The 279,413-nt window shown below is 44.1% G+C and overlaps 1 protein-coding gene across 2 annotated transcripts; it reads right to left on the bottom strand.

The window, feature by feature from the left end:
• Window positions 1-64,112: 64,112 nt before the first annotated feature.
• PCIF1 (phosphorylated CTD interacting factor 1) lies at window positions 64,113-192,974 on the bottom strand. Of its 2 annotated transcripts, none has more exons than XM_077251689.1 (16): window positions 192,864-192,974; window positions 180,763-180,886; window positions 180,564-180,688; window positions 158,165-158,299; window positions 157,971-158,074; window positions 140,973-141,148; window positions 115,273-115,420; window positions 110,877-110,960; window positions 90,767-90,866; window positions 88,933-89,095; window positions 71,140-71,315; window positions 70,966-71,052; window positions 69,134-69,318; window positions 68,715-68,808; window positions 68,463-68,638; window positions 64,113-64,970 (listed from the first exon to the last, which is right to left on the bottom strand). In XM_077251689.1, exons 2-16 carry the CDS (start codon window positions 180,869-180,871, stop codon window positions 64,757-64,759), a joined length of 2,076 nt encoding a protein of 691 aa, XP_077107804.1. In that variant the 5' UTR covers window positions 180,872-180,886; window positions 192,864-192,974; the 3' UTR covers window positions 64,113-64,756. The 2 variants fall into 2 exon arrangements, with proteins under 2 accessions (XP_077107804.1, XP_077107805.1); XM_077251690.1 differs by lacking the exon at window positions 192,864-192,974 and adding an exon at window positions 184,078-184,096.
• Between the last annotated feature and the right edge of the window lie 86,439 nt (window positions 192,975-279,413).

Here is a 279,413-nt window from a genome sequence, read left to right as displayed (position 1 = left end):
ATGACGTCGCGGTCACATGAGCGGTCACGCGACCAATCACAAGACAGTGACGTCATCGCACGTCCTTCACACAGAGCATCTATAGGAACGGAAGAGAGAGCATGCAGCGCTGAGAAGCGGGAAGACTCCGGAGGCCATCGAAGGTGAGTATATCACTATTTTTTATTTTAATTCTTTTTTTTGACCAATTATATGGTGCCCAGTCCGTGGAGGAGAGTCTCCTCTCCTCCACCCTGGGTACCAACCGCACATAATCTGCTTACTTCCCGCATGGTGTGCACAGCCCCGTGCGGGAAGTAAGCAGATCAATGCATTTCTAGGTGTGCGGAACCCCGCAATTCCGCAAATTTAATGAACATGTTGCTTTTTTCCGCAATGCGATTTTTTTCATGGAAAAAAAGGCAACATTTGCACAAAAAATGCGGAATACCCTGAAAATAATGGGAGGCATATGTTAGCGTTTTTGTTGCGTTTTTAATCACGTTTTTATAGCGAAAAAACGCGAAAAAAACGCGAAAAACACTGAACGTGTGCACATGGCCTCATAGTTGTGGTCTACCTATGATGTCAATGACAGGCCTCTCATCTTTTTAAGTGGGAGAACCTTTTTTCCCCACTGTATCTTTGATATTTTATGAGGGTTGGAAAAGGGTCTGCTTCACTTTTTTTTCCAGAAATGCCACCACCCTTGTCCATGCCCTTTGTCTGGCATGACAATTTTTATTGTAGTTGCATTCAATTGACTCTCTATAAGCTGCCACGGCACACATGCCTAATGGACAAGAGGAGTGCTGGGGGGGGGGGGGGGGCTGATTATTTTTTCTAATCTCAGTTTAGACCCTTATCAACATCCACAGTGGATGTGCACCGGAAGTGTATAGAGTGGGCTCAGGAACTAAGGCTGCTTTCACACTAGCGTCGGTACGGAGCCATTGCGCAGTGTCGGGCCGACGTACCGACTCATACTGTGAAAAAAATGCCCGACGTGGGCAGCGGGCAGTCTTAGGACACTTCCGCTGCCCCATTGCAAGGTCCGGGGAGGAGGGAGCGGAGTTTCGGCCGCGCATGCACGGTCAAAAATGGCGGTCTCGACGCACAAAAAAAACGTTACATGTAACTTTGGTCCGCCAAAACACGACACAACCATCACACGACGGTTGCGACATGTCGCAATGTGTCGCTAATAAAAGTCTATGGAGAAAAAACGCATCCTGCAGGCAACTTTGCAGGATGCGTTTTTTCTCCACAACGACGCATTGCGACGTGCAGTGCCCGACGCTAGTGTGAAAGTAGCCTTAAGGTACCTTCACACGAAACGACATTATAACGATATCGCTAGCAATCCGTGACGTTGCAGCGTCCTCGCTAGCGATATCGTTTCGTTTGACACGCAGCAGCGATCAGGATCCTGCTGTGATGTCGCTGGTCGCTGAATAAAGTCCAGAACTTTATTTGGTCGTCCGATCGCTGTGTATCGTTGTGTTTGAAAGCAAAAGCAACGATACCAGCGATATTTTACACTGGTAACCAGGGTAAACATCGGGTTACTAAGCGCAGGGCCGCGCTTAGTTACCCGATGTTTACCCTGGTTACTAGCGTAAAATGTAAAAAAAACAAACAGCACATACTCACATTGCGTCCCCTGCAGTCTGCTTCCTCCTCTGACTCAGCGCCGCAAAGTGAAAGTGAAAGCAGCACAGCGGTGACGTCACCGCTCTGCTCTCACTGTACGGCGCTCAGTCAGTCAGGAAGTGGACGCAGGGGGACGTGAATGTAAGTATGTGCTGTTTGTTTTTTTTAGATTTTACGCTGGTAACCAGGGTAAACATCGGGTTACTAAGCGCGGCCCTGCGCTTAGTTACCCGATGTTTACCCTGGTTACCAGGGGACCTCGGCATAGTTGATCGCTGGAGAGCGGTCTGTGTGACAGCTCTCCAGCGACCAAACAGCGACGCTGCAGCGATCGACATCGTTGTCGCTATCGCTGCAGCGTCGCTTCGTGTGAAGGTACCTTAAGCCTGCTCCAACAGACACACAACTGCCGCAATCAGAGCTGAGTCCGATTGTTGAGCTTCAGCAATATGGATGGTAGTCACTAGTGACTGCATCATTTAAAGAAAAACAAGAAAGAACCCTCCAGACAATACAAAAAAGTGTATTTTTTAACTATTAAAGAGTTAAATGCCATAAATATTATAATTTTTCTTTTGCCACACAACAAATGCCATAAAAACTAGGCCCCAAAAAAGCAATGACAGAAATGCTTTTTTTTTTAACACATTATATGGTAGATTAAATGGTGCCATTTAAAATTATAACTTTAAAAAACAGCTCTCGTATGGGTAAGACAACAGAAAACAGGAATAAAAAAATGAAAGAAAAGTAATGGTTGAGTCCTTAATGGGTTTTTCCATTTAATAAAGTGGTCCTTAAAAATTTGGATTGGATAATTGTAAAAAAAATTATAGGCCATCAATGTTTGATTGACGCAATGGAGACACACTCGCATTGCCTTGGTCATACAAGCAACTCTACCTGTTGCTGCAGCCCATCCCATTCACTTTCATCAGTCCCTTCATTATGCTGATTGATGGTGGTTTGATCTATATGACCTCCCACTCCACTCACACAATCAAAAATGTATAGGATCTTCTAAGGAGATCCAGGGGAGCTACATTAAAATGAGGCTCACATAAATATACTGGGTAGCTGTTGTTGGAATATACCCTTTAGCTGCAGCACAGCCTGGAGTTTGTAGACCAATAAAGGGGTTATCCAGAACCAGGACTATATTATTTTTTTACAATGTGCCTAAGAACTATCAGGCAGGTTATTACTAACTACCTGCCTGTTGTGCCCGACACTGATCTAAGCCAGCACAGGGTGGTTCACAGTGTTTCTGCGACTCCGCTGACATCACATTGACAGAGCAGTGACTTCTCTTCCGCTCTGCTCTGTTGACTGAGCATGACTCTCAATGTCATGCTGATTGGCAGCCAGCTCCTACTGCCTAACTGTGGCTATCACACCCTGTCGACAGCTCAGCCCGGAAGAAGAATAGCTGCATCCCAGTCAGTGACCACTTTGAGCTGGCATTGAATAGAACAGGCAGGAGGTAATTACATGCTTGTTAGTTTTTTGGCTCATGGTAAAAAAAAATAATAGTCTTGGATAACTCCTGTAACGGTCTAGTGACTGACAATGTGAAACCTTCAGTACAAATAGAAAAGGGGGGATCTTGAGTTTTTATTAATCTCTGCAACTAAAGGGGAAATCCAGACAAAGCTGATCTGTTGAGATGTCAGCAGCTGTAAATATCTGACCCAGCAATATAAGTAATACAATGTTAATATAATAGGTTCTTCATATAGAATATCTTCTTATGGAGCATAATAGCATAACTTTGCTGCAGTGGAGACATATGAGCACTTACTTTGGGGTTTCCATCTAAATCTCTGAGTGATGTGGCAGATGAAACCCACGAGGGGTCCATTCATTATAATGGGGCAGCAGAGATACTCTAGACGCCGCCGTCCAGCGGTGTCCTTTTCAGAAGTGCGCAAAACTGTTGTCGATGGCACTTTAATGGATTCCTAAAAAGACGGACAAGGCCGGATCACAGGTCATATGGCGTCCGCAGTGCCTCATTACAGGGAATCTTCCGCCAGGGGTTCTGTCTGAATCACGTATTTCAGAGATTTACATGGAAACCGTGGTGTAAGCGCTCAATGCAGAGTGCAGGATAAATGTGCACCAAGCCCTACTGCGATCTTTGGGAGGAAGAATGAAAAAGTCAACAGCATGTGAAGAATTGGTTTTATTTATTTTTAACGCCATTTCTCGTGCGGTATAAGTGATTAGGCGACGTTATTCTTCGGGTCGATGCGATTACAGCGATACCAGATGTATATCGGGTTTTTATGTTTGGCTGCTGTCACACGCTAAAAGACGCTTTTTATTGCAAAAACTAGTTTTTGCGTCACCATATTTTGAGAGCTATAATATTTTTATATTTCTGCCAACAGTCATGTGAGGGCTTGTTTTTTGCTGGAAGAGCTAACGGGTTGTTTTTTTTTGTACCATTTTCGGTCTCATGACTTTTTTTTTTTATCACTTTCTATTTTGAGTTTTGGGAGACAGAATGAACAAAAACCAGCAATTGAGGAATTGCTTTTTTTTTTTTTTTTTTTAATTATACCATTCCGCGTGTGGTAAAATGGGTAAGACCGCTTTATTCTTCGGATCTGTACGATTATGGCGATACGTCATTTATATTGTATTTTTATGTTTTGCCACTTTTACACAATAAAAACAGTTTTATAGAAAAAATAATTATTTTTGCATCGCTTTATTCTGAGAGCTATAACTTTTTATTTTTTTTAATTTTTCTGCCGATGGAGCTGCATGGTGTCTTGTTTTTGTTTGACAAGATGACATTTTCAGCGGTACCATTTTTATTTACATACATCGCATTTTATTGCACATTTTGTTCGGCAGTATGATACTAAAGCATTGTTTTTTGCCTCTTTTATTACGGTATTGACTGAAGGGGTTAGTAAGTGGGAAAGTTTTATAGAGTGGGTCGTTATGGACCCAGTGATACCAAATATGTGTGTACTTTTATTGTTTTTTTGAATTTTCATAAATTTATTGGTAAACAATTTTTTTTCTTTACTTAGGGATTTAAAAAAAATATTTTTACACATTCTATATTTAATTGTTTTTTAAACCTTTTTTACATTGTCCCAGTATGGGACATTACTATATTACATCAGATCACTGATCTGACACACTGCACTGCAGAGTATCAGATCAGGATCTGACAGGCAGGAAAGGAGGCATGCTGAGAGCAGGCACTCACAATACACCTTCCCTGCAGCACCGCGCTGCCATCTTGGTGCTGCGGGTCTCCATGGAGACCATCAGGACAACGCAATCACATTGCATTGTCCTGATGAAGTGCACAGGGAACTGATTCCCTGCCCGAGGCTCCTCTATGCTGCTGTCACTACTGAGAGTGGCATCAGAGGGGTTAAATGCCCATGATCTGTACTAGCACCGATTGTAGGCGTTGCTGCTGGGTGTCAGCTCTGATATAGAGCTGACACTCGCACGTGATCGCTGCGGCACTCAGCATGAGGCCGCTCGATCGCTGCGCCATACATATATTTCTCTTTGCTGGAACGCACCTCCCGCAGAGCAGTATATGTACGCCGCATGTCGGGAAGGGGTTAAAACGTTCGGTGAAGCACCTATTGGTTCAACAATCTCAATATCCCCCTAGATGAATTAATTGATTAAAGTCAGGTCACTTGCCATATGACTTATGATAAAAGCAAAAATTTGCAGACACTGTGTTTCGGGGTGTTGCCCCTCATCAGTGCAAAAGTGTGAGATCTGCTTCGGCTAGGTAAGAGGCTTAAGACTTGGATATAAGGGGTAACATGTCTCCTTGAGAATTTTCCAGCTCCATAGTTTGGGTCTGAATAGATGTCAGTGGGGTTCAGATTAAGGTTCAAGTTCGGCTAAAGTTCTAGTACCCGATCTTCCAAGGGTCTGCTCATCCCTAATCTTGATGCTATGCTCAGTTTTGCTATGGTAAATGATCTGTGACGTGAAACAAGATCAACCTCCCCTTTGTAGAAGAGTTTGGTTGTTCCTCACCCAGATTAAAGCCTCCAACACAACTGTTTCTGTTTCAGTTAATGACGTTTCCACCTACATATGAAAATGATGATCACCTGTTTGGTATAAGTGGTTACTCATACAGCTGACTATAACCCTACAAATACTAAAATAATACCGTATGCACTACCCAATGAGGTGCCAAGGTAGGTTCCTGTAAGAGGGTGGTGCTGTTATGCACAGTAAGGAACACACTGTCACTTTAAGAGACTGCACCCCCTTGTCTGGTGTGAGATGGAATGTTCTGCTTTCCCCCTGCTTTAGGCTGTGATGATGAACTGCCCTAGCTTGAGGGGAGGAGTTGAGCCTGGACTGCGTGTGGGAGAAGAAGTTTTGAGAGGGAACTTAGAGAACTGTGTGCTGGTCTGTCTGCAAGGAAGAGTCGTTGGCTGCAAGAAATATCACACAGCTTGAGACGAACTGCGTTTGTTAAATAGACTTTCCTGGTTACAGCAAAGAGTGGCTGTGCTGCGCTGGTTTGTGAAGCCACGAAGATACTTGAAAGGGGACTTACAGTTTCCAGGAGCAAGGAGAAGACCACGCTTTACAGAGCCGATAGGAATCCGTGCGCACCACCGTTTTGGACATTCTGGGGCCCCCCGGGACTGGACCTGTGTCCCCAACATCACCGTTAGTCTGTTCCTGCTTGGTGCACCAGTTAGGGCCTAGTGCAGGTTTCAGTAGTTAGAGCACGGTAGCCGTGTGGCCTGAGTAGTAAAGGCCAGGTAGGCTATGTGCAGAGTAGCATCGATATATGTTTCATTGTGTACAGTTGCTTGTGAGATAGATTTTGAGTTTGTAATTGTTGAAGTACCGTGCTGTTATACAGACAAGTTGACTCATGTGCATTATCTTTTGCTATTGTAAATTCCTGTTTGCACCTTCCTTGTCCCTTTCATCCCCTGTCTCCCAATAAATCTATCCTTTGTTGTTTGCACCTCGTCTTGTGTACAGTAGTCTTCCTGCACTGTGGTGGTCCCCGGGCCATCACTTCAAGTGGCGTTGCGAGCAGGGTACTGTCACCAAGATGGAGGCAGCAGACAGCAATGGCGGGACTGCTAACATTAATGGGGATGCTGTGGGCATTGGTGGAACCCCTGCAAGGACACTCCCTATGGGCACCATATTTAGTGTGCTCCCAAAATTTGACGGCAAGAATATGCCACTGTCCGACTGGGTGTCCCGGCTGCAATGCACCCTGAAGATTTATAACATAAGCCCAGACCTAGAGGGGGAAGCCTGCAGAAACGTCTGCCTACAACCAGAACTCATCCGCAGCACCCTGAAGGAGCTAGTGAAGTTCCTGGAAGAGATCTACGGTGAGACTGCTAGCCGCGGGACATCTTCGCGCCAAATTTTTCTCCAGGCTGCAGCAGGAAGAAGGAATTTCTCAGTATGCAACAGTACTGCAAGAAGTGTTCGAAGAGGTGCAGAGAAAGGAGGCAGATGGACTTGGCGGCATGGGCTCTAAAGACCGGATACTCCGGGAGCAATTCAGTCTGGGACTACACAGCACATCCTTGAGGCGAGCACTGTCAGAACGGGTCCGGGCAGACCCGGCCCTTACGTTTCGTCAAGTCCTGGCGGAAACAGTGGCCCGAAGTAAAGAAGAAAGCTATGCGCCTGGAGTGATGCGTGTTTAGGGCGCCAATGCCAGAGGGGACCCAAACCATCAAGAAGTGCTGGTCCAGGTAGTGCAAGATTTGCAGCGGTCCCTTGTGAACGTACAAGAGAAACTGACCCAGATGGAGCGGAGAGTCGGGGAACTACAAGAAACTGACCCACCATACTCATACAACCATTCTTCGGCCCGATCGACAAGGGATCAGTGGGAACAAGCCCCCTCCCGTCAGACATCGGCGGCCCGAGGACAGGCTCGAAGTACCCCTCGGCGAGGGGGAGGCGTTCAATGCTGCGAGTGTAGAGGACGGGGGCACCTTGCCAGAGACTGTCGGAACTATACTCAAGGCCAGTGGAAGCCGCCGTTAAACTACCAACCCCCGCAGTAGTGCGGCACTCTGCGGGGGAGGCGAGAAGAGAGGCCGCTCCATATCATAACGAACACTTGATCGCTGGGAGCCCCATCCTACGTGCTGAATTTGAAGGAGTTCTGGTGGATTGCCTGGTAGATACCGGGTCACAAGTGACAACAATGTCAGAAGCGTACTTCAGGCAGCATTTCCAGAACCTGGCCAAGCCAGAAAAAGAGACATTGATTCGCTTATTTGCTGCCAACCAACAACCGATTCCGGTCACAGGGGTCGTGTGGATGAATATTCGAATCTGTGGACAAGTAGTTGGAAGAAAAGGGATCCTACTAGTCCCTGAGCCTGTCAAGAAAGATGTGCCTGTAGTACTGGGGATGAATATCCTACGTGAACTCGATCAGATTATGTTTACCAAACGGGGACCTGGATATTGGAATCAGGCTACCCCACATAAGCCTACTCAGGAGGCCCTTCAACGACTGATCCGTGTCTGTGGGACGCAGAAGAGTGTGCCATCTTATCAGACGGTAGGAGTCATCCGGGCTCCTGGGAAAGAACCTGTAATCCTACCTCCCGAGCGAGAAACTATAGTGTACCTTTCAGTGGGGACTCACCGCAACCTTGATGGGTTGGAAGTGGTTGTTCAGCCTGTGGTAGGCGGCGGAGTGGATCAAGAAGTCAATATAGCTCGTACGATAGCTGTGGTCCAGCGAGGACATGTCCCCATAAGAGCTTTGAATGTGAGCCCCAGGGAGGTCACCTTGCCACGAGGGACAGATCTGGCCCTGGTGTACCTACATAAGGGTGAAGTGGTGAGTCAGAAGGAGATGTCTTTATCACCGAAAGAAGGCGTGGGGTGGACCCTAGCAGTTGCTGCGGGAGACGAAGAGACACCATCCCTGGAGTGGAATGGACGGGTCATCCTTGAACAAATGAAAGTGGATGTGAAGGCTATGGGCCCTGAGCGTGTGCAAGCAATAGAAACTATGCTGTGGAAAAATCAGGCCGCATTCGCCCGTCACGCCGAAGATTTCGGCTGTACTGAAGCCATCACGCATGAGATCCCGACTGGGGAAGCTCGTCCAATTCGAGAACGATACCGGCAAATCCCGCCCAAAATGTACCAGGAGGTGAAAACATTACTGAGGCAGATGCTGGATTCAGGAGTGGTGCAGAGTAGTCAGAGCCCTTGGGCAGCCCCGGTGGTGCTCGTCAAGAAAAAGGACGGGACCATCCGGTTCTGTATAGATTACAGGAAACTCAATGCCTGCACTGTTCGAGACTCGTATCCGTTGCCCCGCATCGAGGAATCCTTGACAGCGTTGGGGAAAGCCAAGTACTTCTCCACCCTGGACCTAGCAAGCGGATATTGGCAAGTAGCCGTGGCAGAGAAAGACAGAGAGAAAACTGCCTTCATCCTCCCTATGGGACTGTTCGAGTTTAACCGGATGCCCTTCGGGCTCTCCAATGCTCCAGGCACCTTTCAACGGCTGATGGAAAAGTGTTTGGGAGATTTAAATTTCGAGGCTACCCTGATCTATCTGGATGACATCATTGTGTTTTCATCCTCTTTCGAAGACCACCTTGCCCGGCTTGGACAGGTACTCGGAAGATTGCGTGCTCATAACCTGAAGTTGAAGCCAAAGAAATGCCACCTCTTCAAGAGGGAGATCGAGTACCTGGGTCACATTGTGTCACAAGATGGAGTTCTACCCTCGCCAGAAAAAGTGGCTGCTATCCAGAAGTGGCCAGTCCCTCAAACAGTGAGAGAACTCCAGGCCTTCCTGGGACTCGCGGGTTACTACCGTCGGTTTGTTAAAGACTTCGCGAAGATGGCCGGTCCTCTCAATGAGTTGCTGAGGGGGAACGCTGGAGTGCCGAAGACCCAGCGCATCCCCTGGGCACAGGGACAACACGAGGCCTTCCAGGCTATCAAGAGTGCCCTTACTTCAGCCCCGATTTTGGCCTACGCAGACTTCGATCAACCGTTCCTGTTGTACACCGATGGTAGCCTACATGGACTCGGTGCAGTACTTTCTCAGATACAGGATGGACATGAGAGAGTCATCGGGGATGCTAGCAGGTCCCTGCGAGACAGCGAAAGAAACCCTCACAATTACAGCTCCTTCCGGTTAGAGCTCCTGGCTCTGGTGTGGGCCATGACAGAAAAGTTTGCAGGCTTCCTGACAGGCACAAAAATTCAAGTTCGAACAGACAATAATCCCCTGGCCCACCTTGAGAATGCTAAACTGGGGGCCTTAGAACAACGGTGGATGGCTCGCCTGGCCAAGTTCGACTTTACTATCCGCTATCGCTCTGCTACCGAAAACACAAATGCGGATGGGCTGTCCAGAGTGCCTGTGGAGACTCCAGTGGGGGATATTGATGAACAACTCGAAGAGGAGGAAACCCCAGACTTTAATAAGTTCAAGCCCCCGATGGTTGTGGCCCAGTCAAGAAGGGAGGCCTGCGCATTACCTCGGTCCCTGGGAAGAACCAATGAAGAATGGGGACACGTTCAGGATGAAGACGAAGGGCTGAGACAGATGAAATGGTGGGTAACGCAAAAGCGGAAGCCTGGCAAACAAGAGAGAGATAATCTGGACTCTGAAACGAGGAGTGTGTTGCACCAGTGGGATAGACTGGAAGTGCGAGAGTCAGTACTATATCGTAAGAAGCAACAGCCAAAAGAAATGGAAGTAAGGTGGCAAGTGGTCATCCCAGGAAGAATGGCTCAAGAAATAGCTAAAGAAGCCCATGAATTCGGAGCGCACTTCGGCTCCACAAAGACCTACCAATGGTTGCAGCGGCATGTCTATTGTCCTCGGTTGGAGCTTGTGGTGGAAGAGGTTTGCCGGCAGTGTCGAGTATGTGACCTCATTAAGAGTACTGAACAGAGGGCACCCATCCAGACCATACAAACTAAGGAGCCGTTGGAAGTCTTGATGATCGACTATCTCCTCGTGGGACACTCGGCCCGGGGGCTGCAATATTGTTTGGTGATGACCGATCATTTTTCTAAGTTCGCAGTAGTAACTCCGACTAGAGACCAGACTGCGGAATCGGCGGCGCGAGCCATCTGCCAAGACTTCATCCGGGTGTATGGGTGCCCAAAGCGCATCCACTCCGACCAAGGTGCGTGTTTCCAAGGCAAGGTGATGGAAGAATTGTATCGCATGTATGGCATCGAGCGGTCCCGGACCACCCCTTATCATCCTCAAGGCAACGGAGCTTGTGAACGCTTTAACAGAACCTTGCTTCAGATGCTGAGAACGTTGGAGGAGGATAAGAAGGCATGTTGGCCAGACTATCTGCCAGAATTGGTCTGGACCTACAACAATCGGGTCCACTCCACCACGGGTTATACCCCCTATCTACTGTTGTTTGGAAGAGCTGGACGAGAGATCATTGAGCTGAATTTGGAACAGCCAGAGGAGCTGATGGAGCGAACTGTCACCTCATGGGTGAAAGAGCATCGGCATTTTAAAATGCGCACGTGTCCAGCCTCCCGTGACGTCACGGCTTGTGATTGGTCGCGTCGCCCATGTGACCGCGACGCGACCAATCACAAAGCCGGAACGTAATTTTAAAATCCTGAAGGACCTGAAATTACGTCACGGCTTGCTGTGATTGGTCGCGTCGCGGCCACATGGGCGGCACGCGACCAATCACAAGCCGGGACTTCACGTAAGGAAGGAAACGCGCGAATTTTAAGCAAACAACGCTGCCGGTTCCCTCGGTAAGCTCCAGGCTGCGTCGGAGAGGTGAGTATAGCAATATTTTTTATTTTAATTCTTTCTTTTACACATTAATATGGATCCCAGGGCCTGAAGAAGAGCTTCCTCTCCTTCAGACCCTGGGAACCATCAGGAATACCGTCCGATACTTGAGTCCCATTGACTTGTATTGGTATCGGTATCGGATTGGATCCGATACTTTGCCGGTATCGGCCGATACTTTCCGATACCGATACTTTCAAGTATCGGACGGTATCGCTCAACACTAATCATAGCAGGAACCAACTTTTTTATCCTCCTGATGTATGTAGAGGCTTATATTGACAGCAACACCACAGCGCAGTTTGCATTATTATTCTTCAACATCTACAAGGAGCTTGCATGATCTCCCCGTGTTTGTGTGGGTTTCCTCCAGGTTCTCCGGTTTCCTCTCGGAATCTAGATTGTGAGCCCCAATGGGGACAGTGATGCTGATGCCTGTAAAAGCGCTGCGGAATTAATAGTGCTATATAAGAGTATAATAAGTAAAGACTTAAGCCAAATATTGGAAAACTCTAATTGGGTTCTTTAGGAAAACAAGTGCTAGGTTGAAAAGAACATTATGGCAGTGGGCATTGCACTCTATCTGATCAGGAAAGCAGATTTTAGCATGAACTTTTCCTTCTGATCTACTTCACTTTTCTAACTTGGAGTGGGAGTATGTTTTTTTTTTCTTAATAATAATCTGATTCTGAACACTTCAGTGATGTCTGTGCTGGAGAGGATATGGAGCAGAGGAGCTGTGAGTGGGCTGAGCAGTTGTGAAGGCGCACAGCGTGCCATGGAGAATATGCTTAACCCATTGTTAGTTTCCAGCCGCATGTCTATATATAATATGTGAGTCAAATCTATTGATCTGCATATATCTTCCTTATTAAATGGCCTACCAGGTACTCTGTACTTAGACGCCCATGTACATTAGACTAAAGTTGATACAAACAGACTACTTCAACCATAACTAAGGCCAAGTTCAAACGCCATGGATTTGTCGAGGATTTCCGGTTTGAATTCCACACCATAAAGAAGATGAAGTGGGCCCACTTCTTCTTCTTTGTTGGTTCAGTAATACTTTCGGTATGCCATAGATTGATCCCTTCTATAGGGTGGTACCCTGTTTACTTTTGTTCTTCCACTCCATAAATCAATTTACAGTAAAATACAATTCAATTCATTTTTTCAAAATCCCAGTTACATGTCGTAGAAAAAAAGATCTGCAAGTAAATGAAAGTGTGGTGCAGATTACAAATTTACAGCATGCTCATTAATTTCCAGATTTCACCCTGTTCGATGCTTTGTAAATGGAGTAGGACAAAATTCCCAAGTAGCGCAGATTCTGTCTGTGGATTTGTTTCAGATTTGCTACCCCATCTGCAGCGGAAATTTTCTGCAACGTGTAAATCATAGCCTAAGGTTTTTTCAATGAAATTTAACACTCAAAGGAAGTTGTCCTACGTAAGATTTTAGAGAGATGGCTATTGGCCAAATGGCTATCTAAGGTATATATTCACTTTCACACTTCTCCTGCTAGTTTTGGTTTTAAAAAAAAGTACGCCAGGAAAACTAATATATGTGGTCAACATAGGTCATAGGGGGGCATTAGTCTGGGGTGCTTTTGTTTGGTTGGCATTGGTCAGTATCCCGCAATCAAAGGTATGCAAGACTGCGATATTCCAACCGGTGGAGTCCCGTAAAAAGAAAATATATCCAGTGCAATAATTGGTTGAATTGGCATGGGGTTGAGGATAGAAGAGAATCAGAGGGAAGACACATCTACGTCTTTCTTCTTAACCAGTAAACCCTCCTTAAACATCTCCCAGTGTTTGTGATGTTGTGTATCTGACTGTAGAGCGTAGCAATGAAAGGCTTTTAGACGACCCGAGAGGCGCTTATGCGTGCTTATGATGTAGCTGTTGTTCTGCCGTGGTTCCATTCAGTATTTTAAAATATTTATCACAGTGGAATAAAGGGATATTTTTCTGTCCACTCCTATCACTCACTCATAGTAAGTTTTGTAAGAGAGTAAACAGGCTGCACAAGGTAAACCAGATGATTTGGCGCTCCACATGATCCCTTCCCATCACATCATCCATTATATACCGTATGTTAACCCTGTAGGAACAAGCCATTTTTACTATAGGGTGGAAAGTGACGGACATCTCCTGATTGCAGAGGAGGTGAACAGAGCCGGCCATGTGGCTATAGCAGTGCGGTATTTCCCTTCTGCTCTCCGCTAAAGCTCCTCATGCGTGAAACACGTCTGAATTTAAGTGCACGCGCCTCTTCCATTTATTACATATTGATTTCCATGGACTGCTTCATGACCCCAGTGGGATTGTAGACACTGATGTGACAATGGAGATGAAGCATGTGAGAAAGGTGTTAAAAAATTTGTCTCGGGAGATTGTTATCCCAGGAAATGTCTGTTTTACAGCGCGGCCACCTGCGGCCAATTATTAGACTGTAATTGGTTTCCACGTCATTTCACAGGACATCTCTGCCAGATTCTCTTTATAAATTGTTCTATGTATGTGTACAGATGTAGCAGAGCACAGGTTATTTGGATAATTGATTAGTATTGATTAGCATTATCACATCTGTTCTCAGATAACTTCACCTTTATCCTAATAAGGAGCAGAAAGATGTCTCAGCTGGAGAAACTTGATGCAGAGATGCTGCTTGCAGGGTTACGGTTACCATCCCATTGAAGAACTTGCTGACATTTGACCCATTAAATAATCTTTGTCGTTTTAACAAACTTTGCATAAATCGATAGTACAAATTAATATAATTTTTGTCATATATCTTATCAAAGAAATATTCTTCTTTCTCCACTTATGAGCCACATCATCCCCTCCATCTGCCTCCTAAACTCACCATTCACTCGTCTTGGTCAAAGCAAGACAGATGGATGCAATGTAAGGTGTCAGGTTGCATCTCCTAGGATATGACAATACTGTGAGAGACCAGACAAAGGGCAGACAAACATGAAGATTCTTCTGTAACTCATATCAATTTGAATTGACCTCAGAGCTGGATTAACAGCTACACAGCTTAGTACTGCTGTTTGCATGCTGCTTCAGTTTGATTGCTACATAAAGAAAGAAGAGCAAGAATACTTCATGTCTGTGTGAACTATGGGAGATATTATAACAGCTAGTTACATTTCATATAACCAGTACCCAATGGTATAAATAAAAATAACAATGACAACCTCCAACTAACAAAAAAATGGCAAATTAGGTTTTATTTTGCAATTTCACCAGCCTTGGTATTTTTTCTTAATTTTCCAGTACACCGCAAAAATGAGTGGTGTCGTTCAAAATTACAACTTGTTCTGCAAAAAATAAGACCTATTATGGCTATGTTGACAGATAAAGAAGTTGGAGCAAAGGGAACTTGTAACAAAAGCGTAAAAACAAAAAGTTCCTGGGTCATTACAGGGATATTTTTTTTTTTTTTTAATGATCAAGTATTACTCATTCTTACTACAACAACGGTAGTGTATACATCAATAAAATATAAGCCTGTGACACATGAGAACAGCACTACTATATAATTACATTACAGGGGATTGGTACAGGACTTCTTGATAAGCATCTGTATGCATTCTATAATGTAGAATGAGATTCTGGTCAACATTTAATTTAATACAAGGAAATAGATGGGATGTCTGAAATCAAAACAAAGGTTTTTGAAGATATACAGTGGTCGAAATAAGTATGGAACACATCACCAATTTTCTAAGTAAATATATTTCTAAAGATGCTATTGACATGAAATTCTCACCAGATGTCAGTAACAACCCATCCAATCCTCACAGGCAAAGGAGTCAAAACATAGATCTCACAGGAAAAAAAGTATTGATCACACTTTCTGAAACTTATTTTATACTTCGTACAAAATCCTTTGTTGGTGATGCAGCTTCAAGAGCCTCTTGTGTGGAGAAACTAGTTGCATGCATTGCTCAGCTGTGATTTTGGCCCATTTATTAAACACTTCTGAAATCCTGAATGTTCTGTGGGCTCCTTCTATAAACTCGGAGCTTTAAGTTCCTTCCATAAATTTTCTATTGGATTCAGGTGAGGTGGCAGGGCCATTCTAGCAGCTTTACAGTTAGGTCCATATATATTTGGACACAGACAACATTTTTCTAATTTTGGTTACAGACATTACCACAATGAATTTTAAACAAAACAATTCAGATGCAGTTGAAGTTCAGACTTTCAGCTTTCATTTGAGGGTATCCACATTAAAATCGGATGAAGGGTTTAGGAGTTTCAGCTATTTAACATGTGCCACCCTGTTTTTAAAGGGACCAAAAGTAATTGGACAATTGACTCCAAGGCTATTTCATGGGCAGGTGTGGGCAATCCCTTCGTTATGTCATTCTCAATTAAGCAGATAAAGGGCCTGGAGTTGATTTGAGGTGTGGTGTTTGCATTTGGAAGGTTTTGCTGTGAAGTAAACATGCGGTCAAAGGAGCTCTCCTTGCAGGTGAATCAAGCCATCCTTAAGCTGCGAAAACAGAAAAAACCCATCCGAGAAATTGCTACAATATTAGGAGTGGCAAAATCTACAGTTTGGTACATCCTGAGAAAGAAAGAAAGCACTGGTGAACTCATCAATGCAAAAAGACCTGGGCGCCCACGGAAGACAACAGTGGTGGATGATCGCAGAATAATCTCCATGGTGAGGAGAAATCCATTCACAACAGCCAACCAAGTGACCAACACTCTCCAGGAGGTCGGCGTATCAATATCCAAATCTACCATAGAGAGAAGACTGCATGAAAGTAAATACAGAGGGTTCACTGCACGGTGCAAGCCACTCATAAGCATCAAGAATAAAAAGGCTAGACTGGACTTTGCTAAAAAACATCTAAAAAAGCCAACACAGTTCTGGAAGAACATTCTTTGGACAGATGAAACCAAGATCAAACTCTACCAGAATGATGGAAAGAGAAAAGTATGGCGAAGGCGTGGTCCAGCTCATGACCCAAAGCATACCACATCATCTGTAAAACACGGCGGAGGCAGTGTGATGGCTTGGGCATGCATGGCTGCCAGTGGCACTGGGTCACTAGTGTTTATTGATGATGTGACACAGGACAGAAGCAGCCGAATGAATTCTGAGGTATTCAGAGCCATACTGTGTGCTCAGATCCAGCCAAATGCAGCAAAACTGATTGGTCGTTGTTTCATACTACAGATGGATAATGACCCAAAACATAAAGCCAAAGCAACCCAGGAGTTTATTAAAGCAAAGAAGTGGAATATTCTTGAATGGCCAAGTCAGTCACCTGATCTCAACCCAATTGAGCATGCATTTCACTTGTTAAAGACTAAACTTCAGACAGAAAGGCCCACAAACAAACAGCAACTGAAAACCACCGCAGTGAAGGCCTGGCAGAGCATCAAAAAGGAGGAAACACAGCGTCTGGTGATGTCCATGAGTTCAAGACTTCAGGCAGTCATTGCCAACAGAGGGTTTTCAACCAAGTACTAGAAATGAACATTTTATTTAAAATTATTGAATCTGTCCAATTACTTTTGGTCCCTTTAAAAACAGGGTGGCACATGTTAAGGAGTTGAAACTCCTAAACTCTTCATCCAATTTTAATGTGGATACCCTCAAATGAAAGCTGAAAGTCTGAACTTCAACTGCATCTGAATTGTTTTGTTTAAAATTCATTGTGGTAATGTTTATAACCAAAATTGGAAAAATGTTGTCTCTGTCCAAATATATATGGACCTAACTGTATTTTCTTAAGTTCTTCTAAGGCCGGTTTCACACGTCAGTGATTCCGGTATGCGAGGTGTCAGTTTTCTCACGTACCGGAGACACTGACTCATGTAGACACATTAAAATCAATGTGTCTCTTGACATGTCAGCGTGTTTTCACGGACCGTGTGTCCGTTTGAAAAATACGGAGACATGTCAGTGTTCGTGGGAGCGCACGGATCACACGGACCCATTAAAGTCAATGGGTCCGTGTAAACATGTACCGCACACGGATGCTGTCCGTGTGCCGTCCGTGTGCCGTGCAGGAGACAGCGCTACAGTAAGCGCTGTCCCCTGCTTTGGGTGCTGAAGCCGCCATTCATTTCTTCTCTCCAGCAGCGTTCGCTGGAGAGAAGAAATGAAAAAATCATTGTTTTTTGTTTTTTTTTGTGGTAGAAATAAAGATCTTTGTCACCACCCCCCTCCCACCCCCTGTGCGCTCGACCACTGGAAAGAAAATACTCACTCGGCTCCCTCGAAGCGTCCTCTCCGCGCCGCAGCTTCTCCTGTATGAGCGGTCACGTGGTGCCGCCCATTACAGTGATGAATATGCGGCTCCACCTCCCATTATATAGCTTTCAGCTAAAAATACAAGTTTAGTGAATTTAATTGGAAAAAAAAATGAAAAATTGCTGCTAAACTTTATGACCCTTCTAATATTCAAATTTTTTAAAAAAAATTGTTTAAAAAAATAATGCTGCTGTAATATAGACATGTCATTAATTATATTAATTATTTTATATGGTATGACCATCGGCTTTATGTGCGTGAAAATTCTATGTTCGAAAACATTTCCAGAATTCGCCCTTTTCTTACTTTCGACTCTGCAAAAACTCTTACTGTCTCACTTATTCATTCTCGTCTGGACTATTGTAACTCTCTACTAATTGGCCTACCTTTTACCAGACTCTCCCCGCTCCAATCTGTCCTGAATGCTGCTGCCAGGATCATATTCCTCGCCAACCGTTACACCGATGCCTCTACCTTGTGCCAGTCATTACACTGGCTACCCATCCAATCCAGAATCCAGTACAAAACTACTACCCTCATCCACAAAGCACTCCATGGCTCAGCACCACCCTACATCTCCTCTATGGTCTCAGTCTACCAACCTACCCGTGCCCTCCGCTCTGCTAATGACCTCAGGTTAGCATCCTCAATAATCAGAACCTCCCACTCCCGTCTCCAAGACTTTACACGTGCGGCGCCGATTCTTTGGAATGCACTACCTAGGTTAATACAATTAATCCCCAATCCCCACAGTTTTAAGCGTGCCCTAAAAACTCATTTGTTCAGATTGGCCTACCGCCTCAACGCATTAACCTAATTATCCCTGTGTGGCCTATTAATAAAAATACAACAACATAATCACGTTCCTCCATCATGTTCTCATACACTTTATGCAGTTAATAGCCTCTGTGTCTGTACTGTTACATACTTAGGCAGTTAACTGGTTCATGCAGCTTTACATGAACACCCGAGCCTTACACTATGGCTGGTCCAAATAACTAAAGCAATTGTTACCATCCACCTCTCGTGTCTCCCCTTTTCCTCATAGATTGTAAGCTTGCGAGCAGGGCCCTCATTCCTACTGGTATCTGTTTTGAACTGTGATTTCTGTTATGCTGTAATGTCTATTGTCTGTATAAGTCCCCTCTATAAGTTGTAAAGCGCTGCGGAATATGTTGGCGCTATATAAATAAAATTATTATTATTATTATTATTATTATAAATTGTGAATTTTTCACACTTTTTGTCAAATGTCAGATATTTTCATTAATAAACACAAATCATATCATCCTAAATTTACCACTAAAATAAAGTACAATGTGCCATGAAAACTCAGAATCACTGGGATATGTGAAAACAGGCTTCAGTGAGAAGGGGTTAACAGAGTAAAAGGAACTACAAGATCGCCATAACATGAATCCAACAGTTATTTCTAAATACAGGAACTATTTTAAAAATTACTCCAATCAAAATATCATGTTTTGCCTGATTGAACAGAGAAATAAAATGTATAAAGGGGTATCCAGAACTTTCTTTTATTTTCTCTATGAGGCTATGCATCATCAACAAGTATGTGCTGTCAATCAGCATGACGTTGGCGGTGACACCCCCGTCGACAAAGTAGAAGAGAAGGAGATGCTCTGCTGAGGAAGCAGGAGAATCGCCGCCAGAGGTGGTCCATGATCGTAGAAGGGCAGCACAGTCAAGGAGTTAGCAACTACCTGCCTATAAATGCTAAGCCCCATAGAGAAATTAAAAACATTCCCTAATAACCGCTTTATCTAATACCAATTAAAATAAAACTGTACTAAGTTACACAATTCAGCAAAAAAAAAAGTACTGTCCGATAATGTTGTCTAGGTGATTTGAAGGTGAGTTGAATGTAAGTAATTCTGAGAGGAGACTGAATGGGTCAAAAATGTGGCCATTATAATTTTAAGGAAGTGTCACCTCAGGCAGTATAAGGGTTTAGACCAACCTTTGCTCCACGTGTGCTCTAATAAGCCACTAGAGCTTAGAAGATATCCTTTCTACAGACGTGGTGACAGAATCATCAGCTTTCTCTAGAATCATTTTTGACACCTGTCCCATAGTTACAAAAATGTCCAGTGAGATGTTCTTCAGGATCCGGTAACTGCTCATGGCAGCATATCTAAGAGCATGAGCTAAAGATAATTAACCATATAAGATGACTGTGCAAAATGCTTATCCTTTATATTACTGTAGTCAGGAAGAAATGATAGGGGAGCTGGCAAATAATGAAGGAATTGATCAACTTGTATATTTAATATTTAGACTTTTGTATTTGCAGAGAAAGTTTCACATCACAGGAGAAGCGATTCATCATCCTGACATTCCTGTTTACAATGTGTATATCCTTCTTCACTAGAGATCGCACTGTTGCACTCGGTTATAGGACATCTGTAACATTCACATATATGCTTTGCTTAGTCTGTTGGAATTCTGGAGTTGAAACCCCTTAGGAGCTGGTCTAGGGATGATCTAATCACTTGATAGTCTGGCTTTAAAAATTCCTACATCATGAAAGGTGCTTTTGGAGCTCCAGCTGTACCCTGGTCCCTTTTAACTATATATTCACATCACTGTGAGTGTAAATGGAGTATTTCGCCCCCAAAACTCAAACTACTTATTCATTCATATAAAGGACTTGTTTTATAACATATGTAAATGTAAATCCTCAGTGCTTCATTCTGCCCCCCAATTAGAATCCTCAGCACCTTCCCTTTTAGTGCTTCATTTGGAGCGCAACCTGAATTGAAGCAGCAGGACGAAGAGCAACAGCAACAGCTCCAGCAGCACTGAGAGCAGCAGCAGGCCCAGCGGGAGACAAACTCCTGAGGCAGCATATGGAACTTCTGACAGCGAATGTCTGCAGCAGAGGAACCGCCTCTCCTAGTGCAGGTGATAAGACCGACATCCAAAAGGCGTAAGACAGGCCATGTTATCTAGAGCCCAACGAGTCCACCACTGGGCATATGCCAGCGACAAACCCTCTTGCTCACAGATATTTTACTTACTGCATCTGGTCAAAAAATGGTTGCAGCTAGTCTTCCACTACAGTGCCAACTTGGTTTTCCCAGGGTGACCCTGAGAACACAGGTGACCTGGTTGGCTTAGCGGAGCAGTACCAGGTTGTAGAGAAATCCCTAGGGAAACAGGACACCATCACTTCCCCGTACTGAAATACCCAAAAGAGGGTGGGCTCACCATGGATGGGGTCAGAGCCACAAACTAAATAAATATTGTTGAAAGTCTGCCATAGACTGTTGAAAAGGATGTGGTCTGTTGGTGATGTCATAATCCTGGACACATAGACTGCAACCTAGGGCGGCGTTGTTTCTATTAAGTATATCCGGCATGTAGTGTGGACTGTCAAGCGAGGGGTTGCAGACGTGTGCCATGTCAGTTAATGGTGTAATGGTACTTGGACTCGTAAAATCTGGTGACCCTGATCAGCTACCCTTCCCCACTAGTTGATCCGTGACAAATTTGTGGGCGTTCGTTGTGTTGTGTACACTGAGATGCCAAGGACTACCTTTTTGCCAGAGTAATCATGAAAACAAACTGCGGTACCAAGTCCCATGAGATCGGGGTAGTCAGGGGTTTGATACATCCAATCATATTGGGGCAGGATTTTTCTTTATTTTGGGACTTGTGGTAAAAAGGGACCATATCAAGTATCTTGGACAAAAGCCAGATTCATGGGGAAGAAACCCAATCAAAATCAAAGGTGAATGAGTTTTCCCTATGTGTCCTTGCCGGGGAGGAGGACGACATGGTGTCCACTCCTCCCTGAATTGACTGTATCTGGAGAGAACTTTGGGACTGCTCAAATTAGAGACCTTACCTTAAAGGGGACATTTTAAAAAGTTACCGTCACCAACACGGTTTCTTAAGAGCCAGGGGCAAACACCAGGTTCCCACACTTTGCAATTAATGGGGAGTTATTGCATTGGGTGACTAAACTGAGGTGAGGAGAAACCGTGAAGCAACTGTTGGTTTCAGATCTCTATCAGTGGAGAGTTTTAGACATTGCACATTTGCATGTTTTGGGGGACAACTGGGTGTAGAAAAAACTCTAGCGAATAATTCGGAAGTTCTATTGGCCCAGATGTAACCAGGAGATCCGAAATTATTGTAGGTCCTGGCTCCAAGGCAGTACTGCGAAGAAACTTATCTGCCAAGAGCATAGCCCGGGATCTTGTACATATATTTTCTAGGACGGACCTACCAAAGGAGTTCTTGACGGACCAAGGTACACCCTTCATAAGTAAGGTGATGAAGGAACTGTGTAAGGTCCTCCAGATTGCCCAGCTGCGAACATCTATCATCCGCAGATGGACAGCCTAGTGGAGGGCTTCAATGAGACCTTAAAGTCAATGCTCAATAAGGTCACTGAGAAGGATGGTCAAGACTGATACTATCTGCTTCTGTTCATGCTCTTCCCTGCCAGGGAAATTCCTCAAGCCTCCACTGGTTTCTCTCCATTTGAGCCCCTGTATGGTTGACATCCGTGAGAGCTCCTGGATATCACCAAGGAAACCTGGGAAGCTGAGGTCATGCCTCACCAGAGCATCATAGAGCACGTCACAAAGATGCAGGAGAGAATGGCAAAAGTGATGCCTATTGTGAAGGCATATCTCCTTCAGGCATAGGCAAGGGTGTATAATCGATCAGAGCAAGTTCCTGGCCAAGTGACAAGGCCAATGTGAGGTGGTGGAAAAACTGAGCAAGGGTATATACAAAGTCCACCAGCCAAGGCCAAGGAACCGTCACCAAGTATACCACGTGAGCTTCCTAAAGCCATGGTGAGATCGGGAAGCACTGGAAGCACCTTGCCTGGGAGCTCATGTCAAAGCCAAAGTGGAGGATGTCACGATGGCAGACTATCGCTAGCCCAGAAGCAACAGTGTCGAGAACTGCTTGCTGGAACGGAGCCGTGACCTCTTCTCAGAGTTGCCAGGGCATAAGCAGGTGGTGGAGCATTGACGTTCTGACAGAGCCCCATGAGTGAACCTTAAGCCATATAGAATCCTCTAAGCATGTTGCGAGGTAATCTCAACCAACCAAGATGAATAGAATGCTACCTTGGTGTGATAGAGGAGTCAAAAAGCAGATGGTCGAGTCCCATCTTCCTTGTTCTAAAGCCCGAGGGGGATTGGTGCTTTTGCATCGACTACCGCATGTTCAATGAAGTATCCAAATTTAACGTGTACCCGATGAACTCTTTGAGCGGCTTGGACCTGCGAGGTATATTACCATCCTAGACCTGACGAAGGGCTACTAGCAGATCCTCAGAGAGTCAAGGAGAAGATGGCCTTCTAGACACCTGATGGGTGTTTTCAATATACCAGAATGCTTTTCGGACTGCAGTGTGCCCCGGCCACCTTCCAGAGGGCCATGGATCGGATCCTAGCTCCCTATAAGAAGTATGCCGCAACATACCTTGATGACATTGTGGTATTCAATCCAGACTGGGGTAGTCACCCTCCAAAAGTACAGGCGATTCTGGAAGCTTTGAGAAATGTGGGTATTTACCATATTTACCATAAATAAAAAAATGTGGCTAAGAGGCGAAGCATTTGTTTTTTGTATTTAGATATTGACCTCACTTCTGCTTGTCCTTAAGCAGAGAGATCACATAACTGTTTCCAATGCGGCTTATGATCCATGTAGGGCTGGACATTTGTTTATCTGTTCACTACATTTATTGTGTCCTGCTGACTCAACTGAGTTAGATTGATTGCTAACGAGAGAGAGAGAAAGAGAGAGAAAAAAAAGTGAGATCTAAGAGCTAGCTTTCTATAAATTTAGACATAGTTTGAGGACGCATTCATGCACTATTATTCATGTACAGTTATTCTAAGTACAGTTTTTAAAGTACTGGCAGTTAAACCATGGCAGCTAGACAGGGCAGGAGACAGGTAAGACACTTTAATCTTTCTACTCCCTGTTCGTTTGGAACAGAACAAATATTCACCATATGCATTTGTATAATCTATATCCTGGCTGCTGCATTCACTCACATTCACCGCCCTTGCATTAACTCTTTACACTCCATCCATATCAGCCCCTCTGTCCTTTCCTCTCCTATGTATAGCACTCACGCTCTGTTCACATTGCTCAACAGCGCAGATCCATTCAGTCCCACCATCCAACACAAGAGACGCTCTCACAAATCACTTAACCATCTGCTCACTCTTTCTATCCTCCTCCTAGTCGCTGGAGACATCTCTCCCAACACCGACCCCCCATGTTATTGCCAGTCAATCCTCCCAACTGTTACACTCAGAAACCCCTCTAACCTTATTAATATTCCCTGCATGCCTTCTGCCTCTTTCAATTGTGCCCTTTGGAATTCTCGCTCTGTGTGTAATAAACTCCCTTTCATCCATGACTTCTTCCTTTCTGATTCTCTTAACCTCCTGGCTCTTACTGAAACCTGGATCCAGCAGTAAGACACCACCGCTGCTGCTGCTCTCTCATATGGTGGACTACACTTTTCTCATACCCCAAGATCGGACAACAGAGCAGGTGGAGGAGTTGGTCTGCTCCTATCACCCAAATGTACCTTCCAAGTTATCCCCCAAGTACCCTCACTTGTCTTCCCTTCCTTTGAGGTCCATGCTGTCAGTCTCTACATCCCCTTCTCCATGCGAGTGGTGGTGGTGTATCCTCCTCCCAGCCCCTCTCATCAGTTCCTGGATCACTTTGTCACCTGGCTTCCACACTTTCTCTCCTGTGACATCCCCACCCTCATCATGGGTGATTTCGAATGCCTGGTCGGCTCCCATCTTATCCGTTATCTCTCAGATAACTCTCTTCTCGACCCTCATCAATCTGGTTTCCGCTCTTTACACTCTACTGAAACTGCCCTCACTAAAGTCTCTACAGATTTAGATGTTAGTAGATCATGTGGTCACTACTCCATGCTAATTCTCTTTGATCTCTCCGCAGCATTCGATACTGTGGATCATGAGCTTCTCTTCACTATCCTCCGCTCCATTGGCCTCAAGGACACTGTTCTCTCCTGGTTCTCCTATCTCTCTGACCGCTCCTTCACTGTATCTTTTGCTGGTTCCTCCTCCTCTCACCTTCCCCTTACTATTGGGGTTCCTCAAGGATCAGTCCTAGGCCCCCTCCTCTTCACTTTGTATACTGCCCCTATCGGACAAACAATCAGTAGATTTGGTTTCCAGTACCATCTCTATGCTGATGACACCCAATTATACACTTCTCCTGATATCACGCCTGACTTTTTAGAAAACACCAGTGATTGTCTTACCGCTGTCTCTAATATCATGTCCTCCCTCTAGCTGAAACTGAACCTGTCAAAAACTGAACTCCTCGTGTTCTCTCCCTCTACTAACCTACCTTTGCCTGACATTGCCATCTCCGTGTGTGGTTCCACCATTACTCCCAAGCAACATGCCCGCTGCCTTGGGGTCATCCTTGATTCTGAGCTTTCCTTCACCCCCCACCTCCGATCATTGGCTCGCTCTTCTTATCTGCATCTCACAAACATTTCTAGAATTCGCCCTTTTTTTACTTTCAACTCTGCAAAAACTCTTAATGTTTCACTCATTCGTTCTCGTCTGGACTATTGTAACTCTCTCTTAACCCCTTTCTGACCTCGGCGGTGAGCCCGCATCAAAGCCGGGACATGTCAGCTGTTTTGAACAGCTGACATGTGCCCGTAAATAGGCGCGGGCAGAATCGCGATCTGCCCGCGCCTATTAACTAGTTAAATGCCGCTGTCAAACGCAGACAGCGGCATTTAACCGTCGCTTCCGACCGGGCGGCCGGAAACGAGCGCATCGCCGACCCCCGTCACATGATCGGAGGTCGGCGATGCTTCTACATTGTAACCATAGAGGTCCTTGAGACCTCTATGGTTACTGATCCACGGTAGCTGTGAGCGCCACCCTGTGGACGGCGCTCAAAGCACACCTGCTTTTCTGCTACATAGCAGCGAACAACAGATCGCTGCTATGTAGCAGAGCCGATCGCGTTGTGCCAGCTTCTAGCCTCCCATGGAGGCTATGGAAGCATGGCAAAAGAAAAAAAAAATGTGAAAAAAATAAAAAAAATATATGTTTGAATCATCCCCCTTTCGCCCCAATCAAAATAAATCAATAAAAAAAATCAAACCTACACATATTTGGTATCGCCGCGTTCAAAATCGCCCGATCAATAAAAAAAAGCATTAACCTGATCGCTAAACGGTGAAGTAAGAAAAATATTCGAAACGCCAGAATTACGTTTTTTTGGTCGCCACGACATTGCATTAAAATGCAATAACGGGCGATCAAAAGAACATATCTGCACCAAAATGGTATCATTAGAAAACGCCAGCTCGGCATGCAAAAAATAAGCCCTCAACTGACCCCAGATCAGGAAAAATGGAGACGCTACGAGTATCGGAAAATGGCGCAATTTTTTAAATTTTTTTTTTTAGCAAAGTTTGGAATTTTTTTTTACCACTTAGATAAAAAATAACCTAGTCATGTTAGGTGTCTATGAACTCGTACTGACCTGGAGAATCATAATAGCAGGTCAGTTTTAGCATTTAGTGAACCTAGCAAAAAAGACAAACAAAAAACAAGTGTGGGACTGCACTTTTTTTGCAATTTCACCGCACTTGGAATTTTTTTCCCGTTTTCTAGTACACGACATGGTAAAACCAATGATGTCGTTCAAAAGTACAACTCGTCCCGCAAAAAATAAGCCCTCACATGGCCAAATTGACAGAAAAATAAAAAAGTTATGGCTCTGGGAAGGAGGGGAGTGAAAAACGAACGCGGAAAAACGGAAAATCCCAAGGTCATGAAGGGGTTAATTGGCCTCCCTCTTGCCAAACTCCAATCTTACTGCTCCAATCTGTCCTGAATGCTGCTGCCCGGATTATATTCCTCACCAACCATTACACCAGTGCCTCTACCCTGTGCCAGTCATTACACTGGCTACCCATCCACTCAAGAATCCAGTACAAAACTATTACCCTCATCCACAAAGCACTCCATGGCTCAGCACCACCCTACATCTCCTCCCTGGTCTCAGTCTACCACCCTACTCGTGCCCTCCGCTCCACTAATTACCTCAGGTTAGCATCCTCAATAATCAGGACCTCCCACTCCCGTCTCCAAGACTTTTCACGTGCTTCGCCAATTCTTTGGAATGCATTAGGCTAGTTTCACATTTGCGTTTAAAAAGGCAGCGTTTAAAACGCAAACGCAGGTGGTGAAAAAACGCATGTAAACGCGTGCAAACGCTGCGTTTTTTAGACGCATGCGTTTTCTCATGCAGTAAAAAAAACGCGGCGTTTTGACGCGTTTACATGTGTGACAGCTGCCAATCATCAAAATCATCTAGAAAACCCACTATAAATAGAAATAGCTAGGGTTGGGGTTAAGGCCCCGTCTCACATAGCGATTTACCAACGATCACGACCAGCGATACGAGCTGGCCGTGATCGTTGGTAAGTCGTTGTGTGGTTGCTGGGGAGCTGTCACACAGACAGCTCTCTCCAGCGACCAACGATCAGGGGAACGACTTCGGCATCGTTGAAACTGTCTTCAACGATGCCGAAGTCCCCCTGCAGCACCCGGGTAAACAGGGTAAACATCGGGTTACTAAGCGCAGGGCCGCGCTTAGTAACCCGATGTTTACCCTGGTTACCAAAAAAACCAAACAGTACATACTCACCATCTGATGTCCGTCAGGTCCCTTGCCGTCTGCTTCCTGCTCTGACAGTGCCGGCCGTACAGTGAGAGCAGAGCGCAGCGGTCACTGCTGTGCTGTGCTCTCACTGTACGGCCGGATCTCAGTCAGAGCAGGAAGCAGACGGCAAGGGACCTGACGGACATCAGATGGTGAGTATGTACTGTTTTTTTTTTTTTTACATTTACGCTGGTAACCAGGGTAAACATCGGGTTACTAAGCGCGGCCCTGCGCTTAGTAACCCGATGTTTACCCTGGTTACCAGTGAAGACATCGCTGGATCGGTGTCACACACACCGATTCAGCGATGTCCGCGGGACCTCAACGACCAAAAAAAGGTCCAGGCCATTCCGACACGACCAGCGATCTCACAGCAGGGGCCTGATCGCTGGTACGTGTCACACATAGCGAGATCGCTACTGAGGTCGCTGTTGCGTCACAAAACTTGTGACTCAGCAGTGATCTCGCTAGCGATCTCGCTATGTGAGACGGGGGCTTTAGAGTTAGGGTTTGGATCCCTTTATCACCTTGATGGTGGGGGGTGGCTTATCAGGGTTAGGGGTAGGGTTAGGGTACTGTCACACATTGGCACTTTTGTCGCTACGACGGTACGATCCGTGACGTTCCAGCGATATCCATACGATATCGCTGTGTCTGACACGCAGCAGCGATCAGGGATCCTGCTGAGAATCGTACGTTGTAGCAGATCGTTTGGAACTTTCTTTCGTTGCTGGATCTCCCGCTGTCATCGCTGGATCGTTGTGTGTGACAGCGATCCAGCGATGCGTTCGCTTGTAACCAGGGTAAACATCGGGTTACTAAGCGCAGGGCCGCGCTTAGTAACCCGATGTTTACCGTGGTTACCAGCGTAAAAGTAAAAAAAACAAACAGTACATACTCACCTGCGCGTCCCCCAGCGTCTGCTTCCTGACACTGACTGAGCTCCGGCCCTAACAGCACAGCGGTGACGTCACCGCTGTGCTTTCACTTTCACTTTAGGGCCGGCGCTCAGTAAGTGTCAGGAAGCAGACGCTGGGGGACGCGCAGGTGAGTATGTACTGTTTGTTTTTTTTACTTTTACGCTGGTAACCAGGGTAAACATCGGGTTACTAAGCGCGGCCCTGCGCTTGGTAACCCGATGTTTACCCTGGTTATCAGTGTAAAACATCGCTGGTATCGTTGCTTTTGCTTTCAAACACAACGATACACGGCGATCGGACGACCAAATAAAGTTCTGGACTTTATTCAGCGACCAGCGACATCACAGCAGGATCCTGATCGCTGCTGCGTGTCAAACTAAACGATATCGCTAGCGAGGACGCTGCAACGTCACGGATCGCTAGCGATATCGTTACAAAGTCGTTTCGTGTGAAGGTACCTTAAAGGCCCCGTCTCACATAGCGAGATCGCTAGCGATATCGCTGCTGAGTCACAAGTTTTGTGACGCAACAGCGACCTCAGTAGCGATCTCGCTATGTGTGACACGTACCAGCGATCAGGCCCCTGCTGTGAGATCGCTGGTCGTGTCGGAATGGCCTGGACCTTTTTTTGGTCGCTGAGGTCCCGCTGACATCGCTGAATCGGTGTGTGTGACACCGATCCAGCGATGTCTTAACTGGTAACCAGGGTAAACATCGGGTTACTAAGCGCAGGGCCGCGCTTAGTAACCCGATGTTTACCCTGGTTACCAGCGTAAATGTAAAAAAAAAAACACTACATACTCACCATCTGATGTCCGTCAGGTCCCTTGCCGTCTGCTTCCTGCTCTGACTGAGATCCGGCCGTACAGTGAGAGCACAGCAGTGACGTCACCGCTGCGCTCTCACTTCTCACTGTACGGCGGCACTGTCAGAGCAGGAAGCAGACGGCAAGGGACCTGACGGACATCAGATGGTGAGTATGTACTGTTTTTTTTTTTTTACATTTACGCTGGTAACCAGGGTAAACATCGGGTTACTAAGCGCGGCCCTGCGCTTAGTAACCCGATGTTTACCCTGGTTACCCGGGTGCTGCAGGGGGACTTCGGCATCGTTGAAGACAGTTTCAACGATGCCGAAGTCGTTCCCCTGATCGTTGGTCGCTGGAGAGAGCTGTCTGTGTGACAGCTCCCCAGCGACCACACAACGACTTACCAACGATCACGGCCAGGTCGTATCGCTGGTCGTGATCGTTGGTAAATCGCTATGTGAGACGGGGCCTTTAGGGTTTGGATCCCTTTATCACCTTGATGGTGGGGGGTGGCTTATCAGGGTTAGGGGTAGGGTTAGGGTTTGGATCCCTTTATCACCTTGATGGTGGGGGGTGGCTTATCAGTGTGTATTATGTTTTTTTCTATTAAAACGCAACCAAACGCATGTGCTTAAAAACGCATGCGTTTACATAGACAGCAATACGTTTTTTTGCCTCAAAAAAACGCCTCTAGAAATTACTACATCTTGCATTTCTGCAACCAAACGCAAGCATAGAAAAGACACATGCGTCGTCAAACGCGGCAAAACGCATACAAAAAAAACGCATGCGTTTTTAATGTTAAATATAGGAAAAAAAACGCATGCGTTTTTTTGCGCTAAAACACAGCAGCAAAAAAACGCAAATGTGAAACCAGCCTTACCCAGGTTAATAAGATTAATCCTCACAGTTTTAAGCGTGCCCTAAAAACGCATTTGTTCAGACTGGCCTACCGCCTCAACGCATTAACCTAACCATCCCTGTGTGGCCCATTGAAAAAAAAAAAAAACCTTAATCAGGTTCCTCTCATCATGTTCTCATACATTTCATGCAGTTAATAGCCTCTGTGTCTGTACTGCTACATACTTAGGCTGATAACTGGTTCATGCAGCTTTACATGAACACCCGAGCCTTACACTATGGCTGGTCCAAATAACTAAAGCAATTGTTACCATCCGCCTCTCGTGTCTCCCCTTTTCCTCATAGTTTGTAAGCTTGCGAGCAGGGCCCTCATTCCTCCTGGTATCTGTTTTGAACTGTGATTTTCGTTATGCTGTAATGTCTATTGTCTGTACAAGTCCCCTCTATAAGTTGTAAAGCGCTGCGGAATATGTTGGCGCTATATCAATAAAATGATTATTATAATATTATTACTTAGGTTAGAACATCCGGAGGGAGCGAAATCAAGCCACATATAAACAAGGTCGAGGCAATACAGAAGTGGCCGCAACCACTTTCCAAGAAACGTGAGGGCGTTTCTTGGAATTGTGAGATATTACCAGCGGTTTATCCAAAATTTCGCCATGATTGCCACTCCACTGGCAGACCAAATCGACAATGGCCAAATGGAATGCTGAGACAGAGATGGCATTCAACGAGCTGAAGCTGGCCCTATGTAAACCGCAACGGTGATGCGCACTATCCACGTAACGTCGCTGCTGCAACCAAGACACAGAGTCCCAAGCAATGGCAGGGAGGCTACACTGGACCTGGGGAGGTAAGTAGTACCTGTTCTGCTTGCTATTTTAGGTATATAAAAGTGTTTGGAGTTCACTTTCCTTAACATAGAAATCTTTACAACGCTGCTCAATTTTCATTATGATCAGCCAAAAATGTGTAAATTATTGCAAAAATCTTATGGTGTAAATGGACTTTTATTTGGGGCATATTCAGGGTTCATGGTCGGCCTTATAGGAGTTTTTTATTTTTGGAAAACCCCTTTCTCCCAGTTGCACTTTGTTTAAAAAACCAAGCAAACAAACAGTTTTTTTCTCACCTTCCCCAGGTCCAGGGCTGAGGCTCCACCGCTACTCCCTCTGCCTGTTAGGCTATGTGCCTACTTTGCAGAATTGAAGCAGAATTTTCTGCTTCAAATCTGCACCCCCTTGGCAGGAAAAACGCATGCGTTTAGATGCGTTTAGATGATTTAGATGCGTTTTATACCCGTTTTTGATGTGTAATTGACGCATTTTGCATGCGTTTTTCATTCGATTTTCAAGCATTTTTCTAATGCATGTTTATGGGTGCGGAATTGCTGCGATTCCGCAAAAATATTGAACATGGTGTGTCTTTTACCGCAATTCGTTTCCGCCGCGGAGAAAAATGCAGCATGGGCACATCAATTGCGGAATGCATTAAAAATTAATGGGATGCTGTTTGTAAGCTCTTTTTAAGCGTTTCTGCAGTTGAAAATTGTGGCAAAAATGCAAAGTGGGCACATAGGCTTATTGTCTGTAATGCTGACGCCTTGTTGACAGCACTGCAGCCAATCACTGAGTTCTGTGATTCTGCCTGAGTTGACTTCATAAACCGCTCAAAGCTGCTAAGGCTGGGTTCACATTACATTAGTGGCGTCCGTTAGACGGACTACGTTACACCGCAGCATGACGCGGTGTAACGTAGTCTTTTTAATGTCGCCATTGACTCCAATGTAGGACGCATTACTAGCGCCTGCCCACAATGGGCGTGCGCTAGGGATGTGTCGTCATTGACTGACGGACCCTGGGACGCGGGCTGCAGCGTTTCTGGGTCCGTCACTGCTAGCGCAGATAGAGCTAGGAGATTATCTATCTGCGCTAGCGTGCTGCCATACCGGCACTTGCGTTTACAGCAGCCCGTTCCGTATGTGTTGAACGGACTGCTGTAAATGCAATGTGAACCCAGCCTAAGCTCTGTTGATGTGACATCAGAACTGCAGGTAATAACAGATAGAAGGACCAGTGGCAGAGACTCAATGCTGGACCTGGGAAGGGTGAGTAAACTACAGCTCAATTTTTTATTTTTTTTTAATCAATCAAACTGCACCGAGGGGATAAGGGTTTTCCAAGTTTGTGGGAAAACTCCTTTGAATGCTGCTCTGCGTATGGGAGGAAACCAGAGGAGTTAAAGGAAAGTAAACTACACAAATGGTAAATATCAGTCTAAATACAATCTAACCTGAGAAGCCCTAAATTTACCTGTAGAGTAGTAGCAAAAACGTAGGCAGCAGTGGGCCCCCTTACCTCGTGGGCCCCTGTGCATCTGCACAGATTGCACTAATGCTTTGTCCACCCCTTCATACAATATTTAATTCTTGTGGTATCTAAGGAGTAAATAATGTAAAATAGGCTTACAGGAGGCTATTCGTACATTAGCAAGAAACTTGCTGTATCCTTGTTAATGGAGAATCCTCCATCTGGCAAAGCAGAGGACCTCAGGGTTCTGTCCTAGATAAGCTATTTTAAAGCATTTATTAATAACTTAGAAGTAAGAATTGAATGTAGTTTCTTGGGGTTGGCATATCACAATGTTACATAAAGCTGAGGGTTTATCTCTGTGTCTCTTCTGTAAGATTTCAGCTTCTATTTCTGAAAGTGGGTTCAATGAGTGAATACTGTAATAGATTCATCATTCCTTTCCACAGGCACGAGGCTCTCTCTGGTGTTCTGATGTATATGTATATATATATATATATATATATATATATATATATATATATATATATATATACTAGATGGTGGACAGATTCTAACGCATCGGGTATTCTAGAATATGCATGTCCACGTAGTATATTGCACAGCCCACATAGTATATTGCCCAGCCACATAGTATATTGCCCAGTGACGTAGTATGCAGCACAGAGCCACGTAGTATATTGCCCAGCCACGTAGTATATTGCCCAGCCACGTAGTATATTGCCCAGTTACGTAGTATATTGCCCAGTGATGTAGTATACAGCACAGAGCCACGTAGTATATTGCACAGCGACGTAGTATATTGCCCAGTTATGTAGTATATTGCCCAGCTATTTCTGAAAGTGGGTTCAATGAGTGAATACTGTAATAGATTCATCATTCCTTTCCACAGGCACGAGGCTCTCTCTGGTGTTCTGATATATATATATATATATATATATATATATATATATATATACTAGATGGTGGACAGATTCTAACGCATCGGGTATTCTAGAATATGCATGTCCACGTAGTATATTGCACAGCCCACATAGTATATTGCCCAGCCACATAGTATATTGCCCAGTGACGTAGTATACAGCACAGAGCCACGTAGTATGTTGCACAGCGACGTAGTATACAGCACAGCCACGTAGTACATTGCACAGCGACGTAGTATACAGCAGAGCCACGTAATATATTGCACAGCAACGTAGTATACAGCACAGAGCCACGTAGTATATTGCCCAGCCACGTAGTATATTGCCCAGTTACGTAGTATATTGCCCAGTGACGTAGTATACAGCACAGAGCCATGTAGTATATTGCACAGCGACGTAGTATACAGCACAGCCACGTAGTACATTGCACAGTGATGTAGTATACAGTACAGAGCCACGTAGTATATTGCATAGCGACGTAGTATACAGCACAGAGCCGTAGTATACTGTCCAGTCACGTAGTATATTGCCCAGCCATGTAGTATATTGCCCAGTTACGTAGTATATTGCCCAGTGACGTAGTATACAGCACAGAGCCACGTAGTATATTGCACAGCGACGTAGTATACAGCACAGCCACGTAGTACATTGCACAGTGACGTAGTATACAGCACAGAGCCACGTAGTATATTGCACAGCGACGTAGTATACAGCACAGAGCCACGTAGTATATTGCACAGCGACGTAGTATACAGCACAGAGCCATGTAGTATATTGCACAGTGACGTAGTATACAGCAGAGCCACGTAGTATATTGCCCAGCTACGTAGTATATTGCCCAGCCACATAGTATATTGCCCAGTCAAGTAGTATATTGCCCAGCTACGTAGTATATTGCCCAGCCACGTATGTCACAGGTTAAAAAATAAAAAATAAACATATGCTCACCTTCCGTGAGGGCCCCTTGTAGTTCTGTCGCCTCCTTCTCCTAGTGTGACCCAACGGACCAGACTGTATTAGGTTAAGGGGATAGACTTTGAACATACAGGAGGAAAAAAAGAGAGGAAGTACCGGCCAAAAAAGTCCCAGTCCAAAAGGTGGTGATAACAAAAGATACTTTATTGAAACCAGGTAATAACAGGGGTGACCGAACAATGATAAAAGTTATTTGTAAAAATATATATAAAAATAAAAACACCCGAAATGGTAAAGTCTGTCTGGAAGGAGAGCCAGTAATGCTTGCACAGTAAAGTTATGATCATCATAGGAATAAATGCAATAAATTGCATAGCCAAATAAAAAAAATAATATATAGATACTATAGAGATAAATAAAGTGCAAGTGCAGTAAGTCAGTGTATATTAGACAACATAAGAGAGGTTCATATGTCATAGGTACGTGGGTATTCAAAGAAGTATATGTGAGACAGTGCTCATATTATAATGGATCAGTCACCTAATAGTGAAAGCTATCATGTAGTAAAATAAGGACAGCAGACTTACGCAGGCAGAGGAGCTCCTTCATCCGAGTGGCGTCCACCCCGACGCGCGTTTCTGCTTACGCCTTTGTCAGAGGGTGGAGTCAACAAGGGTAGGTATGCTCTTTATAGTACAAGGGACCAATTCATATGTGGAGGGTGTGGTGGCACCGACCAATCACAGGGAGGAGGCGTGGAATGACGCACATCACACGCTGACGCGAGCGAGTAACCCTGGCGACCGCATCAAGTGAGCAATGACACCACGACCACGTGGGAGACTATGTGATCGGACGCCACTGGAGGTATAGAGAAGAGGTCCACAAGGGAACACAGACGCCTCAGAGTGCACGCGTGTACCGCCTTCTCCATAGATCAAGAAGAATAGAGTGTCAGAACAAAGACATGCCAACACACATTATCATTTTACCACTGCTGTACTTAATCGTATAGAAAACTTATGGAGAGAGATGAAACTCCGAGTTGCCAAGCGACAGTCTCAAAATCTTAATGATTTAGAGATGATCTGCAAAGAGGAGTGGACTAAAATTCCTTCTGACATGTGTGCAAACCTCATCATCAACTACAAAAAAGTCTGATTGCTGTGCTTGCCAACAAGGGTTTTGCCATCAAGTATTAAGTCTTGTTTGAGAGAGTGATCAAATACTTATAATAAGATCACTGCAAAATACAAATAACTTTATACAATGTAATTTTCTGGATTTTATTTTTGATATTCTGTCTCTCAATGTTAAAATTAACCTACCCTTAAAATTATCACTTCTGTCCAGGCCTATTTCATGAGTTTTATTTTTTTTTTTAATTCTGTGGAAGCATGGTTGAAAAGCAATGTCTGACTTTCATTTGTTCATTTTCATAGATTTTTTATTTATTATTACTTTTGTCAAATTCTAGTTATTTCTGTGACCATTGGGTTTTTTTCTGTAATTAAACGACGGGTACCAACAATTTAACCATGTGTGTACGTGATTTATTAGGTGTTCTAATTCAAATTAAAAAGCAATGCTGTCGTTTTACTGTACAGAGCCAAAACATATCTTGGCATCGCAGCTGGTATTAGATCACAAGCTACCAGCGGGCAAACATTGCTAATAAGGAAAGTCTGACTGGCGTGACAGATCCTCTTTAAAGGCATAGTGTCAGTGTCTCATAATATCATGGCTGAGTTACCTCTGAATCAGAATAAATGAGTTGACAAATTTAGTAGCAATACGTGTAAGAAGGATTAACAGAGGGTAATAATGAGAAGACTATAGATTATAACTTTAGGACAATTCTTTATGGAAAAGTAATGTTTGATGGCTGCAGCACTTGGCCTGTCCATGCTGACTACTACTAATATTTAGTAATTCCAGAACATGGAGAAATTAGATATTTTAGATTCCCTTATTCAATGTTGAAACATCTTAAGGGGATATCCCCATCTTGCATTTCACTGGATCTCTAGGACCCTAGCTAATATGAAGAAGGCTGGACCCATGACCTACGCTCTCTGATCCTAAAACAGCCACTTTTTCCATTGTCATTAATTAATGTCCATCTGAAAATACCTAGTACTGAATGGAAAATGCAAACCATAGTGGGAAAGAATAGAAATACACAAAAAAAGAGTGAAAATATAAGTACAAAATTCATGCAAGTCTGTGATTCATCGACTCGTTTGAATATTGATTGCAAGTTGTGTCTTGTAGGGATAGACCAGAGTTGGTGTCTAAAATTCCCAGTGACCTTCTAGATCTTCTACTCTTCATCCATCGGTGATTCCCGACCTGTTGTTTCTGACAGTCTAGGAGAAGCCAGAGGTAAAGCTTAGTTATGACTGAGGGAAGGAAACTCAAGGCGGCTGGGCTGTGCCATGTTGGATACATCCTCTGAGGAAACTCTTCTGTAACATAGATAATGTAGAGTACGAAGTACAGTTTCATCCGCTACAGAAGTCAGATCCTCTCTTCTTGCCAATTTGTGATATAACCGTAAGGTTTAAAGGGAACCTGTCAGCAGGATTGTGTACGGTAACCTACAGACACTGTCGGGTTGGCATCATTATACTGAATAAAATGATACCTTGGATGATGAAATCCATCTTGTGGTTGTTGTTTAATCTTTATTTTCAGTTTTGAGCTAATGAGATTCTGGTGCTCGGTGGCGGGCCTGGAGGGGGTCTTCATGTGGTGCTCTGATTATGTATTCATAATGCAGACTGCTGACAGGTCACTGATCCCTCACTGACCTGCCCCCTAGTTTACATAATGAACAATTATATATATACTACCATTCAAAAGTTTAGGGTAACTTAGAAAATTCCTTATTTTTTTAAAGAAAAGCACAGTTTTTTTCCAATGACGCTAACATTAAATGATTCAGAAATACACTCTATACATTGTTAATGTGGTAAATGACTATTCTAGCTGCAAACGTCTGGTTTGTAATGTAATATCTTCATAGGTGTATAGAGGCCCATTTCCAACAACCATCACTCCAGTGTTCTTATGGTACTTTGTGTTTGCTAACTGTGTAAGAAGGCTAATGGATGGTTAGAATACCATTGAAAACCCTTGTGCAAGTATGTTAGCACAGCTGAAAACAATTTGGCAGATTAGAGAACCTATAAACCAGACCTTCCTTTGAGCTAGTTGAGAATCTGGAGCATTACATTTGTTGGCTCCATTAAGCTCTCAAAATGGCCAGAAAAAAAAGAATTTTCATGTGAAACTTGACAGACTATTCTTGTTCTTAGAAATGAAGGCTATACCATGTGAGAAATTGCCAAGAAACTGAAGATTTCCTACAATGGTGTGTACTACTCCCTTCAGAGGAGAGCACAAACAGGCTCTAACCAGAGGCCCCACAGCACAACTGAGCAACAAGACAAGTACATTAGAGTCTGTTGTTTGAGAAATCGACGCCTCACAGGTAATCAACTGGCAGCGTCATTAAATAGTACACGCAAAATGCCAGTGTCAACGTCTACAGTGACGAGGCGACTCTGGGATGCTGGCCTTCAGGGCAGAGTGGCAAAGAAAAAGCCATATCTGAGACTGGCTAATAGTAGGAAAAGATTAATATGGGCAAAAGAACACAGACATTGGACAGAGGAAGACTGCAAAAAAGTGTTATGGACAGAGAAATCCAAGTTTGAGGTGTTTGGGTTACACAGAAGAACATTTGTGAGACGCAGAACTGAAAAGAGGCTGGAAGAGTGTCTGACGCCATCTGTCAAGCATGGTGGAGGTAATGTGATTGTCTGGGGTTGCTTTGGTGCTGGTAAAGTGGGAGATTTGTACAAGATAAAAGGGATTTTGAATAAGGAAAGCTATCACTCCATTTTGCAACGCCATGCCATTCCCTGTGGACAGCGCTTGATTGGAGCCAATTTCATCCTACAACAGGACAATGACCCAAATCACACCTCCAAATTGTGCAAGAACTATTTAGGGAAGATGCCGGCAGCTGGTGTTCTATCTGTAATGGAGTGGCCAGCGCAGTCACTAGATCTCAACCCCATTGAGCTGTTGTTGGAGCAGCTTGACCGTATGGTACGCAAAAAGTGCCCATCAAGCCAAGCCAACTTGTGGGAGGGGCTTCTGGAAGCATGGGGTGAAATTTCTCCAGATGACCTCAGCAAATTAACTGCTAGAATGCCAAAGGTCTGCAATGCTGTCATTGCTGCAATGGGAGCATTCTTTGACGAAACCAAAGTTTGAAGGAGAAAATTATTATTTCAAATAAAAATCTTTTTTTCAAACCTTGTCAATGTCTGGACTAGATTTTAAATTCATTTGGAAACTCATTTGATTAATAAAAGTATGAGTTTTCATGGAAAACACAAAATTGTCTACACTATACTTTTGAACGTTAGTGTATATCATTAAAAAAAATCCCCTCCGGTAGGCAGGTGCCAGAACTGCAGCATGATCGCATATGTACTGTGCATGTAATTCATTTCTTTCATGTTATCCTTTCATGTAATCAGTATAACGGCGCCAACCTGATGGTGTCTGTAGGTTACTGAGCACAATCCTGCTGACAGGTTCCCTTTAAAGTAAGAACGAATTAGTAAGTGGCTAGAAAGCCGCGGGTATTTCAGGAGCTCACGAAGTGTGCACCTTAGGCTACTTTCACACTAGCGTCGGGCTCGGCCCGTCGCCGTGCGTCGGGCCGAGGTCCCCGACGCTAGCGTTGTCCCCGCCGCACAACGGGGGCAGCGGATGCATTTTTCCCACGCATCCGCTGCCCCATTGTGAGGTGCGGGGAAGTGCGGGGAGGTGGGGGCGGAGTTCCGGCCGCGCATGCGCGGTCGGAAAAAGCGGACCGTCGGGAGCAAAAAACGTTACATGTAGCGTTTTTTTCTCCCGACGGTCCGCTACCATACGCCCAAGCGTCGCAAAACGGATTCACCGTTTGGCAATGCGTCGCAAATGCGTCGCAAATGCGTCGCTAATGTTACTCTATGACGAAAAAACGTATCCAGCAAAAACTTTTGCTGGATGCGGCGTTTCGCAAAAACGACGCATTTGCGACGTATTGCAGTTAACGCTAGTGTGAAAGTAGCCTTACTCTGCCATTGGCAAGCCATACCCTTTTCATTTCTTATTTATTAATTTAGTGTGTATCTACTATATAATTGTCTAAGGGGTACTTCCGTCTGTCTGTCTGTCCCGGATATTCATTGGTCGCGGCCTCTGTCTGTCATGGATTCCAAGTCGCTGATTGGTCTCGCCAGCTGCCTGTCATGGCTGCCGCGACCAATCAGCGACGGCCACAGTCCGATTAGTCCCTCCCTACTCCCCTGCAGTCAGTGCCCGGAGCCCGCTCATACTCCCCGCAGTCACCGCTCACACAGGGTTAATGCCAGAGGTAACGGACTGCGTTATGCCGCGGGTAACTCACTCCGTTACCGCCGCTATTAACCCTGTGTGACCAAGTTTTTACTATTGATGCTGCCTATGCAGCGTCAATAGTAAAAAAATCTAATGTTAAAAAAAATAAAAAAATCATTATATACTCACCTTCCGCCGTCTTTCCCGCTCCATGCAAGCGGCAGGTTCCGGTGGCAAGGATGGTATGCGCGAAGGACCTGCAATGACGTCACGGTCATGTGACCGTGACGTCATCACAGGCCCTGCGCGAGAAGGACCTGCCATAACGTCACGGGCATGTGACCGCGACGTCATCACAGGTCCTGCGCTCATACCAACCCTGGGACCAGAAGAACTACAAGGGGCCCGCAGAAGGTGAGTATATGTTTATTTTTTAACCTGTGACATACGTGGCTGGGCAATATACTACGTAGCTGGGCAATATACTACGTGACTGGCCAATATACTACGTGGCTGGGCAATATACTACGTGGCTCTGTACTGTATACTACGTTGCTGTGCAATATACTACGTTGCTCTGTGCTGTATACTACGTCACTGGGCAATATACTACGTAACTGGGCAATATACTATGTAACTGGGCAATATACTACGTGGATGGGCAATATACTACGTGGTTGAGCAATATACTACGTGGCTGGGCAATATACTACGTGGGCTGTGCAATATACTACGTGGACATGCATATTCTAGAATACCCGATGCGTTAGAATCGGGCCACCATCTAGTGTATCTCTATACATAATTGTCTAAGGGTTTTTCTGTCTGTCTGTCCTGGAAATCCCGCGTCTCTGATTGGTCGAGGCCGCCAGGCCTCGACCAATCAGCGATGGCCACAGCATGGCGACGATGATGTCATAAAGGTTGCCTCGACCAATCAGCGACGGGCACAGTCTGCCGCGAATTCGCCTCGACCAATCAGTGACGGGCACAGTATCGACGTAGATGTCATAATGGTTGCCATGGCGATGATGATGTCATAAAGGTTGCCTCGACCAATCAGCGATATATATATATATATATATATATATATATATATACACACACATACTAGATGGTGGCCCGATTCTAACGCATCAGGTATTCTAGAATATGCATGCCCCCGTAGTATATGGACAATGATGATTCCAGAATTCGCGGCAGACTGTGCCCGTCGCTGATTGGTCGAGGCAACCTTTATGACATCATCGTTGCCATGGCAACCATTATGACATCTACGTCGATACTGTGCCCGTTGCTGATTGGTCGAGGCGAATTCGCGGCAGACTGTGCCCGTCGCTGATTGGTCGAGGCAACCTTTATGACATCATCGTCGCCATGCTGTGCCCGTCGCTGATTGGTCTAGGCCCAGGCGGCCTCGACCAATCAGAGATGCGGGATTTCCAGGACAGACAGACAGAAAAACCCTTAGACAATTATATATATAGATATACTAGATTGTGGCCCGATTCTAACGCATCGGGTATTCTAGAATATGCATGTCCCCGTAGTATATGGACAATGATGATTCCAGAATTCGCGGCAGATGCTGTATAGGCAGCATCAATAGTAAAACGCTGGGGACACACAGGGTTAATAGCAGCGGCAACGGAGTGTGTTACCCGCGGCAGGTATGGACTGGAGCTGAAATTCAGCCCTGGCATTTGAAACCACACAGGCCCATGTTGTCCCCGTCACCAAGAACCAGATGGGATATATTACTAATATTACCTGGGATGGAGGAAAGGAAGATTTACTACAAGACCAATATTTCAAATGATACCCATGGCATGCTGGGGTAAGTGACTCAGTCAGTGACCTTGTGCGTCATCACAACTGTTAACAGTATGAGTGTCCTGAGAACATGGATTCTGTTAACAATGTAGCAGACAAGGCAGCCCACAGCCAGAGAGGCCCTTCTGGCATTTGCCAGAATTGCCCAATGGCCAGTCCGGCCCTGACCCGCGGCATAACGCGGTCTGTTACCGCTGCCATTAACCCTGTGTGAGCGCTGACTGGAGGGGAGAATGGAGCGGGCACCGGGCACTGACTGCGGGGAGTAAGGAGCGGCCATTTTGCCACCAGACCGTGCCCGTCGCTGATTGGTCGTGGCCATTTTGCCACGACCAATCAGCGACTTGGATTTCCATGACAGACAGGCCACGACCAATGAATATCCGGGACAGGCAGACAGACGGAAGTGACCCTTAGACAATTATATAGTAGATATATATATATATATATATATATATATATATATATATATATATATATATATATATATATATTTTTTTTTTTTTTTTTTCCTTCCGGGTATGGCCTTCATTTTCTTTGCAGTAGAAAGGTGCATCAGTGGCATTACATGTAAAGTCCATATTGACTTGGTCAGTAAACTTTATATTGCTTTGTTTTTGTGTTTTGTGTATCTGAATGAGTGTGTATTTTCAATTGGTTGTGATCGCTTTAAGTCACTCTTCAGGTTGTAATTACACATGCTACGACTAAAGGGCTCTATGCACAAAAGGTCGCTTTCTGCTGAACGATGGTTCAGTCGTCAGCTATCTCTCCCGACTCCTCCATCCATATGAGCTCTTGCTCTCCCGAGTGCAACCTTGTTCTCCAGGAGAGAGCAACTGTCAGACAACCGCTTATCTGTCTGAGAACAACAAAAAAAACCAACAGTCTGAATTCGCACAGGACTGTCAGGAGACAGTCGGGAGGCCCCAAACACATTAGACTGTTAGTTGACTTTAGTCTATTATACAAGTATATGGAGGCCTTTAAGGCATGGAGCTGCCTGAGACATGTCAGCAGCACTGCAGATTGTGTGATGGTTACACATTAGATTTTAACTAGTTCAAATAAAAGTTTGGTGCTTCTAACTGGCGTGCCAGACCTATTTTCCTTCTTGAGAACTGGTATGGTTTCTTCTGGCAAAAGGAAGAATTACGGTAATTAATGATACATAATGTACAGCACATTAGGTTTCCTTATTAACCGCTAATAGTCAAGGAAAAAATGTCTCCTCCTCTCTATGGTTCGATGAATTTGATTGATTTTAAATTCTAGGACCCAACCTGTAATTTGGAGAATCTGACACGATTTTGCACAAAACAAGACATTTTGTACTTTAGATACGACTATCATTCTAGCAGTGATATCTGATTGTACCAACAAAATACATTCTGTTAAATCCATCCTACGAAACAATCACTTCAGTAAAATGTATAGTCGTATGTTCTACCGATTGTAATGTACTATAAATGATTGTGAATTAAGCCTCATAAATTGTAGTTGCAATCATATTTCTCTTAAAATGATAACTTACTGTATGTATTCTCCCACAGTCCCATACTTGTCAGCTCGGGTTAGGTCAATTGCCATGGTTAGTGTCATTGAGATGTATAGTTCGTTGGCTGCCTGCCACAATGGACACTGTAGCGATGGCCTTAAGCGGGTGCCGTCCAGCATCTGTCATTGGCAAACTTGACAGCTGAAGACATTAAACAAGTACACACCTTTATCTAGATAGTAATGATGAAGATGATGGACAGATGGGTAGATAAACAGGCAATCTAAAATAGCACTACAGAAGACTCTGTCAGCAGGTTTTTGGTTTATAATCTGTCAGCAGCCCAAGGTAGGGACAAAGACCCTGATTCCAGTGCTGTATCACGTAATTTGCTTTGTCCAGCAATTGTGATAGTCACTGTTTTCTCTGCTACAGACCTAGCAGAGCTCAGATGCTAAGCTGTGTATATCCTCGCCCACACCACTGCTGTGTACATTGTATAGTGACTCAGAGCGGCTAATCTGTGCTAGTTGGCTCAGGAGGCAGTGTGTCCTGTAGTGATAATCTCCTGCTTATAAAACACTGATTGTATTGAACTATTGAAAAGAAAAACAAGGCCCTGCAAGTGAAACATCGATTTAATCATGGTCTTTGCGCCACATTATGGCGCTCTCAGATTACACCCAAAATCCTGGTGATAAATTCCCTTTAACACCTTCACGCTGTGGCCAATTTACATTTTCTTGTTTTTTTCCTCCTTTTCTTTCAAGAGCCATGTCTTTTTTTTATTTTCCATCAACACAGCGTTATGAGGGATTGCCTTTTGGGGGACAAATTGTACTTTTGAATGACACCATTCATTTTATCATGCAATGCACTAAAAAGCAGGGTAAAAAAAAATCCAAGGGCATAAGAAATTGCAAAAAAAGTTTACAATTGTTTTTTTTATTTACAAAGTTCACTGTACAGTAAAACTGACCTGGCAATATGATTCTCCAGATCACTAATCTCCGTTGGTGAGGGTGAACGAAAGATGGAACTCAGGGATGCAGATGCACCCGACGGACGCGGTGTGGGTTCGTTTCCCCCGCGTCTGCCTAGTTAGAGAGCGGCCCCTGCAGGCTCCTGTGAGTCGGAGGACCTCTCCAGGACAGGCGAACCGCTGCCTCTGGACCCAGATGGGGTCTGAAGGGATTCTATTGCCTTTGTTAGACCATGCTTTCTGCTCCTGACCCACTGGGCGGAGTCGCAGGGGAGGGCTCCTGAGCACGCTCGGAACCGCAGGCCTCACAGAGACTATTACTCTGGGCAAGCGGAACGACAGGCCATACATGCGGCATATATAAAAACGTATGAGACTGGGTCCTTCTAGCCATGCTGGACCTGCTGCTGTTATAATCAGAACTTGGATAAGCTGCAGGAATATATATTGCAGCTGCCAGGCTGGGGGGAGTAGCACTTACCCCAGTCCTGTGTCTCCGGCTGTCCCGTGGAACCCGTCACAGGAGGAAGCATCAGTGATGTCCCATATAAAAAATGCGCCCAATTGGTGGACGGTCCCATTGGAAATGGCGAGTTTCGACTTGCGGCCTATCGGAGGCTGAAGCCAGGGGCTAAATTTTTCCCCCGCATCCCCCGAGGATAAGGGGGCTGAAACCTTCAGCAGTCAGCTTCAGCAAGGTTGGTTATCAAGAATAGAGGGGTCCCCACGCTGTTTTTTTAATTATTTAAATCGTTTTCAACCTGGACGATGTCAAGATGCGACCATCCTGGCTGAAAACTACTAGTGAATGAGCTGCTGCCAGTGCAGCATCATTGACCGGTGGTGACATCATGGAGGCCGGGCTGAACTTTGGTGACCTCAGGACCGTGGGAAAAAAGTCAGTGATGATATCACCGCTAGTCACTGAGCACTTACTGTAGCGCTACTTCCCCAGCGGCCGTCCGTGTGGTACTGATGCAGGACAAGTGTGCTACAAGTATTACACCCACGGACACGAATATCTCCGGTACCGGTTTTTCTGGTACCGGAAATAAATGGACGTGTGAAAGAGGCCTTAGTCTGTTTCAGTAGGCTCCACAATCATGGGGCGTTCATAAATGTCCAATCTATCAAAATATCAAATAAATTAATTAAATGGGTAAACAGCGTAACGAGAGACAAAAAATCAAAACGCCAGAATTAATATTTTTTTGGCAGCCATTACATTACGATAAAATACAGTAAGAGGCAAAACATTGTATCTACCCCAAATTGGTATCAGTTTAAATGTCAGGTCAGGGTGCAAAATACAAGCCCTTACTCAGCCCCAGATCTCGAAAATTGAAAACACTATGGGTCTCGGAAAATGGCAACACAAGCAAATGTTTTTCTTTTATTTACAAGTTTTCAAATTTTTTTTCACCACTTAAATAAAAAACATATTTTTTTATTGTTATCTGTGTAATCATACTGATCTGGAGCGGAGCTAGGACTTTTTCCGTCTTATTCCAACGAAACTGCGAGTAGGGTCTTTCTCACAGGGAGTTTTCACATGTGGTCCTTCCCTTTTGCATACCATTAGATCTTTGAGTCCTTAATGGTCCTGGGAGTCTTACAGTAGACTTTTTTTTGATCCAGACAGACTTTACTATCAGGGAAGGTCTCCTCTTTTTTTCTCTGCGATCTCATCATCCTGTCTTCGGAGCTAGCCACTCTGTTCTTCAGACTTTTTTTCTTATTACCATCAAGGCAAGGTTGTCCTCAGGTCATCCCCGTCCCTTGTTAACAGTCCACAAAAAGGGGGATGGGTTCTCCATTTTCTGGACGAAGAAAGTGCTCTGAGTAGGTATGTATCGAGCTTGGCGTCCTTCTGAAGGTTGGACACCATATTTGGGCTTCCTGATGGTCAGAGGAATGCTTCCTGATGGCTACAGGAAGGGTTTAGCCATTTCATCGGTCATGTTAGCCTGCTGGATTCGTTACACCATCCAGGAGTCCTTGTGGATTAGACATCAGCCTAACTCCACTCAGTTGATAGAGGTTTCTTGGGCTCTAGGCACCAGGCGTCAATAAAGCATGCCTGCAAGCTTGCGGGTTCATCCAGTCCGCATGCAGCCATGAAGCACTATAATTCTCAGACTTCTACTGTTATGAGTCTGGGCAGGCGGACTCTGCAGGCCGCGGTGGCGCTATTGTAAGTAGCAGTTACACAGGGCCTAATCTGATGTTGTCCCACCTAGGGACTGCTTCCACAGCTCCCACCGTTATTAGCTTCTGCTTGTTTTGTAAAGTGACATGCTATACTCTCATATATAATTTGACATGCTATACTCTCATATGTTGTTGTTGATCTCCTACTGCTTTTGCACCGAACTGGTTAGCTGAGAGCCAGCAGGAAGGTGTATACTGCTGGGGAGGAGCTAACTTTTTTTTGTATCACTTAGTGTCAGCCTCCTATTGGCAGCAACATACACCCACAGTCTGTGTCCCCCAATGAATGGCTCGGAGAAAAGGATTTTACAGTGAGTACACAAAATCCCTATATTCAGCCATTATCTGCTGGGAAAGATGCGGGTTCGGTGTGCCGGCATGCATCAAAGTAATGAACTCGACATATGACGTAACTGTATGTCAAATGTTGTGAAGGGGTTAAAGAAAAGGACTTTATTAACTCAAATGTTCCATGTATGTGCTAATAAAGTCTGTTTCCTAAAGGGGAATTCTCAAGTTTGGGAGATATCCTGTATCAAGTGGATAGGGTATAATTTACCAATTGCTGGGGATCTTACGGCTGGGGCCATCATGATTCTGAGAACCAGGACTCTGAGGAGCCCCATATCTATAGAGCTGTGATGGTTCATGTGAATTGCTGCTCCATACATTCTTATGGGAGTGCTGAAGACCAGCAGTCCTTGTTCTCATCACTCTCCAGCAGTCCTATTAAGAAAAAAAAATGGAGCGGAAGTGCACATGATCAACATGATGCACATGCAGCCATGGCAACTCGAACGTATTATTCGAGCACCCCGAAGACACTCGGTTAGCACCCGAGCATGCTCCGATAACAACTTATCTGAGGCACGTTCGCTCATCACTAATAGAGACATGGATGGATGACAAAGATGGATGAATTATGGTCAGAGACAACATTGACGATAATGATAGACAACTTACGAGCACAATGGATATAAAAACAGAATTATCTGTAGATATAAATGAATAGACAGATAGGGATGGACAGATGGCCAACGCTGAGAATGAGGATAGACAACTTCTCAGCATGATAGATATAGAAACAGAATTATGAGGGAAAATAGATGGATAGATATATAAACAGATAATTTTGAGAAAAAATGTTTTCCTCCTAGCTATGTACTAACTTTATCCTGCAATTGTGTAGTCATATTAATCTGTGAGGAATTGCTTCTCCTTTGGAAGGAAATATCTTTTTCCCCCCAAGATTGAAGCTAAATAATGTAGCTGGCAGTGTGAAACATTTAAGAAGGATTAGTTATATTCTATATTACCCCTGGGATCTGCCTTATATTAAAAGGCTGTCACTATCAGAGCTCCGGCAGCCTCTGCGCCTGCTTCCAGACAGCTCAGTCTTCTAGAAGGCCGGTAAGCTTTCTAAATTTAGTGCTTTCATCGGGTCTTATTGTGTATTTCATTGCTCTGTGGTGTCTGTGGTTATGTTCTGGAAACTATTTTCCTTTTTGCTGTATCCGACACCAGAAATCTTATATGCAATGACTTTTCAATTACTACTGGCCGTGCAGCAGCATCTATTACTGGATATCTCAGCACACTCAAGGGCCGACATACGCGACTAGCGTCAGCCTCCTGCCAATCTGGCATGTAAACTGAATTTGCAGAATGCCGGGTAAGCACAACTGATGATTACATACAAAAATAAGCCCCTTCCAGAAGTGAGCCCTGAATATAGGCCACCTATTTTGGATAGCTTCAACCACAGACCCCACTAAACAAATGTTCCCAAGGTCATTTTCACCAAAACCTCAACCAGACACTGATATAAGTACTATTCTTGGGGAAAACCATCACTGGATCCCCCCATATTCTGGACCCGGTTTCTACTATTAATCACAAGAAACATATTGAAGGATTATTCCAATTTTCTTTATGTGTAAGGCTACTTTCACACATCAGGTTTTTTGTTTCAGGCAGAATCCGGCTAATGTTTCAAAAAACGTATCCGTTGCAAATAGTGTAAAAACTGATGCAACGGATCCGTTTTTCTGCCGGAACCGGTTTTTATTTTTAGGAGAGAGAGAGAGAGAAAGGAGTAGAGAGGAGAGGAGAGAGAGAGAGCTCAGAATGGAAAATCTGCATGAATTCAATGGAAAATGCTTGTAAAACCGGATTCGGAGGCCGGATTCAACTTTTCACATGTCCGTTTCACATGTTTGTGGCCGGTTCCGTCACTGTACGCTTTTTTTTGCGGGACGAAAAAACGTTCATCTGGACGTTTTCTCCGTCCGCCGGAAACGACTATTTGGATGGATCCAGAAAAAAACGGATGAAACGTGTGGCCATCAGGCGCAATCCAGCGCTAATACAACTCTATGAGAATAAAACGGATCCGGCGCAAAAAAACCGGATCCATTTTTTTCAAAACTTGCCAGATTGTGCTTGAAACAAAAAACCTGATGTTTGAAAGTAGCCTAAAATTACAAAGTGCTTGTAAAAGCAAGCAACTTTGCAATGTACCTGTTATTAAAAATAATTTCTTTTCTCAAGAATGGAGGGATATTTTTATTGTATGGTTTATGACTTGTCGCCTAGATTACCAGCCACCGTGGAAGTCGGTGGTCGAACATGCTCAGTGCTTACAAGCTCTCTTCAATAGGGCTTGTAAGCACTACTGAGAAGCTGTCAGGGATAGGGAGCTTTATAGCTGTGAAGTAACACTGCTGCAAGCTGCGGAGGCAAATCTACCTTGGAGGCGCCCAATGAGGGACAATGATGCAAAAATGCTGCTGGACTGAGCTGTCAATCAAGCCTCTTGACAAGGAGTGAATCGGGAGGCTGAGGGGCAGTGTGCTCCTACTGAAGGTCGTGGAACAGCCGCTTTAATTATGGTTAGTGATGAGCGAATGTGGTCGGGTAAGGTGTTATCCGAGCATGCTCGTGTGCTAATTGAGCGTCGTCTGCATTCTCGAAAAATATGGAAGTCTTCCACGGTTGCCTGACACAGGAGCTTCAGCCTCCATTTTGTGACAAGACTCTCTTACAGGTGAAGGACTGTGTCCTGGATGTCACAGGTTGTGGATACAGATGCTAGTTTTTCTAGTTTTCTGAAGTCATTGCATTGAAAAATGTAACAAACAAGAGTAAATGGAGAAGAAATATTCTACTAACATCTTTCAAGAAGGCTGAAGTCTTATAGCGGTAATCACTGTATAACTGGCATGTCACATCGATGATTGGAGCAACATGTCACAGTCTTTAGCACCGAAGGAATTCGCAGTGCATGAAATATGAGCCATCCCCAAGTCTACAGCATAATCTGCATTGGACCAACTGCAGCGCCATCTTCTGATAGAAAGGAAAAGCATGCAGCATAACAAATCACGCTTCAAGTACTAAGAAGGGGGCAGGGGGGCGACCTACAAAATTTTAACCATGAGATATGACGCAAGTTGTGGAAAAATGGGTCACGTCGTTTGTGTCTGCGAGAAGAAAAATTATGGTAATCCGAAGCAATGTATATGACACTGGTACAGTAAAAACTACTTAGAGGATAAAAGAGAAAATGTGAATTAAAAGACAAGAAAGCGCTTCTGCATATAAACAGCAGAAAGCGAGAAGCAGCTAATGAGCAATTACATTGGAAGAAAGTGTGTACCGGCTGGAGCCTGACAACTGCCCTGATTTGTATTTCTCCCTTAGAAAAAGTTCAGACAGCTGTATTTCACGGTCCATATATACAGACTCACCCCGGGATTCTCGACCCAATTTTACAGCCTCATGGGCATATATGAGGCTAGACATTTGGGTCAGAAGACATTTCTATTGTCTCAGAAACCTGCCCGCTCCTGTACACAATAGACACAGCTCGGGCATAAGGGTGGCATGGTTTATAGTAAGACAGGCTAGTTTCTCTATCCAACCATTTACTGGAGACTGTCAGGGCTGGGACAAGGTATTTTGGTGCCCTAGGCAGATGAAGCTGACAGCGAAGACCACTCACCCCTACCCCCACAATGAGCACTCAGCACCTAAGTAAAGGAATAGGTCAGAGACTAAGGTAAAAGGAACCCTAGAGTATTCCCCCTTTTTGACCAAAAAAATACCAGCAAAAGTTTAAAAAAAGTGATGTACTTTAGGGTGAGAGGCTCAACAGGGAGTGGGGCTGTTTGGTTTCAGTTAAAGTGTCTATCGTGTGGCAGATGCCCTAATTGAAACTAAACAAATAAAGAGATATGGATATGTATGATTGGTTTTAAAGATGGATTCCTTCTCCCATCAAAATTTTTATCCTGTTCATATATTGCAGCCATATTATATGCAGTGTACTTACAATTGCTCATTTTGCCTTTCTACCCAGCTAATTCTTCCCTTTTCCATTAGATCCATGTCTACCAGTAATTAATAACTGACAAACTGAATCCTTCTAAGTTAGGCCCATATATATTTGTATGTCATAAATGTACAACTCCTAGTATGTCCTTAACAATGGTAAGGAGATGCTGGGAGATTGTTGTTATCAGTCATTACCAGACTGCAGACCATACAGAAACCACAGTACTGATGAGATGCAGTCAGTATCAACAAGTAAACATTTACATCCAGGAACCTTATGGGTAACCTCTTCTCTGATTGAGTCTTTTCTTCTCCATCTTGTCCAGACGCCATGGAGGCTTTTCACACCCACATCTCGTCTTTGTAGACTTCACTCGTCTCCGGTCTTCTGCAGCACATCTCAACACAGTGCCCTTTAAAAATAATTGTTATTAAAATGCCCTCTGCATAAAAAAATGTATGTCCATATACTGACCTATAGTATATGGCCTCCGCATTGCTCACCATAATGAGCTACTTACCACACCGTCCACCCACAGCCTATACGATGGATTTCTCCTCTCTAGTTTTGCCTTACACTCTCTATCTCCACACTGTCCTCCAGCCATAACCTCTCTCCATACTGTGCCCCCCATTTAACGCTGCCGTCTCCATATCCATTCTTTGCCTCTTTTCACACTATGCTTCACACTGCCCACCACATTGAAATCTCCAAACTGTATCCCCCCCATACAATGTTCTCCTACGCGATATGATGGCGGTATGATGGTGACCACAGCTGTCTATAGTGTGATATCCACAACATCCTCCCAATAAACACTGATGTTCACCACAGCCCCCAACATACTGTATGATGTCCCCCACAGCCCCGTATACAGCATGATTCCCCCACAGCCCCCTATGAAATGATGCCCCCACAAATTCTATATAGTATGATGTCCTCACAGCCCAGGTATAATGTTCCCCACAGCTCCCAGTATAATATTCCCCACAGTCTCTGATATATGATGTCCCCCCTCAGCCCATCTTGTGATAGCTCTCAGCCAGCCCATCTTACATTCACCACAGCCAGCCACACATATAGCCCATTTTATGTCCCCCAGTCAGTCCCACATATGTCCCACACATCCAGCCCCTTTTATGTCCCCCATAGCCAGCCCCTTATGTCCCCGTAGCCAGCCCCTCATGTCTCCCACATCCAGTCCCACATATTTCCTCCATTGCCAACCCCTCTTATGTCCCCCATAGCCAGCCCTTGATAAGTCTCCCACATATGTCCTCTACAGCCATCCCCACATATTTCCGCCATGGCCAGCCCCTCTTATGTCCCCCACAACCATACCCATATATTTCCTCCATAGCCAGCCCTTCTTATGTACCCCACATATTTCTTCCATAGAAAGGCCCTCTTATGTCCCCAATTGCCAGCCCCTCATGTGCCCCATATCCAGCCCCACAAATTTCCTGAATAGTCAGCCTCTTCCCCCCACATCCAGTCCCACAGATGTCCCTCCCATAGCCAGCCCCTCTTATGTCCCCCATTCATTGGCAAAATATAAAAAGAGGCTTATAGTCACCTAATCCCAGCATCCTGTACACCATGGCTGCCATCTCCTCTTGCTTCCTAACGTCACTGTATTGCGCCATTCAACATCCCTTGCATGCGCCTTCTCCAAGAGAGTGCAGGCCGGAAATGGCTTACGTTCGGCTGGAGTTCCCGACAGGGCAGGAAGCTGATGAGCCGCTCTTCTGCTGCTGTCCCGGGTGGCGCGGCTCTGACATTGTATTCCCATCTGACAGACACAAGTACAACTGAGTACAGGGAGGGTGCAATGGACGGAGTGCAGGAGAGTGGTGAGCGGTATCGGTGACTCACCCCGGCCGTCACTATGCTAAATGTCTGCGGTTGGACACAGATGCTGGGCGACTGCATTCAGCCATGGCACTTTTTTCCCCAAGTGCACCCCCTTTGGGGAAGCAGGAGGCAGTGTCCTAGGTGGGTGCCTACTCTGCCTACCCCTCGTCTCAGCCCTGTAGACTGAATATCATAATGTGTTAGAAATATGAAAAATCACAGTTGAGTTCAGTAATTATGATTTCGGAACTAGTAGGTATTTACTTTTTTTTGTCCACATAGAGATCAGTATTTGCCAGAAAACAGCTGGCACTAGAACAGTGGCCTGCTCCCAGAGGGCTAGCATTCAGTAGTATATGATTGGAGATCAGCCAGAGACAAAACATGGATGGTAAAACAATTCGGGAAATCTGACCAGCTCAGACTTTCAAAAATTTCAGTTATAATTGGATTTGACTACTCGCGGCCAAGGATGAAGACATTAATAAAACAATGGAAAATTGATGTGATAAGTTTCTGTGCCCTCAGGCACAAATATAAAGTCCAGGGACAAGTTTATATTAAGTCGACAGATAAAATGAGATCCTTCTCCTCCAGCAAGTTTGCTGCAGGAATAGATTTCCTGATGGTACAGGGTGGATTGCTTGCATCCTTGATTCTAGATGTATATGACTCGTCACCATGGCTTTTAATTGGCAATTTCAATGTAAGACCTGATGCAAATAACTCAAAATCAGAAACTTCAGGTATGCCTCATTATCGCAAAACCTCTCCTCTTCCATACTCTTCATGTTATTTTGTGCAAGGCAAGCTGATGGTTGTTTGGTGGAAATCCTGACACTATAGAGCTGCATTACCTGAGGTTATGTAAGGGCCAATTTAGACATGTGGATAATCATTAACAATCGTTCCTAGAAATGCTCGTTTCCCTATTATCTGCCTGTCTAACCAGGAAAGTGCTCAGAACGGAGTTATTAACAATTGTTCTGTGTTGTCAGCCTATTCAAACAGGCCAGTAAACGATCAGTCAACTTGTCTTAAAATACATAGATGGGGCCCTGATGTTTTATCCTACTTATATAGGTAAATAACATCACCATCGTGCATAGCAATGCTCCCCTGACAGAGGAAAGCAACTAAATCTGAGAATGTAACCCAACTAATCTACATCAGATCTGGACAAACATCCATTATGCCCTTTTGGCTCATTCTATCTGGCAAACTGATAGGGACAGCCAAAAGGTGTACCACCCTCCCCAATCAGCATCTGGAATTCCAACAATATCTGCACCCCACTAGATAGCGCCAGCTTAACAGAGCCTCAACCTACATAGTGTGGGGGGAGGCATGTGGGGACGTTATACTGTAAGTGGGAAAGTGGGGGGTATCATACTTGTAGGGGCTTAATACTGTATGCAGGGGCATTACATGTTAGGAGGGCTTTGGGTCATCATACTTTGAGTGGGGGTATCATACTGTGTGTGGCTCTGGGGGTATCATACTGTCGGAGGAACTGTTGATCAATGTACATCTATACTTATATATAGTTAAGGCTGAATTACAAAAGCAGTATGATTTATAAACTTTATAAAAAGTAGTAAATTATATGGTGATGCTTAGTTGCTACTGGTAAGAACACGTTACAATAAGTCCTACCGCAACATGTATTCGCAGTAGCAGCAAATCAACAGCCTTAATTCTGTTCAATATTGTGTGTATTAGGTTATGGGTACTACAGTCTGTGATTGGATGTTAAAGAGGTGGTCCACTACACTGTATAATGCCCCCATTTACTTACACCTTTTAACTAAGTATTTTTGTAAATACCTTCTGCTGCCATATGTGCCTGTGAGAGGCGCTATCGCTGCTTGCTCAGTCAGCATGACCGGACACTAGTCGTAGCTGCTGACGTCACGTCAACTACAGAACTCCCTTGATTCACCCAGTCATGACCCAGTTGCACGCACGTCCTCTGACTGGGCTGTGGGTGGCGTTTCACCGCATGTCACAGCCGAGTATCTAGCAGGCACTTGTGGCCAATGAAAGCACAGGAGAGAGTATCCCTTCAATACCCTAGACTCACAAGAATTCATCTAAAATGGTCATCTCTATCCTGGTGTTTCTGAAGTAACCAGGCTCCCTATTTGGCAAGCTATAGTACTTACCGCAGAAGCTGCAGCAGGAACCCGGCTATCTGGAGCGCTCCCGATAATCAGGTGTCTGCTGCTGCAGCCGCATGTGTGACAGTCACAACACATGCATGGAGAGACTGTTTGTTGTGACTGTCACAGATGAAGAGACCTGAGCAGTCTCGAAAGCTTGCAATTTGTTACCATCTTTTCAGTTAGCCATTAAAAGTTATCAACCATTGAGGACTCTCAATTCTAAATATTTTTCTATCTACTAGCTAACATGGTACAAAGATATATATCTTTTCTGTAGCAGAATTTATATTAATTCTTCCTTAGTACCATATGGCTTCATTTAGCCACAAATTCCAGGATTAGGCACCATTAGTGTTAGGATTCCAGTGTCTCAAAATCATCTGATATACAGTTAAAGTGATGTGTATTTCAATGGTGGATGGATTAAAGGTGGCTAGTAGTCGCATGTTGTAAGTGAACATGAGCCAGATGTTGCGGTATCAGCCACCCATGGGAATCCTGCAGAATTATGGGCTTAGCATTAATGCCTTTATTGCTGGAGAGCAATGCAGCTTGTTCAAAGCACGGGCTGACATCCGGCGACCCATACTTTATATCACTTCTAAAAATAGAAAACAAAATGGATAGTGGAAATTGCTTTCCTAAAAGGTAGGTTATGAAGAATGTATGCCAGTGGCTTGTATAATTAATTGACTGCAGAGTAGCAAGGTGTCAGCTGAACCCTGTGATTTCTTTTGTGCCAGCGTCTATTCAACATTTACTGTATCCCGGCTGCCCTTTTCTACACTTAACCACTGTGTCATGTGTGTCAGCTGTCGCTATGACTTTACGGAAGCACATTACATCTCTGTGGATCCCAGCCTGTGAGATCAGAAGGCCGTCACTGGCTCCACAGCTGCGGCACAGAACGGCAGTGTGGCTGGAGGCATGAGCCCTAAGGCCACACCTAAATAATACAGGGGTGTCCTACTAAGCTATCCATAGGCTTGTCGGGGCTCTGGTGGGCTATGTACGTCCATGTTATACACTCGAATGGCTGGCGACAGCTTCTAAATTCCATACTGCAATCAATCAGATAAATGCCGCTTTATGATTTTAATAAATATTATCATTTCACTACCAATTCCAGATGATACGTTAATTGCTGCCTTGGATACCTACTATTAGGGAGAAAGAGGTTGCAGTTGGCGGTGGCACTTTTTGCCAGATTCACGTTTTTTCTTTTCATAAGGCCACTTTCAAGTATGCAAAAGAGGAGGACTGCAACTCTAGCGCCACCTACTGGAAGCAGCAATACTAAAAGTCAATATCGACCCTTTAAAGAGGCCTTGTCACATGACGTGGGATATCTCAATTTGCAGACATGTTTTGGGCTGTTGTCCTTCTTCAGTGCAAAGCATGAGATCCGATTTGGTTTTATGAGAAGCCTCCGACTGGAGATCTAATGTCTGGTAAGGCTACATTCACAAATCTGTGTGAATTTTACCATCCATGAGAAACAGACAGGTTTTTTTTCCTCAGGTGTCATCCTTGTTGCAGAATAGAACCTGCCTTGATTCTGATGGATCTCACACTTGGGTCTGTGTGCGGTCTGAGAAAAAAAATCAGACAACACTTGGACGTTTCACAGGGATCTGTGAATAGAATGTAGGCTTAGAGATAAGGAGTCTTAAAGAATTACCGTTATTTAAATTTGTATTTCATTTATCAATAGTACAAGTCAAAAGTAGTAACTTTGTAATATATCTAATCAGAGAGATCAGCTTCTTTCTCTGCCAGGATTATGAGTACTTGTCAAAATTCTCAGTTCAGGTAAAATCTGTATTCAGTGAAGTCACTTTCCCATTACTGAGATAGGAGATGGCGGCTCCTACTGATGAGATTCTGCGCAGATGGGAGGAGCTACAGGCAGAGCTCCTCCCCCTCCTATGACGGTTAAGCACAAAGCCAGAAGCGAAGACGCCAGAACACGTTGGCCAAACAATGTATGCACCTGGCCTACTTAAACTAACTGACCACATAACCTAACCTAACACATACCTTCCTTATTATTCACTACTACAGCCGAGTAGTCATATTACTACTCTTTAATGAGGATCCATCATCAGATTTAATAATACAAACTGCATACATTATTAACTATATCTTAGACCTGAGGGTGCTTGTGTGCTTACTTTGATAATCCAAATCAGAAAGGCTGTATAATCCTTTTAGAAAGCTATCGTTGAACTCATTTTAAGATCAGGATTATACAGCCATTTTGACACAAAATGTTAAAGTTTAGTGCACCAGTCCCATTATGTCTATCTAGGGGCTGCATAAAGGAGGGCTAGAGACCCTATTGAGCAGCACTGCTGCATTGCAGCTCTAACTAGGGTCCTGGGTTCAAATCCCATCAAGGACAACATCGGCAAGGAGTTTGTATGATCTCCCTGTGTTTGAGTTTCCTCCCACACTCCAAAGACATACAGATAGGGAACCCTAGATTGTGAGCTCCAATGGGGACAGTGAAGATAATGTATGTAAAGCGCTGCAAAATTAACAGCACAATATAAGTGAGTAAAATAAAGAATGCAGGGCTCCTAGCAGTAGCTTTGACAAAACTTTGGAGCCAGAAAACTTGGGAAAAACACTTTAAATAGTTCCAAAATTTGTGTGCAACACAGAGTTGCACCAAAATTTTGCGACTTTTGGCATTCACACCAAAATAGGCAGAGCTGGGAGGAGACAGGGTAGGATAAATTCATCAAAAGTGCTGGCGTTTCTTATGCCAGAAATGTTACTCCAGTGCCTGACTGACAAGGCGCATGTCACCGATACGCCAAAGGTGGTGTGTGCCTCTTAATTTGGCGCATCTTATTCCTGCATGCCCCTCATTAAAACTGACACTAGCAGAATTGCGGCAGAAAAAAAAGCAAAACTAGAGAAAGGAGCCCAGTAAATGACACTCTCCCAGAATCCAGGTCTGACCCTAATTTATGCTGCCCTCTGGTAGAGAAGCATACACCTGGTGACAGATTCCCTTTAAAGTTAGAAATCATCATAGAAAACAATTCAATGAGGATCTGTGAAAGGAAAGAATGATCTGAAATGCACCTTGCATTGAAAAAGAAGTGACAAGACAGAAAGTGAACAATGCAGGGATGCATACTTAGATTTATTTATTTAAATACGTGGTAGCTGCCATATTGTTTGCTCTTGTCAGGTAAAATAAAGAAGCATCGATATAATTGCGACAATAAGAAGTTATTTTTACAATAGACTGGTATACCACATAGCACACTGGGAAGGGGCTGGAGTTATACAGTGACCATGTGAGGGATGCAATTCTGCTAAAATCAGTTACATATCACTTTGTTCATTATACATCATTATGTGACCTCAGAAGTATCACACATCATCTGGTTACAAAGAGTCGACAACTACAGGGGGTACATAAGAAAAGACCGGGTGGGAGCTCAGTGAATGGTAGCTTTCCTGTGCTTTTACAAAGAATACAGAAACGATACATAAAACGCATCCGTTATATCATCCGCAGGTGCTGAACTGAATGACGCGAGTGTGATCCTGACCTGAACCCAAGAGTAATGGAAGAGATTAAAGCATCGGTCACTAGACATAGAACACACTGGTGACTTTTCAGATCCAGATTAGGTAAATAGTACATTATATTAATTTATTTATGTAGTAAAAATTGCTGCCAAATATGACTGAAGCAAGGTTACAATAACCAAGGTAACAAAGGTGTCACACTGGGGAAGGATGGCTTCTGTCTGGCCGAAGGGAGAAAACAAAGCAGACGTAGCTATGAGATACTATACTCGGGTGTGAATGGTGAGCTGACTAATGAAGGAGGCCTGGAGCGGCTCTAATACCGTTATCTAGCCAATGAATATGAGAGTTACGGGAAGTTAATAAGGTTAACATTTACATGCTGTTAAAACGATCAGTGAAAAGTTATGACATTTACTTATTACTATGCCACTTGGTGTACAGCAATGCACATATCATCAGGGTTGTATACCCCAAAACTAATGGTGTGTACATAAAGGAGCAGGGGAATACGGAGAGAGGCAGGAGAAGTGGAAGTGCTCTGCCCGCCCACTGCACTTACAGCTCATTAGCATACAATTTCACCTATGGATTTCTGTATAACAGTAAAACGGATTTGTATAAGAAGGGTAAAGATTTACTCGGCACATATATAGAGGCACTTTAATGCTATTAGTTTGGGTATAAAAACTGATGACAGGTTGTCTTTAAAGTTCATGTGTTATCAGAAAATGTCCTATTGTTTAAATCCGGTTTTTGTGTTATAAGTATTTTTAGGGAGCCTGTCAGCACTATTTTGCCACCTAATCTGAGAGCAGCATAATATAGAGACAGAGACCCCGATTCCAGGGATGTGTCACTTACGGGGCTTGCTGTAGTTTTGATAAAACACTATTATCAGCAGGAGATTATTATTAGAGGACTAGTAGACCTGCTGCTATGTAGTCATCCATATTCATGAGCTCTGTATAACCCCATCCCCCACCACTGGTTGGCAGTTTATTCCTATAGACAATGTAAAAAGAAAGCTGCCAGTCAGTGGTGGGTGACACCCCCCGGAAAAAGTCTTGAGTGCCAAAACGCGCGTAGGGGTCCCTGGCACCACACTGCATATTTGGTAACATTACCTTTTTATAATATACTATCATGCATGTTTTGGTTCATTATTTTGGATGTCTGGTTTGGATAGGGAGATTATCATGTTGCTACACTGACCATATAATGACTGTAATACTATATTGATATTTGATAATGCGATATACTATGTATTTACTTTGTTGTTGATTTTTGTAGGATAATTTGTACCAAACATTATACATAGTGTTTTTCATGCTTTTTTTACTGGTATGTGGTGCCAACGTTTGGCTAACTTGATGTATATATACTTATTTTAATATAATTAAAGGAATTAAAAGGATTTTTTTAATTGAGTGTGGTAGCTTACACCTTTTTTCTATATGATTTATGTTATTATGGTGTATTACCATTATTTATCATCCTTGATATTGAGAGTTAATTGCAGAGAATTGTACATATTAGTATTTTTATACTCATACAAATTGCTTAACCCCTTAACGACCAGTTATTTTTGGTTTTGCATTTCCATTTTTTGTTCCCCTTCTTCCCAGAGCCATAACTTTTTTATTTTTCCATCAAAATGGCCATGTGAGGGCTTGTTTTTTGCAGGATGAGTTGTACTTTTGGTTTTACCATGTCATGTACTAGAAAACGGGAACAAAATCCAAGTACGGAGAAATTGCACTGCTTGGGTGAGGGCTTATTTTTTGCATGCCGAGCTGACGTTTTTAATGATACCATTTTGGTGCAGATACGATCTTTTGATCACCAGTTATTACATTTTAATGCAATGTCGTGGCGACCAAAGAAAGATAATTCTGGGGTTTTGACTTTTTTTTCCACGCTACGCCGTTTAGCAATCAGGTTAATCCTTTTTTTTATATATCGATAGATCGGGTGATTCTGAATGTGGCGATACCAAATATGTGTATGTTTGATTTGATTTTAATTGTTTTATTTTGAATGGGGCAAAAGGGGGGGTGATATGAACTTTTATATATTTTAAAAAACATTTTTTTTCACTTTTGGCATGCTTCAATAGCCTCCATGGGAGACTAGAAGCTGCCATAACCCAAACGGCTCAGCTACATACAGGCGATGATGAGATCGCCTTTGTGTAGCAGAATACCTCACTTGCTATGAGCGCCGACCACTGGGCAGTGCTCACAGCAAGCCAGCAGTGACAACCATAGACTGGTTGTCATGCCAACCCAACGGTGACCCGCGATCACCAGTGAGCGGATTGCCAGCGCGATTGCCGGAAGCACTCGTTAAATGCCGTTATTAGCTGCATTTAACGAGTTATTAGCCGCAGGTGGATCGCAATTCCAACCACGGCTGTTCTGGGCACATGTCAGCTGTTCAAAACAGCTGACATGACCCGGGAAAGATGTGGGCTCAAATCAATGCAATTCTCACATTGAAACTTTGGAGACTCATGATTCCTGCCTTTTCAAGAAGATTTTCAGCAAAACTCCTTATTATCAGTAGCAGGATTAGCGCACAGTCAGACGATCGTATAAATAAGACAGGGGATCAACCTGCAATGCATGGGCTGCCCGGCGGCTCTTCCGACCAGAGTGTGACAGCTTCATGTATTTCTAAGCAGCTGTCATGATCGGGTCAGGAAAGTCACCGGCCAGTCTGTGCCCAGCGATCCAATTTATACGCCCTTCCAATGTCAGGTAATTAAGTGTTGGTGTGAATCGATAGACAGGAACGTGTCCAGGTGAGTAATGTCTATCAGTGAGTTCTGACGTCCGCCTCCCACTTCCCTGTATTCATAGCTCTTTTTTGATTAGCCAGCCTGGCACATTGTCATTAAAAAAGGTGCCACAGATACCAGGGGATAGGAGGTGGTTTTCAGGGTGTCCATACAGTCGCCAAAGATTACTGCCATGGTCCCTGAAGTCGATTCATATAAAATCCACAGGAAACACTTCAGCACACTGCTGATCACACTGGAGCCACCAGTGACAATAGGCGATGTCACAGATGACCTTGCTTCCCCTTTCCTCACAGTGACTTTTACATTCACTTATGCTTCAATACAAAAGATAGTCAGACTCTTAATTGTGGCTAATAGCCCCAGTGGCCAATCTGAAAATTGCAAGAGTTCTATTCTATGATTCCTCTGGTCATTATGATGACCGTGATATCAAACATTTATAGTTTTTTATACTGTTTTAGTAGCTTAAAACATTCCTGAAAAACAATATTTGGTTGGTGTTACCATTTTCCCTTGACCTACAATTTTTATTGTTTTCCATCAAATAAGGTATGTGAAAGCTTGGTTTTTCGTGGTAAGCTGACATTTTTTATTGATACCATTTTGGGGTACATACAGCGATTTAATCACCACTTATTGCATTTTTTGTGGGAGTTGCAGTGACAAAACACCCCCAACAATTTTGGAGTTTTAATTTTTGTTTTCTTGACTCAAACTAGCCAATCCTAAATCTGTATATATATTTTTTTAAACTGGAAAAAGGGTATGAACAAAGGGGTGAATTATTTTTTTTTTTTACTATTATTTTACACGGTTTTAAAACTTTTTTTCCACTTTCACGTTTTCAGTCTTTACAGTCGATGTGAACCTGCGATCATTTGATTGATTGTCCTATATACACCAATACCAAATTATTGCAGTATGAAGTAGAAATCACAGTCTCCTATGAAGCCCACCCTATAGCTGGACATCACAGAACGAACATGGCAATGGCAGGGGCCTTTAGCAGGCCCTTGGCTGTGATGGCAATCCATAAGCACCACACAACTGCACCGCAGGGGAGCCGATAGGCCCCCGAACGAGTGACTGGGCTGATCACAGTGTTAAGTGCCGCTGTCAGTCATTAATAGCAGCATTTAAGGGTTTAACAGTAGCTCATCAATGCTGGTAGGGGCAACTATATAATGCAGATGGATCCATGACAGATGACAGATCTTATTCACTTGAATAGATCTTTTTTCTGCACATCCTCAGATCTGGGCAACTGTCATTATGCATAGAGGAGGGAGGTGAGCGGTGACATCACCTATTTGTGAATGGCGGATCTTGTGTTATCTAATGTAGATACAAGTGCTATAAGTCATTGCATTGCAATCAAGTCTGTGATGATAATGAGAATGCTGAAAAGTCTTCTGTACAGAACAGGAAGTATGAGTTTAGTATTAGGTCTAGTGGCCAGTATAAACATTGCACAATTGTCACGCTATGTGGTAATAACTCTGATGTTACTAATCAGTGGAACACCCCCCCCCCCCCACATGTGACCCCATTTTGGAAACTAGACACCTCAAGGATTTTTTAACCCAAAGGTACTACACAGAATTTGATAACATTAGGTCGTCATATTGAATATGACGTCGTTAGTGTTAAGCGCAAGTGCTCGCTACTTGAATTTGCATCGGAGTGCTCGGGTATGTACCAAGAATTGCAGGTGCTCAAGCGAAACTGATGGAAACTCAAGTAGCGAGCACTTGCACTCAATACTAATAGTCATATGGTCATCCTTTTTTTTTAACTTTTGAAAAAAAAACAAGGCTAACCCTAGCCCAACTCTAACCAAACCATAACCCTAAGCCCAACTCTAATCCTAAAGCCAAAGAAAGAAAGAAAGATTATCAAATAAAAAAAATGTAATCTGACTAAGGGGGTAACATACTAATTACTGGCTTTTGATCACTGTGATACACTATCACAGAGATCAAAAGAAACCAAAAGGAAAAATCCCTGCTGTGTCCAGCTGGCAGATCTCAGTCGGGTGCACTGCGCCCGCCATTTTATTTCAGGAGGAGGTGGAGAGACTGGGGGAGGGGTATGGGGACATTTCTCTCTCGTCTGACATGTACATCAACAGGGTTAAAATTGCATTTATCATAAAAATCTGATTTTCAACAATAGGTTATTTTCTGAGGACATTTTCCATAAGCGGAGTGCTGGTGGTCACACATGCTCAGTCACTCTCTGCATAATGATATTATGTTCACTGCATAAACAGCCAAAGGAAATAGTCATCTGCCCTGCTTGTCAGGGAGGGAGCAGAGAGCCTCTGCAGGAGCAAGGCAGGAGAAGTAAGGAGGGACCTATATTGTCAACTACCATGGAGGAAGGAGACTTATTCTGCATGGAGGTCACCCCAGATATAAAGATAAGCAGTAACATGAAAGAGGAAAAGAAAAAAGCAAAAACATGATGAACACTGTAACTTTATGGAACAAATGGTGCAAACATTATTAAACCCACTATTATCCAGCGACATATGACGTAACTGTACTTCATGATTGGAAAGGGATTCCCTCAAATTGTCTTACAGCTACGTCATGGCAATCATGCAGGAATATTGTTTTCTATTAATTATTTTGTGTGGCATGACTTCTCAGAATCAGTGGGATATGTTGAAGCGATCCAGAGTTATTACCACATAAAGTGGTCAGAATTGTAAAATTTGACCGGGTCAGGAAGGTGAAAACAGGCTTTGAAGTGAAAAGGTTAACAGCCATCAATGGTTTTTCATATTATAATGATTTTTTGGGTATCCCCTTCAGGCCGATCATATAACTGAAAAAAAATATACATCATATGGCAAAGTCTTATCTTGTCACCAAATCTGTTAAGAAAACAGCTTCATTACTTTTCATCACCAGAAATTGGTGTGATCTAGAACCGACACAATGTACACACAGTGGAAAATATAAGAGCGCCACAGACATAAAGCAGACAGATCAAAGGGCACAACAGGCGGTGGTAACAAATGCAAAGGAACGCCACAGTCAGCCCATGTGCTGACATTTACGCTTAATGTTGGGTAATACTGATTACTGCAGATGATCAGAAGAGTAAATGTTGGCTGCATTATTCTGTGACCAGTGTTTAGGAGATAATAGGCTTCAGTGATGCTCCTCTATGTGCGTGCAGTCTGAAGAAGTGTCATTTATTTAGGTGCATATTTTGCTTTTTAGTTAATACTCGGAGACAAAATCAAAAATAAACCTTTTACTGTTTGATAAAAGTAATAAAATGGTTAGACATTAAATTAATTACAAGTATAATTAGCACATACCCAACGTGCACCAATCACAATATCAAAAAAAAAAATACACAGACACACAAAATGCGAGGAGAGAGTAAAACATGCAATTCCCTAACAACACCAAAGATACTGCTGAGTGCCAATACATAGAGCTATATACAACATGGGAAAGCTACATACAGCCCCTAAGATGGGAGGCCAAGTATTTCTATCCACAACTTCATACTTATGAGCAGTGCACCACACACACAACTTCACACTTCATCAGAGCTATTTCCTCCCTAACACCTCCACACAGAACAATGTGGCCTCCCACACAGCAGAGGAGAAATGACCACGGCTTCTACAGATAGAGAAAACAGAAGCCCGGTATCATCCTCAACCCAAGGGCAATCAGCTTGGGATAATGCCTCTGCACCCTACAAAGTGTAGGAGTCAGCACCATGCCCATTGGGAACTGATGGATTCTCTGATGGAGCTTTACAGTACAAAGACTAAAAGAGATCAGACTTATGTCCTAGTGAATGGAGTTTTACGTTCTGCCCTACTGACTTGGGCATGCATTGCCCACAAAAATGGGAATGTCAGTTTTCTAATTATTCATACTGTCCTTGCTCGTGCCCTCCTCCCTTGTGGGCTCTTTCTCAGGGCACCCAGGCGAGGAATTGGAAAACCTTGCGGAGTGTTTATATGCTGTGCACAATTCCTGAACATGCTCTGGGGTAGGTGTCCACTTCTGGAAGCCGGCTTCATTTTGTAGAAACAGTATGGCAGTGTTGTGTACAGCCTTGTAATACAGATCTTCCCTGTGACCAGAATAAACAGAGAAAAGAAATGTAAGTAGAAAAAGTAGCACACAGGCTTCAACAATACCATTTATTTTACCATACTGTATAGTGTACTGGTAAAAAAAATTCCAACTGCTGAAAAATTGCAAAAAAAAAAGTCCAATTACACAATTGCTTTTATTATTTAACAAGTTCACTAAATGCTAAAACTGAGCTGGCAATATAATTCTCCAGGTTCGTACAAGGATGCAAATACCAAACATTTACAGTTTGTTTGTTTTTTGTTTTTTTAATTTAACTGGTGGAAATAAATTTCAAAATTTGTGTTGCCATTTTCTGAGACCCATAGCGTTTCCATTTTTCGTGATCGGTAGCCAGGTGAAGGCTTATATTTTGCGCCCTGAGCTAACATTTTTATTGATACTATTTGGGGTTTATACAATGTTTTGATCACCGATCGGATTGTTTTAATATGTAGATAGACTGGGCGTTTGTGAACACAGCAATACTAAATATGTGTATTTTTTGTTTCTTTTTTCAATGAGACTTGAACTTTTTTTTTTTTTAATATATTTTTACTGACTTCAATAGTCCGCTTAGGAAACTTGAAGCTGCGATGGCCTGATTGCCTGTGCTACGTATAGCAGGGCTTCAGCACTGCTATGCACAGCAAAACTCACAATCTTCTATGGACGCTTGACTACGGGCTGGCGTTCAGAGGAGATTCACAATAACAGGCACAGAGGTCTTTCGCCTGTGCTAACTAACCCCTTGGGGTTGATGGCAGCAGACATAAAACAGCTGCCATCAACCCCACGTCTATTACTTCACTTGCGACTGCACCAGGGAAAGTGGGAAGGGCGGAGGCTAAGTGCCAGAAATGGGGCATCTAATGGACGCACCACTGTTGAGGCGGCTGAGTGATGATGTTCTTAGTCTGGGAGAGGGACAATATCCATGGCCCCATCCCAGACTATTAATATCAGCCGGCAGCTGTCTGTTTAGCCTTTGCTGGTTAGTAATTTTTTTTGGGTCCCCCTATAATAACCTGTAAAGGCTGTGAGATATTAACCCCTTTCTGCCAGCTGACGGAATAGTACGTCAGCTGGCAGATCCCCCGCTTTGAGGTGGGCTCCGGCGGTGAACCCACCTCAAAGCCGCGACATGTCAGCTGTTTTGTACAGCTGACATGTGCGCGCAATGAGCGCGAGCGGAATCGCGATCCGCCCGCGCCCATTAACTAGTTAAATGCCGCCGTCAAACGCTGACAGCGGCATTTAACTAGCGCTCCCGGCCGCGCAGCCGGAACTCCTCGCACCGTTGACCCCCGTCACATGATCGGGGGTCAGCAGTGCATTGCCATAACAACCAGAGGTCTCCTTGAGACCTCTATGGTTGTTGATGGCCGATTGCTTTGAGCGCCACCCTGTGGTCGGCGCTCAAAGTACACCACCATTTCTACTACATAGAGGTGATCTGTACTTCACCTCTATGTAGCAGAGGCGATCGCGTAGTGCATGCTTCTAGCCTCATATGGAGGCTATTGAAGCATGCCAAAATTAAAAAAAAAAAGTGTTTAAAAATATAAAAAAAATAAAAAAAATATAAAAGTTTAAATCACCCCCCTTTCGCCCCAATCAAAATAAAACAATAAAAAAAAAATATCAACCTACACATATTTGGTATTGCCGCGTTCAGAATCGCCCGATCTATCAATAAAAACAAAGGATTAACCTGATCACTAAATGGCGTAGCGAGAAAAAAAATCAAAACGCCAAAATTACGTTTTTTTGGTCGCCGCGACATTGAATTGAAATGTAATAACGGGCGATCAAAAAAACGTATCTGCACCAAAATGGTATCAATAAAAACGCCAGCTCGGCACGCAAAAAAATAGGCCCTCACCCGACCCCAGATCACGAAAATTGGAGACGCTACAGGTATCGGAAAATCGCGGGTTTTTTTTTTTTTTTTTTAGCAAAGTTTGGAATTTTTTTTCACCACTTAGATAAAAAATAACCTAGAAATGTTAGGTGTCTATGAACTCGTAATGACCTGGAGAATCATAATGGCAGGTTAGTTTTAGCATTTGGTGAACCTAGCAAAAAAGCCAAACAAAAAACAAGTGTGAGATTGCACTTTTTTTGCAATTTCATCACACTTGGAATTTTTTTCCCGTTTTCTGTTACACGGCATGTAAAACCAATGGTATCGTTCAAAAGTACATCTCGTCCCGCAAAAAATAAGCCCTCACATGGCCATATTGACGGAAAAATAAAAAAGTTATGGCTCTGGGAAGGAGGGGAGCAAAAACCGAAAACGAAAAAAGCTCCGGGGGTGAAGGGGTTAATAGGCTGGGAACCTTTATGGCTATTGGTCCCTTCTCAGAATATCAACACCAGATCCCAGCTGTTGGCTTTCCCTCAGCTGGTTAGGAAAACTATGGTGGACCCCACACCATTTTATTTTAAAATGGATTCATTTAATAAGCGCGATACACAGTGGATGCTGACTAAAGGTATCATCAGTGTCACCATCATAGATTGTTTTTTTTTCTGAATGTTTAATGGGTTGCTCCAACTCTTTTATACTGATTTCTTGTGGCTAAGTCATCAGTAGTAGATCTTTGGGGGTCTAACACACATCACCCCCACTAATAGCTGCTCACGGTGCCGGACGGATGTTAGCAGTTGCCGAGCTTAAAGCACCATTCCAGTGTTTGTTTTTTTTCAGCGCTGGGGTGGCCATTTAAATGTAAGTCTACTGCCCCCCATCATATGTTCTCCCTCTCCCTGGCCAGAGGTCAGAAGCTACAACACAAGCTCTCAATGCAAGTCTGAGAGCCAGAATAAGGCTCTCATAGACTTGTAATCAAAAGTGACGTCCGCTCCGCACCATGAAACACTGGAGCTGCTGAAAGGTCACTTTTCGATGGAGACTGATGCTGGAAAACGATGAATGTAGTGGCAGGTGAGTATGAGACAGGGGAATTACATTTAAAGCACCACTCCAGCCGTGCAATAAAAAAACGCTGGAGTGTTGTGTTAACAGGACAGCTCCAACAACTGTTTAGGGCCCGCTGGCTACTACTGTATATCTGCCCTTATTCAAGTGAATCTGCAGTACCCGGCAGCGGTTGCTACACAACTGATGTAGCTGGGCAGCTTTTCAATTATGGCAGTGATGGTACGTAAGCAGCTGTCTACATGTAGACTCACCTACTATTTGCTTTAATAAGAACTCGGCTGCAGTACCCAGGCATGGCTACAATGTGCAACGCTGTGCTGTTCCATCTACGTACACTGCTTACATTTACACTTAGCCTCTGCCAGCACCATGAACAGCTGATCGGTTATCAGATCCCTACAAATCTTATTTTGAAGACCTATGCTTATAGATCATAAATATAAATGTAGTGGAGCAACCCTTTAATGTCTGATCCAACAGGTTTACAGCTTTGAAGTGGCTACCCGTGACAGGTTATTGCAGAGCCATGTCATCACTACATACCTCTTACACATATGCTGAGAGCCACTTCGATATTCATGCTGATAGGCTGGGAGAACCAACTGGTGACGTTTAAAGCGACTTTCTTCCATACGTGTCAGGGCAGGTGTTGGTGGGTCCCTCCACTCTGGGATAAACACAATGAAGGACAGGGGCTGATCTGAACTCTCCAGAAGGTTCTGAAAAGAAGAGGCTGATCACCCAGAGAACTACCACGTCACCGAATAACAGGCAGAGACACTGCTTTTCTTGTACCTCAAAATGTGTGACCATGGCATCCATCAGTTCCTCACTGAATGGAGGGTTGGCCTCGAATGAACCACTTACTGGAAAGAAACTGAGACATGGCCTAGGGGAAAAAAAACACCAAGAAAATGGTAAAACTCAGAGGCAGGATATTATTTATTTACAGCATCCAATATGATAGACACTCAAGTCTATGAGGACCTTGCTCCTCCACAATATGCAAATTGTCTTGTCAGTCACATAGCTTTACGTCTTGTGACCCATATTCTAAATGATCAGAGAGGATGCCAGCACCGTATTCACACCCACTAGACACAAGGTGGGATTTGTCTCCGCAAACACGTTTGTCACACTGAGTATAATGCATAATTGATAAATTAGCTAAAAATGATACATCCTGCAGTGGTGATGTAGATCTGAAGACTCACCCCCTGGAGCCAAAGTATCCATCAGTGTCGGGGAATGCTGAGCAGTATTGCTTGAAATAACAGTTCAAGGGAGAAGCAAAGCACTCAGAAGTAACACCAAAAATCTTGTGCAAAGTTTGAAACACGTGGACTGGGAGCGCCCCCTGCAGCCCTGAGCCTTCATACTGTGCCGTTCCAAACATCACCTGTATGAAAGACAGATTTACACCATTATTCGTTCATTTCACTTTAAAAAACAACCTAATGCACTGAAATCTAATTACACTAAAATTCCTGTGCCTTTACCCCACCGACACTGCTTACTGTGTGATTGGATGTTTTCTTCTCAATGTGATGACTTCCTATATCAGAAAGCATGAAGGAGTGGAACCAGGGACAATAGCAATCACTGCTTTCTGATACATGAGGGGTGAAATGTGATTGGTAGTGATGCTCCTATCCATTTCCAATAGGACTAGAGTAATAGTACCAAAGTCAGAAGGTTACCCTAACAGAGGAAACAAAGGGACTGCTAAATAACATGTAGGAACCAGGTAAAGGTCTGTGTCCATGTTCACATACCAAGGATTCTTTCTAAAGCTTGACCTGAACAATCTTGTAAATGTGGATATTGCCACAGATTAAACATTTCAATGCAATGGCAGAAAGCCACAGAATTTCCACAGCTAATCTGCAAAGAACAGTGGCCTAAGAGTCCTGTATCGGTGACTTAGGAAGATGGCAATGTTCTCTTCATGAATGGAATATTTCATAAGCACCTTCCCTCCAGTCTACAACATTGAGGATCCATTACATGTGAACAAACCAAGGCAGAGAAGAGGCCTGAGTGCTTACAAGCCTTCAATCTTGTGAAAATTAGTTATGTTCCTCACAAACTTGTAAACAACTTACTGGCATTGGGGGCAAATGGTACAATGATATTTATTAACCCCTTCCTGTAAAATACTTGTACTATTATGTATCATCATGCAATGGCTTTAGCATATGGCAAGGGCACAAGAGATGTGTTGTACCATCCATCAGTAGCAAGTGCTGACTTTAACAATAACCCCCCCGAGGTGTTATGGTTAATAGCAATCTAGATCAATTGATAAGGGGGCTAAATATCAAGAAATTTCTCCTCAAAGTCTTTTAGTGGAAAAGAAAAAAAAAAGATTAAGATCCCAAATCATCAAGACTGGTGCATGTCTCTTAAAAAATCAGGAGAATCTGCCAAGAGTTGTGTGCCTCACCAAAAATCTTACCCAGTCTGACTGGAAAGATTTCTGGTGTAAGGTATACCACAGCTCTTCAAAAATTAGATGGGCCTCGTGGCATTATTCCCCCATTCTGCCCTAGCGCCACCCATTTTGGCAAAGCTGGATGAAACTAGAGTGAAAACTCCTAAAACGTTGTGTTTGGCAATGTTGTCACTTTCAAACCACTTTACGCCAAAAGTTTTGCATAATTGACTTAATGAATTGGGGCCAAAGTTTACTAAAGTGATTAAAAAAAAAAAACTTCAAAAAGCCGTATAGTACTGCTGCAATCATAACATCACACAGAAAAAAGCATGTTATTTAAACCGGAGTGTGGGAAAATTACCATAAAAATCAATGGACATACATATAAAAGTTCCTGAAAATTGTGTCTTGAAGAAGTACACCGTGATGTAATCCATTATGGTCAATGTTACATGTTCTTGGTCACTCATGTGGCATACCATCATTTTTGGTTTCCTGCTCCTAAGCGTTAACACAAAACCAAAAATATTTTGCCCAAAAGTAAACCTGGAATTTGTAATTTAATCCATGCACCAGAACATAGCCCATCAGCATTAATGATCTACGTACCTGATACCTTCGCAAAAGACACCACACACGAGACAAGAACTTTTCCGATCCTGGATCATCTGTGCAACTGAGACGATAAAGTTGGAACTGCAAAAACAGTAAATTTTAGATTGGACAATGAACATAGGGAAATACAAAACAAAGCCTAGGATTTTATTCGGAGCGTCGGCTCACCAATTTGCTGAAGTAGCTCTGGTTAATCCGGACAGACTCCCCTTTGTAACGCACACAAACCAAGCTGCCATCTTGTTGAACATCTACTCCTGCCTGGGTAGGCAATGCTGGCGTTGTCAGCCGTACTGGGTGGCAGAACACTCTTTTATCTGGAGAAGGAGCAACTGCAGCTGGTTCTGTAAAACATTTTTATTATTCCAGAGTGACAAATTCTGAAAAGGTTAAAATTACTATAGAAAAGTCCACAAACAGTATAAACCCATTTATAGTGTCAAATTTAGGGTTAACTCTGCCTCTGTTATACATCCCTTGTCTAATAACTGGTGACATGGAACAGGACTTGCTACAGCTGTAACTTATCTGAGGAACACATTGTCATCAAGCTAAATAACATCACAAATATTAGTAATGGAAACAAAAAGAGGATTCATCAGGTCACCAATTTCTATAAATGTTCAATATAATTTCTGAGTAAGGATGAAAGTTTTGCAGCCATAGCTGGGCTAGAGCGGGTACAGAGGAGGCAACTAAGATTAAGGGAATGAGTGGACCGCAGTTACAAGACAGGTTCAAACTTGGGGTCATTCAGTTTTGGAAAACGAAGGCTAAAGGTACCGTCACACTCAGCGACGCTGCAGCGATATAGACAACGAGCCGATCACTGGAGCGTCGCTGTTTAGGTCGCTGTAGAGACGTCAAACACAGCAGCTCCACAACGATGCAGGAGCGATCCTGTGACGTAACGGTGACTCACTTATCGTTCTCACAGGTCGTTAGCTCCATGTAAAACATTGCTGGCATCGTTGCATTTGCTGTCAAACACGACGATACACGCCGACCTGACGACCAAATAAAGTTCTGGACTTCTAGCTCCGACCAGCGATATCACAGCGGGATCCAGATCGCTGCTGCGTGTCAAACACAACGAGATCGCTATCCAGGACGCTGCAACGTCACGGATCGTTGTCGTTCTCGTTGTAAAGTTGCTGAGTGTGAAGGTACCTTTAGAGGCGCTCTTATTACAATGTACAAGCATATGAATGAACAGTACAGAGATCTTTGTAATTACCGTTTTACACATAGGCCTGCAATGGTGATGTTCTTTATGTCTAGATAAAAAAGGGCTAAATCATCATCACAGGCGATGACTCGTTACTGTACGAGCAGTGAGATGATGGAACTTTCTGCCACATAATGCTGTAATGGTTAATAATTTACTTGACAAGTACAAGAAAAGCCTGGATGTCTTTTTTGTAAAATGTAATATTACAGGTTATGGGTACTGCTGTATGTTGTGTGATGGGACGTTGTTTCAGGGAACTAGTCCGATTGCTGGATGTGGAGTGGGGAAGGAATTTTTCCAATTATATGGAAGTTATCGCTGCCTTATGCCGTTTTCTCTGGATCAACATGTTTGGCTACAGGTTAAACCTGATAAACTCTTGTCAATCCTAACAACTACAACTTCTATTTACACCCGAGAACTTACAGCACCCACATGAAATAGGAAGTTCTCCAATCAGAGTGATGGTGCTTAAAGCTATTGAATTCAGTGTCCATCTATATCAGAATTTAATTTCTAGGTCCAAAATTATATATGGAGTCATTTCACAATTTATCATTAGAGAGGTAGCAGCTCAATTTTTCAGCTTCCTTTTTCACGCAGCCATAGTATTAGAGGCTATGTACTCCTCCATACCTAACATTTATATTATTGCTTAAATGCATCTAAAATTGATCACATTCATGCAGAAGATTAGTAAGAAGTAAAGGCTGAGTCACACATAACGATATCGTTAACGATATCGTTAACGATATCGTTGCAACGTCAAGCTTTTGGTGACGTAGCAACGATCCCGCTAACGATCTCGTTATGTGTGACAGCGACCAACGATCAGGCCCCTGCTGGGAGATCGTTGGGGAATGATCAGGACCATTTTTTGGTCGCTGATCACCCGCTGTCGTCGTGTGTGATGCCGATCCAGCGATGTGTTCACTTGTAACCAGGGTAAATATCGGGTTACTAAGCGCAGGGCCGCGCTTAGTAACCCAATATTTACCCTGGTTACCATTGTAAAAGTTAAAAAAAAAACAAACAAAACAGTACATACTCACATTCTGATGTCTGTCACGTCCCCCGGCGTCCACAGGGTTAAAACTGCTTTCGGCAGGAGCGCTGCTAACGCGCACGCGCTGCTGCCGAGAGCTTCCCTGCACTGACACTGTCAGCGCCGGCTGTAAAGCAGAGCACAGCGGTGACGTCACCGCTGTTACTGCCGGCGCTGACCCATTCAGTGCAGCGAAGCTCTCGGCAGCAGCGCGTGCATTAGCTGCGCTCCTGCCGAAAGCAGTTTTAACCCTGTGGACGCCGGGGGACGTGACAGACATCAGAATGTGAGTATGTACTGTTTTTTTTTTTTTTTTAACTTTTACAATGGTAACCAGGGTAAATATCGGGTTACTAAGCGCGGCCCTGCACTTAGTAACCCGATGTTTACCCTGGTTACCCGGGTGCTGCAGGGGGACTTCGGCATAGTTGAAGACAGTTTCAACGATGCCGAAGTCGTTCCCCTGGTCGTATCGCTGGTCGTGATTGTTGGTAAGTCGTTTAAGGCCCCGTCTCACTAAGCGATTTACCAACGATCACGACCAGCGATATGACCTGGCCGTGATCGTTGGTAAGTCGCTGTGTGGTCGCTGGGGAGCTGTCACACAGACCGCTCTCCCCAGCGACCAACGATCAGGGGAACGACTTCGGCATCGTTGAAACTGTCTTCAACGATGCCGAAGTCCCCCTGCAGCACCCGGGTAACCAGGGTAAACATCGGGTTACTAAGCGCAGGGCCGCGCTTAGTAACCCGATGTTTACCCTGGTTACCAAAAAAAACAAACACTACATACTCGCCTTTCGGTGTCCAGGTCCCTTGCCGTCTGCTTCCTGCTCTCACTGAGATCCGGCCGTACAGTGAGAGCAGAGCGCAGCGGTGACGTCACTGCTGTGCTCTCACTTCTCACTGTACGGCCGGCAGTCAGTGAGAGCAGGAAGCAGACGGCAAGGGACACCGAAAGGCGAGTATGTACTGTTTGTTTTTTTTGGTAACCAGGGTAAACATCGGGTTACTAAGCGCGGCCCTGCGCTTAGTAACCCGATGTTTACCCTGGTTACCAGTGAAGACATTGCTGGATCGGTGTCACACACACCGATTCAGCGATGTCAGCGGGGCCTCAACGACCAAAAAAAGGTCCAGGCCATTCTGACACGACCAGCGATCTCGCAGCAGGGGCCTGATCGCTGGTACGTGTCACACATAGCGAGATCGCTATGGAGGTCGCTGTTGCGTCACAAAACTTGTGACTCAGCAGCGATCTCGCTAGCGATCTCGCTATGTGAGACGGGGCCTTTAGTGTGACTCCAGCTTAAGGACCAGATTGAAAGGATTATGACTGCATGATAAGATTACGGTATACATTGTTTGTATTTTGTCAACACTGGTCTACACAAAAGCTCTAAATAGAAAACTAATACTTTCAAAAAGACTGCCAAGGTCCTCCATTTTTCATTTAACCTCATAATGACCAAGCACTCAGAATTTAAGCTCTTGCAATGTAGTAAGAGCAGGTCAGGAGGACTCTGAGGTTTATTAGCACTCCTGTCTCTCCTGCCAGTGATATCGCACTCTATGAGCCCACGGTACAGTAGGTAGAGAAGCATCCACACTGCAGCCCTAGCTCAAATTCTAACAGCGACTTCTGTCACTGTTGTGGGCTGTTTTCCCCTCCTATAGCTGTCCCAGTTACAGTGGAAAAAATGCACTTAGATATGTTTGGGGCACTATATATTTGGGACAAATAAAAATGTAATAATAAAATAGCCAGCTCCTTCACCCTCCAAAAAACCCAAAGACAATTATAGTCATATTAAATGCATTTTATTAAATAGTAATAGAAAAAAAATTTCAAATTAGGTAGCCACGTGAGCGAAAGAACTTGAGGAATTCAGATTATGTTTAAAATGTATACACTAAAAAAATAATAATACACAACAAAAAAACAATATTAATTCAATAAATGACAGGATAATTTATATGTACATCAAAAAGCAACAAAAAATACAATTTATCCCATATAAAACAAATCAAAAACAAATAAATTGATTAGGGCCCATTCAAACCATAAAAAAATAAAAGTAGTAGACTGCTACCTGCCAAAGGTTAAAAGACAATGAGCACTAAGCAATGCTAATTATTCTTGGTTGGGTTGATTATTTGCACGCTGCGATTATTATTACAATCCTTTACACACTTGTAACTCTTAAGGCAACTCTCTGATGGAGGGATCAACCATGTGAGTGCTGGCCATTTCAAGTTAGTTACTTTGAGAAGTGTGGCACCCAGGTTTGGAGGGAAAAAAAAGACCCTAAAACACTGGATCAGAGACAGAATAAAGCAAAAAGCGGGCACCAGCATACAGTGCTGTGGAGCCAAAGTCCATTTTGGTAGAGTTGGAGCCTGTATAAAATGGACAGACTCCTAAAATACGGTATATAATAAATTGGGTACAGTAGTACAATGCAGGATGTGATGAATATTGTATGACAATTTGGGAAAGTTCTGAAATGTCCTATAAATGTCTGTTCTGTTCCTGATCTCAGGATCTGGGCTTTTAGTTGAGATGAATCTGTGCTGCACTTTATGTACATGCTCAGAACTGAAGCTCCTCCTCTACAGATCAGAGGAAAAAGGCACTGGGAAGGAATGCCTGCACTCATCTCAGAACTGCTAGAGAGAACAGGAAATCAGGATTAAGGCAAGTAAATAGCTTGATTATTGTATCATAATAGTGATGAAAAGCTTGATGTGATTTTCGAGGTTGAGAGTTGGAGTCAGGGAAATTGAGGAGTCAGGATTCCAGGTATATACCAAATCTAATGCTATTGTCCAGAAAAATGAAGGCAGCACTCCAATAGAAAAAATAAAAGTGGTTTATTGGCCCTAAAAAAGGTTCTCAGAAAGTAACTACGGTAAGAATCAAAGAGGGAAAAACCAATCACAGTGTTATACCAAGCTTATAATCTACGTTCAAGCCAAATGGTTTTAAAGTGTTGAGCTTTTTGATCCATTTCAGTTCTTTTATTTTAAGTAGTTTCTCCCTATCTCCACCCCTTCTGAGTGGTGGGACCTGATCAAAGATAGTGAACTTAAGGTCCTTCTCCCTGTGTTTGTTTTCAATAAAATGCTTAGGGACCGGTAGGTCCAACCTACCTTTCCTGATGGAATATCTATGTTGGTTCAATCGTGTTTTCAAATCGCAGGTAGTTTCACCCACATATAAAAGTTTACAAGGACATTGCAAGACATAGATTATAAAATCAGAAGAACATGTCAAAAAATATTTAAGAGGAAAAATTTCATTTGTAATTGGATGTTTAAAGATTGGGCCCTTCATCATATAGGACCAGTTAACACAGTTGAGGCAGGGAAAGCAGCCTGTTCTTGATTTCCCTGTCAGAGAAGTTTGTTTGTTGGTCTTCAAAAGGCCTATATCAGAATGCATTAATTTATCCCCCAAATTTTCAGCACGCTTATAAGATACTAGATGTTTCCAGCCAGCTAACGCTCGGCACGCTCATTGCCATCTACCGCAATTAACGCTGCTGGTGATTAAATAATGACAACATTCAATAGTGCGTACACTGGTGGTATATTAACTTAAAATGTTAAAAAGTTAATAATAGTGTGGTGATGTGTTGGGGGCGGGATTATGTGTGGTGATGTGGTGGGGGGGCGGGATTGTGTGTGGTAATGGGGTGGGGGGGCGGGATTGTGTGTGGTAATGGGGTGGGGGGGCGGGATTGTGTGTAGTAATGAGGTGGGGGGGTGGGATTATGTGTAGTAATGAGGTGGGGGGCGGGATTGTGTGTGGCAATGTGCTGGGGGGCGGGATTATGTATCGTAATGTGGTGGGATTATCTGTAGTAATGTGGTGGGGGCGACATTATGTGTGGTAATGTGGTGGGGGGGTGGGATTGTGTGTGGTGATGGGGTGGGATTGTGTGTGGTGATGGGGTGGGGGGGCGGGATTGTGTGTGGTGATGGGGTGGGGGGGCGGGATTGTGTGTGGTGATGGGGTGGGGGGGCGGGATTGTGTGTGGTGATGGGGTGGGGGGGCGGGATTGTGTGTGGTGATGGGGTGGGGGGGCGGGATTGTGTGTGGTGATGGGGTGGGGGGGCGGGATTGTGTGTGGTGATGGGGTGGGGGGGCGGGATTGTGTGTGGTGATGGGGTGGGGGGGCGAGATTGTGTGTGGTGATGGGGTGGGGGGGCGGGATTGTGTGTGGTGATGGGGTGGGGGGGCGGGATTGTGTGTGGTGATGGGGTGGGGGGGGCGGGATTGTGTGTGGTGATGGGGTGGGGGGGCGGGATTGTGTGTGGTGATGGGGTGGGGGGGCGGGATTGTGTGTGGTGATGGGGTGGGGGGCGGGATTGTGTGTGGTGATGGGGTGGGGGGGCGGGATTGTGTGTGGTGATGGGGTGGGGGGGCGGGATTGTGTGTGGTGATGGGGTGGGGGGGCGGGATTGTGTGTGGTGATGGGGTGGGGGGCGGGATTGTGTGTGGTGATGGGGTGGGGGGGCGGGATTGTGTGTGGTGATGGGGTGGGGGGGCGGGATTGTGTGTGGTGATGGGGTGGGGGGGCGGGATTGTGTGTGGTGATGGGGTGGGGGGGCGGGATTGTGTGTGGTGATGGGGTGGGGGGGCGGGATTGTGTGTGGTGATGGGGTGGGGGGGCGGGATTGTGTGTGGTGATGGGGTGGGGGGGCGGGATTGTGTGTGGTGATGGGGTGGGGGGGCGGGATTGTGTGTGGTGATGGGGTGGGGGGCGGGATTGTGTGTGGTGATGGGGTGGGGGGGCGGGATTGTGTGTGGTGATGGGGTGGGGGGGCGGGATTGTGTGTGGTGATGGGGTGGGGGGGCGGGATTGTGTGTGGTGATGATTTTTGTGTGTGGTGATGGGGTGGGGGGGCGGGATTGTGTGTGGTGATGGGGTGGGGGGGCGGGATTGTGTGTGGTGATGGGGTGGGGGGGCGGGATTGTGTGTGGTGATGGGGTGGGGGGGCGGGATTGTGTGTGGTGATGGGGTGGGGGGGCGGGATTGTGTGTGGTGATGGGGTGGGGGGGCGGGATTGTGTGTGGTGATGGGGTGGGGGGGCGGGATTGTGTGTGGTGATGGGGTGGGGGGGCGGGATTGTGTGTGGTGATGGGGTGGGGGGGGCGGGATTGTGTGTGGTGATGGGGTGGGGGGGCGGGATTGTGTGTGGTGATGGGGTGGGGGGGCGGGATTGTGTGTGGTGATGGGGTGGGGGGGCGTTATTGTGTGTGGTGATGGGGTGGGGGGGCGGGATTGTGTGTGGTGATGGGGTGGGGGGGCGGGATTGTGTGTGGTGATGGGGTGGCGGGATTGTGTGTGGTGATGGGGTGGGGGGGCGGGATTGTGTGTGGTGATGGGGTGGGGGGCGGGATTGTGTGTGGTGATGGGGTGGGGGGGGGCGGGGATTGTGTGTGGTGATGGGGTGGGGGGGGGCGGGGATTGTGTGTGGTGATGAGGTGGGGGGCGGGATTGTGTGTGGCAATGTGCTGGGGGGCGGGATTATGTATCGTAATGTGGTGGGATTATCGGATTATCTGTAGTAATGTGGTGGGGGTGACATTATGTGTGGTAATGTGGTGGGGGGGTGGGATTATGTGTGGTAATGTGGGGGGGGTGGGATTATGTGTGGTAATGTGGTGGGGGGCGGGATTATGTGTGGTGATGTGGTGGCAGGGCAGGATTGTGTGGTGATGTGTTGGGGGGCGGGATTGTGTGGTGATGTGGTGAGGGGCTGGATTTGTGGGGGGCGGGATTGTGTGTGGTAATGTGGTGGGGGCAGGATTGTGTGTGGTAATGAGGTGGGGGGCAGGATTATGTGTGGTGATGTGGTGGGGGGCGGAGCTACTGTGCAGGGGGCAGGATTAGCGAGTAATCAAATCTGCACCCTACTATTCATCTGTCTCCACACCCTCCATGCACATGATAACTGCACTTGATACTTGACTATTGCACTTAAACACACGGGCTGATGACCGGATCATGCAGCTTTATACGAAAATCCCTATTATAATTGCCAGACCTGAAATAACAAGCACTTTTCACCTATTGTGTCCCCCCATTTCCTTGTAGATTGTAAGCTTGCGAGCAGGGACCTCACTCCTAATGTCACTGTTTAAATTGTCTTAACTTGTATTGAATTTGTCTGTATATGTCCCAGCTTAATTGTAAAGTGCTGCGGAATATGCTGGCGCTATATAAATAAAGATTATTATTATTATTATTATTAATCACGATGCCTCTTATATATATAGATAAGGGGAGGGCATTTAAATTCATCTATGCCAGGACAGCATTTACCCAAAATGGACCAATGGCGTTTGATAATAGCCACAATGTCCCTACTCTCCTCACAGAATGAGGTAATAAAAGGAATCCTCTTAGGGGTGGGATTGCTAGCATTGGACTTGATTAATAAATCAGTACGGGCCAATCCAGACACTCTATCAGACAGTTTCCTCATTAATTTTCTGGGATAACCCCTTTGCTCAAATTTCTGAACCATATTGTCTAAAGTGGGTGTTAGTTGAACATCCTCACTGATGATGCGCCTTACCTGTAATAATTGACTAAGTGGTAGGGATTCTACCATTCGTCGTGGATGGAAGCTATCACAGCATAATAAATTATTACGGTCAGTAGGCTTCACAAACAGTTCTGTAACTAAATTGTTATCAACATTCCTGATTAGAACATCCAGAAATTTAATCTCTCTTTTTGAATATGTAAGAGTACATTTGATATCATTGTCTATAGTATTGAGGAAATTGTGAAAATCTGTTAGCTCACTCAGAGAGCCTGTCCAAAGGAGGACATCATCTATGTATCGCCACCACCCCAAAACGTGCGTGAAGTGGTGGGACACATAGATGAGGTGGTCCTCCAATGCCACCATCGTCAAATTAGCATACGCGGATACCATGTTAGCGCCCATTGCGGTACCCCTTAATTGAGCAAAAAAATCTTCGCCAAAGAGAAAGTAGTTATTTTTTAACACCCACTCCAACAAATCAAGGACAAACTCAACCACATTTTGTCCATAGTCAGTTTTCTCCAACCCTCTACGTGTTGCTGCTAATCCCAAGTCATGATTAATTGAAGTATAAAATGATACAACGTCGAATGAGGCCAAAATGACGTCATCATTGATCTTGGTATCATTCAATTTGCATAATAACATGAAAGTAAGGTTAACCCCTTTACGATCTATGGTACATGTCACCTCCCCCTCTTTGGTGCAGGCTCCGGAGCTGAGCTCGCACCTTTTCAGGCACATGATAGCTGATCTGATCAGCTGACATGTGCCTCTAAAGCCGTGGGTGGAATCGCAATCCACCCGCAGCTGTAAACATGTTAAAAGCGTCTGTCAATCTCTGACAGAGGCATTCAAGTTGGCAAGCCACATGCGCATCATTAGCTACGCAGGGCGCCGATGGGGTGCCATGACAACTAGGGGTCTGCATGAGACCCCTGTGGTTGTCATAGCAGATGAGAATTTTTGCTACACTTAGCAGGAATGGAGCACGAGTGATCAGGTAATGGCAACTTCAAGTCTCCTAAGGAGATTATTGAAGCATGTAAAAGAAAAAACAAAAAAATTATATATGTGTATATATATATATATATATATATATATATATATATATATATATATATATATATATACATACATACACACATACACACACATATATATATATATATATACACACACATATACAGTGGGGCAAAAAAGTATTTAGTCAGTCAGCAATAGTGCAAGTTCCACCACTTAAAAAGATGAGAGGCGTCTGTAATTTACATCATAGGTAGACCTCAACTATGGGAGACAAACTGAGAAAAAAAAATCCAGAAAATCACATTGTCTGTTTTTTTATCATTTTATTTGCATATTCTGGTGGAAAATAAGTATTTGGTCAGAAACAAACAATCAAGATTTCTGGCTCTCACAGACCTGTAACTTCTTCTTTAAGAGTCTCCTCTTTCCTCCACTCATTACCTGTAGTAATGGCACCTGTTTAAACTTGTTATCAGTATAAAAAGACACCTGTGCACATCCTCAAACAGTCTGACTCCAAACTCCACTATGGTGAAGACCAAAGAGCTGTCAAAGGACACCAGAAACAAAATTGTAGCCCTGCACCAGGCTGGGAAGACTGAATCTGCAATAGCCAACCAGCTTGGAGTGAAGAAATCAACAGTGGGAGCAATAATTAGAAAATGGAACACATTCAAGACCACTGATAATCTCCCTCGATCTGGGGCTCCCCGTGGGGTCAGAATGATCACAAGAACGGTGAGCAAAAATCCCAGAACCACGCGGGGGTACCTAGTGAATGAACTGCAGAGAGCTGGGACCAATGTAACAAGTAACACACTACGCCACCATGGACTCAGATCCTGCAGTGCCAGACGTGTCCCACTGCTTAAGCCAGTACATGTCCGGGCCCGTCTGAAGTTTGCTAGAGAGCATTTGGATGATCCAGAGGAGTTTTGGGAGAATGTCCTATGGTCTGATGAAACCAAACTGGAACTGTTTGGTAGAAACACAACTTGTCATGTTTGGAGGAAAAAGAATACTGAGTTGCATCCATCCAACACCATACCTACTGTAAAGCATGGTGGTGGAAACATCATGCTTTGGGGCTGTTTCTCTGCAAAGGGGCCAGGACGACTGATCCGGGTACATGAAAGAATGAATGGGGCCATGTATCGTGAGATTTTGAGTGCAAACCTCCTTCCATCAGCAAGGGCATTGAAGATGAAACGTGGCTGGGTCTTTCAACATGACAATGATCCAAAGCACACCGCCAGGGCAACGAAGGAGTGGCTTCGTAAGAAGCATTTCAAGGTCCTGGAGTGGCCTAGCCAGTCTCCAGATCTCAACCCTATAGAAAACCTTTGGAGGGAGTTGAAAGTCCGTGTTGCCAAGCGAAAAGCCAAAAACATCACTGCTCTAGAGGAGATCTGCATGGAGGAATGGGCCAACATACCAACAACAGTGTGTGGCAACCTTGTGAAGACTTACAGAAAACGTTTGACCTCTGTCATTGCCAACAAAGGATATATTACAAAGTATTGAGATGAAATTTTGTTTCTGACCAAATACTTATTTTCCACCATAATATGCAAATAAAATGATAAAAAAACAGACAATGTGATTTTCTGGATTTTTTTTTCTCAGTTTGTCTCCCATAGTTGAGGTCTACCTATGATGTAAATTACAAACGCCTCTCATCTTTTTAAGTGGTGGAACTTGCACTATTGCTGAATGACTAAATACTTTTTTGCCCCACTGTATCTGATCCAAGCCTTATTCCAATTTTTGGGAGGTATGAACAGAGACAGTAGTACGAGAATAGCTCTTATTTTAATTTTCACCGTGTGGTATAAGTGATAAGGCGGATTTATTCTTTAGGTCGGTGCAATTACAGCGATCAAAGATTTAGAATTGTTTTTTTTAGGTTTTGCCACACACACACGGTAAAAATGTTTGTTTTTTTAATAAAAAGCCGCTTTTTTTTTCATCGCCATATTCTGAGAGCTGTAACTATTATTTTTTGGCGAACGGAGCTGTTGAAGGCTTATTTTTTGCAGGTCGAGTTGCAGATATTTTGAGGCACATAATATTTTTTTATCGCTTTTTCTTCAGATTTTTCAAACACAGAGCAAAAACTAAAGGAATTCAGTTATTCTTTTCATTTTTTGCGCCGTTCACCGAGCGGGAGATTTATATATTTATTATGTTTTGCCATTTTTATACATTAAAAATAATATTTAAAAAAAAGGAATTTGTTTTTGCATCTTCATATTCTGACAGCTGTAACTTTTTTATTTTTTTTGCCGAATGAGCCATTTTGGTGCTTACTTATTGTGGAACGGTTTGGCGTTTTCATTTATACCATTTTTTTTTTTTTTTACATACAACTTTTTAAAATCGCTCTTTACTCACTTTTTTGCGGTGAAAAAACTTCAGTTTTGGAGTGTTTTTTTTTTTTAATTGTTTTTTTTACGGCGTTTGCCATACTGAATTAATAGGGCCAGTTTTATAGAGACTGTCATCCCGGATGTGGCGATACCAATTATGTGCATGTTTTTTGGTTTATTTTTGTGTTGAGTGGCAAAACGGCTTTTCGTGATTTGTGTGCAATTTTTGTGGGTTTTTTTTATACATATTTTATTTTACCATTTTTCACTGTGGGACATGTATTATTTTTATTCTGATCGCTGGTCTCATACATCACAGTACTCATGTACTGCAGGGTATGTCGGAAGTCAGTGAGCTTATAGTTGGCCCTCAAGGCCATGTTACCCTGGGGTCATCATTTGACCTCAGGGTACCATGGCAACCATCGGAACAGCAGGGTCCTATGGTTACTAAGGGGGTGTTGTGATCGGTTGCAAAACTGTCATGTACAGCTGACACCCACAGGAATTTCCACCGCTGGGCGTCGCTATACTCTTATTCCTCAGCATCGTTAAAAGGCAGTGCCGTTAAAAGGCAGTGGTTAAGGGGTTAACCTTACTTTCATGTTATCTGTTTAAAAAAAATGTTCTAGGAAACTCAGTTTAGTTAAAATTTTGAAAATTGTTCTTGTGTTCAGTGAGATATTGATAAAATATTACCGTATTTTTCAAAGGAGGATACTGCACTCTTATGCTGATCACTGTAAGGGACTATTTATAACTCAGCCTAATAAGACATTGTATAATGTACCCTCTTCTATAGTGTCCCAAACTCACGGAATAATCCCAGTAACCACAGTATTTAAGTAAGAGTCAGAGAATACACTTAATCACCAATATACAAGAAAGTCTTTTTCAGAGGAAGGTTTGCTTTACACTATAATGATCATTTTCTACATTGTACGCTTAATCTGTCCATGCTGACTGCTGTATGTAGGCCAAAGATTCCTCTAGTGTAGAGCAGGGTAAACCTAAATGGGATGTATGGATGTCAGATGCAGAGGCGCATTGGCAGAGCACTTTACTGACAGCACCTAATGCAGCCTAATGGAGATTTATGGGATGGGAACAGGTGCATAAGTCACCAGTGGGAGCATTTACACTCCACTGATTATTAAAAAAGCTAAAATTGTAGTTCCTCAGTCTGCTGAGCAACTCTGTCTTATCCGGAGTACATGTGGCAGATGCAGCCAGTGTTACATAACAGGATTATGGTATTTGATAGCATCTTATCTGCAATTTGTCACTACATGTTCAGAGTGACCTCTTTGTGCTTTCCTACTTTGATTCACGTGTCTGTTCTTGCTGACATCGATTTATCTGTTGTTCTATGAACATGTGGTGGTGATTCCTCTATAACCATATGGGTCTCCCACTCCAAGGATTATTAACCCCTTAAAGTAGGAAGGGGAAAGGTTTTATTGCAATTTTGCGCTTGTGTAACACCCTGTAAACCTGATAAAAATTATGTACTTGGCCTAAAAGAAGGTCACATCTAACATGCCCATTAGTAACTAAATATATACATACATACATACTGATTAAGAATATTGTAAAGCTAGATTATATTCCCCTGGGAATGTTGGAAGCAATCTTATATACGTAGATCATAAAGTTATCTAATAGCTTTTGTCCCTAGGATGAATATCAGTGATTGGCATAAAGAGAAAATGCTCGTAGCACACAGATCCCCCATCACATAGCAAAAGATCTTGAGTTTCTATGACAATGGCCCAAAAGCTAAATGTTCCATCATGTCCAGTTGTAAGGTTGGGGCAACAGTGATCTCAATTTCTTTCCACCAAGCTTAGTGGGTGTCTTAATATCACAGCTGCACAATGCATCTGCACAGCATGGATACAGAAACTGTAAAAAAAAAGAATCATATTGAACTATTGTTATTATCAATACCCATTGAATCAGTTTTCATGACACAAGGGGCATAATTTTACGTGATTTTCATATACATTTTTTATGCGGATATTGGAATAAATGTGAAGGAAAAAGAAGCAAATATGTTTATTTTTGCACATTTTTTTTTCTTTACGATCGCAAAGGACTGGCTAAAATACATTTTGAATTGTGTTCACCTTTCCACACAAATTATTTTTATATATCAGACATTTGATTTTTATTTTTTTTTAATCGGTGCAAGGCTAGAAACAGCTATATTTATTTTGTTTTATTTCTTTTTATCTTTTTTTCCATTTATTTCACACATATATTTCACATGACTTAATAGACCAATGGGGATCATTTCAAAATGTAAAGGTATTTTCCTACTGAAGTAAATGATGGAAAATAAAGAAAAGTTCCAGTGATTTAATTTGTTTGAACACTAAACAGTTTCAACCTAGTGCTCTGTAGGAAGTACAGATGAACCCACTGTAGGAAGTACAGATGAACCCATTGTAGGAAGTACAGATTAACCCACTGTAGGAAGTACAGATTAACCCACTGTAGGAAGTACAGATGAACCCCACTGTAGGAAGTACAGATGAACCCACTGTAGGAAGTACAGATGAACCCCACTGTAGGAAGTACAGATGAACCCACTGTAGGAAGTACAGATGAACCCATTGTAGGAAGTACAGATTAACCCACTGTAGGAAGTACAGATTAACCCACTGTAGGAAGTACAGATGAACCCCACTGTAGGAAGTACAGATGAACCCACTGTAGGAAGTACAGATGAACCCATTGTAGGAAGTACAGATTAACCCACTGTAGGAAGTACAGATTAACCCACTGTAGGAAGTACAGATGAACCCCACTGTAGGAAGTACAGATGAACCCATTGTAGGAAGTACAGATGAACCCACTGTAGGAAGTACAGATGAACCCACTGTAGGAAGTACAGATGAACCCCACTGTAGGAAGTACAGATGAACCCCATTGTAGGAAGTACAGATGAACCCACTGTAGGAAGTACAGATGAACCCACTGTAGGAAGTACAGATGAACCCACTGTAGGAAGTACAGATGAACCCACTGTAGGAAGTACAGATTAACCCACTGTAGGAAGTACAGATGAACCCATTGTAGGAAGTACAGATGAACCCACTGTAGGAAGTACAGATTAACCCACTGTAGGAAGTACAGATTAACCCACTGTAGGAAGTACAGATTAACCCACTGTAGGAAGTACAGATGAACCCACTGTAGGAAGTACAGATGAACCCATTGTAGGAAGTACAGATTAACCCACTGTAGGAAGTAAAGATGAACCCACTGTAGGAAGTACAGATGAACCCACTGTAGGAAGTACAGATGAACCCCACTGTAGGAAGTACAGATGAACCCACTGTAGGAAGTACAGATGAACCCATTGTAGGAAGTACAGATGAACCCATTGTAGGAAGTACAGATGAACCCACTGTAGGAAGTAAAGATGAACCCACTGTAGGAAGTACAGATGAACCCACTGTAGGAAGTACAGATGAACCCCACTGTAGAAAGTACAGATGAACCCCACTGTAGGAAGTACAGATGAACCCATTGTAGGAAGTACAGATGAACCCACTGTAGGAAGTACAGATGAACCCACTGTAGGAAGTACAGATGAACCCCACTGTAGGAAGTACAGATGAACCCCATTGTAGGAAGTACAGATGAACCCCATTGTAGGAAGTACAGATGAACCCATTGTAGGAAGTACAGATGAACCCACTGTAGGGAGTACAGATGAACCCCATTGTAGGAAGTACAGATGAACCCCATTGTAGGAAGTACAGATGAACCCCATTGTAGGAAGTACAGATGAACCCACTGTAGGAAGTACAGATGAACCCACTGTAGGAAGTACAGATGAACCCACTGTAGGAAGTACAGATGAACCCACTGTAGGAAGTACAGATGAACCCACTGTAGGAAGTACAGATGAACCCACTGTAGGAAGTACAGATGAACCCCATTGTAGGAAGTACAGATGAACCCACTGTAGGAAGTACAGATTAACCCACTGTAGGAAGTACAGATGAACCCCATTGTAGGAAGTACAGATGAACCCACTGTAGGAAGTACAGATGAACCCCACTGTAGAAAGTACAGATGAACCCCACTGTAGGAAGTACAGATGAACCCATTGTAGGAAGTACAGATGAACCCACTGTAGGAAGTACAGATGAACCCACTGTAGGAAGTACAGATGAACCCCACTGTAGGAAGTACAGATGAACCCCACTGTAGGAAGTACAGATGAACCCCACTGTAGGAAGTACAGATGAACCCATTGTAGGAAGTACAGATGAACCCCACTGTAGGAAGTACAGATGAACCCACTGTAGGAAGTACAGATGAACCCATTGTAGGAAGTACAGATGAACCCACTGTAGGAAGTACAGATGAACCCATTGTAGGAAGTACAGATGAACCCCACTGTAGGAAGTACAGATGAACCCACTGTAGGAAGTACAGATGAACCCATTGTAGGAAGTACAGATGAACCCATTGTAGGAAGTACAGATTAACCCACTGTAGGAAGTAAAGATGAACCCACTGTAGGAAGTAAAGATGAACCCACTGTAGGAAGTACAGATGAACCCACTGTAGGAAGTACAGATGAACCCCACTGTAGAAAGTACAGATGAACCCCACTGTAGGAAGTACAGATGAACCCATTGTAGGAAGTACAGATGAACCCACTGTAGGAAGTACAGATGAACCCACTGTAGGAAGTACAGATGAACCCCACTGTAGGAAGTACAGATGAACCCCATTGTAGGAAGTACAGATGAACCCCATTGTAGGAAGTACAGATGAACCCATTGTAGGAAGTACAGATGAACCCACTGTAGGGAGTACAGATGAACCCCATTGTAGGAAGTACAGATGAACCCCATTGTAGGAAGTACAGATGAACCCACTGTAGGAAGTACAGATGAACCCACTGTAGGAAGTACAGATGAACCCACTGTAGGAAGTACAGATGAACCCACTGTAGGAAGTACAGATGAACCCACTGTAGGAAGTACAGATGAACCCCATTGTAGGAAGTACAGATGAACCCACTGTAGGAAGTACAGATTAACCCACTGTAGGAAGTACAGATGAACCCCATTGTAGGAAGTACAGATGAACCCACTGTAGGAAGTACAGATTAACCCACTGTAGGAAGTACAGATGAACCCCATTGTAGGAAGTACAGATGAACCCCATTGTAGGAAGTACAGATGAACCCACTGTAGGAAGTACAGATGAACCCACTGTAGGAAGGAAAGATGCACCCCACTGTAGGAAGTACAGATGAACCCCACTGTAGGAAGTACAGATGAACCCCACTGTAGGAAGTACAGATGAACCCCACTGTAGGAAGTACAGATGAACCCCACTGTAGGAAGTACAGATGAACCCCACTGTAGGAAGTACAGATGAACCCCATTGTAGGAAGTACAGATGAACCCCATTGTAGGAAGTACAGATGAACCCCATTGTAGGAATTACAGATGAACCCACTGTAGGAAGTACAGATGAACCCCATTGTAGGAAGTACAGATGAACCCCATTGTAGGAAGTACAGATGAACCCCATTTATTTGAACAGTGTCTGGTTGGGATTAGATCTATGCTTAGAAAAATCTGAAGGGCTATCATACTGTTATTCTATAAATCGAAGGGGGGCTGGGTAGTGGAACCTCCACTAGTCACACAAATGCAGTTCTAATTATAATGTGTTCAGCTAGTCACCTGGGATATTAGCATCACGAAGCAGTGCCAAATGTTTCTCTCGGATTCTTTTTACGTAATCTAGGGAGAAGTGGTAAATCTTGCTACAGATGCCTTCTACTGAATCACGTGCAACTGCTGCCATGTGAGGACCACACTGTTTCCGCAAGTGCTCCAAACGATCCTAGAACAAGAGAGAGAACATTTACTCTTCTACCAGTACAGCAGAAACGCAATATTAGAAAACAAAAGTAATGGTAAAGAATATTAGACCTCACGAAAAATGCATGCAAGTGAAGTAACTTTGGAAACAGAGCTGAATTCTGGAGTTGAACCAGTGAGCGATAGTTGGGCAAGTATGTTAAAATGAACTGGAATTTGCAATTGCATCGACAGTTGTGTTAAAAAATTGAGACCGACACAAATTTTGTTTTTCACACAGTTTTCTGCTTCAGCAATTTTAGATCTTTTATCCAGATGTTTCTATGGTTACAGAAATACAATTATTAGCATTTTAAAGGTTCTTTTTAACAGTTTATTGACACATCAGGTTTTTGCAAAGCCTCAATATTTACAGTGTTGGTCCTTCTTTTTCAAGATTTATGCCCTTGACCCAGGAATACTGGTTATCAGCTTTTGGGCCAAATCCTAACTGGTGACAACCTATTCTTGCCTAACCAATGCTTGGAGTTTATCACAATTTCCAGCTTTTTAAGGCTAGACCAAAGGATCTTAATGGAATTGAGAGCTAGGGTGTTTTTTTGCCATGTACCCAAAATTGTAATGTTTTGTTCACTGAGCCACTTAGTTATCACTTTTTTTGCCGTATGAAATCGTGCTCTATCATGCCAGAAAAGCATTGTTTATTACCAAATTGCTCCTGGATTGTTAAAGAGAAGTTGCTCTTGGAGGATGTTTAGATCCCGTTTTTTAATTCTTAGCAGTGTTCTTGCAAGTGAGCCCACTGCCTTGTATGAAAAGCAACCCCACACGAGTGGTCTCAGAGATGCATTACTGTTGGTATGACACAGGACTCATGGTAGCGCTCACCTTTCCTTCTCTGGATAATCCTTTTTCCTGATGTCTGAAAAGGGCTTCCTCAGAGTAAATAACTTTACCCCAATCCTCCGCTGACCAATCTCTGTACTTCCCGCAGAATGTCAGACTGTCCTTGATATTTTTCTTGGAAAGAAGTCGCTTGATTGCAAACTCTGCACCAATGTTGAACCAACCCCATAGCTTAATTCTCTTTAGGAGACAGTCCGGACATTTGCTGGACTTTCTTGAATGTCCTGAAGCCTTCTTCACTGAAATTGAACCTTTTGCTTTGAAGTCTTTGACGATTCGATAAATGGTTGATTTAGGGGCAATCTTACAAGTGGCAATCTCCTTGCCTGTAAAGCAATTTTGATGCAAAGCAATGATGACTGCACGTGTTTCATTGGTGGTGAACATGGTTAAGATAAGAAAACAATGATTTCATGCTCTAATCCGCTTTTAAAGCAACGAATCTCCTCTTATAACTCATCAGCATGACAGAGTGATATCAGCTGCCTTGTTCTCGATAACACTTTCTTCTGAACAAATGAGAAGATCACTGACAATTTGTGGCAAGACTGAAAATCAGTGGAAATATTGTTTTTTGAAGATAAATTTCATGCCAAGGTATGATTTTGCAATTCATCTGATCATTCAAAATAACAATCAAGATAATGCAATTTGCTACTATAATTACTGAAGCAGCAAACTTCAAGAAAAACAAAATTTGTCTCAAGTATCAACATTTTGAGCCGCAGAGTTGAATGGTATTCACCAATCTCTTCACATTTCATAACATTTTTTAGTCACCACTGACCATGTAATCCTCCTTAGTCGCCAGGTGGTCCCTTCTCAGCCAGCTGAACGTGTCCTCCACATTCCATTTTACTACCTTTCTAATATCTGGAGAGGCTCTCCTATAGGAAAAACATACATACAACATGACTATAATCATCATATGATGCAGACAAGTATTATTTTTTTTAAAGTACAGTAAGTAAAGTGTAGTTAAAATAAATAAAACTAAAACCGGTAATACTCCTTAAATTTCAATCAGTGCTTCCCAAACTCCATTCCTCACAGCCTCCAACAGATGTTTTCAGGATTCCCTGAGTATTGCACAGCTGAGAGAACCTATGGCAATTTCTGATTCCTTGAAAACAAATCCATCACCTGTGCAATACTAAGGAATCCTGATAACAAGGTCTGTTAGGGTACTGTCACACAGTGCCATTTTGATCGCTACGACGGCATGATCCGTGACGTCGCAGCGATCGTATGATTATCGCTCCAGCGTCGTAGACTGCGGTCACACGTTGCAATCACGGCGCTGGAGCGATGCCGAAGTCCCCGGGTAACCAGGGTAAACATCGGGTTACTAAGCGCAGGGCCGCGCTTAGTAACCCGATGTTTACCCTGGTTACCAGCGTAAACGTAAAAAAAACAAACAGTACATACTCACATTCCGGTGTCTGTCCTCCGGCGTCTCAGCTTCTCTGCACTGTGTAAGCACAGCGGCCGGAAAGCAGAGCGGTGACGTCAGACGTCACCGCTGTGCTCGCTTTCTGGCTGGCCGGCGCTCACAGTGCAGAGAAGCTGAGACGCCGGAGGACAGACACCGGAATGTGAGTATGTACTGTTTGTTTTTTTTTACGCTGGTAACCAGGGTAAACATCGGGTTACTAAGCGCGGCCCTGCGCTTAGTTACCCGATGTTTACCCTGGTTACAAGCGAACACATCGCTGGATCGCTGTCACACACAACGATCCAGCGATGTCAGCGGGTGATCAAGCAACGAAAGAAAGTTCCAAACGATCTGCTACGACGTACGATTCTCAGCAGGGTCCCTGATCGCTGCTGCGTGTCAGACACTGCGATATCGTAACGATATCGCTAGAACGTCACAAATCGTACCGTCGTAGCGATCAAAATTGCACTGTGTGACAGTACCCTTAGAGGTCTGGTGAACTGGATTTAAATGCTACCTGCGGCTAGAATATTAGAGTTAAAACATAGATCTTAGCACCATATGAAAGCCAAAAATCTTCAGTACCATTCATATTCTGGGTGCAATATTTGAGGCACAATACTTCTGTGAAGCCGGATAGCAAGATGTATCTGTGTGTGTTAAACCAAGTTCAGGTGGACTTTTGCTGAATCATCAAAAATCACATCTGAATTCTACATCCTTTCCAGTACGTGTGGCATCAGTTTTTTCACTAATACCACACGTACTAATTATAACCCATGGAGCTGCTCACATGTCAGTGTATTTACACCGACCGTGTGTGTGTGTGAACACCACATGGAGACACTTTTTTTTTTTACAGCACATATGAAAAGGGCCAATACAAGTCAATGGGTCCGTGAAAAACACATACAGCACACGGATGGCATCAGTGTGCCGTTTGTGATAAACATTCCAAAGTATAAGAGAAGCTTTGTCATTTCTGTTTTTCTTCATCCATACTGGAAATACGCTGATGACACACACAGTAAAAACGGACACACGGGTGACACATGTACAGGGTTTTCACATATGTGTTTATATGGACGTGTGGAGCGGACTTAAGACAGGGGAAAATTGCAAGCGTCATGAGGAAAAGAATACACAGCCTGTAACGGTTAATTCTCCCATGTAAATCCTCCAGCATCCACAGGGGAGATGGCACAGGGACTTTTCTGTATGCTATCACCCTTCTTACTGAAAAACAAACAAACGAACATGTCTATCATATATGTGGGGAAGTTTTGTTTTTTGTTTTTTTATTAGTAAGAGTGAGAATGTGGATTTATCACCAGTGAACTGACTGCAACACAGATTTTTGATCTGTTAACCCCTTAAGAATACAACTAAATTTCATGTTTGTCTTATTTCTTCATTACTCTTCTTCAAAGAGCCATAGCTTATTTTTTTATTTTATTTTTACATTGACACAGTCATATGAAGGCTTTCTTTTTTGCAGGACGAGTTGTAGTTTGGGATGATACCATTCACTTTACCATATAGTGTATGGATAAATGTGAAAAAAATAGCAAGTGAGGTGAAAAAATGTATACAATTCCACCATTATTTATTTCTTTTTTTGTGCACAGTTTGTGGTAAAAATGACCTGACATCATGTATAGTTTATTTTTACTATTTTAGAAAAAATATATTGTGAACTTTGTATAAAAAAAAATAATTTGGTGTTAAGAGTCGCCATTATCCTGAGACCCATAACTTTGTATTACTTTTCCATTGACGGACGTATACAAGAGCTTGTTTATTGTAGCTTTTACATTTATATATAACAATTTGATAACTGTTTCTTGGATTTTTTTATGTGAGCAGCAACAAACAAAAACACATTAATTTTGGAGTTTCAGTTTTTTTATGGGTTAAAACTATTTTATATTTTTATAGATTGGACTTTCACACCAAATGTGTTTTTTTTTTATTTCCTTTTATTTAACTTGCGAAAAGGGATGTGATTTAATTTTGTTTTTTCTTATTTTTGATTTTTTTTAAAGCACGCATAGGGGACATAAAGCTCTGGCAGCTAGTAATTCTCCATTAACCGCTTGGAGACCGCCCATTGTACATAAACGGCGCTTGATGAGTTTTGTGCAGTGCCGATGTTTATGAGCGGTCAGTGGTCTCACAGCGCTCAGGGTCCTGCAAGAACTGTGATTCCTGTGCAGAGCGATAGCTCGTGACAGGTGACATCATCGGGACCTGATTAGATCAGGTCACAGTGATGTTAACCCTTTGCTATCTTCTAGCTGCGGCGATCGTGGCATTTAGAAGATAGCAGAGGGAGACCACTGGTGTACTCACCTCTGTGACGCCCCACGTGATGAGATCTGATCACATCGCAGGGGATCCTGCATTGTCCTGGCAGCCGGAGGTCATGTGATGACTTCCGGGTCTGCCAGCTACAGTGGCTAGCAGCGGAGTCTAACAAGTATCTGCCTGTGTAACACTTAACCCCTTAAGCCCCGAGGGTGGTTTGCACGTTAATGACTGGGCCAATTTTTACAATTCTGACCACTGTCCCTTTATGAGGTTATAACTCTGGAACGCTTCAACGGATCTTGGCGATTCTGACAGTTTTCTCGTGACATATTGTACTTCATGATAGTGGTAAAATTTCTTTGATATTACCTGCGTCTATTTGTGAAAAAAACGGACATTTGGCAAAAATTTTGAAAATTTCCAACTTTGAATTTTTATGCAATTAAATCACAGAGATATGTCACACAAAATACTTTATAAGTAACATTTCCCACATGTCTACTTTACATCAGCACAATTTTGGAACCAAAATTTTTTTTTTGTTAGGGAGTTATAAGGGTTAAAAGTTGACCAGCAATTTCTCATTTTTACAACACCTTTTTTTAGGGACCACATCTCATTTGAAGTCATTTTGAGGGGTCTATATGATAGAAAATAACCAAGTGTGACAGCATTCTAAAAACTGCACCCCTCAAGGTGCTCAAAACCACATTCAAGAAGTTTATTAACCCTTCAGGTGTTTCACAGGAATTTTTGGAATGTTTAAATAAAGATGAACATTTAACTTTTTTTGACAAAAAATTTACTTCAGCTCCAATTTGTTTTATTTTACCAAGGGTAACAGGAGAAAATTGTCCCCAAAAGTTGTTGTACAATTTGTCCTGAGTACGCCGATACCCCATATGTGGGGGTAAACCACTGTTTGGGCGCATGGCAGAGCTCGTAAGGGAAGGAGCGCCGTTTGACTTTTCAATGCAAAATTTACTGGAATTGAGATAGGACACCATGTCGCGTTTGGAGAGCCCCTGATGTGCCTAAACATTGAAACCCCCCACAAGTGACACCATTTTGGAAAGTAGCCCCCCTAACGATCTTATCTAGATGTGTGGTGAGCACTTTGACCCATTAAGTGATTCACAGAAGTTTATAATGCAGAGCCGTAAAAATAAAAAAATCATTTTTTCACAAAAATGATCTTTTCGGCCCCAATTTTTTATTTCCCCAAGGGTAAGAGAAGAAATTGGACCCCAAAAGAAGTTGTACAATTTGTCCTTAGTATGCTGATACTCCATATGTGGCGGTAAACCACTGTTTGGGCGCATGGGAGAGCTCGGAAGGGAAGGAGCGCCGTTTGACTTTTCAATGCAAAATTGATAGGAATTGAGATGGGACGCCATGTTGCGTTTGGAGAGCCACTGATGTGCCTAAACATTGAAACCCCCCACAAGTGACACCATTTTGAAAAGTAGACCCCCTAAGGAACTCATCTAGATGTGTTGTGAGAGCTTTGAACCCCCAAGTATTTCACTACAGTTTATAACGCAGAGCCGTGAAAATAAAAATGCTTTTTTTTTTCCACAAAAATTATTTTTTAGCCCCCAGTTTTGTATTTTTCAAAGGGTAACAGTTGAAATTTGACCCCAAAAGTTCTTGTCCAATTTGTCCTGAGTACGCTGATACCCCATATGTGGGGGGGAACCACCGTTTGAGCGCATGGCAGAGCTCGGAAGGGAAGGAGCGCCATTTGGAATGCAGACTTAGATGGATTGGTCTGCAGGTGTCACATTGCGTTTGCAGAGCCCCTAATGTACCTAAACAGTAGAAACCCCCCACAAGTGACCTCATATTGGAAACTAGACCCCCCAAGGAACTTATCTAGATGTGTTGTAAGAACTTTGAACCCCCAAGTGTTTCACTACAGTTTATAACGCAGAGACGTGAAAATAAAAAAAAATTTTTTTTCCACAAAAATTATTTATTTTTTAGCCCCCAGTTTTGTATTTTCCCAAGGGTAACAGGAGAAATTGGACCCCAAAAGTTGTTGTCCAATGTGTCCTGAGTACGCTGATACCCCATATGTGGGGGGAACCACCGTTTGAGCGCATGGCAGAGCTCGGAAGGGAAGGAGCACTGTTTTACTTTTTCAACGCAGAATTGGCTGGAATTGAGATCGGACGCCATGTCGCGTTTGGAGAGCCCCTGATGTGCCTAAACAGTGGAAACCCCCCTAATCCAAACACATCCCTAACCCTAATCCCAACGGTAACCCTAACCACACCCCTAACCCTAATCCCAATCCAAACCCTAACTTTAGCCCCAACCCTAACAGTAGCCTTAACCCTAGCCCCAACCCTAACCCTAGCCCTAACCCTAACTCTAGCCCTAACCCTAACCCTAATGGGAAAATGGAAATTTTTTTTTTTAATTTTTCAATTTTTCGCTAACTAAGGGGGTAATGAAGGGAGGTTTGATTTACTTTTATAGCGGGTGTTTTAGCAGATTTTTATGATTGGCAGCCGTCACACACTGAAAGACGCTTTTTATTGCAAAAAATATTTTTTTGCGTTACATTTTGAGAGCTATAATTTTTCCATATTTTGGTCCACAGAGTCATGTGAGGTCTTGTTTTTTGCGGGACGAGTTGACGTTTTTATTGGTAACATTTTTGGGTACGTGACATTTTTTGATCGCTTTTTATTCCGATTTTTGTGAGGCAGAATGACCAAAATCCAGCTATTCATGAATTTCTTTTGGGGAAGGCGTTTATACCGTTCCGCGTTTGGTAAAATAGATAAAGCAGTTTTATTCTTTCGGTCAGCGCGATTACAGCGATACCTCATTTATATCATTTTTTTATGTTTTGGCGCTTTTATACAATAAAAACTATTTTATAGAAAAAATAATTATTTTTGCATCGCTTTATTCTGAGGACTATAACTTTTTTATTTTTTCTTTGATGACGCTGTATGGCGGCTCATTTTTTTGCGGGACAAGATGACATTTTCAGCAGTACCATGGTTATTTATATCCGTCTTTTTGATTGCGTGTTATTCCACTTTTTGTTTGGCGGTATGATAATAAAGCGTTGTTTTTTGCCTTTTTTTTTTTTTTACAGTGTTCACTGAAGGGGTTAACTAGTGGGACAGTTTTATAGGGCGGTCGTTACGGACGCGGCGATACTAATTATGTGTACTTTTATTTTATTTTTTTTAATTTAGATAAAGAAATATATTTATAGGAATATATATATATATTTTTTTTTTTTTGGGGGGGGGGGGAATTTTTTTCATTTTTTTTTTTTTACACATGTGAATATTTTTTTTTCACACTATAACATTGCCCCAGGGGTGGCATCATGTTGTAGTGTAAGATCGCTGATCTGACAGTTTGCACGGCACTCTGTCAGATCAGCGATCTGACGTGCACAGCTCCTCCAGGCTTCCCGGCGCCTGCTCTGAGCAGGCGCTGTGAAGCCACCTCCCTGCAGGACCCGGATGCCGCGGCCGTTTTGGATCCGGGCCTGCTGCAGGGAGGAGGAGGTAAGAGACCCTCGGAGCAACGCGATCACATCGCTTTGCTCCGGGGGTCTCAGGGAAGCACGCAGGGAGCCCCCTCCCTGCGCGATGCTTCCCTATACCGCCGTAACACTGCGATCATGTTTGATCGCAGTGTGCCGGGGGCTAATTTAATGTGCCGGGGGTGGTCCGTGACCGCTCCTGGCACATAGTGCCGGATGTCAGCTGCGATAGTCAGCTGACACCCGGCCGCGCTCCCCCCGTGAGCGCGGCCGATCGCATATGACGTACTATCCCGTCACTGGGAATTAAGTCCCAGGTCACCTTGACGGGATAGTACGTCATATGGGATTAAGGGGTTAACCCCTTCCCGACATGTGACGGAATAGTACGTCACATGTCGGGACCCCCGCTTTGATGTGCGCTCCGGCGGTGAGCGCACATCAAAGTCGCGAAATGTCAGCTGTTTTTTACAGCTGACATGTGCGCGCAATAGCGGCGGGTGAAATCGCGATCACCCGCCGCTATTAACTAGTTAAATGCCGCTGTCAAACGCAGACAGCGGCATTTAACTACCGCATCCGGCCGTGCGGCCGGATATGAGCGCATCGCCGACCCCTGTCACATGATCGGGGGTCGGCGATGCTCCTCCATTGTAACCATAGAGGTCCTTGAGACCTCTATGGTTACTGATTGCCGGTGGCTGTGAGCGCCCCCCTGTGGTCGGCGCTCACAGCACACCTGCATTTTAGCTACATAACAGCGATCTGATGATCGCTGTTATGTAGCAGAGCCGATCGGGCTGTGCCTGCTTCTAGCCTCCCATGGAGGCTATAGAAGCATGGCAAAAGTAAAAAAAAAAAGTTTTAAAAAATGTGAAAAAAATAAAAAAAAACATAAAAGTTTAAATCACCCCCCTTTCGCCCCAATCAAAATAAATCAATAAAAAAAAACAAAAACCTACACATATTTGGTATCGCCGCGTTCAGAATCGCCCGATCTATCAATTAAAAAAAAGCATTAACCTGATCGCTAAATGGCGTAATGAGAAAAAAATTCGAAACGCCAGATTTACGTTTTTTTGGTCGCCACGACATTGCATTAAAATGCAATAACGGGCGATCAAAAGAACGTATCTACACCAAAATGCTATCATTAAAAACGCCAGCTCGGCACGCAAAAAATAAGCCCTCACCTGACCCCAGATCACGAAAAATGGAGACGCTACGAGTATCGGAAAATGGCGCAATTTTGTTTTATTTTGTTTTGTTTTTTGCAAAGTTTGGAATTTTTTTTCACCACTTAGGTGAAAAATAACCTAGTCATGTTAGGTGTCTATGAACTCGTAGTGACCTGGAGAATCATATTGGCAGGTCAGTTTTAGCATTTAGTGAACCTAGCAAAATAGGCAAGCAAAAAACAAGTGTGGGATTGCACTTTTTTTGCAATTTCACTGCACTTGGAATTTTTTTCCCGTTTTCTAGTACACGACATGCTAAAACCAATGATGTCGTTCAAAAGTACAACTCGTCCCGCAAAAAATAAGCCCTCACATGGCCAAATTGACGGAAAAATAAAAAAGTTATGGCTCTGGGAAGGAGGGGAGCAAAAAACGAAAACGGAAAAAGCTCCGGGGGTGAAGGGGTTAAAGGGACTAAGTAAAAAAAAAAAAAAAAAGTAAAAAAAAAAAAAAAAGGTACCGTAAATGTTTTAAAGCTATTTAAAAAAAAAAACAAAAAAACAACAAAATGAATTAAAAATGAAAAAATATTAAACCAATAAATACATAGATCTATGTAAATAAAAAAAAGAAAAGAAAAGAAGAACACATATTTGGCATTGCTGCGTCCAGAACAAGCAGACCTATTAAACTGTCACACTTGTTAACTCCTTAAGTGCACAGCGTATAAAAGAAAAAAACAGAGCAAAAACCTTTACTTTTTCATCATGCCACCAAACAAAAAGTAGAATAAAACGCGATCAAAAAGACAAACAGAAATAAAAATGGTAGCAATGAAAACGTCATCTTGTCCTGCAAAAAAACAAGCTGCCATACAGCTCCAACAGCGGAAAAATAAAAAGCTTTTGCTCTCAGAATAAAGTGATGCAAAAATAATGATTCTAAAGGGAACCTGTCACCCTGATGCAGTACCTTCCTGATGCAATACAGGTATGGCGCGAAATTTATAAAAGTGATTATTTTAGAATTCCTAGGGATCAAAAACATAAGATCCACCTTCATAGAATGCAGAAGGTGGCTCTCTTACCTTAATAGGGACTGGGGGGTGACAGGTTCCCTTTAAGTTATAGCTCTCAGAATAAAGTGATGCAAAAAATTTTTTATTTTTTCTATAAAATAGTTTTTACTGTGAAAAATCAGCAAAACATAAAAAAAAATATAAATGTGGTATCACTATAATAGTACTGAGTCTGACCCAAAGAATAATGCTGCCTTATAAATTTTACCACACGCTGAACAGCAATAAAAAAACAATTCCTGAATTGCTGTTTGATCATTCTGTATCCCAAAAAAACAGAATAGAAAGCGATCAAAAAATGTAATGTGCCCGATAACGGTACCAATAAAAACGTCAACTTATCATACAAAAAACAAGCAACGACTTGACTCTGCCGGCCGAAATATGGAAAAATTTTAGCTCTAAAAATATGGTGATGCAAAAACTAGTAACAGGGTGGGTGTTGTGTCCCCCAATGATTGGCTCAGAGAAAAGGATTTTACGGTGAGTACACAAAAATCTCCTTTTCTCCTACGCCTCATTGGGGGACACAGGACCATGGGACGTTCTAAAGCAGTCCCTGTGTGGGAAACAACTGCAATTGCTACTTGCACCCACAAGTTACAGATGCGGCACAGCCGCCTGCAGAATTGGTCTGCCGACGGTCACATCTGCCGAGGCTTCAGAGTGAATGTGGTAATGTTTTGCAAAGGTATGCAGGCTGCGACTTGGTGCTGCCGAAGCTTGGTGCCGGATGGCCCAAGACGCACCCACTGACCAAGTGGAGTGAGCCTTAATCCCTGCTGGGACAGGAAGACCTCTGACTCGGTAGGACTCTTGAATAGCCGAACGGATCCATTTGGCTATTGTCGCCTTGGAAGCGGGAAACCCTTTCCTCGGTCCTTCCGGGAGCACGAATAGGGCATCTGACCTGCGGAAAGAAGTTGTCCGCGAGATGTATCTCCTAAGAGCTCTCACTAAATCCAGTGTGTGAAGGGCCTTCTTGATGCGATGGACTGGTGCCGGACAGAGTGACGGTAAGACAATCTCCTCATTGAGATGAAAAGAGGATACAACTTTCGGTAGAAAAGAGGGGGATGTCCTCAAAACCACCTTATCCTGATGAAAATTCAGGAACGGAACTTGAGAGGACAGAGCCGCCAGCTCGGAGACTCGTCTTATAGAGGTGACCGCAACTATAAAAGCAACTTTCCATGAAAGAAGAGACAGGGAAAACTCCTGTAGAGGTTCGAAAGGAGCCTGTTGCAAGACTCCGAGGACCAGATTAAGATCCCATGGTTCCAACGGCATCCTATGGGGGGGGGGCGGCGCCCGATGGGAGACCCAATGAATAAACGTCTTGACCTGTAATCTGTTGGCAATCCTGTGTTGGAAGAGAACAGACAGGGCTGATATCTGCCCCTTGAGAGAACTAAGGGCGAGACCCAAGTCCAAACCTGTTTGTAAGAACTCGAGAATGGAAGGGATGGAAAAATGTAGAGGAGAACGTCCTCGGTCGCTACACCATGAAAAAGAAAGTCTTCCAAGTGCGATGATAGATACGCATAGACGTAGGCTTTCTAGCGCGGACCATGGTAGCTATGACTTCTGGGAAGAAACCTGACTGGGTTAGGACCCACGACTCAACGGCCATGCCATCAAACACAGGGCCTCTGAGATCTGGTGGTAAAAGAGGCCTTGAGATAGCAGATCTGCGCGAATCGCCAGGGAACGTCGGCAACTAGTTGAACTAGTTCCGCGTACCACGCCCGGCGGGGCCAATCTGGCGCAATCAAAATTGCCGGTACCCTCTCCGCTCTGATTTTCTTGATGATTCTCGGCAGGAGAGGAAGCGGGGGAAATATGTACGGAAGCCAAAAATGATGCCACGGGAGTACAAGAGCGTCTGCCCCGATGGCTGCCGGATCGTGGGACCGAGCCATGAAGTCGGGAACCTTGGAATTCAGCCGTGAGGCCATCAGATCCACGTCCGGGGTTCCCCAACGACAGCAGATCTGGTGGAAGATCTCCGGATGGAGAGACCACTCCCCGGAGTCGAGGCATTGCCGACTGAGGAAGTCTGCCTCCCAATTGTCCACTCCCGGGATGTGACCCACAGAGATCATTGAGCGGTTTTCCTCGGCCTATCGGAGGATGTGGCCTACCTCTGTCATGGCCGCCCTGCTGCGGGTTCCCCCTTGGCGGTTGATGTATGCCACTGCAGTGGCGTTGTCGGACTGAATCCTGATTGGGCAACCTGCTAGGAAGGGATGGAACTGGAGAAGTGTCAGCCTGATCGCCCGGGTTTCCAAGATGTTGATTGGAAGGCGTGATTCCTGGGGGGACCAGCAGCCCTGAGCAGTGTGATGAAGGAACACTGCACCCCAGCCTAGAAGACTGGCGTCTGTCGTCACAACCAGCCAGTGTACTGGAAGAAAAGACTTCCCTTGATTCAGGGAGGATTTCAATGTCCACCACCTGAAAGACTGTCTGACTCGCTGGGGAAGGAGGAACCGATGGTCTAGGGAGAACGGGTTCCTGTCCCAAACAGCCAGGAGGGCATGCTGTAGAGGACGGAGGTGTAGTTGGGCAAATGGAACCGCCTCCATAGCTGCTACCATCCTGCCGAGGACTCTCATACTGAAGCGCAGAGAGTGAGAGCGAGGCTGAGAGAGCTTTTGAGCTTCTCGCTGTAAGACTGAGATCTTTTCCGGGGGAAGAAGAACCAACCCCCGGGACGAGTCGAGTATCATTCCTAGAAAGGAAATTCGCTGAGCCGGCACTGGGGAAGATTTTTTGAAGTTTATCTTCCAACCCAGACGAGAAAGGGTATCTATTGTGATGGCCACGGCTTCCTTGCAGGAGCGGAAAGAGGGGCCTTTGATGAGGATATCGTCTAAATACGGGAGCGCCACCACTCCACGGGTGTGGAGTATGGCCACGGCAGCCGCCATGACCTTGGTGAATACCCTGGGAGCGGTGGAGAGGCCGAAGGGCAGAGCAACGAATTGGAAGTGATCTTCCTGAACTGCGAAGCGAAGAAACCTTTGGTAAGAAGGTAAAATAGGAATGTGGAGGTATGCGTCCTGGATGTCTATAGACACCAGGAACTCGCCTTTTTCCATGGAGGCGATGACAGAACGAAGCGATTCCATCCGGAACCGTCGTACCCTGACGAACTTGTTCAGCAGTTTTAGGTCCAGTATGGGCCGTACTGTACCGTCCTTTTTTGGAACAATGAAAAGGTTTGAGTGAAAACCTTGAAACATTTCGCATTGAGGGACTGGAATAATAACTCCGTCTTTTCTCAGAGAGCTTATAGCTTTGAAGAACTCTGATGCTTTTGCCCTGGGAGGAGAAGACAGGAAAAAAACGGTTTGGAGGACGAGATAAGAGATCTATCTTGTATCCGGAGGACACTAGATTGCGGACCCACTCGTCGTGAACGACCGAGAGCCACACGGCACTGAAGGAAAGCAGGCGGCCGCCTACTTTGAGGGTGTCCCCCAGATACTGCAAAGAGTCATTGTGTGGAAGGCCTGCCCGTTCTGGCGCCTCTGGATCCTGGCTGCCTTGGCCTGCCTCTCCATGAAGGGGAAGGCTTAAAAGAGGCCTGTGAACCTGTCTCCACGTTGTGCCCGGCCGGAACCGGAAGATGTGGAAGTAGAGGACCAGTCTGAGTTGTAACGAAAAAATCGGGACCGAGCCTGTGGTTGCAGGTTCCGAAAGGGCCGAGAGGGTCTCTGTTGTGGAAGAAACTTACTCTTCCCTCCAGTGGCGTCAGAAATTAACTGGTCGAGCTTTTTGCCAAAAAGGTGACCGCTCTGATATGGGAGAGAAGTCAATGACTTTTTGGAAGTTGAATCCGCACGCCAGTCCCTGAGCCATAAGCACCTCCGGATGGTGATGGCATTTGATGCTGCTTGAGAAGCACAGTCAGCAGCATCCAGGGACGCGGTCACTACAAAATCTCCAGCTCTGGCTATCTGAGTAGCGAGGTCTGCTATCTCAGGGGGGAGATTGGTATCCAGTACTGCTGAAGACAAGACCTCAGCCCAGTGGGTCATAGCCTTAGCCACCCACGTAGCGGCAAAAGATGGAAAGATCGGTTGGATTTTTAATAGAGGCGCCCTCCGAGGAGGATAAAACAGATTTCGTAGCCAGGCGCGATACCGGAGGATCTACTGGGGGAGATTGTGACCAATCTTTTCTTAGATCCTGGGCAAAGGGATATTTGGACTCCATGGGCTTCTGTCCTGTGAATCGTTTATCTGGACGGATCCTGTGAGATTCAACAATTTGCTTAAACTCGGGATGAGTGGCGAACACTCAGTGAGCTTGTTTGGTCCTCTTAAAGGACACGGCATGATCCGTTTAGATAAGGGTTCCTCCTCAAGTCTCAAAGCCTTATTCACTGACTCAATTAGAGAGTCGAGAGTCTCCTGATCGTGATGAAATTCCTGATCTAGGGACGTATCAGAATCGTCCTCTGAAACAGGTTCTCTACTAGCCCCGATGGAAGGGGAGCGAGAAATGGAGCTCTCAGAACCCAAAAACCGTTGATGGTCTGGGGATATGGCATGAGTCCTTTTCCTGGAAGAGTGAGAACTCCTTGGCAAGGTACGAACCCTGGAGTATTAGTGCCCTGGTTAGAGGAAGGGTCTCGGAACGAGTCTAACGCTTTTGCCAGGGATGCCATAGACCGGGAAAGGGAGGTAGCCCACTCAGGGGGACTAGGCACACTGGGTTCAGTATCAGCAACAGGTGGTTCCTGAGCAGTCACCGGTACACAAGCTGTGCACAATGCAGTATTGTGACGCCGGGGTAATGATACCTTACAAGAGGTACATGCAGCGAAAAATACAGTGTGGGTTTTCCCAGACTTTTAGTGAGGCTTTGGTTGAGACATAGTAAAGCCTGGAGGAAAGCGCTTACTAGCAGGGGAAGGGTTAAGCTATGTGTCTGCAGCTTACCCAGGTCCTGTGTCTTGAGTCCCCAGGGCAGGTCCGCAATGTAGGCAGAGAAAAACGCTAGTCCTGAGGGCTCTGATAGGAAACGCTGGAGCAGTGCTGCAGCATCAGGGCTGTGGGTGTCCCAGGATGGCCACCGAGACCAGGAAGTGGGAGCTCATCACAGGGAACGAGAAGCGCCAGAAAAAGTGGGCGGGGCTAACTGGCAGTAGGCGTGACCAAAACTCCGGCCTGTATTGAGGGGGGAAAAAATTGTTTTTTCTTTCTTTCTTCTGCGGTTGCGTGCAGTGCCGCGACCGCTATTAGCGCCATCATTAGCTGCACTCCTTCGTGGGGTTGCCACACTACGGACCACCCACAGACACAGGCTTAAGGTGCGGACCTCCCATACCCCGGGGACCAGGACCCCCCTAGCACCTCGGCCTCCGCAGTGTACTCACGGTAGAGGCGGTGGGCCGGAGCTCAATCCACCATCGTCATAGTCAGGGAGGGTGTGGAGAGCTTCTGCCGCCATGCGTCATCCGCCGGGCCTCTCTGACCTTTCCCGGCACCTGCACACTGCAGTACTTGGCTCTGCCCTCAACAGGGCAAATCAGTACACCTGCGCAGGAGCCGCGACAGGAAGACAAGAAGGATGACGACATCGTATGAAGATGGGAGGCACCAGACCGCGACGCCCATTGGACCGCACCGGAACTCTCCTGGGTGAGTATAATCTAACTTGTTTTTCTCATCTTTCAGGTTACATGGGGGGCTTATCTACAGCAATACAGAATGCTGTAGATAAGCCCCTAATAGCGGTGGCCGCAGTTTATAGCGGCAAAATGAGGTGACAGATTCCCTTTAAAAGGTTTTATATATCAACAATTCACTATAGGATGACTAGAGATAAAACTTTCCAATGCACTGTTTCAATTTTTCACACTAGTCAACTGTTAATGAATGGAAACATTATTCTTTACATGTAAAAGCTAGTATCTCTCCTGATCATGATGTCCTAATATAGTAACTTGAGTAGTCTGCTCTTCTTTATAGGTTTTGCACAGGTGACAGTTGGAAGCAAGTACACAAGTATATTTCCATTCACAGAGAGCACATAATTCATCAAATAAGAATCTTGGAATAAAGGCGGGGCTTTATATATATATAAAAAAAAAAAATTATATATATATATATATATATATATATATATATATATATATATATATATATAAAACACTGAGATATGTGCTATAAGCTATGGTGGGGAAGAGATCTTCCTTTTGGGTGTTGCAGCAGGCTTATGATTGGTCAGCATCATAGAGAAAGAAGTACATGCCCCCCAGTGAAAACTGTTTCATAATACCCACTTGAACTTAATAGTTAACTCAATATGTGACAAATACTTTGATTGCCAATATCTTCGCAACAGAGGCGAAATGAAAAAATATATTTTACTAGATGGTGGCCCGATTCTAACTCATCGGGTATTCTAGAATATGCATGTCCACGTAGTATATTGCCCAGCCACGTAGTATATTGCCCAGCCACGTAGTATATTGCCCAGTGACGTCTACTGCCCAGCCACGTAGTATATTGCCCAGCGACGTAGTATATTGCCCAGCGACGTAGTATATTGCCCAATGACGTAGTATATTGCCCAGCCACGTAGTATATTGCCCAGCCACGTAGTATATTGCCCAGTTACGTAGTATATTGCCCAGTGACGTAGTATATTGCCCAGTGACGTAGTATACAGCACAGAGCCACATAGTATATTGCCCAGTGACGTAGTATATTGCCCAGTGACGTAGTATATTGCCCAGTTACTAGTATATTGCCCAGTGACGTAGTATATTGCCCAGCCACGTAGTATATTGCCCAGTGACGTAGTATACAGCACAGAGCCACGTAGTATATTGCACAGCGACGTAGTATACAGCACAGAGTCACGTAGTATATTGCCCTGCCACGTAGTATATTGGGCAGTCACGTAGTATATTGCCCAGCCACGTATGTCACAGGTTAAAAAAATAAAAAATAAACATATACTCACCTCCCGAAGGCGCGTTGTAGTTCTGTCGCCTGTGTGGGGTGCAGGCGGCAGCTTCCGGTCCCAGGGTGTGATGACGTCGCGGTCACGTGACCGTGACGTCACGGCAGGTCCTTCTCGTGCAGGACTTGTGATGACGTCGCGGTCACTTGACCGTGACGTCATGGCAGGTCCTTCTCGCAGACCATCCTTGCCACCGGAAGCTGCCACTTGCATGGACCAGTCACCGGAGTGTCGCGAGGAGCGGGAAAGGCGGCAGAAGGTGAGTATTTAATGATTTTTTATTACTTTTAACATTAGATGTTTTTACTATTGACGCTGCATAGGCAGCGTCAATAGTAAAAACTTGGTCACACAGGGTTAATAGCGGCGGTAACGGAGTGAGTTACCCGCGGCATAACGCAGTCCGTTACCGCTGGCATTAACCCTGTCTGAGCGGTGACTGCGGGGAGTATGGAGCGGGCGCCGGGCACTGACTGCAGGGGAGTAGGGAGGGACTAATCGGACTGTGGCCGTCGCTGATTGGTCGCGGCAGCCATGACAGGCAGCTGGCGAGACCAATCAGCAACTTCGATTCCATGACAGACAGAGGCCGCGACCAATGAATATCCCTGACAGAAAGACAGAAGGACAGACAGACGGAAGTGACCCTTAGACAATTATATAGTAGATTCCACTCTGCAGCCACTATGTGTCCAGTTCAACATGAACATATTTATGAGAGGTCTTCTTTAAGACTGGAATATGAAATGCCAATCTTAGCAAGTTCCTCCCTCTATATGCACTGCATCTCGTGTTGCACAAAAAAAACCTTTCAATTAGAATTTGACCACAGCAATTTTGGCCAAGAAAAAGAGCACATACAAACAGCATGAAATCACTGTGTATTAACCCCTTCACCCCGAAGCCTGTTTTCAACTTCCTGACCAGGCCATTTTTTTTAATTCTGACCACTGTCACTTTATGAGGTCATAACTCTGAAATGCTTCAACGGATCCTGGTGATTCTGAGACTGCTTTCTCGTGACATATTGTACTTTATGATAGTGGTAAAATTTCTTCGATTTGACTTACGTTTATTTGTAAAAAAAAATAAATAAAAAATGGAAATTTGGTAAAAATTTAGAAAATTTAGCAATTTTTAAAAATTTTAGTTTTTATGCCCTTAAATTAGAGAGTCACATCATACAAAATAGTTAATAAATAACATTATCCACATGTCTGCTTTACATCAGCACAATTTTGGAAACAATTTTTTTGTTAGGAAGTTATAAGGGTTAAAAATTGACCAGCGATTTCTCATTTTTACAACAAAATTTGCAAAACTTTTTTTTAGGGACCACCTCACACTTGAAGTGACTTTGAGGGGTCTATATGACAGAAAATGCACAAAAGTGACACCATTCTAAAAACTGCACCCCTCAAGGTACTAAAAACCACATTCAAAAAGTTTATTAACCCTTCAGGTGCATCACAGGAATTTTTGGAATGTTTAAAAAAAATTGAACATTTAACTTTTATTCACAAAATTTTTACTTCAGATCCAATTTGTTTTATTTTACCAGAAGTAACAGGAGAAATTGGACCCCAAAAGTCGTTGTACAATTTGTCCTGAGTACGCCGATGCCCCATATGTTGGGGTAAACCATTGTTTGGGCACATGGCAGAGCTCGGAAGGGAAGGAGTACCATTTGACTTTTCAATGCAAAATTTGCTGGAATTGAGATCGGACACCATGTCGCGTTTGGAGAGCCCCTGATGTGCCTAAACAGTGGAAACCCCCCACGAGTGACACCATTTTGGAAAGTAGACCCCCTAAGGAACTAATCTAGATGTGTGGTGAGCACTTTGAACCTCCAAGTGCTTCACAGAAGTTTATACTGTAGAGCCGTAAAAAAAAAATCATTTTTTTCACAAAAAATAATCTTTTCGCCCCAAATTTTTTATTTTCCCAAGGGTAACAGGACAAATTGGACCCCAAAAGAAGTTGTACAATTTGTCCTGAGTACGCTAATACCCCATATATGGGGGTAAACCACTGTTTGAGCGCATGGCAGAGCTCGGAAGGGAAGGAGTGCCGTTTGACTTTTCAATGCAAAATTGGCTGAAATTGAGATCGGAACCCATGTCGCGTTTGGAGAGCCCCTGATGTGCCTAAACAGTAGAAACCCCCCACAAGTGACCCCATATTGGAAACAAGACCCCCCCAAGGAACTTATTTAGATGTGTTGTGAGAACTTTGAACCCCCAAGTGTTTCACTACAGTTTATAACGCAGAGCCGTGAAAATAAAAAATATATATTTTTTTCCACAAAAATGATATTTTAGCCCTCAAATTTTTATTTTCCCAAGGGTAACAGGACAAATTGGACCCCAAAAGTTGTTGTCCAATTTGTCCTGAGTACGCTGATACTCCATATGTGGGGGTAAACCCCTGTTTGGGCGCACGGGAGAGCTCGGAAGGGAAGGAGCACTGTTTTAGTTTTTCAACGCAGAATTGGCTGGAATTGAGATCGGACGCCATATCGCGTTTGAAGAGCCCCTGATGTGCCTAAACAGTGGAAACCCCCCAATTCTAACTGAAACCCTAACCCAAACACACCCCTAACCCTAATCCCAACCATAACCCTAACCACACCCCTAACCCGAATCCCAACCCTAATCCCAACCGTAAATGTAATCCAAACCCTAACTTTAGCCCCAACCCTAACTTTAGCCCCAACCCTAACCCTAACCTTAGCCCCAACCCTAACCGGAAAATGGAAATAAATACATTTTTTAAAATTTTATTATTTTTCCCTAACTAAGGGGTGATGAAGGGGGGTTGATTTACTTTTATAGCATTTTTTTTGGGCGGATTTTTATGATTGGCAGCCGTCACGCACTAAAAGACGCTTTTAATTGCAAAAAATAGTTTTAGCATCAGCACATTTTGAGAGCTATAATTTATCTATATTTTGGCCAACAGAGTCATGTGAGGTCTTGTTTTTTGCAGGACGAGTTGACGTTTTTATTGGTACCATTTTCGGGCACATGACATTTTTTGATCGCTTTTTATTCTGATTTTTGGGAGGCAGAATGAACAAAAACCAGCAATTCCCGAATTTCTTTTAGGGGGGCGTTTATACCGTTCCACGTGTGGTAAAATTGATAAAGCAGCTTTATTCTTCAGGTCAGTACGATTACAGCGATACCTCATTTATGTCATTTTTTTATGTTTTGGTGCTTTTACACAAAAACTACTTTATATAAAAAATAATTGTTTTTGCATCGCTTTATTCTGAGAGCTATAACTTTTTTATTTTTTTGCTGATGATGCTGTATGGCTGTTTTTTTTTTGCGGGACAAGATGACGTTTTCAGCGGTACCATGTTTATTTATATCCGTCTTTTTGATCGCGTGTTATTCCACTTTTAGTTCGCCGGTATGATAATAAAGCTTTGCTTTTTGCCCTTTTTTTTTTTTGCGGTGTTCACTGAAGGGCTTAACTAGTGGGATAATTTTATAGAGCAGGTTGTTAAGGACGCGGCAATACCAAATATGTGTACTTTTAGGGTATGTGTCCACGGTTAGTAAACGTTGCTTGTTTGACGCTGCGCAGAGCTGCAGCGTCAAACACGCAGCGTCCAGATGTTCCAGCATAGTGGAGGGGATTTTTTGAAATCCCGTGTCCACTATGCATGGAAACACGCACGCGTCGGCCCTGCGACTCCGGACATGCTGCGCGTCTTTTCAGATCGCAGCATGTCCGTGTTACCTGCGGCGACGCTGCGTCGCCGCAAGTAATATCACAGGGCGCTATGCGAGGGTGCGATGATCCTGGATGTGTACAGTTAACACATCCGGCATCATCGCGTCCCAGAAAGGGGGCGGGGCTTAGCGCCGAGCAGCTTCACCGCTCCGGCGATATCGCCGGCCATCCTGAACGTGGACACGCACCCTTATTGTTTTTTTTTTATTTACATAAATAAATGGATTTATTGGGAAATATTTCTAGCCATCTCACTTCAGGACCCGGAAGGAGCCCCGCGGCCATTTTGGATCTGGGGACTCCTTCCAGAACACCGGAACAACACGATCGCGAGCCCCTGTCCCTGCGCGATGCCCCTCTATGTCGCTGTCACTACTCACAGCGGCATCAGAGGGGTTAAATGCCCACGATCGGCGCTAGCGCCGATCGTGGGCATTGCTGCGAGGTGTCAGCTGTTATATACAGCTGACACCCGCACGGGATCGCCGCGGCACTCAGTTTGAGGTCGCGCGATCGTGCCGCCGTACTAGTACTGCGGTTTGCGGGAACTCAGTTCTCTCAGAGCAGTACTAGTACGGCGCATGTCGGGAAGGGGTTAAACAAGCATTAGTGCTACTCCCCCTGAACTTTTTCTTAATGTCTCACCTGGATTCGATAAGACGCTTGGCAGCTTCTGCATATTTAAATAACAATCGTTTTGCTTCTTCTCGATGTTTGATGCGTGATAACCTAAATTAATGAGATATAAAAACAAATCCTCAAGAAAAGAGAAACAAAACAAGTAAAATGCAAAAACAAGTCTGCTGCATATATTACAAAAGTCACTACAATGAAAAGCGGCTATTAACTATAAAAGGGAACTGGACAGTAAATTCATGCTGCCCAAACAACGGTAATGCAGCCTTTCTATTTTACTCAACACTCTGCTGAAGCTGCAGGCAGGGCCGGCGTTAGAGCAAGGCAGACTAGGCAGCTGCCTGGGGCCCCTACTCCCTTGGAGGCCCCCAGCATCTACAGCAGTAGCTTTACTGATAATAGCATTATCAGTGAAGCTTCCGATGTAGAGACTGGTTAAAGACCTGTAGTGACATCACGATCAGGTGACCTGCCATGTGACCGTGATGTCTCCACAGGCCATGTACTCTGGGAATGTTTGTAGCAGTAAAATAGGAGCGTGCAGTAAAGCACAGGAGCAGCGGCCACTGAACCTCCCCCATCAGTGTGATAGAAGTGCTCATTGGCCAGTGCTCCTGTTCTCCTGCACGGAGCCAATAAAGGGAAGGGAGAGAGAGTCCCAGCACCTACCAACCTGAGCTGGCAGATAAGTAGAAGAGCACCCGTCCCACTGTGTGTGGTGCTCCTGGTGATGATGGCTCTTGTCCTGCTGTCAGCAACTCCTGCTCTTGTCGGCAGTCCCAGCAGAGGAGTGGGCAGGGAGGTGTCTGCTGGGACAGTGCTGCTGGGAGCAGGAGGAGCTGCATCTGATAGTGTGGAACATCTCATTCCCTCCAGCATAAAGCAGTGTGTGCGTGTGTGTGTATCTGGGGTGTGTGCAGTGTATGTATGTGTGGTGTGTATAGTGTGTGGCATGTGTAGTGTGTGCTGTCTGTGAGCTATGTGTATGTGAATCACATGTATCAAATGAGCATTTGTTGTGCAGCATGTGTGTGCCGTGTATGTGTGTGTATAAGTGCGTTCCATGTGCGTGTATAAATGCATGCCATGTGAGTGTGTATAAGTGCATGCCATGTATATGTGTGTATATAAGTGCATGCCATGTATATGTGTGTGTATAAGTGCGTGCTATGTATGTGTGTGTGTATAAGTGCGTGCTATGTATGTATGTATGTATGTATAAGTGCGTGCCATGTATGTGTCTGTGTATAAATGCGTGCTATGTATGTATATAAGTGCATGCCATGTATATGTGTGTATATAAGTGCATGCCATGTATATGTGTGTGTATAAGTGCGTGCTATGCATGTGTGTGTGTATAAGTGCGTGCTATGCATTTGTGTGTATAAGTGCGGGCTATGTATGTGTGTGTGTATAAGTGCGTGCTATGCACGTGAGTGTATATAAGTGTGTGCTATGCATGTCTGTGTATAAGTGCGTGCTATGCATGTGTGTGTGTATAAGTGCGTGCTATGCATGTGTGTGTATAAGTGCGTGCTATGCATGTGTGTGTAACAGTGCGTGCTATGCATTTGTGTGTATAAGTGCGGACTATGTAAGTGTGTGTGTATAAGTGCGTGCTATGCACGTGTGTATATAAGTGTGAGCTATGCATGTCTGTGTATAAGTGCGTGCTATGCATGTGTGTGTATAAGTGCGTGCTATGTATGTGTCTGTGTATAAGTGCGTGCTATGTATGTGTGTGTATAAGTGTGTGCTATGCATGTGTGTGTGTATACAGTCATGGCCAAAAGTATTGACACCCCTGCAATTCTGTCAGATAATACTCAGTTTCTTCCTGAAAATGATTGCAAACACAAATTCTTTGGTGTTATTATCTTCATTTAATTTGTCTTAAATGAAAAAACACAAAAGAGAATGAAGCAAAACATTGATCATTTCACACAAAACTCCAAAAGTGGGCCAGACAAAAGTATTGGCACCCTCAGCCTAATACTTGGTTGCACAACCTTTAGCCAAAATAACTGCGAACAACTGCTTCCGGTAACCATCAATGAGTTTCTTACAATGCTCTGCTGGAATTTTAGACCATTCTTCTTTGGCAAACTGCTCCAGGTCCCTGATATTTGAAGGGTGCCTTCTCCAAACTGCCATTTTTAGATCTCTCCACAGGTGTTCTATGGGATTCAGGTCTGGATTCATTGCTGGCCACCTTAGAAGTCTCCAGTGCTTTCTCTCAAACCATTTTCTAGTGCTTTTTGAAGTGTTTTTTGGGTCATTGTCCTGCTGGAAGACCCATGACCTCTGAGGGAGACCCAGCTTTCTCACACTGGTCCCTACATTATGCTGCAAAATTTGTTCGTAGTCTTCAGACTTCATAATGCCATGCATACGGTCAAGCAGTCCAGAGCCAGAGGCAGCAAAGCAACCCCAAAACATCAGGGAACCTCCACCATGTTTGACTGTAGGGACCGTGTTCTTTTCTTTGAATGCCTCTTTTTTTTCTCCAGTAAACTATGTGGATGCCTTTGCCCAAAAATCTCTACTTTTGTCTCATCTGACCAGAGAACATTCTTCCAAATGTTTTAGGCTTTTTCAGGTAAGTTTTGGCAAACTCCAGACTGGCTATTTTATGTCTTGGGGTAAGAAGTGGGGTCTTCCTGGGTCTCCTACCATACAGTCCCTTTTCATTCAGACGCCGACGGATAGTATGGGTTGACACTGTTGTACCCTCGGACTGCAGGGCAGCTTGAACTTGTTTGGATGTTAGTCGAGGTTCTTTATCCAACATCCGCACAATCTTGCGTTGAAATCTCTTGTTAATTTTTCTTTTCCGTCCACATCTAGGGAGGTTAGCCACAGTGCCATGGGCTTTAAACTTCTTGATGACACTGCGCTCGGTAGGCACAGGAACATTCAGGTCTTTGGAGATGGACTTGTAGCCTTGAGATTGCTCATGCTTTCTCACAATTTGGTTTCTCAAGTCCTCAGACAGTTCTTTGGTCTTCTTTCTTTTCTCCATGCTTAATGTGGTACACACAAGGACACAGGACAGAGGTTGAGTCAACTTTAATCCATGTCAACTGGCTGCAAGTGTGATTTAGTTATTGCCAACACCTGTTAGGTGCCACAGGTAAGTTACAGGTGCTGCTAATTACACAAATTAGAGAAGCATCACATGATTTTTCGAACAGTGCCAATACTTTTGTCCACCCACTTTTTTATGTTTGGTGTGGAATTATATCCAGTTTGGCTTTAGGACAATTCTTTTTGTGTTTTGTGATTTAAGACAAATTAAATGAAGATAATAATACCAAAGAATTTGATTGCGCAATCATTTTCAGGAAGAAACTAAGTATTATCTGACAGAATTGCAGGGGTGGCAATACTTTTGGCCATGACTGTAAGTGCGTGCCAAGTATGTGTCTGTGTAAAAGTGCGTGCTATGTATGTGTCTGTGTATAAGTGCGTGCCATGTATGTGTTTGTGTATAAGTGCGTGCGTGTATACAAGTGCGTGACGTGTGTATGTATGTATATATATATATGTGTGTGCCATGTGTACTTGTATGTATACGTGTGCCATATACGTGTGTATAAGTGTGTGCCATGTATATGTGTGCTTAGGTGTGTGATATATATATATATATCATTTTTTGCATTATTCTAACTTGAATATATGTTATTAGTACATGCAGGTGGCTGGGTATAAACACAAAGTGATAGTGTGTGTGTGTGTTTGTGTGAGTGTGTGTCATGCACATTTTTAAATACTGGCTGAACAGACTAGAGTGTGTATATATATATATATATATATATATATATATATATATATATATATATATATATATATATATATATATATATATATACATATATATATACATATATATATATATATATATATATATATATAGCCCTGCTGCTTATAACATGATGCTGTATGGGGACAGATTGATCTACTAGTCTTCTGCCCCCTCATTCTTCCTCGGATGGTCTAAAGAGGCCGAGAAGAGCCAAACGACTTCAATATTGTCAATCACACACATCGAATGGTCTGAACTCAACGCATGTAAATGCAACCAAAATGTTTGAACGTCATGGTGCAATATGTGAGAATTAGGGGGCCTCATTTTAAACTTTTGCCTAGGGCCCCACTCTGTCTAAAACCGGCCCTGGCTGCAGGTCCCCAGCAACTTCTCCCCACCCTGGTCCCTTAGACACACAGAGAGAGAGACCAGTCAGCCTACAAGAGTGGGGCATAAAGAAGCCGCCTGCTTTACAAAGGATGTTTTGTGTGAAACGCCACAGCATTTCAGAGTAAAATAGAGATAATACAGGAATTGTATAACTCTAATGTCAGGCTCCCTTTATATCTGCCTGGAAACAAAAGGGAAGATTATTACCTAATTGGAACGTCATTCATAATCTCCCTGAACATGGATGGAGACACTGTTGGATCACAGTCACTTGGAAGGAGTGGGTCTGGTCCACGGTCTATGGCCTTCCTCTCTAACAGCCAACGGTTAAATGACTCTCGGGGTGGGTCAATGCCTTAAAAAGAAAACAAGAGAACTTGTATTATTAAATACATATATTGATATTGGCTTGCAATATACCGTATATACTCGAGTATAAGCTGAGAATTTCAGCCCATTTTTTAAGGTTGAAATTGCCCCTCTCGGCTTATACTCGATTCATTCCCAGGGGTCGGCAGGGGAGGGGGAGCGGCAGCTGTCTAATCATACTCACCTGCTCCTGGCGCGGTCCCTGCACATCCCTGGTTCTCCGGGCGCCGGCAGCTTCTTCCAGCATTGAGCGGTCACATGGTACCGCTCATTACAGTAATGAATATGGACGCGACTCCACTCCCATAGGGGTGGAGCCGCATATTCATTACTGTAATGAGCGGTACCATGTGACCGCTCAACGCTGGAAGAAGCTGCCGGCGCCCAGAGAACCAGGGACGTGCAGGGACCGTGCCAAGAGCAGGTGAGTATAATGGGGGTCATTGCGCGATATTCACTTGTCCGCGTTCCATCGCCGCTCAGTCTTCCATGTCCTCTGCTGTGACGTTCAGGTCAGAGGGTGCGATGACGTGGTTAGTGTGCGCCCCCTGCCTGTACGTCAGTGCAGAAGACGCAGCAACGCCTGGCGGTGGAACAGGGAAAGGTGACTATAGCAAGTGCCGGGTGCCTGAGCGACGAGAAGCGAGTATGTCATTATTATTATTTTTTTTTTTTTTAAATCGCAGCAACAGCATATGGGGCAAATGTGTCTATGGAGCATCTTATGGGGCCATAATCAGCATTTGTGCAGCATTATATGGGGCAAATGTCTGTATGGAGCATCTTATGGGGTCATAATCAATATTTGTGCAGCATTAAATGGGGCGTATTTTAACCCCTTCATGACCCAGCCTATTTTGACCTTAATGACCTGGCCATTTTTTGCAATTCTGACCAGTGTCCCTTTATGAGGTAATAACTCAGGAACGCTTCAACGGATCCAAGCGGTTCTGAGTTTGTTTTTTCGTGACATATTGGGCTTCATGTTAGTGGTAAATTTAGGTCAATAATTTCTGCGTTTATTTGTGAAAAAAATGGAAATTTGGCGAAAATTTTGAAAATTTCGCAATTTTCAAATTTTGAATTTTTATTCTGTTAAATCAGAGAGTTATGTGACACAAAATAGTTAATAAATAACATTTCCCACATGTATACTTTACATCAGCACAATTTTGGAACCAAAATTTTTTTTTGCTAGGAAGTTATAAAGGTTAAAATTTGACCAGTGATTTCTCATTTTTACAACAAAATTTACAAAATCATTTTTTTTAGGGACCACCTCACATTTGAAGTCAGTTTGAGGGGTCTATATGGCTGAAAATACCCCAAAGTGACACAATTCTAAAAACTACACCCCTCAAGGTGCTTAAAACCACATTCAAGAAGTTTGTTAACCCTTCAGGTGTTTCACAGCAGCAGAAGCAACATGGAAGGAAAATATGAACATTTAACTTTTTAGTCACAAAAATGATCTTTTAGCAACAATTTTTTTATTTTCCCAAGGGTAAAAGGAGAAACTGGACCATGAACGTTGTTGTCCAATTTGTCCTGAGTACGCTGATACCTCATATGTGGGGGTAAACCACTGGTTGGGCGCATGGCAGGGCTCGGAAGGGAAGGAGCGCCATTTGACTTTTTGAATGAAAATTTGGCTCCAATCTTCAGCGGATAGCATGTCACGTTTGGAGAGCCCCCGTGTGCCTAAACATTGGAGCTCCCCCACAAGTGACCCCAATTTGGAAACTAGACGCCCCAATGAACTTATCGTGATGCATAGTGAGCACTTTAAACCCCCAGGTGCTTCACAAATTGATCCGTAAAAATGAAAACGTACTTTTTTTTCACAAAAAAATTATTTTAGCCTCAATTTCTTCATTTTCACATGGGCAACAGGATAAAATGGATCCTAAAATTTGTTGGGAAATTTCTCCTGAGTACACCGATACCTCATATGTGGGGGTAAACCACTGTTTGGGCATATGGTAAGGCTCGGAAGGGAAGGAGCGCCATTTGACTTTTTGAATGAAAAATGATCTCCATCGTTAGCGGACACCATGTCGCGTTTGGAGAGCCCCTGTGTGCCTAAACATTGGAGCTCCCACACAAGTGACCCCATTTTGGAAACTAGACCCCCCAAGGAACTTATCTAGATGCATAGTGAGCACTTTAAACCCTTATGTGCTTCAGAAATTGATCCATAAAATGAAAAAGTGCTTTTTTTTCACAAAAAAAATTCTTTTAGCCTCAATATTTTCATTTTCACATGGGCAACAGGATAAAATGGATCCTAAAATTTGTTGGCCAATTTCTCCTGAGTACGCCGATATCTCATATGTGGGGGTAAACCACTGTTTGGGCGCACGGCAAGGCTCGGAAGGGAAGGAGCGCCATTTGACTTTTTGAATGGAAAATTAGCTCCAATCATTAGCGGACACCATGTCGCCTTTGGAGAGCCCCTGTGTGCCTAAACACTGGAGCTCCCCCACAAGTGACCCCATTTTGGAAACTAGACCCCCCCAAGGAACTTATCTAGATGCATAGTGAGCACTTTAAACCACCAGGTGCTTCACAGAAGTTTATAACGCAGAGCCGTGAAAGTAAAAAATAATTTTTCTTTCCTCAAAAATTATTTTTTAGCCCGGACTTTTTTATTTTCCCAAGGGTAACAGGGGAAATTGGACCCCAATAGTTATTGTCCAGTTTCTCCTGAGTACGCTGATACCCCATATGTGGGGGTAAACCACTGTTTGGGCACACGGCAGGGTTCGGAAGGGAAGGCACGCCATTTGGCTTTTTGAATGGAAAATTAGCTCCAATCATTAGCGGACACCATGTCGCGTTTGGAGAGCCCCTGTGTGCCTAAACATTGGAGCTCCCCTACAAGTGACCCCATTTTGGAAACTAGACCTCCGAAGGAACTAATCTAGATGTGTGGTGAGCACTTTGAACCCCCAAGTGCTTCACAGAAGTTTACAACGCAGAGCTGTGAAAATAAAAAATCATTTTTCTTTCCTCAAAAATGATGTTTTAGCAAGCAATTATTTATTTTCACAAGGCTAAAAGGAGAAATTGGACCCCAATAGTTGTTGCCCAGTTTGTCTCAAGTATGCTGTTATCCCATATGTGGGGGTAAACCACTATTTGGGCACACGCCGGGGCTCGGAAGGGAAGTAGTGACGTTTTGAAATGCAGACTTTGATGGAATGGTCTGCGGGCGTCACGTTGCATTTGCAGAGACCCTGATGTGTCTAAACAGTAGAAACCCCCCACAAGTGACCCTATTTTGGAAACTAGACCCCCAAAGGAACTTATCTAGATATGTGGTGAGCACTTTGAACCCCAAGTGCTTCACAGAAGTTTACAACGCAGAGCCGTGAAAATAAAAAATCATTTTTATTTCCTCAAAAATGATGTTTTAGCAAGCAATTTTTTATTTTCACAAGGGTAACAGATGAAATTGGACCCCAATAGTTGTTGCCCAGTTTGTCCCGAGTATGCTGGTACTCCGTACGTGGGGGTAAACCACTGTTTGGTTGCACGTTGGGGCTCAGAAGGGAGGGTGCACCATTTGACTTTTGGAACGCAAGATTGGCTGGAATCAATGGTGGCGCCATGTTGCGTTTGGAGACCCCTGATGTGCCTAAACAGTGGAAACCTCTCAATTCTAACTCCAGCACTAACCCCAACACACCCCTAACCCTAATCCCAACTCTAGCCATAACCCTAACCCCAACACACCCCTAACCACAACCCTAACCCAACACACCCCTAACCCTAATTCCAACCCTAATTTCAACCCTAACCACAACCCTAACCCCAACACACCCCTAACCATAACCCTAACCACAAGCCTAATCTTAAACCTATTTCCAACCCTAGCCCTAATTCCATCCCTAACCCTAAGGCTATGTGCCCACGTTGTGGATTCGTGTGAGATTTTTCCGCACCATTTTTGAAAAATCCGCAGGTAAAAGGCACTGCGTTTTACCTGCGGATTTACCACAGATTTCCAGTGGTTTTTGTGCGGATTTCACCTGCGGATTCCTATTGAGGAACAGGTGTAAAACGCTGCGGAATCCGCACAAAGAATTGATATGCTGCGTAAAATACAACGCAGCGTTTCTGCGCGGTATTTTCCTCACCATGGGCACAGCGGATTTGGTTTTCCAAAGATTTACATGGAACTGTAAACCTGTTGGAAAACTGCTACGAATCCGCAGCAGCCAATCCGCTGCGGATCCGCAGCCAAATCCACACCGTGTGCACATAGCCTAATTCTAAGGCTATGTGCACACGCTGCGGAAAACGCTGCGGATCCGCAGCTGCGGGGCCGCAGCAGTTTCCCTTGAGATTATAGTTCAATGTAAATCTATGGGAAACAAAAAACGCTGTGCCCATGCTGCGGAAAAAACTGCGCGGAAACGCAGCGGTTTACATTCCGCAGCATGTCACTTCTTTCTGCGGATTCCGCAGCGGTTTTACAACTGCTCCAATAGAAAAACGCAGTTGTAAAACCGCAGTGAAATCCGCAGAAAAACCACGTTGAATCCGCGATAAGTCCGCAGCGGTTTTACACTGCGAATTTATCAAATGCGCTGTGGAAAAATCCACAGAGGACCAGAATACCCTAACCCTAAGGAAAAATCCACAGAGGACCAGAAAACCCTAACCCTAACCCTGGTTCTGAACCTAGTGGGGAAAAAAAATATATATATATATTTTCTTTATTTTATTGTTGTCCCTAGCTATAAGGGTGATAAAGGGGGGGGGAGGTCATTTACATTTTTTTTTATTTTGATCACTGTGATAGGTTTACACAGTGATCAAAATGTACATGGAACGAATCTGCCGGCAGGCAGATTCGGCGGGCGTACTGCGCATGCGCCCGCCATTTTGGAAGATGGCGGCGCCCAGGGAGGAGACGGACCGACACCGGGAGGCTCGGTAAGTATGTGGGGGTAAGGGGGGGAGCTCGGGGGGTGGATCGGAGCACAGGGGAGGTGGATCGGAGCAAGGAAGGAGCGGGCAGGAGGACGGGGGAGCGGACAGGAGGATGGAGAGGACCGGGCCACATAACGGACGACTGGGGAGGCGATCGGTGGTGGGGGGGGGGGAAGATCAGGTTTTCCAGCCATGGCCGATGATATTGCAGCATCGGCCATGGCTGGATTGCAATATTTCACCATTTTCATAGGTGAAATATTGCAAATTGCTCTGATTGGCTGTTGCACTTTCAACAGCCAATCAGAGCGATCGTAGCCACGTGGGGGCAAAGCCACCCCCCCTGGGCTAAAGTACCACTCCCCCTGTCCCTGCAGATCGGGCAAAATAGGAGTTAACCCTTTCACCCGATCTGCAGGGACGCGATCATTCTGTGACACAGCATATGCGTCACAGGTCGGATTGGCACCGACTTTCATGACGCATACGCTGTGTCACAGGTCGGGAAGGGGTTAATATGGAGCATCTTATGGGGCTCATCATGAACCGTATGGAGCATTATATGGAGCTCCTGAATCAATATGGATATTCAAAAACACTTAACCTACTGATGTCTCAATGAATTTTACTTTTATTGGTATCTATTTTTATTTTTGACATTTACCGGTAGCTGCTGCATTTTCCACCCTAGGCTTATACTCGAGTCATTACGTTTTCCCAGTTTTTTGTGGCAAAATTAGGGGTCTCGGCTTATACTCGTGTATATACGGTAACTGTACTATAACTGCCAGTTCTTTTAAATTGCCTATTAAACAGACCTCATCTTTTTGTAACAAAACGCAAATATAGCATGGATATGGTGATTGTGCCAGAAGCACAAAAGAAACACACTGACAAACTTTTTCTTTTCTTTTTAGCAACACAAAGTTACAACTGCAAACACAAATGTGGAAAATTGTGGTAGATTTGCCCTGCGTATGGCCTTATCACTCCAAAGTGTGAGCCAACTGTACAGCACGGCTGGGTTCTCATGTGCGATTGCAGGCTTCTGTTGTACAGAGTGTACATGCTGGTCTCCAGGGAAACACTGTCCACATGCCATAATGTACATAGGGAGTCATCACAGATTTATTTGCATAGAGATACTGTACACGGCTCAGTAATGCAGAGAAACACTGTGAAAGATTCACTGCAATACTCCAGAAAGTCTCTAGGTCAAAACTTTAGTTTAGGCCATTTTTATTTATTTAATTGTCTAAGGGTCACTTCCGTCTGTCTGTCTGTCACGGATATTCATTGGTTGCGGCCTCTGTCTGTTATGGAACCCAAGTCGCTGATTGGTCGTGGCAAAACAGCCACGACCAATCAGCGACGGGCACAGTCCGGCGGAAAAATGGCCGCTCCTTCCTCCCCGCAGTCAGTGCCCGCGCCATACTCCCCTCCAGTCTGCCCTCACACAGGGTTAATGGCAGCGGTAACGGACCGCGTTATGCCGCGGTGTAATGCACTCCGTTACCGTTGCTATTAACCATGTGTGACCAACTTTTTACTATTCATGCTGCCCATGCAGCATGAATAGTAAAACGATCTAATGTTAAAAATAATAAAAAAAATTAAAAATCGTTATATACTCACCGTCCGTCGGCCCCCGGATCGACAACAGGCCTTTCCCGCTCGCGACGCTCCGGTAACCGGTCCATGCTGCGATCTCGCGAGATGATGACATAGCGGTCACGCGAGACCGCTACATCATCATCTGGAGAGACCGCAATGCACTCTTGAGACCGGAGGGCACGAGCAGCGTCGGTAACCGCTTCGCTTGGATCCGGGGGCTCCGAAAGGTGAGTATATAACTATTTTTTATTTTATTTCTTTTTTTTAACAGGGATATGATGCCCACATTGCTATATACTACGTGGGCTGGGCAATATACTACATGGGCTGGGCAATATACAATGTGGCTGGGCAATATACTACATGGGCTGCGCTATATACTACGTGGCTGCGCAATATACAACGTGGGCTGCGCAATGTACAACGTGGGCTGCGCAATGTACAACGTGGGCTGCGCAATGTGCAACGTGGGCTGCGCAATGTGCAACGTGGGCTGCGCAATGTGCAATGTGGGCTGCGCAATGTGCAACGTGGGCTGCGCAATGTGCAACGTGGGCTGCGCAATGTGCAACTTGGGCTGCGCAATGTGCAACGTGGGCTGCGCAATGTGCAACGTGGGCTGCGCAATGTGCAACGTGGGCTGCGCAATTTGCAACGTGGGCTGCACAATTTGCAACGTGGGCTGCGCAATGTACAACGTGGGCTGCGCAATGTACAACGTGGGCTGCGCAATGTACAACCTTGGCTGCGCAATATACTACGTGGGCTGCGCAATATACTACGTGGGCTGCGCAATATACTACGTGGGCTGGGCAATATACTACGTGGCTGGGCAATATACTACGTGGGCTGTGCTATATACTACGTGCCTGGGCAATATACAACGTGGGCTGCGCAATATACAACGTGGGCTGCGCAATGTACTGCGTGGGCTGCACAATGTACTGCGTGGCTGTGCAATATACTACGTGGGCTGTGCTATACACTACACATACATATTCTAGAATACCCGATGCGTTAGAATCGGGCCACCATCTAGTGGATTTATATTCAATAACATGTATATCTGCTACTTGTACATTCTTTCACAGAGCGCTGTAATATTACATTACGTTTTTACTCTTAAATAGTGATGAGTGTGTATACTCGTTGCTCGAGTTTTCCCGAGCATGTCCAGTTGGTCTCCGAGTATTTTGGCATGCTCGGAGATTTAGTTTTCCTCACCACAGCTGCATGATTTGTGACTGCTAGACAGGCTGAATACATGTGGGAATTCCCTAACAAACAGGCAACCCCCACATGTATTCAACCTGTCTAGCAGTCGCAAATCATTTACAGTGGGGCAAAAAAGTATTTAGTCATTCAGCAATAGTGCAAGTTCCACCACTTAAAAAGATGAGAGGCGTCTGTAATTTAGATCATAGGTAGACCTCAACTATGGGAGACAAACTGAGAAAAAAAAATCCAGAAAATCACATTGTCTGTTTTTTTAACATTTTATTTGCATATTATGGTGGAAAATAAGTATTTGGTCAGAAACAAACAATCAAGATTTCTGGCTCTCACAGACCTGTAACTTCTTCTTTAAGAGTCTCCTCTTTCCTCCACTCATTACCTGTAGTAATGGCATCTGTTTAAACTTGTTATCAGTATAAAAAGACACCTGTGCACACCCTCAAACAGTCTGACTCCAAACTCCACTATGGTGAAGACCAAAGAGCTGTCAAAGGACACCAGAAACAAAATTGTAGCCCTGCACCAGGCTGGGAAGACTGAATCTGCAATCGACAACCAGCTTGGAGTGAAGAAATCAACAGTGGGAGCAATAATTAGAAAATGGAAGACATACAAGACCACTGATAATCTCCCTCGATCTGGGGCTCCACGCAAAATCCCACCCCGTGGGGTCAGAATGATCACAAGAACGGTGAGCAAAAATCCCAGAACCACGCGGGGGGACCTAGTGAATGAACTGCAGAGAGCTGGGACCAATGTAACAAGGCCTACCATAAGTAACACACTACGCCACCATGGACTCAGATCCTGCAGTGCCAGATGTGTCCCACTGCTTAAGCCAGTACATGTCCGGGCCCGTCTGAAGTTTGCTAGAGAGCATTTGGATGATCCAGAGGAGTTTTGTGAGAATGTCCTATGGTCTGATGAAACCAAACTGGAACGGTTTGGTAGAAACACAACTTGTCGTGTTTGGAGGAAAAAGAATACTGAGTTGCATCCATCAAACACCATACCTACTGTAAAGCATGGTGGTGGAAACATCATGCTTTGGGGCTGTTTCTCTGCAAAGGGGCCAGGACGACTGATCCGGGTACATGAAAGAATGAATGGGGCCATGTATCGTGAGATTTTGAGTGCAAACCTCCTTCCATCAGCAAGGGCATTGAAGATGAAACGTGGCTGGGTCTTTCAACATGACAATGATCCAAAGCACACCGCCAGGGCAACGAAGGAGTGGCTTCGTAAGAAGCATTTCAAGGTCCTGGAGTGGCCTAGCCAGTCTCCAGATCTCAACCCTATAGAAAACCTTTGGAGGGAGTTGAAAGTCCATGTTGCCAAGCGAAAAGCCAAAAACATCACTGCTCTCGAGGAGATCTGCATGGAGGAATGGGCCAACATACCAACAACAGTGTGTGGCAACCTTGTGAAGACTTACAGTAAACGTTTGACCTCTGTCATTGCCAACAAAGGATATATTACAAAGTATTGAGATGAAATTTTGTTTCTGACCAAATACTTATTTTCCACCATAATATGCAAATAAAATGTTAAAAAAAAAGACAATGTGATTTTCTGGATTTTTTTTTCTCAGTTTGTCTCCCATAGTTGAGGTCTACCTATGATCTAAATTACAGACGCCTCTCATCTTTTTAAGTGGTGGAACTTGCACTATTGCTGAATGACTAAATACTTTTTTGCCCCACTGTAGCTGTGGTGAGGAAAACTAAATCTCCAAGCACGACCAAAGACTCAGAGACCATCCGAGCGTGCTCGGGAAAACCCGAGCAACGACTATACTTGCTCATCACTACTCTTAACCCATTTACCCCCAAGTGTGTTTTCACCTTCATGACCAGACCAAATTTTATAATTCTGAGAAGTGTCCCTTTTTCGGGACAGTGGTAAAATTTCTTAGATATGACAAGCATTTATTTGTGAAAAAAATGGAAATTGTGAACATTTTTCAATTTTAAAAGTTTTAGTTTTTTTGCCCTTAAATCAGAGAGCTATGTCACTCAAAATAGTTAATAAATAACATTTCCCACATGTATACTTTACATCACCTCAATTTTTTAAACATCATTTTTTTGTATTAGGAAGTTATAAGGGTTAAAAGTTGACCAGCGATTTCTCATTTTTCCAACAAAATGTACAAAACCATTTCTTTTAGGGACCACCTCATGTGAAGTGAGTTTGAGGGGCCTAAATGACAGAAAATACCTTCGAGTGACACCATTCTAAAAACTGCACCCCTCAAGGTGCTCAAAACCACATTCAAGTTTATTAACCCTTCAGGTGCTTCACAGGAATTCATGTTATGTGGAAGGAAAAAATTAACATCTAACTTTCATAAAAATTTTAGTTTAGACACTTTTTTTTATTTTTGCAAGGGTAACAGGAAAAATTTGTTGTGTAATTTCTCCTGAGCATGCGGATACCCCACATGTGGGGGAAAACCACTGTTTGGGCACATGGCAGGGCTTGGAAAGAAAGGAGCACCGTTTGACTTTTTGAATTCTCCTGGAATAATTAGTGGTCGCCATGCCGTGTTTGGAGAGTCCTCGATATGCCTAAACTGTGGAAACTGCTTAGAAGTGATACCATTTTGGAAACAAGACCCGTCAAGGAACTTATCTAAATGTGTGGTGAACACCTTGAACCACCAAGGTGCTTCACAAAAGTTTTTAACATTGAGCTGTGAGAATAAAAATTAAATAAAAAAAAAAATAAAATTAAATAAAAATCACATTTTACCCACAAAAATGTTTTTTAACCCCAAATTTTGCATTTTCACAGGAGTAACAAGAGAAATTGCACCATACAATGTGTTATGCAATTTCTTCTGAGTATGCCAATACCCCATATGTGGAGGAAAACTACTGTTTGGGCGCACGGCAGGGCTCGGAATGAAAGAGCACCATTTGACTTTTTTAACGTAAAATTTGCTGGAATAATTGGTGGAAGCTATGCCACGTTTGGAGAGCCCCTGACAGGTCTAAACAGTGGAAACCACCCACAAGTGACACCATTTTGGAAAATAGATCCCTCAAGTAATGTATCTAGATGTGTGGTTAGCGTCTTAGGGTATGTGCACACGATGCAGATTTAGTGCAGAATTGGTGCAGATCTGCAGCAGATTTTTCTGCAGCAGAAACGCTGCAGAACTGCACTGTGATTTACAGTACAATGTAAATCAATGTGAAAAAAAAAGCTGTGCACATGGTGCAGAAAAATCTGCGCAGAAACGCTGCAGATTTCAAAGAAGTGCATGTCAATTCTTTTGTGCAGTTCTGCAGCGTTTCTTCACCCCTCCATTATAGAAATAGAATCTGCACAAAAAAACGCATAAAAAACGCAGCTGCGGATTCTGCCAGGAGATGCAGATTTTGTGCAGAAAATTCTGCACCTCTTTTCTTACGTGTGCACATAGCCTTAGGCTATGTGGTTTTCTATAATGGAATGGGTACAAAAACGCTGCAGATTCACAAAAAAAAAGTGACATGCTACTTCTTTTAAACCGCAGCGTTTCCGCAAAGTGTGCACAGCATTTTTTTTCTCATTGATTTACTTTGTACTGTAAATCAATTGCGGATCTGCAGCGTTTCAGCACTGCAAAAAACGCTGCGGATCCGCAGAGAATCCGCAACGTGTGCACATACCCTTAAACCCCCAGGTGCTTCACAGCAGTTTAAATAAAAAAATATATATAATGTTTCCCACAAAAGTTATTTTAGCCCAAATTATTTTCACGAGTGTAACAAGACAAAATGCACCCCAAAAATTGTTGTGCAATTTCTCCTGAGTACACAGATACCCCATATGTTGTCGAAAACTACTTTTAACCCCTTTCCGACATCGGGCGTAATAGTACGTCGATGTCGGACTCCCTCCCTTTGAAACGGGCTCTGGCGCTGAGCACACATCTTTTCCGAAGCATGTCAGCTGTTTTGAACAGCTGACATGTGCCTCTAACAGCCGCAGGTGGAATCATGATCCACCCACTGCTTTTAAGTAGTTAAATGCCACTGTCAAACACTGACAGCAGCTTTTAGCATGGGCTTCCAGCAAGTACACTGGAAACTCCGCCCATGTCCGCAGGTCGCCGATGGGTTGGCATGACAACCAGAGGTCTCCAGCAGACTTCTATAGTTGTCACTGCCAGATTACTATAAGCGCCGCCCAGTGGTCGGTGCTCATGGCAAGTGAACAATTCTGCTACATACTGGCGAATTGATCATCGCCTGTATGTAGCAGAGCCGATCGGGTTATGGCAGCTTCTAGTCTCCCATGGAGACTATTGAAGCATGCCAAAAGTTTACAAAAATAAAAAATAAAAAAAATGTTTTTAAAAATAGTAAAATAAAAAAAATAAAAGTTCAAATCACCCCCTTCCACCCCATTCAAAATAAAATATAAAAAAATCAAACATACATATTTGGTATCGCTGCAGTCAGAATCGCCCAATCTATCAATATAAAAAAAAAATTAACCTGATCACTAAACGACGTAACGAGTAAAAGAAAGTCAAAACGCTAGAATTGCGTTTTTTGGGGTTGCTGCATCATTGCAATAAAATGCAATAACGGGCGATCAAAAGATCGTATCTGCACCAAAATAGTATTATCGCTGTGGGAGCAATTACCTCCTATCAGTGTATCAATGACCTGCCATGAGAGAGTTCACAGGAGTTCATCAGCTGATCAGCTCCGATGCTCTCACTTAAGGCACCACTTTGTGAGAACTTTCTCACGGCAGCTCGGTATTATACACTGCGGGAGCGATTAGCTCCTGTCAGTGTATCTCCAGCTGTCGTTGAGAGCAGTCACATCAGTGACTGCTCTCGAAGTCATCAGGATTGTTGTAGGACATTATGGATTATATTCTCTGCTGACAGGTGAGGAATATTGTGGTTTATTATTTTATTTTTATTACAGGAGACGTTGGTGTCAGTAGATTAGGCGTTCGGTAAGTATGGTTTAATTAAGATTCATTAAAGGGGTCTGTGTCATTATTTCAAATAAAGGACTATATTCTGGGTGTCTGTGTTTTTATACAATAGCACTATGGGGTTACTAATGGATAGGTGTCTTATTGGCACCTCTCCATTACTAACCTGTGGGCTTGATGTTACCTGACAAAACAAAGGTGACATCAACCCCACAAATGTGAACTCCACTTGCCACGGCTCCAGGGAAAGTGGGAAGAGCAAGGCCAAGTGCCAGATTTGACGCATCATATAGATGATGTTTTTAGTCTGGGAGGGGGCCAATATCCATGGGCCCTTCCTAGGCTATTAATATCAGCCAGCAGCTGTCTGCCTAGCCTTTGCTGGTTAGAGTTTTATAGGGGGACCCTATGTCAATTTTTTTCTGGGGTCACCCTGTAAACTAGCCAGTAAAGGCTAAGCAAACAGATGTGAGCTAATACGAATAGCATGGGAACCTTTATGGCTATTGGCTCCTTCCTAGAATATTAACATCAGCCCTCAGCTTTCCTTCTGTTGGTTATGAAAATTACGCTGGAGGCCACGTAAATTTTTTTTCTTTAAAATTAACAGTTGCTGTTTGGTTACAGCCCATGTACGTTCCTTCTGTTAACGTTCCCACATAGGCTGGTGACAATGTACAGGTATGTGTGTGTGTGTAAGCTTATAGGTTTAGTAATGAGGGTGTCAGGCTGACACCTTTTCATTACTAAGCCTAGGGCTTGGTGTCAATGTCAGCTGCTGACACTAAGCCCTAATCCCATTACCCTGATGCCACTGCATCAGCATGAAAAAGGTGGTATTGAACCAAGAAATTACATCACAAAAAACATTTTTTAATATCTTTATTTAGCTCAAAAAAGCCTTCATTGCTGTACAAAAGCGCATGCAAAAAACGCGGTAAAGCACCAAAAAAGCGGCAAAAAAAACAAACAGATTACTTACCGGTAATGCCCTTTTATACAGCCAAGACAGCACCCACGGATCCGTCCCTAGGAACAGGAAACCCTATGGAGAGATAAAAGGGGCAGTCCCCCTCGCTCCCACAGTTGGGTTACAGAGAATGAGAGGAACCGCCCACCAGTTTTAGTAGGCTATCCTATATATTTATTTGTATTTACTTAACGTTATATGACTAAACAAATTAACCATTCACCCCTACCAGCGAACTATGCATAACTACTATTAGGGAGGGAAGTGAGTGGGTGCTGTCACGGGGGGGGGGGGGGGGGGGGAAATCACAGTGTTGAGAATTGATCTACCAAAAATGAAGTCAGTAGAGAAAGACAAGTCCAGTCTGTAGTGACTGTAAAAGGTGGAAGGTGAAGACCAAGTTGCGGCCTTACATATTAGTTCAATTGGGACATCTGCTCTTTCAGCCCAGGATGATGTTATAGCTCGAGCGGAGTGCGCTTTCATGCCTTCAGGCAGATTCTCCCCTTTCGATGAGTAAGCCAGACAGATTGCATCTCGAATCCACCGAGATAACGTGCCTTTCGCGATTCCAGATCCCTTCTTATGGCCCTGGAAGGAAACACAGAGAGACCTGCTCTTCCTCCAGGGGTTAGTTCTATCTAAATAAGTTATTATAGCCCTTCTCACATCTAGTGTATGATATTTTTCTTCTTCCTGATTTGTGGGGTTATTATAGAAAGAAGGAAGGAAGATTTATTGTGACTTATGGAATCTAGTGGATACTTTAGGTAAGTAAGAAGGGTCTGTTTTTATCTATTTTATCTTGAAGTATTGACAGAGTGGGGGGATCTATTGACAATGCCTGAATGTCACTTACTCTTCTTGCTGACACTAGGGTAACCAATAGGGCCGTTTTAAGGGAACCATATTTTATCGGGGCTGAATGTAGTGGCTCGAATGGGACTTCCGCCAAAGCTTCTAACACTAAGTTCAGATCTCAAGGAGATATCTGGGGAATCTGTACTGGTTCTGTCCTCTGACATGCTGAAATAAAACGAGCTACCCATTTGTCCCCAATATTGTTACTATATAAGGCCCCTAGAGCAGATATTTGTACTTTTAAAGTATTGACTGAAAGGCCTAACTCACGCCCTTTCTGTAGGAACTCTAAAATAGCAGGAATGGGAACTTCTTTGGAAAGACCTATTTAGTGGAAACTAAGAAGGGGCCCTGAGACAGGAGATCCTGATCTTCACAATCCACGGATCTGAGACCAACATGGCTCTGAGCCAAGAGAACCATGGCCTCTTGGGCCAAAATGGGGCTATTAGGATCACATTCGCCCTTTCCTAACTTACCTTCCTGAAGACTACTGATAGGATTATCATCGGAGGGAATGCATATGCCCGGTGAAATGTCCATGGGACTTGGAGGGAGTCGAGAATATTCGGGTTGCAAAAGGTCAGAGAGGCCCGGCGCCTGCGCACTGCAGTACTTTGCTCTGCCCTGAACAGGACAGACTGCGCGCCTGCGCAGGAGCCGCGGCATGAATGCAAGAAGAGGACATCATCATAAGAAGATGGGAGGCCCCGGACCGGACCGTGACACCCATCGGACCCGGACTGCAGCGGGACCGCCCCTAGATGAGTATAATCTAACCTCCTTTTCTCATCTTTCAGGATACATCGGGGGCTTATCTACAGCATTCCAGAATGCTGTAGATAAGCCCCTTATGCTGGTGGGATTAGCTCACCTTCGATTTTGGGGGTGACAGGTTCCCTTTAAGACCCATGGTCTCCCGAACTGACTTAACAAGATTATCAATGCTTTCAGTTGGAAACCATGTATCTTGTTCTCCTTCTGAGGAAGGGGATTCTTGGGAGAAGTCTGAGCCTCTATCATCACTATCCGAGGTATAGTCTGATCTCGGTGAGTCATATTTTTTATTGGACCTTACTCCCGAAATGCTACCTGAACCTTTTAAGGCCTGCAATTCCTCCCTAATTATTAGCCTGATATCCTCTGCTCTTATAGAGGATTCTTCATGTAGGGTGTTTTCAGTGCATGTATGACACATCCTTTTGGGGTAGCTATCCGGAAGGGGCTGGGAACACAGGGCGCATTGTTTGTGCTTAGATTTTTCAACTCTTTTTGCCTAGGGTATATAGATAATAGGTGGGAATAACACTCAACCAGTGAAGCTTTCTGTCAAGGTGGTACTGGTTGAAGAGGAGGCGAGGGCACAAGCTGTGATGTGGACCGACTGAATTCTTTGTCCTTAGCACTCTGTGGAGGACCTGCTCTGTTTAGAGCGTCCGCTGTTGCTTCTGTGTATCGTAATTGCTGTTTCCTCCAGTGGAAGTAAAGCACAGCCGTTGGGGATGCCATGTTGCACACCGGTGGGTTTCCCCGCCAGTGTTTTTATGCTGAAAGCCACCATTTCCCCACCCTCCCAGAAGTACTCGCCACTTCCAGGTCACGGCCACACTGTGCGCGCCTGCGCAGCATCGCTGCTTCTATGCAGGCGCCCTCTATCTTCTGGTACCCCTGGAAACTCGGATCACTTCCGGTGAGAACGTATTTGGGGCTGTGCACTCGCGCGTGCGCCGGCAACACACACCGTGGCAGCATGCCTACCTCCTTCAGTAGCGAGTGTAGTCTCCCCCAGCAGGCAACAAGAGTTCCAATCCTCGCACTCTCCATGAGCCACGCGACTCCCCGGATCCTGGCCTCACGGTGTCCTGCCAGCGGAGGGGGAAGCTGAAGACAGGACCCCCTACGCTGCTTCCGGCACTGGAGCCCTTGCCGTTCTCAGAGTAACCGTACAAGCGGCATCCAGGCCAGGTATCCTCTTCTCTCCACAGGTTCCCTAGGAACAGGAAACCAACTGTGGGAGCGAGGGGGACCGCCCCTTTTATCTTTCCATAGGGTTTCCTGTTCCTAGGGGCGGATTCCCTCTATCTCGGTGGGTGCTGTCGTGGCGAGAAGAAAAACTAGTGTATTTACGGCAGCCATGAGATGCAGAAACCTTGCAGAAATTTCTGCAAGCAAATACTCAAGGTGTGCACATAGCCTAAAGGCTAAGCAGACAGCTGTGAGCTGACATTAATGGACTAGGAAGATGCATGGATATTGGACCCTTCCCAGAATAATAACACCAGTCCCCAAGATGTCTGCTTTCCCTCAGCTGGTTAGTAAAAAATAAAGCGCACCCCACCCTATCTTTTTTTTTTTTATTTATTACCTAAATACAGGTGCACAAAAATACAGATGAAAAGCACTGATTATATATCTCACTGACATCTATCTATATACCTATCATGATGAAATATCGGGTTTCCTATGAGATGTGTACGTAAAAATTTGACGGCGCGAGCATGGTCTGTGAGACGTGCTATTTTTTTTTTTTTTCACACCTACAGACTTGCATTAGTGAGTCTCATACATTTTACGAGGTCATATGTAGCATGCTGCGTTTTTTTCTCACCCCAGTTCCAGATGAATACTGCCTCACTGAATAACATTAGTGTGAGTGTAATGTGATTTTTTTCTCACATTGCACTCGTTGATTTTATACGCAGATGTGAGCGAACCCTTATTCACAGCACACAGGATGATATGCTGCTGAAACAATGATTTTAACCCCTTCATGACCTTGCCGTTTTTTGCAATTCTGACCAGTGTCCCTTTATGAGGTAATTACTCAGGAACGCTTCAACGGATCCTAGCGATTCTGAGATTGTTTTTTCGTGACATATTGGGCTTCATGTTAGTGGTAAATTTAGGTCGATAATTTCTGAGTTTATTTGTGAAAAAAACGGAAATTTGGCAAAAATTTTGAAAATTTCGCAATTTTCACATTTTGAATTTTTATTCTGTTAAACCAGAGAGTTATGTGACACAAAATAGTTAATAAATAACATTTCCCACATGTCTACTTTACATCAGCACAATTTTGGAAACAAATTTTTTTTTTGCTAGGAAGTTATAAGGGTTAAAATTTGACCAGTGATTTCTCATTTTTACAACAAAATTTACAAAACCATTTTTTTTAGGGACCACCTCACATTTGAAGTCAGTTTGAGGGTTCTATATGGCTGAAAATACCCAAAAGTGACACCATTCTAAAAACTGCACCCCTCAAGGTGCTCAAAACCACATTCAAGAAGTTTATTAACCCTTCAGGTGTTTCACAGCAGCAGAAGCAACATGAAAGTAAAAAATGAACATTTAACTTTTTAGTCACAAAAATGATATTTTAGCGAAAATTTTTTTATTTTCCCAAGGGTAAAAGGAGAAACTGGACCACGGACGTTGTTGTCCAATTTGTCCTGAGTACGCTGATACCTCATATGTGGGGGTAAACCACTGTTTGGGCGCACGGCAGGGCTCGGAAGGGAAGGAGCGCCATTTGACTTTTTCAATGAAAAATTGGCTCCAATCTTTAGCGGACACCATGTCGCGTTTGGGAAGCCCCTGTGTGCCTAAACATTGGAGCTCCCGCACAAGTGACCCCATTTTGGAAACTAGACCCCCCAAGGAACTCATCTAGAGGCATAGTGAGCACTTTAAACCCCCAGGTGCTTCACAAATTGATCCGCAAAAATGAAAAAGTACTTTTTTTTCACACAAAATTTATTTTAGCCTCAATTCTTTCATTTTCACATGGGCAACAGGATAAAATGGATCCTAAAATTTGTTGGGCAATTTCTCCTGAGTATGCCGATACCTCATATGTGGGGGTAAACCACTGTTTGGGTGCACGGCAAGGCTCGGAAGGGGAGGCGTGCCATTTGACTTTTTGAATGGAAAATTAGCTCCAATCGTTAGCGGACACCATGTCGCGTTTGGAGAGCCCCTGTGTGCCTAAACATTGGAGCTCCCCTACAAGTGACCCCATTTTGGAAACTAGACCCCCCAAGGAACTTATCTAGATGCATAGTGAGCACTTATAACCCCCAGGTGCTTCACAGAAGTTTATAACGCAGAGCCGTGAAAATAAAAAAATAATTTTTCTTTCCTCAAAAATGATTTTTAGCCCAGAATTTTTTATTTTCCCAAGGGTAATAGGAGAAATTGGACCCCAAATGTTGTTGTCCAGTTTGTCCTGAGTACGATGATACCCCATATGTGGGGGTAAACCACTGTTTGGGCACACGTCAGGGCTCGGAAGGGAAGTAGTGACATTTGAAATGCAGACTTTGATGGAATGGTCTGCGGGCGTCACATTGCATTTGCAGAGCCCCTGATGTCCCTAAACAGTAGAAACACCCCACAAGTGACCCCATTTTGGAAACTAGACCCCCGAAGGAACTTATCTATATGTGTGGTGAGCACTTTCAACCCCCAAGTGCTTCACAGAAGTTTATAACGCAGAGCCGTGAAAATAAAAAATAATTGTTCTTTCCTCAAAAATTATGTTTTAGCAAGTAATTTTTTATTTTTGCAAGGGTAACAGGAGAAATTGGACCCCAACAGTTGTTGCCCAGTTTGTCCTGAGTACGCTGGTACCCCAAATGTGGGGGTAAACCACTGTTTGGGCGCACGTCGGGGCTTGGAAGGGCGGGAGCACCATTTGACTTTTTGAACGCAAGATTGGCTGGAATCAATGGTGGCGCCATGTTGCGTTTGGAGACCCCTGATGTGCCTAAACAGTGGAAACCCCTCAATTCTAACTTCAACACTAACCCCAACACACCCCTAATCCTAATCCCAACTGTAGCCATAACCCTAATCACAACCCTAACCCCAACACACCCCTAACCACAACCCTAACCGCAACACAACCGTAACCCTAATTCCAACCCTAATCCTAACCCTAATCCCAACCGTAACCCTAATCCCAACCCTAACCACAACTGTAACCCCAACACACCCCTAACCCTATCCGTAACCCTAACCACAAGCCTATTCTTAACCCTATTTCCAACCCTAGCCCTAATTCCAACCCTAAGGGTATGTGCCCACGTTGCGGATTCGTGTGAGATTTTTCCGCACGATTTTTGAAAAATCTGCAGGTAAAAGGCACTGCGTTTTGCCTGCGGATTTACAGCAGATTTCCAGTGTTTTTTTGTGCGGATTTCACCTGCGGATTCCTATTGAGGAACAGGTGTAAAACGCTGCGGAATCCGCACAAAGAATTGACATGCTGCGGAAAATACAATGCAGCGTTTCTGCACGGAATTTTCCGCACCATGGGCACAGCAGATTTGGTTTTCCTTAGGTGTACATGGTACTGTAAACCTGATGGAAAACTGCTTCGAATTCGCAGCGGCCAATCCGCTGCGGATCCGCGGCCAATCCGCTGTGGATCCGCGGCCAATCCGCTGCAGATCCGCGGCCAATCCGCTGCGGATTCGCTGCGGATCCGCGGCCAATCCGCTGCCAATCCGCTGCAGATCCGCGGCCGATCCGCTGCCGATCCGCTGCCGATCCGCGGCCAATCCGCTGCGGATCCGCTGCGGATACGCGGCCCATCCGCTGCCGATCCGCGGCCGATCCGCTGCCGATCCGCGGCCGATCCGCTGCGGATCCGCGGCCGATCCGCTGCGGATCCGCGGCCGATCCGCTGCCGATCCGCGGCCGATCCGCTGCCGATCCGCGGCCGATCCGCGGCCGATCCGCTGCGGATCAGCTGCCGATCCGCTGCGGATCCGTGGCCGATCCGCTCTGTGTGCACATGCCATAACCCTACCCCTAACCCTAACCCTACCCGTAACCCTAACCCTACCCCTAGTTCTAACCCTAACCCTAGTGGAAAAAGAAAAAAAAATATTTTATAAATATATATATATAAATATAGAACCTACCACAGCGATCAAAATGTACCTGTAACGAATCTGCCAGCCTGCAGATTCGGCGGGCGTACTGAGCATGCGCCCGCCATCTTGGAAGATGGCGGCGCCCAGGGAGAAGACGGACCGACTTCGGGAGGATCGGTAAGTATGAGGGGATGGTGGGGGGGTGGATCGGAGCACAGGGGGGGGGATCGGAGGACGGGGGGAGCGGACAGGAGCACGGGGGAGCGGACAGGAGCACGGGGGAGCGAACAGGGGGACGGAGGGGGGTACCTGACAGAACGGAGGACTGGGGAGGAGATCGGGGGCGGTGGGGGGGGCCAGTACATGATTTCCAGCCATGGCAGATGCTATTGCAGCATCGGCCATGGCTGGATTGCAATATTTCACCATTTTCATAGGTGAAATATTGCAAATTGCTCTGATTGGCTGATTGGCAAAGCCACCCCCCCTAGGCTGAAGTACAACTCCCCCTCTCCCTGCAGATCGGGTAAAATAGGAATTAACCCTTTCACCCGATCTGCAGGGATGCGATCTTTCCATGACGCCGCATAGGCGTCATGGGTCGGGAAGGGGTTAATTCAGGCATGAATGATTCAATCACCTGATAAAGAAGCGTTTTACACATTCAACAGGAGATTGCTGGCATGCTTATACAAGCTATAATTGGCAAACAAGCTTTCTAACAAGCGCTTGCTCACAATTATATGATCGTCTAAATGCTATTTTAATTTACAGCTCTGTGAGCATAGGACTTTTTTGCCAACTTCTCAGTACAAGGTAATATTTCTATAAGTAAATTCTTGGGAAATTAGCATAACAATCCATGCACAAAGGGCAAAAAGTCAGCATGCTGCTCCTGACTGTAAACGGCATTGCTGTGTCTCCTTATGGTGATATAAAATTACATTTGCCAGAAGATAAGCAAGCCTCCACAGGGAACGGTAATACAGACAAACCAGTGCACTGCTGTCAGTGCTACTCGGCCAAAGCTTACCCTGCAGCTGTACATGTTCGACAATTAAATGCATCAGCATGAAGACGAACATTTTTTTTAACCCCTTCCCGACCTTTGACGCAGCGTATGCGTCATGAAAACCTGTGCCAATCCGACCTGTGACGCAGCATATGCGTCATGGTCGGATCGCGCTCCTGCAGGCCGGGTGAAAGGGTTAACTGTAATTTCACCCGACCTGCAGGGACAGGGGAAGTGGTACTTGAGCCCAGGGGGGGTGGCTTCGCCCCCCCGTGGCTACGATAGCTCTGATTGGCTGTTGAAAGTGACGTTTCACTTTCACTTTCAATCAGAGCGATAGTAATATTTCACCAATGAAAATTGGTGAAATATTACAATCCAGCCATGGCTGATGCTGCAATAGCATCAGCCATGGCTGGAGATCGCGATCTGCCCCCCTCCACCGCCACCGATCTTGTCCCCACGGTCCTCCGTCCTGTAATTGCTGTCCTCTGCTCCCCTCCGTCCTCCTGTCCGCTCCCCCCGCAGTCCGATCCCTCCCCCCGCTGTCCAATCCCCCTCCTCATACTTACCGACCTCCAGTGTCCCTCCCGGTGTCCGTCCGTGTACTCGATGGGCGCCGCCATCTTCCAAAATGGCGGGCGCATGCGCAGTGCGCCCGGCGAATCTGCCGGCCGGCAGATTCGTTACAGGTACATTTTGATCGCTGTGATAGGTTCTATCACAGCGATCAAAATAAAAAAATAATAAATAAACCCCCCCCCCCTTTATCACCCCCATAGGTAGGGACAATAATAAAATGAAGAAAATATTTTTTTTTACTTTTTTTTTTACACTAGGGCTAGGGTTAGGGTTAGGGCTAGGGCTAGGGTTAGGGTTAGGGTTAGGGCTACGGCTAGAACTAGGGTTAGAATTAGGCTATGTGCACACGGTGCGGATTTGGCTGCGGATCCGCAGCGGATTGGCTGCTGCCGGTTCGTAGCAGTTTCCCATCAGGTTTACAGTACCATGTAAACCTATGGCAAACCAAATCCGCTGTGCCCATAGTGCGAATAATACCGAGCAGAAACGTTGTGCTGTATTTTCCGCAGCATGTCAATTCTTTGTGCGGATTCCGCAGCGTTTTACACCTGTTCATCAATAGGAATCCGCATGTGAAATCCGCACAAAAAACACTGGAAATCCGCGGTAAATCCGCAGGTAAAACGTAGTGCCTTTTTCCTGCTGATTTTTCAAAAATGGTGGGGAAAAATCTCTCACGAATCCGCAACGTGGGCACATAGCCTTAGGGTTAGGGTTGGAATTAGAGTTAGGGTTGGAATTAGGGCTAGGGTTGGAAATAGGGTTAAGATTAGGCTGTGGTTAGGGTTATGGTTAGGGGTGTGTTGGGGATAGGGTTGGGATTAGGGTTAGGGGTGTGTTGGGGTTGGGGTTGTGGTTAGGGGTGTGTTGGGGTTGGGGTTGTGGTTAGGGGTGTGTTGGGGTTAGGGTTGTGATTAGGGTTATGGCTAGAGTTGGGGTTAGGGGTGTGTTGGGGTTAGTGTTGGCGATAGAATTGAGGGGTTTCCACTGTTTAGGCATATCAGGGGTCTCCAAACGCAACATGGCGCCACCATTGATTCCAGTCAATCTTGTATTCAAAAAGTCAAATGGTGCTCCCTCCCTTCCGAGCACTGACGTGCGCCTAAAATAGTGGTTTACCCCCACATATGGGGTAACAGCATGCTCAGGACAAACTGGGCAACAACTATTGGGGTCCAATTTCTCCTGTTACCCTTGTGAAAATAAAAAATTGCTTGCTAAAACATAATTTTTGAGGAAAGAAAAATTATTTTTTATTTTCACGGCTCTGCGTTGTAAACTTCTGTGAAGCACTTGGGGGTTCAAAGTGCTCACCACATATCTAGATAAGTTCCTTGGGGGGTCTAGTTTCCAAAATGGGGTCACTTGTGGGGGGTTTCTACAGTTTAGGCACATCAGGGTCTCTGCAAATGCAACGTGATGCCCGCAGACCATTACATCAAAGTCTGCATTTCAAAAGTCACTACTTCCCTTCCAAGCCCCGACGTGTGCCCAAACAGTTGTTTACCCCCACATATGGGGTATCTGTGTACTCAGGACAAACTGGGCAACAACTATTGAGGTCCAATTTCTCCTGTTACCCTTGTGAAAATAAAAAATTGCTTGCTAAAACATCATTTTTGAGGAAAGAAAAATTTTTTTTTATTTTCACAGCTCTGCATTATAAACTTCTGTGAAGCACTTGGGGGTTTAAAGTGGTCACCGCACATCTATATTAGTTCCATGGGAGGTCTAGTTTCCAAAATGGGGTCACAAGTGGGGAAGCTCCAATGTTTAGGCACACAGGGGCTCTCCAAACGCGACATGGTGTCCGCTAACGATTGGAGCTAATTTTTCATTCAAAAAGTCAAATGGCGCTCCTTCCCTTCCGAGCCCTGCCGTGTGCCCAAACAGTGGTTTACCCCCACATGTGAGCTATCAGTGTACTCAGGAGAAATTGCCCAATAAATGTTAGGATCCATTGTATCCTGTTGCCCATGTGAAAATGAACAAATTGAGGCTAAAATAATTTTTTTGTGAAAAAAAAAGTACTTTTTCATTTTTACGGATCAATTTGTGAAGCACTTTGGGGTTCAAAGTGCTAACTATGCATCTAGATAAGTTCCTTGTGGGGTCTAGTTTCCAAAATGGGGTCACTTGTGGGGGAGCTCCAATGCTTAGGCACACAGGGGCTCTCCAAACGCGACATGGTGTCCGCTAACGATTGGAGCTAATTTTTCATTCAAAAGTCAAATGGTGCTCCTTCCTTTCCGAGCCTTGCCGTGTGCACAAACAGTGGTTTGTGACCACATATGAGGCATCGGTGTACTCAGGAGAAATTGCCCAACAAATTTTAGGATCCACTTCATCCTGTTGCCCATGTAAAAATGAAAAAATTGAGGCTAAAAGAAATTTTTTGTGAAAAAAAAAGTACTTTTTCTTTTTAAGGATCAATTTGTGAAGCACCTGGGGGTTCAAAGTGCTCACTATGCATCTATGTAAGCTCCTTGGGGGGTCTAGTTTCCAAAATGGGGTCACTTGTGGTGGAGCTCCAATGTTTAGGCACACAGGGGCTCTCCAAACGCGACATGGTGTCCGCTAAAGATTGGAGCCAATTTTTCATTGAAAAAGTCAAATGGCGCTCCTTCCCTTCCGAGCGCCCAAACAGTGGTTCCCCCCCACATATGGGGTATCAGCGTACTCAGGACAAATTGTACAATAACTTTTGGGGTCCAGTTTCTCTTTTTACCCTTGGGAAAATAAAAAAATTGTTGCTAAAACATCATTTTTGTGACTAAAAATTTAAATGTTCATTTTTTCCTTCCATGTTGCTTCTGCTGCTGTGAAGCACATGAAGGGTTAATAAACTTCTTGAATGTGGTTTTGAGCACCTTGAGGGGTGCAGTTTTTAGAATGGTGTCACTTTTGGGTATTTTCAGCCATATAGACCCCTCAAACTGACTTCAAATGTGAGGTGGTCCCTAAAAAAAATGGTTTTGTAAATTTCGTTGTAAAAATGAGAAATCGCTGGTCAAATTTTAACCCTTATAACTTCCTAGCAAAAAAAAATTTTGTTTCCAAAATTGTGCTGATGTAAAGTAGACATGTGGGAAATGTTATTTATTAACTATTTTGTGTCACATAACTTTCTCATTTAACAGAATAAAAATTCAAAATTAGAAAATTGCGAAATTTTCAAAATTTTAGCCAAATTTCAATTTTTTTCACAAATAAACGCAAAAATTATCGACCTAAATTTACCACTAACGTGAACCCCAATATGTCACGAAAAAACAATCTCAGAACCGCTAGGATCCGTTGAAGCGTTCCTGAGTTATTACCTCATAAAGGGACACTGGTCAGAATTTGAAAAAAGCGGCCAGGTCATTAAGGTCAAAATAGGCTGGGTCATGAAGGGGTTAAAAAACCGAGTCTAATTGTAAAAAAAAAAATCAAATACAAAGAACACATGTCTGTAATTATATAAACGGTGCAGTTTCTCCATTATACATACCCTCTCTCTGCTGACACAGCTCCCGATAATGCTGGCGTAGCTTAAGGACCAGTTGTGACCGCAGAAGCTCCACTTCAGGATGTGGTGGTAGAGATTGACACGGGGGTGGTAGAAGGTGTGAAGGTGGAGGTGGGTTCACCAATACATTACTCTGTATGTCCAAATCCCAATAAACGCTAAAACAAACAAAAATTATAGGAAAATAGATTATTTTTGCTTCTTAATTTCCCCAAAACACCTGGCTACAGTAGGAGGCTCCGCATCTCCCCGTATGCAGTAGAAACCAAAAATTGCTAAACCCAAATTCTGAAGTGCTTGCAAGTTGAAAATGTAACAGATAATTGAGAGATTAACACTAGGTTCTTTACAGAAATTATAGAAGATTATTTGTCTCAAAAACACACCACAAATTCTTGTCTTACATCCATTCTTACTGAGTCTGCCAGGGATATATGTCAAACACTCCCACTGAGAAAGAATGGAGCAGAGGTGCGTACAACAACCACCATTTTATAGAGAAAGGACTTTTCAGTGCCTCATTTTCAACATCAGTTGGGGTCGCAGTGGTCGAACCCCCAGTGATCAGGAATTTGTAACCTCAAATCTTGGTATAAACCCTTTAAAGGGGTCGGCCACTTTCTCTCATTAGTTCAGATTTCTTCACAAACTAACTGGCGGTCATGGTGCACATTGACAAAGTTAGAAGTAACTCTGGAACTGGTTTTCAGGATGTAATCTTTCATTGCATGCCCTTCAGTGTTAAGTAGTGAACAACTGCGCATGTGTGCTAACAGAGTAAGAAGAAATTAATGAGCGTATGGCAATCAAAATACAGCTGTCTGCCAAAGCACTGCAGTCCCTAAGAATCTTCCCGGGTGCCGGATAAAAGGTCATCGAGGGCCATAAATGGCCCGGGGGTCTGTATTCCTGGAGAACTAGGCCAATATTGTAGAGGAAAAAATGGTAAAATCCTTAAATACATCTCGAAAGAGGGGACATATCACCCTTACATTGAACATATGGGATCAATTATAACTGGGGAAGTGAGAAATCCTAGACATCAAGTCTAGAATTCGTATGCTCAGAGGCGGAGAAGTACAATTCCCAAGGCAAGAGCTTCCTCTGTTCAAAGGAATTATCTCAGACACTCTGGAGCCAGTAATCAGTGATGAATATTGGGGTTTACATCAATCTGATATTTATGGGAGATATATTTTTGACATCGTGGCGAAGTACCGAACATAACGCATTCAATCAAATCACCATAAAGCCAGCCGAACACCTCAGAATTAATACCGAGTCAGATGGATGATGCTATCCATGTCATGTTTCATCTCTATAGAAAGGTAAAATTATAATAGGAAACACAACAATACCTCAAGCCTGGGACCTCCAAGAGTGAAAATATCCTGAAAGTTGGGGACCTCACAATCTTCTAAAAACTTAGCACATCCCATGATCAGCCCCCCATATGAGCTCAACAAGGGGGAATATGTGGGTGTAACCTTGATCTAATAAAAATCAGAGTTTGGGATTTTGTCATTAGTCAGTTCTGGAAGACATAGTACTCTGTGTTTCTGTCTGTTGCTCTAAGGAGTGTTTCCTCCGGTAAGCTCTGAGCCATTTCTACGACTAAGATTTAGTACTTTTCTTTCAGTTATCCTTTTTATAGCATGTAATTGTATATACTGTATTGTTTTGTTCCCATTTTGCAACATCTTTGTATATTTTTATAAACACTGCCAACTTTTACGGATTAATTACATAAAATGTTGACACTCTTAGGCTGCCGTCACACTATCAGTATTTGGTCAGTAGTTTACATTAGTATTTGTAAGCCAAAACCAGGAGTGGAACAATTAGAGGAAAAGTATAGTAGAAACATATGCACCACTTCTGCATTTATCACCCACTCCTGGTTTTGGCTTACAAATACTGATGTAAACTACTGACCAAATACTGATAGTGTGATGGCAGCCTTACTCTGTAAACAGCACCCCTGAAGCAATACGCTATCTCAACGAGCGTCCAGTCAGCCATTATAAACAATTGGAGGAGGCATCTAGTTCCTTTTGTTGTTGTGGAGTTGCTATTGATCGGATCACGTGATTTTTCACACTAGTCACCTGTTAGGCTATGTTCACATTTGCGTTGCGTCGGGCGCAAGTTCGGCGATGCATAGCGGCGCATGCGTCATGCGCCCCTATATTTAACATGGGGGCGCATGCAAAACGCAGCTTTTTGTGACGCATGCGTCATTTTTGGCGCAAGCGTCAGGGCGCACAGGACACTGCATGTTGCATTTTTTTTGCGCCGAAAATCAAGCCAAAATTGGACGCATGCGTCACAAAAAGCTGCGTTTTGCATGCGTTGTGTCGCCGACGCAACGCAAATGTGAACGTAGCCTTAATGAATGGAAACATTCTTCTTTACATGTAAAAGCTAGTATCTGTCCTGATCAAGATGTCCTAATATAGTAACTTGAGTAGTCTGCTCTTTATAGGTTTTGTACAGGTGACAGTTGGAAGCAAGTATACAAGTATATTTCCATTCACAGAGAGCACATCTTTAAATCAAATAAAAATCTTCGAATAATATATACATATAGTACAGACCAAAAGTTTGGACACACCTTCTCATGTAAAGATTTTTCTGTATTTTCACGACTATGAAAATTTTACATTCACACTGAAGGCATCAAAACTATGAATTAACACATGTGGAATTATATACTTAACAAAAAAGTGTGAAACAACTGAAATTATGTCTTATATTCTAGGTTCTTGTTGGCCCTTTTGCCTTCACTCTGCAGTCCAGCTCACCCCAAACCATCTCGATTGGGTTCAGGTCTGGTGACTGTGGAGGCCAGGTCATCTGGCGTAGCACCCCATCACTCTCCTTCTTGGTCAAATAGCCCTTACACAGCCTGGAGATGTGTTTGGGGTCATTGTCCTGTTGAAAAATAAATGATGGTCCAACTAAACGCAAACCGGATGGAATAGTACGCCGCTGCAAGATGCTGTGGTAGCCATGCTGGTTCAGTATGCCTTCAATTTTGAATAAATCCCCAACAGTGTCACCAGCAAAGCACCCCCACACCATCACACCTGCTCCTCCATGCTTCACGGTGGGAACCAGGCATGTAGAGTCCATCCGTTCACCTTTTCTGCGTCGCACAAAGACACGGTGGTTGGAACGAAAGATCTCAAATTTGGACTCATCAGACCAAAGCACAGATTTCCACTGGTCTAATGTCCATTCCTTGTGTTCTTTAGCCCAAACAAGTCTCTTCTGATTGTTGCCTGTCCTTTTTTTTTAATCAGATACATTTTTATTAAGGAAAAACAATTATAACAAATGACATCAAGCTGTTATTCACAGATAATCATATATTTTATGAACAAAACTACCCCCCCTTCGAGACCCCTTTAATGCCTTCCCAATTTCCCATCCGATATTCCTTCCCCAATTCAAATACAAATTGTATAGTATGAACATCATCTATAACATTATGCATCCTCCCCACAATTCTAATTCAATTCTATCCATGGCTGCCATATCTTTTGAAATACATCTAGTTTATTTCTCTTAGTATAGATACTTTTTTCCAATAAAATTATATGATCCGCCTGCGTAAGAAAGTCTCGTCTAGTCGGAGGCTCCTCCCTGATCCAGAACCGAGCTATCAATTTCCTTGCTATGAATAACAGTCTAGCAATCGCCAGTTTAACCATAGATACCACTGCTATTTCTTCCACGTAACCTAATATACAGACCAAAGGGTCTCTGGGAATGACACACCTATATACCAATTCAATCCGATTCAATACAACTGTCCAGAAGGCAGACAATCTAGGGCAGTGCCACAGCATGTGTAACATGTCTGCCTGTTCCTGCGAACATCGTGGACACTCGGAATCAGACCTCAAACCCATCTTGAACAGTCTATCGGGAGTTCTGTAAGCTCTATGAATCACATATAATTGAGACATCCTCCCAGGTTCGCTCATAGAGATCTTAGGCACATATTCTAAAATGGATTCCCATCTGTCATCATTTATCTCTCCCAATCTCTCTGCCTTACGGATGTGAAGTTTATTAACCTCCGACTGGGCTTGTTGCCTGTCATTAGCAGTGGTTTCCTAGCAGCTATTTTACCATGAAGGCCTGCTGCACAAAGCCTCCTCTTAACAGTTGTTGTAGAGATGTGACTGCTGCTAGAACTCTGTGTGGCATTGAACTGGTCTCTAATCTGAGCTGCTGTTAACCTGTGATTTCTGAGGCTGGTAACTCGGATAAACTTGTCCTCAGAAGCAGAGGTGACTCTTGGTCTTCCTTTCCTGGGGCGGTCCTCATGCGAGCCAGTTTCTTTGTAGAACTTGATGGTTTTTGCCACTGCACTTGGGGACACTTTCAAAGTTTTCCCAATTTTTCGGACTGACTGACCTTAATTTCTTAATGTAATGATGACCACTCGTTTTTCTTTACTTAGCTTTTTTCTTGCCATAATACAAATTCTAATAGTCTATTCAGTAGGACTATCAGCTGTGTATCCACCAGACTTCTGCACAACACAACTGATGGTCCCAACCCCATTTATAAGGCAAGAAATCCCACTTATTAAACCTGACAGGGCACACCTGTGAAGTGAAAAACATTCCCGGTGACTACCTCTTGAAGTTCATCAATAGAATGCCAAGAGCGTGCAAAGCAGTCATCAAAGCAAAAGGTGGCTACTTTGAAGAACCTAGAGTATAAGACATAATTTCAGTTGTTTCACACTTTTTTGTTAAGTATATAACTCCACATGTGTTAATTCATAGCTTTGATGCCTACAGTGTGAATGTATAATTTTCATAGTCATGAAAATACAGAAAAATCTTTAAATGAGGTGTGTCCAAACTTTTGGTCTGTACTGTATGTATGTATGTATGTATGTATGTATGTATGTATGTATGTATGTATGTATGTATGTGTATATATATATATATATATATATATATATATATATATATATATATATATATATATATATATATATATATATATATATATTTTTTTTTTTTTTTCCACGCATTGGAATTAGAGGTGCATATACCATACGTTCACTGTGCGTTCACCAATAACTGGCCTAGTAGGGAAAACATCTGCCGCCTCGCCCATCACTCTTCAGTCAATTGTGTAATTGTCCTGATGACAGGAGGCAGCGGAGTTGCGTCCCTGACAGCCCGACTAGTCACTGTTGGCTGTAAGCTATACATTAGGGATGGGCTGCACCTCAATTGAGAGGGTGCAGATGTGCTGGGGGAAAGAATTGATAGAAGATTATAAGTGTGTTTAAATGGAACCTGTCAGCAGGATTGTGCACAGTAACCTACTTACAGTGTCAGGTCGGTGCCGTTATACTGATTAAAGTGATACGTTGGCTGATGAAATCCATCTTGTGGTTTAATCTTTATTTTCAGTTTTTAAGTTAACGGCGCCGACACTGTGTAAGTTGCTGTGCGTAATCCTGCTGACAGGATCCCTTTAAACTAGGGCAAAGGCAATGACTGTACATGTGGGAAAATAGTGTGGTTAGTGACTTGGGAATAAGTAGTGAAACTAGAGGTGGCACGTGTGCCCATATATTAAAGAGGAATAGACGTACAGAAAAATACATAAAGTGAATGTAATCTAATACCAGTAGCAGTCAAATAAATAAAATTTAGGACCTGGTATACGAGAGATGCCCTAATGTGGCTACCAGGTACACATGAATTGGCCAATTTATGCGCTAAACGCTCTCATTTTTTCATATTTCTAGTGCAGTAAGGCTATGTGCACACGTCAGGATTTCTTGCAGAAAATTCCTGAGAAAAACCTGAAATTTTCTGCAAGAAATCTGCATGTGTTTCTGCCGCGGTTTTGCCGCGTTTTTGGTGCGTTTTTTTCCAGACATTTCCCAATGCATTTTATAGTGGGAAATCCGCAAAAAAACCCCGCAAAATTAATGAACATGCTGCGTTCATGCGGAATTCATTCTAAATGATGGGATGCATATTGTATGCTGTTTTTTTGCGGTTTTATAGCGTTTTTATCGCGAAAAAAACGCAAAAAATCAGCAACGTGTGCACACAGCTTTATGCAGTTCAATTTTTCATGTTTGCATGTTTTAGCGCCGCAGTGTGCTGCCTTATTTATTTGACTGTATATGAGTTGGTGACTCTAGGTTCAGCACCTGTTCACACTTAGTCTATGTTTGGATGTGACAGTCAGTTTTTTTAAATCTAATACCAGTCGCCTCACCAACATGATGGAGGAATTAGAATTAATATTGTTGAAAGAAAATTATGATATGGTGGGGCTAAAGGAGACCTGGTTGGATGAGCGCTATAATCGGGCTGTTAATTTACAGGGCTATAGTCTGTTCAGGAGTGACCGTACAAATAAGCGAGGGGGGAGGGTTTGTTTCTATATAAAATTGTCCCTAAAATCCATCCTGCATGATAATATAAGTGAGGCCAATGAAAATGCAGAATCCCTATTGGTGGAGATCAGAGGAGGGAGAAAGAAAACTAATATACTGTTAAGGATTTGTTATTAGTCTCCAAATACAGTGTGTCCGTAAAGTCATGGTGCCCTTTTGACCAGTCACTGGAAAGCAACAAAAGAAACTATAGAAATTTGAAATTTGCTCCAAATAAAAGAAAAACTCTCCAAGTCCATACCTATTCAGTGCAGTTCGATGTGGGCTCCATTTGTTGCCCTACACACATCCAAACGATAGCAATAGCTTGTGGTTGCATGATGTCACAGACCTTACAGTGTATTAACCCCTTTACCCCCAAGGGTGGTTTGCACGTTATGGACCGGGCCAATTTTTACAATTCTGACCACTGACCCTTTATGAGGTTATAACTCTGGAACGCTTCAACGGATCCTGGTGATTCTGACACTGTTTTCTCGTGACATATTGTACTTCATGATAGTGTTAAAATTTCTTTGATATTACCTGCGTTTATTTGTGAAAAAAATGGAAATTTGGCGAAAATTTTGAAAATTTCGCAATTTTCCAACTTTGAATTTTTATGCAATTAAATCACAGTGATATGTCACAAAAAATACTTAATAAGTAACATTTCCCACATGTCTACTTTACATCAGCACCATTTTGGAACCAAAATTTTTTTTTGTTAGGGAGTTATAAGGGTTAAAAGTTGACCAGCAATTTCTCATTTTTACAACACCATTTTTTTTTAGGGACCACATCTCATTTGAAGTCATTTTGAGGGGTCTATATGATAGAAAATACCCAAGTGTGACACCATTCTAAAAACTGCACCCCTCAAGGTGCTCAAAACCACATTCAAAAAGTTTATTAACCCTTCAGGTGTTTCACAGGAATTTTTGGAATGTTTAAATAAAAATGAACATTTAACTTTTTTTCACACAAAATTTACTTCAGCTCCAATTTGTTTTATTTTACCAAGGGTAACAGGAGAAAATGGACCCCAAAAGATGTTGTACAATTTGTCCTGAGTACGCCGATACCCCATATGTGGGGGTAAACCACTGTTTGGGCGCATGACAGAGCTCGGAAGCGAAGGAGCGCCATTTGACTTTTCAATGCAAAATTGACTGGAATTGAGATGGGACGCCATGTTGCGTTTGGAGAGCCACTGATGTGCCTAAACAGTGGAAAACCCCCACAAGTGACACCATTTTGGAAAGTAGACCCCCTAAGGAACTTATCTAGAGGTGTGGGGAGCACTTTGACCCACCAACTGCTTCACAGAAGTTTATAATGCAGAACCGTAAAAATAAAACAAAAATTTTTTCCCACAAAAATTATTTTTTAGCCCCCAGTTTTGTATTTTCCCGAGGGTAACAGGAGAAATTGGACCCCAAAAGTTGTTGTCCAATTTGTCCTGAGTACGCCGATACCTGATATCTGGGGGGGAACCACCGTTTGAGCGCATGGCAGAGCTCGGAAGGGAAGGAGCATCATTTGCAATGCAGACTTAGATGGATTGGTCTGCACGCGTCACATTGCGTTTGCAGAGCCCCTAATGTACCTAAACAGTAGAAACCCCCCACAAGTGACCCAATATTGGAAACTAGACCCCCCCAAGGAACTTATCTAGTTGTGTTGTGAGAACTTTGAACCCCCAAGTGTTTCACTACAGTTTATAACGCAGAGCCGTGAAAATAAAAAATAAAAAATTTTCCCCAAAAAATTATTTTTTAGCCCCCAGTTTTGTATTTTCCCAATGGTAACAGGAGAAATTGGACCCCAAAAGTTGTTGTCCAATTTGTCTTGAGTACGCTGACACCCCATATGTGGGGGGGAACCACCGTTTGGGCGCATGGGGGGGCTCGGAAGGGAAGGAGCGCCATTTGGAATGCAGACTTAGATGGAATGGTCTGCAGGCGTCACATTGCGTTTGCAGAGCCCCTAATGTACCTAAACAGTAGAAACCCCCCACAAGTGACACCATTTTGGAAAGTAGACCCCCTAAGGAACTCATCTAGATGTGTTGTGAGAGCTTTGAACCCCCAAGTGTTTCACTACAGTTTATAACACAGAGCCATGCAAATAAAAAAAAAAATTTTTTCCACAAAAATTATTTTTTAGCCCCTAGTTTTGTATTTTCCCAAGGGTAACAGGAGAAATTGGACCTCAAAAGTTGTTCTCCAATGTGTTCCGAGTACGCTGATACCCCATATGTTGGGGTAAACCCCTGTTTGGGCTCACGGGAGAGCTTGGAAGGGAAGGAGCACTGTTTTACTTTTTCAACTCAGAATTGGCTGGAATTGAAACCGGACGCCATGTCGCGTTTGGAGAGCCCCTGATGTGCCTAAACAGTGGAACCCCCCCCAATTATAACTGAAACCCTAATCCAAACACACCCCTAACCCTAATCCCAAACGGTAACCCTAACCACACCTCTAACCCAGACACACCCCTAACCCTAATCCCAACCCTATTCCCAACCGTAAATGTAATCCAAACCCTAACCCTAACTTTAGCCCCAACCCTAACCCTAACTTTAGCCCCAACCCTAAATGTAGCCTTAACCCTAGCCCCAACCCTAACCCTAGCCCTAACCCTAGCCCTAACCCTAGCCCTAACCCTAATGGGAAAATGGAAATAAATACATTTTTTAAATTTTTTTAATTTTTCCCTAACTAAGCGGGTGATGAAGGGGGGTTTGATTTACTTTTATAGCGGGTTTTTTAGCGGATTTTTATGATTGGCAGCCGTCACACACTGAAAGACGCTTTTTATTGCAAAAAATATTTTTTGCGTAACCACATTTTGAGAGCTATAATTTTTCCATATTTGAGTCCACAGAGTCATGTGAGGTCTTGTTTTTTGCGGGACGAGTTGACGTTTTTATTGGTAACATGTTCGGGCACGGGAGATTTTTTGATCGCTTTTTATTCCGATTTTTGTGAGGCAGAATGACCAAAAACCAGCTGTTCATTAATTTCTTTTGGGGGAGGCGTTTATACCGTTCCGCGTTTGGTAAAATTGATAAGGCAGTTTTATTCTTCGGGTCAGTACGATTACAGCGATACCTCATTTATATCATTTTTTTATGTTTTGGCGCTTTTATACGATAAAAGCTATTTTATAGAAAAAATAATTATTTTGGCATCGCTTTATTCTGAGGACTATAACTTTTATATTTTTTCGCTGATGATGATGTATGGCGGCTCGTTTTTTGCGGGACAAGATGACGTTTTCAGCGGTACCATGGTTATTTATATCTGTTTTTTTTATCGCGTTTTATTCCACTTTTTGTTTGGCGGTATGAGAATAAAGCGTTGTTTTTTGCCTCGTGTTTTTTTTTTTTTTTACGGTGTTCACTGAAGGGGTTAACTAGTGATATAGTTTTATAGGTGGGGTCGTTACGGACGCGGCGATACTAAATATGTGTACTTTTATTGTTTGATTTTTTTTATTATTTAGATAAAGAATTGTATTTATGGGAATAATTTTTTTTTTTTATTTACACATGTGGACATTTTTTTTTTACTTTTTAACTTTGTCCCAGGGGGGCATCACAGATCGGTGATCTGACAGTTTGCACAGCACTCTGTCAGATCACCGATCTGATTTAGAGCACTGCAGGCTTACCAGCACCTGCACTGAGCAGGCACTCGGTAAGCCACCTCCCTCCCTGCAGGACCTGGATGCCGCGGCCATCTTGGATCCGGGACCTGCAGCGAGGAAGGAGGTAGGAGACCCTCGGAGCAACGCAATCACATCGCGTTGCTGCGGGGGTCTCAGGGAAGCACGCAGGGAGCCCCCTCCCTGCGCGATGCTTCCCTGTACCGCCGGCACACCGCGATCATGTTTGATCGCAGTGTGCCGGGGGTTAATGTGCCGGGGGCGGTCCGTGACCGCTCCTGGCACATAGCGCCGGATGTCAGCTGCAATAGGCAGCTGACACCCGGCCGCGATCGGCCGCGCTCCCCCCGTGAGCGCGGCCGATCGCGCTGGACGTACTATTCCATCCTTGGGAAGTAGGGCCCACCCCACATGGACGGAATAGTACGTGCAATGACAGAAAGGGGTTAGTCAGAGATCAGTTTATCAGGGGTTAATCTGATTGGTGGCTCAGCTACAGCTTAAATGAGTTTGTGTTGTTTGATTGGTTCTTGTTATCTCTCCTCATGAACAGGACTGATATGATTGGGCCAGAGAAAGGGCACCAAAATGTAAACAATAAAAGTGCACCATGACTTTACGGACACACTGTATAATGGAAGAAGCAGAAAATGTTCTCACAAAGCAAAACGGTAGATGAGGCGGCGAATCAGTGAAAAGTCAATATTATGGGGGCCTTCAACTACCTTGATATAAATTGAGGAGCAGAAACCTGCAGGTCCAGCAAAGAACAGGTTTTTGATAATAATGAAAGAAAATTTCCCAACTGGTAAAGGACCTAACAAGATGCGTGGGCACTTGTAAACCTAACTTTAACCAATAGGCCGGACAGAATAACACAAATACATGCTAGGGATCACTTGGGTATTACTAATCACAAAATATGCAAATTGCCTCTTCTGAGAAAAAGAGGACTTAACTCTATAGCGCCACCTACTAAGTTTTCATGTATTCTTTAATAAGATGTTTAGTACAGGGGCTACAAGGACACTAAACTTCAGGAAGACAAATTTCCAACGGCTAAGAGATGATCTAGTGCTATAACCTTGGAGAAAAAATACACAAAAACAAAAGGGAGACACTCATAAGCATCCTGAACACAACATGTGCAAAATATTTACTCTATTGGAATAAACAAGAGAAAAATAGGAGGAAATCACCATGGCTAAATAGAGCAGTAAGGTCAGGTTCATACTGCGTTAAAGCAGCCCGTTAAACGCATAGCATTGATGGGCTGCGTTAACGCTATAGCATATATGCCATCGCGTTATGCTATACCGCTAGCGCAGATGATTCATCTGTGCTAGCGGTGACGGAGCCTTAGACGCTGCAGCCCGCGTCCGAGGATCTGTCACTGAATGATGGCACATTGCTAGCGCATGCCGATTATAGCATGCGTTGGCGATGCGCCTGATAATAGGGGTTAATGGCAGCGTTAACAGACTGCGTTACACCGCATTATGCCACGGTGTAACGCAGTCCATCTAACGGACTGCAATAATGCAGTGTGACCCCAGTCTTAGGGAAGCAATAAATGACAAAGAAAGCATTTAGAGAATTAAAGAAAGAGGGTAGTGACGAGGTATTAAATAATCATAGACAAAGAATTGTGTAAAAGGTAAAATCAAGGCAGAAAAGAGTGAGACAGAAAGGCTCATTGCCATAGAAGGTAAAAATAATCCAAAATTATTCTTCAACTACACAAACAGTAAGAAACTCAAAAATTAGCGTGGCCCCCTCAAAAATAGTCTGGGTAAAACGCCTTTTTGTCTGCAGTATTTATACAAGAAAATGCCCTGACAGACGACATGATAAGGGACTCTAGAACACTAAACGTCACCTGCTTAACCCAGATTGCCCTAATCACATGGCAGTGACGTCATCGCAGGTCCTACAGCTATTTGCTGTGCAGCAGATCCATCCTGGTGTTCTGTGGATGTCTTTTGTTCTCTGGTATCAGCCATTACATCAGACGGCCAGAGCTTACTGCGTCTGCGCAGGACACCAGTACACAGCGCAGGCGCCGGATTTGAAACCATAACAGTGCTGAGGGGGCGGCGCCGAAAGCGCAGGAAGATGTGAGTGACGGCAGAGGAGCTGGCCAAGCTGGGGAGTGAGGACCCGCCTACCTGGCTAGAGACAGGAATTGTGGCTAAGTATAAAAACGCTTTATTTGGGGTATACTTGAACCTAAAACTAAAAGAGCCACCTTGTTAGAATGCAGCATTACTGCTGCACAAGGTGGCTCTTTTAGTTTATAACGGCTGGAGGGGGGTGACAGTGGCCCTTTAATAGTGGACACGCTGTTAGCCGAAGCAACAGGCGTCCTGCATCTGCCTGGCGTTCGTGTGTGCTCGCTACTTAAGGCAATGAATGTTCACTGCTCTCCACTCCCATAGGCGTAGAATGCATTGAATATTCATTCCCTTTAGTAGCGGGCACAAGTGAACGCCTGGCATCTGCAGGAAGACGGTGACTGTGGCTAACACTGTGCCCGCTATTAAAGAGCAATGAATATCCACTGCTCTCCACGCACAAAGACTCAGCATGAGGAGCAGTGAGTATTTTTGCAGCTGTCCTCAGCTTGTAAGCAGGGCATTGCAATAAATAAGAGCCACTAAGCTCGAAACGCATCTGCTTACGGATCCCTGGGGAAGCTGGTGACACTTATGCTGTATGATATGATGCTGGATTTTAAATTATTGCTTCAATAAATTACGGATTTTAAATCCGGATTTTAAATTTTAATTTTTCGACACATAAAAGGTTGGTACTTAAAATTAGTGCAATGGGATTAGGCGAAAACATGAGTTAACAACTGGCTCAGTGATAGGAAACCAAGGGTCATTAATGGAACACCCTCAGATTGGTCCACAGTTAAAGAGGTTGTCCACTGCTTTTACAATGATTACCTGATTCAATATCTGATTCGCTGGAGTCTGACACCCAGCACCCCGCCTATCAGCTGTCATTGATGTTGGCGATGGCTGCCGCCGGCAGGAAGTACTCACTTGCCGAGCCGCTATCTACTTGTAGTCGCCGCCGGATACTACACATCCACCTTCTATTGATTAGAATAGAAGGCGGATGACGCAGTACCAGGCCCTGGCCAATACAAGTAGATGGAGCTCAGCAAGTGACTACATCCTGCCAGCGACAGCCGACACCGATAGCAGCTGTTAAGCAGAGGTGCCAGGTGTTGGACCCCGGCCAATCAGACATTGATGAACTATCCAAAGGATAGAATCTATAATTTAACGCTGGGAGCGTCACTCTGTCCGAAGCCTTTATAGACTGCACAAGCGCCGGCGCAGTCTGGACCCCACAGAGTGACGCTCCCAGGAGATCGCGGTATGCGTAAGCACTGAACGCACACCGCGATCTCCAACGGAGAAGCAGGGACGTGCTAGGAGGGTGAGTATATGCTATATTCACCTGTCCCCCATTCCACCGATGCGCGCTGCTCCGTTCTCCACATCCTCTGCCTGTGACGTTCAGTTCAGAGGGTGCGATGATGCGCTTAATGCGGCACGCAGCAGTGGATCAGGGCCAGGTGACTATAGCAAGTGTCGGGGGCCTGAGCCAGCGGCGACTCCGGCACCTGACCCCCACAGCGCGCCGGTGTCCCCGCCTGCTCAGGCCCCCCAGCACTCGGCGCCCAGCGATGATAGGTGAGTATGTTATTTATTTATTTTTTTATTGCATCAGCATACAGAGCATATAATCCTATGGAGCATCTTATGGGGGCCATCAACCATAATGGATCAGCATACAGGGCATATAGTACTATGGAGCATCTTATGGGGGCCATCAACCATAATGGAGCAGCATACAGGGCATATAATCCTATGGAGCATCTTATGGGGGCCATCAACCATAATGGAGCAGCATACAGGGCATATAGTACTATGGAGCATCTTATGGGGGCCATCAACCATAATGGAGCAGCATATGAGGCATATAATACTATGGAGCATCTTATGGGGGCCATCAACCATAATGGAGCAGCATATGAGGCATATACTATGGAGCATCTTATGGGGGCCATCTACCATAATTGAGCAGCATATGAGGCATATACTATGGAGCATCTTATGGGGGCCATCAACCATAATGGAGCAGCATATGAGGCATATACTATGGAGCATCTTATGGGGGCCATCAACCTTTATGGAGCAGCGTATGGGGCATATGGATGGGAGCAGCAAATTACAGAACAGTGGCGCAGGATGGGAGCAGCAAATTACAGAACGGTGGCGCAGGATGGGAGCAGCACATGACAGAACTGTGGCGCAGGATGGAAGCAGCACATGACAGAACGGGGGCGCAGGATGGGTGCAGCACATGTCAGAATGGGGGCGCAGGATGGGAGCAGCACATGACAGAATGGGGCCGCAGGATGGTAGCCGCACATGACAGAACTGGGGCGTAGGATGGGAGCAGTACATGACAGAATGGGGGCTCAAGATGGGAGCAGCGCATGACAGCATGGGGGCCCAGGATGGGAGCAGCACATGACAGAATGGGACGGGCTCAAGATGGGAGCAGCGCATGACAGCATGGGGGCCCAGGATGGGAGCAGCACATGACAGAATGGGGGCGCAGGATGGCAGCAGCACATGACAACGGGGGCGCAGGATGGGAGCAGCACATGACAACGGGGGCGCAGGATGGGAGCAGCACATGACAGAACGGGGGAGCAGGATGGCAGCAGCACATGACAGAACGGGGGAGCAGGATGGCAGCAGCACATGACAGGATGGGAGAGCAGGATGGCAGCAGCACATGACAGGATGGGAGCAGCACATGACAGGATGGGGGCACAAGATAGGAGCAGCACATGGCAGGATAAGGGCGCAGGATGGGAGCAGCACGTGACAGGATGGGGGCGCAGGATGAGAGCAGCACATGAAACGATGGGGCGCAGGATAGGAGCAGCACATAACCAAAATGGAGGCGTAGGATGGGAGCAGCACATGACAGCATGTGGGTGCAGGATGCAAGCACTAAATGACAGGATGAGGGCGCAGGATGGGAGCACCACATGACAGCATGGGGGCACAGGATGGGAGCACATGACAGAATGAGGGCTCAGGAAGAGAGTAGCACATGACAGGATGGGGGCGCATGATGGTAGCAGCACATGACAGGATTGGGATGGAGTATGGGAGCACCACATGACAGGATTGGGGTACAGGATGGGAGCACGTGACAGGATGAGTGCTCAGGAAGACAGTAGCACATCACAAGATGGAGGCACACAAAACAGGATGGGGGCTGCACATGACAGGATGGGGGCGCAAGATGGTAGCAGCACATGACAAGATTAGGGCGCAGGATGGAAGCAACACATACCAGGATGGAGACCATATACCAATATAAATGCTCGCCACCCGGGCGTAGAAAGGGTACAATAGCTAATATCAATGTAAAAGAAGTGGACAACCTCTTTAACAGTGGGGTACCACAGGGCTCAGTAATTTGTCCTCTTTTTCACATATTTATCAATGACCTTGTAGAGGCCATACAGAATAGAATTTCAATATTTACTAAAATAATGTTAAACTCTGCAGGGTAACACAGGGTGGCGCTCATAGCAATCCAGCATCAACAACCATAGAGGTCTCAAGGAGACCTCTGGTTGATATGCCGACTGTCGCTGACTCCCGATCACGTGACGGGGGCCAGCGATGAACGCATTTCCTGCCGATGGCCGGAAGCGCTAGTTAAATGCCGCTGTCAGCGTTTGACAGTGGCATTTAACTAGTTAATAGCAGCAGGTGAATCGCGATTCCACCCACCGCTACTACGGGCACATGTCAGCTGTACAAAACAGCTGACATGTCCCGGCTTTGATGCTGGCTCACCGCCGGAGCCTGCATCAAAGCAGGGGATCTGACTTCGGACGAGCTATCCCGTCCAAGGTCAGAAAGGGGTTAAATGGTTGTTTTACAAACACAAGTTAATTTTAAAGAGAACCTGTCAGCAGGATTGTGCACAGTAACCTATAGACAGTGTCAGGTAGGTGTCGTTATACTGATTAAAATGATACCTTGGTTGATTAAATCCATCTTGTGGTTGCTGTTTCATCTCTATTTTCAGTTTTGAGTTAATGATCTGCTTTTTTCCAAGACATATAGAATATTCATTATGTAAACTAGGGGGCAGGTCAATGAGGGATCCAGTGACCCGTCAGAAGCCATACACATGAATACCTAATCAGAGCACCATATGAAGGCTTCCCCACAGATCGCCCCAGAGCACGAGCATATCATTAACTCAAAACTGAAAGATTACACAACAACCACAAGACAGATTTCATCAACCAAGGTATTATTTTAATCAGTATAATGGCGCCAATCTGACACTGTGTGTAGGTTACTGTGCACAATCTGGCTGACAGGTTCCCTTTAAACAATAGATCTTGGAATATAATTTCCACAATTGGATGTGTATAAATAAAATATGCCTGTGCTGAGATAATCTTATAAATGTGCCATGCTGTGTACTGTGTAATGGCTGTGTCTGACCGTACAGGAACATGGTCTGATCATACCACAGCTCCTGGGCAGGGGAGGAAGCAAAAGAGAGTATACACACATTACAGCATGAGATCACAGCTGATTCTTTCTGTGAAGTAAAACACTGTTTAAAAACAGGCAGGGAAATGTTTTACCTCACAGAAAGAATCATCTGAAATCCCATGCTGTAATGTCTATTATTCCAAGATCTAGTTATGTAAATAAACTTTTGCTCATGGGAAAATCCCTTTAATGATTCATTACAACCCTATAAACTTTCATTTTCCCTATACATTATTTCCTAAAAATGTAACTCACTCTGTGGCTTTTATCAGATTTGCAAATTGCTTTTCTTCCAAAGATACCCCTGGGACAGCTGGCGAACATGGCACAGTTGGCGTGGTTACAGGAGTAGTCTCCACCTATAGAGAAGTAAGAGATAAAAGTCAATCTCAATGAAACCTAAAAGGAAGCTTCTTTCACACCACACAACATAAGTAGGAATTACTAACTTTGAGCTTTTTTGGGAGATCGGTAACTGCCAGATCCTCTGAAAATCTCCTCTTTGTGGGTTTTGTATCCTTGGGTGTTGTGGGCATTCCTCCTCCTGCAGGCACCGGCGCTGCATTAAGGCCAAGCGGATCCGACTGTCAGAAAAGACAAAACATTGTGTTGGAAGAAGACTCTTCAGTCACGCAGGTGTAAAATTCAATACATACATCTCCTTGAAGGAAGGCTGCTTTTTTAAGGACGCTATTCCAGTGGCTCCTGATACTTCTTGAATATTAAATAAAAAATACTAAGAGGTTTTAAACACCAGCAATGAAAAAAACTAAACTACAAAAACAATCCATTCGTGAAATACTAAGCCTTACATAGCAGACGCTCAGTAGTATAGATAACACATACAGGCTTGCCCAAAAGACACTCCCAGCTATAAAAGCTTTATAATCTGTTCTTACAAGCTGACAATGCATTGTGTTCAACTCACCTGTGCTTCAACTGAAACTTGCTACAATATAAGTATATGTATCATTAATTCACAAAAACACTAAGGCCATGTCCAGACAATTTTAAAAACTTTAGAGAAGGATTTTGCTGCAAATATTCGGCTCCATGGGGTTGTCCACTATAGGATGAATTCAAAATTCGTTTAAGACACCCAAATTGGGTTGTTTTGGCAGCGTGCACAACATGAATGGCGCTCATCCTTTTGGAACTTTTGAGTTAATAATTGTCCTCTTTTAAGGATCCTCATCTCTTAGCCAGTTATGATCCAATGTAAGAAACCTCTCTCGTTCTGAAGGACCTGGCCTGCATTACACGGACAAACCAGTGATTTGCATCAGCACTATGTAATTTACACAGTGGTAGCGCTAAATGTTTACTATCACATTTCCCCACCACAGAAAACAGCCGATTGCAGAGGCTCTGTACAGGAGCGGGCTGTCATGGTCAGCTTATTGTTAAGGAAACGTCTAAAGGCCCCGTCTCACTTAGCGACGCTAAAGCGATCCCGACAACGATACGACCTGTCAGGGATCGTTGCTGCGTCGCTATGTGGTCGCTGGTGAGATGTCAAACAGTGAGATCTTACTAACGATCGCAGCTGCGATCTCACTGTTTGACATCTCACCAGCGACCTGTAGCGACCTGTACAACGATCTCACATGGGAGCTATTATGACGATTCAGTGTCTGAGTCGTCAACGAGGTCGTTGGTAAGGTGTCAAACACAGCGATGTGTGCTACCCAGCGGGACCTCAACGATCAAAAAAAGGTCCAGGCCATTCCGACACGACCAGCGATCTCACAGCAGGGGCCTGGTCGCTGCTACGTGTCACACATAGCGAGATCGCTACTGAGGTCGCTGTTGCGTCACGAAACTTGTGACTCAGCAGCGATCTCGCTAGCGATCTCGCTTAGTGAGACGGGGGCTTAACTCAGATGGATTGTCCCTAGAGAAGAATTCCTTTTTTTTAAATAGAGAAAAGGTAAAGAAATTGAACCAGCAGTGACTTATCATAACTTGTCTGAAAACTGGAAGATGATAGGTTAATAACCAGCACCAAATTGTGATTATTCGTGATAAAATTATTTTATTGTGGTATAGAAGTCCCAAAGATTCTGCAACCACAGAGTGGCCCTAATGGTAGAGAATTTTCGGTTCCATGAAGCAAACTCTATTGCGTTATATTTATTTCCACTTCTATTTCTAGCTCTAACTTGTGGCAGGACCTCTATGGCAATCTGTATAGATGCTTATTGGACACATAAGAAATCTTCTTATAGAGACAATCTTATCGATTCGCTGAAATCTATGTGGCATGTACATGCCCATACAGGGTAAGCTGAGTCAGTATCTAATATGGGTGAGGGGCTGCTGACAGGGCCACTTTAAAGATATTTAAAGAACATTCTTGCAGTTCAGTTTATCTCATGTGTTTAATAGTTTAGTTTTCTGCATCAATACCATAATCAGCTGGGATACTGGGTTTACAAAATGCTGTTTTCGGGGTTGTAGTGTGCCTTGCTGCAATGTGGGTACATTTTAGCATCTGTATTACATGCACATTTCCCACCTGGCCACAGGCTTTTTAACTCCTATCTTTATATGGATCTATATTTTGAAGCTGTTATACTTCATCCTAGATGGCCATAATATGGAAGCTAACTGTAAGCTTCATGTTCAGGTGAAGCACACTCATCGCTATTCCACTGGAGAGTTTGTAGTTTTATTCGAGCATGCTGTTTACACCATATTAATTCCTTGAACATGGTTTGTACCAGGGCTGTGGAGTCGGAGTTGGTATAAAATGGACTGACTCCTAAAATATATAATAAACTGGGTACAGTAGTTCAATGCAGTATGTGGGGAATATTTTTTTCATAAGAATTTGGGAAAGTTATGAAATGTCCTATAAATGTCTGTCCTAGACTTTTAGCTGAGATGATAAGTAGTGAGGCTCCTCCTCTACAGATAAGGGGGAAAAATAAACACACAGGGAAGGAAAGCCTACATTCATCTCAGAATTTCTGGAGTCAACAGGAAAGCAGGATTAAAGTAACTTGAGACACAAACACTACTGAGAACATGATAAAAATAGTGGGGGCCTAAAAGGCCCCCAATTCGTACAGATGTAGTTTTCACCAAACAAGCATTGTTACACCATAATGCCTATGAAAAAAATTATATGAACAACTGGATATTATCAACAACGACATACTTGAGGAATACCTGGAGTTTCAAAATTCTAACTAAAGTAATTTTGCAGATAATAGCAAAAATGTAAGCATGGGGGCCTAAAAGGCCCCCAATATGCGTTCTAGGGTTAAGGACCTTCCACCTACCTCTAACTTTGTCATTTGTGCCAATGTGCACCATGACCGCTGGGTCCTCACCAGCCCCTCCCAGTAATCTGTCCACCCGATCAGCGATGTGTCGGACTCGAGCGCCAGGTAGGCAGCACACCGTCCGACGATCCCTGTCTTTGTGACAGATTGCCCTATCTGTTCCCCTAATAATTGAGTCCCCCACTACCAGCACCAGTCTGGCCTGTACTGCTCTCCTATTTCCCTCCTTACTGTAGCAGTCACTCCTCCGGCTTTCAGAGGACATGCCTGGCTGCAGCAGTGCTACCCCTGTACTGGCACCCCCCTCATCTGCCAACTTAGCAAACTTATTGGGGTGTGCCAGATCAGGACTAGCCTCCCTGGCACTCTTCCCTCTACCCCGCTTTCTGAATGTCACCCAGCTAGCTACTTCACTGTCCTGCAGCTCCATCCTACCATTCCCCCCCTCATCTATCCCATTGAACGTCTGCTCAGTGAGCAGAAGACTCCTCTCCATATTGTCTATGGATCTCAGTGTTGCCAGCTGCACATTTAGATCCAGAATCTGGGCTTCCAAATGCTCAACGTGCTCACATCTCACACAGCAGTATGCACCCTCGACCGGCTGATCAAGGACTGCATACATTTAAAAAAAAAAAAAAAGCTCATGTTTGGAGAAATTAGCTGCTCTGATGACTTATATACACTATACCAGTGTTCCCCAACTCCGGGTCCTCAAGAGCCACCAACAGGTCATGTTTTCAGGATTTCCTTTGTATTGCAAAGGTGATAATTGCATCACCTGGACAGGAAAGAATTCAATCACCTGTGGAATACTAAGGAAATCCTGAAAACATGACTTGTTGGTGGCTCTTGAGGACCGAAGTTGGGGAACACTGCACTATACATAAAATATAAGGGGAAAAAATGTTTTCTAACATCTCAAATTCGGAAATACAGTAACAGGATCGATGAGGACATATATTTGTGTGTGTTCTGGAATGTGATTCAGCACAGATATTACTACAGAAGAACAGCAAAATGATTCTTTACAATTAGATGATCTTTTTGAAGCTGCTTCACACCTCTTTCCTATTCATCACATGCACTGTGTTGTGCACATGCTGCAGCTGGCAGTAAAGCTGGAGTCACACTAAACGACTTACCAACGATCACGACCAGCGATACGACCTGGCCGTGATCATTGGTACGTCGTTGTGTGGTCGCTGGGGAGCTGTCACACAGACAGCTCTCTCCAGCGACCAACGATCAGGGGAACGACTTCGGCATTGTTGAAACTGTCTTCAACGATGCCAAAGTCACCCTGCAGCACCCGGGTAACCAGGGTAAACATCGGGTTACTAAGTGCAGGGCCGCGCTTAGTAACCCGATATTTACCCTGGTTACCATTGTAAAAGTAAAAAAAAAAAAACACTACATACTCACATTCTGATGTCTATCACGTCCCCCGCCGGCGTCCACAGGGTTAAAACTGCTTTCGGCAAGAGCGCTGCTAATGCACGCGCTGCTGCCGAGAGCTTCCCTGCACTGAATGTGTCAGCGCCGGCAGTAACAGCGGTGACTTCACCGCTGACACAGTCAGTGCAGGGAAGCTCTCGGCAGCAGCGCTTGCATTAGCAGCGCTCCTGCCGAAAGCAGTTTTAACCCTGTGGACGTCGGGGGACGTGACAGACATCAGAATGTGAGTATGTACTGTTTTTTTTTTTAACTTTTACAATGGTAACCAGGGTAAATAGTTACAATTGAACACATCGCTGGATCGGCGTCACTCACGCCGATCCAGCGATGACAGCGGGTGATCAGCGACCAAAAAATGGTCCTGATCATTCCCCAATGACCAACGATCTCCCAGCAGGGGCCTGATCGTTGGTCGCTGTCACACATAACGAGATCGTTAGCGGGATCGTTGCTACGTCACCAAAAGCGTGACGTTGCAACGATATCGTTATGTGTGACTCAGCCTTAAGAGATACTCTGCAAGAGGGACATGCTGGAACTCTTGATTAGCAAAGTGAGGAAATTGGCTATTGCTGCCAGAACCCCTAAAATTGATTCCATTTTGAAGAGACGTGCTGGAAAAAGGGCAATTGTGGATCATGCCACTCAGTGGGGCAGCACCTATTTAATGATTGAGCGATTGCTTGAGCTGAAGCCCTTCCTCGTAGATAGGGCCAACCCTCAGGTAAAACTACATGAAGGTCAATGGACACAGGTGGCTGAATTGAAGGAATTGCTTCATCACCCATTTACAGTGACTAAAAAGTTGCAAGCTGAGGATTTAACTCCTGGCATTTTTATAAAGGAGTGGAAGAACTTGTTGTTTTGCCTGTCCCAAAGAGGAGGTTTAATCACACACTGCTATTAGAAAATAAAATTCTTCTGGCAGCTGTTTATGTGGACCCGAGTCATCGTATATTGCTGGATGATCAACAGCTTACTAAAGGAAAATAAGATTTGATTGAGGTAGCAGTTAGGCTGAGTGGGCTACAGGACGGCCAAGAGCAAGAGGACTTGGGTCCTGACAGTGCTGCTGCTGTGGTTCCTTCATCCTCATCAGATGAGGATTTTAATTTTGACAAGTATTTTATCGACATGAGATATGTACTCCTTAAGGGTCACTCTAACATTTTGGTTAAAACACATTGCACATTGTATATGTACCGCCTACCCCTATTAACTTGTAAACTAGTCAGACTGAGTTGGGTGGGAAATGGCTAATAATCTTGAAGGAAGGGGGGCTAAAGGCTAATCCTATAATGTCGACAGACTATATATGAAAGGTTCCCTTTAAACAACAGATCTTAGAATAATAAGTTCCATAACTGGATGTGTTAAAATGTTCCTGTGCTGAGATAATCGTATAAATGTGCCCCTGCTGTGTACTGTGTATTGGCTGTGTATGAACGTACAGGAACATGGTCTGATCATATCACAGCTCCTGAGCAAGGGAAGGAAGCAAAATAGTGTACACAGACATTACAGCAGGGGGATCACATAGGTTTCTTTGTGTGAAGTAAAACATTTCCCTACCTGTTTTTAAGCAGCGTTTTACCTCACAGAAATAATCAGCTGTGATCCCCTGCTGTCCTGTCTATATACTCTCCTTTGCTTCCTCCCCTATGATCTTCGCACAGGGACTTTTTTTGTAACATCTAATTGTGGAACTTATTATTTCAAGATCTATTAATTAAAATGTATTTTGCTCGTGGGAAAACCCCTTTAACCAAAAGGTATTTCTATAATCATATAATATTTACAATATAAAATAAGACAGTTTAAAAAGAAATGAGAACATCCATGATTTGTAAGGGAATATTGGATGAATTCGTCAAAACCATTAGCATACATAACAGTAATAACAATTATTGTATTATTTTCATCCCTTGGAAGAAGCAGAGATAAAACTTTACCTCTAATTAGGACATGCATTTTTCTGCAAGTATATTTATTTCTTAGTGACAAGCACTGTGCACTTTATGTATAATGAATTGTATGTTGACTGAACCTTGGAACATTAAATGGACGCTTCAAAGCACTTTTCTTGTATATAAATGAAATGACTGATTGATAAATTGATTAATTTGCACCATGCACCCAACAATGATATTATATATTTAAGTCTGAAAGGGAACCAACTGAACTCATGTCATTATCATGCCTAGTAGACCCTACAATTTTTTTGTTAAACAATATTATTACTCGCATATATATGCCTTATGGTTTTGACCAATTCATCCGAAATCCCCTTACAAATCATGATCTAAGCGATTTTTAGTATGGGGAGTAGTGGAAAACCCCTTTAATTAACCCATCCCCGACCTGTGACGCCACGTAGGCGTCATGAAAGTCGGTGCCAATCCGACCAGGATCGCGTTCCTGCAGATCGGGTGAAAGGGTTAGGCTACTTTCACACTAGCATCGTGCACTGCACGTCGATATGCGTCGCTTTGTTGAAAAAACGCATCCTGCAAAAGTGCTTGCAGGATGCGTTTTTTCTCCATAGACTTGCATTAGCGACGCAGTGCCACACGTCGCAACCGTAGTGGGACGGTTGCGTCGTGTTGCGTCGGTCCGTCGCCACCAAAAAACGTTGCATGTAATGTTTTTTGGTGCGTCGAGACCGTCTTATCAGACCGCGCATGCGCGGCCGGAACTCCGCCCCCGCACATCACAATGGGGCAGCGGATGCGTTGAAAAACAGCATCCGCTGCCCCCGTTGTGCGGCGCTTTCACTGCTTGCGTCGGTACGTCGCAACGACGCAATTCGCCGTGCGTCGCTAGTGTGAAAGTAGCCTTAACTGAAATTTCACACGACCTGCAGGAACAGGGGAGTGGTACTTGAGTCATGGGGTGGTGGCTTCGCCCCACAGCCAAACACAACACCCCGCCCCCCCCCCCAACCCCGTGGCTACAATCGCTCGCAGAGCAATTTGTAATATTTCACCCATGAAAATTTGTGAAATATTACAATCCAGCCACGGCCAATGCTGCAATATCATCGGCCACGGCTGGAGACCCCGATCTGACCCCTCCACCGACTGACAGCGGGGATCTGCAGCCGCCAGTGTTTCCTACCCCTCCGTCCTGTCCTCCGCGCTCTCCTCTCCCCTCCACCCCGCGACCTGCCCTCCGCATCAATATCTGTCCGATCCCACCCCCCATACTTACCGAGTCCCGGTGTCCCTCCGTCTTCTCCTAGGGGCGCCGCCATCTTCCAAAATGCGCCCGCCGGATCTGCCGGCTGGCAGATTCACTCCAGGTACATGTTGATCACTGTGATAGAACCTAAAAAAAAAAATAGTAAAACACCCCTCCCCTTTATCACCCCCAAAGGTAGGGAACATAATAAAATAAAATATATTTATTTTTATTTTTCCACTAGGGTTAGGGTTGCATGCAATTAGGGTTAGGGTTTCGGTTACAATTAGGCTATGTGCACAAGGTGCGGATTTGTTTGCGGATCCGCAGCGGATTGGTAGCAGTTTTCCATCATGTTTACAGTATCATGTAAACCTATGGAAAACTAAATCTGCTGTGCCCATGGTGCGGAAAATACAACTCGGTATTTTCTGCAGCATGTCAATTCTTTGTGCGGATTCCGCAGCGTTTTACACCTGTTCCTGTATAGGAATCCGCTGGTGAAATCCGCACAAAAAACACTGGAAATCCCAGGTAAATCTGCAGGTAAAACGCCATGCGTTTTACCTGCGGATTTTTAAAAAACGGTGCGGAAAAATTCCCACACAAATCCGCAACGTGGGCACATAGCCTTAGGGTTAGGGTTGGAATTAGGGTTAGGGTTGGAATTAGGGTTAGGCTTGGAATTAGGGTTAGGCTTGGAATTAGGGTTAGGCTTGTGGTTAGGGTTTTGGTTGAGGTTAGGGTTGGGATTAGGGGTGTGTTGGGGTTAGGGTTAAGGTTGTGATTAGGGTCATGGTTAGAGTTGGGATTAGGGTTAGGGGTGTGTTGGGGTTAGTGTTGGAATTGAAGGGTTTCCACTGTTTAGGCACATCAGGGGGTCTCCAAACGCGACATGGCGCCACTATTGATTCCAGCCAGTCTTGCGTTCAAAAAGTCAAATGGCAAATGGTGCTCCCTCCTTTTCGAGCCCCGACGTGTGCCCAAACAGTGGTTTACCCCCACATATGGGGTATCAGCGTACTCAGGACAAACTGGACATCAACTTTTGGGGTCCAATTTGTCCTGTTACCCTTGTGAAAATAAAAAATTGCGGGCTAAAAAATCATTTTTGAGGAAAGAAAAATGATTTTTTTATTTTCACAGCTCTGCGTTATAAACTTTTGTGAAGCACTTGGGGGCTCAAAGTGCTCATCACACATCTAGATAAGTTCCTTGGGGGGTCTAGTTTCCAAAATGGGGTCACTTGTGGGGGAGCTCCAATGTTTAGGCACACAGGGGCTCTCCAAACGCGACATGGTGTCCGCTAACGACTGGAGCTAATTTTTCATTCAAAAAGTCAAATGGCGCTCCTTCCCTTCCAAGCCTTGCCGTGTGCACAAACAGTGGTTTACCCCCACATGTGAGGTATTGGTGTACTCAGGAGAAATCTCACCCAATTTGGTCCAGGCAATAGGTCAGACCACGCAGCCCCAACGCGCGTTTCCTCAGGGGGCTGTGCGCGAAACGCGCGTTGAGGCTGCGTGGTCTGACCTATTGCCTGGACGAAATTGGGTGAGATTATATTTTGATATAAGGATTTGCACTGCCTACACCTCAGTCACGTGTATAGGGATATAGCCACATTGGCATTATGCTTTTTTTTTACTTTGATTCATGGTGGTTAGATAGCGGTGTAATATGGAATATATACTATGATCTCTGACTTCCCAGTCCTGTGATATATGCAATTGTGTCAGACCTTTTTCTGTTTTGTGTCCTTCACTATATATTTCTTTGTCTTTGAAAAAATCTTTTTATAATCATGTATGTGGTGATTTTATGATTATATTGATAACTAATAAATAATTGATATACTTTTTATACATGGGCAGTTTTGTACTCCTTTTTTCTCTTTGTATATTTTTTCCTTCCATGTTGCTTCTGCTGCTGTGAAACACCTAAAGGGTTAATAAACGTCTTGAATGTGGTTTTGAGCACCTTGATGGATGCAGTTTTTAGAATGGTGTAACTTTTGGGTATTTTCAGCCATATAGACCCCCTCAAACTGACTTCAAATGTGAGGTGGTCCCTAAAAAAAATGGTTTTGTAAATTTTGCTGTAAAAATGAGAAATCGCAGTCAAATTTTAACCCTTATAACTTCCTAGCAAAAAAAAATTTTGTTTCCAAAATTGTGCTGATGTAAAGTAGACATGTGGGAAATGTTATTTATTAACTATTTTGTGTCACATGACTCTCTGGTTTAACAGAATAAAAATTAAAAATTTGAAAATTGCGAAATTTTCACCAAATTTCCATTTTTTTTCACAAATAAACGCAAAAATTATCGACCTAAATTTACCACTAACATGAACCCCAATATGTCACGAAAAAACAATCTCAGAATCGCTACAATACGTTGAAGCGTTCCTGAGTTATTACCTCATAAAGGGACACTGGTCAGAATAGCAAAAAATGGCGAGGTCATTAAGGTCAAAAAAGGCTGGGTCATGAAGGGGTTAAAAAAAAAAGTCATTATTTTCCAGGGGTTGTGAAGATGGTTTTTTTAAGCTTACAAGCATGTATTTCGCGCCAAAATTATTTTTTGCAATTTAGCTTAATGAAAAATGTTGCATCTTTTGTCTATTTTAGCCTCAGTGTTACACTGTCAATTGCAGGCTGCAGAATAAGTTAGGCTGGGTTCACATAGCGTTGCAGGCGTCCGTTAGACGGACTACGTTACACCGCGGCATAACGCAGTCCGTTAACGCCGCCATTACTTCCTATGTCGGGCGTGTGCTAGCGATGTGCCGTCATTGAGTGACGGACCCTCGGACATGGGCTGCAGCGTTTCCGGGTCCGTCACCGCTAGCGCAGATAGAGCATCTGCTAGCTCTATCTGTGCTAGCGCGATGGAATGTCGGCACTTGCATTAACAGCAGCCCGTTAACATATGTGTTGATCGGGCTGCTGTTAACGCAATGTGAACCTGGCCTTAACTGACAGTCTTTCAGTCAGCATGCTAGGATGGTTTGCAGAAGAGTTTGTAACTAGTGATGAGCGAGTGTATTCGTTGCTTGGGTTTTCCCGAGCACACTCGGGTGACCTCCGAGTATTTATGACTGCTCGGAGATTTCGTTGTCATCGTGGCAGCTGAATGATTTTATGAATAAATACTCGGAGGTCACCCGAGCGTGCTCGGTAAAAAACCCGAGCAACGAGTACGCTCGCTCATCACTACTTGTAACTCGTATCTGTGTTTTCTGAGGTCCTCTCAGCTGATTTATGACCCATAAAACACATAAAAGTTGAATGTGCAGTGAAACAAAGAGCCTTTTTAAAGCCAAAAGGTGCAAAACTTGTAATGAAACCCAATTGCAAAAATGATTTTTAACCTCAAATGCAAACATTTAACGTAAAAAAAAAAAAAAAAAGAATGAAAAGGCGTCCCCAAATATGGATCACACCAAATCGGAAAACCATGATAGCGGCTATAAATAACATCACTTCCTCTGGTGGACTTGTCCTAAATTACACAGATGACTCACTGAATTGACTGCAAATTGCCTCTTCAGAGAACAAGAGGACTTAAACTCTATAGTGCCACTTGTTGGAAGTAGCGATCCTACAAGTCACAATCAACCCTTTAACGAGTCATGCAATATGACTTAGGATAAAAGCCAAATCAGTATCTCAATTCGCAGACACGGTGTTTCAGCTGTTGGCAATCGTCAGTGCGAAGCACGAGAACTGATTTGGCTAGATGAGAGGCTCTGGACTGGGGTCTTAGGGGCAAAGTTTCTCAGAGCCTCTCATCTAGCCAAATTAGTTCTCATGATTCACACTGACGAGGGTCAACAGCCCGAAACACCGTGTCTGCGAATTGACGGCTCTCCATATATTGTAGGGTCTGCAAAGTGATGCCGATTTGTGGGGTCCTGGTCCTGAGGCCCCCCATATACTGCTCAGAACACATCTGTGAACTGCACAGAAATGTGCTTGCAGATTGTCCTACGAGCTCAGTAATAAACATATGGGTTTGTACAACTCTCACAGGAGCAGTGCACTTCAGAGTGATCTTTTTCAGCGGCACTGTGTAGACTATATAATATACAATAAGTTTCTTCAAATTATCGTCATCCTAAGAAAATTGTTATCCTTATTACTAAGCGTCAGTGTGTTCATACATAGACATCAATTACAATATTTATAATTGTGTAAATAAATAATTTTTTAGCATTTATTAGCATAAAATTTTCCCTGAATCAAGAGAAGCCAAGATCCAGTCAAGTATATGAAAACTATGAATCTCCCACCCAATCCACGCGGCCAGGGGTGGCTCAGCCAATGAGCGGCGCAGGATTCAAATCCCCCGCCGACTGAGCGGTGCCGTGCAAGATTTGAATCCCCCGCCAAAGCCACGCAGCACCGCTCATTGGCTGAGCCGCCCGCCTGCTGAGGTTTGGAGGGGGATTCAAATCCCACACGGCACCACTCATTTGCTAAGATAAAAGAGCGGTGCCGTGCGGTTTTAGAGCGGGATTCAAATCCCCCGCCAAAGCCGCGCGGCACTGCTCATTGGCTGAGCCGCCCCTGGCCGCGCAGCTTTGACGGGAGATTCAAATCCCGCGAGGCACCGTTCATTGGCTCAGCCAGCGGGGGATTTGAATCCCGTGCCAGGGGTGCTGAGGCAATGAGCGGTGCCGCGCGGCTTTGGTGGGGGATTTGAATCCCGCGCCGCTCATTGGCTCAGCCGCCGGCAGCTCAGCCAATGAGCGGTGCCACACGGCTTTGGCGGGTGATTTCAATCCCGTGCAGCACCGCTCATTGGCTCAGGCGGCGGGGCAGGGGATTTGAATCTCGGCGGTCAGCTCAGCCAATGAGCGGTGCCACAGAGGAAGGTTTTTTTTCCCCAATATGTATCTAATATATAATTGCCAATCGGCTCTGTCACAGCTTCCAGCGATTGTGACGCTATCCCACAATCCACGGCGGCCAGAAGTGACAAAAACTGCACCGCTATTCCATCGGGAGAGGTCATCTCCCTCCGCAGGGAGGTCAGCGGCAACGCAGCCGAGAGATGAGCGGTGCCGCTCGCATAAGAACTATGCTGACCGCCATATTGGAACACCCAAGTTATTCTTATTATTTATTTATATAGCACCGTTGATTCCATGGTGCTGTACATGAGTAGGGGTTACATACAAATTACAGATATCACTTACAGTAAGCAAACTAAATTACAGATATCACTTACAGTAAGCAAACTAACAATTACAAACTGATACAGATTAGCCGTTCTACAAGTTATGGGTATTCCGATATGGCGGCCGGGATTCATATCCCCCGCCAAGCCGCGTGGCACCGCCCCTGGCCCCTCAGCCAATGAGCGGCGCGGGATTCGAATCCCCCCTCCCCGCCGGCCGAGCCAATGAGTGGTCCCGCGCGGTTTGGCGGGGATTCAAATCCAGCGCGGCACCGCTCATTGGCTAAGCGGCGTGGGATTCAAATCCCCCGCCGGCTGAGCCAATAAGCGGTGCTGCGTGGAATTTCAATCTCACGCCAAAGCCACGCGGCCAGGGGCGGCGCGGGATTCAAATCCCCCGCCCCGCCGGCTGAGCGGTGCCATGCAGGATTTGAATCCCCCGTCAAAGCCGTGCGGCACTGCTCATTGGCTGAGCCGGCTGAGGTTTGGAGGGGAATTCAAATCCCGCGCGGCACCACTCATTGGCTCAGCCAATAAGCGGTGCCGTGCGGTTTTGGCGCGGGATTCAAATCCACTTCAAATCAAATTGGCCGAGCCGCCCCAGGCTTTGGCGTGGGATTCAAATCCCACGAGGCACCGCTTATTGTCTCAGCCGGCGGGGGATTTGAACCCCGCGCCAGGGGCGCTCAGCCAATGAGTGGTGCCGCGCAGCTTTGGCGGGAGATTTGAATCCCGCGCGGCTTTGAGCGCCGCGGGATTCAAATCCCCCGCCAAAGCTGCACGGCACCGCTCACTGGCTGAGCTGCCGCTGGCTAAGCCAATGAGCGGCTCGGGATTCAAATCTCCCGCCAAAGCCACGTGGCACCGCTCATTGGCTGAGCAGCCCCTGGCCGCGTGGCTTTGCGAGGTATTCAAATCCCGCGAGGCACCGCTCATTGTCTCAGCCGGCGGGGCAGGGGATTTGAATCCCGCGCCATGGGCGCTCAGCCAATGAGCGGTGCTGCGCGGCTTTGGCGGGGGATTTGAATCTCGCGCCGCTCAAAGCCACGCAGCGCCGCTCAAAGCCACGCAGCGCCGCTCAAAGCCACGCAGCGCCGCTCAAAGCCACGCAGCGCCGCTCGTTGGCTGAGCTGCCGCCGGCTGAGCCAATGAGCGGCTCGGGATTCACATCCCCCGCCGAGCCGGGGGATTTGAATCCCGGCGGGCGGCTCAGCCAATTGTTCATTTCAAACGCACTCCTGATGCAATAGCATCGGGCCTATTTCTAGTATATAATATTCATTATGTAGACTAGAGGGCAGGTCACTGACAGATCAGTGACCTATCAGAAGCTATACTGATGAATACCTAATCAGAGAACCACATGAAGACCACCCCCCAGATCGCCCCGGGGCATGGGCATATAATTAACTCAAAACTGAAAATAAAAGATAAAACAACAAGACAGATTTCATCAACCAAGGTATTATTTTAATCAGTGTAACTGCGCCGACCTGACACTGTCTGTAGGTTACTGAGCACAATCCTGGTGACAGGTTCCCTTTAAAGTTGAGTTTCGTAAAAGATTTTGCACCATTCGCCCTCTATAGCTTCTGGGTTGTACTGTTAATTGTTGGCTGCAGATTTGCATTATCGAATAATTCATCAGTGGGAGCGATCTGATGGGGTATTTGAAACTCTGATTTGTCTCAGGGAAGAGTCAACATAATTAGGAAGGGGATTGCAATGCTCGGACTAGCCAGCAGTTGTCCTGATCCAAGCTTGACAGCTGCATTGAAATTTATCCAGTCAAGGTCCTGTCGGGAGAGCCGCCGGCCAGTCCAAGTATTGCGTTTGTGATCCCCATGTGAGTAATACTGATGTCTGACTCTTACCTCAGAGAGATAGATAAAAGTTACAAACTCCCTGTCACAACAAGTTGACTGACAGATCCATTGTGCACTGAGTAATGAGCAGGGAAACAGCATCTAGAAGCCAAATGGTGCCATTTTTTAATGAAACCATTTGTAGAAACTATTTCAGTCCAAATACATGCATTTAAATAAAAAACAATATCCCCATATCCTTCTATGCACACACACACACATTTCACTGCAAATGCAAGTAATGATTAAAGGTAAAAAAATGGCGAATTCTCAATTATGCAGGTAGCATTTTTAGGGCATTTATATGAAAAGCCTAAACATGTATTTATGCAAATTGTCGCAAGGAACTGAAGGCAAAACCACACATTGGTTTCCTACAAATTTCCATGGTTTCAAGAGTTAGCAATTGCAAATCACAAAAAAAAAAATAGTTCACCTGCATTTACCACATTAACCAGAAACTGAATTCAAAAATTATTCCTTGCCACAGGATGCACTACCACATGTACACACACTCTAAGGCTATGTGCACATGTTCAAGTTTTTTTCGCGATAAAAACTCATTAAAAACGCATACATTATGCATCCTATCATTTAGAATGCATGCTGCATGTTTTGTGCACATGATGCGTTTTTTTTCTGCAAAAAAACGCATTGCGGTAAAAAAAGCAGCATGTTCATTAATTTTGCGGATATTCTGCTTTTTTCCCGCTATTCTGTGCATTGGGAAAAACCGCAAAAAAAAAAAAAACCGCACAAAAAACTCGTCAAAAAAACACGAAAAAAACGCACGCGGATTTCTGGCAGAAATGTCCGGTTTTTGTCAGGAAAATTTCTGCAAGAAATCCTGACGTGTGTACATACCCTAATGCAAAATAGGAAATCAGCTAAGTAAATGAGTTGAGATATCTCATCTACAATCTGGAATTTCAGATTTTATTGTGGGCTTCACTCTTGCAATCCAGAAGGTGAAATTCACAACAAAATCCGCATGGAACAACTTGCGGTTTTTGATGCGGAAATGCTGCAGATATGTAGCTGTGAATCTGCAATGTGTGCTCCAGGCTTAGGCTACGTTCACACGATCAGGATTTCCATCCTTTTTTTTTCCTGCCCGTTTTTGGAAAACGGCAGCTAAATTCCGCAGTGAATTTGAGCTGCGTTTTCTGATCCTTTTTCTTCAGCGTTTTCCACTGCGGGTTTCCAATAGCAGTTTCCTATTGGAGCTGCTGGAAAACCGGTGCGGAATCCGCTGAAAGAATTGACATGCTACTTCTTTTTTCCGCTGGAAAATCCGCGCGGATTTTCCAGCGGAAAAACGGATCGTTAGCACAGCGGTTTTGGTTTTCCATTGGGTTACATTGTACTGTAACCAACATGGAAAACTGATCCGGATCCGCAGCTGAAAATCCGCTACGGATCCGGATCAAAATCCGGATCGTGTGAACGTAGCCTTAGGGTACGTTCAGAAGGAGTTTGGACAGAAAGAGTTTACGGTGATCTCTGCGCATGAATTGTACCGTCTTATTTTAGGACAAATGATCACTGCATAACTCAAAGAGAAAGGATATCACAGAAAATAGAGATTTCTGGAATAAAAAAAAATCTAACATAGCTCCATAACCTTAAAATGTGTATAAGAGGGGCTGTGTCTGGGATGCTATGTTGAGAGGACCTTGTCTGAGTTGCTCCCACCAGGCATTGCTTTTAACCCCTTAGTGACGGAGCAAATTTTTTTTTAATCTGACCAGTGTCAATTTGTGTGGTAATAACTCTGGAATGCTTCAACAAAATCCCAGTGATTTTGAGACTGTTTTTTCATGACACATTATACTTTATGATAATGGTAAATTTAGGTTGATATGTTTTGTGTTTATTTATAAAAAAAATATCAGAAATTTGAGAAAAATGTTAAAAAAATTAGCAATTTTAAAACTCTCAATGATTATCCCTTTAATCCAGATAGTCATACCATAGCAAAACATTAATAAATAACATTTCCCACATGTCGGCTTTAGATCAGCACCATTTATAAAATGTTATTTTATTTTGTTAGCATTTTAGGAGGTTTAAAAATGTAGCAGTAATTTTTCATTTTTTTAAGGAAATTTACAAAATTTATTTTTTACGGACTTATCCATGATTGAAGTGACTTTAGGGGTCCCATATATTGGGAAAACCCCAAAACTTATACCATTTTAGAAACAGCACCCCCTGACATATTGAAAACCGCAGTCAGGTAGTTTATTAACCCTTCAGGTGCTTTACAGGAATTAATGCAAAGTGGTATGACAGAAATGAAAATGTGTATTTTTACCACCTAAATGCCTCTAACTTCTGAACAGATTACTATAGCCAGCAGACTCTAAGTCCGCTATTTGGTCATGAATTGCCACGGCAAACATCAGGACCACAAAAGCATGATCTGAGGGCACCAATTGGGATAAAGAGGAAGCCCCCACACTCTGTTAACCATTTATAATGAAGTAGTCACTATTGACAGCAGCATCTAAGGGGTTAAACAGATTTGGACGGTGCAAACACTGATAATGGCTTATACAGCAAGTTGCCAGCTATAGTGCACAACTGACAGCTGCAGGATTGTCACCTGTATGGGGAGGCAATTCTCTTATATCTCAAGTCAGTTAAATGACGTATTGGTGGTCATTAAGGGGTTAATTAAGCTCAAAGCACTATCATGCTGAGACGATGAGACAGTCGTCACGCAGGAGGACAGTTGGCTCGGGGGTCTGGATGCGGGGGAGCTGCTGCCCGTGGCCGTAGAGGATGAGCTTGGATGGGGTAACGAGGATGGGCATATGGGAGTTGTCCCTTAGCAGCGGCAGGCTCGCGATGGGCTGAATGAACGGGGCCCACCTGTACAACGCAGCCTGCAAGATGGCAGCTCGGTGCCTGAGGAGTCTGGAGGTCAGCTCTCCCTCCAATCCCTTGCAGCATCTTGCCCCTGGGCCCTCTTTATTACCTAGAGCGAAGAAAACCCCCCTGAAAAAGATTAGAGCGGACTGGGGCATAGCAGACACGCTCTCTTTCAGGGATTCCTCCCAAACATCTTATAATACCAATAATGAGGGGGATTGTAGTGATTTTACTGGGGATTCTTCTGAGGAGGAGGAAGTTCTAGCTGGCGACCTCCCTCCAGCACCATGGAGGAAATTCCTATCACATTTTCCCCCTAAGGAGGACTTCAAATCCCTAATAGAATAGGTCAAGGACACGAGCAGGTCTGAGATAGCTTGTGTGTGACAGGATCTGCAGCTTCTGACCGGCAGTATTCTGTAGGGGGATCAATAGATATCATATAGCTGAACTGCACCAGTTAACAAAAGACTGTAAGAGACCTCCAGGTTCATCTAGAACATATTGATAATAGGGGAGGAGATTTCATATTAGGGTGAGAGGTATCCCAGAGCCTAATGACCAGGAAAATCCTTAACTAATTCTCCAACCGATCTTTAATTCTGACAGGACTCATCGTGCTCTGCAGCCTAAAGGATCGACTACCCACGTTACATCATCTGTTGTCTTCATGATTATGAGACGAAAGAAAAGATTATGCCAAAGGCCAAGTCTCAGAAGGAGATATCATATTTGGGTACTGAAATCCAGTTGTTTCCACATTTGTCTCGTATTACCCTACAGAAATGAAGGCTTCTTAAACATCTATTAAACATCCTAAAAGATCTCCAAATACCTTATAGATGGGGTTTTCCTTCTGCCCTGACTGCTCGATGGGAGGCAATTTCTGCGACATTGCATACCCTGGAGGATTTACCAGTTTTTTTGTGAAGCTGTGGGACTACAGCCCCCCAAAATTAAACACTGGGAAACCCATATACCCTAGGAGGCACCATCTCCGGTCTGCAACCAAAAAAGAACAAGGGAGCAGAGGGGACCAGGAGACAAGGGCGACAGGAGGGGACTACCTCATGCTAGACCTCGCTGAGTTTGTTTTAAATCATGTTGGATAGCACTAATGCTTCTTGCTTCTTATTTCTTACCATGTGGTTTTGGGTTTATTGTACTCACTTATTTCTTTCTAGAAGTACTGGCCGGTACATGTATACTCCTACAATGTTAGCTAAGATAGGTGTAGAGCTGTTTCTATGTCATGCAGAGTTTCCTCAAGTTGTAAGCATTATAACCCTGTGGGAACTCTGGACAGTTCTGTTGGAAAGGGTTTCTTTTTCTTTGTGTTTTTTCTCCTCCTTGCGCAGGTTAAACTCTGGGCTCTGCCCCCTAGGTAAATATTCCTGGGGTTAAGTTTTCCTAATCGAATTGCTAGTGGGCTCATTTTCTTCAGGAGTAACCCCAAGCCAGGAGTTTTTTCCAGGAAATTATGGTTTTTACTACACTAGTCTGCACTTTTTTTCCTTTTTGTATGTCTTTCTCTTTTCCTTCCTTCTCTACCCCCTCCATTTGCTTTAGCAGAGTTTCTTGGGCAGAAGCTGAGGGAATTCTTGGAGGGTCTGGAAAATCGTTATCTATCGGGAGGCTTCAGATGGGAGACAAGCTCAGGGTCTCCTAAACGAGTGAGTAGCGTATATGAAATAGACACACATTGGCCTCTTCATCATGACTCGCATAGTATCACTTGACATAAGGGGTCTTATTTCCTCTGGGAAGAGGACGCTTACTTTGCAGGAGATGAAGTCTCAGAAAGCCAATATAGCGTTTTTACAGGAGACCCATTATGATAAAACAGGCATATTTAAGTTTGCACTTAATTCTTTTCCCGTGTCCTATTCAGCTAAAAATAACAATAGAGGAGGTGTGGCAATTTTATTATCATCAAATTGTCCACTGCAGGTGACTAAGGGTACCGTTACACAAAACGATTTACCAACGATTACGACCAGCGATACGACCTGGCCGTGATCGTTGGTAAGTCGTTGTGTGGTCGCTGGAGAGCTGTCACACAGACAACTCTCCAGCGACCAACGATGCCGAAGTCCCCGGGTAACCAGGGTAAACATCGGGTTACTAAGCGCAGGGCCGCGCTTAGTAACCCGATGATTACCCTGGTTACCAGCTTAATCGTAAAATTAAAAAAACACATACTCACATTCCGGTGCCTGTGTCCGCTTCCCTGCACTCCTCCTGCATCCTGTGTAAGCGCCGGCCAAAGCAGAGCGGTGACGTCACCGCTGTGCTCTGCTTTCACTTTACGGCCGGCGCTCACAGTCAGTGCAGGGAAGCAGACGGCTAGGGACCTGACGGACACCGGAATGTAAGTATGTACGGTTTGTTTTTTTTTACATTTACGATGGTAACCAGGGTAAATATCGGGTTACTAAGCGCGGCCCTGCGCTTAGTAACCCGATGTTTACCCTGGTTACAAGCGAACGCATCGCTGGATCGCTGTCACACACACCGATCCAGCGATGACAGCGGGAGATCCAGCGACGAAATAAAGTTCCAAACGATCTGCTACGACGTACGATTCTCAGCGGGGTCCCTGATCGCCGCTGCGTGTCAGACACAGCGATATCGTATGGATATCGCTGGAACGTCACGGATCATGCCGTCGTAGCGATCAAAGTGCCAATGTGAGACGGTACCCTAAGACACATATTGATCCGGGGGTAGGTTTGTTGCCTTGGAGGCACTTCTAAGGGGTAAACCAATTACCTTATGTAATATATGTCCTCCGAATTCAGGACAGATCTGTTTTTTACTGAAGATATTTTCCTTACTCCAGAAACTCCTGCCGCGGCAATACTAATAGGAGATTTTAATGTCCCCTTTTCAGAAATATATGACAGGCACTCAGGTGTATCTCAGGAGTAGAGGTTAAAAATAAAATATATACAATATTTTTTGCAGATGTTCTTTTACCCTCACTAAGCTTCAATCAACACTTTCTAATCTCATGGATACTTTAAAAGTATATGGTCATTTATTGGGATATAGATTAAACAAATCCAAAAGAGAAGCCTTGCCTTTGAATATTCCTCCTAGTGCTCTTGAACATTTAATAAACTTCACGTTGAAATGGAAAACAGAGGCCATCAAATATTTGGGTGGTCAATTTATCCTCTTCCTTTAATTGTCTATGTATGTAACTATCCATTCCTCTTTGGTGAATTGAAAAGGTTGTTAACTAAATGGATGCCACTTTCGCTCTCATTGATAGGTCATATAGATTCAATTAAAATGTTTTTCCTTCCCAAATAACTTATTTTGAGTCTCTTCCTATCTGGGTCCCTTAAGTCTCTTTAAGCTGCCATAATGAGATTTATTTGGAATGGTAGACATCACAGGATCTCAAAGCGTGTCCTTAACTCTCATAAATTACAGGTAGGCCTGTCGGTCCCTTATATCGTTAAGTATTATTGGGTGGCTCACTTAAGGATTCCTTCGTGGGCTCCGTTATGGGCTGATAATAAATGGACCGAAATAGAAAAGCTACGGTTGGTCCAGATTCATCCGAATTGCCTTTTGTGGACAACTAAGTCCATTAAGATACCATGTACTTTATTGGGTCCTATGCAGTTTACAAGAGAGGTTTGACTCATGTATGGAGCCTTCCCTAATTCTCCAATATCATATATTTATCAACACCTGATCCCAAATAGTCTGAATTCAGCAATGGTTCACCAGTGGATTTCGGCGGGTTTATTCAGATATGCGGATTTGGTGGATGGGGACATGCTTGAGATTCTTTCGTTTGACCTTATCAAGTCTCTAATAGAGAGTTCTTTCAGTTTATATAGATTAAACATCTTAACATGTTGAGTCCTCACTAAATGGCTAAACGAGTATCTCTCAACCAATTAACTTTCAAAAGATATACAAAAGGGGCCCGTCAACTAAAGGGTTAATTTTGAACATTTATAGGATTATAAACTCTTCTCAGGGGACCACCAGTTAAAACATTCCTATATGAGAAGATGGGAGTCTATCTTTGGGAAGGTGCTGTCCCCCCCAATGTTGGCAGGGCATTTGGGAAAAAGCGGCCAAATTTTGTATCCTGCATCCTCTATAAGGAAAATCAGTATAAAATATTTATGCTTTGGCATCATACTCCATAGCTCATCCACAAATTGAATCACCAGCTCCCAAATTTATGCTGGTGTTGTAGTTCAGCGGTGGGTTCCCAATATATCTTCTGGTCCTGCCCAGGGATGACTGGATTCTGGTAAGAGGTGAAAGTTCTCTATGTGGAGGTTGAGCTGGATCCTGCTATCTACCTACTAAATGTTTCTTCTAGAGGGATGGGGAAGAACTCGGCCAAGTTATTATCGCATATGCTAACTGCAGCTAGATGTTTGATTGCTCTTCAATGGAAGCAGACCATTCCTCCCTCTTTCCAAAACTTATTTAACAGAATAGCTGACATCCACTGGAAGGAATATATGATGGCCTTGATGAATGCGAGAATGGACAGATTTGAAGTTTGCTGGGCCCCCTGAGACTATTTTTGGGCTCAAAAATAACAGTTAGGTTTTCTGTTCCTCTGGTCTTCTGTGTCTTACCTCCCTCCCTCATTGTGTGTGTCCTGTCTTTTTATGTGATGCTTCTTTGACAAGTATTCTGTTACGAATTCAAGACGGAGTTGATTTAATATGGCGTCAACTATAGCCTTTATTGAGTCCCATTAGCCCTAACTGTATCACTATCAAATTTGGTCTGTCGCCACTTCAAGTGAATAATTCATCATTATTGTACTTCGACCTTGAGGATTCTTAAAGTTGTTTATTTAATTAATTGTTCAAACTCTTGTTTTTGAATGTTAAAACTATATAAAATTTAATGCAAATTACAGTTATAAAAAAAAGTGTATCAGATATCAAGGGGATGATTTATAGATGCAATATTCTGTGTACAGACAGGATCACTGGTACTCACAATAACATCATGCTGGCCCAGCACAGGCATCTCCCACAGCGACTGATTGGTGAACCGATTGAAATAATAAGGTCGGCTTTCCCTCTTACTCCAACACTTCTCCCATCCAGCCTGCAAAAGCTCATCTGGAGAAACATTGCAAATATGAGAATCACATCATACAGCTTAAAATAAAACCCTCATGAATGCCCTGTCTTACCAGGCAAATCAGAGAAGACACGCTGAGGCCGAGGTGAGCTAGATGTACTTGGGGAGAGGCTGATCAAGGCGGCATCCTCCTTAGGACTTCCATGGTTGTCCCGGGCCATTTTTGCAGGGTCAGTCTAGCATTGAAAAACAGAAACACATTTATTGGCATGATGGTTAGATTCTCAGTTGTGTACAGTAATGTTATTAATGTAGAGGCACAAGAATAACCATCTTATCAGTGGAAGGCTGTATAGGAACACCACAGCCCTATATGTACAGAAAAATGAAATATACCCTTGTTTATTGCATCTCTTGTGGATTAGTTCATCTTTTAATTAAAAGGGGATTCCAGCTCAAATAAGTTAAAGGGAGTCTGTCACCTACTTTTTCGTATATAAGCTTCAGCCACCGCCATCACGGCTTATCTACAGCATTCTGTAATGCTGTAGATAAGCCCCCCGATGTAACCTGAAAGATGAGAAAAAGAGGTTAGATTATATTCACCTGGGAGGGCGGTCTGGTCCGATGGGCGTCGCGGTCTGGGACCTCCCCATCTTCATGCGATGACGTCCTCTTCCTTGCTGTCGCGGCTCCTGCGCAGGCGTACTTTGTCTGCCCTGTTGAGGGCAGCGCAAAGTACTGCAGTGCGCAGGTGTCGGGAAAGGTCTGAGAAGCCAAGCGCCTGCGCACTGCAGTACTTTACGCTGCCCTCAACAGGGCAGATAAAGTACGCCTGCGCAGGAGCCGCGACAGCAAGGAAGAGAACCTCATCGCATGAAGATGGGAGGCGCCACACCTGGACCTCAACGCCCATCAGATCGGACCGCCCCCCCCCAGGTGAGTATAATCTACACTGGTTTTTCTTATCTTGCAGGTTACATCGGGGGCATATCTACAGCATTACAGAATGTTGTAGATAAGCCCCTGATGGCGGTGGCCGAAGCTTATATACGAAAAAGTAGGTGATAGATTCCCTTTAATACCTATCCAATGGATAGGCTTTAACTGTTGGGCCGATGTGTGTCTCACCCCTAAAGTTCAAAAGAGTACCCTGCCGTCTCCTCCACTGGCCTGAAGACTGCGACACTGAATATACATAAGTGTCCGAGAACAGCGCTTTGGTATCTTCGTCAAAGCTGCAGAAATTAATTTACAACCTGCTGTTCCATTCAACTCCTCAGCAAGTGAAGAACAACGAGGGGTACAAGTCCTTCATTCTGTCAATCTGTGGAAGTCCCATCAGTGGAAAAGTGATAACTTGCATACACTGGCTTCTAAACTATGTACACAAAAAGTTAAACTGTCCTTTACATAATCTCTTAATCTATTTCGTGGTTAGCACATTTATTACATAACCATAGTTCATCTGCAGCAGTCCCTCCAGCAATTGCTATACTGGAGGGGAGGAGAGAAATGGATCTCCCGTGTGCTGTGCCAATAGGTAAAAGAAATCTTTTTCTACAACTGTGAGGCCGGGTGCCCACAATCCGGATCCACGTTCGCTACGTCCAAAGTGCAGCAGTCTATTGAACACAGGTGAATCTGTATGTTTTCACTGAATCATGCGGATTCACAGAGTTCAATACATTCTATTAATGTCTCCGCTAGAGAAATTGACATGCTTCAGTCTTTAAAGACGCGCCAGATGTCCGTGGCCGTATGTGGACGCATAGTGGACATGGGATATCTTGAAATCCCATCCACAATGCTGTAACAGTAGGCCGCAGCTGGTTTGACACAACATTAGTATGCAGCGTCAAACCCGCAACAACAACATCGTGGGCACATACCCTTACATTTTTTATTTCAGTGGTAAAATAGTGTTGCAATTTCTATAGAGGAAGAAAACAAAAGCAGACACCACCTTTCATGCTTGTTTCATGCATTAGCATCAGCTCCATGAATTGCATTTTGCAACCATTGTACAATATTTTGAGAATGTTTTACATAATCCTCCAATCACACAGAGGATAGTAATCATTTACAAACCCACATATTATGATACATTCACATAGCGCCATCATATTCTGTGGTTCTCTACACAGTAAAAGATCTATAACTTGGGTTGTAATGAAGATACTTTAGCGGAGAGCCCCGGCCGTATGCTAACAAGCTATGAATGAGCTGCCACATTAATGGGTGATGTTATGACTTGTCTTCATTGCAGTTTAACAAGTACATTTACTATAGCTTGGGGCTTTACACAGGTAATTTTTATTTTATCAGTTTATAATTACAGAGCACCTTCATGATGCAATAAGTTGTAAGCTTAATTCATTACAGTGTACGCCATCCTACACTCAGCATGCCGCCGTATGGTGCCACATTGTGGAGATATTCCCTAAAGGCAATGCTTCAGGGGAGAATCGCTCTATACTAGAGCATCCAATGGAACAAGACATTTTATTTTTACGCTTATGTCTCATGTGAAACTGGAAGAAATAGTCGGGTAAAGCTAAATGCCCGCTGCCTCGGGGAACTTAGTGTAATATGTAAGAAAAGCTCCCAGTGCAAACATTAATGTTGCTTTCAATAACTGTTGGCCAGCAGCTATTTCTCCCAATTGCCCTAATACATGCTCACATAACGGAGCTTTTTTATGTGCACTCAATGGACAGACAACTTATGTCCCATTTACATAAGTCAATATTCGGTTTGGACGAGCAATCACGAGAATTTTTCGGGTGTGATGACCTTTAGGCATGCATAAAAATCATCGTTATCGGCACCATACAGTCCTGAAGAAACAGGTGATAACTTAAGCTGTATAGGGACAGACCGATCACATTAGTGATTATTCTGTCCCCATCAATTTTACTATAAACAGTCCGCTAAACGACCACTGATTTGCATGTTGCTAATCGGCAGACTTTTAATGCCCTGGATTGGCCTGCCTAAATGGGTCATAAGCTGTTTCCAGACTCCTCTGCACGTGGCTTACCTCTCCAAAAAGATGAAGTATTGAGAATGCCAAAATTCAACATCCCTATCCTACTAGAATTGGGATAGCGAATCCCGACAAAACTGGAAGATGATTTTGACTTTGTGCGCGTGTATAAGCTGTCATAAAATCAAAGCAGTGGAACCATTTTTTCAGAATAAAACATGCAGCTCCTGCAGAAAGCTATATTACAGCAATTTGATGCGTTATGTCTGTATGCATTTTATGGGAAACCGATTTCAAAATGCTCGAGAAAATAACGCCCTAACATGCAGTAAAGGCTCAGTGTACATCCTCGTTAAACTGGAATATACAATGCTTAAAAAAAAAAAAATGTATGTAAGCATGGATGTTTTCATAAATAACAGAAGCAGGCATACTCACCTTTACATTACTCCTAAGGACCCAGTGCAGAATGCTTTGGAGGTATATGGCATCCACATATCATTAGGATGAATGAAGTCTGTCAATGGCTGTAGCGGTTAGGTGACTAGAAGAGTGTGTCACTGGAGAAACAACTGATAACATGCTCATCTACTCACTTCAAGTTTGTGATTGAATGGAAACAGGACCGCTGCAGCCAAAGAGTAGACAACGCTTCCGAAGCTAACACAGACCTCTGGAGCAGCATGTGGGAAGAGAGGCAAAGCGATTGTGCCTTCATTTATTTTGAAAACATCCATGCTCCAAATAAATGTCAGGGTTGGATAACCCATTTAATTATTGTTATTGTACTGCTCCATCATAACAGCAGAAAGAAAATGGACAGAAGTGCTGAATGCTTCACATGACGTCACCAGCATGTCCAGGATTCTGCTACGGTGTCCGTCGTTTTACATAACAGTCAGATCTGCAGTGGAAGCTCCAACATAGATGTGAAGGGTGTAAATTCCTGAAAATCAGTCTATAGATTGCTGAGATACACAGAAGTTCATGTCTTGTGCTGATAATCGTTGCATTACAGGATTGTTCACCCAGGACATTTTGTGAGTCTAGGGCCGGCGGCAGAACCCCTTTAGTAATGAGCTGGAGCGTTTGGTGTAATCTTGTAAGGGTCCATCGTTCTGCAGGAAGAGGCAAGGATTATGCATGTGCCTTCGTCACGGGACAATGAAAAAATATGCTAGTAACTTAGTGATGGCTATATGAAAGTTCCCAAAACAAGCAGCCAAATTGCTGATGTCAATCACAAGCGAGCCGTGGTCACATGTAATTCACACTATGGTCCAGGACTGTCGCATGACTCAAAAGGTCCTTTTGACATGTAGTGTTTACAACATTTTTTAAATCTCATCCCCATGCTTTCCCCCCCCAATTTTCCAATTTTTGTGGCAAAAATGTCAATTCTTTTGAGTGTTTTTATTGCAGTTTTTCCTCCATAAGATCCAAAATGGCTAAGCACTATAAAAAAAACTAAAGCATGTGTAGTTGAAGGTGTGGTTTTCTGGCCATAGTAAAAATGTTCTAGGCCCTTACAGATATGTAACATAATGATTGTTCACTGAACAATGCGGACTTACTGCATCCAATTCTATTGTGGAAATATCTGTTGCGGAATTGTTAGCGGACATGCTGAGACTGCGTAAACCTACAGCCCTTGTGAGTTTACGCAGCGTCAACTAGAAGCAGGACTGTGGAGTCGGTAAGCCAAACCTCCAACTCCACAATTTCCATGACACCAACTCCCTCATACCAGGGCTGTGGAGTCGGTAAGCCAAACATCCGACTCCTCATTTCCATGACACCGACTCCACCAAAATGGGCTCTGACTCCACAGATATGACTAGAAGCACAGAGGTTGTAAGATTTCTATAAATCCTATCCACTGTGCTTGTACTGTACAGCGCCGCTTTTTGAGCGCAGCAAAAATATGCTGTGTCCAAAACACTGCATTTCTTGATCGTGGGTACGTACCGTTTCAGGTAAACTTAATGTGACCATCTCCAAGCTTTTGAATGCCCATGTCCAATTGTTCAATGTTTCAGTACTTTTTGCACAACTTGTTCTCTATTAAGGAGCTTAAAGGGGTTGTCCACTACTAGGACAACCCCTTCTTAAACTAAATGTTATGCCCCGATAAAATAAAAAAGCCTATACTCACCTTCTTCCATGCCGACTCCGTTCCAGTGGTGTCGACACGCACGGTCCCAGGGCTTTGATGCAGTGGAATGACATGCGGTGCCCGGCACCCAATCAGTGCTGGCGGCACTGTCTCCACTGTCGGACAAACTGAACATGAAGAGGAACCCGGCCTGCAGCGGATCCCTGGCTTCCTCTTAATTTTCAGGTCATATAAAGAAGATAGTGACAACAGCGCTAATTGGGCAACGGCGTCACTTGTCACAACACTGTATCACAGCCCTGGGGAGAGCAAGTGACGACAATGAGGGAATGACACTGACATGGGAGGCAAGTATAGGCCCTATTTTATCAGGACCAAACATTTAGTTTAAAGGGAACCTGTCACCCCGTTTTTTGAAGATGAGCTAAAAATAGCGTTAAATAGGGGCAGAGCTGGGCGTTACATTAGTGTCTTTGTGTGCCTTTATTACCCACCTATGCTGCCGAAATACCTTTGTAAAGTCGCCGTTTTCTGCTGTCACTCACACTGGTCTGGTCATATGGGCGTGGTGACAGCGCTGTTTCTCCCCCAGAATCCTGCTCATCATTACGTTGGTGGCGTGCGCATGTCCAAAAGGCTAATCCACTGCCCAGGTGATTAAAAACAGCGCGATCTTCGCTATTCAGCCGTTTACCGGTGGGCGCGGCCATCATTCCTGTGGCCGCGCGTGCGCAGATGTAGCGCTCTGCTGCCCGGGGCTTCAGGAAAATGGCCGCGGGATTCCGCGCGTGCGCAGCTGGAGATCGCGGCGGCCATTTTCCTGAAGCCCCGGGCAGCAGAGCGCTCCATCTGCGCACGCGCGGCCACAGGAAAGATGGCCGTGCCCACCGGTAAACGGCTGAATAGCGAAGATCGCGCTGTTTTTCATCACCTGGGCAGTGGATTAGCCTTTTGGACATGCGCACACCACTACGCCACCAACGTAATGATGAGCAGGATTCTGGGGGAGAAACAGCGCTGTCACCACGCCCATATGACCAGACCAGCGTGAGTGACAGCAGAAAACGGCGACTTTACAAAGGTATTTCGGCATCATAGGTGGGTAATAAAGGCACACAAAGACACTAATGTAACGCCCAGCTCTGTCCCTATTTAACGCTATTTTTAGCTCATCTTCAAAAAACGGGGTGACAGGTTCCCTTTAAGAGGTTGTTCTTAGTAAAGGACAACCGTTTTAATGGCAAAATTCACCAGAGGTGTTTGCTCCATGAATCGCCCAACAAATTTCAGGGTTCAATTAGAATTGGTATTAAACAGTCCCTCTCATCATACTGCTCACATTTTGACATCATATGACCAAGACGCCACCCAGCAACTGATCAACAGAACCTCGCATATGGCGAAGCTTCAAGCAGGATGTTCTCAGATGGAAGTGGCCATTGAGCCTAGCGTGTCACAGAGTCATCAGGAGAGTAACAGAGATTGAACCAGTCCCAGAGATTGTGAGCCCCAATGGGGACAGTGATGATCACGTCTGTAGAGTGCTGTGGAATTAATGGCGCAATATAAGCGTGTGTAATACACTGTATGCAGAACTATTAGGCAAGTTGTATTTTAGAGTATCATTCTTATTATTGATCAACAACTATGTTCTCAATCAAGCCAAAAGACTCATAAATATCAAAGCTTAATATTTTTGGAAGTTAGAGTTTATTTTTAGATTTGGCTATCTTAGGAGGATATCTGTTTGTGCAGGTAACTGTTACTGTGCAAAATTATTAGGCAACTTAATAAAAACCAAATATATTCCCATCTCACTTGTTTATTTTCACCAGGTAAACCAATATAACTGCACAAAATTTAGAAATAAACATTTCTGACATGCAAAAACAAAACCCCAAAAAAATTAGTGACCAATATAGCCACCTTTCTTTATGATGACACTTAGCCTTCCATCCATAGATTGTCAGTTGCTTGATCTGTTTATGATCAACATTGCGTGCAGCAGCCACCACAGCCTCCCAGACACTGTTCCGAGAGGTGTACTGTTTTCCCTCCCTGTAGATCTCACATTTTATGAGGGACCACAGGTTCCCTATGGGGTTCAGATCACGTGAACAAGGGGGCCATGCCATATTTTTTCTTCTTTGAGACCTTTACTGGCCAGCCACTCTGTGGAGTAGTTGGAGGCATGTGATGGAGCATTGTCCTGCATGAAAATCATGTCTTTCTTGAACGATACCGACATCTTCCTGTACTACTGCTTTAAGAGGTTGTCTTCCAGAAACTGGCAGTAGGTCTGGGAGTTGAGCTTCACTCTATCCTCAACCCGAAAAGGTCCCACAAGTTCATCTTTGATGTTACCAGCCCAAACCAGTACCCCACCTCCACCTTGCTGGCTTCTGAGTCGGAGTGGAGCTCTCTGCCCTTTACTGATCCAGCCTCTGGCCCATCCATCTGGCCCATCAAGAGTGACTCTCATTTCATCAGTCCATAAAACCTTTGAAAAGTCAGTCTTAAGATATTTCTTGGCCCAGTCTTGACGTTTTATCTTATGCTTCTTGTTCAAAGGTGGTCGTTTTTCAGCTCTCCTTAACCTAGGCCATTTCCCTGAGTATCGCACACCTTCTGCTTTTTGCTACTCCAGTAACGTTGCAGCTCTGAAATATGGCAAAACTGGTGGAAAATGGCATCTTGGCAGCGTCACGATTGATTTTCCTCAATTCGTGGGCAGTTATTTTGCACCTTTCTTGCCCAACACGCTTTTTGCGACCCTGTTGGCTATTTGCCATGAAACGCTTGATTGTTCGGTGATCATGCTTCAAACGTTTGGCAATTTCAAGACTGCTGTATCCCTCTGCAAGACATCTCACAATTTTCAGAGCCCATCAAATCTCTCTTCTGACCCATTTTGCCAAAGGAAAGGAAGTTGCCTAATAATTAAGCACAACTTATATAGGGTTTTGATGTCATTAGACAACACCCCTCCTCATTACAGAGATGCACATCACCTGATTTACTTAATTGGTAGTTGGCTCTCAAGCCTGAACAGCTTGGCGTAGGACAACATGTATAAAAAGTATCATGTGATCAAAATACATCTTGCCTAATAATTCTGCACACAGTGTAATAAAAAAAGGAAAAGAAGTGGACGTCCTTTGTCCACATCCACACTGATTACCTCATCATTGTGAACAATGCTGTTCAGAACCGAATGATGACACATAAATCCAGGCACATTTAAGGGAGGCGAGAGGCAGCCAAGTGTCATGTTAGACCATTTGAAATCATTTATATCTACATGGTCTGCATGCTAGACGACTTGCAAGGGTACCTGACCACACCACCAGGCACAAGCATCATTGTCTTGCTGGATGAGGGACCAGCTGGCCTCAGTGCTGTTCACTGATGAATGTCGACTCACGCCAAGCAGAAATGATGGCCACCAACGATGTTGGAAAAGTCAAGGAGTGCGCTATGCATGAGCCACTGTTGTCATACAAACTTTTGGTGGTGGTGGTGTTACAATGAGGGCAGCGTTGTCTAGTCAATACAGAACTGCCCTACACTTTGAATGTTACCGAGACAAGCCCCCTACTACTTGAATAATTATTCCAGTCATTGTTCCTCTGCATGAACAACACAGGCTTAATTTCATCTTCATGGATGAGAATGCTCCAGCTTGAGGAATGGCTGCTGGAAACTGGGGTACCTCAAATGGCATGACCACCACTTTCTAAAGACCTGAATCCCATAGAAAGCCTATGGAATCAGCCAAGTCTCAGTGTAGAGCAGTGTCCCCAACCCGTGGCTCGCTGTCCCATGAACTGTGGCTCACGGCTGTCTGTCAGCTTGGTACATTAGCTCCAGTTCTAGCAAACAGGTATGAAGAGCAAATCTGAAAATGGTGAATTTTGTGAGCAGCCCTGCACAGAAGAGCAGATCTGGACGCACATATACTGGTCTTAGGGGTTTTGAAATGATTTAAGTATGGTACGCTGGAGACAAGATGATACCACCTGTCAGAGGAGATGTTTGAAGCTGGATGTGACAGTGTCTTGGGAGTGCTTCAGGGTGGATAAAAATCAATGTTTTTTTAAAAAAATCAAAAAAATCGGATTTTTTTGATTTAAATCGGATTTTTTTTATTTAAATCGGATTTTTTTCAATAAACTGCTTTTTGAGGAAAATATTTTACCATCCAAAGGTTCTTCCATCATGAGATAAAGCTGAGTTGTTTAACTCAGTAGAATAAAGGCTGTATATGTGTAACATTCACAATGCCATGCTCTTCCAGAGGTTTCTGTAGGATGCTGACTATCCAACAAGTTTGGGCATGTCAACTGAATGGAAAAAGAAACTAAACCAAAAGTGAAACCAAGCTAGAAGTGTGGAATTAAAGGGGCAGTATGAACAAAATGTGGAGGCTATTAATAGTTTATACAATTAAGAAATGCTGCTTTTAAACACCTACCTATTGCCATATAGTAAAACAAAAAAGATTTTTACTTACTTTGGGGTCCCCCCCTCACCCTGGCGTTAGATCGTTGCCCCTAGTTTCATCCGTGTAACTATGGGCGCACATGCGCACTGCTCTCACTTCTCATTTTAATCGTGATTTATATTAAAAAAAACCTTTTGATTTAAATCAGTGATTTAAATCATGATTAAAATCATGATTTAAATCGATCCGATTTAAATAGAAAAAAATCTTTTGATTTAAATCGTGATTTAAATCATGATTTAAATCGGCGTGATTTAAATCAATCCACCCTGGAGTGCTTTATAGGAGAATACTGAATGGGGGTATTGTGGGAACCCCTGGATGTTAGTATACTGCTTTGGTGTGATTTTTGTGGAAAAGCTTTGGTTAACCATTATGCCTGTAATGGGGGCTTTTGTTGCCACTATTGTTAGGGGGGCAGGAGTTGAACGTGGCTGACCCTTTCTCAGAGCTGAATGTGGCTCTAGAGGTCAGAAACGTTGGGGACCTCTGGTGTAGAGGCTCGCAACTCTGTACCTAGAACTAGTGATGAGCGAATATACTCGTTACTTGAGATTTCCTGAGCACGCTCGGGTGTCCTCCGAGTATTTTTTAGTGCTCGGAGATTTCGTTTTTTTCGCCGCAGCTGAATGATTTACAGCTACTAGCCTGCTTGATTACATGTGGGGATTCCCTAGCAACCAGGCAACCCCCACATGTACTTAGCCTGGCTAATAGCTGTAAATCATTCAGCTGAGGCGATGAAAACAATCTCCCAATTTAGGACACCCGAGCGTGCTTGGGAAATCTCGAGTAACGAGTATATTCACTTATCAGTACCTAGAACCTCAAGGGCCGCCATTCAAGAAGAGTGGGATGCCATGCCTCAACAGACAATTAACTCCACATAACAGCATGAGACGATGTTGTCAAGCTGTAATTGATGCTCAAGGCCACATGACAAGTTATTGAGCCATTGACATTTTGGGGGCTATACCCACCACTGTTGTTAGCTTTAGTTTTGAATAAAATAGTTTGAGATGCAGAAACCACCATTGCATGCTTCTACTTAAAATGCCAGACTTTCATGATAAAATATCACTGTCACAGTAGAGTGAACTTTTTACATTTTCCGTAAATTTTGCCCAAAAACCAAATATCCTTAACTTTGTGAGTAATGTATAAAAAAAAATTGAATCAACCTCCTTTTCCCACTAAAAGTAATAACAAAATACACATATATGGTATCTCCATGTCTATAAAAGTCCGATCCATCAATATATAAAATTACTGTAACTTGATTGGTAAATTCCATGACGAGAGAAAAAAAAATGTAAGTGTCAGAACGGCAGGGTGTTTTTGGCAGGTGCAATACTGCAAAAAAAATGTAATGAGACGATCAAGCTACATCTGTACCCCAAAATGGGATCAGTAAAAACATCAGCCCTGGGAGCAATAAAAAACAAGCCCTCACCCAGCCCCGTCAATCAGGAACAGCGACATTTGTTTATTTTTAATTTTATTTTTTTTTATGAATTTCTGAAGTTATCACATTAAACAAAAAAAAACAAAAACAAAAAACGATGTACCTATTTAGTATCGCCATAGATAAGACTGTCCTGAAGAATATTACCAAGTAATTTTAACCGTAAAATAAAATCGCAAAATTGTGTGGGGTTTTTTTTGCAATTTTTCCCGCTTTCCAGTACATCACAGGGCAAAAGAACAATTCGTCCTGCAAAAAAAAATCCAGTCATCTGTCTATGTCAACGGAACAATAAAAAAAGTTCCTTGGAAGAAGGAAAGGAAAAAAACGAAATGCAAAATCGCCTTCTCAGGAAGAGGTTAAAAGCGCTACGTGTGAACAAACCCAAATCCAGCAGCGACGACGCTGACAATCACTAGGCAAGATATGGCAATGTGCATGATGTGGGGCCACACAGCTGACAAGACCTAGTCCTCCCATGCTACGCCTGTCCACCACCTAGTCCTCCCATGCTGGCAGTGGTCCTGGCCCCACTGGCTATAGTGAGAGGCTCTGAGGCAGCTCAGTGATAACCTGTGTGTGCTTGTGGCGTGAGGAGGGCTTCTCCGGCTCCAGTCAGACACACACACGCACTAGGTGCTGTGCAGCCATACACAGCTCTGCAGAGACCTGCCTACGGAGCGCCCAGAGCTGCAACACTGCCATTACACGGCTCTGAGGAGAGTGCGGCCATGTCTGCAGGTAAACGGGTGGCTGCTCGGCAGTCCCCGCTCCATGACGTGTTGTGTGCTAGTTCCATCCATGTGGTGCAGCCGCACTCCCGCCCTGCACTGCAGTAGCCGCTACACACTTTATTTATTCAGATTTATTAATATTCTTATTATTAGTCGCTTCTCTCTCGTTTTGGCGCCTTCCTTACTAGCGCCTTTTTCTCCCCCTCGTGCTCGCGCTTCTGCAGCGCGCTCCCCGGGCGGTGACAAGATGGCGCTGGGAGCTGCGCTGGCGGCTCAGGGGGTTACAGTTGTTTTGCGCGGTTATTAGGGCGCGTTGGGAGCGCAGACTGAGCTCAGCGGCTGCTCGGGCTTTTGCGGCGCCAGACGGTTCGGGTGTCAGAGCGTGGGACGCCCCGGGAGCCTCACCTGGGGCAGAGGCAATCTCCGTCACTGACTCCTGTCCGTTCACTGCTATCCCGCCTCCGCCTCTCCCTCCCCGCCGGGGCCGCCATCTTGTATTCCAGCCCCGGCCCTGCCCAGTGCGCATGCTCTGCCCACAGACCTAAATGGCTGCGTCGTGCCGCCATGTTAGGTGTGGCAGAGCTGCTCGGCACTCACTGGCAGTTCGGACTCGAAGCGTCCGGGAGTCATGAGTGTGGCGCTGCTGTTGTCATCTGCCCCGACCATACTGTTACTTTCTTTTCTGGCATAGCTAGCAAGTTGAAAATGGGGCAAAGATGATCCATTAACCTCTTTACCCCCCCGGGGACAATTTTCCGTTTTTGTGTTTCCATTTTTCGCTCTCCTTCCCAGAGCAGTAGCTGTTTTCCATCAGTGTGGCCATGTTTTTGCTGGACAAGTTGTAAATTTGAACAACACAATTGATTTTACCATAGAATGTACTGGGAAATAGGGAAAAAAAAATAAAAGTGCAGTGAAATTGCAAATATAGTGGAATTTCACTACCATGTTCACTAAATGCTAAGCCCTGCCATTATGATTCTCCAGGTCATTCCGAGTTTGCAGATACCAAACATGGCTAGATTCGTATTTCGTTAACACCCAATGAGTTGCTGTGTCCGTCATTGGATGCCTCCCTCCGGTGCGGGATCGGTGATGAGCACATTGATCAGCTGTCATGTGCCCTTAATAGCCGCGGGTGGAATTGCGATCCACCCAAGGCTGTTAACATTCTAAATCTCTGACACCGACATTTAACATGCACGCGCCGGAGGCGTGTCGCAAACCACACCCATCGGCATCCTTGTCATATGACCGCGGGTCACCAATGGGCTGGCATGACAACCCAGGATCTGCAGGAGACCCCTGTGGTTGTCATAGCAAGCAGGGGTGTCAAACTGCATTCCTTGATGGCCTCAAACCATGCGTGTTTTCAAGATTTCCTTCTCATTGCACAAGGTGCTGGAATCATTCTGTGCAGGTGATTAAATGATCACCTGTGCAATCAGGGCCGGACTGGCCATAGGGCACTTCTGGCAAATGCCAGAAGGGCCGGTGCCAGTGGTGGGCCGCTCAATCCGCCGCCCCCGCCGTCGCATTCAACTATACCGGCGTATAGACGCCGGTACAGTTGAATGCAATGATGGAGGAGAGCGTCTACAGACGCTCCTCTCCCATCATTCCCCGCTCTGCCTCTGACACTGCGGGTGCGCGATGACGTCATATCATCGCGCACCTGCTGTGTCCCGGGCAGACTGCAGCTGCTGAGACAGGAGCAGGAACCAGGAAGCAACGCTGGGCACGAGGAGAGGTGAGGAGAGTTTTTTTTTTTTTTCTGGACTGTGGGGCCATTCTCGGAGGAGGTGAGGGGAGGAAGAGAAGAGATGTGGGCTGTATATAGTTCTCTGTGGGCTGTGCTCTGTGCTGTATACTGCTGTGGGCTGTATATAGTTCTCTGTGGGCTGTGCTCTGTGCTGTATACTACTGTGTGCTGTATATAGTTCTCTGTGGGCTGTGCTGTATATAGTACTCTGTGGGCTGTGCTGTATATAGTACTCTGTGGGCTGTGCTGTATATAGTACTCTGTGGGCTGTGCTGTATATAGTACTCTGTGGGCTGTGCTGTATATAGTACTCTGTGGGCTGTGCTGTATATAGTACTCTCTGGGCTGTGCTGTATATAGTACTCTCTGGGCTGTGCTTTATATAGTACTCTGGGCTGTGCTGTATATAGTACTCTGGGCGGTGCTTTATATAGTTCTCTGTGGGCTGTGCTGTATATAGTTCTCTGTGGGCTGTGCTGTATATAGTTCTCTGTGGGCTGTGCTGTATATATTACTTTGTGGGCTGTGCTGTATATAGTACTCTCTGGGCTGTGCTGTATATCAGAGGTCCCCAACCGCCGGTCCGCGGACCAGGACCGGGCCGTTGGGGTTTTTCAGCCGGTCCGCGGCGCCCCTGTTCAGCGGTCACGTGGGACCGCTCATTAGAGAAATGAATAGGCTGCTCCACCTCCCATAGGGGCGGAGCCGCATAATTCATTTCTCTAATGAAGCGGTGCCGGTGACCGCTGACAGAGGAAGAGGCTGCGGCACCGACGACCAGCTGTCCGGGGAAGGAGCGGGACGCCGGGAGCAGGTAAGTATCGCATATTCACCTATCCTCGTTCCACACGCCGGGCGCTGTCTCCATCTTCCCGGCGTCTCTCTCTCCTCACTGACTGTTCAGGCAGAGGGGGCGATGACGCATATAGTGTGCGCGCCGCCCTCTGCCTGATCAGTCAGTGCGGAGAGACGCCGGGAAGATGGCGCCGAGGAGCTGCAAGCAAGACAGGTGAGTATGTGTTTTATTATTTTTATTGCAGCAGCAGCAGCAGCTATGGGGCAATAATGGACGGTGCAGAGCACTATATGGCACAGCTATGGGGCAATAATGGACGGTGCAGAGCACTATATGGCACAGCTATGGGGCAATGGTGCAGAGCACTATATGGCACAGCTATGGGGCAATGGTGCAGAGCACTATATGGCACAGCTATGGGGCAATGGTGCAGAGCACTATATGGCACAGCTATGGGGCAATGGTGCAGAGCATTATATGGCACAGCTATGGGGCAATGGTGCAGAGCACTATATGGCACAGCTATGGGGCAATGGTGCAGAGCATTATATGGCACAGCTATGGGGCAATGGTGCAGAGCATTATATGGCACAGCTATGGGGCAACGGTGCAGAGCACTATATGGCACAGCTATGGGGCAACAGTGCAGAGCACTATATGGCACAGCTATGGGGCAACAGTGCAGAGCACTATATGGCACAGCTATGGGGCAACGGTGCAGAGCACTATATGGCACAGCTATGGGGCAATTATGAACCGTGCAGAGCACTATATGGCACAGCTATGGGGCAATTATGAACGGTGCAGAGCACTGTATGGCACAGCTATGGGGCAATAATAAACGATGCAGAGCACTGTATGGCACAGCTATGGGGCAATAATGGTGCAGAGCACTATATGGCACAGCTATGGGGCAATAATGGTGCAGAGCACTATATGGCACAGCTATGGGGCAATAATGGTGCAGAGCACCAGGGAAACAAGCATGGTGCTCCCACTCATTCTGAACCTATGGTAAGTTGAATCACATTCTCATTATAAATGTCATAATTATATGATAAGTATGCACTAAGCTCCATCCCTCCATAACCCCACCCCCATATGACCAAAGCCCCGACCCTGCCCCGCCCCCACCGGGCCATGGAAAACTGGTCTTGCTTAAAGCCGGTCCCTGGTGCAAAAAAGGTTGGGGACCTCTGCTGTATATAGTACTCTGTGGGCTGTGCTGTATATAGTATTCTGTGGGCTGTGCTGTGTATAGTACTCTGTGGGCTGTGCTGTATATAGTACTCTGTGGGCTGTGCTGTATATAGTACTCTCTGGGCTGTGCTGTATATAGTACTCTCTGGGCTGTGCTGTATATAGTACTCTCTGGGCTGTGCTGTATATAGTACTCTCTGGGCTGTGCTTTATATAGTACTCTGGGCTGTGCTGTATATAGTACTCTGGGCTGTGCTTTATATAGTTCTCTGTGGGCTGTGCTGTATATAGTTCTCTGTGGGCTGTGCTGTATATAGTTCTCTGTGGGCTGTGCTGTATATATTACTTTGTGGGCTGTGCTGTATATATTACTCTGTGGGCTGTGCTGTATACTACTGTGTGGACTGTGCTGTATACTTCTACGTGGGCTGTGCTGTATACTACTGTGTGGTCTGTGCTGTATACTACTGTGTGGTCTGTGCTGAATACTGCTGTGTGGGCTGTGTTATCTACTACGCGAGCTGTGCTATAGTATGCAGGCTGTGCTGTATACTATGCGGTTTGTGCTATATAATATGCGGGCTTTGCTATATACTATGGGGAGTATATTATATTCTATGGGGGAGGCCATGTTATGTACTATGTGGCTGTGTTATATACTATTGTGGGGGTATATTATATTCTATGGGGGAGGCTGCGTTATATACTATGGGGGGCTGCATTATATTCTATGGGGGGCTACATTATATATTATGGGGAGGTGGGCTGTATTATATTCTATGGGGGTTACATACTCTGGGGTGGCTGCATTATACTCTGTGGGGTGGCTGCATTATACTCTGGGGTGGCTGCATTATACTCTGGGGTGGCTGCATTATACTCTGGGGTGGCTGCATTATACTCTGGGGTGGCTGCATTATACTATATGTGGGCTGCATTATACTGTATCGAGGACTATGGGGAATACGTTATACTATATGAAGAACTATGGGGTGCATTATACTATGGGAAGTGAATTGTACTACATGGATGACTGTGGCGGTGCATTATACTATATGGAGCACTATGAGGATTGTATTATGCTATATGGAGGACTATGAGGATTGTATTATGCTATATGGAGGACTATGAGGAGTGTATTATACTATGTGGAGGACTGAGCAGTGTATTTTAATATATGGAGGACTATAGGGAGTGTATTATACTATATGGAGGACTATGGAGCACATTATAATATATGGAGGACTATGGGGTGTATTTTACTAAACAAGTAAAATGCTGCATATTCGGATTGTTTTTGCTGGAACAAAAAGCCTTGTTGTCAGCAGCACATTGCCAGTGTAAACTGTAGATGTGCTGCTGAAAACATGATACTGTATGGTGATCTGTTAGTGATCTATTAGTGATCGTTCTGTCTCATCATTATTCCTCAGCTGGTGGAAAGAGGCCGGGAAACAAGCGTTGAACAACTTCAGTATTGTCGATCAAACTCGTTTAGCGGCCTGAACTCAGCGCACGTAAATACAACAGAAAGGCTTCTGTGTGATGTGCAATATGTTAGCATTTGGGGACCCATTTTAAACTTTGCCTAGGGCCCCACTTTGCCTAAAACCGGCCCTGCCTACAAGTGTACAAAGATATTATACAGTCACCATGTGACAAGTGGGCCTGTGTCACTTCAAATGCCAGGGCTGAATTTTAGTCCCAGTCCGGCCCTGTGTGCAATACAAGGAAATCCGGAAAACATGACCTGTTTGCAGCCCTTGAGGAATGCAGTTTGACACCGCTGATAGCAAGTGAGCATTTCTGCTGCATAGAGCAGAGCTGCAGCCCTGCTCTATGCAGCACAAGCGATCGGATGATCGCAGCTTCTAATCTCCCATGGAGACGAGTGAAGCAAGTAAAAGTTATCACCATTTTCAGAATCACCCGATCTATCAATATATAAAAATAATCCGATTGGTAAACTGCGTAATGTGAAAAAAAAATCAAAATGCCAGAATTACGTTTTTTTGGTCCCCGCAACATTGCATTAAAAATGTAATAACGATCAAAAGGTCGTATCTACACCAATAAAAACTTCAGCTCGACACGTAAAACATAAGCCCTCACCCAGCCCCACATCACAAAAAATGAAGACACTATGGGTGTCAGAAAATGTCAATTTTTGCTTTTTTGACAAAATTTGGATTTTTTTTTTCACCACTTAAATAAAAAAGAACCTAGACATGTTTGGTGTCTATGAATTCGTAATAGTATAGAAAATGTTCAGCACAGCCTAGAGGGGGAGGTGCATAGATATAGGTTCCCAAACCTTAATACGTGAAAAATTTACAACTAGCACACTCCAACAGCTGTGATGCAAAATGGGTAATTTAATATACATATAGTAGTCACAAACGTTTCGGTCTGCAAAGGACCTTCATCAGTGTGCTAAATATAGCGAGAGTGGTATATATGGTGGTAGAACCCCGGTAAGGATTATTTAATTTGCATCAAGTCTGAGAATACAATGGGTTAACTTGAAAGGATATACTGAGAGCAGTGCTGTGCGGCAGGTCAGTCCAGCCAGTGGGAGAGAGAGAGGCGCACAGATACACGGTGTCCACCGCAAGTAGAGGAGTGGTGGACACCATGTATCTGTGCGCCTCTCTCCCACTGTCTCCCAGTGCACCCTACACGCGTCGACTGGCTTTTTAAAGGCCTCATACACACCCTCACTGGTACATGCTTCTTGCACCTCTTCAGGTACCTCTATCACACACTTGAAGAGCGAAGTCTCATTCTCTTCATGGACGGACGGCTCCCGTTTTGCCTCGAACATTTCCATCAAGACATCTGTAACGACCGGGTGACTGTCTTGTTCTGCTTTTAGTGCCAACTCTTCTGCACAAGCCTTCGCCAAGATGGGCATTGGCATATCCGCCTCATTACCACTCTGGTACTGCTGCTGGGGAACTACGGATCATCTCTTCACTGGTACTTATGCTTAGAGACACTTCTTCTTGCACTTTACTTGGTCCTAGGACCTCTTAGGATATGTATTGGTATTTACCCCGTCTCATTGACGTTTACTTTCCAGTACGGTTGATCTGTACCCTATTTGATGTGTTCTTGTTAAGTGATTTGCACTGTGTATTATTCTTGTCAGTTTCTCCATTTTAATACCTCTTGTTATAATTTGAATAAACTAATTGACAGTAGTTTTTGATATTTTGGTACTATGTCCTTTTTTCGTGGTTTCAATTAAGTTCTTGGGACATATGGTGAGGATTTCTCACTTAGTTGGTAATCATATTAATCATATTACATGGACTTTGTTTTCTTTGGCACTGAAGAGGGCAACTACTCTTTGTATGCTAGTTAGAGACATGCAGCTCCATCTCACAGCTGCCCCTGACCTGCTCATTTTCACTCTCTATAAAATCTGGCTAGACCTTCTCATCCCTGACTGGGAAGGTTTTGCTTGCTGAAGTTGAAGTTCGTAGTTGCTGCTGGAGATTATTGTCTGCTGTTTTTGGGTGTATGCTTTCTCCATTATCCTATTTCCATTTGGTTTGTACCATCCTATTCTTCCCTTTATTCCTTGCTAACCTTGGTGAGTGTTTTTGTACCTTTTTTTATCCCTATTTGTCTTACGTGTAATTACACTAACATCTGGGGGAAGGAGAGGAGGAGGGGACAGCTTAGGACATTAACAGGAGCATAGTAAGGTCAGAGACTCGGGCCTCTCTATCTTTAAGAGTATCCCCAAGACAGGGATAATTAGAGTTCCAGTTCCATGGACAGTTTGAGGCCCCCCTTCTTTACTGATGACCGTCACAGCCTGACACCGACTAATCCACCTATTTCCCCAGCTATTCCCCGGTCTTTCCTCTCTGTCAATCCCTTTACTGGCTCCCCATTGCCCAGAGACTCAAGTTCAAAACCCTAACCTTGGCATACAAAGCCATCCACAACCTGTCTCCTCCATATATCTGTGAACAAGTCTCTCTGTAAGTAACCTCCGATCCTCACAAGATCTCCTTCTCTACTCCCCTCTTATCTCCTCCTCCCACAATCACATACAAGATTTCTCCCGTGCTTCCCCCCTACTCTAGAACTCTCTTCCCCAACATATCAGACTCTTGCCTACTGTGGAATCCTTCAAAAGGAAAAGGAAGACCTACCTCTTCCAGCAAGCCTACATCCTGTAGTAACCCTCGTTCCACCATACCGGTGCACGACCAGCTCTACCCTCACCTACTGTATCCTCACCCATCTCCTGTAGCCCTCGCCCTCGCTGGCAGGGTCCTCTCTCCTCCTGTACCAGTCGGTGACTCTTTTGTTCAGGACTATTTTACTTGTTTTTTGTTATGTATACCCCTTTTCACATGTAAAGTGCCATGGAATAAATGGCCCTATAATAATAATAACTCTGTTCTGAATAGGGAAGATTTTATAAACTAGATTGTCACTGGTGTGTTATGAGTTTTAGCAATGAAGACCTGAGTTTTTCTTAAATACATGCCTCATATCATATCTTACACAAGCCCCACTTCTTATTTCCATCCCTGTATCTCTGCACTTTGTAAGATCATATATATAACGTTTTATATGATTTCATGTTTAAGAGAATCTCTCGGCAGAATTTCACCTCCAGCATGTAAAGCTTTCAAAGATAAATCCAGCAGTATATTTACGTGGCCAATCCATTCTGTTACTGAGAAATCAGTATGCAAATCAGGTTGAAGATCTATGGTAGATCTGAAGGCTCGGTCGCTCTCGCTCTATTTCCCGCCCAGCACCACCTACTTCTGCTTGTATGACTTCTCTTTTGCCTGAAGTCACACAGCATAGTTGTCAGTCAAGCAGGAGGAGGGGACACTGGGAAAGGAATAGAGCTGGAGTGACAGAGGCTTCAGGTCCACAGCCTCATTTGCATAACAATGTAAATACAAATTTTTCAGGAAAGGAGGAAAACGCTGGCCTTGTAAAGGTATTTATGGACTGGTCTTTGAAGGAACTACATGCAAATATAAATAGTTTGGTGGTGAATCCTGGTGACAGATTACCTTTAACTCTAGATTGTTTATTTTTGCCTTAAAACCGGAAAGCCCCTGTCCATGTCTTTAGTTTGCTTTAAAAAAAACAAATTGTGATTTACTCACCCTCCCCAGGTCCAGCACAGAGTCTCTGACACTTCTCTCATTGTCTGTTATTGTCTGCAGTATCACATCAACAGCCCTACAGCTAATCGGTGAGCTCAGCGGGATTGAGTGACATCAGCGCTGCAGACACAGGGAGCAGTGACGGAGGAACAGCTTGATCATATTATGATATGGATTGTCCCTCTTTTCTATATACATTTCCTACAACAGAGAATTGATGTAAAATAATGGGTTATATAATTGCTTTAATACCAATAAAGATGATTTGGCGCCTTTCTCTGTTATTAATTTGTAGATTGAGTGATTAGTCTCAGATTAGCAGATCTGTGCGCTTTGTATTCAGGTGGTGTCTGCACACAGAGTGCTTTCATGTTCTCTGTACAAAGGCACTTTGTCCTGGCAAATATAGCAGCCAAAAGCCAGGCATTTTCCCGTCTTGCTATGCACTCCAGGCTTTTGATTAGGAGTTTTAGGTATGAACAGAAATGTCTGAAGAACTAAGACTTAACTAAGGAAATCTTTGATTAAATCTGACATGTAAAAACATAACTGTACGACATCTAATCTTAGCAGCTGATAGACAAGGTATGTGTGTGGTCAGTAGAAATCTTTCTTTTCTCTTTGTTTAATGCATATATATGAACCATTCACAACATGTATTACACCATAATCACTGTCCTTTATGCTAAGTACACACAGGCTAAAATAATAATAGTATGCCCCTTGTGAATTGTCTTCTTGCTGAAGTCTTAAGGTATGTGAACACGTCAGGATTTCTTGCAGAAATTTTCCTGCAAAAACCGGACATTTCTGCCAGAAATCCGCATGCGTTTTTTTTGCGTTTTTTACTTGTTTTTTGTGCGTTTTTTTCCAAATGCATAGAATTGCGGGAAAAACGCGGAAAATCCGCAAAATTAATGAACATGCTGCTTTTTTTACCGTGTTGCTTTTTTTTCACGGAAAAAAACGCACCATGGGCACAAAACATGCAGAATGCATTCTAAATGATAGGATGCATAATGTATGCGTTTTTAATGAGTTTTTATAGCGTTTTTATCGCGAAAAAACGCCAAAAAACCTGAACGTGTGCACATACCCTTAAAGTATGACCACAGATGGGCTCTTCACCTTTCATTGTCTAATTCCAGTTTTCTAATATTTGCACCGACATAGACAGTAAAAGTTAGAGTTTTGCTTCTGGTGATTTACCGTATATACTCGAGTATAAGCCGACCCGAGTATAAGCCAAGACCCCTAATTTTGCCGCAAAAAACTGGGAAAACTTATTGACTCGAGTATAAGCCTAGGGTGGTAAATGCAGCAGCTACTGGTAAATTACAAAAATAAAAATAGATACCAATAAAAGTAAAATTGATTGAGACATCAGTAGGTTAAATGTTTTTGAATATCCATATTGAATCAGGAACCCCATGTAATGCTCCATACAGTTCATGATGGCCCCATAAGATACTCCATAATAAAGTATGCCCCACATAATGCACAAAGGTTAATGATGGCCCCACAAGATGCTCCATAGAATAATATGCCCCATATGCTGCTCGATAAAGGTTGATGGCCCTATAAGATGCTCCATAGAATAATATGCCCCATATGCTGCTTCATAAAGGTTGATGGCCCCATATGATGCTCCATAGCATAATATGCCCCATATGCTGCTCCATAAAGGTTGATGGCCCCATGATGTGACAGCAGCTGCTCCGCCGACCCCCCTGGGACAATGAATCGAGTATAAACCGAGAGGGGCACTTTCAGTCTCAAAAAATGGGCTGAAAATCTCGGCTTATACTCGAGTATTTACGGTAATTGGTATCACAAAATTAATAATTACCACAGTAATTTCTCCTTTGTGGGATTCAAGACATATCCTTTCAGGATGCCTTGCAGACTGTCTCTAATTCATCATTTGCGGTATTTTTTACATAACTTTTTTTGTCTTGTGGAATTAGTTGCTGTTTTGGGCTCCAAATTCTTCCAAATAGCACACACAATTCATTAATTTGGCACAAAATAAAAAAATAATCTTTTTTTCTGTCTTGAAATGTGTTTGCTACTTATTACAGGCAAAAGATGCTAAAAGTAAGACTCAGTTACTATACTGAACTGGGTGCAAACAAAAAAAAAGCACAAAAAACACAAACCTAGACCAAAAAAAAGGTACAAATGCGATGATGAGGTTTGAGAAACAATTGTCTAATTCAGTTATTGGTTGTCTTCTTTTCTAAATTGACATTTTGTGACCCGACCCCAATATTTGTGATATGCCTTTGAGGTGTATAGCTTCAGTTTGTTATGGTATGGAATGTCCATCTTTTTATGTACACTATTAATATAAACGTGAATAAAAGAAGAAAATTGGTACTACAGTGAGAATGTTAGTTTGGCCCAAAAATCACAATCCTACACATAATCAGGTGACGTACTGGGAACTTTCCAGGTCTTCTTCTAATCCAAAGCTCTCGATAAACAATTACATTTGCCAAAAGTGACCTAACTTTAGTATTGCACCTCGTTTGTATGAGATCTTCAATGCTCATAAATCCATTCCCTTTTGAGAGTAACTCAAAATGGTTGAATAAACTGATATGTCCTTAAAGTTTTTTCTTTGCCTTTTTTAATAAAAATCATACTTACATTGCCTATTGCCCACCAGTCTTGGCCGATATGTGACCGCTCCACCCAAGAATGTAGGGTTATCCAGTCCAAGAAAAGTCTTCATACACACTATGTAGCTACAGATTTTTGAATCCTTATAGTGTTCATACAAAATGCTGTCAAGATTTCGGCCACATGCCAACTAGACGTACTTGGCATCGATCTATACAAGTCAAGTTGAATGAGGCTGAACATGTCTAGTTGGAATATGGCCAGAAGTATGCAAATCGCATACTTGTGGTCTAGTGACTGCAACAAAAGAGAATCCAAACAGCGTGTAGTACACACGCTGTAAAGATTCAAAAGTCTGCAGAGTGAATGCAGACGTCTATCCGAAGTCCAATGTACTGTAATACCAAAGTACTACCTTGTATTCTACCACCGATCAAGCAATTCAGGTTTAAGCTCGCTACTGGTTTAGAAAAAAAATCCTTAAAAAACAGTTTTAAAAATCCAAGAAAAAAGTAAAAGTCCAAATTGCACCTTTTTTTCAATAGTTATATGAAAAATCTCCACAAATAAACATATGGTATCATTACGTTTAAACTACTAAAATATCCCTCATGAAAAATGTCAAAACAAAATGTCAGAAATGCTATTATTTTTTTATCATGCAGATTTTTATTTTGCAAGAAACTCGGATGAGAAACTCAGATGAGTCTCGCACGTCAATACCCGGCACTCAGGAGCGGAGCGTGTGGCTCCATGTATTGCTATGCGGCCGCACGCTCCGATCCGAGTCCGGGTGCAGTGTCTGGTATTGGCGTGCGAGACTCATCCGAGTTTCTCACATGTGAGTATGAGCCCTTAGTCCGGCATCACACTAGCGAGTTTTACGGACGTATGAGCGCCGAAAATACGACCGTAAAATACGCATTACACACGGCTCAATTAATCTCTATGGGGCTGCTCCTATCAGCCGTATATTACGCATCTGTAATATACGGTATTGTACGGGCGTAGAAAATCGCAGCATGCTGCGTTTGTCAGCGTATTGCGCAAAAAATACACCAATGCAAGTCTATGGGGGCGCGCAAAATACGGAATGCATACGGACCATGCGTGTGACTTGCGAGAAATACGCTACACTCTGGCAGGTGCCAGGAAATGTCCCAAGCCCTCAATCAGGAAGCTGAGACATGCTAATTAGCTGAAAAAGCCAGACCGTCAACCCGGAAGTCTGCTGCACGCCTCCACGGAGTGAGAATCAGCATGGCTACCATCATCAATGTGGACATGCTAATTATTTTGGTGCAAGAAAGGCCAGTCATTTGGGACCAGAGAGATCCCAACTATGCCAACAGGGCCCAAAAAGAGGCAGCATGGAGGAGTATATGTGGGTCCCTATTCCCACATTATGACCAGCAGCCACGTGAGGCACAGAGACAAATAAGTAAGTACACTCATGTTTGTAATTTTTTTTTATGTGAAACAGCAGTACCTAACTGCTTTGAAGTATTTATCCTCAAATTGATATTTATTTCATATATTAATTTCTCTAACACCATTAAGCCCATGGTGCAGTACATGAGAAATGGGTTAAATACTTGGTTCTTACAGATGTCCCTTACAGTGTTGAACAGAAAAAATACATACTGGTATAGAGGGTAGCGGACTCTGTCCTTGTAGCCTTACATTCTAATATGTTGTATTTTTCAACATTAATATTAAAGATATGAAACAAATGCAGCTTCCTAGGCTACACTAAAATCTGTGTATTCAATTACACCTTGTGTGACCACTGTGCATAATGGCGTAATATTTTACTCTATTTTGTTGCAGTAGATGATGTGATGACAAGATGGTGGAGCATCCGCAATCAATACAGGAGGGAAGAGGCAGCAGCGTGACAGGAGTGGGTCAGGCACATCTCCTGAAAAAAAAAAAAACATATATTATGATCGCTTGACTTTCTTGAATCCCAGTATGGACCTCAGACCGTAAGTACAAACCTCACAACACATTTTCCACATATGTTTATAATGGTCAGACATTTATGTTTTTTTATTTTCCTACATACTTTCATAACAGAACACAGTCTAACCTCACTGAGAGGGAGACTGGGTCGGATTCTGAGGTGTTCATAGACCCAGTTGGGGAAGGAGGAGAGTTGGCTGGTCCATCCTCAGATGCGTCATGCTCAGTCCCTCCAGGATCCTCGTTTACCACCCATCCAGCTCCAGCAGCACCTGGCCAAGATGATGCCCCACCAACAACATGAGCAGCAGCAGCAGCACAAGCAAACCAGGATGATCCTGCCAACAGCAGCAGCCCTACTGTTGCCCTAGAGCGCTCACCACAGGCTGCAGTGATGTTACAGCGTGCTCGTCGCAGAAGAGAGCTCCTACAAAGTAGGATAAATGTTGATGCTGGGGTGTTGAACTACCTTGCAAGGGTTACTGAGGATTATGGTGAGGAGGGCTTTACGAGGAGCCTGGCCCGGTACTTACGTCCCATAGAGCGTGAGGTGAGGCTTCGTGTGAGAGGGAGCATTCAAATTCTTATTGATGCATGCACCCCCACAAATGGCCCATATGAGCTTATGGAGTCTATTGAGAGTTGGCAGATGTCATCACGTAATCTCCTGCGGCTGCAAAGATGTCAACAGGTGCATGCTCAACAGGGATTTGAAGCACCCCCTCCACGTGAGCCTACACCTCAACCCCTACCCACACCAAACCCACCATGGCAACCTCAGTACCATATGCCAGACTACCATCAACCTTCCCAATATGGCCACTTGTCCAGACCCAGTGCTCGAGGCTGGTCCTAACCTGGGTTTGCACGACATAGCCATATTGGGGTTGGATATGATTCCAGGCCATATTTTACACAACCTGAGGGATTTGGTCAGATTCCTTATGGCCATTACACAACTGGCCCACATGAGTCAAGGCCGAATTTTCCTCCGGCCCACACATCATCCACACAGGGTGAAGGACAATTGGGCCAACAAAGGCCACCTGACCAGGACCCAGACCTACCCCCATCTCCACCACCTACTTACCAAAATCTGATTTGTTTCTGTTTTTTTTTGTGTTTGGTGAACAAAACCATGTGTTCTTTATGTTAGTGCTGTCATAGCACTTTGTTATGATGTTCAAGTTCTCACAATAAATAAGCCAACTTGAATTGGCAGGAGCAAAAAAAAAAAGGTTGCCAAAAAAAAAAAAAAAGGCTTTGGCGGTAATTAAAATATATCGTTTAAAGCCTAATTCGGTTTGTGGTCCAATTATTCTTACATCACACACACATGCTGTGTTCAAAACCATATGTGAATTAAGTAAATACAACACACAGAGTTTAGATTCAAATTGTTTTTTGGTTTGGTAAACTTAGAATATGTTTTCAAAGTAAAATAATCATATATGCACAACTGCATAATCTTGCCAGGGAGTGGCACCATGAGGAGATACAAAATAATTTGTGAATACATCCCTAACTTTAAGACCAGAAAGGGGACGGCGCGGAGGAAGCGCCATGTGGTGTAGGCCTAATCACATTGCTCAACAGGTGTTCACCAATATCAGCTGTGGAACAATCACGTATGCGGGTAAAATTGTGCAAAATAAACACAGGCTTTTATGACTTCATTGACTGTAGCCTCACTGAGCTAAATGGCAGACTGGAGAACACGCCATTTTGCCACCAGAATCCCAAAGGCGCACTCCACCAGTCTCCGCGCCCTGGAAAGCCGCAAATTAAACACTCTCCGCCAGTGGTCCAGGTTGCGCCGGGGATAAGGCCTCATGACGTGCCTCGTCAGTTGGAACGCCTCATCTCCAACAAGAACAAAAGGCACTGCTTATTAGATTGGTCCTCAGAGATCTATTGGACCTGCTCAAAGAAGGTGAGGACGCCCTAGAAGAAAATTTACAGGGAGGTTGCCTTCACAGGCCACCCCCTCTTTTTCATTATTCCCAGTAGTACAAGGTTTCTTTGATGCAGTTTGCAGGGAAATACATCATCTAAAATTGGACCCTAATAAGGGTAGAAACCTGAGCAAAAAGGAACAAGCTGTGGTCACAAGACTTGGTTCCAACAGGGACTTTGTGATCCGCGAAGCGGACAAGGGGGGGAATTTGGTAATTTGGCTAGTGGACCTCTACATTCAGGAGGCAAAACGCCAACTGTTGAATATCGAATGTTACCAGGTTCTCCCATCAGATCCTTCTCTTGTTTTTCTGGCCAAACTGAATCAACTGCTGGAGGCTGCATTTTCTCGCAATATCATTAACAAACGTGAAAAAGAATTTATGATTAATCACCATCCCCGGACACCGACCTTCTACATGCTTCCAAAAGTACACAAATCGGTAAAGGTTCCTCCAGGTAGGCCGATAGTGTTGGGGATAGGAGGGCTTCTTGAACGTCCCTGTATTTATGTCGATTTTTTTTCTACAGCCTCTGATTACATCATTACGATCTTTTGTTAGGGATTCTACTTCCCTTATCGTACAACTTCAAGATTTGGTGGTCCCTCCTGATACTTGGCTAGTGACTCTTGATGTAGAGTCCCTGTATACGTGTATAGGACATGATCTTGGGATACTGGCTGTGTCGTACTTCTTGGATTTAAATACATCTGGAGACAGAAGACATGACTTTTCTATTGGATCTTTTGATGTTCATATTGGACAAAAATTATTTCACCTTTGACCGCGTTTTTTACAGGCAGGTAAGGGGCACTGCAATGGGAGCTCGATGTGCCCCCTCCTACGCCAACCTGTTTTTAGATTGGTGGGAGGCTACTAGTGTTTACGGCCAGGATGGTTTTCTTAAGCATATCATCAAATGGGTATGGTATATTGATGATGTTCTATTCTTTTGGACAGGTACCCTGGTAGAGTGTCAGGAATTTGTTGGGATACTCAACAATAATCCCTGGAATATACACCTCACGTCACAGTATTCGCAGACGGAGATTGAGTTTTTGGACTTAAAACTCTCGATACAGGATTCCCGAGTCATGACTACTCTCTATCGAAAGCCCACGGCTACTAATAGCCTGTTGCACTTTGCAAGCTTCCACCCTCAGCATCTTAAGAAGGGGATCCCCAAGGGCCAATTTTACAGAATTAAGAGGAACTGTTCTCATCAAGATGACTTTCTCAGAGAATCACGGGAACTTTACCTCAAGATTTCGCGAAAGGGGCTATCCGAAGAAGGTAATAGCACAAGCCTTTGTTACGGCTAGAGATAAGAACAGGGAAGATTTATTACAAACACAGACAAAGATGCGAGATAGACCCTTGGGGATTGTTACAGCCTTCAATAACCAGTGGCAGGACATACGAGGGATTCTCTCGAAATACTGGGGTATTCTCCTTGGGGAGTCCAAATTACATCCTTTTATCTCTGGGCAGCCCAATCTAATATCACGGAGGGCTAGGAATTTTAGGGACTGTCTAAGTCACAGCCATTTCCAACGACCGGTCAAGAAATTAAATAGGGGGGTTAGACTCATGGGTACATTCCCATGCGGCAATTGTAACATCTGCCCTTTCACTGTGGGTGATCAGCTAACGACTGTACCTTCTCTCCCTTTACAGACTCAAATCAAGGCTTTTTTTAACTGCAAAACACGAAATCTGGTGTATGCCCTGATATGTCCATGTCCCAAGGTGTATGTTGGGCAAACCACTCAGGAGACGAATCCAACAGCATTTCTCCAACATTACAACGGCACGTAATGACAAGATTAAAGGAAAGAACCTTACTTCGGTAGCTGCACACTATTTGGATGAACACAATGCTCAGTGGAATGGAACCAAGATTATGGGACTAGAGGGGGTTCGGACTAACATTAGGGGAGGAGATATCTCCTTGGAACTTCTGAGGCGTGAATCCAAGTGGATCTACAAATTGAACAGCGTCACACCACTTGGACTCAATGAGGACTTACCCTTCGCTGGTTTCTATAAACAACTGTGATAGACCATGTTCCGGTTACTACCCTCTTTTGTTGGTGGGGTGCCTATATGTACAGTTATTTCATCAGTGCTATAGTAGCATTTTCTTCCATAATATAGTTTTTGGGGGGATAGTGGTGAGGCTTGTGGTTGAGGGGTTATAGGATATAGTGGATCATTTTTCGTTCATTGGTGTCTCTCCCTTTCCCTTCTATACTCATTAAACAATTGGTGGTTATACAGTGTCACCGATTGTGGGCTTGTCATCTTTTTGGCACCACATTGAGTGCTCCAAATGTGAGTCGATGTACGCACACCATAGGCCACGCCCCCCCCCCCCCAATAAATCGGCGTAACACACTGACTGGATATCCAAGTACATGGTATATGCCTGTATGGCCGACCTAAAATATCAGGGTGTTATAGGCAGGGGTTCTTCTGAGTATTTCGGCTAAAGCATTAGAGGTACGTAATGTATATTTTTAAATAGTGGGTACTCTCATATGCCTATTTTTATGTTCATCCAACGGTCCAGGCTTCCTATGAAGCTTGTCTGACGTCAGTGCGATAGTTACATACAGTCACATCTCTATACGCCTGTGTCCCACTTTGGTTCTTAGCATGGAGTGGTTTATCGGGGTAAAATGCGCCATGGTGCCTCTATTATGCAAACTTACGTTTAAATGCATGTAATTTCCTAGGTACTAGTTTTGGTGTTATATACACCCAGGTTTGTCACGCGCCTGCTCATATTGGCAGCATCATATGCGTCTATATACCTCTGACAATCGACCATTATGTTTGTTACCAGCCCTCTTAGGTTGCTGGTTAGGGTTGGCGGTAGGAGTTATTGTTTTGTAAGTGCGGCTCACTAGACTTACATGCTATTTCGGTGTTTGGGACTCATTACACAGGCGCAGCTACCTTCTATGGTTGGAGTGCTCCTATGGCACCCTGGGGTCAGCCATGTACTCCTTTTACTAAATCTACCAGTGATATGCTATGCGCCTGCGCATACCTGCGGTACCATATGCGTCTATCCTTTCAAGACAATTGACGTTCAATAGGGTTGCCAGCCCTCTTATTGTAAGGATCATGGCGGGTAGCATGAGTAATTGTCAATATCTGCTGCTCTTTAGATGTATACGCTATATGTCAGCAGTATATTCAGAGCGCAGGCGCATGAAACAGTGCACTTGGAGCGTTGCCATAGTATCCCGAGGTCAACCATTTACTTCCTCCTCTTGGGTGCCGGCGCGGTCATGCTCCTGTAAGAAATTAGATCCTTGGGCGGCAGATTTGATGCAGCTGCAAGAGGTATGACTAATTGTGGAACATGTATATAAGCTTAAACATACACAGCGGATATTACCCCTGACGAAGCCACTTCTGTATGGCGACATGCGTCGGGTTTTCCGCTTCACCTGCGCTTGGTAATATTGGGCCATTCACCGCTTGTCTGGCTCATGGTATCGTAAGCTATCTGCTCCATTGGTGGTCCTTCGTTATCATCCACAATCCGCTATTGTTGCTAATATGAGTTAGGGATACTGCTATTTAAGTATACTTGTATTATTTGGTCTCTCTGTGAGTGATAATGTGTTACTACCAGCAGCACTGTGTTTTCTCCTCTGTGCATTGATGGCACACTGCTTTGCTTATTGACATTTAAAGCAATTAGGTCTCACCATATATTGTATCATGGTGGGGAAGTGGCACATTTAAAGGTCATTCTATCTGCCAAATTGTGTACACAATAACTCTCTTCCCCATTCACATTATATCGTTGGCAGGCAGAAGTGAATATTAGGGTTTATTTCACCCTTTTTTTGACGCATTTGTGTGTTGTATCCTGTTCTATCACATTGCTTTTCATATAGGCACCCTATTTGGGGACAGGGGTCCTAGTATACCTGCGCAGGTGTTAGCCATATTGTGGGCTGTATGTTTTAAGGAACAATGTGTTTTCCTTTTTTAACTGTTTTTAAACGGTGTATGTTTTTTCTACTATGTGTTCCTATGTGTTATTGTATTTAATAAAAAGCTGTGTTCACTTTTGCCAAATTCATGTGTGGTGATCCCCGATCTTTTATGACCTACACTTTTCTGTCCCTTTTTTTGCATCTTGTTTAATTGGTAGATCAGGGCTCAGATCCCACTGTTTAGACTGTGGTGCCCCCTCAATGTTTATATCCCGTTATCGCCGACCCATAATGGACGAATTGAAGACCCTAGAGTCTCCAGTTCGCCCATAGGCCCCAATGTCTACAATTATAAACCTGTAGTTACTGTCAACTACAGCTAACAGAACTACAGAGAAAAACTGCTTATAATTGTAGAATTGGGAGCCAGAGTTCGGCGGCTTACGCACCCTGATATGTTTCCCATCCACAGCTCCAATGCAGTTAGGGAAGTCACAAGTGTCCTGGAAACTACTGGCTATTTTGAGCCAATCCTCCTGTTTTGGCTCAGGCATAACAAGTTCCTGAAGTTTAGCCCATATTTGACTACAGGTTGACCGCACAATGCCCGAAATTGTTGACCGCCCAATCAGAACTCCAGGTGTAGTCCCGCATACGACAAGCCAGTGGACAGGAAGCTGAAAGGAAACCCAAAATTATATTAGGTATGTAACAAGAGATAAAAAATAACATTAAGAAGCAGAAGTAGATAGGATATTTTTACAAACATGACTACAATTGTAAAATTTAACATTTACATATGGTACTTTACTATAACATTAAACACAGTTTGTTTGATCTGCTTGTACCCTAATGTACACATATACTTTCTAAAACATGCTAGAACACAACACATAAAAAAAAAATCTCTGCGGATATGGTTTTGCGCATCCTTGTGTCCTGATAGGTGATACCTGGACGTAAGATCTCCAACAAGATATCAAAGGTACTGATGGTCATGCGACAGTACAGATAGAACTTGTCAGGATGTGACCTCAAAGCTGTATAGAGCCTCTCAAAATGTCCTTATTGAGGCGTTGGGTCAATAGAGGATGCACCCACAATCTTCGTCTCCTCCTTCGCGGATCTACAATCACAGGATATGGCTGGCCAAAGCGACGCGACAACATCCAGTGAAACAACACCCGCTGAGTTGTGCTTAAAGACAGATGGTCAGACATGTTTTTAAGGTAATACCAACACACCCAAAAGAAGCACACCAACTAAATGGCCAGATGGGAGGGTGCCACCTGTTGTAGAGGGCTTAAATAGGGTTGTTGATGATGATTTAAATTATTAGCAGGCCTGAAAACCGTTAAATGTCCATTTTGTGATGTTGCGTGAAAAATACGCATTACGGATCACATATGGATCGCACACCCAACACTACATGCACAAAATACGCGACCACACCTTGGCAACGGATTACCTACGGAACACTATTTCTGGGACTTTTCTGCGTATTACGTGCGTATTACGGCCGTAAAAAACGGACCGTATTGTCTTATGCCTAGTGTGACGCCGGCCTTATACTGACCTGCAGGATAAAGTTAACATGTAATTTCCACTGCAAAGTGATTGCCATAAAGAGGAATTTCAAAAACAATGGCAAAATTGCTGTTTTTTTCCATTTCATACCACAATGATTTTTTTTTTACATTTTTCAATACATTACATAGTAAATTAAATGCTACTATTAAAACACAAAGCATAGTTCTTTCAATAGAAAGATGAAAGGAAAAAAAAGTTTTGGCTGCTTAATTGCAAGAATGAATAACCAAAAGAAAAAAAAGTGGCTGCACACAGACTGGGGAGCAGGACCAATAAAAAGTATAGTCTTTCCCATGCTGCATATGTATTGTTTTCTAAAGGAGGTCAACCACTGTAACATTAGGACATCAGTAACAGAAATCTGTGTCAGTCACTACTCATCTGGACTCAGAAAGGGCAACATATCAAAAATGACAAGTTCCATTTAAAGGTACTTATTTAGCATTATTATGAATATTACAACTAAGTGGAAGAAAAGAACATAACCAACCATTAGGTGGAGCATGTGTTTCAACTTCTGGTTCCTTCTAAGTACTGTAGTCTGCCAACTATCAACTAGATGTGCCATAAACTATTAAATATATTTTAAAATCAGAGCATAGCATTGAAATACTGAATAACGCATCAATTTTATATCCTCCCCCAGCCCCGCAGTCAGATCCTTGTTACAGTGGGAATTCAATGACGTGAAGACTGTAAAGTGGCATTTTTAGCTAATTTGGAGCTCCAAACACGAACTGACAGTCCTTGAAGAGAGCAAGGGAGGGTCTACATTGGGAACAAAGTTGTATAAAAGCATAAAAGAAAAGCAAAGTTCTTTGCCTCACGACAACATTTTGCTGTTACATAGTTAACTACTATAACTTTTTAAGACAGGGTAACCATATCTTGCTCCCAGACAGGGGCACAACTATAATTGTTTGAGAGGTTGCAGTTGAACCCAGACCCTGGAATCTAGGGGGTGCCTAATGGGTCCTTTTAAGCCATATGACAATACTATTAAAGTCTTTTGATAGTTGAGGCACCTCTCGGAGGTTTGCACTGCACACACAAGCTTCATGTTAAGTCACTGCCAAATATTCTCCTGTGATGCACATTTACATGTTAAATCATTGAATGTCATTATAAAAAGCCTTGATAGATGAATTATTCCACCAATCTAATGTATATTAAGCTGCTAAAATAAATGTATCAAAAAGTTCTTATAATAGGGATAATAATCTAAATTATAAAGCATAGCATAGAGCTTCTCTCCAAGCCCTCCATCTGGATTATTTATACGTTATTCTGTAATTAATAACACCAGAACTGAGTAAACTCTCATATTCTTTACCATTGACACATACAACAGACTTTAGTTGGTAAGTGTAAGCTATGTGCACACGTTCAGGATTTTTAGTGTTTTTTCTGCAGTTTTCTGCCGAAAAAACGCTAAAAAAAGCTTACGTAAGCATCCCATCATTTTAATGCATTCCGCATTTTTTGTGCACATGCTGCGTTTTTTCCCGAGGCGGAATCGCATTACGGAAAAAAAGCAGCATGTTCATTCTGTGTGTGGAATTGCGGCGATTCTGCACACATAGGAATGCATTGATCCTATGCCCACCATACGGGAAGTAAGCGGATCATGTGCGGTTGGTACCCAGGGTGGAGGAGAGGAGACTCTCCTCCAGGCCCTGGGAACCATATACCTGTTAAAAAAAAAGAATTAAAATAAAAAATCATGATATTCTCACCTTCCGGCGTCCCTGGCAGTCTTCCAGCTCCTTGCGATGCTCCCGTTCCCAGTAATGCCTTGCGGCAATGACCTGTGATGACGTAGCGGTCTCGCAGGACCGCTACGTCATCTGGGGTCATTGTCGTGAGGCATTACTGGGAACGGGAGCATCGCGAGGAGCAGGAAGGCTGCGGGGGACGCCAGAAGGTGAGAATATCCTGATTTTGGGGTTTTTTTTAATTTAACATTATATCTTTTTACTATTGATGCTGCATAGTGTTTGACAAGTGTGACCAGCCTGTCAATCAGTTTTCCAAGCCATGCTACAGATCGCTTGGAAAACGCTAGCATTCTGCGAGCTAATTACGCTTGCAAAACGCTAGTGTTTAGCGGGAATATGCATGCCAATTCTGCATGCGTATTTCCCACGGCAGGGAGTTGCAGAATTGCCGTGGAAATTTCCGCGGCAAATCTGCTACGTGTGCACATAGCCTAAATGTAGAAACTTAGTCCCGATTAATAAAGGCTTCTAAGCCTGAATTCTGGAGTAACCATATTTGCAAACTCACATGATTTTTAAATGTTTAGCGACTCGAAGGCGCATGACACTTTTCAGATGTGCCACATTCATTAAAGGGAACCTATCACCCCGTTTTTTAAAGATTAGATAAAAATAGTGTGAAATAGGGGCAGAGCCGGTAAACGGCGAATAGCGTAGACCGCGCTGTTTTGAATCTCCTGGGCAGTGGATCTTCTCTTTGGACATGCGCACACCACTACGCCACCAACGTAATGATGAGCCTGATCTGGGGGAGAAACAGCGCTGTGACCACGCCCATCCAACCTGACCAACTTGAGTGACAGGACAAAACGGCCACTTCACAAAGGTATTTCGGCAGCCTAACGGGGGTGTAAAGGCACCAAAAAGGCACTAATGTAAAGCCCAGCTCTGCCCCTATTTCACACTATTTTTATCTAATTTTTAAAAAACGGGGTGATAGGTTCCCTTTAAAACGAATGCACCTTTTAGGCAGGTTTCACATTTGCGGTTTTGTCCGCAGCGTTTCTGACGCATACATCTGCATGCGTTGTGTTTTCATATCTTTTACATTGTGGACTCAGGTACATGCGTTTGCCTGCATTTGCTTCCTCATGCGTCGTTTCGCGGTGTGCGGCAAGTTCTGCTAACGCAACATGTTGCATTTTTGGAAGCGTCAAAAAGTCATCAAATATGCGCATGCGGATGAGTGCATTTAAAAAACGCATTACTGTATGGGAACACATGCGTACGCATGTCTTTGAATATGCATGCGTTCGATGCGCTTGTGTACTTCGGACTGCGCATGTCCAGGAATCGATTGAGACACGCCCTTTGAGACACGCCCTCCTGGAAATATCAAACACATGTGCATAAAAACGCAAGCGCAGGCAAAAAACGCATACAAACACATGCACACGCAGCGTTTTTTTTTGCCGTCATGCGTATGCTGATGCGGATAAAAACGCTGCTTTTGCGGTTGTGGATGATACGCTGTGCACATAGACGCAAATGTGATACTAGCCTTAATGAATCATTTGCATTTCACCCTCATCAAGACTGGTGTGAAAAACAACTGTCTTGGTACATCGGGGCCTTATAGACCAACCTGTGTGATTCAAGTTATGGTATAGATTTTCCAGTTTCATGTAATAAGAACTGTGAAAAGTTACACGCAGTTCGAATGGTATATTACAAGAAACAGCTATGATAACTGCACGCTTTACACCCTAATCGTGTTGAATACCACCACAACCACAGGTTTTAGACCCTTTTTTCATGTCCACAGACTAATCAAATTCCATGTTGCTATCTGGTTTAGGCGGCATGATCACACTACAGCAATTCTTATTTTCTACTCTAAGAGCAGTAATAGCGCCCAATTTAGGCCTCATTTAGGCGCTCGTGAATCATGCACGCATTCAATCTGTTATTTTATTGGATAAAGCATACTGCCATTAAAATCTATGGTGCTATTCACATGTCTGTGTTTTTTGTGCGTCAGGAAAAAAATCTAATTTCATCCTAGTTTCAGACAAACATTACCCAACTAAATCTTGATCCATAAAAATTCATGGACAGTACACATAGAGAACCAAGACACTCCAGATTCCCCCCCAAACAAATATTTATTCTAATCATCAGAAAAATATCTGTGTAGGGACACACAGATATTTTGCTGATGATTACAAAATATCTTTAATTCTGCTTGGAATCTGGAGTGCCTAGGTTTTCTGTCTACGTGCTATGGCTTTTTTTTACCGTTGAACACCAAAATAATGTATCATTTTATTAAGAAATACCATGCTGATATCTGTCAAGTGCTGTTGAATTAATAGTGCTATATAAGTGAGTAAAACAAATAAATATTATTTTATTGGTCAGCACACCTTGCCATCTGTGTGCAGTCTGTATACTGTCCAGTTTTATCATTGTAATGGATAGGAGAAGCATTGCTTATCACTGATGGTAAGAACTAAAAACACTGACCAAACTCTTATGAAAATAGAATTCAAAACTCTGATGAAAAATGGTCACTGTTTATAAGAGGAAATTACATCTGAATGAGACCTTAGAAGTTGTGGGAATTCAGTTTATGGCTAGTGAGAACATAAGAAATACACAAGCTTCTGATTTCCAGCAATCTCCATGGCTTGCCTGAGTTTTCATATATTTTATACCCATCATGAATATAAGTATTATTTGCTAGTCATGAGCGAATATACTCGTTACTCGAGATTTCTCGAGCACGCTCGGGTGTCCTACGAGTATTTTTTAGTGCTCGGAGATTTAGTTTTTCTCACCTCAGCTGAATGATTTACATCTGTTAGCCAGCATAAGTACATGTGGGGGATGCCTGGTTGCTAGGGAATCCCCACATCTAATCAAGCTGGCTAAGAGATGTAAATCATCCAGCTGAGGTGAGGAAAACTAAATCTCTGAGCACTAAAAAATACTCGGGGGAAACCCGAGCGTGCTCGGGAAATGTCAAATAACGAGTATATTCGCTCATCACTATTATTTGCATAGATTTAGGCAGCTCATACATAATAGCAGATTACATAGCTTCATAAGTAAAAGACTCTCCCTGAATCCACCAGATTCGTTGGGTGCACACTGCGCCTTTGCTCTTAGTCTATAGTACATGTTAGGAAAAGCTCCCGACTGTGATGCTTAGTCACTTCTCACAGACAAGCCATGAGTCAGGGTAGTCAAGGAGTCTGAGGTCAAAAGCCAGGATGGTACTTCATAAACAGAGGAAAGAGACAAAGGTATAGTCAGGTAATGGTTCGTGATACCAGGAAGATAGCAGATCAGGGTAAAAGGGGTAATACAAACAGGTAGTCAATAGGAAAGTCTAGGGTCTGTAAACAAAGTTTCGGAAAGTCAGAAAGCTGAGAACAAGGCACAAAAGAACAAGCCACACATTGCTGAAAGCAACGACTGGCAGCTATCTGGGCCAGGAAGCTCAGTTAGGTAGCTAAGTAATAACTGGAACAGGGAACAACTGAAGGAAGCTCAGCACCTCCCAGACTCAGATTGGATGGCCGAACTGTCAATCAAAATACTAATTCAGCATGCCTCTGCACCAGATTGGATGACTGAACTGTCAATAATTGCATCTAAGGTATACTGAACGGTGGAATCGTGACAGTACCCCCTTTTCTAGTGGGTCCACCGGACCCTGAGGTTTCTCAGGAAATTTCATATGGAAAACCCTGACTAGTCTTCACATCTTTAGCTGGAACCCAGCATCTCTCTTCTGGTCTGTATTCCCTCCAGTGGATAAGATATTGGAGGGAAATTCGAACCCTACAAGAATCCACAATATTCTGAACCTCATACTCCAAGCCACCATAGACCGAAACTGAAGGAGGCGGGGATGAAGGAAACCCTGCAGAAGGAGCAAACTCCTTTAATAGGGATTTATGGAACACGTTAGGGATGCAAAGTGATGGAGGAAGCTTTAACCCCTGGAGGTATTTTTATTTTGCATTTTCGTTTTTTGCTCCCCTTCTTCCCAGTGCCATAACTTTTTTATTTTTCCGTCAGTATGGCCATGTGAGCGCTTGTTTTTTGCGGGACGAGTTGTAATTTTGAAAACACTATTGGTTTTAACATATCGTGCACTGGGAAATGGGAAAAAAATCCAAGTGCGGTGAAACTGCAAAAAAGTGCAATCTCACAGTTGTTTTTTGTTTTGCTTTTTTACTAGGTTCACTAAATGCTAAAATTGACCTGCCATTATGATTCTCTAGGTCATTACGAGTTCATAGACACCAAATATGTATAGGTTCTGTTTTATCTAAGTGGTGAGCAAAAATTCGAAACTTTGTTAAAAACAAAATTGCGCCATTTTCTGATACCCGTAAGGTCTCCATTTTTCATGATCTCGGTTTGGATGAGGGCCTATTTTTTGCACTCTGAGCTGACATTTTTAATGAAACCATTTTGGTGCAGATACGAGTTTTTGATCGCTCATTATTGCATTTTAATGCAATGTCACGGCGACCAAAGAAAGTAATTCAGGCATTTTGACTTTTTTTCTCGCTACGCCGTTTAGCTATCAGGTTAATCCTTTTTTTATTTATCGACGATTCTGAATGCGGCGATACCAAATATGTGTATGTTTGATTTTTTTTATGTTTTATTTTGAATGGGGCAAAAGGGGGGTGATTTGAACTTTATATATATATATATATATATATATATATATATATAATTATTAATTTTTTATTTTTTTTTTACTTTTTTTTTACTATTGGCATGCTTCAATAGTCTCCATCGAAGACTAGAAGCTGCCATAACCCGATTGGCTCTGCTACATATAGGCAATGAATCAAATGGTTACCCCCAGCAATGGAGGACGCATATATATTATAGTTTGACGAACATAAATGATGAATATGAAGCGTCCCAAATACTGGAAATAGATAAACGTTCAACGCTATATGGATACAATCAGATAAAGGGATTGCGTATATAGAACAATTAATATGGTAATCTTTATTAGAAAGCAGGAAAAAAATTATATACAAGGGATATAATCCCTATAAGACATACAATACTTTAAAATTGGTAGCCACAGGTGTGTAACAATGATGAGCCAAAATGATATATGTGGCACCACTACTGAGTGTGTACTATAACAGAGTATAATGAAACTATTTAGCCATGTTGCCAACGCTGGCAGATAGCACTAAATACAAATACATATAAATATAGATATACAGGCACACAATCGGTACAAAAATAAACCGTTACATTGAGCCACTATGGTGTGTGCCAAAAGCAACTACACAGAGTTATATGACCAGAGTTGATAGCAACATGACAGACCGTTAGTGTAATATAAGGAAAACAATATCTAGTACATACCTACACTCAGAAGATGGTGCCACAGCCCCTATGCGCGTTTCGGCAACGTGCCTTCGTCAGGGGGACCCCTGACGAAGGCACGTTGCCGAAACGCGCATAGGGGCTGTGGCACCATCTTCTGAGTGTAGGTATGTACTAGATATTGTTTTCCTTATATTACACTAACGGTCTGTCATGTTGCTATCAACTCTGGTCATATAACTCTGTGTAGTTGCTTTTGGCACACACCATAGTGGCTCAATGTAACGGTTTATTTTTGTACCGATTGTGTGCCTGTATATCTATATTTATATGTATTTGTATTTAGTGCTATCTGCCAGCGTTGGCAACATGGCTAAATAGTTTCATTATACTCTGTTATAGTACACACTCAGTAGTGGTGCCACATACAGTGGGGCAAAAAAGTATTTAGTCAGTCAGCAATAGTGCAAGTTCCACCACTTAAAAAGATGAGAGGCGTCTGTAATTTACATCATAGGTAGACCTCAACTATGGGAGACAAACTGAGAAAAAAAAATACAGAAAATCACATTGTCTGTTTTTTTATCATTTTATTTGCATATTATGGTGGAAAATAAGTATTTGGTCAGAAACAAACAATCAAGATTTCTGGCTCTCACAGACCTGTAACTTCTTCTTTAAGAGTCTCCTCTTTCCTCCACTCATTACCTGTAGTAATGGCACCTGTTTAAACTTGTTATCAGTATAAAAAGACACCTGTGCACACCCTCAAACAGTCTGACTCCAAACTCCACTAAGGTGAAGACCAAAGAGCTGTCGAAGGACGCCAGAATCAAAATTGTAGCCCTGCACCAGGCTGGGAAGACTGAATCTGCAATAGCCAACCATCTTGGAGTGAAGAAATCAACAGTGGGAGCAATAATTAGAAAATGGAAGACATTCAAGACCACTGATAATCTCCCTCGATCTGGGGCTCCACGCAAGATCCCACCCCGTGGGGTCAGAATGATCACAAGAACGGTGAGCAAAAATCCCAGAACCACGCGGGGGGACCTAGTGAATGAACTGCAGAGAGCTGGGACCAATGTAACAAGGCCTACCATAAGTAACACGCTACGCCACCATGGACTCAGATCCTGCAGTGCCAGACGTGTCCCACTGCTTAAGCCAGTACATGTCCGGGCCCGTCTGAAGTTTGCTAGAGAGCATTTGGATGATCCAGAGGAGTTTTGGGAGAATGTCCTATGGTCTGATGAAACCAAACTGGAACTGTTTGGTAGAAACACAACTTGTCGTGTTTGGAGGAAAAAGAATACTGAGTTGCATCCATCAAACACCATACCTACTGTAAAGCATGGTGGTGGAAACATCATGCTTTGGGGCTGTTTCTCTGCAAAGGGGCCAGGACGACTGATCCAGGTACATGAAAGAATGAATGGGGCCATGTATCGTGAGATTTTGAGTGCAAACCTCCTTCCATCAGCAAGGGCATTGAAGATGAAACGTGGCTGGGTCTTTCAACATGACAATGATCCAAAGCACACCGCCAGGGCAACGAAGGAGTGGCTTCGTAAGAAGCATTTCAAGGTCCTGGAGTGGCCTAGCCAGTCTCCAGATCTCAACCCTATAGAAAACCTTTGGAGGGAGTTGAAAGTCCGTGTTGCCAAGCGAAAAGCCAAAAACATCACTGCTCTAGAGGAGATCTGCATGGAGGAATGGGCCAACATACCAACAACAGTGTGTGGCAACCTTGTGAAGACTTACAGAAAACGTTTGACCTCTGTCATTGCCAACAAAGGATATTTTACAAAGTATTGAGATGAAATTTTGTTTCTGACCAAATACTTATTTTCCACCATAATATGCAAATAAAATGATAAAAAAACAGACAATGTGATTTTCTGGAATTTTTTTTCTCAGTTTGTCTCCCATAGTTGAGGTCTACCTATGATGTAAATTACAGACGCCTCTCATCTTTTTAAGTGGTGGAACTTGCACTATTGCTGACTGACTAAATACTTTTTTGCCCCACTGTATATCATTTTGGCTCATCATTGTTACACACCTGTGGCTACCAATTTTAAAGTATTGTATGTCTTATAGGGATTATATCCCTTGTATATAATTTTTTTCCTGCTTTCTAATAAAGATTATCATACATATAGGCAATGATCAGATTGCCTACATGTAGCAGAATTACTCACTTGCCGCCAGGCGACAGTCATAGCAATCCAGCAGTGACAACCATAGAGGTCTGAAGAAGACCTCTGGTTGTCTTGCCAACCCATCAGTGACCCGCGATCACATGACGGGGGTCACCAATGGGCAGATTTCTGGTGCGATTACCTGCGGTGCGTTTGACAGCGGCATTTAACGGGTTAATAGCCATGGGTGGATTGCAATTCCACCCACGGCTGTTCCGGGCACATGTTAAGCTACGTTCATATAGCGCCCCCACTGCCGCAGGGCCGAGGGGTACCCGGTACCGGGCCTCTGAGTCTCTGCTCTGGGGTTGTCACGGTGGCTAGGCCCGATCCGTGACCCTGCTGAGGGGCGCACAGTGAATGATGTGACGGATGTAGATGGTGCAGTGCAGTAAATAACGAGGACACCAAGTTGCAGTCTCTTTACCTCTTTACTGAAGGTTTTAAAGTCCTCAGTCCAGAGCGCTGTTACCAGGGCTGGCAGAGACCGGCCGGTCTAAAGACACATCAGGAGTTCTCTTTACAGATGGGAATCAGTGTCTACCTTCTAGCGCTGGGTGTTGTAGTTCTTCCCTGCTGAGCTCCCGGGATAGTCCTCACAACTGGTTGTCTATCTCTGATGTTCGTTCTCTCCGTCCTCCAGGTGATATGGTAGGACGCACCCGTATGACGGGGTAGGCCTGGAGTTCTTCCGGGACCCTAGAGTCGCCCCTCTCCCACAGCTGCCTCCGTTGTCTGCTTAGGTGTTAAGTGAGACAGCCAACCTGTAATTGGCTGTCCTGCCGTGGTTTGCAGTAGTACTTAAAGTCTCTTACTTGCTCGGCGTTCCGGCCACCGACTGTTTGCGCCTCAGAAGGATGTCGCCTCGGTCTAAGGCCGGAGTCACACTACAGCGAGATACGGCCGAGTCTCGCAGGTTAAAACCAAGCTCTGGCACCGGCACTCCGGAGCGGAGCGTGTGGCTCCATGTATTGCTATATGCGGCCGCACGCTCCGCTCTGGAGTGCCGGTGCCAGAGCTTGGTTTTATCCTGCGAGACTCGGCCGTATCTCGCTGTGTGTGATCCCGGCCTAACAGCACGACTCCTTCTGATCCCAATTCCTCTTTACTGTATTCCCGTTGTGCACTGGTTAGTTCTGCTCCGAGGAGTCTGCCAGGATCCCATCCCTGACAGGTCCTCTCACTAGCTCTTCCCAGCTACTTCTCCCTGTCTTCCTGTCCAACCCCCAGTTTTACCAGAGTGTGAGGAGTGGCCTACTAGATAGGACCACCCCCCCTGGTGGCCGGAGTGTGAAGTGTAGTGAGGTGTTACCTGATCAGAGAAACTCCTTTAGTGCAATCAGACGTACCATAGCTCCCCATAGTGGCGGAGCCACAGTACTGCAACGACCAGGACTCTGGGGCGCTGCACTCACATTTGCGCCTTTGGCCGCAGAGTCGGCGACGCAATGCACGACGCACGTAAACGCATGAAAAAACGCATGCTTTTTTGACGCAGGCGCTCAACGCCTGCGTCGGAAAACGCAGCGTTTTTTTGTAAAATCTTTGCGTTTTTGTCAAAAAACGCAGCGTTTTCAGACGCATGCGTTTTCCTAAAGTGATGTCATTCTTTACACAAAGGCACAAAATAAAGGCCCATAATTAGTGTCTAAACACTAGATAAAAACCACCAATGGCTACAAGAGGGTGGGTGTAATGTAATTGTGTATATATACACTGGCAGAGATGAATTCCTCAGATTTTGCTTGTGTTTCCAGCATCATGATGGAGCGTCCCATGGAGAGTATCTACATGAATATGGAGCTGGATTTTGCCTTGGCTAATGCCTATGCTATTGCCTATTACGAACAAAGGAAAAGGGATAAACGGAGAAGGAGTCATCGGCGCTTTTGGCTACACCCTATCGTGGAAGTCCAGGAGAGCCGTGGAGCCTACCATTGCTTGTTTGGCGAGCTAAATGACAACCTGGAAAAATATTTTGAATATACCAGGATGTCTCAAGACAGCTTCCGCTATCTGCTGCGTCTGGTGGAAGGAGCCATTACCAGGCAGGACACGCAGCTTCGGCGATCAATTTCTGTAGAGGAACGGCTGCTGGTGACTCTACGGTACGTACAGTAATGTAGCATGACAGTGATATATTCTGCCCTTGTGCCCTTTTTTTTTTTGTAAGTTTTTGGGGTTGGGTATGGTAAATGTATTTATTTTTATTACAATGTACTTTAATTTAATTTCTTTATTTTTCTTCTTGGCAGTTTCCTGGCTACCGGAGAGACCTTGAGATCCATGCATTTCCAATTCAGGATTGGAGTCTCCACACTTTCGGGATTTATTGCCGACACATGCCGCGCTTTGTGGGATAATCTCCGTGATGAATTTTTACCCCTCCCTACAACTGAAATATGGTAGGCCAACGCCAAGAAATTTGAACAACTGTGTTCTTTCCCTAACTGTATTGGAGCTGTGGATGGGAAGCACATTAGGATTACAAAGCCTGCAAGAAGTGGATCTCTGTTTTTTAATTACAAAAAATAATTTTCCACCGTGCTCATGGCAATTGCAGGTGCGGACTGCAGGTTTCTCGCTGTGGACATTGGAGCGTTTGGCCGTGCAAATGACTCACGGACATTTAAGGAGTCTGATATGGGCCAAAGATTATATGAGAACAGTTTTAATTTCCCCCAGCCACGACCTCTTCCCAACACCGAAGGCCCGGCAATGCCATTTGTTGTGGTTGGGGATGAGGCATTTCAAATGTGTGCCAACCTACTGAAACCGTACTCCAGTCGGACCTTGGACCACACAAAAAGTATTTTCAATTACAGACTGTCCAGGGCCAGAAGAACTGTGGAGTGTGCCTTTGGCATCCTTGTCTCCAAATGGCGTATATTAGGATCCGCCATTAATCTGAAAATTGAGACAGTGGATGAGGTGGTGAAGGCTTGTGTGGTTCTCCACAATTATATTATGGCCAATGAGAGACTGAACGTGGAACTCGATGAACCCATACCAAACCCATTGCCCAATTACCAAAACGATCCTCTGAGGACAAGTGTTGAAATTGCGCAGATGAGGGATCGATTTGCTTCCTATTTTGTTTCAGATGTTGGCCGTGTGTCATGGCAAGATACAATGGTGTAGTGTTTATGTTTTACTGTTGTACTTTATTCTGGTTTTAACTACAACAATAAATACCACTGTGACTGTGCTAAATATATAATATAATGATAATAAAATATTTCTACAGTATTATGTGCAATAAATGTCATCAGTTTAGGTGGCTAATGTAATGTTATTTCAAATTTGGCATCTACCTATACTTTATAAATGTTTGTGTTTTGACTAAACTTACTTTAATGTGCCCTATCTAACTTGCTACCCTTTTTTAAAAATGTTGTTGTTTAATAAAAAATATTTAAAAGTTTTCTAGACTTCTCCAAAGTCCATTTTTCGATCAACTGCGCTAAAACGGTGTACCGCCCAAAATGTACTCAGGTGATCACCAGCTCCCAAATGGTCTCAGCAAAACCCCCACACTTTTGTTCACATGGCCGTGTGTTCGATAGTTGAGCAAACAAGAATCGGCTCCCTCCTTGGCAAACTGTCAAGCTTCCAGACTAGTTGCATGTGGAACACGGCTTCATTGAGCGCGCTGGATGATCATAAATTTTCACCCGCCGCAGCTGCATGTGCCGCGGCAGTGTGACTGGCACCACACCATGGCGAGGCCAACAAATAGGCTTCGGTTGTGCATGGATTGTGCCACTCACACAGCCTTGGAACATGCGGCTGCGGTGCCGGAAAAAAGCAGATCATCAACCGCACACCAGGAAGCCGGGTCCATATGCAAGTATTTGGAAAGTGTTCAGCTTGCCAACGAGGGAGCTAATCTTGTTCGCTCCACTCTTGCGAGTCTACAGTCAGGATGCAGAAATACATCCTGATTCAAATAGTGTCAACACTTTGCCACGTGACCATTGTAACCACCTTATACCGGAGCACTGACCTTATTCTATGTATACAATCTATGTAATAATAGTTAGTGTTTGTAAACACCTCATAGAGCAATGAGAGACACCCAAAAAAAGGCAAAATAAGAATTATTAAAATAGTGTCTGACATTGCATATATATGAGGTGTTTAATACACAAAATATGTGTAGACTGCGCACGGTGTGAGTTGCCGAGAAGTATACTGCACAATAAAAACAAATATTTTTTGCAAAATAACATTTTTAATAGGGGTAACAGGAAAAAAAGGGGGAAATAAAACTATGGGGTATCAACCTCAGCTACCATGGGTGAGTGGTAGGTCTCTGCTTGGGAGTGGGGAGAGGAAGAGGAGGGTGATGTGGAGCCGTAGTCCAAGAGACTTGAGGGTAAATCAAAGCCCTCTGTGTATGCCGGCGAAGATAAAGCCACCTCTGCAGGGGAGGGAGGAGGCAACAAAAGTCTGCCACTTGTTCTTGACTGTCTCTGGCTGCTCCTGCTCCGGCTCGACCCCAGCCGAGATCTTGGTGTCTGTGTTGGAGCAGCCAGAGCCTCAGCTGCTGATCTTGTAGTCTTCCTCCTCTTTTTTTGTCCCTCGGCGCCTTCCCCAGCAGGACGGGTTGTGGAGGTTGAGGGCCTAGCAGGAGCAGGCCTCAGCGGCTGTGTGATGGTGTCGGTGGCGGCGTCCCTCGGCACCCGGACCTCGGTAGAGTGGCTCTGCAGCAGGAGTCGGAGTCATGCTAGCCAGCGATGGTACTACGGGCATTGTAGTCGCTGACTGCATGATCCGAGCCTGCTGCAGAGCACTCACGTAGGCATTGTTGCAGGCCTGCATCACCGAAATCTGGAGTTCCGGCGTAAGATGTTCCACCATGCCCTTCGCAATGGCACTAAAAAAATGTTTTGCCGGCCTCGAGAGCTCGGATTCCATATTTTCAAGGCTCCGGTCGATATTGGACAGAGCAGTGTCCATTCTACCGCCCAGCGCCTTGAAACAGTTCTGGAAGACCGTGCTCAAATGCAAAAATTCGGGCATTAGCGGCCTGTCCGAGGCCCGCTGATGCTGTCGGGAATACCCGAAGGAAGGAGCGCCAGTGGCCTCGGCCAGGGGAACACCTGATGGACCGGCTGCCAGTTCTCCAGATGGTGGTGCATGCCTGCTCTCGCTGTGGGATGGCTGTCACGGGTCAGATGGCGATTCATGAAGGACCGCTCCAGATGGCCGAACAGGCTCGAGGGTGCTGCTGTGTGTTCTGTGAAAAGATAAGGAAAACATTAGTATTACAAAAAAAACATATCACATACACCAAGTCCTGTAATATAATAAAGTTAACATTACATAACCCAACACTAAAAGTTTTTAAAATATAACTCCGTCTGTCAGTCTGTCTGTCCTTAACTCATAATTCACTGATTGTTCTCGCCAGCTGGCTGCCATGGCGACCAATCAGCGACGGGCACATTGCATAAGAAAATGAGCGCTCCTTCCCACAGTCAATGCCTGTCGCCCGCATACTCACCACTGTCATCGCTAATGGCCGGCGTTCATACAAAAAGTTTTTGGACTAAAAACATTGGTGCAGGAACTCTTTCGTATTGACGCTGCCTATGCCGCATGAATATTAAAAAATTGAAAGTAACAATTTGATTTGAAAAAAAAAACATTGTTGCCCTCTGTTGGCTTTTGAAACGACCGCCCGCCAGCTTTTACGATGATCGCAGGACCTGGCATGACGTCATTGTCATGTGACAGAGACGTCATCACAGTTCCTGCGATCAAAACTACCCTGGTTCGGAACGGAACCTGTCTTGGACTACAAGGACTGACGCGGTAATAAATGAAAAAAAAAAAAAAACAGCCACAAAACTGGATGGGCAATATACCATGGCACTAGTGAAAATGTAACGTGGCTGGCCAATATACTACGTGTACTACGTGGAATGGCCAATATACAACGTGGATGGACAATATGCTATGTGGCTGGACAATGTTTTATGTGGCTGGGCAATATACTATGTGGACGAGAAATATAATACGTGGCTAGGACATGTACTGTGTGACTGGGCAATATGCTATGTGGCTGTGCAATAAACTTAAGTGGCTTGGCAACATACTATGTGGATGGTCTACGTGGCTTGGCCATGTACTATGTGGCTGGTCAATTTGCTATGTGGACATGCATATTGTGCAGTACCAGATGCTTAGCACCAATACTTACTCTCGGCGGCCAAGGACCGGTCTCAGAAACTGCAATGCCCTTGTATATTTGTATGTGGATGTCTTTGCCGCAGCAGCACCACTTCGAGCCTGCTTCTCCTCCTTCCGCAGGCCCCGATTGAAACGGTCCTTCATGGATCGCCATCTGGTCTTCAACTTTTTGACTGTGAATGCAAACACCAAAAAGGTAAGATAATGTACATTTCCAAATGATAACACAGCCGTGTGTGATGCAACAAAGTTGAAGGCGTTGATCACATCACACACGGTTGTGTTATCCTGGACTGAAGGGTCTGAGCGGAGTTTCAAAAATACTTACCAAAGTTTGATTTGTCCGTAGTGGATGCGCTGTCAAAGCCATCCCACAGTGATTTTGCAACCTCCGCCCACATCCACCTCAACACAACCTGGTCCGCGTACCGGGGGTCACGGCTGTCCCACAACGGGCCATGCTCCTGTATGCTGGAAATAAGGAGATCGACATCTATACTCTAATTGCGGTCCCGTTGTGAAACCTAGAATAATATAAAAACATTATTGATAACGTTTTAAACAAATTGCCAACAACAACCACCAACACCACCCACCAGGCCCCACCCCCCTCCACCATGAAAAAAAACGGAAATAAAAATAAAAAACATTACTTTGGTTTAGAAAAATACTTACTCGCCGTCTTTCCGCCACAGCTTGGCCCCGAGGTCGCTGCTCCTGCTGGGTCCCTTCCTCCTCACTTCCAGAAGCCTGTAATTGTTCACAAAATAAATTAGTGCCAAGTTTACAAATTACAGCAAATAGTAAGCAACTGTACATAATACTCACCGAACTCCCCTGCGCCGTGTGGCTTGATGAGTCGCTCGCCATTCTACCTTGACAATACTGCAAGGAAAAATTTAAGAAAATTTTAAAGGAAAGGCACAAAAAAACAGCCACATAAATAGAAAATAGCAAAAAATATAAATACATCATTACTACTGCAGCGCCCCAGAGTCCTGGTTGTTGCAGTACTGATGCTCCGCCGCTAAGGGGGGCTATGGTACGTCTGATGGCACTGAAGGAGTTCACCTGACCAGGTATCACAGACACTAATACACTTCACAGTCTGGCCTCCAGGGGGAGCTAAGGGTGCTATGTATTAGGCCACTCCTCACAGTCTGGTAAAACTGGGGGTTAGATAGGAAGTTAGAGAGAAGCTGACTGGGTTGGAACCAGGCAACATCCTGTGGCAGAGGGTGTTGCAGGGGAAGATTCAGGGGGGTCCCTGTCAGGGGTGGGATCCTGACAGAGGCCTAGCGAACAGAAAGAACGTTACGGGACCGCGCCTGCACATCATTGCGGCGGTATCCCAAGAAAGGACAAGAAGCGAGGTTTATTGTGCTGAGTGAGAAACGAGATCAACACAACAAGGAGAAACACCAGTAGGAGTCATGCTGTAAGACGAGGCAACATCCTACTGAGGCGCGCAGCCGGTGGCCGGAAACGCCGAGGAAGTATTGAGCTCCAGGCCTTACTTCAAACCTACGGAAGGACAGTCAGTTATAGGCGGGCTGTCTCACCCAACATCAACTAAGCAGACACAGGGGGCAACATTTGGAGAGGGGCGACTCTAGGGTCCCGGAAGACCTCCGAGCCTACCCGTCATACGGGTGCGTCCTAGCCATAGCATCTGGGGGACGAAGAAGAACATCATTATCGAGTTGTGAGGGAACTTCAGAAACAGACACAACAGTTGTGAGGACTATCCCGTAAGCACAGCAGGGAAGGACTGCAACACATAAGTGCTAGAAGGTAGGCACAGATTTCCACCTGTAAAGGGAACTCTGGAGGTGCCATCGGACCGGCCGGACTCACGCAGCCCGGGTAACCGTATTCCGGACTGAGGATCCTGAAGCCTTCAGTAAAGAGGTAAAGAGACTGCAACCTGGTGTCCTCGTTATTCATCGCGACCAGCACCACACCATCATCACTCTACACTTTCACTGGACGCCCCTCAGCAGGGTCACGGACCGGGCCTAGCCACCGTGACAACCCCAGAACCGAGACCCAGAGGCCCGGTACCGGGTACCCCTCGGCCCTGCGGCAGTGGGGGCGCTCCACTACCACAACGGACTGTTCACTCATAGGACAATGCCAACTCAGCAAGCGCTGATCAAACCACTACGCCATACATTGCAATAAAAATCAATGGCAGATACGACACAATGCAGAGTATAGCAAAAGCTGAAATCAGTTCCATAAAAGATAAAAAAATAATTCAGCAACAACAGCCCCCTATGTAGAAACCCAAAAAATTAGACACATATACGTTTTTGGTTTACCAAAACAAAAGAAAAAATTACAAAGGGCAAAGAAAAGGCAATCTAGCATAAACCGCAATACTTTACAATAAAAAACAGCAAGAGATGACCCAAGAAAACGCCATACGGTTACCCCCAGAATAGAAACCAGAATGAAAACCACATAAACCAGAAATTAAACAAGAAAATCCTTAAAAACACAGTGGAACAACCGCATGACAACAGAAGAACCCAAAATACATTAAAACCAATCCAAAAACAAGCAAGGCCGGAGACAAGAAAACGCCATCATATAACGCCAGAAATACATCCGAACCAGATGTTAAAAAAAAGATTTTCAATAAAAACCCACAGTGCCATAGCCGTAACCAAACATTGCACAAATTGCATTGAAAATGAAGAAAAAATAAATAAAAAAAATGCAATGAGAATTAGATACTTACAGCTTTTGAAAGCAGATCTCTGTTCAGGTGTTGTCTGTCTGTATTGCTGCTGGCAAATGAAAGACAATGCCAACCCCTTTTTTTTATATTTATAGGGTGTTTTTTAGTGTCTAGACAGTGTCTAGACACTTTTCTTGTTTTTTAATCAAAAGACGCATGCGTCATACAACGCACTGCGACGCAAGTACCTGCGTCGCCTGCGTTGTCAATAGACTTCAATGGGGTTTTTTGGCGCATCGACGACGCAAACACGACGCATGCGCTTTTTGGAAAATTTATGACGCCGGAAAACTGCAACATGTTGCGTTTGCCGCGCCCCTCCAGGTGCGCTCAAACGACGCATGCGTCGCAAAACGCACCAAAACGCATGACAACGCATGTCCATGCGCCCTCAATGTTAAAGATAGGGGCGCATGACGCATGCGTCGTTATGCGTCGACGACGCTGCGCCCAAAGGCGCAAATGTGAACGTAGCCTTAGCTGTTCAAAACAGCTGACATACAGTGGGGCAAAAAAGTATTTAGTCAGTCAGCAATAGTGCAAGTTCCACCACTTAAAAAGATGAGAGGCGTCTGTAATTTACATCATAGGTAGACCTGCACCGCACTTTATTTATTTTTTTTACCATGATTACCACCTGCCTACCGCTGTTGCGCGCATGTGCGCTGTCTCCTGGCAGCTGGATACAGGCGATGGCGTCCCCTCCGGCTTGCCTTGTCCTGGGCGCGGGTCTCCGCTCACGTGGTTATGTGGGCGGGGCTTCGCGTCTGGGCGGGCGCGCCCGCTGACGCCCTCGCTCGCCTCCACTTCCGGTGATTCGGCGTTCACATGCGCCATTACAATACAGCGAGATGGTTAGCTGAATTCCTCTGATTGGGTAGGGTTTTTTATTTAAAGACTCTGGTTTTGCTAAGATGCCATCCCCCGGAAGAAGGCTTAAGCGCCGAAACGCGCGTTGGGGATGGTGGCACCTTGGAGCTCCAGAGCACCTTCAGGTAGTTTATTACATTATTACTTTGCACTCAGTCACTTTACTGTTTTGTTTGCTCATTACTTGCAAGGGTGGTATACAACCCCCCTGCCTCTTACTCTATGCTTGGTTGCACACCTGTTGGTATGTTTATCTTGTGAGCATGCACTATGTAATCTTTATATATGCCTGATTGTTGCTCTGTTCTTGCCCTTGGTGCCATCCACTATTGGTTGACCGTGTCACATCCCTACTACACGTTGTTGTATCCTTTTGTTTTTAATATTTCAATAAACTTCTGTATTTTATTGGTATTTATGGTGCTTTCTTTTTGTATGATTTCTCATTATCATTGGCACTTTACCTTTACCTTTGCACCATTCCTACTGTGGTTGTGGGTGCAGGCCTTAATTATTTTAATTTACATCATAGGTAGACCTCAACTATGGGAGACAAACTGAGACAAAAAAATCCAGAAAATCACATTGTCTGTTTTTTTAGCATTTTATTTGCATATTATGGTGGAGAATAAGTATTTGGTCAGAAACAAAATTTCATCTCAATACTTTGTAATATATCCTTTGTTGGCAATGACAGAGGTCAAACGTTTTCTGTAAGTCTTCACAAGGTTGCCACACACTGTTGTTGGTATGTTGGCCCATTCCTCCATGCAGATCTCCTCTAGAGCAGTGATGTTTTTGGCTTTTCGCTTGGCAACACGGACTTTCAACTCCCTCCAAAGGTTTTCTATAGGGTTGAGATCTGGAGACTGGCTAGGCCACTCCAGGACCTTGAAATGCTTCTTACGAAGCCACTCCTTCGTTGCCCTGGCGGTGTGCTTTGGATCATTGTCATGTTGAAAGACCCAGCCACGTTTCATCTTCAATGCCCTTGCTGATGGAAGGAGGTTTGCACTCAAAATCTCACGATACATGGCCCCATTCATTCTTTCATGTACCCGGATCAGTCGTCCTGGCCCCTTTGCAGAGAAACAGCCCCAAAGCATGATGTTTCCACCACCATGCTTTACAGTAGGTATGGTGTTTGATGGATGCAACTCAGTGTTCTTTTTCCTCCAAACACGACAAGTTGTGTTTCTACCAAACAGTTCCAGTTTGGTTTCATCAGACCATAGGACATTCTCCCAAAACTCCTCTGGATCATCCAAATGCTCTCTAGCAAACTTCAGACGGGCCCGGACATGTACTGGCTTAAGCAGTGGGACACGTCTGGCACTGCAGGATCTGAGTCCATGGTGGCGTAGTGTGTTACTTATGGTAGGCCTTGTTACATTGGTCCCAGCTCTCTGCAGTTCATTCACTAGGTCCCCCCGCGTGGTTCTGGGATTTTTGCTCACCGTTCTTGTGATCATTCTGACCCCACGGGGTGGGATTTTGCGTGGAGCCCCAGATCGAGGGAGATTATCAGTGGTCTTGAATGTCTTCCATTTTCTAATTATTGCTCCCACTGTTGATTTCTTCACTCCAAGCTGGTTGGCTATTGCAGATTCAGTCTTCCCAGCCTGGTGCAGGGCTACAATTTTGTTTCTGGTGTCCTTTGACAGCTCTTTGGTCTTCACCATAGTGGAGTTTGGAGTCAGACTGTTTGAGGGTGTGCACAGGTGTCTTTTTATACTGATAACAAGTTTAAACAGGTGCCATTACTACAGGTAATGAGTGGAGGAAAGAGGAGACTCTTAAAGAAGAAGTTACAGGTCTGTGAGAGCCAGAAATCTTGATTGTTTGTTTCTGACCAAATACTTATTTTCCACCATAATATGCAAATAAAATGCTAAAAAAACAGACAATGTGATTTTCTGGATTTTTTTGTCTCAGTTTGTCTCCCATAGTTGAGGTCTACCTATGATGTAAATTACAGACGCCTCTCATCTTTTTAAGTGGTGGAACTTGCACTATTGCTGACTGACTAAATACTTTTTTGCCCCACTGTATGCCAGAAAAGATATGGTCTCACCGCCAGAGCCCACATCAAAGGGAGGGTGTCCGACATCACCGTACTATTACGCCCGATGTCAGAAATGGGTTAATCTAAAAGACACAAGATTGACCACCACCAGATTCTGATATGGACCAATAAACTTTTGATCCAGCTTTGCCAATGGCATTTTAAGTTTAGTATTTCTAGAAGACAACAAAACCCTATCACCAATAATAAAGACAGGACACACCAAACTTCTTCAATCAGCCTTCCATTTTTGATGAATATGAGCAGACTCAATATTTTTTTGAACCTCCCTCAGACATCTCCAAGTGTCTGTACAGACTGTTCAGAACTAATCCTAGAAAATATTCCAGAATGGTGATGAAATCCATAATTACAGAAACATGATGAAGTTCCTGTAGACTGATTGTCATAACTGTTAAAGGAAAACTCAGAGGTAAAAATGAGGACCATTCCTCCTGCTGAGCCACCACAAAGCACCTTAACATTTGTTCCAAAGATTGATTTGTCCTCCCAGTCTAGCCAAAAAAGCGCTCCAGAATTTGGATACAAATTGCATTCCCCTATCAAATACAATGCTAAGAGAGATTCCATGGAACCTTACAATAAGAGAAATAAACTGGAAAGTGTCTCTGCATTAGGTGATGCTGACAAAGGAACAAAATGAGCCCGTTTGTTGAATCAGTCAACCACCACCCAGATAGCAGTTTTCCCACCAGACAGGCAAATTTGTGATTAAATCCATGGATAGATGAGTCCATGGTGTTTCTGGAATTGGCAGTTAAGTCAGTTCCCCGGCCAGCCAGTTATGACAGACTTTAGCGCATGTGCAGACTTCACTAGCGCATACAAACCTTTAGTACCATTATGCATGGATAGTCGCCAAAAAGGTCTAGGAATGGCTTTCTGTGTAGCAGTAACTCTATGACAACCAGAGTCATGAAACTTGTGTAACAGACTCAATCTTAGATACACCGGCAGAAATAATTTGGTAGCCAATGACTTGACTTTATGGATCACCTCTTCCAACAACGAGATAACAATAGAAACCACAATATCCTGAGGAAGAATGGGTATTGAAGGTTCAGGAGCAGAAAATAAATCGAGACTGCGTTATAATGCATCAGCCTTCACATTCTTGGACCCTAGCCTGAATGTGATAGAGAAATTAAACTTCGAGAAAAACAAGCACCGTCTGGCCTGTCTGGGGGTTAATTGTTTCGCTGATTTAATGTAAGTTAGGTTCTTGTGATCAGTGACCACAGTAACTTGATGAACCGCCCCCCTCCAAAAAAATGCCTCCAACAGCAAGTAACTCATGATTCCCAACATCATAATTTCTTTCTGCAGATGAGAAGTTTTGAGTTGGATTAGAACAAGAGCAGACATGAAATACTCTTTTAATTTTTCAAAAGCCTTGATAAGATCCGGCAACCAAACCTTGAGATATGCCCCCTTCCATGTGAGGTCACTAAGAGGTTTTGCAATCTGAGAGAAACCCATAATGAATTTCCTATAATAGTTGGCAAATCCTAGAAAAAGTTGCAAATCTTTAAGATAATGAGGTTGTACACAATCAATTATGATCTGCACCTTCCCAATGTGCATCTTAAACACTTCTGCTGACAACATTAACCCCCAAAATGAAATTTCCTAAACAGAAAAAACATTTCTCTAATTTTGCAAACACTACAACCTTTGTAATACCACACGGACATGTTCCTGGTGAGAGTCCAAATCGAGAGAGAAAATTAGAATATCATCCAGGTAAAGCACAACATATCTTCCAATGCAATCAAAGAAAATAAAATTCATAACATTTTGAAAAACAGAAAAACGACTGGCACATCCAAACTAGTGTGAATAGGTGCATACCAGGAGCAGCTACCTCCATATATAATATACAAAAGCTTACTGACTGAGCACTCCTCCCTTCACCATCTGGTTTTTAATTACATCTAATCACACTTGGTTCCGGCCAACCCATATGTAGGCTTTGCTGAGAGAGGTGTCCATATTCACCCAAGCATACAGACATTAGCCTTCGGTAAGTGTTCACATTTGGACAGGGAGGTCAGGTACCCATCAGTTTAATGAGACCACCTTGACGATGGTTGATGGGCTCACACTATTTGGCCAAATTCTGTGCTAAGCGTCTCAAAAAAAATTTTCTCCTAATGTTCAAAAAGCCATTTTGCTATTCATATTTCATGTATTTCATATTTGACGTGTTTTGGCACGATAGAGTGCAACCTTTTTTTGTATATTTTGATAAACAGCACGTGCATTGGACAACTAAATGGCATGACAACATTTTCATATAAACTCTCAAACATTAAGAACAATGTTTTCCACTAATCACCATTCCGAATGCATATCAAATTGTAAGCCACTCTAAGATCAAGTTTAGAAAACCACTTAGTCCCCAGAAACTGATTATATAGGTTGGGGATGACTGGAAGTGAGTAAATATTTTTAACGGTGACTTTGTTTAATTCTCGGAAATAGAGACAATAACGGAGGCCGCCATCTTCCTTTTTAGCAAAGACAATTCCGGCAGGTACAAGCGAGGAGGAAGAACGGATATGACCCTTCCGTAAATTTTTGTTAACATATTCTTTCATGCCAGTCCGTTCAGGCCCAGACAAAGTGTAAAGATGAGCTTTAGGTAATTTGGCATTAGGGACAAGATTAATAGCACAATCATAAGAACAAATGGGGAGGTAGTATCTCTGCCTCTTTTTCCGAGGACACATCTCCGAAGTCCTTTAGGTACCCCGGCAAACCTTTCTGACTAGCGGGGCATATTTGTACAGACTTTAGACATTTCTTGTTGCAATTGGTGCTCCATTTAACAATTTTCTTCTGACATCAATCAATAACAGATTTAAAAAAACTGACCGTCACATCCAAACATAGAATAAGTTTGAACAGGTGCTGAATCTAGAGTCACCAACTCATATACAGTCAAATAAATAAGGCAGCACACTGCGGCACTAAAACATGCAAACATGAAACATGAAAATTGAACTGCATTACTGCATTAGAAATATGAAAAAATGAGAGCGTTTAGCGCATAAATTGGCCAATTCATGTGTACCTGGTAGCCACATTAAGGCATCTCTCGTATACCAGGACCTAGACATTCTTTTCCTCACTGAGAATAAATGTTTTCATCATGTTTGGATGTGATGGTCAGTTTTTTGAAATTTGTATTCATTAGCCTTCTGACTGAGCACTCCACCTTTTAGCCACAGATGTTTTAATAGCAGCAGGACCATTACCCCTCCACAGAGAGAGAGAGATTATAGTCTAAGAAGAGGATTCACAGTAGGTTCCCATTCAGATGAAGACGTTTATTCTCAGTGAGGAAAGGAATGTCTAGGTCCTGGTATACGAGAGATGCCTTAATGTGGCTACCAGGTACACATGAATTGGCCAATTTATGCGCTAAACGCTCTCATTTTTTCATATTTCTAATGCAGTTCAATTATCATGTTTTAGCGCCGCAGTGTGCTGCCTTATTTATTTGATCAATCAATAACAGGACTGTGAAGAAGTAGCCACGGAAGCCCCAGTATCAATCCAGAAGGTAAATTATACAAAACAAAACAGGAGATGGATTTAGAGTGAAGTGCTCCCACTTGAAGAGTGAAAACCACCGTTACCCTCTTGACCAAATTACAAGCTAATGGTATGTGGGCAATGATGAAAATTTGAAAGGGTCTTTCCAAACTAACTGACCCTAATCCTAACTTTAGAACCAGTCCCAAATCAATAGCTGCAGGCAATGAAAGCCAATGCTGATATAACACCTGGTCCTTGAAGGATAACATCAGTACTTTATCAGAAGAAGAAAAAGATACCTGGGAGTCTGGATGACCTCCTCAGCAATTACCCTGACTCAGACATTTGCTTGAATGAGGGTGAACTTGGCAATTCTTGAGAAAATGTCTAGTGAGACAATAGTATAGACAGAGTTCAAGATCTTGTTTATGTTTCTTCTCCACAACACAAAAACTGGCAACGCTAACCTCCAATGGCTCCACCTCAGGAAAATGGACCTGCTCCGAGAAAGTATAACATGAAGCCTGCTGTTCATGTCTCTCACGGATGTTGTTGTCTATTCATATGGCCTCTGCCAGAGAACAAAGCAAGTCATGAAAGACCAGAGAATCCTTAAGAGTCTCAGAAAGACCTTTGTGACACTGGCACCTGAGGGCTGCATCATTCTACAGAACTTCAGAGGACTACTGCTGTAACTCAGTGCAGTATTCCTCAGCAGTGACCTCCTGCGCCAGGTTCACGATTTTTTCCTCAGCCACCTGGATCCTGTCAGGTTTGTCATAGAGCAAACCTAAAGAGTCTACAGAAGACCGTTCTGGGGCTGGTGAGGGCAAAAAGAATGCCGAGGTCTGAGTACCCCCTTGCAGTTGGGACACAGATATCCCCACCTGCTGGAACTCATACCCTGATGACCAGTGTTGCTGGGTAAAAATAGTCTACACCTCTCCCTGAAAAACCCCAAACTGTTTTTTCTCTCCCTAAAACTTGTTAGGGAGAGCCATTACTGGTTCAGGAGAGACCAACTGTACGTTAGAGGATACTGATATCACAGCCAGAGCCAGCTTGGAGGGCTATAGGAAGTTTTCAAACTATTTTTTTGGCCCTGCAATTGCAATTGCATCAATTCAATACTCTGGCATTCCCTAGTCAGGTCATGCAGCATCTGCGTCAGATTCTCCACTTGTTCACGGCGCATGTGATTAGGATCCATGCTGCCGAAAAAGAAAACCGCATGGGTTAGTCGTAATGTGACACTGTCACTTCTCATGGTCAAGTAGTGAGTCAGAGGAGTCAAAGAGTCTGAGGTCAAGAGCCAGGAGGGTACATCATAAATAGAGGGAAGAGACAAAGGCATAGTTAGGTAATGGTCCTAGGTTAGAATACCAGGGACCAGCAATAAAGTCAATCAGAAAGTCAAAATGCTGAGAACAAGACACAGAACATGAATGTAATGTCTAGCTCATAGAAAAGGGAGGGCACACCTTTATTTGCACAAAGTGCAAAAAAACTTAAACAAAAACCCTAAAGAAATTAAATGAATTCATGTAGTTCCCCATGCCTTGGTGTCGATTAGCAGAGTCTCAGTTCTTCTCAGCACTTATCTACATGTACGTCACTTTGCAAATGGTAAGGTTTTAATAATAGAGGTTAGGACCTTCCCGAATAGAGTCACCATAACACGGTGGGATGACTTTTACATTTTTTTAACCAAAATTATGTTAACTAATCACCATACATTATTTTCATATACTATTGCTCTTACTATTTATTTATTTATTGCAGAGTATTTGCTCATTTTTTTCTAGCTTGGGTTTTCCCTGTTTAGTGGCCAGTGTGAACATGCACCCACACATTGCGAGCACACCAACTTATATTCCAGTTTATTTCTTTATGTTTTTTTTGTTTCAGTTTTTTTGCACTCTGTGCAATAAATTTGAGGCCTCATTTTTTTTTAAGCTGGACATTCATGTAGTGCCCCATGGCTTGGTGTTCATTAGCCGGGTCTCAGCCCTTCTCAGTCCTTATCCGCATGTACGTCACTTGACAAATGTTAATGTTTTAATACTAGAGGTTAGAACCATCCCGAATACTATTGCTATTTATTTATTGCATGGTATTTGCTTATTATGTTTTTATCTTGGGTTATGTCTGTTTAGTGGCCAGTGTGAACGTGCACCCACACACTGCATGCACATCAATTTATATTCCAGTTTATTTCTTTAGGTTTTTGTTTCATTTTTTTGCAATCTGTGCAAATAAAGGTGTAGCCTCCCTTTTCTTTGAGGTGGACATTACATTTATGTAGTTCCCCATGGCTTGGTGTCCATTAGCCAGGTTTCCACATGTACGTCACTTGACAAATGGTAAGGTTTTAATACTAGAGGTTAGGACTATCCCAAATAATATCACTGTGTAGTGGTGGGATAGCTTATATGTTTTTTTGGTCAAAATTATGTTAACTTAGGCCTCTTTCACACTTCCGTCTTTTTGCTCCCATCAAAATCCATTGTTTTGTGAAAAAAACGGATCCAGCAAATCTTTCTGCTGGATCCGTTTTCTTCTCATAGACTTGTATTAGCGACGGATTGTGACGGATGGTCTTCTGTTTCATCCGTCGTGTGCAGGATCTGTCGTAAAATCGCTGTCCGTCGGGCGGAGCCAATGCACATAGAAATGTTTTTTCAGTACGTCAGAAAATCGCCCAGCGACGTCGCTGAATGTCAAAAACAGGAATCCAGCGACGAATCCCGTTTTTTTCAAAATGAGCATGCCTGGAAGGATTTTCCATTCAGGGAAAAAAAAAATATATATATATATATATATATATATATATATATACACTCACCGGCCACTTTATTAGGTACACCTGTCCAACTTCTTGTTAACACTTAATTTCTAATCAGCCAATCACATGGCGGCAACTCAGTGCATTTAGGCATGTAGACATGGTCAAGACAATCTCCTGCAGTTCAAACCGAGCATCAGTATGGGGAAGAAAGGTGATTTGAGTGCCTTTGAACGTGGCATGGTTGTTGGTGCCAGAAGGGCTGGTCTGAGTATTTCAGAAACTGCTGATCTACTGGGATTTTCACGCACAACCATCTCTAGGGTTTACAGAGAATGGTCCGAAAAAGAAAAAAAATCCAGTGAGCGGCAGTTCTGTGGGCGGAAATGCCTTGTTGATGCCAGAGGTCAGAGGAGAATGGGCAGACTGGTTCGAGCTGATAGAAAGGCAACAGTGACTCAAATCGCCACCCGTTACAACCAAGGTAGGCCTAAGAGCATCTCTGAACGCACAGTGCGTCGAACTTTGAGGCAGATGGGCTACAGCAGCAGAAGACCACACCGGGTACCACTCCTTTCAGCTAAGAACAGGAAACTGAGGCTACAATTTGTACAAGCTCATCGAAATTGGACAGTAGAAGATTGGAAAAACGTTGCTTGGTCTGATGAGTCTCGATTTCTGCTGCGACATTCGGATGGTAGGGTCAGAATTTGGCGTAAACAACATGAAAGCATGGATCCATCCTGCCTTGTATGGAGCATCTTTGGGATGTGCAGCCGACAAATCTGCGGCAACTGTGTGATGCCATCATGTCAATATGGACCAAAATCTCTGAGGAATGCTTCCAGCACCTTGTTGAATCTATGCCACGAAGAATTGAGGCAGTTCTGAAGGCAAAAGGGGGTCCAACCCGTTACTAGCATGGTGTACCTAATAAAGTGGCCGGTGAGTGTATATATATATATATATATATATATATATATATATATATATATATATTCTTTCTCTCTCTCTCTCTTTGTTCCTCAAATTCAGGCAGCACCTGCTTTAATGGATCCATCAAAAAAACGGATCCAGTGCATCCATTTTTTACGATCAGCACAGGATCCATCTTTTCAACATTTTGATGGATTGTGACTGATTGTAAAAAACAGAAGTGTGAAAGAGGCCTAATTAAGCACCTTATATTATTTTTATGCATTATTGCTATTTATTTATTGCAGGTTATTTGCTTATTCTTTTTGCCTTGGGTTTTGTCTGTTTAGTGGCCAGTGTGAACATGCACCCACACTCTTCATGCACACCAACTTATATTCCAGTTCATTTTTTTTAGGTTTTATGTGTTGCAAAAATATTACAACCCCGTCTGCCTGTGGCCCATAGTCCTGAACAGCTCATTCAGTTATTAAAACATGGATTTCTCTTGAATAAGACATCAGATTGCAGATGTCAAGGTATCATTTTATTCAGCTTCCTATGACCTACATGCCCATATAGACAGCTTAGGAGAGTTCATCATACTGACAGATTCCCTTTAAAGGGAACCTGTCACCTGAATTTGGCGGGACCTTTTTTCGGTCCGATGGGTGGTGTTTTCGGGTGTTTTATTCACCCCTTCCTTTCCCGCTGGCTGCATGCTGGCTGCAATATTAGCTTGAAGTTGATTCGCTGTCCTCCGTAGAACACGCCTGCGCAAGGCAATCTTGCCTTGCGCACGCACAGTATGCTTTGCCCAACTGCGGGCAAAGCGGAAAAGCCGGCACACTATGTCCCGGAACACAGCAAAATACTTCCCCGGACATTACAATGAGGCAGCGGATGCATTGAAAAACTGCATCCGCTGCCTCCGTTGTTATTTTCACAACGTGCGTCGGTACGTCGGGCCGATGCATGGCGACGGCCCCATACCGACGCTAGTGTGAAAGTAGCCTTAGGCTGCCATCACACTATCAGGCCGGCGTCACACTCAGCGTATGAAAATACGGTCCGTTTTTTACGGCCGTTATACGCAGAAATGTTCCCAAAATAGTGGTCCGTATGTCATCCGTAGGCAGGGTGTTGCAGCGTATTTTGCGCATGTCATCCTCCATATGTAATCCGTATGGCATCCGTACTGCAATATTTTCTCGCAGGCTTGCAAAACCGACATCTAATGGATTTATGTGCTCAAATGTTCGTAAAAACATATATACAGTATATATATATATGTAATCCAGACAGCGCTAGATATCATAAAAGCCGGTAATGAAATTGCCGGCTTTTGCTCTCTCCTTCCCAAACCCGACATCGACATGATATAAGACATGGTTTACATACAGTAAATCATCTCATATCCCTTTTTTTTGCATATTCCACACTACTAATGTTAGTAGTGTGTATGTGCAAAATTTGGGCCCTCTATTAAAGGGTTAAATCGCGGAAAAAATTGGCGTGGGCTCCCGCGCAATTTTCTCTGCCAGAGTGGTAAAGCCAGTGACTGAGGGCAGATATTAATAGCCTAGGGAGGTACCATGGTTATTGGCCCCCCCCTGGCTAAAAACATCTGCCTCCAGCCACCCCAGAAAAGGCACATCTGGAAGATGCGCCTATTCTGGCACTTGGTCACTCTCTTCCCACTCCCGTGTAGCAGTGGGATATGGGGTAATGAAGGGTTAATGTCACCTTGCTATTGTAAGGTGACATTAAGCCAGATTAATAATGGAGAGGCGTCAATTATGACACCTATCCATTATTAATCCAATAGTACGAAATGGTTAATAAAACACACACATTATTACAAAGTCCTTTAATGAAATAAAGACACAGGGTGTTTTAATATTTTATTAGACTCTTAATCCACCTGAAGACCCTCGTTCTGTAAAAAAGGAAAAATAAAAAAACAGCAATATCCCATACCTTCCGTCGTTCTAGTCACGTCCCACGATGTAAATCCATCACAAGGGGTTAAAGCATTTTACACCCAGGAGCTCTGCTAAAGCAGCTGTGCTCGTGGTTGTAAAAAGATGGGGAATGAATAGAGTGCAGGGGAATGTCCTGTAATTACCTTGAGTCGCGGTGATGCGCCCTCTGCTGGATGTCCTCATGTGAACTCTAGCCTGGGAAAAGTTCCCACGCTCGAGTTCATATGAATTTATCCAGCAGAGGGCGCATCACCGCGACTCGAGGTAACTACAGGACATTCCCCTGCACTCCATTCATTCCCCGGGGTTTTACAGCCACGAGCACTGCTGTTGTGAATTTGGATTCTGGGCTCCCCCGGTGGCTACTGGTGGAATTGAACTTGTGACATCATCTTCCCTGTTCACCTGTTCTGATTAGATCTGGGTGTCGCTATATAACCTGGCTTCTCTGTTAGATGCTTGCCGGTCAACAATGTTATCAGAAGCCTCTCTGTGCTTGTTCCTGCTCCCAGACATCTACTAGATAAGTTGGACATTCGTCCATGTTTTGTTTTTGTATTTTGGTTCCAGTTCACAGCTGCAGTTTCGTTACTGTGTCTGGAAAGCTCTTGTTGATCAGGAATTGCCACTCTGGTATTATGAGTTAATGCCAGAGTCCTAAAGTAATTTCTGGATGTGTTTTGTTAGGGTTTTCTACTGACCATGAAAGTATGCTTTCTGTCTTCTGCTATCTAGAAAGCGGACCTCAAATTTGCTAAAACTATTTTCCTGCTGCGTTTGTTGTTTCATCTCATATCACCGCCAATATATGTGGGGGGCCTCTGTCTCCTTTTTGGGCATTTCTCTAGAGGTGAGTCAGGTCTTATATTTCCCTCTGCTAGCATTATTTAGTTCTCCGGCCGGCGCTGGGCATATAGGGATAAAAAGTAGGACATGCTACCTGGCTACTTCTAGATGATGCGGTAGGTTTAGTTCATGGTCAGTATAGTTACATCTTCCAAGAGCTTGTTCCTATAGAGGCTTATGCTAGTTCTCTGGCCATGGAGATCATGACAGTTTGACCGGCCCACTAAAGGGTTAAAATCCTTGGCTGAGAAAGGAGAGAAATAAGAAGTCTGCTGAGAGTTTTTTTTTTTTTTTTTTTTCTCTGTGCTCTTAATTGGATCACTTGCCAGTCTGTCTATGCTGCAGTCTTTCTTTTTTTTCTCTCTCCTTATAATCTTTGAATGGCTTTGTGTTCACCTGTTAATAATGGATCTTCAGAGTGTAACTGCAGGTTTGAATAATCTCACCACGAAAGTACAAAATTTGCAAGATTTTATTATTCATGCTCCGGTATCTGAGCCGAGAATTCCTTTGCCGGAATTCTTCTCAGGGAATAGATCTAGCTTTCAGAATTTTAGAAATAATTGTAAGCTATTTTTGTCCCTGAAATCTCGTTCTGCTGGAGACCCTGCACAGCAGGTTGGGATTGTGATTTCCTTGCTCCGCGGCGACCCTCAAGACTGGGCTTTTGCATTGGCACCAGGGGATCCTGCGTTGCGCAATGTGGATGCGTTTTTTTTGGCCTTGGGCTTGCTGTATGAGGAACCTCATTTGGAACTTCAGGCAGAAAAAACTTTGATGTCCCTATCGCAGGGGCAAGATGAAGCTGAAATTTACTGCCAAAGATTCCGTAAATGGTCTGTGCTTACTCAGTGGAATGAGTGTGCCTTGGCGGCTACTTTCAGAGAGGGTCTCTCTGATGCCATTAACCCCTTCACCCCCAAGGGTGGTTTGCACGTTAATGACCGGGCCAATTTTTACAATTCTGACCACTGTCCCTTTATGAGGTTATAACTCTGGAACGCTTCAACGGATCTTGGCGATTCTGACACTGTTTTCTCGCGACATATTGTACTTCATTATAGTGGTAAAATTTCTTCGATATAAATTGCGTTTATTTGTGAAAAAAACGAATATTTGGCGAAAATTTTGAAAATTTCGCAATTTTCCAACTTTTAATTTTTATGCCCTTAAATCACAGACATATGTCACGCAAAATACTTAATAAGTAACATTTCCCACATGTCTACTTTACATCAGCACAATTTTGGAACCAAAATTTTTTTTTGTGACGGAGTTATAAGGGTTAAAAGTTGACCAGCAATTTCTCATTTTTACAACACCATTTTTTTTAGGGACCACATCTCATTTGAAGTCATTTTGAGGGGTCTATATGATAGAAAATACCCAAGTGTGACACCATTCTAAAAACTGCACCCCTCAAGGTACTCAAAACCACTTTCAAGAAGTTTATTAACCCTTCAGGTATTTCACAGGAATTTTTGGAATGTTTAAATAAAAATGAACATTTAACTTTTTTTCACACAAAATTTATTTCAGATCCAATTTGTTTTATTTTACCAAGGGTAACAGGAGAAATTAGACCCCAAAATTTGTTGTACAATTTGTCCTGAGTATGCTGATACCCCATATGTGGGGGTAATCCACTGTTTGGGCGCATGGCAGAGCTCGGAAGGAAAGGAGCGCCATTTTACTTTTCAATGCAAAATTGACTGGAATTGAAATGGGACGCCATGTTGCATTTGGAGAGCCCCTGATGTGCCTAAACATTGAAACCCCCCACAAGTGACACCATTTTGGAAAGTAGACCCCCTAAGGAACTTATCTAGATGTGTGGTGAGCACTTTGACCCAACAAGTGCTTCACAGAAGTTTATAATGCAGAGCGGTAAAAATAAAAAATCATATTTTTTCACAAAAATGATTTTTTCGCCCCCAATTTTTTATTTTCCCAAGGGTAAGAGAAGAAATTGGACCCCAAAAATTGTTGTGCAATTTGTCCTGAGTACGCTGATACCCCATATGTGGGTGTAAACCATTGTTTGGGCGCAGGGCAGAGCTCGGAAGGGAAGGAGCGCCATTTGACTTTTCAATGCAAAATTGACTGGAATTGAGATGGGACGCCATGTTGCATTTGGAGAGCCCCTGATGTGCCTAAACATTGAAACCCCCCACAAGTGACACCATTTTGGAAAGTAGACCCCCTAAGGAACTTATCTAGATGTGTGGTGAGCACTTTGACCCAACAAGTGCTTCACAGAAGTTTATAATGCAGAGCCGTAAAAATAAAAAATCATATTTTTTCAAAAAAATGATCTTTTCGCCCCCAATTTTTTATTTTCCCAAGGGTAAGAGAAGAAATTGGACCCCAAAAATTGTTGTGCAATTTGTCCTGAGTACGCTGATACCCCATATGTGGGTGTAAACCATTGTTTGGGCGCAGGGCAGAGCTCGGAAGGGAACGAGCGCCATTTGACTTTTCAATGCAAAATTGACTGGAATTGAGATGGGACGTCATGTTGCGTTTGGAGAGCTCCTGATGTGCCTAAACATTGAAACCCCCCACAAGTGACACCATTTTGGAAAGTAGACCCCGTAAGGAACTTATCTAGATGTGTGGTGAGCACTTTGACCCAACAAGTGCTTCACAGAAGTTTATAATGCAGAGCCGTAAAAATAAAAAATCATATTTTTTCACAAAAATGATCTTTTCGCCCCCATTTTTTTATTTCCCCAAGGGTAAGAGAAGAAATTAGAGCACAAAAGTTGTTGTGCAATTTGTCCTGAGTACGACGATACCCCATATGTGGGGGTAAACCACTGTTTGGGCGCATAGCAGAGCTCGGAAGGGAAGGAGCGCTATTTTACTTTTCAATGCAAAATTGACTGGAATTAAGATGGGATGCCATGTTGCGTTTGCAGAGCCCCTGATGTGCCTAAACATTAAAAACCCCCACAAGTGACACCATTTTGGAAAGTTGACCCCCTAAGGAACTTATCTAGATGTGTTTTGAGAGCTTTGAACCCCCAAGTGTTTCACTACAGTTTATAACGCAGAGCCGTGAAAATAAATTCTTTTTTTTTTTCACAAAAATGATTTTTTAGCCCCCAGTTTTGTATTTTCACAAGGGTAACAGGATAAATTGGACCCCAAAATTTGTTGTCCAATTTGTCCTGAGTATGCTGATACCCGATATGTGGGGGGGAACCACTGTTTGGGCGCATGACAGAGCTCGGAAGGGAAGGAGCGCCATTTGGAATGCAGACTTAAATGGATTGGTCTGCAGGCGTCACGTTGCATTTGCAGAGCCCCTGATGTACCCAAACAGTACAAACCCCCCACAAGTGACCCCATATTGGAAACTAGACCCCCCAAGGAACTTATCTAGGTGTGTTGTGAGAACTTTGAACCCCCAAGTGTTTCACTACAGTTTATAACGCAGAGCCGTGAAAATAAAAATTATTTTTTTTTTCACAAAAATGATTTTTTTAGCCCCCAGTTTTGTATTTTCACAAGGGTATCAGGATAAATTGGACCCAAAAAGTTGTTGTCTAATTTGTCCTGAGTATGCTGATACCCCAAATGTGGGGGGGAACCACTGTTTGGGCGCATGACAGAGCTCGGAAGGGAAGGAGCGCCATTTGGAATGCAGACTTAAATGGATTGGTCTGCAGGCGTCACGTTGCATTTGCAGAGCCCCTGATGTACGCAAACAGTACAAACCCCCCACAAGTGACCCCATATCGGAAATTAGACCCCCCAAGGAACTTATCTAGATGTGTTGTGAGAACTTTGAACCCCCAAGTGTTTCACTACAGTTTACAACGCAGAGCCGTGAAAATAAAAAATCTTTTTTTTCCCACAAAACTTATTTTTTGGCCCCCAGTTTTGTATTTTCCCAAGGGTAGCAGGAGAAATTGGACCCCAAAAGATGATGTCCAATTTGTCCTGAGTACGCTGATACCCCATACGTTGGGGTAAACCCCTGTTTGGGCACACGGGAGAGCTCGGAAGGGAAGGAGCACTGTTTTCCTTTTTCAACGCAGAATTGGCTGGAATTCAGATCGGATGCCATATCCCGTTTGGAAAGCCCCTGATGTGCCTAAACAGTGGAAACCCCCCAATTATAACTGAAACCCTAATCCAAACACACCCCTAACCCTAATCCCAACAGTAACCCTAACCACTCCTCTAACCCAGACACACCCAACCCTATTCCCAACCGTAAATGTAATCCAAACCCTAACCCTATCTTCAGACCCAACCCTAACTGTAGCCCCAACGCTAGCCCTAACCCTAGCAATAACCCTAGCCCTAACTCTAGTCCTAACTCTAGCCCTAACCCTAACCCTAATGGGAAAATGGAAATAAATACATTTTTTAATTTTTTTATTTTTCCCTAACTAAGGGGGTGATGAAGGGGGGTTTGATTTACTTTTATAGCGAGTTTTTTAGTGGATTTTTATGATTGGCAGCCGTCACACACTGAAAGACGCTTTTCATTGCAAAAAATATTTTTTGCGTTACCACATTTTGAGAGCTGTAATTTTTCCATATTTGAGTCCACAGAGTCATGTGAGATCTTGTTTTTTTGCGGGATGCGTTGACGTTTTTTTTGGTAACATTTTCGGACACGTGACATTTTTTGATCGCTTTTTATTCCGATTTTTGTGAGGCAGAGTGATCAAAAACCAGCTATTCATGAATTTCTTTTTGGGGAGGCGTTTATACCGTTCCGCGTTTGGTAAAATTGATAAAGCAGTTTTATTCGTCGGGTCAGTACGATTACAGCGATATCTCATTTATATCATTTTTTTTATGTTTTGGCGCTTTTATGCGATAAAAACTATTTTATAGAAAAAATAATTATTTTGGTATTGCTTTATTCTCAGGACTATAACTTTTTTATTTTTTTGCTGATGATGCTGTATGGCGGCTCGTTTTTTGCGGGACAAGATGACGTTTTCAGCGGTACCATGGTTATTTATATCAGTCTTTTTGATCGCGTGTTATTCCACTTTTTGTTCGGCGGTATGATAATAAAGCGTTGTTTTTTGCCTCGTTTTTTTTTTTTTTTTCTTACGGCGTTTACTGAAGGGGTTAACTAGTGGGCCAGTTTTATAGGTCGGGTCGTTACGGACGCGGCGATACTAAATATGTGTACTTTTATTGTTTTTTTTATTTTATTTAGATAAAGAAATGTATTTATGGGAATAATATTTTTTTTTTTCATTATTTTGGAATTTTTTTTTTTTTTTTTTTTTTTTTTACACATTTGGAAAATTTTTTTTTTACTTTTTTACTTTGCCCCAGGGGGGGACAATACAGATCGGTGATCTGTCAGTTTGCATAGCACTCTGACAGATCACCGATCTGCGAGAAGTGCAGGCTGCTTCACAGTGCCTGCTCTGAGCAGGCTTCTGTGAAGCCACCTCCCTCCCTGCAGGACCCGGATCCGCGGCCATCTTGGATCCGGGTCTGGAGCAGGCAGGGAGGGAGGTAAGACCCTCGCAGCAACGCGATCACATCGCGTTGCTGCGGGGGGCTCAGGGAAGCCCGCAGGGAGCCCCCTCCCTGCGCGATGCTTCCCTGCACCGCCGGCACATCGCGATCATGTTTGATCGCGGTGTGCCGGGGGTTAATGTGCCGGGGGCGGTCCGTGACCGCTCCTGGCACATAGTGCCGGATGTCAGCTGCGATATGCAGCTGACACCCGGCCGCGATCGGCCGCGCTCCCCCCGTGAGCGCGGCCGATCGCGTATGACGTACTATTCCGTCCTTGGGAAGTAGGGCCCACCCCACATGGACGGAATAGTACGTCTAATGACAGAAAGGGGTTAAGGATGTTATGGTGGGGTTCCCTGTGCCTGCGGGTCTGAATGAGTCCATGACAATGGCCATTCAGATCGATAGGCGTCTGCGGGAGCGCAAACCAGTGCACCATCTGGCGGTGTCCACTGAGAAGACGCCAGAAAGCATGCAGTGTGATAGAATTCTGTCCAGAAGCGAGCGGCAGAATTTTAGACGGAAAAATGGGTTGTGTTTCTATTGTGGGGATTCTACTCATGTTATATCAGCATGCTCTAAGCGTACTAAAAAGCTTGATAAATCCGTTTCCATTGGCACTTTACAGTCTAAATTTATTTTGTCTGTGACCCTGATTTGCTCTTTGTCATCTATTACTACTGACGCCTATATCGACTCTGGCGCCGCTTTGAGTCTTATGGATTGGTCCTTTGCCAATCGTTGTGGGTATGATTTAGAGCCTTTGGAGACTCTTATTCCTCTGAAGGGGATTGACTCCACCCCATTGGCTAATAATAAACCACAATACTGGACACAAGTGACTATGTGTATTAATCCGGATCACCAGGAGACTATTCGTTTTCTAGTGCTGTATAATCTACATGAGGATTTGGTGCTGGGATTGCCATGGCTGCAGTCTCACAACCCAGTCCTTGACTGGAGAGCTATGTCTGTGTTGAGCTGGGGATGTAAGGGGACTCATGGGGACGTACCTTTGGTGTCCATTTCATCATCTATCCCCTCTGAAATCCCTGAGTTCCTGTCTGACTATCGTGACGTCTTTGAAGAACCCAAGCTTGGTTCACTACCTCCGCACCGTGAGTGCGATTGTGCTATAGATTTAATTCCGGGTAGTAAATACCCAAAGGGTCGTTTATTTAATCTGTCTGTGCCTGAACATACTGCTATGCGAGAATATATAAAGGAGTCCTTGGAAAAGGGACATATTCGTCCATCGTCATCTCCCTTAGGAGCCGGTTTTTTCTTTGTGTCAAAAAAAGACGGCTCTTTGAGACCATGTATTGATTATCGGCTTTTGAATAAAATCACGGTTAAATATCAATACCCATTGCCGTTGCTGACTGATTTGTTTGCTCGCATAAAGGGGGCCAAGTGGTTCTCTAAGATTGATCTCCGTGGGGCGTATAATTTGGTGCGGATCAGGCAGGGGGATGAGTGGAAAACCGCATTTAATACGCCCGAGGGCCACTTTGAGTATTTGGTGATGCCTTTTGGTCTTTCTAATGCCCCTTCAGTCTTCCAGTCCTTTATGCATGATATTTTCCGCGATTTTTTGGATAAATTTATGATAGTGTATCTGGATGATATTCTGATTTTTTCGGATGACTGGGACTCTCATGTCCGGCAAGTTAAGAGGGTTTTTCAGGTTTTGCGGTCTAATTCTCTGTGTGTCAAGGGTTCTAAGTGCGTTTTTGGGGTTCAGAGAATTTCCTTTTTGGGATATATTTTTTCTCCCTCTTCCATTGAGATGGATCCTGTCAAGGTTCAAGCTATTTGTGATTGGACGCAGCCCTCTTCTCTTAAAAGTCTTCAGAAATTTTTGGGCTTTGCCAACTTTTATCGTCGATTTATTTCTGGTTTTTCGGATGTCGTTAAGCCATTGACCGATTTGACTAGACAGGGTGCTGATGTTGCTAATTGGTCCCCTGATGCTGTGGAGGCCTTTCAGGAGCTTAAGCGCTGTTTTTCTTCTGCCCCTGTGTTGCGTCAGCCTGATGTGACTCTTCCTTTTCAGGTTGAGGTCGACGCTTCTGAGATCGGAGCTGGGGCAGTGTTGTCGCAGAAAAGTTCTGACTGCGCCGTGATGAGGCCTTGTGCCTTCTTTTCCCGTAAATTTTCGCCCGCTGAGCGGAATTATGATGTTGGGAATCGGGAGCTTTTGGCCATGAAGTGGGCGTTTGAGGAGTGGCGCCATTGGCTCGAGGGGGCCAGACATCAGGTGGTGGTATTGACTGACCACAAAAATTTGATTTATCTTGAGACCGCCAGGCGCCTGAATCCTAGACAGGCGCGCTGGTCATTATTTTTTTCTCGGTTTAATTTTGTGGTATCGTACCTACCAGGTTCTAAGAATGTTAAGGCGGATGCCCTTTCTAGGAGTTTTGAGCCTGATTCACCTGGCAACTCTGACCCCACAGGTATTCTTAAGGAGGGAGTTATCTTGTCAGCCGTTTCTCCAGACCTGCGGCGGGCCTTGCAGGAGTTTCAGGCGGATAGACCGGATCGTTGTCCGCCTGATAGGCTGTTTGTTCCTGATGATTGGACCAGTAAAGTCATCTCTGAGGTGCATTCTTCTGCGTTGGCAGGTCATCCTGGAATTTTTGGTACCAGGGATTTGGTGGCAAGATCCTTCTGGTGGCCTTCCCTGTCACGAGATGTGCGAGGCTTTGTGCAGTCTTGTGACGTTTGTGCTCGGGCCAAGCCTTGTTGTTCTCGGGCTAGTGGATTATTGTTGCCCTTGCCTATTCCTAAGAGGCCTTGGACACACATCTCGATGGATTTTATTTCAGATCTGCCTGTTTCTCAGAAGATGTCTGTCATCTGGGTGGTGTGTGACCGTTTTTCTAAGATGGTTCATTTGGTTCCCCTGCCCAAATTGCCTTCTTCTTCCGAGTTGGTGCCCCTGTTTTTTCAAAATGTTGTTCGTTTGCATGGTATTCCTGAGAATATCGTTTCTGACAGAGGAACCCAATTTGTGTCTAGATTTTGGCGGGCATTTTGTGCTAGGATGGGCATAGATTTGTCTTTTTCGTCTGCTTTTCACCCTCAGACTAATGGCCAGACCGAGCGGACTAATCAGACCCTGGAGACATATCTGAGGTGTTTTGTGTCTGCTGACCAGGATGATTGGGTTGCTTTTTTGCCATTGGCGGAGTTCGCCCTCAATAATCGGGCCAGCTCTGCCACCTTGGTTTCCCCGTTTTTCTGTAATTCGGGGTTCCATCCTCGATTTTCCTCCGGTCAGATGGAATCCTCGGATTGTCCTAGAGTGGATGCGGTGGTGGAGAGATTGCATCATATCTGGGGGCAGGTGATGGACAATTTAAAGTTGTCCCAGGAGAAGACTCAGCTTTTTGCCAACCGTCACCGTCGTGTTGGTCCTCGGCTTTGTGTTGGAGATTTGGTGTGGTTGTCTTCTCGTTTTGTCCCTATGAGGGTCTCATCTCCTAAGTTTAAGCCTCGGTTCATCGGTCCGTATAAAATATTGGAGATTCTTAACCCTGTTTCCTTCCGTTTGGACCTCCCTGCATCCTTTTCTATTCATAACGTTTTTCATCGGTCGTTATTGCGCAGGTATGAGGCACCGGTTGTGCCTTCCGTTGAGCCTCCTGCTCCGGTGTTGGTTGAGGGTGAGTTGGAGTACGTTGTGGAAAAAATCCTAGACTCCCGTGTTTCCAGACGGAGACTCCAGTATCTGGTCAAGTGGAAGGGATATGGCCAGGAGGATAATTCTTGGGTCACTGCATCTGATGTTCATGCCTCTGATCTGGTTCGTGCCTTTCATAGGGCCCATCCTGATCGCCCTGGTGGTTCTGGTGAGGGTTCGGTGCCCCCTCCTTGAGGGGGGGGTACTGTTGTGAATTTGGATTCTGGGCTCCCCCGGTGGCTACTGGTGGAATTGAACTTGTGACATCATCTTCCCTGTTCACCTGTTCTGATTAGATCTGGGTGTCGCTATATAACCTGGCTTCTCTGTTAGATGCTTGCCGGTCAACAATGTTATCAGAAGCCTCTCTGTGCTTGTTCCTGCTCCCAGACATCTACTAGATAAGTTGGACATTCGTCCATGTTTTGTTTTTGTATTTTGGTTCCAGTTCACAGCTGCAGTTTCGTTACTGTGTCTGGAAAGCTCTTGTTGATCAGGAATTGCCACTCTGGTATTATGAGTTAATGCCAGAGTCCTAAAGTAATTTCTGGATGTGTTTTGTTAGGGTTTTCTACTGACCATGAAAGTATGCTTTCTGTCTTCTGCTATCTAGAAAGCGGACCTCAAATTTGCTAAAACTATTTTCCTGCTGCGTTTGTTGTTTCATCTCATATCACCGCCAATATATGTGGGGGGCCTCTGTCTCCTTTTTGGGCATTTCTCTAGAGGTGAGTCAGGTCTTATATTTCCCTCTGCTAGCATTATTTAGTTCTCCGGCCGGCGCTGGGCATATAGGGATAAAAAGTAGGACATGCTACCTGGCTACTTCTAGATGATGCGGTAGGTTTAGTTCATGGTCAGTATAGTTACATCTTCCAAGAGCTTGTTCCTATAGAGGCTTATGCTAGTTCTCTGGCCATGGAGATCATGACACACTGCATTAGCAGAGCTCCTGGGTGTAAAATTATTTAACCCCTTCAGATGGATTTACATCGTGGGACGTGAGCTGAAGGTATGGGATATTGTTGTTTTTTTATTTTTCCTTTTTTACAGAACGAGGGTCTTCAGGTGGATTAAGAGTCTAATAAAATATTAAAACACCCTGTGTCTTATTTCATTACAGTACTTTGTAATAATGTGTGTGTTTTATTAACCATTTCGTACTATTGGATTAATAACGGATAGGTGTCATAATTGACGCCTCTCCATTATTAACCCCTTCCCGACCTGTGACACAGCGTATGCGTCATGAAAGTCGGTGCCTTCCCGACCTGTGACGCATATGCTGTGTCACAGAATGATTGCGTCCCTGCAGACCGGGTGAAGGGGTTAACTCCTATTTCACCCGATCTGCAGGGAGAGGGGGAGTTGTACTTCAGCCCAGGGGGGGTGGCTTCACCCCCCCCGTGGCTACGATCGCTCTGATTGGCTGTTGAAAGTGAAACTGCCAATCAGAGCGATTTGTAATATTTCACCTATGAAAATGGTGAAATATTACAATCCAGCCATGGCCGATGCTGCAATAGCATCTGCCATGGCTGGAGACCCCGATCTGCCCCCACCCCACCCCACCGATCGCCCCCCCAGTCGTCCTTTTTGCCCCGATCTCCGTTCCGCTCCCCTCCTCCCTCCTGTCGGCTCCCCCGGTCCTCCTGTCCGCTCCCCAGGTCCTCCAATCCCCCCCCCGTGTTCCGGTCCCACCCCCCCCATACTTACCTAGCTCCGATGTCCCTCCCGGTGTCCGGCCGTCTGCTTCATGGGCGCCGCCATCTTGGAAAATGGCGGGCGCATGCGCAGTGCGCCCGCCGAATCTGCCAGCCGGCAGATTCGTTCCTGCACATTTTGATCACTGTGATAAGTTCTATCACAGCGATCAAAATAAAAAAAATAGTAAATAAATCACCCCCTTTATCACCCCCATAGGTAGGGATAATAATAAAATACAGAAAATATAATTATTTTTGTTTTTCCATTAGGGTTAGGGTTAGGGGTAGGGTTAGGGGTAGGGTTAGGGGTAGGGGTAGGGTTGCACTTAGGGTTGCACTTAGGGTTGCACTTAGGGCTAGGGTTGCACTTAGGGTTGCACTTAGGGTTGCACTTAGGGGTGCACTTAGGGTTGCACTTAGGGCTAGGGTTGCACTTAGGGTTGCACTTAGGGTTGCACTTAGGGCTAGGGTTGCACTTAGGGTTGCACTTAGGGTTGCACTTAGGGCTAGGGTTGCACTTAGGGTTGCACTTAGGGTTGCACTTAGGGCTATGGTTGCACTTAGGGTTGCACTTAGGGTTGTACTTAGGGTTGCACTTAGGGTTGCACTTAGGGCTAGGGTTGCACTTAGGGCTAGGGTTGCACTTAGGGCTAGGGTTAGAATTAGGGTTGGAATTAGGGTTAGAATTAGGCTATGTGCACACGGTGCGGATTTGGCTGCGGATCCGCAGCGGATTGGTCGCTGCGGATTCGTATCAGTTTTCCATCACGTTTACAGTACCACGTAAACCTATGGAAAACCAAATCCGCTGTGCCCATGGTGCGGAAAATACAGCGCGGAAACGCTGCGTTGTATTTTCCGCAGCATGTCAATTCTTTGTGCAATTCCGCAGCGTTTTACACCTGCTCCATAATAGGAATCCGCAAGTGAAATCCACACAAAAAACACTGGAAATCCGCGGTAAATCCGCAGCTAAAGCGCAGTGAGTTTTACCTGCAGATTTTTCAAAAACTGCGGAAAAATCCACACAAATCCGCAACGTGAGCACATAGCCTTAGGGTTGGAATTAGGGGTAAGAGTAGGGTTAGGGGTGTGTTGGGGTTACGGTTGTGGTTAGGGTTGGGATTAGAGTTAGGGGTGTGTTGGGGTTAATGTTGGAGTTAGAATTGAGGGGTTTCCACTTTTTAGGCACATCAGGGGGTCTCCAAACGCGACACGGCGCCACCATTGATTCCAGCCAATCTTGCGTTGAAAAAGTAAAATGGTGCTCTCTCCCTTCCGAGCCCCGACGTGTGCCCAAACAGTGCTTTACCCCCACATATGGGGTACCAGCGTACTCAGGAGAAACTGATCAACAACTTTTGGGGTCCAATTTCTCCTGTAACCCTTGGGAAAATAAAAAATTGCGGGCTAAAAAATTATTTTTGAGGAAAGAAAAATGATTTTTTATTTTCACGGCTCTGCGTTATAAACTTCTGTGAAGCACTTGGGGGTTCAAAGTGCTCACCACACATCTAGATAAGTTCCCTTGGGGGTTTAGTTTCCAAAATGGGGTCACTTGTGGGGGGTTTCTACTGTTTAGGCACATCAGGGGCTCTGCAAACGCAACGTGATGCCCGCAGAGCATTCCATCAAAGTCTGCATTTCAAAACATCACTACTTCACTTCCAAGCCCCGGCATGTGCCCAAACAGTGGTTTACCCCCACATATGGGGTATCAGCATACTCAGGAGAAACTGGACAACAACTCTTGGGGTCAAATTTCTCCTGTTACCCTTGGGAAAATAAATACGTTTTCTTTCCTCAAAAAATTTTTTTTAGCCCTGATTTTTTTATTATTTTCACGGCTCTGCGTTATAGACTTCTGTGAAGCACTTGGGGGTTCAAAGTGCTCACCACACATCTAGATTAGTTCCTTGGGAGGTCTAGTTTCCAAAATGGGGTCACTTATGGGGAAGCTCCAATGTTTAGGCACACAGGGGCTCTCCAAACGCGACATGGTGTCCGCTAATGATTGGAGCTAATTTTCCATTCAAAAAGACAAATGGCGTGCCTTCCCTTCCAAGCCCTGCCGTGCACCCAAACAGTGGTTTACCCCCACATATGGGGTATCATCATACTCAGGACAAACTGGACAACAACATTTGGGGTCCAATTTCTCCTGTTACCCTTGGGAAAATAAAAAATTCTGGGCTAAAAATCATTTTTGAGGAAAGAAAAATTATTTTTTATTTTCACGGCTCTGCGTTATAAACTTCTGTGAAGCACTTGTTGGTTTAAAGTGCTCACTATGCATCTAGATAAGTTCCTTGGGGGGTCTAGTTTCCAAAATGGGGTCACTTGTGGGGGAGCTCAAATGTTTAGGCACACAGGGGCTCTCCAAACGCGACATGGTGTCCGCTAACGATTGGAGCTACTTTTCCATTCAAAAAGTCAAATGGCGCGCCTTCCCTTCCGAGCCTTGCCATGCGCCCAAACAGTGGTTTACCCCCACATATGAGGTATCGGCGTACTCAGGAGAAATTGCCCAACAAATTTTAGGATCCATTTTATCCTGTTGCCCATGTGAAAATTAAAAAATTGAGGCTAAAATAATTTTTTTGTGAAAAAAAAGTACTTTTTCATTTTTACGGATCAATTTGTGAAGCACCTGGGGGTTTAAAGTGCTCACTATGCATTTAGATAAGTTCCTTGGGGGGTCTCCTTTCCAAAATGGGGTCACTTGTGGGGAAGCTCCAATGTTTAGGCACACAGGGGCTCTCCAAACGCGACATGGTGTCCGCTAACGATGGAGATAATTTTTCATTCAAAAAGTCAAATGGCGCTCCTTCCCTTCCGAGACTTACCATGTGCCCAAACAGTGGTTTACCCCCACATGTGAGGTATCAGTGTACTCAGGAGAAATTGCCCAACAAATTTTAGGATCCATTTTATCCTGTTGCCCATGTGAAAATTAAAAAATTGAGGCTAAAATATTTTTTTTGTGAAAAAAAAGTACTTTTTCATTTTTACGGATCAATTTGTGAAGCACCTGGGGGTTTAAAGTGCTCACTATGCATCTAGATAAGTTCCTTGGGGCGTCTAGTTTCCAAAATGGGGTCACTTGTGGGGGAGCTCCAATGTTTAGGCACACGGGGGCTCTCCAAACGCGACATGGTGTCCGCTAAAGATTGGAGCCAATTTTTCATTCAAAAAGTCAAATGGCGCTCCTTCCCTTCCGAGTTCTGCCGTGCGCCCAAACAGTGGTTTACCCCCACATATGAGGTATCAGCGTACTCAGAACAAATTGGACAACAACTTTCGTGGTCCAGTTTCTCCTTTTACCCTTGGGAAAATAAAAAAATTGTTGCTAAAAGATCATTTTTGTGACTAAAAAGTTAAATGTTCATTTTTTCCTTCCATGTTGCTTCTGCTGCTGTGAAACACCTGAAGGGTTAATAAACTTCTTGAATGTGGTTTTGAGCACCTTGAGGGGTGCAGTTTTTAGAATGGTGTCACTTTTGGGTATTTTCAGCCATATAGAACCCTCAAATTGACTTCAAATGTGAGGTGGTCCCTAAAAAAAATGGTTTTGTAAATTTTGTTGTAAAAATGAGAAATCACTGGTCAAATTTTAACCCTTATAACTTCCTAGCAAAAAAAAATGTTTCCAAAATTGTGCTGATGTAAAGTAGACATGTGGGAAATGTTATTTATTAACTATTTTGTGTCACATAACTCTCTGGTTTAACAGAATAAAAATTAAAAATGTGAAAATTGCGAAATTTTCAAAATTTTCGCCAAGTTTCCATTTTTTTCACAAATAAACGCAGAAATTATCGACCTAAATTTACCACTATCATGAAGCCCAATATGTCACGAAAAAACAATCTCAGAATCGCTAGGATCCGTTGAAGCGTTCCCGAGTTATTACCTCATAAAGGGACACTGGTCAGAATTACAAAAAACGGCAAGGTCATTAAGGCCAAAATAGGCTGGGTCATGAAGGGGTTAATCTGGCTTAATGTCACCTTACAATAGCAAGGTGACATTAACCCTTCATTACTCCATATCCCACCGCTACACGGGAGTGGGAAGAGAGTGGCCAAGTGCCAGAATAGGCGCATCTTCCAGATGTGCCTTTTCTGGGGTGGCTGGGGGCAGATGTTTTTAGCCAGGGGGGGGGCAATAACCATGGTACCTCTCTAGGCTATTAATATCTGTCCTCAGTCAAAAGTCCTCAGAGAAAATTGCGCGGGAGCCCACGCCAATTTTTTCCGCGATTTAACCCTTTAATTTAATAGCTAGAGGGCCCAAATTTTGCACATACACACTACTAACATTAGTAGTGTGGGATATGAGATGGTTTACTGTATGTAAACCATGTCTCATATCATGTTGGGCTTGGGAAGGAGAGAGCAAAAGCCGGCAATTGAATTACCGGCTTTTATGATATCTAGCGCTGTATGAAATATAAATATATATATATGTGTCTCACTGACTGCGACATGCTGCGATTTTCTATGGCCGTACAAGACCGTATAATACGGATCAGTAAAATACGGCAGATAGGAGCTGGGCCATAGAGAATCATTGTACCATATGCAATCTGTATTTTCTGCACCTCTCATACGTCCATAAAACTCGCTAGTGTGACGCCGGCCTCAGTATTTGGTCAGTATTTTACATCAGTATTTGTAAGCCAAAACCAGGAGTGGAACAATCAGAGGAAAAGTATAATAGAAACATATGCACCACTTCTGCATTTATCACCCACTCCTGGTTGTGGCTTACAAATACTGATGTAAAATACTGACCAAATACTGCTAGTGTGACGGCAGCCTTAGACATAGCTAAATTAACACTGAAGGGACAGAACACCGACTGTAATGTTAACGTATATTCATCATAAGATGTAATGTCACCTTTTGGGTAGAATATGCCCTAGTCTTGCCCATACCTCTTTCCGCTTATGGTTTAATTTTACAAATTTCCCCGGAATGCAGAAGGTATCAAAGGAATTAGCAAAATCCTCTTATACCTGAAGAATTCCAGCAATCCTGTCTATATGGCTGAAGCACGGACTCGCCATGACCTGAAAGCTACTTGGCAGGATACAGAACACGGGTGACATAAAAGTAACAACATAGATAAGCCGGGGCCTAGTGCAGCATGATATGTATATGTATATGTATATGTATATGTGTATATATATATATATATATATATATATATATATATATATATATATATACACATATAACACTGGCTATCCAATGCATGCACATAGGACACAGTCTGGCACCTGATGCACAGACACTCAGTGTGTATTAGTACAGTGAGCCTACAGACTGCATGCTATTTATGGCTCTGTAATGCCACAATCAACATGGCCGCCTGCTCCTACCTCCTCACATGACATCATTAATTGCTACAGCTGCTGATTGGCTGCAGGAGGCTTACTTCTATTGGCTGACTTTGGAAAACAAACAAGAGCCTCCTCCTTCATGCTGATTGGCTGCCAGATAAGCCATAGCAACATATATTAGACTGTGAGAGAGGGAAAGAGGAAAATGAAAGAGTGCCTGTGTGCACCGTGTGCAGATTGCATTCAGGATGAATGTGTCGCTTTCCTTTTCTCTTCCATTCTGCTGACGATATTGCTGCCTGTGCAACCACTGCCTGGCAACAACTGGATCGCTCCCCTGCATGTTGTGTTTCCCAATAACATCCTGCATTTTTGCTTGGCTTTATCCGATTACGTCTAGAGGAGCATCTGTCACTGAGTAGAGCCTGTAATTACAGGGAATCCATAATAAAGAGACCCTATACGATACATCTGCAGCAATGCAATGGTCCCCTGATCCTGCAGTCACATCATGGGGGAGGGGGGACATGTGATCTGTGCTCACTACGGCCATTGTTCCCATTTATCAAGTATTTAAAATAAAATGTACAGTTGGCATAATTGTCATGCTCCATGAATGAATGAATCCGTTTCCAAGATACTTAAGGGCCTTATGTTTGGATCTTTTGGACATAGTGATTCCCAACCTAATTACCATTGGTGAAAATATTTCTAGGACAACTCTAACTCACAATTCTACCTCTAGGGCTGCAATACAGGTGGCATCATAGTCAATGGCCCAGGGTAGTTGTCTGTCATTGACCCTCAGACTCCCTACATGGCACTTGTCCCTCTACAATTAGATGAGTGGTCTTTATAAGCCATAATGCACAGACACGGGGCCATGGTCTTCTTTTGATTCCACCAAAACAGTCCACAGAAAATATTTTGGGCATAACTGTAGCGCCCCCACTGCCGCAGGGCCGAGGGGTACCCGGTACCGGGCCTCTGAGTCTCTGCTCTGGGTTTGTCACGGCGGCTAGGCCCGGTCCGTGACCCTGCTGAGGGGCGTACAGTGAATGATAGATGTAGATAGTGGTGGTGGTGCGGTGCAGTAAATAACGAGGACACCAGGTTGCAGTCTCTTTACCTCTTTACTGAAGATCTCTGGGTCCTCAGTCCGGAATACGGTTCACCAGGCTGCGCAAGTCCGGCCGGTCCGATGGCACCTCCAGAGTTCTCCTTGCAGGTGGAAATCTGTGCCTTCCTGCTAGCGCTATGTGTTGTGGTCCTCCCCTGCTGTGCTTACGGGATAGTCCCCACAACTGTTGTGTCTGTTTCTCGTGTTCCCTCACAACAACTCGATTAGATGATGTTCTGCTAATCCTCCGTCCCTCCCGGTGTTATGGTTGGGACGCACCCGTATGACGGGTAGGCTCGGAGCTCTTCCGGGACCCTAGAGTCGCCCCTCTCCACAGGTTGCCCCCCAAGTCTGCATAGGTGATTTAAGGTGAGACAGCCCGCCTTAGACTGACTGTCCTGCCGTTGGTTTGAAGTATTGCTTGGAGCTAGATATATAATAATAATAATAATAATAATAATTTTATTTATATAGCGCCAACATATTCCGCAGCGCTTTACAACTTAATATATATGAATACTCCCTCGGCGTTCCGGCCGCCGGTTGTGCGCCTCAGTAGGATGTTGCCTCGGTCTTACAGCACGACTCCTACTGGTGTTCTCCTTCTTGCTTTGATCTCATTTCTCACTCAGCACAATATACCTCGCTTCTGATCCTTTCTTAGGGCACCGCCGCTATGCTGAGCAGGCACGGTCCCGTGACGTTCTTTCCTGTTGCCAGGCCTCTGTCAGGGTCCCAAACCTGACAGGGACCCTACCGAATCTTCCCCACAACACCCTCTGCCACAAGGTGTTGCCTGGTTCCAACCCAGTCAGCTTTCTGAACTAACTTCCTGCCTGACCCCCAGTTTACCCACACGGTGAGGAGTGGCCTAATAAATAGCACCCTTAGCTCCCCCTGGAGGCCCGACTGTGAAATGTATTGGTGTATGTGATACCTGGTCAGATGAACTCCTTCAGTGCCATCAGACGTACCATAGCCCCCCTTAGCGGCGGAGCCACAGTACTGCAACGACCAGGACTCTGGGGCGCTGCATAACTATACTAGTCGCGTACTAGTAACTGTATTAGTGGGTGCACCTTTTTCTGTCGCACCCAGACCCAGAAGTCAAAAGAAGGCCCAAAAGGTCCCTGAGGGACATATGAGAAGACAATACTATAAAGGATCCTCAGCAGCCCAGTTAGAGATTTCGAGTTGATGACCATGAGCTTTAAGTAACGCCTTTGCCACGTCTCAGTTATTCCCACACTTTCCTTTTGTATATCACCAAATTCTTTTAGTGTGATAGGTATATAGTAACCACACTGAAAAATAAAACTGCAAAACAAAACCTGCTACAATCATTTTGTTTTATTAAGCCATGTTTAAGCCATGGCTTTGGCCTATATGTACTGAGGTAAAATACTGACCAAATACTGAATGTGTGAACGTGGCCTTAGAGGAATACCTCTGCTGCTTCTGGATTGTGAACTGCCCCGCTAAATATTTTCCTGGGCATAAGTGCTCGATTGCCAGATTAAGGTCTCACACTGGCGTTTAACACGGCTGAGTGCTATTCGATGTTGTATCGGATAGCACTCGGTACAATGTTATGCTATGGGGCAGTGCAGATCTGCAGATTTTTTCTCATTTCTATTTGGCATGTGAACAGAATCACAGGATGCTATGAGGGCAACTGATATTCGTCTCACGCTCACCCATACAAGTCTATGGGTGCGTGTAAAACATCAGACTGCAATTGGATATCATCCAAGTGCAGTCCGATGTACGCACACAGAAACAATGGAGAAGATGGATAAATTAAGTTCTCCATATTCTCCACACCTGTGCTGTGATTCTCTCATGTGAAATCACACTCATACAACACTCGGATTAGACTCTTGACAGAGTTTAAGCCGAGTGTCATTAGCGTTAAAGGCCCGTTCTCTCACATGAGAGAATATAAAAAGTGTGAGGGAACCCTAAAAGAAAGTCAGTAGGGACCTAAATGTGTTTGGGCCATAGCTTAGCATCAAAACATGATCTGTTAGAATCAAAGGATGTGAAAGCGACAAAACTAGGGATCTGGTGTTCTCACTCCCAATGGTAGGGGAATAAGGCTACGTTCACATTTGCGTTGTGCGCCACAGCGTCGGCGACGCAACGCACAACGCAAATGTAAACGCATGCACAATGCAGCGTTTTGTGACGCATGCGTCCATTTTTGCATGGTTTTGGGCGCAGAAAAAACTGCAACTTGCTGCGTCCTCTGCGCCCTGACGCATGCACCACAGTGACGCATGCGTCACAAAACGCAAGTGCAACGCATGTCCATGCGCCCCCATGTTAAATATAGGGGCGCATGACGCATGCGGCGACGCTGCAGCGCCCGTTGCTGCGGCGCAGAACGCTAATGTGAACGTAGCCTAATGACTCTCCTTGTGGAGAGTGATATGCCAGTGTAAGGAGACTTATTGGCCATGTAATGCTCCTCTGGGAAATTGCAAATATGCAAATTGCCTCTTCATAGAGGAGCCATGCCAGGGATTGTCAGTCCGCTGTCTCTAACATCATGTCTTCCCTGTATCTGAAACTGAATCTCTCCAAAATTGAACTTCTCATGTTTCCTCCCTCTACTAACCTGTCTATACCCGATTTTGCAATTGCCTTGGGTGTTTCAACCATAACTCCCAAGCAGCATGCTCGCTGTCTTGGGGTCATATTCGACACAGAACTTTACTTTGTTTCCTATGACCATACTCGCTCATCTTACGCTAATCTTAAAAATATCTCCAGAATCCAACCGTTTCTCACCTTTGAAACTGGAAAAAAAACCTCTTACTCATGCTCATCTGCACTACTGTAACTGTCTACTGATCGGTCTCCCTCTCCCCAAACTTTATCCTCTCCAATCCAACCTGAATGCAAACGCCAGCGTTGTATTTCTTTCCAGCTACTGCAATGATGCCTCCACCTTGTGCCTGTCATTGCACAGGTTGCCCAGAATATGGACCCTCCTACTCATCTGCCTCCACATCATCCGTGCACACAATACCACTTGGCAACTGTACCTAGACAAATGATGGTTGATGAACGGCTCATGCAGCTTATTTGAAATGCTCTATTTATTGTAATGACTGGAACATAATTGGACCTATTGTGCTATTGTGTACTCCCCATATACTTATAGATTGTAAGCTTGCGAGCAGGGCTCTCACTTCTGTACATTTCCACGCTTAATCGTAAAGTGCTGCGAAATATGTTGGCTCTATATAAATAAATTATTACCGTAAGAGAAGACTTTGTGAGAGCAAATACAAGGTGCAAACCATTAATCAGCCTTTAAAAAGAAAGGCCAGATTAAACTTTGCCAATAAACACAAGAAGTCAGCCCAGTTCTGGAAAAAGCATTCTTTGAATAGATGAAAATAAGATCAACCTGGACCAGAATGATGGGAAGAAGGAAATATGTAGAAGGGTTTGGAATGTCTCATGATCCAAAGCACACCGCATGGTGGAGGCTGTGTGATGGCATTGATGATGTGACTGAAGCAGCCGGATGAATTCTGAAGTGTACAAGGCTATACTTTCTGCTCAGATACAACGAAATGCAACAAGGTTGATTGGATGGAGCTTTACAGTATAGATGGAAAATGACCCAAAACATACTGTGAAAGCAACCCAGATTTTTTTTTAGGCAAAAAAGTGTAATATTCTACAATGGCCAAGTCAATCACCAGATCTCAAACCCGTCAAGAATGCATTTCACATGCTTAAGGCTATATGCACACGTTCAGGAATTTTTGCGTTTTTTTCGCTATAAAAACGCGATAAAACCGCGAAAAAACACATACATTAAGCATCCCATTATTAGAATGCATTCTGTATTTTTTGTGCACATGCTGCGTTTTTTTCCGCGGCGGAATCGCATTTCGGAAAAAAATGCAGCATGTTCATTCTTTGTGCGGAATCGCGGGGATTCCGCACACATAGGAATGCATTGATCCTCTTACTTTCCGCATGTGGCTATGCCCACCATGCGGGAAGTAAGCGGATCATGTGCAGTTGGTACCCAGGGTGGAGGAGAGGAGACTCTCCTCCAGGCCCTGGGAACCATATAATTGTTTAAAAAAAAAGAATTAAAATAAAAAATCATGATATTCTCACCTTCCGGTGTCCCCGGCTGTCTTTCCGCTCCTCGCGATGCTCCTGTTCTCAGGGATGCTTTGCGGCAATGAGATGTGATGACATAGCGGTCTCACTCTCAAGACCACTACGTCATCTGGGGTCATTGCCGCGAGGCATTATTGGGAACGCGAGCATCGCGAGGAGCGGGAAGACTGCCAGGGACGCCGGAAGGTGAAAATATCACAATTTTTATTTTTCTAATTATTTTTAACATTATATCTTTTTACAATTGATGCTGCATAGGCAGCATCAATAGTAAAAAGTTGGTCACACTTGTCAAACACTATGTTTGACAAGTGTGGCCAACCTGTCAATCAGTTTTCCAAGTGATGCTACAGATTGCTTGGAAAACGCTAGCATTCTGCAAGCTAATTACACTTGTAAAACGCTAGTGTGTAGCGGGAATACGCATGCCAATTCCGCATGCGTTTTACCCTCGGCAGAGAGTTGCAGAATTGCCGTGGAAATTTCTGTGGAAATTTCGGACAAGTGCACATAGCCTAAGACAGAAAGACCCACAAGCAAACAACAACTGAAGTCACTGTCGTAAAACATTATGGAGGAAACCCAGCTTTTTGTGACATCCATAGCTTCCAGACTTCAGGCAGTTATTGCCTTCAATGGATTCTGTACAAAATATTAAAAATGAACATTTTATTTATAGTAAAGTTAATTTGTCTAATTACTTTTGAGCCCCCAAAAGGAGGAGGCTTTGTAGAAAAATGGACGTTCCCATAATACAGCCTGTGGTTTTCAGGCCTAATAGCAGCAGCTGGATTAGCTCCGCATAGTGCAGTTGTGCTGGAGCTGTACAAAAGTGTGTTTTTTTTGGTGAACACGTTTAAACTGTTTGAGCTGATGCTGCCTGGGATACTGAGATTGGTGAGGCTGCTACTTTTACTTTGTTTAATTGTGCCTGAAGAAAGGGCTGTTTATGTTATTCATTGTACTGGAGAAAAGCTGTTTTGGAGCTGTAAAGTTTATGATGGACAATAAACTTTTTGCTGTTTTGATAAAAAAAAAACCTGTGTTGATGCATATCCAAGTAGCTATCAGACGACTGAAACCCCTACAACGTAGATATGAAAAGAAGTTACTAAATCTTATGAAAAGTGGTTTTGAAAAATGAATGGTTATAAAGCAAAATATATTAATGTATTGAGGACCCCTATGGAGACCTATCATATTGTATTGCCTGTGGTCCCGCATGACTCCCTTTTTTCCCCTCTGGCAGGGATGCCGACATGCTCACCGCCACGGACTCTCTGTTCTGGTCTCTGCCGTGGCTTCCTTCTCCCAGGGCCGTTGCATATCTGCACTCCTGTTAGGGCACGCTCTTGTGCTCATCGCTTCTTAAAGGGGTAGGGTGTGCATTCCTGATGTGTCTCCAACCAATAGAGGGAGGTGCTAAGTATTTTCAGGCACCTTACCCTGAAGGGAGGTGCCTGATAACATCAGTAATTAGTCTTCAAGATGCTAGGTCTGTTGTCTGTTCCTCAATCCGTCCAGTCTGAACCTGTTCCCAAGCTGGACCTGTCTGAACCTATTCCTAAACCCATCCAGGCTGAACCCAAACCTGTTCCCAAGCCCGTCCTGCCTGGACATGTGTAACGGGCTGGGTGGTGGAACCACTGTGCCAAAGCCCAAAGAAGACTTGGAGGGGCGTGACTTGGAGCCTCACCCAATCTGACCACGGACATGCAGCAGCTAACGACACCGTGGTCCGTAGAGAGACAAGGGAGGTGATCCAGGTGCTACTCCAGGACTGACCTTGGGTAGATGGCGGCTGACCCCTAGAAACAGATATCTGGAATGGCCTGGGGGAATGTCCAGCAGATGCAGGCAGGCAGAGAGGAAAACAGGAACCGCAGGTGCAGACAGGACAGTCTGACACAGAGATGAGCACTGGCGGGTGCATCTGGCCCGGCTGCCATTGAGGTGAGCACTGGCAGGTGCAGCTGGCTCGGCTGCTGTTGAGGTGAGCACTGGCGGGTACAGCTGACACGGCTACCGTTGAAGGAAGCACTGGCGGGTGCAGCAGACTCGGCTATCATTGAAGGAAGCACTGGCGGGTGCAGCAGACTCGGCTACCATTGAAGGAAGCACTGGCGGGTGCAGAAGGCTGAGATGCAAGTACATGGACCTGAGAACTGACAAGAGTGTTAGGAACAAACACACAACATTACACAGGTACCTCCATGTTGGAGGAGGCGGTTTAAATAGTAAGTGACCTCCAGCTTTTGGCTGGGAACACTTTAGAGCACGTGTGCGCTCGCCTGGAGACTTGCTAGGAGTGCACGCACCCTGGGCAGCAGCAGACACAGAAGAAGCAGGACGGGCGCCTCGGAGGTCAGTATCCTGGTGTCTCTGCAAGAAGAGAGGGACTGCAGGCTGATATACGGGTGCTACAAAGTGATCTCGAGTCCTGAACCTGTCCTGTCTGGACCTGCACTTGTATCCTCAATCAATGTTCCAGAATCTGCACTTTCTGAACCAGCACCATTGTCCGTCCTGTCTAGTCTTCCAGAATCTGCACTTTCTGAACCAGCACCAGTGTCCACGCTGTCTAATGTTCCAGAATCCACACTGTCTGAACCAGCACCAGTGTCCGTCCTGTTTAGTGTTCTAGAATCTGCACTTTCTGAACCATAACCAGTGTCCACGCTGTCTAATGTTCCAGAATCCACTCTGTCTGAACCAGCACCAGTGTCCAACCTATCAAATGTTCCAGAACCTGTCTCATCTAAATCCTGTTTCTGAATATCCTGTTCTGTCCGAACCTGATTCGGTACTGTCTGAATCGGCTCCAATATCCATTTTACCCTTGATTCCGAATCCTAGAACATCTGTGACTTTGGGGCTTCCAGGGCCAACTACACCAACCAGTAGCACCCCACTTTTGGCTGGCACTCACAGAGTGGCGGTAGCATCAAGCTTAGGAAGCTAACAGAGTTCATTGTAGTATGTGGCCAAGTGACTTGATTGTCCCAACCTGGGTTCTCCAAATGTCTCCATGGGTTCAGTGATGACCAGAGGATCAAATCTTTATTCCTCCAGTTGGAGAAATGGTGACTTGGCTGCAGTTATCTAGAGACTCTGTAGAAGGAGAGAGGTCCCTTTAATATCAATGTCATCTCTCACTGTTGGAATGTTCAATTAACCTGCATATTTTGTCTTTCAATGTTTGCAGAAGAACAAGCTCCATGGACTGATACAATACATAGTCAGAAGGTATTCACCAAAATAACAAACATTGATTGTTTAATTGACCTGTGCCTTTGTTCCCCAAGGATAGCAGAACAATAAGCTGAAGTGGCTGATAAAATAGGTAACTAGCAACCACATCACACACATCAATTCAATCTACAAGAACTGAGGACTAGGGAGCACTCATTACAGGTGGAAGAAAGGCGATTCCAGCAGCTAAATAGGAAAGGGTTCTTCACAGTTAGAGCAATCAGACTGTGGAATGCCCTACCACAAGAGGTAGTAATTGCAGACACTGTAACAGCTTTTTAAAAAGTAGATTAGTATAGTTAGTGGCGCTAATATACTTCCTGTATACTGCTGCAAAAATAGGGTCTTAACCAAACAGACCAGTGTAATAAAATGAAGTTATGTGTAATAAATTTGCTCTGGTTTCAGGTCTAACACCTTCTCCTTATTATAATAATGTGTTGTACTTTGCACTATTCATTAAGATAGGAAGTCTAAAATGGCAAACAAAAAGCAAAGCAGACTTTTACCTTGGATGCTGGTGAGAAAGTCCTAATGATAAAGGTGCCTCCGTGCATACAGTGGATATCCTTCCAATCGTAGTGTGGAATCCTGATGCTCTAGGTGCTTGCGTGCATACGTACAGTGGTCTCTGTAGTAAACCTGAGTTGACCGAATAGCCTGGATCCAGTTCCGGGGTCTTGTGAATGCGGAGGTTAGAAAGCGCTGTCCTGGCCGGTGACAAGCGCTTGATATGGCATCCAGCGGTGCTTGTAAAGCATGTGTGTGCTCACAGGACTTGCAGGACCCGCCTGACATCAGCAGTCACGTGACACAGTGTGGTCATGTGGTGAGTACTCTTAGTTGCAATAGACTGATAGAACCCATTCCTACAATGGACGCTATATCCAAGCGCTTGTCACTTACGGGGCGGCACGGTGACTCAGTGGTTAGCACTGCAGCCTTGCAGCGCTGGAGTCCTGGGTTCAAATCCCACCAAGGACAACATCTGCAAAAAGTTTGCATGTTCTCCCTGTGGAGACGCAAAAACTATTTTTTGCAATAAAAAGCGTCTTTTAGTGTGTGTCGGCTGCCAATCATAAAAATCTGCTAAAAAACCCAATATAAAAGTAAATCAAACCCCCCTTCATCGCCCCCTTAGTTAGGGAAAAATAATAAAATTTAAAAAATGTATTTATTTCCATTTTCCCATTAGGGTTAGGGTTGGGGCTAAAGATAGGGTTGGGGTAAGGGTTAAGGTTCGGGTTAGGGCTGGGGCTAAAGTTAGGGTTAGGGTTGGGGCTAAAATTAGGGTTAGGGTTGGGGCTAAAGTTAGGGTTAGGGTTGGGGCTAAAGTTAGGGTTAGGGTTGGGGCTGATGTTAGGGTTGGGGTTAAACTTAGGGTTGGGGCAAAAGTTAGGGTTGGGGTTAGGGTTAGGGTTGGGGCTAAAGTTAGGGTTAAGGATGGGGCTAAAGTTAGGGTTGGGGCTAAAGTTAGGGTTAGGGTTGGGGCTAAAGTTAGGGTTAGGGTTGGGGCTAAAGTTAGGGTTGGGGCTAAAGTTAGGGTTTGGATTACATTTACGGTTGGGATTAGGGTTGGAATTAGGGTTGGGGTGTGGTTAGGGTTAGGGTTGGGATTAGGGTTAGGGGTGTGTTTGGGTTAGGGTTTCAGTTAGAATTGGGGGGTTTCCACTGTTTAGGCACATCAGGGGCTCTCCAAACGCGACATGGAGTCCGATTTCAATTCCAGCCAATTCTGCGTTGAAAAAGTAAAACAGTGCTCCTTCCCTTCCGAGCTCTCCCGTGCGCCCAAACAGGGATTTACCCAAACATATGGGTTATCAGCGTGCTCAGGACAAATTGGACAAAAACTTTTGTGGTCCAATTTCTCCTGTTACCCTTGGGAAAGTACAAAACCGGGAGCTAAAAAATAATTTTTGTGGAAAAAAAAAAGATTTTTTATTTTCATGGCTCTGCGTTATAAACTGTAGTTAAATACTTGTAGGTTCAAAGTTTTCACAACACATCTAGATAAGTTCCTTAGGGGGTCTTCTTTCCAAAATGGTGTCACTTGTGGGGGGGTTTCAATGTTTAGGCACATCAGGGGCTCTCCAAACGCGACATGGTGTCCTATCTCAATTCCAGTAAATTTTGCATTGAAAAGTCAAACGGCACTCCTTCCCTTCCGAGCTCTGCCATGCGCCCAAACAGTGGTTTACCCCCACATATGGGGTATCAACGTACTCAGGACAAATTTTACAACAACTTTTGGGGTCCAATTTTTTCTGTTACCCTTGGGAAAATAAAAAATTAGGGGCGAAAAGATCCTTTTTGTGAAAAAATATGATTTTTTATTTTTACTGCTCCACATTATAAACTTCAGTGAAGCACTTGGTGGGTCAAAGTTCTCACCACACATCTAGATAAGTTCCTTAAGGGGTCTACTTTCCAAAACGGTGTCACTTGTGGGGGGTTTCAATGTTTAGGCATGTCAGGGGCTCTCCAAATGCGACATGGCGTCCCATCTCAATTCCAGTCAATTTTTGATTGAAAAGTCAAATGGCGCTCCTTCCCTTCCGTGCTCTGCCATGTGCCTAAACAGTGGTTTACCCCCACATATGGGGTATCAGCGTACTCAGGACAAATTGTACAACAACTTTTGTGGTCCAATTTCTCCTGTTACCCTTGGTAAAATAAAACAAATTGGAGCTGAAGTAAACTTTTTGAGAAAAAAAGTTAAATATTCTTTTTTTTTTTTTTTTTAAACATTCCAAAAATTCCTGTGAAACACCTGAAGGGTTAATAAACTTCTTGAATGTGGTTTTGAGTACCTTGAGATGAGTTTTTAGAATGGTATCACACTTGGGTATTTTCTATCACATAGACCCCCTCAAAGTGACTTCAAATGTGACGTGGTCCCTAAAAAAAATGGTGTTGTAAGGCCGGCGTCACACTGGCGAGTTTTACGGACGTAAGAGCGCAGAAACTACGTCCGTAAAACTCGCATAACATACGGCACAATTATTCTCAATGGGGCTGCTCCTATTAGCCGTATATTACGGTTCAGTATTATACGGCTTTCTACGGCCGTACAAAATCGCAGCATGCTGCGTTTGTCAGCGTACTGCGCAAAAAAATCGCCAATGAAAGTCTATGGGGGCGAGAAAAATACGGATTCCACACGGACCAGCAGTGTGACTTGCGAGAAATACGCAGCGGTGTTAGTGAAAAGTCGGTAATTCAATTGCCGGCTTTTCATTTCTCCTGCACAAACCCGACAGGATATGAGACATGGTTTACATACAGTAAACCATCTCATATCCCCCTTTTTTTTGCATATTCCACACTACTAATGTTAGTAGTGTGTATGTGCAAAATTTTAGCGCTGTAGCTGCTTAAATAAAGGGTTAAATGGCGGAAAAAATTGGCGTGGGCTCCCGCGCAATTTTCTCCGCCAGAGCGGTAAAGCCAGTGACTGAGGGCAGATATTAATAGCCAGGAGAGGGTCCATGGTTATTGGCCCCCCCGTGGCTAAAAACATCTGCCCCCAGCCACCCCAGAAAAGGCACATCTGGAAGATGCGCCTATTCTGGCACTTGGCCACTCTCTTCCCACTCCCTGTAGCGGTGGGATATGGGGTAATGAAGGGTTAATGCCACCTTGCTATTGTAAGGTGACATTAAGCCAGATTAATAATGGAGAGGCGTCAATTATGTCACCTATCCATTATTAATCCAATTGTAGGAAAGGGTTAAAAAACACACACACACATTATTAAAAAGGATTTTAATGAAATAAACACAGCGGTTGTTGTAATAATTTACTGTTCTCTCAAATCCATTTGCAGTCCCTCGCTTGGCAACATAATAAACACACAAGATACATACCTTCTGATGTACTGTCAGGTCCAACGATGTAATCCATCTGAAGGGGTTAACTAATATTACAAGCAGGAGCCCTGCTATAATGCAGCTGTGCTCCGTGCTTGTAATTCCCCTGCGAATGAATGAAATGTAGGTCATTGACCTACATTTCATTCATTCGCGGTGAGGCGCCCTCTGGTGGATCTTCTCATGAACTGCAGCCTGGGAACTTTTTCCCACGCTCCAGGTCATATGAGGACATCCACCAGGGGGCGCATCACCGCGACTGAAGGAAATGTAGGTCAATGACAATCTCAATGAAAATCTCGCAGTACGGATGCCATACGGATTACATACGGAGGATGCCATGCGCAAAATACGCTGAAACACCCTGACTACGGATCAATATTTTGGGAACATTTCTCCGTATTACGGCCGTAGTACGGACGTATAATACGTGGCGTATTGTCTTACGCCAAGTGTGACGCCGGCCTAAAAATGAGAAATTGCTGGTCAACTTTTAACCCTTATAACTCCCTGACAAAAAAAATTTGGTTCCAAAATTGTGCTGATGTAAAGTAAACATGTGGGAAATGTTACTTATTAAGTATTTTTGTGTGACATATCTGTGATTTAAGGGCATAAAAATTGAAAGTTGGAAAATTGCGAAATGTTTCAAAATGTTTTCCAAATTTCCGTTTTTTTCACAAATAAACGCAGGTAATATCAAGGAAATTTTACCACTATCATGAAGTACAATATGCACGAGAAAACAATGTCAGAATCATCAAGATCCATTGAAGCGTTCCAGAGTTATAACCTCATAAAGAGACAGTGGTCAGAATTGCAAAAATTGGCCCGGTCATTAACATGCAAACCACCCTTGGGGGTAAAGGGGTTAACCATTCACAATAACAGTAATATTGACCAGGGGTGCCCAAACTTTTTAATGCCGCTGTATATATTACTATGCAGAAATAGTGTTATTTTGAATATTTCAAAGAGTCATTTTGGATTGTCAGCTAGTGATGTGATAGGGGTGGGGAAGTAGACTTGTTTGGCCAGATGCAGAGCAGAGTTATAAGTTTTGAACATGACCTTCTAGTAGATAAAGTCTTCTGCTGAAAGTGATGTTCTCCACTGATTCTTATCACGCCTTTAGCAATGATGGAGAAAACATGTCTGTCGTATGTGCCATGGTTGCCGTCATCTGTGTCTGGTCGTTCTGCGTTTAGAAGGAGCTGTTTCATTATGGGCACTCTGCAATGTATTATTATAATGTGATAATGCTGAGCCTGGACAGGTGAGGGAGGAAATCAGAGCTAAAGATGACTGTAGATTGTTCATAAGCTGCTGGGCATTAATGGTGTTTAGATTTCTGTATGTATGGTGAGGCTATGTGCACACGTTCAGGTTTTTTCGCGTTTTTTTCGTGCTAAAAACGCTATAAAAACTCATTAAAAACGCATACATTATGCATTCTATCATTTAGAATGCATTCTGCATGTTTTGTGCACATGGATGCGTTTTTTTCCGCGCAAAAAAAAAACGCATCGCGGTAAAAAAATTAGCATGTTCATTATTTTTGCGGATTTTCTGCGTTTTTCATGCAATTCTATGCATTTGGGAAAAAGCGCACAAAAAAACGAGTCAAAAATTTGTCAAAAAACGCGAAAAAAATGCATGCGGATTTCTGGCAGAAATGTCCGGTTTTTGGCAGGAAAATTTCTGCAAGAAATCCTGATGTGTGCACATACCCTGAGTGTGAGGGGTTTGAGCAGGGAGTCAGTTCTTGACCGAGAAAGAAAGAGAGCGGGAGAGGGGAGTTAGTGAAGTCATACACTGAGCAGAGTGGGGAGAGGGCTAAGTTCAGAGTATTCCCATCTTCATGTCTAGGAGAGTTAGTAGGCTGTGAAAGACCGAAGGAGGAGGTTAGAGAAGGAAGGTGAATGGCAGATGGGAAGATGTTAACGTCTCTCATGATGCGAGTGAGAATATCACAGGATACAAAGTGTAGAAGCCAAGTAGCAAAGTGATCGAGGAACTTGTTGATTTTAACTAACTAGAGACCAGACCAGGCAATACTATACAACATCAACAAAAACAGTGCTGGACAGAATAGACCATAAAGCATCAAGTGAATGAGAAAACTTTAATGATTTGCAAACAGATACAAGGATATTTAGTATATACCAAACATGAAATCTTGCAATATCAAGGGGAGATGTTCCCACTTGACAGATGTTACACAAGCAGATCACTGTGAAGAATAGAGAGGTGAGTATTAGCTTCATGCTATATTAGACTTAGATATTGAAACACCTACTTACTGAAGCATGTCCTTCACTTGGGTGGATGATGTGAAAGTGTCTTTCTTTATCATGGAAAGGATTCTGCTATCATGCACAACGTTGTCTTCCTTGGACGTCCAAGCCTCTTTGAGTTCCCATGCTGACCAAGACGTTCCTTTTTTTTTGCAGAATGTACCAAACTGTTGATTTGGATGCTACTAAGATTTTTGCTATCTCTCTGATGGATTTCTTTTTTTTTCAGCCTTGTGACGGTCTGTTTCTCTTCCACTGAGAGCTCTTTTGACCACATGTTTTGGGTTCACGGCAACAGCTTTCAAATGCAAGTACCCTACCTGGAATCAGTTACAGACCTTTTACCTGCTTAATTGATGATGGATTAGCAAAGGAATAGCCCATGCAGCCCATTAAAGAGCTTTTGAGATAATTGTCCTCTAACTTTTGGTCCCTTAAAAGAGAAGCAGCTACATATTAAAGAGCTGTAATTCCTAAACTCTTACTCCAATTAGGATGCGAATACGCTCGAAGTAAAGGTACCTTCACACTAAGCGACGCTGCAGCGATACAGACAACGATGCCGATCGCTGCAGCGTCGCTGTTTAGTTGTTGTGTGGTCGCTGGGGAGCTGTCACACAGACAGCTCTCCAGCGACCAACGATGCTGAAGTCCCCGGGTAACCAGGGTAAACATCGGGTTACTAAGCGCAGGGCCGCGCTTAGTAACCCGATGTTTACCCTGGTTACCATTGTAAAAGTAAAAAAAAAAAACACATACTCACATTCCGGTGCCCGGCGTCCACTTCCCTGCACTCCTCCTGCATCCTGTGTCAGCGCCGAACATCTCCGGCATCTCCCACAGAGCAGAGCGGTGACGTCACCGCTCTGCTTTACGGCCGGCACTTACACAGGATGCAGGAGGAGTGCAGGGAAGCGGACACCGGGCACCGGAATGTGAGTATGTGTTTTTTTTTTTACTTTTACAATGGTAACCAGGGTAAACATCGGGTTACTAAGCGCGGCCCTGCGCTTAGTAACCCGATGTTTACCCTGGTTACCAGTGAAGACATCGCTGGATCGGTGTCACACACGCCGATTCAGCGATGTCAGCGGGAGATCCAGCGACGAAATAAAGTTCTGGACTTTCAGCAACGACCAGCGATCTCACAGCAGGATCCTGATCGCTGCTGCCTGTCAAACACAACGATATCGCTATCCAGGACGCTGCAACATCACGTATCGCTATCATTATCGTTGTACAGTCGCTTAGTGTGAAGGTACCTTAAGGCTGAGCTTTATCACACTCCTCAGGAAGTCTTCGTTGTGGTTCGTTAACACAACCATATTTTTGGTCCAAGTGCTATCTGTAAAAAAAAACAGACAGCACTCTGTTAGGTATACCTGCCGAGGACACAATCGTCATCCTCCGGTTTCCAGACTGCTCTGCCGGTCTGTTTGCGCTGGGGCGGTGCTATTGCAACTACACACGGTGGTGCCTCATCTGTGTAAGTGCTTAGCAATGTGGGAACACAGGATGCCGTGCTTCTCACTTGTTTAGCTGCTCGGGAAGCATGGAACGCTGTGTCTCCCGATTGCCAGGCAAAGCAAGACGCTGCCTTGCCTGGTATTAGTCAATGATGGGAATTTGTGCACCCTGCTGTGCAGGTGAGCAGGGAATGGCTCCCTGGACATGACTGGGAGGAATGCATCACATGATTGTTTCCTTGGATTTGGACTAGCTGTTTCTAATCCAGTTCAATGTTTTTTATTCAGTTCCCTTGCATAGTGGTACGGTGAGAGCTTCCTGGTTGGGTTTTAGTTGCTTCTCAGTAGCTGTTAATGGTCGATATTGGTTCTTTATTAGGTATTGTCCCTGGGTTTCCATTTGGTTCATTTGGGTTTTATGCTGCTAGCTTTGGATTTACTCTTGTACCTGACTCCACATCATCCTTATCACCACACCCCAGCTACGCTGCAACAGCCATCTGGGAAGAGCTCTGTAAAGCCCCTCTCCCCATGGAAAGTGGATAAAGAATATTCTGGCCCTTAAAGACTTGCCTAGCAGTGGTGGCTTGCTCAAAATGAGCGTGTGATTACTCATGCTGGTCCGATGCAAGTCGCTACAGAGTAGCGCGGTTGCTCAGCACTGCAGCCTTGCAGCGCTGTGGTCCTGGGTTCAAATCCCACCAATAACAACATCTGCAAGGAGTTTGTATGTTCTTCCTGTGTTTGCTTGGGTTTCCTCCGGGTACTCTGGTTTCCTCCCACACTCCAAAGACATACTGATAGGGAATTTAGATTGTGAGCCCCATTGGGGACAGCAATGATAATGTATGTAAAGTGAAGTGAAATAAGATAGCGCTATATAAACAAAGCATAATAATAAATAAAGAGTAGTTATTCCTGCTCATAGCACACTCAGACCAATGTTATTCAATGGGGCAGTGCAGATGAGCAATTATGTTCACTGACTGAATCTGAATGCACTAATTTCTTTCGTAAATTGGATGAGACTCACCCTTTAAAGTCTGTTACTGTGTAGAAAAAAAATCAGATGCCATATGGAGTCACAGTATAGCATCTAATTTTTACAGATACATTGCAATTCTGCAACCTGGGGAACTGTAAATGATTAATAGCTGTTGCTGTAAAATAAAGCGGATCGTATACGGATACAAGTGAGAAAAAAATCATCCTATTTTTCTGGATGAAACTGACGAATTTTGTATGCGCTGCGTGAACCTATCCTTTCAGTAAGTTCTGGTGAGAGATTTGGCAGATCTTCTGGGTTCCGTTTTGTGTCAGTTTTCAAACTGGAGAAAGTGCAGAGTTTTTTCTTTTGGTCCACAACCTGAGACATAAAAGAACACAAGCGGACCCCATGATAATCAATTGGGCCGTCTACTTCCTTTTGCATAATTTATGTCATGGATCGATTTTTTACATTAAATCCATGAGTCTGTCTTTAAAAAATGGAACAGACAAATGGAATGTCACACAAGTGTGAACATTGCCTAATACGTGCTATGTAGGCACAACATTAAAGGGAACCTGTCAGCCACAAAATCGAAGATGAGCTAAGCCCACCAGCAGCATCAGGGGCTTATCTTCAGCATTCTGTAATGCTGTAGATAAGCCCCCGATGTATCCTGAAAGATGAGAAAAAGAGGTTAGATTATACTCACCGAGGGGCGGTCCCGCTGCGGTCTGGTCCGATAGGCGTCGCGGTCCGGGGCCTCCCATCTTCTTACGATGACGTGCTCTTCTTGTAGTCACGCTGCGGCTCCGGCGCAGGCGTACTTTGTTTACCCTGAGGGCAGAGCAAAGTACTGCAGTTCGAAGGCACCAGGAAAGGTCAGAGAGGCCCGCTCAACAGGGCAGACAAAGTACGCCGGAGCCGGAGCCGCAGCGTGAAGACAACAAGAGGACATCATCGTAAGAAGATGGGAGGCCCCGGACTGGACCGCGACGCCCATCGGATCGGAACTCCCATCCAGGTGAGTATAATTTAACCTCTTTTTCTCCTCTTTCAGGTTACATCAGGGGCTTATCTACAGCATTACAGAATGCTGTAGATAAGCCCCTGATGCTGCTGGGCTTAGCTCACCTTCGATTTTTGGGGTGACAGGTTCCCTTTAAAGTGAACCTGTCATGCACTTAAATGCTATTTATCCGCATTTATAGGTATACTCATTAGGTAGATATCATTCAAATAATGTTTTGCTAGTTTACTGTAGCAGCGGCTGTGGGGTGAAATTGAA

This window comes from Ranitomeya variabilis, chromosome 4 (assembly GCF_051348905.1).
Source record: "Ranitomeya variabilis isolate aRanVar5 chromosome 4, aRanVar5.hap1, whole genome shotgun sequence".
NCBI classification, from domain to species: Eukaryota; Metazoa; Chordata; class Amphibia; order Anura; family Dendrobatidae; genus Ranitomeya; species Ranitomeya variabilis.
This window is presented reverse-complemented; position numbering and strand designations above follow the sequence as displayed.

Bases quoted from the DNA above. Each gene is read 5' to 3' on its own strand.
- PCIF1 (XM_077251689.1), bottom strand. From the start codon at position 180,871: ATGGCCCGGGACAACCATGGAAGTCCTAAGGAGGATGCCGCCTTGATC. The intron at 158,300-180,563 runs GTGAGTACCAGT...CTTTTCTGACAG, and splicing joins TGGGCCAGCATGATGTTATT to TCGGATCCGCTTGGCCTTAA. The intron at 64,971-68,462 runs GTATGTAGTGAT...TTCTGGTCACAG, and splicing joins TCTCAGCATATGTGTAAGAG to GGAAGATCTGTATTACAAGG.